Source organism: Tinamus guttatus, unplaced genomic scaffold (assembly GCF_059628265.1).
Source record: "Tinamus guttatus ecotype Peru unplaced genomic scaffold, ASM5962826v1 Tinamus_guttatus_pri_ptg000307l, whole genome shotgun sequence".
Lineage (NCBI taxonomy): Eukaryota > Metazoa > Chordata > Aves > Tinamiformes > Tinamidae > Tinamus > Tinamus guttatus.
Window position 1 is genome coordinate 164,517 of NW_028288841.1, and position 282,122 is coordinate 446,638.

The window sequence follows — 282,122 nt, forward strand, 5'->3', positions numbered from 1 at the left end:
GTAATATTCCCAGCTTGCAATTTAAACAATCCTTATACTGGGAATAATTTACGCTGAAGACTTGAATAATTTTGCAATTTATTCCTGGACAGAAGGGGAGCCAAGTTGAAGTAAATGCTTGCTGGTGTTGAGTCTAACTTCTCCAGGAACAGAGTGATTGATAATCTCTAGGGCTGTGCGTGTGTCCTCAGCCAGGCCACGCGAGGGGGTGAGCTGAGCACCCAGCTCTGGGTGTTGAGTTTGCACCTTTCATAAAGCACCTACCTGGAAACCGTGGGTTTCCTGCTCGTTGCCCGGTGGGAGCGGGGCTCTAATGAACCCCTCGGAGCAGCGCGAGGCCTTCGGGGCAGCGTCACGGGCAGCAGCAGGGGCTGCGTGAGGCCAGGCCCTCCCTGGTTGCAGGCAGGAATCTCCTCAAAGGCTGTGCCTGGATCCCTGCAGTGCCCGCGGATCCTTGGAGCAGGTCCAGCCCCATCCGACCTGGCCCGGGGAGCACCTTCCTCTGCAGCAGCTCCTGCTTTTGCTCATGGCAGCCCCCGGGAGAGGCTCAGCAAGAGGAGCAGGTCAAAGTCCCCTTTGTCAGGGCGACCTCAATGTCTCCAGCCTTCATAAACTTGCTTTGCACACTGTGGCTTCACTCTGCCAAGACCTGGCCTTGCGGGTGGAGAACAGAGCGCTTGAGTCTTGGGAACAGCTCTCTGTCACCACAGAAAAGCCTTTGAAAGAAGGAGACGGGCACCGAGATGTGGAAAATCGGAGCAGCCTTTCCCGAGGACGGCAGCCAGGCTCTCCAGGCGCTCTCCAACCTGACCCGGCCCAAGAGCCACCCCAAACCTGCTGGGCAGTGCGGGGATGGCCAGGGTGGCGCGGCCGCCCTGGCTGCGGTGCCACCACCGTCCCCTGCGCTTAGCTCAGCTTGTCCAACGTTCCATTGGCATCGCCCTGCTTGCCCAGGGCCCGCAGCTCCTCCAGCTCTGCCGGGGCTCCTCCTCATCTACCTTCCTACCAATTAGGCCCCACAAATGAGTTATTTATATGCAAACAATCCTGCCAGGTCCAGGACCAGGGCCGGGGCTGCCCGTAATTATCTCCTGAGAGCCAAAACAATTAGGAGGCTTCGCTCTTGCCTCCCTCCCTCCCCTTCCTCTTTATTGTGCTTGGCAAAAAAAGGTTAATTAAACTCAGAAAATATCCTTTTTCTCCCCCCTCCTAAGAATGAGACTGTTAATTTTCTCTTTTTATTTGTATTTAATTAATTCCTGCAAAGCTCCGACTATATATTTTTTGGTATAATTTCCTCCTTTGTCTCTCGCATTGTTAATCCTTGCATATTCAGCTTTTCCCCTCCCTTTTTCCCCGAGATTTGGAATTCTATTACCATTTCACAAGGCTGGCGTTTGAAGAGAAAATTGAATACCCGTCCAGCCTCGATAAGGAGGGGCGGCCGGTGCCGGCGGGGGTCTGGGAGGCAGGTTCTCCCCGCAGCCGCCGCGGGGGGATTTTTACTCGCTGCCTTCGCCTCAGGCCGTGGCCGGGAGCAGCTCCCGGAGGCCTCGCGGCGGCCTCGGCCCTGCAGCCACGCGGCGGGGCGGGCGGCACGAGATGGCGCTGTCGCCTCAGGTTCCCTCAGCTGCCGCCTCAGCTTGGCGCGGGAGAAGCCCGGGCCCTCGGCGCCTCGCTGGGGCCCGTCCCGGCTCGGCTCGGGCCCCATGTGGGATGCGGATCTGGGTTAGGTCTCTAGGCGAGGGCCGGTGCATTAACCTAATGGCCTCGGGGGCAGCGGTTGGCCGCGCGGCTCCCTGTGACGGCTTTCAAGATGCCATTAGAGCCACGACGCGTTGGGTCGCTGCTCAAACACTGGAGCAGCAGGAGCCTCCGTGTGCGCTGGGGTGCTGGCATGGGGCTCGCGCACCCCCTGCTCCCAGCTGGGCCCTGCACGTTTCCTCTGTGCCAGTTTTGCTCCCGCCGGAGCAGCCATGCACGGACAGCCCGGCAGAAGGAGCAGAGCGGGAGCAGGGAGGCTGCTCCTTTGGCTCCGTGGGGCATCCCAGTCCGGGGAGTCTGGGATGGGAAAGCCCCAGGGGCCGTTGCAGAGTTAAGGTGGTGGCTGAGGATGATGGTGGATGCTCCGCTTCCATTAATTCCCTCCCAAGTGGGTTGGGAAAAGCGCTCCGCCACTTGTGGCCGTGAGGTAGTGGCTCTGCCTGCAGAGCCTGCCCTGGGTGAAGGTGGGTTCTGGTGCTGGTCTGGTCTGTGCAGAGCTGATCCCCAGGGCCTCCTGTCAGGGCCACTGCTGGCCCTGGCGCATCCCTCCTGTCGCGGGGACATCCCGAGCCGGGTGCCAGGGCGTTCCCCGATGCTCCAGCACTCAGGGCTGTTCCTGTCCCGCGCCAGCTCTGCAGAGGGGCCGGGGAGCTCCTGCATAAACCAGGATCTCAGTAACTCAGTCTCTCCAGGCTGTGGCATCACCCCCAAAGCTGCAGCCTTGTGCCAGGGCGCACCGTCCTGCCACGGCCATGGGCGGCTGCCCTCATCCCACGGGCGAGACCCTGTCCCGGCAGCGCATGCGGAGGCCAGGGCTGAGCAAGGAGGGAAGGCAGCAGCAGGGGAGCCCCAGTGCAGCACCATCCCTCATGGCACTGCTCTCCCTGCGCTTCCCCGGCCTGCTCGGACAGCGGGGCCCGGCTGGTCGGCACCTGAGCGCTGCAGCAGCTGCCCTGCCCTGGTGGGAAAGCGGGGCCGGGTGGGCACCTCGCTCCGTGCCTGGGGTTTGCCCGTTTCTTGGTTGCTTTGGATCTGCCCGTCTGTCCCGCAGCCCCCCGGGTGCTGGGCACAAGGAGTCGCATCCGGAGCTGCGGCCTTGGGCTGAGGCCACGTGGGCACTGTGAGTGCTGGGGCTCTGCCCTCGGCGCCATCCGCGTTGCCCTGAATCCAACATCCGCCTGCGAGGACTTGGTATCTCCTGGGCCTTGTCCTGGCTCCAGGCGACTAGAAAAATAGAGCAAGGCTTAAAACAACCTCTCTGAGTCCCTTGGCAGCAGCCAGCGCTGTTGGGACGAGACGGCTTCGCTGGGTGTCCGCGCAGCATCGTCACCAGGTGAGGTGGCCCCAGGGTGCCGGTGGCTGCAGGGCCGGCTCATGGCTCTGTGTTGGCCTCGGCCAGCGGCTTTCCGGGCTCTCTGGGGGCAGCGTCTCCATCGCAGCCTGCCCGGGGCTCCGCAGTTCAGCCCCGGGAGCAGGAAGCTGCTGTATTTATATCGCGCTGCCTCTCCCGAGCGGTAATTGGTTTCCGAGGGCTTTGCCACACGTTCCTCCTTGCGCTTTCCAGTCTGCTCCCTGGGAAAGGGAGTGTTTTAACCTGCTCGGCCCCATCTGCGTTCAGCGGGGAGCTCTGCGACGAGGACCGCGGCACCCGCTGCACGAGGTGTCCCCGGCCCTGCTGCTCGCAGCGCTTCGCTGCCGCTCTCATCATTTTGCTGCCGTCGCCGTGCGGCGGGTGGAGGTTTAATCTCCGCGATTTTATTCTTATTGAACAAATGTTTAAAACGCAATAAAGAGAAAATGAAAAAGCAGACTGTGCGCGCGGGAGCGCAGCCCGCGGGAGCACCCAGGAGGCGGCAGGGCCGGGCCATGGAGCAGGGCAGGATGATCCACACAGTGCAGTGTCCCCTTGATCGTCACCGTTTTCACAGCCAGGACGGAGGACGGAGGTGCCCCCGGCTCCGTTACCGCTCATGGAGCAGGGGCTGAGTGTTGGATGCGGTTCCGGAATGCCGATTCCCAGGGGTGCCGGCTCCGGCCGCGCTCGGGATCCGGCTGCGGCCGAGCTGCCTCACGCGGTGCCGCGTTAGGGCCTGGCTCTGGGAAAACTTATTGACATTAAAAAAGGCCCCTCTGTACCTATTAATTGAAGTCATTAAATTTAATGGGATGGTTATTGCATGTTAAATAAATACTGGCTAATTATGAAAAACATATTTGCCAAGGTTTAACTATAGAAAAGATGCCTCAATTACATGGTTATTAAACCTCAAAAAATATACACTTTTAATAATGAAATGACATTTAAATAACATACATTAACTGTCTTATTAAATGTTGATTCTCTTCATATTTGAGGACTTTAATTTAGAGCATTTTCCCTGGCACTAACTGTACTATGCATCATTAACCGCCTTTCACTCATCATTTTGTAAACTTTTTTTTTTTTAATAAACAGGCTGAAGTGTCTGTATTTGCTCCCGCTTTTCCGGCTCCCAGCTCTCCCCCGGGCAGCAGGGATTTGCCAGGGGAGCGTGCATGGAGAAAGGGATCTTCTAGATCTGCTTTCCCCACTACCAAACCCCTTCCTAAAGGTGGGACCCCCCTCCTAAACCTGCCGTGCCCAGGCGGCTGATTTGAGCATTTCTGAGCGTCTCTGTTGAGGTGATCACTCCTCATCTCTCGTATTTTTCCAAATCAATTAAGTGTGATGGGGGCAGCGAGGAGACGGGAATCAGAGGAAGAGGAGAAGGTTGGAGCAGTGGAAGTTCCTGGCAGGAAGGAGGGAGGTTTCTGTCCGTGCTGCTGCCCCGCGGTGCCACCGTGATGATCACCCTGTTCCCGGGTGCCGGAATCTCTCCCAGGGCCGGTTCCCGCTCCGTGGGGTGCTGTCTCCGTGCGGGAAGAACCGCAACGAGAGGCCTTGCAGCCCCGGCTGCTGCTTTAATGCAGTTATCGACCGCGCTGTGCACGTCAGGCTGTGATTTAGAAATCACTCTCTGGGAATCAATTAAGGGTCTTGCTGGTAATATAAGCACCTCTTTTAGTTAAAACCACCTCCCTGCCCGCCGCTTCCCTCAGACGCACGCGGCTGCCGTCCCCGCTCCGCTGCTGCTGCGGGGATTTTATCTCCCTGCCGGCGGAATCTGGCTCTCCCCACGGCTGGGGAAGGAATTCCGAAGGAATTGGTAGCCACGTGTGCCGGGATGACGGCTCTTCCCTGGCCAGCTGGAGCCAGTGGCAATTGTCACCGCAGGATGGGGACAGGCTGGCCCGGTGGCTGAAGGCGCCTCCTGTCCCCCCTTTGGGGACGGGGCCACCCATGTCCAACTCTGGCTCTTGCGTGGGGCACAGGAGCTCCCAGGACGTGTTCCTTGTGCCTGGATGTTTCTGCCTCACTGAGGATCGTGGAGCTTCTCCAGGGAGCTCTGTGCTTTAGTAACGTCCCTTTATAGGGAAATTGTCTGGAGTAATGTTTTTTCTTTAAGGTATATTTATCATTTCTTTTATTGGAATAGAATTAGAACGGAATTAGAAACTAAAATAACTTTAATTGCGAACTTCATGATTCAGTATGTTGTAAATCCTTCAGCATAATATTGTGCCGTAAAAATGCTATTTTGTGATAATTATTATTATTATAATTAATGTTCCTTAATTGCTAACGTCGCAGGCGCGTGTTATCTCGCAGGGCGCTTGCGGTGTCTCCGGGGAGCTGCTCCCGGGGCTGGCGCGGTGGCTGTGCCGGGATGGGGCTGCCCCGGGAAGCGGCTGCCGTGTTATTTCCCCACGGGAGCCTCCTCGTGGTGCCCTGGGCAGGAGGCGGCTGAGTGCGGCGACAGTGATAAATATTGCAGGCAGTGACACGGGCTCCTCTTGGCTCGCTTGTGGTCGCACGGGCACTTGTGGCCTCGCACGTGCGCTCCCCCTCGTGCCGTGGGAGGGTGATTTTTGGCTGGGGAGGTGGATACGGGGAGGGCTCTGCCTCTCGTTGAGGTCGGAGCAGCCGCTGCGTCGCGGGGCCCCTGGAAGGTGGTGCCAGCTGCTGCCTGTGACGGGCCCCGTGGCCGGGATGTGGCGCGAGGACGGCGGGCGGTTGGGCTGGAAAGCACCCGCATGGCCCCCTCTCCCTGCAGAGCCGCTGCCCGCCCGGGCTGGCTTGGAGCCTCCCTAAAGAGGCAGCCGGGCCGCAGCCGCCCGCTCCTGGGACGGCACGTGGCCCATTCCAGGCAGGAGCCCTCGGTCTGCTCCGCTCGCCCTGCGCCATCTCCCCTCCTCGCCCTTTGCAGACAGCCCGGGGTGAACTCAGTTCCCTCCCGGTGCCTGCCCGGGCAGCTCTGCAAGGCAAACGGAGAGCGACGGCGGCGCTGTGGCCTGCACTGTCCCAAGGGCCGGGCTCCTCCGCAGGAAGGTGCTGCAGGGAACCAGGCTGCCTTCGGGCCCGGCTCCCTGCGAGGAGGCCGCGAACACAGCAGCCCACGAGCCAGGGAATGTGCAGGGAGGAAGGAGCCCACAGGAGGAGGCGCAGGAAGCGAGGGGAGCAGCCTGTGCCAGGGCTGCCTGGTGTTCCCGGCCTGGCGTGGACAGCAAAGCTCCTCGTCCAAAGCTCCTCATCCACGGCGTGGAGCGGCCGGGAGCGCCGTGCCCGGAGCGCTGCTCTGTGTGCTGCCCAAGCCCCCGCGCCTCCGTGCAGCCGCGTGCGCTGGCGGCCGGCGTGGGCAACGGTGGCATTTGTGCTTTTGAGCATCCTGGCGCTCAAACGTTGACATCGTTTAGCTGGGAGGATGCAGCGCCGCATGCAGCGGCAGGGAGCAGCCCCGGCTGCTGCCCCAGGTGCAAGAGAGGAGCCGGGAGCAGAGGGCTGGGGCCGCGCGGTGCCACGTGTGTGAATTTTTCATGTGACCCAAAGGCCTCGCTCAGACCGGTGTGAGGCCACCTCGGAGCAGCTGAGAGGGGGAGGCGTGACAAGAGCCACCAAGCCACCTGCGCCCCAGTGGCGAGCGTGTACGGGCTGAAGCGGAGCCCAGGATACATTTTTAATGATGCCGCCAGGGCTGGGTTTCTTTAAATAAGACCAGAGAATGGCTGTGTGCTTCGCAAGGCGGGTAGTGCGCCGCGGATGCATTATTTACAGCAGCTTCTTCCTTGTCTGTTTTAATTTTACATGGGCACTGGAGAAAGCAGAGGGACTCCTTGGTGTCTCATGCCACCCACCTGTCCCATGTGACCGAGACGCGTTTCCGAATGGCCAAGGGGTTTGGTGCTGATCCTCCCACTGACTTGAATCCTACGGGAAACAGCCAGTCCTGGAGAAGCGCCAGAAGATGCCCTGAATTAGAGGCAGCTACAGCAGCTGTGGACATGCAGTCCCATGATCCAAGGACGTACATTTCCTGGTGTAAAGCACCTCTGGAAAAGGGCAATAGGGTGAAGAAGGGCCTGGGTCCTGCTGGTGCATCTCCTGGTCTTGCTGGAGTCACTGTGTCTCTTCTCCCCATGGATGGGGAATGTGACCATCTCTGTGTCCACTGCGAGCACGTCTTGCCCGCAGACCACAGCACTGCTCTGCCTGACACTTGGTGAGGACCAGGAAGCCCTTGGGAAGAAGGAAATTGCACATCTCCTCCTGAAGGTGAATCTGCTCCGTAAACAGGCTCTGTAGCTGGATCCAGCAAGGGAAGAAGTAGGGCAGGTGGGAAGGAAAAGCTCTGCAGCATCAGGGGAATGGAGGGTGGGCATGAAGAGCGTGGTGTGTCCCTGAGCACCTCCGGAGCCAGGGAACGGAGGGATGGGGGCCTGATTCCAGCCTCCCGAGGGCCCCGGACGGAGCAGGGAGCCGTGACTTTACCGCACTCCTCAAACCTCCCTAGTTTCAGTCAGCGAATGGTGCAATTAACACGGGTCTCTCCTAAAACTTGGTCAAACTGTCCCACATTCTGCTATCTCTGCAAGACGTATTGTGACACTCTGCCCACCGAAGGTAAATTACCGCAGAAGCTGGGACATGTAGCCCTGATGTGCCAACATTAAACGTGCTTCTGAGGACGCTGTGCCCTTCTGGAAGCTGCAGGCAGGTCCGTGGGCTTCGGCGGGTGACGGAGGTCTGTGTGTGCAGAGTCTCTGCAGAGCTGGGAAGTGACTTCCTCTCCTACCTTCAAAGTTGCCCCGACTTGCAGTCAGGCCTGTCTGCTTTTGGTTCCCGCTGTGCAGGGAAGCCTGGGTTTGATTCATCAAGGGATGTCTGATTTACTTAGCAGCAAGCCCTCAGGCTGCTGGGCAGAAGCACAAAGTGGCTCCAGCGCTCAAGAGCCGCCGCAAAGGTGGGGTCGGAGTCCAGGAGCTGACGGACACGAGGCCGCTCTCCCTGGCGCTGCTGGGCCTGGGAGGGTTGAGATGGCAGCTTGACGGCTTGGAAAATAGGCTGAGATGAAGGAATATCAATACGGAGAGAGAGCTGCTCTTGCCGAACAGCCCCAGGGCAGCTAACGTGAAACGCGGGTTGTCTCCGAGGAGCTGACAGGTGTCTACATCAGCCTTCCTGCTAATTAAGCGCCGCTCTGAGTCACGGGCTACGGGATGGGTGAGCAGGGAGGAGGGCTCAGCCCATGCAGGTATGGCCGGAGGGCTCCCCGCTGCACCGGGAGGCAGCGTGGGGACAGCTCCTGCGTGTGCGGCTTGTCAGCCGGCGGATGAAGCGGCGCCGGCACGGCCAGGCCTCCCGGCAGCTGGGAATGGGTTTTTGAGGAGCAGAGCGAGCAGCTTTGAGGGGTGCACCCCATCTGCAGGGGGGTGCTGGTCCTTCCCCGGGCCCCATCGGTTGGCGCTAACTCCCAAACCTGCCGCTATGGACCTGGCGGATCCTCCTGGAATCCACAGAGCACTTTCCAGAAATGCAGCAGGAGCAGCCGTCCCACCTCCCTGCCCTGAGGAGGGAGCTCGTCTCGGCTGCCAGCCCATGCAGCCACCGGCATCGGGCGCTCTCCGGCCTCTCCTTCTCCTTATGGCCCTCCCTGCGGCGCCGCATCCCGCTTTGCTCCGCATCCCGCTTTGCTTCGCAACCCCCCGGCTCCCCAGCGCGGCGCGGGGAGCTCGTTGCTGTAATTAACAGCAGCGCTGCCCGCCCACCGAGGCCTCTAATAGCAAACTCCCCATTTCAAGGACCATGAGCACAGCAGGCGTTTAGGAAGGGCCGCTCCATCGGCGGGCACCTGCCGATCCAGAGGGCATCCGCAGCAGCAGGCGTGGGATAAACGTCACCCCGGCAGGCAGGAAAGCGCCTTCCCTATCCCGGGAGAGGGAGGAGCACGTGCCTGCCTGGTGACAGCCCCCTGCCACCCCGCGGTCCCCTCCGCGTGTGCCTCTTCGGTGCCTTTTGCCTGCTGGCCCTGCTCGCGTTTGCAGCTGCAAGCCCCTGAAAAATGGCTCTATTCATTACCCATTTTAATTTCCCTCCGGGTCCCCAGAGCTCTGCAGACACATTTTGTTATCCCGGCTGTCAAGGAGCTTAAAGAGCTGCTGACGCCTCCTGGAAAACTTTGACAAACCCTCTGTTTGGACACCGCGCTGCTCCCGGCCTGTCTGCCCAGGCTTTCCATTCCCTGCTCCATTATTAGTAGAGATGTCGATGAGGACAGGAGGAGGAAAAAACACCCATCCCCGACATTTGTGCAGGACTCGTCAATCGTGGAGCCTCTCCTCCTCCCGCAGATGCCTTGAGATGTGGTGGATGGAGCCAAGCTGCAGAGTATGGGTGTGAATGTCCCCAAAGCCCAAATATTTGTTCCAGGCTGTTCTCTGGGCAAGTCAGATTTTGCAAAGGAAAAGGCCTCAGGGATGAGGTCATTAAATTTATCCCTTCTGTGCTCACCGCTGTTTAGAGCAGAGAGGTTAAACCTGCGGCTGCACATTCTAGGGGATCCATGTTTGGATGGTCCATGGGACATACCCAGGGAGATGCCTTGTGTGTGAAGACCTGTATGCACCATTCGGGAATCTGCATTCCCAAGGGGAAATTTTTAGCAGTCAAATTAAAATATTTGAAAATCATGAATTTAGACGCCTATTTTTAGTCCCTCTGAACTCTGTTGGACTGGGTTAACCCAGTGAGCTGAGCGGAACAGCTTCCTCATCTATTCTGGCTCTCTTCCGCGATCTAATCCCCTCTCAATTATTTTCTTTTTACAAAGTCGTTGTCAGGCTGCTTTTAGAGAACAAACTGCCCCTCGGTGTCTTCGGTAACATAGGAAAGTGCACCCGACACACCGAGAACAGATTGTCTCTAAATGTAATTTTGGTCAAAGTTCTGTGTAAGAAGTGCAGAGTCAGCCACAAGCTTCCAGCATAATGAGAACGCGTCAGCCGAACTCGTAACCTCTGCGGTTTCGGTCCAGCTGAGAACGGACTCATCTTCTGCTTCCAACCCTCCCTCCCAGCACCCTGTGGAGCTTGGAAATTCCGAGTGCTTTGAGGTGCCGCTCGCGCCAGCCGCCTCCAGGGCATGTGGGAGCACGGCTGAGTCTGTTGGTCCTCGGGGGATTGCCGGTTAAACAGGGATGAGGATGCGCAAGGAAAGGGGAAGACAGAGCAATCAAGGCTGCATCAGAGGCAGGACAAAATGGCCGGGCTTTCCGGGTTAGTGAGGGCCCCTCTGTAGGGATGAGGGGCCCGGATCCTGAGAGAAGCCACTTGAGTGGGTCCCCTTGCTCTGAGCCTTCCTGCTCCCTGGACATGGGGTGGGATGAGGCGCTGCCGGGTGGGATGCGGCGCTGCAGAGCAGGAGAGCTTTGCAGGCTGCTGCGAGGCCGAGGCTCCCTCCCGCCTCATGTGAGCTCAGGAGAATTCCCTGCCATCCAAACCCCACCCTGACTCCTGCTGCGGGAGCTGCTTGGTTTTTTCTCACAGCCTTTTTTTATTCCTCTTTCCGTAGGGCAGACCCTCCTGGGAGGATTCAGGAGGGGGCTGCCAACTGGTTTGAGGGGAAACCAGGATGCCTGGGCGCTTTTCCTAGCGCCGCCACCTCAGCTTTGCTTGTCACCGTTTGACAATCCATCACTCCCTCCTTCAGCAAGAAGAAATGGTTCCGACTTCCTCCCCACGGGTGCCGAGCAGGGCAGGAACAGGGAGCCGGCTCATGTGGATCTCAGAGCCATGGCCCGTGCCTGCTGCACCAGGGGATCCTGTCCCACGCACAGAGCGCTTCCAAGGAGAGGGATAATTCACCGCGTCTCCCCGTGCGCCTGCAGCAGGAGATAGTAGCCAGGAGCCCAAGGTGCCCGTGGAGCGCTCCTGAGAGCAGGTTTCAGAACGGCAGTGGGAGATTGCTTGAATATCTTTTCTTTCTCTGTACGTTTAAGAGGTTTCACTGTCTTAGTAACTCCCCCGAGAGACCCAAGTGGCAGCCTCTTTGGATGTGAATACCTGACAAGTTTTTAATGTGAAAGGAATTCACTAAATTTAGTCTCCTGGAGGAAAAAAAAGAAATAATAAAAAAAAGAGAACTGTTCCTTTCTCTGTGGAGGAAGCGATCCAAACCCCAGCCGCTTCCCTGCAGTCAGAGTGAGCTGATTTGTTCCTTTCTCCTCTGTCTCGAAAGCTTTTAAGTCTGGGTCCCATGTGTGTGTCTGAGCACAAATAGGAGGTGGGAGAAAGGCAGGCAGCGATGGTATCTCAATGGGAACATGGCAATTCCCAGTTTCTGCCAGGCTCCACAAGGCTGATGATGACAAAGTTAGGGCAGGAGGATAAATGAGGGAAGACCAAACCCAAGGAAAAAGACCATATTTAGGTGAGTGGGGACCTGCTGTCTGAGCAACAGCGATGTTGTCGGTGCTTTAGCACGGGTTTGAGCAAGGCCACTCTCTGGCACAAGCAGTGCTGATGCCCTAACAGCTGAGGGCAGGGTGTAACGAGCACCTTTGCGATGATGCTCATCTGAGTCACCTGCTTTCCACTCCATCGCCTCCTCCTAGCCCTGCTGGAGCCTCCTAGGACCCCTCTCTTCTCCATTCTGACTGTTTGAGGATCACCAGGGGCTTCCAGTGACCTCTGCCTTTCCTTCCCTGCTCCCTCCCAAAAGCCAGCAGCAGGCTCCGTGCCGTCCCTGCTGAAGGAGGCTTCCCGGTCTCCATGGCTTCACGCATTAGTTATTCCCTTTAACCGGAGCAGTAAGCAGCGAACCGGCTCTTATCTATCGGTGCGTGTGGAGGCAAGCACGCGTGCTCAGGTGCTGTGGCAGAGGTCCACATGAGCGTGTCTGCGCGCGGCGAGCGCCCGTTAGGGCACTGCAGTCGCGGTGAGGTGGCTCCGGCGCCTTGATGGCAGTGGCTGAGCCACAAACCATCTGCAGTCATCGTTTCGGTGCCCGGTGCCCTGCAATCTGCCCCCTGTGCAAGGTCATGAGTGTGGCTGGCAACTCGTGGCCTTGGCCCATGCAGAAATCCCCCGCGCGGCCCCTCAGGCTTCAGCGACCCAGCCGGGCGCCTGGAGAGGCGCGAGCAGCCGCGAGCTGCACAGAGCAGCTCTGTTTATATCCCAAACACGGCCGATGAACTCAGTGAGGGTGTAGTCCTGTACATGTAATTTATTTTTATTTGTCTTTAAAAAGGTCACTTCCCATCTAAGAGATGACAGAGCAGCAGAGGACAGTATCGCAGCTCCGCAGGACTAGAAAGCCCTACTGGACCCTGTCCCTGCCGCCGGAGCCGATGCTGGTGCGAAGCGGCTGGGAGGGAGGCGGGCAGGTCTCCAGGAGGGCAGGAATGGGGGGAAGAGGAGGCACCGCTGCCGTGCAGGAAGGAAAGTGTTTTCCAGGCTCGGTAAGAGGGAAAAGGAAAGGAGAAAACATAAAGCGGGGAAAACCGAAACTGATAAAAGTGGCTGGCACAGAGTGTGTTTTAAAAAGACAAAAAAATCAACTCAGACCACCAATTAATCTTTTTTATGGATGTTATTATTTCTCCTTTTTGTAATTTTATTTTAACTGCAACAGTCGCGGTGCCAGTGGAAAGATGCTGAACTGACAGCTCTGGAAAGCAAAGTCCTGCTTCTACCTGCAGGATGGAGGTGGCAGGAGGGAGGCGGCCCCCTGCACCACTGCAGGACACGGGGGTTTCTACCGCCTCCCAGCTGCCCCATCCCCTGGTGACAGGGGGCCAGGACCCCGGTCTGGCTGTTTGTCCATCCTCACAGGAGGGTGGCTGGGCCGCTGTGAAGCCTGGGCATGAGGCCGTGGCCCAGGGCAGGGGCTGAAGCAGCCTGGTGACCCAAAACGGCTATGGAGCCCCATGAAGCAACAGGACCCAAAATGGCGGTGAGGCCTGAGGTAGCATCGGGGCGTCGCAACTCAAAATGGCGGGGGGACCTGAAGTAGCATCAGGGACCAAACGGCTGCAGGGCCAGCAGCGCTGGCCGCACCGGGTGGCTCCGTAGGGAGCTGCCAGGCGATGTTTCACCCCAAACCTGTTCTCTTGTCCCCACAGCCGCTTTCAGGGGTGTTTCCCCACCGTGTTTCACAGGACCGTGCTCCCTTGGCCCCCTCCACACCCGGGCATCACTGCTCAGGGCTGTGGCGTGGTGCCCCCAGCGCTGTGGGGGCTGAGGCGGGCGGCAGCGCCATGGCGGGGGGCACCTCGCGGCTGCCGCGATTTACCGAGCGGGACGGCACCACCCCAGCCGCGCCGTGACCGCTTTTAAACGGAACCTTCTCCCTCCGCTCATCGCCCTTTTAAGAGGAGGGAGAGGGCGGGCAGCTCCCTGCATTCCCGCCCTCTCCTCCCTGCATTCCCGCCCTCTCCCCGCTCCCTCTCCCCGCAGCCGCGGCGCCCCCTGGAGGCGCGCGCGGGCGCCGCCCTCAGCCCTCCCTCCCTCCCGCCCCGCCTGTGCGCGTGCGCGGGCGGCGGGGGCGCGCGCGCGGCGGGGCGGGGGCGCGCGCGGCGGGGCGGGGGCGGGCGCGGGCGCGCGCGCGGCGGGCGTTCCGTCGGGGCCCCGCGCCGCCGTCCCATTCATGCGGGGCAGCGGCGGCGGCGCGAGCGAGGCGGGCGCGGAGCTCCGGGCGGCGGCGAGGGGGGCAGGGCGGGGAGGAAGAAGAGGCGGAGGAGGAGGAGGAAGGCGACGAAGAGGACACGGAGGAGAGGAGGAGGAGGAGGGGGCCGGCGCGCGGCGCGGTGCGGAATGCAGCTATGGCTGGCACGGCTGCGGCGATCCAAGGCGTGAGTAACCGCGCGGCAAGTTCGCTCCGCGGGCGCGGCGCTTTTGTGCGCCGCGGGGCGGGGGGGGGTGGCGGGCTGCGAGCGCCTTGTCCCCTCGCCCTCCTTAAAGCAGGCGAAAATATGAAATATTTGGAGTAGGACAAAACCCGCGGCGGAGCGGGGCTTGCCCGGGCAGGGCGCCGCCGGGCTGGGCCGGGCCGGGCCGGGCCGAGCCCGCATTGCGCTCCGGGCGGGGAGGCGGGGAAGCCCCCGGGCTCGCCCCGCTCCGCACGGCGCCGTCGGGGGCTCCTGCGGCCGGGGCAGCGCCGGCGGTTCGGGCGGAGCGGCCGTGGGGCGCCGCGGGGTTTGCGCCCCCCGCGCCGCCGGGACGGGGCCCCGCTGCCCCCGCAGCCCCGCCGCGTTCCTGCCTCCCGCTCCGCCGGCTCCCGAGCCCGCAGCCCCGCAGCCCCGCGTCCCCGCCGCTTTGCGAGCCCGCAGCCTCACATCCCCGCCGCTTTGCAAGCTCGCGTCCTCATATCCTCACGTCTCTACAGCTCTGTGAGCTCGTAGCCTCGCGTCCCTGCCGCTTTGCGAGCTCATATCCTCACATCCTTGCCTCTTTGCGAGCTCATATCCTCGCGTCCCTGCCGCTTTGCGAGCTCGCCGCCTTGTAGCCTCGTGTCCCTGCAGCTTTGCGAGCTCGCAGCCTCACGTCCCTGCCTCTTCGCGAGCTTGCATTCTTGTGGCTTCGCATCCCTGCAGCCCTGCGAGCTCGCATCCTGTAGCCTCGCATCTCCGCTGTTGCAAGCTCCCGTTCTCGCCGCCTGGCATCCTCGCGCTCGGCGGTGCAGGACGCCCCGGTTCGGGCTCCTTCCGAATCCCGCGGAGCCCCCGCGCTCCGGCTTCGCCCGCCGCCGCCGGAGCAGCGATCGCGCGGGGATGCTGGTGGCCTGAGTCACGTTCGGCCGGGAAGCCTTCCCTTGGAGACTGTCACTCGCCTTGTAACCTGCCTGTGCCGCGATCGCCTTGCAGTTTGGTGGGGAGAAGCGGTGCTCGGCAGCGCGGTGCCGAGCACGGGAGGATGCGATACCTGTCCCCAGGGCTGCGTGCCGGAGTGCGTCCCGTTCCTAGAGCGTTAGCGTTAAAGGTACCGAGAAAAGCCGCCTTTCTGCACCTTTTATGTTTCCCTTTCATATATCCGCCCTGCCGATGCCTGCGAACACACACGGGCGGCTCCAGCGGGCGAGCGGAGGGGGATTTGCCAAATCTCTGTGGCATGCTGAAATAAATCCCGAAATCCCTTCTTTTCCCTTGTCCTCCTTGCGGAGAAATTCTTCCTCCTGCCCCTGGTGAAGTGCTCGTGTGTGGGGGAGCCCGGGAGGGGGCTGGTGTGTAAACAGGGCTTAACATGAAGGTCACTGGTTAAAGAGGAGATGGATGAGAAAGAAAAGACAGGCATTAACCTCACTTGTTAGCCCCCCCTTCCCCGTGCTTTGGGGAGGACAAAACAAAAGCAGAACCTGCTACTAACGTGGATGAATATTCATGATGCTCCTCCTATGCTCTGGGACACGGAGGGGAGAAAAGTTGGGGGCACGAGCTGCGTTGCTAAAGCTGCCTTTTCCTCGGGCTTGAGATAAAACCCTTCTGGCAGAGCGCGGTCCGTATGGGAGCGAATTATTAGCCTTTTTGCTTGATTTTTTTTTTCTTTTGTGAGAAGCTACAAGGAGGAGGAGAAAAAAAAAAAAGGAAAGGGGAGACAAGGCTATTGACTACATCAAAGGTTATCCATTTGAAAACACCATTTTCCTCTGAGCAGCGGCTAATTGCTTCCTGAACAATCTCAGGGTCTTTTGTATATAGGCAGTGGGTAAAATGAGCGACTCGCTGTATCTGTCTCAAGACACCGGGAGCAACCGCGGTGGAAGCCGAGGAGCTGGGGAAGTGCCGGGGGCTGAAGCCTCCGGGACGATGTGCGGATAACGTCTTAAGTGCTTACGGAGAGGGAAGGTTTTTGCTTCCCTGTTTGCCTAGTCCCAGGCTTCTGATATTAGTAAATTATAGCGCTGGCAGCAGCGAGACAATACGGGGCTGCGTGGGCGGTGGGGAAGTTTAAACGCAGAATAGGAGTGTGCGGCAGGGCGAAATGCAGCCGGGGAGGGACGGGGACCCCGCGCTTCCCGGCCCGATCCCTGTGTGCCTCGGGAAGCCTGTGCCGGCCCCGAGGGAGAAGCTGTCCGCTCGGATTAAGCGGGGTGGACGTGTGCGGGGATGGATGTCCTTCCCTGATGGAGTGGCAGGGAATCGGCAGCTGGGGGCCGCTTGGGACTGGCACCATTTGGCGCCTGGGCTTTCTGCGCTGCGCCTGGCACTCGGAGCATCAGTTTTCATGGCATTTATTTATTTTATTAGTGCTGCAATGGCAGTGCCGGAGAGAGATCGCGCGCAGCTGGAGCTCTTTGGGGGTGAGGATGGGGAAGGCCTGAAGTCCACCCTTTTGGCCTTTTTCCACAGATCCGAGAGATTTGCGCTCGGACACGGGAGTCGACCTTTGTGCGCGTTTGGGCCGCGCACGTAGCCACGGAAAACGGCCCCGCGCCGCTATCCGGGAAACAAAGCGCTTTTCCTGTCGGAGGCAGAGGGCCCTGGGAGCCGCGAGCCGAGTGCCGGCGGCTGCAGCGCGGATGGGCTGCGGGAACGGCACGGCAGCGCTCCCTGCTCCGTGCTCCGTGCCGAGCTGTTCCCGGAATGCAAGCGCCGGGCCGGGCAGTGATGTTGCTGCGTGTTGCACATCCATTTTGCGAGGTGAAACTGGCCCTGGCATCGGTGCTAGCGAAGGGAACTTGCCGGTGTTTATTCTCCGGGCTCTGAATCCTGACAGCGTTCCTCGCTGCCCAACTCGCTCCCGGCTGGAGCGATACCCCCCGGCGAGCGCTTGGCTCGGCCCCCAGCTGCGCGTTCCCGAGCCGAGGAGCCCGCGGCTGCAGCGCTTGTGCCGTGGGGCTCGCTGCAAAGCCGGGGGAGCGGAGCAGACCTTGGCCGTGTCCCCGGTGCCTTTATTCTGTGTCCACGCGGGGTGTTTGGTGCTGCAGGCAGTCGACCCTCCTTGAAAGCTGAGCTTTGCCCCGGCCTGGGGCCTGGGCTAGTAGGACATGCAAGTGCCGCGCTGGGATGCACTGGTGTTTGCTCTACATTGAGTCATTTCCGCGCTCTGCAGAAGTGTTCAAATGCTCCTGGCTGGTTTTTGCCTGGTTTTTGGCTGCTCAGCCACCTCGGGGTGTGCCGTGCGTGTGGAGGAAGGCCCCGGGGCTAAGGCTGGGCTGGGAAAGCCAAGGAATCCGCGTTCAGTTCACCATGGCCCCGGATTCCCGCTCCGTCCTGGCGTTGGGCAGGGGCCCTTTTTCCATGCAAGACGCTGTGTGACTCCATGGGAAGTCAGGAGCAGCAGGAGTGCCTGGTTGCTCCTTCTGTAGCTATAAGATGTTCTGGGTGATACTATAAAACAAAATGCCACTCAGATATGATCCCTAGGGGAAACGCTGGTGTGTTTTGACGCCGTCTCTGGCACTCGACCCCAGCCTGTTCTTGCCTCGGTTCTGGCGCGGCGCGGTGGCACGTGTGAACACGGCAGCGAGGGCGTCGTGGAGGAGGAACCTGGAGCCAACAACCATCCCGGCGGCTGCGGTGCCAGGCAGGGGCAGCCGTGGCTCGTCTGCCCTGCCCTTGGTGCACTGCGTGGCCAGAACGCCGCTCGGAGCGCCTCCAGGAACCCCGGCGCTTTGGGAGCTCTTGGGAGCATCCCGCTCCTACGGCTGCCTCCAGCCGTTTCCCAGGTGGAAGTCACCGTTTAACACCCGAATTAAACCCGCACGAGTCTGTTTTCCCTTTGGGCCAGGCTTGGCGCGCCTCCTCGCTGCCTGTGTGCCGAGATGTTGGAGTCTGTGGCACAAACTCTGTGGCCAGACTTGCCCTCAAACGCAAGCGCTTCTGCCCCTTTCTCCTCCGAAGCCTCCGTGGGGCTGCCACGCGTGCCCCGAGTGGGGCAGCTCCCTGCCGCGTCCTGCTCTCTCCTCCGCTGCTTGAGCTGAGCGTTGCGAGGGCTTGGGCTGGAGAAAGGGCCATGGACGAGAGCGCCGCGGGGACGGTCCCCTGCGCCCCCGCGTGCCGATGCTCCCCGGGCGCCGCGCTGCCCCGCGCATCCCGCCATCCGCCGGCCGACTTGGCACGCGGAGCGAGCAGCAGCCCTAATCCAATTTGGGCAGTTTAACCGCGCTTCGCTCTCCGTGCTGCCGGCCGGAGCTCGGGAACTTTAATCTGGCTAATGACCCGGCTTTGGGGCCCGCTGCCCGCCGACCATTTGCTTGATTGGGTTTTCCTTTCCTCGGGGTGCAGAGGGGCGCCGGGGCTGCGGCCAGGGGCTGCCCGTGGTGCCGAGGTCGCTTCCCACGTGGGGCTGTGCCCAGTGACACGCGTAGTGCTGGGAACCGCGGGGTGCACTTTGCTATTTTGCTTTCTGCTCAGGAGTTTTCTCCTTCCCCCTCTCCATTTTCCATGTCCTCCCCGCCTCCCACTTTCTCTTGTAGAGATAAACCTTTCTACCAAAGCTGTTTTTGCAGTATACTATTATTTCCAGAAATGCTCAGCCAAGAAAAATAAAAGTCTCTCTCTTCCTTTGGTTGCCTACTGTTTAATGTACAAAATACAGGGGTGGTAATTGCATTAAAATGTATATAATTATACTGGAGGGGAAAAAAAAAATCTTGTTAATTGCACGAGTGTTTTGAACTGATAAATGTTGAGTGATTCATGTTTTCTTAAGAGTTCAGCGAAGCGGAGCTGCAGTCCAGCGTACGAGGGGTTAGGAGAGAGGTTGTTTTCATACCATTGACAGGAAGTCAGCCCAGATCCTCGCCGTCTGAACCGACTCCAGCGTCTCTCTATCCCTTGTGCTTTTTTCCCTGGATTGTATCCGGGGCCTGATCCTCTGCGAAGTGGGGCCTCTGGCCCCCGTCCAGGCAAATCTTGAAGCGTTTGTGTAATTGTAGAAGCTCTGAGAGTCCCTCTGCCTTATGTGCTTAGTTAAGCAACCGCTTGTGTGTCAAAATACTCAGGCTCTTGCAGAACCGAATCCCCGGCCACGCTCGGTGCCTGCGTTTCGGGAGGGAGGGAGCTTCCCGTGCGGAGCAGCCCGCGGATCCCTGCGCTCAGATTATCTCGCGTTTCAGATGACTCCGTGAAATGCGAAAGCCACATTTCCTCCTGCGAACACCGACCCTGTTAGAGCTGCAGATAACATCTAAGGTAATTATAATGGCAATAAGTTGTTTGCTTTGTGCATTCAGCAGCGCTTTATACACAGGCCGTTGTTCGGTCTTCCTGTGCAGACTGTTAGCTTCAACAGGGGAAAAGGAAGCCCCAAAAATATTTTAGAAGGAATTTAAAAATAGTCATAGAGCTCGTCTGGTGCACGGGGGACACTTTGCAGAATAATTTTGCCTGTTAGTCAGAATCCGGCTTTGCTGCCCTGTGGGGGCTCTGCTGGGGTGGCCTTTGGACCTGCCTCCTTGCTTTGGCCTTGCTGCCCGTCCCGGGAAGCAGCAGAGCCCAGAGCTGGGCCGTGTTTTTGGCCTTTCTCAATGAGTGCATTGAGCTGCCCTGTCCCTGAGCTGGGGTAGGAGCGTGGGGGACTTTGGATTTTGCAGGGATTCATCCTGGACTAATTGGCTGCCCCTCTCTCGTTTGGAAAACCGGGATAGTAGTTCCTGGACATGCTGCGAGGCTAAACTGCCTGGAGAGCCTTGCCAGAGCTGGTGGCAAGAGCAGGAGGGAAGACCAGGGATGATTCCTGCTGCGGAGAGGAGAGCACAATTCCCTCGGTGAGATGAGAATTGGTAGCTGGGAGGCTTGGAGCCACCGAGACCTCCAAAAAAAGGTTAAAAATTCCTTCTCCCGTGCGGCAGTGTCACGCTGCCTCCGCCCCCGTCGCCTCCTCAGTCATTTTTGTTCCTCGAGGTGCTGCCACGCAGCGTCACCCGCAGCCGCCTGTCGCGGGGTCCTGCCCCTCGATGCTCCGCGGGGCTCTCCCCTCTTCGGCAGGACGGGGAGCTGCGCGATGAGCTCTTCAGGAGTCAAGAACCTGTTTTTCAGGCTGATGTCATTGGGAAGAAATGGGGGAGGAGAGCCGCAGCGAGGCAGGCGGGGGGATCAGCGGCGCTTCCGAAGCGGAGCCTGCGCATGTCGGCGAGCGCCCAGAGCCCCCGCAGCCCCGCGTGCATCGGCACCGGCTCCTATTTTATGGGATTGAGGGACTGGAGCCTCTGTCATATGAGGAAAGACTGAGCGAGCTGAGCCTGTTTAGCCTGGAGGAGATTGAGGGGGGGTACAAGTACCTGAGGGGTGAATGTAGGGAGGATGAGGCCAAACTCTTCTTGGTGGTGGCCAGTGACAGGACAAGGGCTAATGGGCACAAATTAAAATACTGGAAGCTCCATCTCCATGTGAGGAAGAACTTCTTCGCTGTGAGGGTACCAGAGCCCTGGCACAGGCTGCCCAAAGAGGCTGTGGAGGCTCCTTCTCTGGAGATCTTCAAACCTGCCTGGATGCCACCCTGTGCTCTGGGTGTCCCTGCTGGAGCAGGGGTTGGACTAGATGGTCTCCAGAGGTCCCTTCCAACCTCAGCCGTTCTGTGTGACGTTATTTGTACGGTGGCAGTGCCGTGGGCAGGCTGGCGCGCCGGGGGGACGCGCACGGGACTCTCCTGAGCGCGCAGGGGGCCGTGCAGGCGCTGCCACGGGGCCGGTACCGCGGTGCGGAGCCGAGCGCTCCCCGGCCGCCCGCAGGGTGACGTCACTTACCGAGGCCACCTTCCAGCCGCTGTCATTAGCAGAAAGTGAATTTCTGGCAGCAGAAGGTGCCCGCGGCTCCTCCTGCCCGCAGCGGGAGCGCGGGATGCGGGCGCAGCCTTCGCCTCCGCGCGCGCGGCCCGTCCTGCCGCTCTCCGCAGGCCGCTTCCCCTCTTTGTGCTCTCGCTGCTGGGTCGCTTTCAGGCGCGTCTCCCTCCCCAGACGCCCGAGCTCGCGGGCTCCCTTTCCGTGCCCGGGTCAGCTCCGCCCTGGGCAAACAAGCCGCGGAGCCACGCGGAGCCAGGACCTTTGAAAGGGAAGTGGATCCGAGGTCTGTCCCGGCTTCCCAGGGCCCTGCTCCCTTGGTTCGCCCTGCGATGGGAGTGTCGGTGAACAGGGCTGAGGCAGAGCTGCAAAGAGATCGCTTTAAAAGGAGGAGAAAGGCAGGGTCTGGGGAAAGCACAATCGGATTGAGTTTGGGGATTAGCCAGGGGCCGGCCTGAAGTCTGCGGCCGCCCCGGCTGTTCTTGTTGGGTTGAAGTCGTCTCCCAGCCGCCCTCCCGGGCAGCGGCAGCGCTCGCCACGTGACTGCCTGCGCGCTCGTGTCGGCGCGGGGCCGGCCGGGCGCTGGGAATTTCTGCAGCAGCGGCATTCGGGACGGATTAGAACAAGCCCGGAGCTGCATCCCTGCGCCGGGAGCGCAGCGAATCCAGCAAGCAGGAATCCTCCTGCCCGAGCCCGCTGTGGGGAAGCTCCTCGGAGCGCGCAGCGGGTGTCTGCCGCCGGCGCTGCAGAGCTGGGATCGCTGTGTAGGCTGGGAGGTGAGCGCACGTGTTGGAGAGAGGAAGGTCTTTCCCGGAGAGCCGAGCTGCCAGAGGGGTGTCGGAGCAGGCCGGGCTGCCCTGGGCTGGCAGCGCCGCAGAGCAGGGGTGACGGCGCAAGGAGCAGCGCGGTCCCCGTGAGCGGAGCCGCTGGGGCCGCAGCTGGGCTGGCCGTGCCCCGGGGGCTGCTCTGCTCCCGCAGCGTCTGCCTTGAGCTGCCTAATGCAGGGGTTGCTCAGGCGTGGGGGCGAAGCCTCCTGCAGCCAGGCTCGGCGCGGGGAGCTGAGCGGAGGAATAGTAACAAAAATCCCCCCGAGGGGCGACGGCGCGTGGGGTTGGAGCCACGAGGCAGGGGCGAAAGGCTTGGCATGACTGCGCTTCCTTGAGTGCTGGTTTTGCCTCCCGACCTTTCCCATGTGAGGCTCTCTAGGCAGCCGAGCCATTAATGAGCTCGGCTCGGAATAGCTGGGGCCCCCGGGAAGCTCCTCGGGGAGGTTTGTGGCCACAGGGAGCAGCTCCGCGGTGAGGGGTGGGACTGCAAGCAGTGGAAGGGACATGGGGCCCTGCAGCCAACCGCGCTGGAGGGGACACTGCATCCAACGTGTCCGTACGGCGTTCGGGAGCGCGCGGTCACCCGAGGGCTGGTGACAAGAGGACCTCTCTTGTTGGATGTCTCTGCTGGCTGTTGGGGATGCAGCTTGCGGGTTCCCTTCTGGCTCTGTGGGCCGGGCTGGCCGGGGGAGCTGCCAGCGGGTCTTCCAGGGCATCACGGTGCAGCGGGATCGAGGAGCGGGGCCTGGAGTGCAGAGCGGCCTTCGCTGCTCTGGGCCTGGCTCTGAAGCTGAGCATAAAGTGTTGAGTGATCCTGGCCTCCTCAGGGTGGCCAGGCCAGTGTGAGGCCCTGAGCAGTGGCAGGACCTTTGGGTCTGGAGGGCTTTTGCGCACCCTGCGCTGAATCCCTTGGCGGGGACCTGGAGGATGGTAGGGGCTTGGTACCCATGCCAGCCTGGAGGACACTTTGTGGTGATGCTTTCCATAAAATCCTGTACCGTGTCACAATTCTTGGCTTTGCTCAGCCTGGGGCTGTACTTCTCCTCCCCAAATTCTCCAGATCCTGAAGCCACCATTGTGCTGCTGCCTGCCTTAATGTAGGTCATTCTTAGCCCCTCTGTGCGCCGGCTCCTTCCCCTCGAGCCGAGCGCTTCCCCTGCTGTGTGTGGCTGCCTGATCCGTGTGCGGAGCCAAGGCTGCTGCCGGCCTTTGCACATCCAGCTTGCGGCAATACAAAGCTCTTGGCAGTCCTTATGGGGCCCGGGTATCCCCACTGGATATCCAGGTGCCATCTGAAGTTAACGGAGCGGGCAGCCGTCGATGTGAGCGTAGCTGGGAACGCGCGCGAGGTGCCGGTTTGTGCCCAGTTTGCGTGGCAGGGCTACGCGGTGCGGGCAGGACCTGCTCTTTGCTCTGCCTCGTGGAGCTGTGGTGTGGGGAAGGCTGTGTTTCCAGCTCAGAAATGCTCGTGGCCCTGCTGGGGAATGGTCTTCTGCAGGACAGTGCAGAGTCTCTGAATTCTGAGAGCCGGTGGTAGCCGCTAGGTCCGTTCTTGGTATAACGGGTCTCCTTGCGGAGGATTGGAGAGGGGAATCACATGCTTGAGAAATGCCGTTTTTCCCCCTTGCTGCCAACTCTGTTATGTCCCTTTGGGCCAAAGGCCCAAACCTCTTCAGGAGGTCCCTTGAGCAATAGGTGACTGCTGCTCTCGTTGTGTTTCTCGGACGGGACAGAAGAGGTTGAATTTCTTGTCCAAGGCCGAGTAGGAAACATTCGCAGAGCTGGTGCCCGTGGGATAGCAGGAGGCCCAGGAGGAAATGAGAGTGCTGGAGACCCTGGAGATATTCCTGATACATGTGATTGGAACCGAGATTGGAGTGGGGCTGCCTCAGAGCTTGCCATTGATTTCATCAAGGCTTGGTTCGAGCCAGGGATGAGATTTGTAATGATTTCACTCGCTTGCTAGCTGGGGAGTGATCCCTGAGAAATTGTTTTAAATTAATGTGTGTGGTGAAGGAAGGAGTTAAATTTAGCCCTGTTGCAGATGACTGCATATGTAGTACAGCTCCTAGCTCCGTAGCACCACCAGCCTTTTATTGTTGCAAGGCTTTTCCCAGGCAGGCAAACCTAAAAATATAGCAAATGTATTGTGAGACCGACTCTCCTGTGGCCTGTGGGCTTTTCTCCACATAATCACCCCCCTCTCTTTGCCTTTGCTAATTATTGGCAGCTCAGCAGCTCGGGTGTGTTTGAAGATGGAGCTGGTTCCTTCTCAGTCCGTTTCCTATCGCTAAAAGCAGCAAGTGACTCAGAGCGATTATAGATAAAGACCCATTAGATCCCATTTCTCCTGTCCTTCAGGGGGTCACTTATGCAGGTTTTCATTCCCATTGGTTCTGTCTTCCAGGCTCTCTTTCAAAGCGCTCCCGTTCAGCGAGACCGTAAAACCGTTGGGGCAGTTGATGGGCAGATCCCGGCTCCTCGAGAGTGGCTTTTCCCTGGATTGAAGGCTGCATTTCCCAGCACTGTTGGGGCTTGCCGAGGTGCGTGGCGCTGCCGATGCTGCAATGGGAGCCCATGTCCCATGGGGTCTCCGTGGGGACCAGGAGGGTGAGCGTGGAGGGCGCAGAGCACACGCAGGACGTGGGTGCGTTGGGTGCCAGGTGTACGTTGGTGCCGGTGCCATCACCAGCCCCCTTCAATCCCTGACTTGGGTTGTTTCGGTGGAGCCTCCTGCTTTGCAGCATCGCTGCTGGCTCTGGACTCCCTCCCTGAACAAGTGGAGAGCTGGTCCCTACTGCTCCGTCCGGTCCTTGCCTTTTAAGGTTAGTTTTTTCCATCCCAGTTCCCCCGCTTTGTGCTACCAAAAGCCATGACTATTTCCCTGAAGCTCCATCTCCCATCCCAAGCCGGGGTTTCTGGCCGCGCAGCAGGACCGGGAAGCCCAAGGCCTCGGGGGAAGAGTGGCGCAACCCATTTCCATCCCTTCATTAGGGAGCAAGTGGGATGCAGGCGTTTGCAGGGCAAGGCCGTGCCTCTGGGATGAAAGGCTCTTTTGAAGTCGCTATGCGTGAGCGTTGGCCACGAATTCCAGCCCCATCCAGTTCACGGCGAAGCTGCGACCGGCGTGTGAAGGAGCAGGGGCCTCCCGGCCGCTCTGGAGGTGGAAGGGGACTCGAACTGCCTTTCAGCATGGGATGAAAGGCACCGGGGTGGGTTTGGCGGTTGTGCACTTGCTTCGTCAGCTTTGCTTCTGACAGCAGGTTTCATGATTTATATATACATATGGTATAAGATATGTGCATATATTACACATATGCATATGCAAGTGTGTGTATATATATATGTGCAGTGTGTGTGTATGTACACACGTGTGAGAGCGAGAGCCTCGTGTGTCCATGCAGGATGCACACGCGCTCCGGCCGCGCTCCGGGCCGGCTCCGCGCAGGGCTGCTCCCCGCGCCGGGATGGGCTGCGCCGTTTGCTGCCCAGGCAGCAGGATGGGATGTATTTTTAGGTCTGTTTGCATTACTCTTCGAGTTGGCATCCGAGGCTGGGATGTATTATTTTAATGCAGCCCATCTCAGGCCTGGGCTCGGCTCCAGCGTGTCTGCTCGGAGGTTTCCATGAGTTTTGGTGGCCCCGTTTCCAGCACGGGGTCTCGCTTCCTGCAGGCAGCTCTTGCGGTCGGGAGCTGGGAAATCGGTCCCTGGATGAGGCAGGGAGATGTCGAGATGCCCTGTGGCAGGGCTGCCTTCCCCCTTTGGTGGCTGTGGGGACTGACCCCTGCTTTAATGTGCCCCAAGTGTCGGGAACCCAAATCGCATCATACCCAGCAACGCAAACAAACCCACCTCCCCTACTGTTTTTTATTTATTTTTTCTTAACACCGAGTGCTTTAAGCAGATCTTATTGGACAAAGACGCTGCTGGTGTCAGGGCCCTGGGACAAGATGTTGCTGCTAATACATATTTAGGACCAGAAGCCTCAGTGGAGCTAAGACTATCGTCTGCCTGCTCTTGCTCACCCCAGATCTGCCTTGCTTTGCTCGTGTTCCAGCCCCTGTGTAACAGTTCCCTAAATTGATTTGGGAATCTCCTGTTGTGCTTTCTAGCCCTGGTTTGTCGCAGCGGCCTGACCTCTGGCTCTTGTACCAGCTCCCAGAAATAAAAGCGATGAATAATTAGAAATGTGCTGAGAAAATGACTTCCCCGTCCTGCTGCCTCGTCCCGGCAGAGCCGCGCTCCAGTTCGGCGTTCCCGTGCTGTAACGCGCTCCTGCGTGTCCCTCCGCCGCCTTTCCCTGTCCCTTTTCCTCTCTCCTGTGCTGCTGGAGCGTAAGCCGAGCTGCGTTTAGATGGGAATCTCCTTGCGCGGAGCTCCCGTGTTGTTCCTCTCCCCACGCCGGCGCAGATAGCGCTGTGGTCGTGCTGGGGCTTGCACGTGGCCTGGCTCACACGTGCCTCGTAGCACTCCTGGCCGCCCGGCGCTCCGGGATCGTGGCCTTTGTGCAGCCCCGCTCCGAGCGGCGGCCTCGCCGGGAGCGGGGCCTCGCCGACCCGCCGGGCTTCACCCGCTGCTAGGGCAGAGCTGGGAGCGGAGCGGGCGCCCTGCAGCCCCCGGCGCGGTCCCGGGTGCCGTCGGCGGCCCCGTTGCACCAGGGCAGCCGGGTGGTTCTCAGCAGTGCACCCAGGGCCGGGCCCCATATGTGCTGTGGGAAGAGTCTTCCCGGCCCATGGAACTCGCTCCAGGTGGAAAAGGGCAGGTGTCTGCAGTCACCGGAGCATCCAGCAAGGCCGAGGATGGCTCCGTGCTCTGCACCAGCACGTGGGGAGAGACGGGCCTGTTTCCAGAGGCTGGGAAACCTTCCTCTGATATTAATCCCTGCAGAAACGGCACTGCCTGCTCCTGCAGGGCTCCCGACTTTACAATCTCATTGTCAGGCTTATGCCGACAGCTCGGCCCCATCCTGGGCCTGTGATTGCAGGGCTAATAAATTCACATTTGGGACGTTCCTAGCAGATAAGCAGCCCTTAGCAGTTGCTGGATAACGAAGTTTGCTCCGTGCGCGGAGGAGCCGTCCTGGCCGTGCTCCACCCCAGACGCCGTTGCACCTCCGCACTGTTTGCTCAGAGGCTTATTTCATGTTATAAAACATGGTAGGAATGCGGTATTCGGATGGTGAGGATGAATTCCAGGGCTGGTGGCTCCTTGCCTTAGCCGACTCCGCTCCCCGGGAGCTTCGCAAGCCCTGGCGCGGTGTCCGCGCTGCCGGTGCGGTGCCCGGCGTGCTCGGCTGCCCCAGCCCTGCCCTGGGCTGGTGCTGTGGGGGTTGAGGTGGAAGGGACCAGGCGCTGCTGAACCAAGCACTGGGGCACACGGGGACCTGCTCTTGGGGCTGGGAGAGGCTGGTGGTGCCTCCGGGAGGGTTTTCCACGCTGCCTCCCTGCTCCTTGAGCAGAGCCTCTCGAGGGCATCGTGGTGGCCTCGCGATCTGGCTGGCAGGTCAGATTTTCATAGCTCTGCTGGCAGCTGGCTGCCCTGCTCTGCCATCCCCGGTGCCCCCAGTGAAGGGCATCCCTGCCTTTCTCTCAAGCAGAGCCGAGCTGCTCCACGTGCCGCTGGCTGCTTTTTGGTGACAAAATCACCCAGTCTCTGGGTCCCGGCAGAGCTGAATGTTCACCAGGGGCCATGTATCCTACCTGGCCACTCCCTGATGGGAATCGGCCTCTTTGTGTTGGGCCGGGAGCAGATTATCCCTGCCTGGACTGAGTCAGAGATGGCGATAAGGAGAGGGAGGCTCTTCCCCGCTCGCTTCTGGAGTGTCTTATCTGCGGGCCTGGAGTGGGAAACAAAAGGCTGAGTTCATTTCCTGGCCTTGGATCTTTGGAGCGAAGGTCTCCACCCTGGGCGGATGGGCCGAGACAGCCGTGGTAGGAAGGACTCTTCGTCGCAAGGGAGGGTTGCACAGTCGTACTGCCCAGTTCAAACATCAGCTCGAGAAACGCTGTGTTGAAGGTGCTGGGGTGTGAAGGTGTCTGTGTGCCAGCGGGCCCGTTTCCTCCTCGATGCCCGCGGCGCGTGCGCCAGGAGATCTTTGAGGTCCTCCTCTGTGTAGTGGCTCAAGCTGTTTCCTGCACCCTGTCCAGACGTTGGAGACGCAAAGGATGGAGCAACATGGTGGTGTCTGCGGTGGGTGGAGGGCACAGCCCGCTTGGGCGCGATTCCCAGATCCCCTCTGCAGTTGTTTACACGCTGTTTGAGTAGTAAATCGGTGCCATTTATGTCTTCGTTCATGAGAAATCACTCAGCCCAACTGCAGTTAAGCGGGTGGTGAAGCGGGCCGTGTGCTGGGGGACGTGGTCACTGCCGCGGGACGTGGTCACTGCTGCGCTCGGGGGCCAGGCATGGAGAACCGAGGGGGTCTGTGGCCCAGCAAGAGGGCCGGGTGCCCTGGGGAAATGTCTCTGTGGGAGCGAGAGGCCGTTTGGCAGTGACTGTGCAGGTTCCCGTGTGCTTCAGAGCCGGGAGCATCCCGGGTTTTGCTCCGTTCCTGGTGGGGAGATGCAGCGGGGCAGGCGGCTCGAGCGCCTCGTTCGCAGCCGGTCCCCAGCTAAGGCTCCAGCGTTGCCCATGGCCTTAAGACAAGCCCGGCACGAGGGCCGGGGCCGGCTGGGGGTGCTGTGGTGTGTGCATGAGCAGGCAGGACCATCCTGAGCATCTCGCAGGTTCCCCTGCTCCCCGTGGCAGGGACGTGTGTTTCTCTCCTCCAGGGATGGGAGATTTTGGGGGGCGTTTTGTTAAGCACAGAGCGGAGCAGCCTCTGCTACGTGCCTGGGAACGGGCTTGCTAGCGTGGTGGGAGTTGCAGGAAAGCCTTCTAACCCCCTGTTCTTGTCTTTCTCTCTCCAGGGCTGACCAGATTGGGAGTGCCCATGATGTCCTGAATGCGGAGCCCGCAGAAGCAGAGGAGACTGTGTCCTGTTAGCTCCTCCTAATTCCCCCATCCCTTTAGTTTGGGTTTGTTTTTATTTATTTTGTGGCTGGGTCTGGGCACGGCCTTGGCCGGATGTGACACTGCTGCAATGTGGCTCCTTTGGCTCAAGCATCATTTGTCCGTCAACATTTGGACCCTGCTGCTCTTGGGGAGCACCTGGCTACCGCTGGCGGGAGGCAGCCCCAAGTCTCCCTTTAGGACTTTCCCAGTTACAGACTGGAGCTTGACGCACTTGGTGGTCCATAACATAACTGGGGAGGTCTATGTGGGGGCCGTCAATCGGATCTACAAGCTCTCCAATAACCTCACACTCCTGCGGACCCACGTGACGGGGCCCGTGGAGGACAACGAGAAGTGTTACCCTCCGCCCAGTGTTCAGTCCTGCCCGCATGGTCTGGTCACCACCAACAACGTGAACAAGCTGCTGCTGGTGGACTACTCCGGGAACCGGCTCATCGCCTGCGGCAGCGCCTCCCAGGGCATCTGCCAGTTCCTGCGGCTGGACGACCTCTTCAAGCTGGGTGAGCCCCACCACCGCAAGGAGCACTACCTCTCCAGTGTCAACGAGTCAGGCACCATGTCCGGGGTCATCATCGAGGTACTGAATGGGCAGAACAAGCTCTTCATTGGGACGCCCATCGATGGGAAGTCGGAGTACTTCCCCACGCTCTCTAGCCGCAAGCTGATGGCCAACGAGGAGAACGCAGAGATGTTTGGCTTTGTCTACCAGGATGAGTTTGTCTCGTCCCAGCTCAAGATCCCCTCGGACACGCTCTCCAAGTTTCCCACCTTTGATATCTACTACATCTACAGTTTCAGCAGCGAGCAGTTTGTTTATTACCTGACCTTGCAGCTGGATACCCAGCTCACCTCGCCCGACTCCACCGGGGAGCAGTTTTTCACCTCCAAGATCGTTCGCCTCTGTGTGGATGACCCTAAGTTCTACTCGTACGTGGAGTTCCCCATCGGCTGCGTGCAGGATGGCATCGAATACCGCCTGATCCAGGACGCTTACCTGACCAAGCCTGGCAAGACTTTGGCCAGGCACCTGGGCATCTCGGAGCAGGAGGATATCCTCTTCACCATCTTCTCCCAGGGCCAGAAAAACAGGGTTAAGCCTCCCAAGGAGTCTGTGCTCTGCCTCTTCACGTTGAAGAAGATCAAGGATAAGATCAAGGAGCGTATCCAGTCATGCTACAGAGGGGAAGGGAAACTCTCACTGCCCTGGCTCTTGAATAAGGAATTGGGCTGTATCAACTCGGTGAGTTCATGCTTGTCTCTACCCCAGCCAGCCTGTCTTCAGCCTCTGGCTGTGCTCTCTATGCGGACCCTTCAAAGTTACCTGGCCTGGCTTATATTTTCCCACTGGGAGGCCCCTCACTTCCTACGAGGACTGCCTCGTGGTGCTCAGCCTGCTCGGTAGCATTCCTTGTGGAGCTTGAGGCTTTGGTGTGGGAAGGCTGTCTGGCTTTGGGTTGAATCAGTGTCTGCAGGAGGTTGCGTGCTGGCACGGGTGCCTGTTGCTGGTTCCCCAGCCCTGTAGATTAAAGCAGAGTAGGTTACCTGTTTCGAAGGGCCGTGTGCTCCATTCGTAGAAGGACACAAGGTGTCCTCTGAGTCTGTGCTGGAGACTCCCTCGCTGACAGCGGGTGTGAATTTGGGAGTTTCTTGTCTCATGGGGCTTGGTGTTGTCTCCTTAGAGACACGCTGCGATGGCCGAGCAGAAGGTGTTGGGGATGGCAGATGTGGGAGCAGAGAACTCAGGGCTAGCGGCTGAGGGAGGGAGGTGAGCTGAACATTGGGATGAGGGGCTTGTCATGAGCTGAATGTTGGGATGAGGGGCTTGTCGCAAGCTGAACGTTGGGATGAGGGGCTTGTCGCAAGCTGAACGTTGGGATGAGGGGCCTGCAGCCACCCTGAGCTGGGCAGACCACGCTGGGAGCCCAGACATCCAGGGCTGCGTGGACTGGGGGAGCTTCCCTGCTGCATCCTCCCCACCTTGGCATGGCCTTTCCTGGAGCAGGGCATGGGGCCAAAGCTTCCCTGGGACTTGGCTTTTCTGTTGAGGACTTTTGCGTCACAGATCTGCATGGAAAGGGGCTTTGCTGTGAGATGTGGTTGATGTGTGCGTGTTGGCAACATCTGATGGAGGTCCCGACAACTCCTGTCCCTGGTATCACCCATGTCCTCCCAGCCTTGCTTTGTGGCACTTGACTGTCATGAAATACCCAGCCCTGCCTCAGGGCTCACACAGGTTGATCTCTGCAGCCCTGAGAAGCAGAAGAGGAGGCTGTTGTGCTCCTTCTCCTGTCCCTTCGGGGGTTTAGGTGCCTCGTGGTGGTCTCGGGTGGGTCAGCGGCTGCTGCTTGCTGTGACGGTGGGTCCTGCTTCTCCTGCCTCCCTCCTTCCCCAGCTCTGAAGGAGACAGCTAACAGCTGCCTGACAAAGTAAAGGGTTTGCTGTCAAGAGCACTGGGCTCACAAATCTGATTTTGGCTTTGAACTAATTCGATTTTGGTGGAAAATGATGAAATCGTTACACTGCTGCCTGTTGGGTCGCACAGCTGCTGGCTGGGGCGGAGGAGCTGCCTCCCCTCGCGCTCCTCATTGCTCTGCCGCTGCTCCCCGTGTTTGGGGAGGGGGGTCTGTCCCCGCTGCGGATGCCCAGACATGAGCTGGGTGCCGGGCTGCTTTTCCATCTAACATGGGGCAGACCCCAACCCCTGGTGAGCTGTATTCTCTGCTACAGCAAGAGCCTGCTGGTGGGTTCTGGCGGGTGCTCGGTGGCATCTTGGTGAATCTCGGGAAGGTTCTTCTGCAGGCAAACGTTGTGGGATGGGGGGGAGAAACAACGGCTGCTTTGGCACCTGTGCTGGATGCTGTCTCACGTGCACAGAGGAGTCTCCTCTCTGCTCTGTGCGCTGCAGGAGGTGAAATCCCGTGAGTTCGCACGTCCTCTGCTTGTGTTTCCATTCCAAATAGCGATTTCCTTGGCAGCCCAAGCTAAGAGGCATCTCGTAGAGCAGCCGAGCTGATCCTTTTTCCCTTGGGTTCATCTCTCCCTGGGTGCTTTGCTTGCACATGTCTCCCCTGCCGTGCCTAGAGCGGAGAGGAGAGGAAGAGGAAGGACTTTGCAGGTGGAGTTTCATCTGCTTGTGTACCCAAAGCCGAGGGAGCCGGGCAGGCTGGGAACGGAGCTGCAGAATCGTTTCTGACCCCTTAGCCTCTCCTGTCCTCTGGGCCTTTTCCCTGTCCTTCCTAGCTTGCTTCTCTGGTTCTCTTCTGCTGCTTCTACGCATGGTGATTTAGCTGTGGGCAAATTCCTGATCCTGGGAAATTTTGGATCCAGCTGAAATGCTTCTCCTTCTGGAGGAATCTCTCCTACCACCCAACACCTCTTGCCACGGGTCTTCAGTGCAAGAAATAATGTCCGTTTCTTGCCATGGTGGAAGGGTAGTCCTGGACACCAACTTGCTACCCAGGAGCTCTGCTCTCCTCACACTTGGGATCCTGGAATTGCATGTCTCTTTCCAGTTGCTTCCTTGCCAGAGGTGCTCTGGTAGCTCACGGTGTGCAACCAACGGCCCGGCCCTGTTGTGCTCTTCAGGCAAGTGTTAATAAGGGACAGGACCAACTCCTCTTTCCTGGCCAAAACCCAGCTCTGCAGTTCTCGGCCCCGACGCTGTATTTTTTCCGCCTCTCCTGTCTGGAGGAGTTATGTTTTGCCGTGCACCGCTGCGCAGTGGCCTTGTTCGCCCCAGAGGTGCTGCCTTTCCGCAGTGGCTGTGCTACCCCGTGCTCGCGGCGCGGGAGCTGCTCAGCACGCACGTCCCGAGGCCCTTGCAGCGCCCAACATCTGTCACGGTCGTGCTCCGTTCCGCCGAGCATCGCCCTCGCGACTAGAGTCTAATTTCCACCTATGAGTAACCCTGAGTGCCCTCTATTTCCTGCAGGCCCCGGAGCTCGCGCGCTCGCAGCTGCTGCGGTCAAGGCTGCGCGCTGAGTTAGAGGCCTGCAGAGTTGCTGTCGTAAGTCTGGTCGCTCCAGGGGCTCCTGGCTGGTGTCTAGGTCCTCTAGAAGTCCTGGCGGGCACAGACTGCGTGAGAGATTTAGGTAGAGCCCTCTACCTAAAGAGATTTAGGTAGACGAATGAAAGAGACCGTGTGAGAGAGCTAGGTAGAGTCCTCCCCTATCTGCCAGGATAGGGATAGGAGCAGTTCCCATGGCTCCAGGGACCTGCCTGGGTGCTGTGGCTGTTCCCATTGCAGGAAGCACCGTGACTGTCAGTGTCACCAGGCCCTGTCCGGGGTCCCTCTGCTCTTGTTCTGAGGGTGGTTTCATGCTAGTGAACGTCTACGAGGGTTCCCTGCTGGCCCAGTTAGCCAGATCCTGAGTAACTGAATATCAAGGTGCTCTTTGGATCCCGCAGAAGCGGAGCTTGTGGGGTTACCGTGTTGCAGGGCAGAGGGAGAGGTGGTGGCGAAGGCTGCGGGTCCGTCTCGCCGCGGCTCCGGTGACGGGGAGCTGGGGCTGCTCCGGATGGTGTCACCTGGAGGTGGTGGCTGCTGCTGTTGGGCTGTGCCGCCAGCTACACCGGGCTGGGGACGTGCTGCTTTCTGCCGGGTACCCGGCCTGCCTGGGGAGCCAGGTGGCATTTGCTGTCCCAGTGCTGTCCTGCGTGCCAGGCGCCGCAGGGAGAGGCAGGGCTGGAGCTTGAATCAAGCCCTCGGCCCCTTGCCGTGCTGAGAAAGCCACGCTGGGTCCCACGTAACCTCTTCCTGGCAGGAATATACATTCCCTGGTAGAATGCATCACCTCTGGGATGGGTCACGGCAGGCAGCTGTCACATCACACAGTGATGGATGCTGGCCAGAAAGGAAAGGGCATGTTGTTTTCTAAGGAGGCGGAATGTAAATTGCTAAAGTCAGTAGTTTGGGATTTATACCTGATCCGTATGGAAAATGTCCCGAGAGCTCTCCTGCTCCTGATCAAGATTTATGGTATAAAGTCTCCTTTGGAAAGTGTAAGCCTTGTTGCTTTAGCTCATCAGGGGTCAGGATTTCTTGTTGCTGAAGGCTTATGTTCCCAGGGCCTGGTCCCTGCGCGTTGGTTCGAAGGTGAGTTTTGGGAAGAGCAGATCTTCCCTGGCCATAGCCCGTGCTGACCGTGTGTAGGGGTTGCGTTCAGCGCACGTTCTGGCCTCTGCTCCAGAGGAAGGCTGCAAGGTGGCAAGGGATGAAACGTCCTGGAGGGTGAAGGAGGCCTTTGGCTTTGCTGCTAGGCCTCCTCTTCCCTCTTGCTCTCTCCGGAGCGGGGCACCGTGGCCCAGGCCGGCCGCAGCTGCCGTGGCACCGAGCAGAGCTTTGGGATGCTGATCTTCGATGGGATTTTCTGGAGCCCGTCGTGGAGCCCGGAGGAGAGGAGGCTGCCAGGCTTGGCAGAGCGCTCGGGAGATGTTAGCGGTTCCTCTGCGGCGCTGCTGAGCCCAGCAAGCCTGGCGGGGGGACCTCATTCCGGTCTCTTGTTTCACTCTCTCCCTTCTGGGAAGCAGCAATCCTGCAGCTGGAGAGAAGGGGAGCGAGCTCTGGAAGGAGGTGCTTTCTGAGCAGCCTCCTGGCATCTCAACCGGGGTGCCCAGGAGATTTCGCTGTCTGCTTTGGGCTGGGGAGAGGGTAGCAGTGTCTGTTCTGAAGGGCTGAGAGGGATCTGCTTGCTGCCTTGGCCAAAAACACCCCGAAATAGGGGCAGAGCCGGCTGGGAGAGCTGGTGGCGATGGTCTGTAACCCCCGCGTGCTGAGAGACCCTGTGCGGGTCCGTTCCGACCTGTGCACAGGTTGGGGCAGCACAGGGATCCTCTGGGACCACCACTCCATTCCCTGTACCCCAGCTGTACTTCCTGAACTGTCCCTGACGCCACGGGCAGGATTTGCTGGTCTTGGGATTTCACTGTAAAGGTGCTTGGTCGTGTGTAGCCCAGGGCTTTGTTTTGTCTGCGTTGTAGTGATCAGGGAACTGCTTGGCCTTGGCCAGACATGCTCAGGTCTCCTCATCGTGTCCTTGTTTTGGGGACGGAGAACAGGGGTCTGATTTGGTGGCACTAGGAAAGTGCAGTGGGTTGGTGGGTCAGAGCCGGAGTGACTTTTTCCAGATCAATTGGAAATTTTGCCACGGGGTGGGATTGGGGATTCCTGGAGTATTTGATTTGCCAGTGTCTGTCAGAGAGATGGAGCGAGCACGGATTCAACCCTGGAGCTTCCCCATCCCGGGGCAGAGCTTCCGAACGGCGGGAGCCGCCTTTCGGCACCCGCTCCGCTGCGAGGTGAAGGCTTCCCCGGAGAGACAGCGGGAAGGCAGGTGGTGAATGGCAGGCGTGAGATGAGGGGTATATATAATAGTATCAACTGGCAAATTACTGACCAATTAATAACGCTAAATGGCAGGAATCTCGCCTCTCCTGTCTGCTCCCTCATTGCTTCTGTAAGTGGGCTTGAAGGGAGGCAATGAGACAAGGCATGTCAGGGAGATGCACGGCTCCTGCTTCCCTCATTCCTGGAAGATATTCGAGTTTTCTGCCCCTCTTTCAGAGAGGTGGTTCATGGCATTGCTAACCCTGCTGTGTCCTTACCTGGCCTCACCCCCAGGGTGAGGTGACAACAAAAGTGACAACTCTCTGCCTGTTCCTCTGCCTTTTGCCACGGCCTCGTTTGTAAAGCGGTGACTGGGTCTGCGGCGGGTTTGGTACCGAGCCTCGCCGTGGTGCCTCCTGCACTTCCCCAACAAGGCAGCTCTCTGTTAATGAGCTAATTGTCGGCGTAATTATTTATCGAGGTGGTGTCGGCATCTCGGTGGCGCGCGGGTGCTCCTCGCGGCCCTGGAGTGCAGCTGTATTTGTCGTTTCCCAGAGAGTTTGTTGAGACAAAGCAGCGAGGAGTAAACACCACAAACATTTATCCTCGTGCATATTCAGCAGCTGATGAGGCTGGGGAAGCTGCAGATTGGAGCACTGGGAGAACAGGCACCGCGTTGGCTCTGATGGGCTCTTGGACGTCTTCAGTGGCCACGTCCTGGGGGTCAGGTTTGCCATGGGTCGCGTTGTTGCTGCTCCGGTCCTGGGCATCCCTCCGAGGAGGATGAGGCTGGGGCAGAGCAGGCCCCTGGCCACAGGGTTGTCCTCATGTGGGAGCGTGAGCCGGGGCCAGCCGGACTCCTCGGGCCTCACCGGGGCCATGGGGCAGTTTTCTCAGAGCTGGTGCATTTTCCTTCTAAAACCTTTCCAAAGAGAAAAGCTGAGGAATCTGTCAGTGTTTGGCTGCCCCGGAGCCCTGTGTTCTGAGGAGGCAGAAGGGAGTCATTACAATTAACTAAAGTGAACTCAATTCGTTGCTGGGAAGATGAGTTTTATTGGATCTGTCGTCCCGAAGTTTCCCAACGCAGAGGCTGCTCCTCCTTCCGCATAAACTGGCTTGTGAGATGCTCCTTGCCCTTCCTGCTTTTCCTGCAAGCCACTGCGGATGCTTCCAGCTGGGGATGTGCGTGCTGCCCCTTCTCCCTGCTCTTAGTGATGGTGCATCTTGCGCGTCTCACTTGACCCAAGGGCTCCCCGGTTCAGGCAAGGAGCTGGAAAAGGTCAGGCGAGGAGAGGACTTGCTCCTTGGCCATGTTCTACATTGGGCATCTCCTCTGCAAGGGAAGTCGGAATAACTGAGCGAGCAGAACAGCAGCTCTGTGCTGCAAAGAGGACGTCGTGCCGCTCGTTCCCGCTGGCCTTTGGGTCACCCCGACAGTGCGACGAGAGGGCAGAGGCAGTGGAAGCCCAGACCGTAGCTGCACTGAGTGGAGTCTAACTGAAACCTCTTGTGCTTGGACACAAGAAAAAGCTGCTTTTTTAAAAAAACAATTTCCCTGTCCATGTGTGACACTGAATTGCCTCCTGCCCTCCTTCCATGTGCGCTCTTGTGCTATTTTGGTGCAATCAGGTGGCTTTTTAGCATCTTTTTTACCTACTGCCTCCAGAATTTAGCACTTGGCCGGCAGCGTTGCACGGACTCTGCTAGTGGCCCTAGCAGGAGGGCGGCTCCTCCCCGAGCTGCCTCCTGGTGTGTGGGGTGGCCCCAGCTGTGCCAGCCTTTAGTTCCTGGCAATGGCTTCCCTCATCCCGGCCTGTGCCGGAGGGTAAGTCCTGGGTTGCTGCTTTCTGCACTTGGAGCTGTTTAGTGCACGTGTGTATGTGGAGCTCTGGAGTTTGCCGTTTTCCCATATGTTGCATGCACATGCTGTATGGATTTAAACCCCCGTGGGGACTGGCATACATTTGGAGGCAGTTGCTTGCCAAAAACCTCTCCCCTTTAAACGTGGGATTGCGTAAGGAATGTCTTGAAGCAGAAGATCCCGTGGGCCCAGCAGGCTGCCTCTCCTGGTGCCCCTGAAGCACCGGCCTCACGCTCAGAGGCTGCCGCAGGATTTGCCGGAGCCTGGGGCAGGATTTTGTGTGCTGAATTTTGCTGGTTCTGCCAGTGTCCAGCGGCCGCTCTGTGGTGCGGGGCCTCCGCGGAGGCCCAGCTCTCCCATCTGCATTAGCCTGGACCGTGGGCTGGCTCGGAGTTTGTGTCCAAAGGTGCCACTTCTGAGCAGGTCGGAGTGGCGCAGCGAGGACGTTGGGGCTGTCTGTGGATGGAGGTGCCTGGGGACAGAGCTGCTGAGCAAAGGCATGAGCTACCATGTGGTGTTTGACCCACGGGAGCTCTCGGCTGCCCTCGGCCCGTCCCTCCTGCTTCCCTTCCTGCTGCAACAGGAGCCTGTGGGCTCCCTCCCTTGCTCTTCCAACTTCGGAATGCAATTTGAACTGCAATGCGAGCTGCAATCCCAGCTGTGATCCCTGCCGCAGTCCCCACCTCGGGCACCCTCTCCCCAGCCAGGAGCGCTGCCTTGGAATCCCAGCTCCCAGCAGGGATGGAGCAGCCCTTCCTTGGCAGCGCTCGGGGAAATTGCCCTGCGCTCGTCCCTGCCAATTCCGGGCACTGCCGGAGCCGCGATGGCTTTTGGCTGCCGTTCCAGCGCTTTTGTAAAAAGCCTCTCCTGGATGCGCAAGGGCGGGCGAGTGTTTAACCAACACGGCCGCGAGCGGAGGAGGGCAGGGGGGCTGCAGCCCGGCGAGCCCGCCCGGGAGCCCCGGAGCCGGTGCCCTCCTCGGGATGCGGTGGGAAAGGGGCAAGGCAGCGTCGTAGCCGTGCGGGGACTTCCCCCAGACTTTACAATGGGAGGAGGAGGAACTGCGCGGGCAGGCCGTGTGTTTGCTGGAGGCCTTGCCCTGCGAAGGGAGCCTTGTTGAGGAGCCCTGCTCGGTTTGTCTTGGCACGGCCCCGCCGGGAAGTGCCTGGTCCTGGGGCAAGGCTGGGCACGGCCGCTCCTGCCTCCCTTTGAAGCCAGCGCCAGGCTGGGCAGCGAGGCAGGCGCGGGTGCCCGCGGGTATTTCCCAGACCGCAGGAACGCCGCTGTCGCACGTGGGCCGTGATGGCTGCGACCTGGGATGGGGCAGGGGTGCCGCGGGGCTCCCTGCCTCCTGGGCGGTGCATGGGGAACAGCCGCAGCTCCGCTTTTGGACGTGGAAGCGGTTGTTTTCCTGGTGCTTCACGGCTGAGGGAGGGGATTTGCGCCCAGTCCTGCAACTGTTACTTTGCGAAGAGCTGCGGCTGCGTGTGCGTCGCGGGGGGCTGAGGTCTGGGGAGCCGCTCACCGTGAAGGGCAAAACCCCCTGTAGGCCCTCGCGGGGGGACAGAGCCCCAGGAGCAGCTTCGTGTGTGGGGAGAGCTGCAGGGCTGGCTCTGCTCGCCAGGGTGCCCTGTCCTGCGGGTGGCACCACGCGCGAGGGTTGGCTTGGCGGCTCCTCTTCCCTGCTGCCGCAAGCTGACGTTTCCTCAGCGCTGTCCCCAGCCTCCCGAGAACAACCCTCCTCCCTTCCTCTGGCACCTCTGAGCGATCCCGAGGGGATGCGGAGCTGGGCCGGGCGTCCTGCACGGCTGTGTGACGCGGGGCCGGGCATGAGGGTGAGAGCTGGCAGGGCCGGACCGGGCTGGTGAGAAGCTGCACGCGCTGCGCCGGGCTGGCGGGGCCCGCAGGACGCCCCTCGTCCCCGGGCTGCGAAGGGGACAGCTGAGCCCCTGCTGGACCGAGACTGTCTCCAAAGGTGTCTTGTAGCCTAAGTGAGATGTCAAATCCTCACCCGGGGCCGTCCGCACAGCCGTGGTGTAATTAGACTGAGCAGTGATTTGAGCCGAGGCTTTTTGAGCCTCGCGGGCTTGGCGTGCTCTGTAAAACCCAGCCCCGCGCAGGGACCTGCGCTCGGCTCCCTGCAGCAGCCGCCGGGCGGGGGGCGGCTCCGAGCGCGGCTCCTGCCTCCGGCTGGTTCCTGCTTGGGCCGGGCTGTGCCCGCTGCCCCGGCGCTTCCCCGGGTGCCTCTGCGCCCCGCTGGGCACTCGTCTCCCTGCGGATGGAGGCCGCGAGCCGCAGGCTGCGGGGCGCTTAGCCGTGCCTTCCCCCAGCTCTGCTGGTGCTCGCACGGGCATGGAGGCCCGTTATCTCCATCCCTCTCTGTCCCCTTGCCTCCCCAGTGTTGCTCCTGCTTCAGAGCCCTTCAGATCATGTTTGCAAACCTTCTCCGCTTTCCTTAGTATCCCTATAACACCTTGCATGCAAGAGTGACCCCTCTGGAAGCAGCAGGGATGCAAGTCCTGGCTGGCGCGTGTGGCGCTGGGAGAGCTCTCACAACCTCTCCTGAGGAGCTGGGGATGCTTTTGGGACGTAGGGCCTGCATGCAGAGAGCAGCTCGTGGGATGGTGGTGGGAGAGAGCTGACAGCCGTGGGGAGATCAGGCTGCTTTTACCCTGCCTCCTCCCTGCTTTTTGTAGCTTTTCCTGCAGCCGTATCCAAAAGGAACGGGCCAAGCTTGGCGGATGAGGCGGCCTTTCTGCAGATCCTCCCTTACTGCCTCCAGCATCCCAATTTCTGCTTCTCCTTGTGCCAGGCTGCTGTTTGCGACGCCTCCGCGGTCCCCTGCTCCATCGCGAGTCCATGGGGAGCCCTCGCTTCATCATCGATCTCCGTCAGCATCCTGGTCGCCCCCTCGGTGCCTCCGTGCTTTATGTGCTGTGTCAGCGTATCGACAAAAAGCTCATCTCTCCTCTCTTCTCTTCCGGCAGCCGCTGCAGATCGACGACAATTTCTGCGGCCAGGATTTTAACCAGCCGCTGGGCGGGACGGTCACCATCGAGGGGACTCCGCTCTTTGTGGATAAGGAGGATGGCATGACCTCGGTGGCGGCCTACGATTACAGAGGACAAACCGTCGTCTTCGCAGGCACGCGGAGCGGGAAGATCAAAAAGGTAGGAGTCCTCTGGTGGTTCCGATGGGTGGGATGCTGCTGTGGAGGCAGAGGGACGTCATGTTGATGGCTCCCTCAGGGGCATGGATAGGACTGTGCCTCCTTCGTAGCGTGACGTGGTGTGTTGCGGGTAGCAAGTGGAGGCGCTGTGAGGGATCTCCCATTGCTCCTCTGTGCTAACCGGATCTACCAAACCCACCTTGTGAAAGGGTTGTATTATAATGTAGGGAAACTGAGACCAGGCTAGCGCTGGATCAGTGTCCATCCTGTTGTCTCTCAGGGTGTTGGGTTCGCACTTCCAAGTGTCCCGGCACAGGCCATGTCTGTCCAGGCCCCTTGACCTGGGAAGGACCAGCAAAGATGGGGGCTCATGACTTCCTGCGGCTGGTGTTGATGGAAACATCTAGCCCAGTGACAGTGCTGGCTTCTTTGAAATGGGCAATGCGGGAGTTTCTCTTCATTCTCCTTGGGCTCAGAGTTTCCTCATCTGTTGCCCTTGTGTCCTGAAGTTGGTTGAAATGGAGGAAGTAGGGTCTAAATTTAGATGTTTGGTGCCTGCTCGAGGAGAGTCGCATTCTTGGCTGAGGTCAGGATGAACTGTGCTCTGCTATCGCTGGGATTTTTCTAACTCAGTTAAGTTTTGTCCTTGGCCTTCCGTGTTCGTTTGAGCTGGCTGTGCAGTGCCCTGGCTTTGGAGAGAAGAATGCGTTTGTCGAGAGGCAGCCGAGTGGGGAAGGCCGCCTCTCCTCCGCCCATGCTGGTAGCATCGTTGCGTTCCCATCGCCGCGTCTGATTACGGCTGCTGAGGCGGCCCGTGGTTGAGGAGAGCCCAAGGGCAGACAACGCTGTGCCGCAGATAGGAGCCAAACTAGTGTGAGCGTTGGCTTGGCAGGAGAGATCCCTCGGGGCGCGGGGTGACGCAGCCCGGCTGCCCCCGGCCATCCCGCGGCGCGGGGGAGATCCCGCTTCCCCTACCCCACCGCGGCACAAAAGGCTGCTTTGTTGGTGGCAATTAGCAAATAGCTCCGTGTGTGTGTGTGTTTCTCTGCCTGTATCTCCACAGGGCATGGATTTCCTGTTATCATAACATCGTTCCTATAATTACAGCTGTACATGCCCTGTATAAACACAGCTTGCATTAACTGCATCCCCATCCAGGCAAGGGCGTATCAACGGTCCCGGCATCAGCCCTGCAAGAGGCAGCAGGAACGGGCCTTGCACAGAGAGTTGGGCCCATTGCTGCTTCTGCTGGAGGAAAAGGTGCCTTGTGGGGCTCTCCGGCACCTGATCCTGGGCAGAATGCCCTGAATTTTAAAATTCTTTTGCGTCTTCTTAAATTTCTTTTTCCTCGCGATTGTAGCTTTTTAAAACACCCGTGCTCTTGGGTGTTCCGTGGGTACGTTGGGAAAGCCCAACGCTGTCCTGGAGGCCTTCGCTCTCTGATCCATGGTTATTCCTTCAGCCCATTTGCTCTGTTCCAGACGCCAGCATCACCCCCTTCTTTTTTTGGGGGACCCCGAATCACGGGGGTGTCTGGCGGCGGTGGGAGCAGGGTGCTGGGGTGCGATGGGCGGCCCTGTTGCTCGTCCGGCTGTGCCTGTGTCCGCCCTGGGCTGCTGGCACCGGAGCGGCCCGTTCCCGGTGTTCCCGGCGGCGCGGAGGAGGCGGCGGAGGAAGCGCCGCTCTGCCGCGGTGCCGGTTTCTGCCTCGCTGGGGAGGAATGCGGCGCTGGCCCCCGGCCAGGCACCGGCCGAGGAGAGTTTTTAACTCATGACGTCGGTGTCAGGGGCCGGTGTGGGGAGCAGGGGGCAGCCAGGCCGCGGGAGGCCGGGTCGATGTCCCCATGAGGGTCCTGCTCCTTCCGTGGGGTCCTGCTCCCCTCCGGGAAGGGGAGGTTGTTTTGAGTGTCCTGGGTGAGGCCTGGAGCACTGGAGGGGAAGGGAGCAGCCCGCTGTGCTGTGGGGCCGGGAGCAGGGACCTGGTGCAACTCCTCGTTCAGTCTGAACCGAGCCGCTCCTCACCCTTATCTCCTCCTTTCCCCAAGACAGGAGCTTGTGAGACACCTTCGAGGGGGAAAAACGGTTCCCATCCAAGCAGAGGCACCGTTGCTTTAGTTTGTAGATGGAAAACTGCAGTAAGAGGGTCCAAATTTGTCAGCTCCGGGTCTTGATGAGGGTCCCGCCAGGCCGTCCCACGCTCTGCACCGGCGGCAGCGCCGCTCGCGCCTGGCCCCGGCCGGGGAAGGAAGGGAGCTGGCGGAGGCAGCTCGTCCTCCCTCCCTGATGGATGAGGGATCTGCAGGAACCAATGTTGCGTTTCTGGTGGCCTCTCCTGCTCTTGAGCTGCAAACTGGAGGTTTTAAATAGCCTGTAGCAACATAAGGAATGGGGATGGGGAGAAAGGAGCGTGTGGGAGGAGGGTTCACAAAGCCACGAGGACACTGTTACACCTCCAGTTCCTTATTTATCTAGAAATGATGGCAGTTCTTTCCTGTGTGGCAGTTTTTTTTTCTGTCCTTCCATTTTCACCTCAGTTTTGTTATTTTTTTTTCCTCCACTTTTTCCTCTGTTCTTTACAGCCTTGGAGCCATTTCCATGGGCTCTTGTAGGCTGAGTGCCTGTCCTGGGGCTGCACTCTTGTCCTGGGTACGAGGTATAAGGCCAGGTCAAGGCTGAGACCAGGACATTGAGCCTCCCTGTGACTTGAGTGACCTCCTCTCCTGCAGATCTCTTCCTAGCTTTCTTTTCCCTGATTTCTGCCCCTCACCAGTGTGTGTTGGTGCTGTAGAGGTGGCTGTGAACTGCTGTCGCTGGCAGAAGGGAGCTGCCAGCGCAGCTGTGGCCCCTGTTTGGAGGAAATAGGAGCTGGGGCAGTGGCTGCTTGTGCACGGCTGTGGTCAAGCGGCGCTGCTGGCTCTGGAGCGCTTGAACCGAGCATGGTGGCTTGGGAGGGCTTCATCAGGCCTTGCAGTGTGTTGGGAGCCGAAATCTGCTTCCACGTAGCTTCAGCGGGCTTGGGAAGCCTCAAGGGAGAGCAGAGCTCTCCGACGAGGCTGTGGAAACACTTCAGCAGCTCCGAGCGCAGGGCTGGTGACTCCTGTGTCTCGGTTCCACCGCTGTAACCTTGGCGGGGCTGTCTGCGGGCCTGGAGGACGGGCGAGCGCTGCCTCAGCAGTTACCTGATCTGCCCGGGGAGCCCTTGCAACAAGGGCTTGTTCTGGATCCCTCTGCCGTGGGAGGGAACGGTGCACCCAGCATGGGGACAGCCATGGGGACGGCCTTGGGGATGGCTGAGCTTCCTCTGGCAGCGGAGCACACAGAGCGTGTCCCCATGTGTCCCCATGTGTCCCCAGGATAGCGGGTGCTAGCGCGTTCCCCGCTGGACTCGGGATACCTGGTGCGTGCTCAGTAGGAAGGAGAGCTGGGACAAATTTATGGGAGGTGTGGGCAAAATGGATGCAAAACCAGGGTTTAGCCTGTGCGAGCCCACTTTGTCACCCCAGGCTGGCAGGGAAATGCCCCTCTTGGCCTTTTGTGGAGCTGGAGATATTTGAGAGATATCTAAAAAGGTGACAGCCCAGCCCAAGGGGAGTGCTTGGGGAGCTGGCCCTGGGGTCATCCTCAGGGAGGACGTGTAGGAGGGAGGTGTCCCCCGCAGTCGGGGACAGCGCAGCACCCCGGTGACGGCTCAGAGGACGTTCCTGCCTCTGGGTAGCGGTGGGTTCGGATGCGAGCACCGAGCAGGAGCCGCGCGGTGCCCTTCCTCCTCTCCGGAGGGCTCCCAAACTCCTCCCGTCATCCCGACGGGCACGCGGGCAGCCGGCCTCCTGCGGCAGGAGGGAAGGGGCTGGCAGGGCCGGCCGCGAGGCTTTGCAGCTGCCCGCCCATCGCTTGGCAGGGGCGGCAATCCGTCCGCTTGCAAACCACGAGCGCTTCCCGCCGTGCCCTTGGCAAGCGCCTGCGTTTGGCTTGGCACCACGGGTGCTCGCGCTCCCCTCTCGGGCCCTTCTGCCCTCCTGCCGGGCGCTGATGCCTTTGCATGCAGGGGGGAGCGAGGCCTGCTGCCCGCCCCGGCCTGGTCCTGCTGATCCCGCATTCCCAGCCCCAGGGCTTCTCTTCCAGGATCCGGATGCCACAATAACAGCACATGCTTCACGGTGGCGTCTCCTTGCAAGTCCAGGAGCAGTTGCAGGGGACAGATGGGTGCTGTGTTCTCCCTGTTCCCAGGAGCCCCGTAATGGATGCTGGTGTGACAAGAGGGCATGATTTCACCATCTGGGCTGGGGTAAGGTCAGGGCAGAGTCACCGCAATGTCTGGATTTTCCTTGGATGGCAGCTCCCCTGCCCAGCATTTGTCCAGGCTGCCGCATGCAGACAGAGCCTTCCTTTGTCCCCCGAAAACGCCGCGCGCGCCTGGCGGCCTCGCCGTGTCCCCCGGCCGCGCTGCCAACAGTTGGTGCTGTGAGGCTGGGGCGCGGGGCAGCACCTGCTGCTGTCACAGCTGGAGCCCTCGGCCTCCCCGCCGGCTCCCTGCGCCCCGGGGCCGCTCTTCCTGGCGCCCGGCATGGGGGAAGGTCGGACAAGTTGCCCTTGTTGCCATCCCGGCCTCCCGCAGAGGAGCCGGGCTCCTCTGCTGGAGGTGGCTTCAAGGACAGTTCTTTGAGGAGGGAATATGGTGAAACGTCAGCGATGGGAGAAGTCTTGTGCTGTGCCCGCTGAGGGTAGGACTGAGTTTGGAGGAGTCGAGGGAAAGGAGACTAATTTGGGAGAAAATGTCCTTGGCAGCCCCAGGCAGCTGGGGAAGCAGGGCAGCCCGTGCAAGGGACAAGGCGCAGAATTGGGAATAGGCGGCTGCGACGTGGCAGCACAAGGGAGTTGTGTGCTGGGACGGGCAGGAGGCCTTGGTGGGACGATCTAGGGCCACCGAGGTGCTGAGTGGCTTGTAGCACTGAAAACCGTGGCAGTCTCTGTGCTCGTTGTGAGGCACGCGGTTATCTTTGGATGCCCAGAAGTTATGCAGAGACGCCGGGCTCACAAGGCCCCTCGTGCTGGCTGCCCTCCACGAGCAGTCACGCGGTTGTGTTGTCTAGGGAATTTCTGCCACTGCTAGGGTGAGTAATGTGGGGATGACTTCTACCACACTGACAGCTTTGGACGTGAGCCACTTCCTATCAGTTCTGTAGCCCGTGCTCTCTGCTGGGGTGTCCTGGACCTGTGCTTGCACCCTGCGGTCTGAGGGTTGTCGGGAATGGGGAAGTGACACGAGGATATGAGCTGTGAGCACGTTGCTGTGGGGACTTCCAGAGCAAATCTGTGCAAGGGAAGCAAGGCTGGATTCCGTATGGCTGGCTCATACCTGGAAATCACCAGTCCTTGCTTGACATGTCATCTTTTTATTGGGCAGTCACAGTTTCCCCTGGGTTATCTTTCCCATTAAGGTCTGATGAACAAAAAGCTGCTTGTATAATTGCAAATCAGAGTGCTCAGTCATGTGCTTGAAAGGCACTTTCAAAACTGCACCTGTAGTTGCATCTTAATGTGCATGTGCCAAGGTCTTGGTTCATGTGTGCTGGGTTGTGTTGCAGGGAGAAGGGGAGGAAGGAAGGGCTGGGGAAGCGTGTGCTGAGCAGCATAACAACCCCCATTGGAGTAATTGCCCCCTTGCTGCAGTCTGGAGTCCAGGCCGGCCTCGTTAGCCTGCCATCTGCTCCTCGTTGTGCAAATTAGGCCCTGCCTTGGGGCCTCTGCTAAGCTCTGGTGTGGCCCTTGTGGGTTGACCCAATTTTGGGTGCCGCCTGGTTATTTTTGAGGGGCGAGAGGAGCTTCTTTCCTCACAGCAGCCGGCTGGTCCTCATCTCCCTGAGGTTCTTGGGCTGCTGCGGTCACCTGCGATACAGGTGAAGGAGAGGAGCCCGCGTTGTGGGGAGAATCCCGGACATTTTGCGTCTCCGGCAAGGTGACTGCCTCTGCTGAGGGGAGTTAAGCAAGAAGGTTGGTCAGGGCTTTGGGGTGGTAATTTGAGCCCTTCGTGGGGGCACCTCAAGTGACCTCTCTGGGGCCAGTGGTGCAGAGGTGCCTTGGGAAGGGTCTGTCTGCTGGCCTGTGCCTGCCCCTTTGCAGACAGTTACTTCACGTGATGCCCTGCATGGAAGGGGTGTTTTTAGCCTTGTCAGTGAAGGAAAGAGGATGATCTTTAGTGATGGGGAGAGAGGCTTGTGTGGAGAAGGGAGAGCGCAGGCTCGTGGACTGTGGGGCATTGTATGGTTCAGCTCTTGGTGTGTTGAGGAGGCAGGATACGAGCCTGCCTAGACCCTCGCCATCTGCTTGAGATGGCTCTGCGCCGCTTGCTTTAATAAAGACATGGAAATATAGGATGGCACCTCTGAGCCTTGCTCTTGCTCCCCTGGCCGTGGGCTGGCAGTTTGCCCCTCTCGGGATGCCCTGGGTGCTCTGCTGTGCTATTGCAAAAAGCAGGACCATCATATCCCTCTGCTAATAGGATCCTGCCTGAATACTAAATCTGGTCGCACAGGGGGTCAAATCCAGGCTCTGGAGGATCCCTGGGCCAGGCCCAGTGGTGGGCCCTTGTGCGCATCCTGGCTGAGATGGTGTCAGGTCAAAAGTCTCTCTCACCAGCTGAGCTCTGATTTTTTGGGGATGTTTTTCTGTCTAGATCTGGCTGTCCGGTCGCCGCTGTAATCCCTTTAGCTCTCCTGCTTCTCCTGAAACCAGATGGCCTTGGGTGCTAACGCATTAGGGAGCGTCTGCGTCGGGAATCTGTTCCCCCCTGGAGCTCCTGCTCTCTGCGGCTTGTTTATTCTCTCCCACGGAAGGCACAGCTGAGCTGGCCCTCTGTCTGATTTCTTTGGCTTCTCCGCTTTAATAGTAATAAAAATAAAACAAATAAACTCTTCATGCTAAGTGGGTCATCCCTGTCCCTATGCAAACACATCCCGGTGCTGCTCCGCCGTCCTGGGGAGGTTCAGAGCACTCCCTCGCCCGCAGAGCGGGGAGCTGGTGGGGACGGGAGCTGCGTGGGTGCCCCCGTGCTTTGGGCATCCAGGAGCGCAGCCTGTGGAAGTCCCCGCATGCCAGGGGGGTATCTGCACCTTAAACATTTGGCGGAGGGCACTCGGTGCGCTGGCAGCCCTTGTCTGAGCAGCGGGACTCCCAAATGGATGCTGTGAAGCTTGGGAAGAGGCTGGGGTGAGCAGAGCTCCAGGGCAAGGTGGAGGGGGTGGTTAGGGATCGGTTACGGAGGAGGAAGCTGCTGGTTAGGGGCTTTGCAGGGATTTCCATGTTGCCGGGTAGACTCCTGTGCCTCTCTTCCCTTGCCGCCTGAGGCAAAACTGGTGCTTTCCCCACTGTTTAGTTTGCTTCCAAGAAGTGATTTTTCCCTCAGTGTTTTAAAAGCAAAATATTTTCCCATCATGAATAGCTCCTCTTTCTTCTTGCCCCCCTCTTCCCCCCGCTGTGCAATGAGTCCGTAATTATCCCCTCTGGCTTTGTGGGGAGCACGGGGCATCTGCTAGTCATGTGCTGGGTGTCTTGGCTGGTGGCTCCCTTGCTGGCTGTGGGATTGACGTGAGGGCTCCCAGGCAGGGCACGGAGCTGGTGCCCTCCTGCACACCCGGGCCTCAGCGGGGCTGTGTGCCCACCCTGGGGGGTGTCTACAGGCCTTGAGTTGTCTTGTCTGAGCTCAAGGCTCATGTAGGTCCCTGTAAGATCACGTAGCTGCCCAGAGAAGTGAGGATCCCCCCCCCAAACTGTATCCTGGTGTGGGCATGTCTAAGGTTAATGCCCAGGAGTGAAGTGGTGACTTGTTGAAATTGGTGTCAAACTGATGGATCCCTTCCTTGCTCTTGGGACAGGCAAAGCCGAGGTGAGGACACATTGGCTGGTGTTGGTGTGGAGACACTGTTCCTGTCTTTGGGGACGCTTGCGAATTATAGAACCATTATGGTTGGAAAAGGCCTTTAAGATCATCGAGCCCAACCCGAGCGCGTTTGAAGCTTGTAGAGTGCAGAGGGCTGGTGTCCACCGTCCTGGCGGTCCCCAGGGCAGCGCGATGGGGTTAGCGGCCGGTGTGAACGCAGGCCTTGCCAAAAGCCGCTCTCTTGGGCCACCAATGTGCGTTTCACCCTCACAGGGTAGAGGGCAGCGTTTGGTTGGCATGACCTGGCGGGGGTTGCGGTCTGCATGGGCCTGCACATAAAGCCAGCAGGCTCCCTGCCCGCCGCGGGCACCGGCCCCGCTGGCCACGCGCTCCGTCCCCACCGCCCTCCGCTTAGCGCTGAGGCAGCTTAAGGGGCTCCCGCCTGAAAATGGGCTCATTGTGTCCCGGCGCGTGAAATCCGGCTTGCGGAGCGCGTGCGGAAGGGCTCAGCTCCCCTCGTGACCCTGCTTTCCGCTGCCTGCAGGCAGCCTGCCCCTCGCAAAGGAGGTTTTTGCTGTGGGGCTTTTGGGCCGGGGGGCTGCTAAGCCTGTAGGATTGAGCCCGTGGCCGTTTAGGGCCCCCTCAGCATCTCCTGGTTCTTTTCCAGCACACCCAGCTGCCCAAGAACCCTTTCCTGGCTGTATTGCTGCCTCTGCCCAGCTCCAGGGCAGGTTTGCAGGGTTTTTGCTGCGCTTTGCCACCCCGGATGAAGTCATGGGTCCTGCTGGGTGAATAGTGTGAGGGTTGAACGCCCAGGCTGTGCCTGAGGCTGCAGTGCCGGGCCGCGTAGCCTGCCTCCACCACAGGAACAGCCCTGCTGCGAGACGATGGCCTCGGGGTCCCCATTTTGGGTCTGTTTTGGATCTGTGTGCCCATCCTGGGGACACAGGTGTGTTTGGCCTGGGGGTGCCGCTTGTCCTGCCAGGGCTCCCGTGGCGGGAGCCTCCGCGTGGCCCTTGCTCCTCGTGTGTCGCAGGCAGCCCCCGTGGAGCCGGGCAAGGCAGCTGTCCCCTCGCACAAGGGCCTTTTGTTCCTCCTGCCTCGTCCCTCTGCCCTTTCCTGCTCTGTCCCCTCCCTGGGAGCCCCCCTCTCCGCTCCCCACGGTGCGAGCGGCTCCGTGGGGCTTCTGCAAAGTCCCTGCGGCCCCAGGAGCGGGATCGGGGCTGTGGAGCGTGCGTCTGCCTTCCTCCCCCATCAATAGCAATAATTTTATTGGCATGACAAGGTAGCCAACGGTTGCCAAAGCGAATCCATCAAATACCTCCCGGCGGCTCCCCGCCCCCTCGAGAGCTCTCGCTGGAGTCTTTAAGTGCCGCTGTTTTAATCAAGGTGGAGGCTCGTGGGGCTGCTCTGTAAAGTCGATGGGGCTGGAGGAGGGGGGCAGCCCGCGCGGGTCCAGGGCACGAGGGCCGCTCGCTCCCGCGGGGCCGGGTTCCTGCCGAGGAGGAAGAGGCCCCGCTCGCCGGAGCCCCACTTTGTTGAGCCGCCCGGCTCCGAACAGGATATTTCATTGTTGGAGGAAACAATTAGAAATTCATGGTGAACCGCTGGCCTCTGGGATCGCCGAGGGGCAGCATGGCCGGGGCTGGAGCAGCTGCTGGCTCCCGTCCTCAAGTGACTCCACAGGGGAGACCCCGCGGGGGCTCGGGCTCCTGCCTCGCTGCCGTGGGGCTAGTCCTGCTCCGGTGCCCTTGGTGCGGTTGGCTTTGCCAGGGATGCGCTGGCTGCTTGCGCATCCCCAACCTCCGCACCGCTGTGTCCCAGGTTTTCCACTTGCAGCCGAAGCGCTAAGAGGGAGCAGGCTTGGAACCTGGCTCCCTGTGCGGTGGGATGCAGCAGCCAGCCCCGCTCCGGCCTCCTCTGCGGGAAGTGTGGATGGAGCAGGTCCCTGCCACGTCACCTCCATCCGTCGAGGCCGGCGGTGTGTAAGGTAATGTCGCCACGGGGTTTTGCCCAGGCAGCCTCCACGGGCGCCAGGGGAAGGTGACTTATGTCGGGAGCAGGGACGAGCCCTTGAGAAGCTGCTGTGGGCGCCTCCGGCCAGAGCCGCGTCTCCGCTCAGGGACCAGGGAAGCGCTGAGGCAGCGCTAGGGAGCTGCCAAGCTGCCATGTAGGAACTGGGTTTCTGAAACCCTTCAGAAAGGGGCTCTGAGGACAAGCACCCCTGAGGTAACCCCGCGAGCACCAGTGCCCTGGGCAGCAGTGCAGCACGTTACCTTCGCTGCCTGCCCCTGCTCTGGTGGAAACACGACTGGGAAAGCAGAGGAGCCTGCGGCTGCGTGTCCTGTCACCGCCGTGGTCATTGCAGTGGTCATGGCAGGGCTATAAATCAGAGGTGGCATCAGGGGAAGACGGGAGGCAGGCAGAGCTGCTCTGCGTGCCCTGGGGTCCCACCGTCCCATCCCGGGCTGGCCCGGCTCGGGCGTTAGCAGTGGGAAGCCGAACCTCTCGCCTTGCCCTCCCAAACCTCCTGCTGGGACTCGCTGGGCTGAGCGTTGGGCTCCCTTTGGAAAAAGGGTGTGCGGTTTGGTGGTGTGGAGAGGATGTGCTGGTGGGAGCTGCAGCAAGTGGGAAGGGTGAAGGCGCAAGGAGGCTGAGGAAAGAAAATAGCAGGAAGATCCGAACAACTTAAAACCGGGATTTGAAAAATGCTTGGGGGATCTCCCAAAGTCTTTTTGGGAAGCGAAAAGGCAGAAAGGGCCTGGTGGACTGAACCGAGGGTGTTCTTCCCATCTCCTGGCTGGAACTGTACAGCTATGGGCAGAGGGCTTTCTGTCAGAGATGGAACTCACCGTCACTGGGACGGAGAAGTTTGAGGCTCCGAAACGCCCTTGAGCGCTCCTGTAGGAGCGAGCGCTGTGGTTTCCCCCCAGCCAGAGGGGTCAGCTCGGTGTGGGCTTGGCTGGCAAAGCGTGAAGCTGCTCAGCATTGATCTTACGTGTTGTCCTCCCCCAGTGCTGGCACCCCAACGTTGTGGCTGTGGTGTCCCCGATGTGGCTGAGGAGCGGGAGCTCATCCCTTGCCCAGACTGCTGAGGTGGCCCCAACTGGGATGGACAGAGCAGGACCAAAGCCACCCCATTGAGATGGAAATGAGGGGGGAAGCCTCAGTCCTGTCAAGTCCCTCCTGTTAGAGCCATTGTGTGTATTCACAGGCTTGAACACTGACTAATTTTGGCTTTTCAGGTGGGAGAATAGCCCCTGCCTCCCACTAAAGGGTCGGGAGAAAAGGGAGGACGCGGGGGGAGCCCCACGGCTCATCAGGAAGGCAGCGATTTCTGAGGCAGGGGTTACGGCTGGGCCCAGGGTGGAAGGGGTCAGTGCTGGTATCCAGCCTGGCCTTTGTGCAGCCCCATTAGCCCAGATTAATGGTGCCTGAGGAATGTGCCCTGATCCCATGGCCTGCTGGAGGGAGGAAATCTGCGCTCTGCTGGAGCGGGGAAGCCGCCGGCTCTCGGCCTCCCGGGGCAGTGCTGCTGTCGGCCCTGTCCGTTTGTGTTTGACGTGGGAACCTGGGGAGGTGGGCGATCTCGGGGCTTGGGGGTGGAAAAAACAGTGATTCTGCAGGGCTGTATGTGCGTGTGCTGCTCCATCCCGCTGGCTGCGGAATGAGCCGGGTGGGAAGGCTGGGAAGCTCGCGGGAGGGAGGCCGGCTGAGCGGGGCCGCGGGGAAGGAAGGAGCCCCGGCTGGGCACCGTGATGCTCACGATGCTCGTGATGGGCTATGGTGGGGAGAGCTCGTCTTCCTGCAGTTTGTGGCCATGCCAGGCCTTTGCCAGCAGGTCGGCCAGCACCGAGGGGTTTTCGATGGGAGCTGGGTCTCCAGCGCTGCCTCACTTGGAGAGCGATGCCGGGTAAGTCAGCTGTCCCTAATCCCCATGGCCCGACTGCCACGATCCTTGTGGCAGCTGGCCCCGGGGCCTCCGGCAAAATTCTTCATAAATCAAGAGTGAGACAGGAGGAACGCGGGATGCCGGTCTCAGCTGCCCCTGGGCCGTCTCGGCGGCTGCTGCAGCCCGTATCTGTCCCCGTGGTTTGGGTGTGCGCGGGCGCTGCTTGTCTCCACTGCACGGGCCGTGCTGCGCACGGGCACTTTGTCCCAGACAGCTTGGGATGAGCTGGTGCTCGGCCTCCTCTATCTCCTTGTCTTGTTTAGGTACAAGCTGTGCTTTCCTGAAACGCAGCAGGGAGGCAGCGCTAGCGCCAGGAGAGTCTCCCTGTGAGACCGCAGCAGTGTGGGATGGACGGTGAAACTGGGGGAGCTGGGGCATGCGGCTCAGTGCTTGGGGTGGCTCAATTGGCGCTGAGCCCCCGGGACTGCTCTTTGGCACCTCCGTTGTGCAGGTCAGAGCTCGGCCGCGGGCATGCGGCATGCAGCGATACCGTCCAGCAGGAGCGCATTGCTCAGCCTCCATCTCACCCGGGCCAGGTTTCCACTGCACAACACAAGGAAAATACACACGCGGATCAGGGCTGCGCTGGTAATCCCGGCGTGCCTCGCACGCGAGCGAATACCCCAGAGCTCCGCTCATCAAAGGGCAGCGGAGCCAGAGATGTGGCACCAGGGTTTAGACATGGATAAGGAAAGGAGTCTTCCAGCCTTAGGAGACACGGGTGCTAATCCGGGCTTAGGCCACAATAAGGATAATACTTAGCATTTTATGTGGTGGCGCTTCATGAGGAAATGAGTTTGATGGGTTCTTGCTGTAATCCCTCGAGTGGGTGCGTTTGCATGGCTGAGCGTAGGTTGGAGCAGGCTGGTCGGGAGAGACCTGGGATTGTGCTGGCAGGGGGGAACATCTCGGACAGGAGCAATTGGGATGTGAAAGTCCAGAGTGCACAGGGTGGGCCATGTACCATGTCCATCTTCTAGTTCCTTTTTACCCAGAATTGAAACATTTCAGATTCTTACTATTTTCCCTCAGTTTTCCATTCTCCCATATGTTTTCCCACATCTCAAAGCTCAAAATATTTCCAGTTTCTATGCACCAACTCACATCCTTTCTTTCCTGTCCTGCCCTTTTGTGGTCCTTGAGGTTTGCACATCATCTCTGGCTGACTGGAGGAGCTGAGTTTGTGCTGTGCGCTGGGTATAAAACCCTGCTGTGCAATGGGATTGAGGTGGGAATGGGAGGAGGGAGAGAGCCTTTGGTGGCAGAGGGGAGGAGAGCTGCAGTGAGACGTGCAGGGTGTGAAGGACAGTGCCATCGTTTGGGGTTTGCTGTGGACGTCGCGGCCCCCAGGCCCCTTCCCTGGGTGGCCCGTGTTGCAACGGAGCTGCTCTTGGCACCTCTCTGCTCTTTGTGTACTGGGGGACCAGCCGCTGCCACAAAACACCCCCCTGGCAGCTAGAGCAATTGTCTGCATGGAAAGCAATAGTGGGAGAGTTTTACTTAATGGATACTTAGTTCTTTTAATGCAATTTAGCAGCTGGATGTAAGGAAGAGAGCCAGCACCACGTGGCAGCCGCGTCTCTGCAGACGAGGTTGGGCAAGAGAGGAGACCGTGGGGACGATGCTGTGGTCTCACTCCATGGCTGGATAATCTGGTAGCGCTTTAATTTTGCCACACTTTGTGCTCTTGAGGGCAGTGTCTGTCAATAACTCTGTGCAGGGCCAGGCCTGATGAGATGGAGTTTGGGGCACCACGAAGCTGGTGGAGCAGAAATGTAATGGGGCAAGGTAGCACCAGGAGAACCGGAGCCGGGGGAAGCGTCATCCTCTGGAATAATCTGAGTAAAACGAAGGAAGCAGTGCCAGGCTGAAAGAGCCTGTGTGGTTTTTATTAGCTCCAACCACAATGATGATTTTGGATTGCTCTCCTAACGTTGATAAAATTACCAGACCTTGAACAAAACAAAGCAGAAAGTCTCCCTGACCTTGAAGCTGTTCGTTCACTCTTCTTCATCTCATTCCCCTCAGCTGAGGATATGGGTCACTTTTGGGTGCTATTTATAGTCCACTTCACTCCACGGCTTTCTTTACAAAGCAGAAGGTGGTCACCTTTGTTTCTGATACTGCAGAGAGGAGCTGCTCAGGGGAAAAAAGAATAAATGAGATTTTTTTTTTTGAGAGAGATCCCATTCACAGCAAAGCTTTGTAATCTGGAAAGATCAAAAAGCCCTGGACGGCCGAGCAGAATTCCTCGTGTGAGCCTAATCACAGGTTTGGGCTGCTGGGAGGGATTATTGCCCAGTGTTCCACCGTGTAGGTCCGGTGGGCGAGGAGGACAGGTTAACTGGTCTGCAATGGCCGCGCTGGTGCTTGCCCTGCAGCTCGGCTTGCTCGTTCTGCGCCTGGCATGAGCGGCCCCTGTGAGAGCATCGCGCGGGCGCTCGGTCCCCCTCGCTCTGCGAGGGAAGTGGTGGCCGCATCGCCCGCCTTGCTGGGGCCGGAGGTCCGGAGAAGCGGCCGCCGAAGCGGCGTCACCTTCCTCCCGGGGCATCGGCCTCCTCCAGCCGCGGCTCTAATTGACAGACTCGTTGAAACAACAAATGTTGCCGTAATTTAATTTTCAGACAAACAATAGTCCGGGGACAATGCTAAACTCATGAAACCGCCTTAATGCGATGAAATTTAATGAAGCAATTTGTGTGCAATGGCGGGCGCTGGCGACGCGCGGGCTCGTGGCTGTGCGAGGCTCCCCCGGCCTCCCTGCAGCGCTCTGTGTTCTCGCCTTTCCCCGACGGCTAAACGGGGTGGCTCTGCATGGGGGGCTCGGTCGGGGGCTCCGGGATGGACGCCCCATTCCATCTAACGTGTCTAAACTCCTTGGTTTCGCTGGGAGGCGAGGGGTTAATGGGACACTGCAGGGACCATCTGGGGTGGGCTGGGAGGGGGCTGCTCGGCAGGTTCTGCCTTTCCCATCACTGCTTCCCCTTGTGCTCTTGTGGAGCCGCAGGGCACGGCGCTTCCTCCCCTCCCCTGCCAGCAGATGTGCGGCGAGTCCGGAGGCCGGAGGGAATTGCCCTCCCTGGGGCCGGAGCGCAGGAGGGTTTTGCCATTAGTGGCGACCAGCAAAGGGCTTGAGGAGATTGCAGCTCCCCAGCTCCCTCATCCCTTCTGCTCTTGCTGGGGTGGTGTTTGGCACCGCTCAGCAAGGCAATTCCTGAAGAGGAGACCCCCAGCGAGACCGTCTCCGTCTGCCCCAGCCCTGCTTGGGCTGCCAGGCCGAGGCCCCGAGCCCTCCCGGTGCCCAGGGCTGCTGGGACTCCCATCCCAGGTGTCCGGCGCTGCCTCTTGCAGCAGCAGTTGCTTCTGGGGACGTGCTGGATTGTGCTGCTATCGATGAGGCTCTCGGCTGTCCCCATTTCCTTTGTACCGAGGAGTAACGTTCCCCGGGTCAAGGAGGAGAGCTGAGCGGGTGCCAGGACAGGCTGCAGGGGCTGCAGGCAGGTCAGGGTAGGACAGACCCGGCCTGGTGGGCTCGCTGCTCACGCACTGCCGTGCTGGCAGTGAGATCCAGCTCCCAGCACCGCGATGGGAACACGGTGCCGTGGTGGGGGACAGCGTGGCCGGCCGAGAGGAAGGGCCTTGGGCTCCTCCATGTTCTGCAGAGCTGGTGGTCGAGGAGCTGCGCGTGCTGCTGCAGGGGAGGAGATGGCCTTTAATGCTGCTCCTTCCTGGGGTGAGCGATGGGGCAAGTTCTGAGGCTGCAGGAGGAGGATGGGCCCACAAGGAGAGCACAGTCTTGTTGTTGAGAGAGTCACGGTTCATGAAGCAGCGGAGGAGAGGCTGTGAGGAGGGCAGAGCGCCTCGCCGCCTCTTCAGAGGCAGCAGTGTCCCTCAGGCACCTTGGGACCAGAAACATGTAGACTTCTGCCAAGTCCCAAGAGAGATTTTCCTGCTGTTTCTTTCCCCTTGGTGATTGACAGAGCCCCGCAGATCTTAATTACATTCCTGCATCCACAGAGCAAACCTTGTGCTGCCGGCAGCCGGAGGCCTAATGCTCGCAAAGCCGCCCGCTGCCGAGGCACGAGGCTTCCGAGGCCTTGTCTGCGCTCGCGCTTTTGGGGACAACTCGGTGCCCCCTGGGGCTGTGAGGACAGGGTGCAGCGGGGCTGAGCAGAGCCCAGCATGGAGCCGAGCTGTGAAGGGGCGATGCTAAACGTTGTGCGAGCGGTTTGTGCAGCTCGGGGAGAAGGGGACACGTGGACGCCGTCGTCTTCGGCTGGGGGAGCGCTGGCCCTTGTCTCATCTGCAGAAACCCGCTTCGTCTCTCTTGCTTCCTCCCCAAGACCCCTGCCAAAAAGCGGGCTCCGCCAAACTGATGTCACTGGTGGCACCCGTCCTGAGCACGGTTTAAACTTCAGTTCCCCAGAAAGACGCTGATGCAAAATCCTTCCGAGGGCGGTGTCGGCAGGGGCGCCGAGCCAAGCGCTCTGCAGCGGAGGGTTTGTGCCGCGGCTCTCGCGGTGGGTGGCGCGGGCGCCCACCTGCCTTCGCCCCGGTCCCCTGGCTCTTGGGGTCCATTGACGCCGAGCAGAAAGCAAGTGGCAGCTGCCGCATGAATCACGGCTGAAAAATTCCATGGGGGAGAAATGCAGTGCAGCCCTGGTGGTATTTATATAGGAATTTATATGTGTGCGTGTGCATATATATATGTGTATTTTTTTTTTCTTTAAAAGCTTCCAAAAATAGGTCCGTGCCTAAGTCAGGGTGACTGTGTCTGTAATCAGCCATGGAAAATGGCAGCCGTAGCAAGGGGAAAGCCCTGCCCGCCGAGGAGGCCGAGCTCTCTGCCTGCGGACGCTGCCTGCGGCTTGCGGAGCTGGATCTGCGGTGCCACAACCACCCGCTCCCAAGGGAGCTGCCGAAGGGAGCGGGGCGCCGATCGCTGCCGGCATCCCGGCTGCGCCCGCAGCGCCCGCGGCATCTCTGGAAGCGCCTCCTGCCTCCGCTCCCTGCCCCGCGCCAAGCGAGGCCGCGCGGGGGGCAGTTTCCACCCGGCTCGAGGGCTGGGAACTTCCCAAATTGAATTCTCTGCTTATTTCCCCAGGGCTTCTCTGTGTTACTCTCCCTCTCTTACCGGTATGTTTATGAGCCTCAAGGGGTATGTTTTTACGCTCAACATTTAAAATTAAAGATGTGTTTCTCTTTTTAGCAGGTGAGATAAACACTCCATGTCTTAGCTCAGGGTTTCCTGCCGGCCTCTCCTTCCTCCTCTTAAATCTGTATGTGAGAAACTCAAGGACTGTGAGCTCGTGGTTAGAGCAAATAACCTGGGAAATGAGATGCCTGGGCTTCCTTCCCAGCTGAGAAGAGCGTTTGGTTTGATGCTGAGAGCAGACGCTTGGAGAGCAGGATGCCTGGGCTCTTCGTCGTGTGATCTTTGGCGTCGTCATCCAGTGGCGGCTTATTTCAAAAGAGGTCAAAAATGACTGCCTTTTGCGTGGGGACAGAGGAGCAGGGAATCGAGAGGCTGTGGCAAATGCCAAGGAAAATCTGCTCGCCTCTGCTTGAAAAGTTTAGTTCCTGAGGGTGACTCAGGGTGCCCACGTGATCCAGCTGGGTGGCTCATCTGGAGCAGGAGGATTCATTAAACTGCAGTAACCCGAAGGGGTATGTGAGCAGCGAGGCTCAGCGTTGCCCGCTGGGGATTAGCAGGGCCATTTTCAGGGACAAAAATACGGCTGTGTGGCTCCTGCGTGGTTAACAGAGGCTTTTTCTGGGTTGACACCCACCAGCCCATGGTGCCTGGGGAGGCCTCCAGCCCTGCACTGTGACGAGCTGCTGGAGCAGCCTCCTGACCATGTTGCTCTTTAGCTTGGAACCCACGCGGGGAGGCCACCGCGGTCCCAGCATCTCACAGGGGATGTTTTAAACTACAGAGGGGGCTCGCGTTGCAAGGCTCAACATCTGCTGCATCCATGGACACTGTCCTTCCTCTCCCGCGTCCCCTCTCTTATCCAGACTTGTCCTTTTGAACCTCAGTCAGAGATGCCTTTTTGCCTGACATCTGCTTGCACAAGCTGTTGAAACAGGACCTGTACTACGTTCTTGGAAATGGAAGTCATTAAAAAGCATCCGAGCTGCTCCAGTACCATATCCGTCCAGGTGGCTTTTGGTGCCTCTCTCTAGCTCTCTCAGGAGAAATGGAGCAGCTCTACTTACCTCTACTCATTTTCCTTTTCCAGTTGTTGTCCCGTGTGCTGACACGCGTGAGCAATGTCTTACTGCATTGCTGCAAAAGGTTGGGTTATAAATTCAGTCCAAATCACTGGGAACATTGTTTTTCAGATTAGAGATGGTCCTGCTTTTTTATTATTTATTTGTTTATTTGACTCAACCCTACGTTTTCAGCTGGAGATAGGTGCCGTGTACCTTCAGAGCAGTAGTATTTTTGTGAGCTGAACTACTACAAATCTAGTGAGCTCTAGATTGAGTTCAGTGCCCCTGCCAGAGCTGCTGCTCTACGCAGTAATGCTGAGAACTGGTGATTCTCTTTGGACAGAGCTTTTGAGTCAAAAATGTTGTTTCTGACCCTCTAACCTCCTTAACCCCTGTTTGTGTCTGTGAATAGAGGAGAGAGAAATAGAATGACAGAGAGTATTTTTAATAGTTGGTGATTTTTGTGGGGATGTCTTTCATTAAGAATATGATACCTTTCTATAAAATAACAATCACAGGAAAAGTTAATGCTAATAAATGTCAAAACTGCTTCACGGGTGGTTTGGGTGAAAAGTATTTTTAAAGGTTCCCAGCAAAAATGGAATCTTTGGCCTATTTTGAAACTCGACAAAGAGAAACAACTTCAGAATTTCAGTGTTTGTGTGTGTGTGTTTGTGTGTGTCACGGTTAAAGGTTTTTCCCCTCGGTCTAAGCTAGTTAAACAAAAGCATGTGTTTTCCTGGCGCGGTTCCAGCGAGGCAGCTCTGCAGGCGCGATGGCAGGGGCTGCAGTGCTGAGGAGGTGACAGAAACGCCTAAGTCCAGGCAAGTCCTCGTTTTTGGCAGGGCTGAGCTTGATGCCACTGTCTTTGGGAGGGCGACTGTGGTCACTGCGCTTCTGCGTGCGCCCGACGCGTCTCCTCTGTGCAACCTACAGACGGTGATGCCCGCAGCTAAAAGGAGGAGCAAGCCGTAAATGCTTGCGGAGAGCTGCGATATCCTCAGGCAGAAGGTGATAGAGAATAGAATTAATATTTAGGAGTTATGTTATCACCTTGGCTGCCTCTGCCTTCTGCAGCTCTAGTGGCGTGGCCTGTTCGTAACCCTTGCTTGCAAAAGGGTCAGAAGCAAGCAGGGGAGGTTGGTATGAAAAACAAGAGATTTTTATGGGACGGGGGACTGCGTTATGTTTCCTGGGGAGGTTTTCTATCCCCTTGTGTGGCCTGAAGCTTTGCAGGGAAGCTGTGGATGTGGCGGAGCGCCGCGCACCCAAGGAGGCCGATTCCTTTGGTCCTCTGGCTTCCCAGCACAGCGGTGCCTTCACCCCTGCTGGAGAGCTTAGTGATGGTGTGTTTTTCATAAAGGCTCTTAATCACATACAGGATGTTTCTGTTTATTCAAGAAATGAAATCACACAAACAACCCACCCCCAGTTTGGCTTTTGTGGAGTATCAGCTGCTTGACCCCGGCCTAGGCCGAGCTGGAGAAATCCTCCCGCTCCTCCTCCTCGGCCGGCTCGGCGCGGGAGGCCCGCTCCACAGGAGCGTGTGTCTCGTGGTTTGGACATGCCCTGGAAAGGAGCCCGGCGCTGGGGATGGTTCCTCGGTCAGGAGGAGATTAGGGCCTGGAGCCGCGGTTGAATCATTGCTGGGGGTTGCGCTTGGCCGAGGCAGCGTCACGCCACGGCACCGCCACGGGGCTTGGAAACCTCCCCATGCTGTTGTGGCCTTGAGCGGTGGCCGGCAGGGCTCCGGGCCTGGTTTCTTTGAGGACTCGTCTCTGGGGAAAGGCGCGTGTGGCGGAGGTGCTGGCTCGGGCCCTCTCCTGGCAGGAGCGCGGCCGCGAGCTGAGCGGGGCCTGCACGAGGCCTGGAGGCGACATGGAGGCAGCGCTTCCCTCCCGGGCGCCGCGTTGGCGTGTTCCCATGTTCGGGGTCGCGTGCGGGGCTAACCCTGGGGCTCCCAGCGGCTGCCGACCTGGAGCCGGTTCCCCCTCTCCGCTCCGTTAGGTGGAACGGGAGCAGGAATGTGCCAGAAGAGCTCAAGATAAAAACCTGGCTCTGCTCGTGCCTGTTGCACGCGCAGGTCCCGGGGCCGTGGTTACCACGGGGCCTGTGACCCAGCAAGGAGGAAACCAGCATCAGAGATCGGAGCAGCAAAACCCACGGAGGCGATCGGAATAATTTAACGGGCCATTAACGAGAGCAGGGAAAACACTGGGGGAGTTGGAGAGGGGTCGGGACGCGGGGAAGCGGGGCTGGGTTTTGGCAGGGAGCGGAGCGCGCTGGCAATCTGCTTTCCTTGCCTTAGATGTGTTATGAAGTTTTTGAGGTTGCTTGAAAAGTGTCTGGGGATCGGTGGCAAGCCAAGCGGGCCCCGGGCCAACTCTTAGCTAGACATGTTGTTGTGCAAAATTGTAGTCAATTAATTTAAGACCTGCCAATTTCAACTGCAAAGCGCTAGGAGGTTCTGTCAAGTTTGCAGCGGGATAAAAAGGGGAAGGGGAGGATTAGTTTTCAGCGCTTGGAAGGGCAGATAGTGATCCTGCACCCGATCCTGTGAAATACCTTTTTCTTTCTCTGTTGTTTTTCGTTTTGGTGAATTTGCTGCCATAACATCAGGAGTTTTTTTTTTTTTTTTTAATGTCTGTAGAAGTGGTGATGTCCCATAAGGACCGGTCCTGCACGGCTGGTCTGGCCTTGTGCTGCAACCCCATCGAGACCCCCTAATTTCCCAGCTCTCCAGCCCGAAGGTCAGAAGAAGTTTTGGTGCTGAGATGCAGCACCTTGCTGCAACATTCTTGTCCCGATGAGTCGGGAACAAGTCCCAGCGATTAAATCCCAATATTGCCCGGCACAAGGAGCCCTTCTCTCTGTGCTCGCCAGGGCTCTGCCCGCCAGCGGGTCCCTGCGCCGGGGAGGCCCCAGCTTCAGCTACTGCCTGGTCTCACCCCTCCATAACTGCACCCTGGCCGTGCTCTCTTGTAGGACGTGGAAGGGAGCAGGGAGGCGCCAAGAAAGCCCGTGGGTGCCAGGTTGTAGTGAAGCTAGCAGAAACTCCAGCTGTTGTTTTAATGTGCTTGCAGAAGGCCTTACTGTAAACCTGTTCCCTATTTTTTCTTTCCTCTTTTTTCTTTTGCAAGCCTGTGTTTGTGTGCGCATCTGAGAGCTGGCTTTTCTTTATTGTTGTTTTTGTGTTTTACAGCTTAGCGAGACTTCTGAAAAGCTGCAGCTCTGTTTGTGAGTAACAGTCATGAGACCTGCGGCGCACGCGGGTTGAGCTGGCGCCCGCGGCGAGCGGCCGCGCTCGCTCCCGGCCCTGCTGCCCAAGAAAGGGAGTTTGTCCTGCTCCGGGCTTGTGCCCTTGGCTCTGCTCTGCACTTTGGCTTCTCCTGGTTTGTTTTTCCAGCCCTGCAAACGCTTCAGTTTAGGTTTCCATGGGCGGGGGGGTACTTGCGCCTGTCTGTCCGCGGTCTCGTCCCTGTTTTCCTTGCTGTGGCTGTTGCAGTGGTGCTCTGCACGCCGACGACCTCCTGTCTCTGCAGTGGCCGCTGTCTTAACGCTACCAAGTGAGGGGTGCCAAACTGCTCTTCAGTGACAGCGAAGGGAGTAGCTTTGCCCTTTGAAGCAGATGAGTATTTCAGTTCAGTGCTTTGCAGGGTGCTTCCCGCGCCAGGACTTTGCTCCAGCTTCCCCGCCGCAGGGATGCGAGACGGGGCTTCTCCCTGTCCCCGTGGCTCTGAGGACTTGCTGCCCATCTCCTGTGCTGCAAGGAGCAGTGAGCCTCAAGATAAGCACTGCTGGGGCCGAGCTCTGCAGTTCGTCACCACGCTCTGCGCCTTGCACAGTCGCCACCTTTTACGTACTTCCCCTGAATGTATTAAGGGTAATTTCCTCCTGCTTCATTGGGAGCTTGTTAATATTTCACTGGGACGCAGGAGCAGCCTGCAAAGCCCTCACTTCAAAGCAGGGCAGCTTTCAGCAGCTTTCCGTTTAGCTTTTGGCTTCACCAGCTTTTGCAGTAACTTTTTCTGGGGTTTAAAAATATGTTTAAAAAACATATGTTTTAGGGTGTAGGAATACCTGGATTCCTGGCATGCCCGCTTGGGTTTGGAATGGCCTGGCCAGGTCAAGCGTAGTCCTGCTCTGAAGCCTGTTGCTGTCCCTGCTGCACTCAAGGCTTGCAGCTGGTTTGGGATGGGGTTTTCCTTCGAAGTGACAAGAGCGGCACACTTTTTGGGAATGACTTTTGGAGGTTTGGGGGGAATTCGAGTTGCGTGATCATGGACTCCACAAATCAGAGCTTCTGAAAGGAGCGGGATTGGCCCTCCAGGAGCAATAACAGAAGAATTACTGCATTGCATGGGCGTCTTTATGTGTTTTTTAAACCTTGCCTCCTAATTATAAATAATGGCTGTGATATGAGATATGATTATGATGAATGGTGATTCTGTATTCTGCGTGCATTAGCGGCTTTAACCTTGCCGAGGTAATTATGTCTCATTTCAAATTCTGATACTATTTATTTGAGGTAGGGGACTGGGAATTTAATTTCTACCGCTTTGTCTTTTAGTATTATTACTATTTGAAAAAGATACCTTTGCAAAATTGTTTTTTAATAATTCCCTCCAGTCGCAGCGCAAGTTCATTAATATTTTAGGGGCCTGTGTGGAGTTATTTTAAAGATGTTTTTAGGGCAGAAGGGCCCTGGGGTTTGTAAAACAAAGGTTTGGATGTAGGACAGGGAGTCCATGGGAAGGATGGCGCGGCCCTGGCTTGCCCCTTGCTGAGGACAAGTGTCACCGTCCCGTTGCAACGTCCCTCGTGCCGCGTCGTCCCTCGTGCCGCGTCGCGGTGCAGAGCGGCTCTGCTCGGCCCCGGCGTGCGGAGATTTGGATGCAGGTCGTTGCTCTTGGCCTCCTCCTCGGGCGCCGCTGCTCCCGGGGTGCCCCGATGCGGGCAGCTCGCGCGGGGGCTCCAGGCAGGAGCAGGCAGGGCTGCGCCGTCATCCCGCCCGTCTTTGACGGCACATTTAATTAAAAATCAAATCAACCCAAAGATTGTGCACGTGACGCTTAATCAGTTTGAAGTCTCTGTGAGAATAAAGTAATTATGCTGCTCGTTTGGTTACAGTAATTAAAACTTTAATTAACGTCATTTCCCACCCTTTGGCATCCCTCTCCAGTGCCGGCGGTGGGGCACCCTCAGCCCCGCGAGGGTCCCAGCCGGGCTCTCATCCCGGGATGCAGCGCCGGGATCGGGTCCCTGCCAGGCTCTCGTCCCGGGATGCAGCGCCGGGGTCGGGTCCCTGCCGGGCTCTCGTCCCGGGATGCAGCGCCGGGATCGGGTCCCTGCCAGGCTCTCGTCCCGGGATGCAGCGCCGGGGTCGTGCTCGGCCCCTCTCCTTGTCCCTGCTCCGTCTGCTTCCAGCTCCCCCTCGCAGAGCAGCTCCGAGCGTCTCCGTTCCGTTCCCAGCCGGGGCATCCGTGGCTCTCGCTGAGCCAGACCTCGCGGGCGCCTTGCGCAGGGCCGAGCGCTGGGTCCTTCTCGCGGCCCTGCCTGCCCATCCGGCGGGACAGCGGCAAGAGAGAAGGGGGACAAGGGAGAAGCCGTGAGCGGAGGCTGCCGGGACACGGAGGCGCGAGCGCTCGGAGCGCGCGAGCAAGAGGCAGAGCCTCGTGAGGCCGGCGAGGGCCCGCGTGGAGATGGTGGCAGATGCTTCTCCAAGCTGCTCTGAGAGTTTGGTGGCGAGCGTGGCGCGTGCTCCGTGCTCCAGCCTGCCCCAGATCCGTCCGGAAGGAAGACGGGCTCCGAACTTCCCACCCGCCCTTGATTATTGCTCAATAGCAGGGGTTGTTGCCCAAATAAAGTGAGGATTTACGGGCTCACCCAGCCTGCCCACGCGCCGACGGGCCTGGGCTCGGAGCTCGCTGCTTTGGAGCCGCGTGTCCCGCGTTAGCCGATGCCGTCTGCGTTATCCCAGTTTATCCCGTTTCCCCATTAGGCTGAACACAGGAGGGCCGCCTGGAGAAGCGGGGTGGGGAGCTTTGCATTAGTGCCAAAGGAAATCTGTGCGAGTGCTGTGCGGAGAAATATCTGTGCTATGTAAAACCTGAGCTCTTAAATATCTCGAGCAATATCCTTAGGGAAAGCAATCTCTATATTTAAATCTTCTCAATCTCTCCTTCGAAATTGCTCCTGTCTGCAGACTGAAGAGGCTAATTTTCATCCTATTTTTGAATGGAGAGCCCACTGCAGAGAAGTGTTTTTCATCGCTTGCAAGTTCTGCGTGATGGGGAGCCGCAGCCCCGTGGCCCCACAGCTTTTCTTTGGCTTTATGGGGCTGCAGAGGGGAATAATCCAGCGAGGGATGCGGCTCTGCGGAGCTCGCGTTGGGTTAGAGATGCTGCTGGAGGGCCAAGGGTTTAGGGTGTGAGAACAAAGCCTGAAAATGCAAACAAAATGTCAGAGCAGGGAATTTAGCAAACAGTTTAAGAGCTCAAGGTGGAGAGTTGAGAGGGGTCTAAGTGTCTGTTGGCGGGGCTCATTCTGAAGCAAAATATTTGCACACCCTCGCCTTTGCTCTCAGCCTGAAGCCCGATTTAGCTGGATCTTATCATCATAGCGTGATGCAGAGAGATTTTTCTCTCTAATCTCGCAGGTGCTCATGTCTGAGGGCAGGGATTCTTTCGGGGAGGAAGGGCAGACACCGGAATTCTGATCTTGGCCAGTTGCCGAAATGTTGATTTAAAGGAGAAGAAAAAAATATAGCGCTAACTTTCCCACTCTCTCCTCATAATGGATTACTTTCCTGTGAAAGTGAGGCACACCTTATGCAATCTATAATCTGGTCTTTTAAGTCCTAAGAAATGTCCGGTCCTGCTGCATATGAATATTTAATGTTGTCAGCGTGCCATGTGTTATTTAGACCCTCGTCGTTTATTGCTTACTGGCTTCTCCTGTACAGCTGGATACGATTTGTCCGGTGGGATAAAACGCTGGGACAGCAGAGCTGGGGGACGGGCTCAAAGCCTGTGTTAAATGGGTGAAGCTGAATGTGCCTCGCAGTCAGGGCTGTCCTGCTCCGCGCGTGGATGTGAATGGGCAGGGATTTAGCTCCCGTTATATACATTTGCTGAAATGCATTGCTGCAGCAAATGGCTTTGGGATTGTTCGCTGTGGAAATAACGGCTGTTGCACTTAGCGGCGGGCGCGGATGAATGGGGAGCTGTGAGACGGGGCTGGGGCGGGTTGTGGAGTTCACGGGGTTGTGCTGCCTCCATGCAGGGCTCCAGAGAGAAGGCTGATGGATGAATAAACCTGCTTTGCAGCCCACAGCGCCCTATGCAGTGTTCCTGCGGCTCGGAAAGCCGCTCTGTCCGCTCCACGGCGAGGCGGCGATTGGCGGTGATCCATGGTTATCACCGGACACGCGGGATCTTTAGCGTGTAGTGAGTGTTCTCTAGGCACAGAGTTGCATTTATTCTCCATAAAACAAAAAGAAAAGCCCAGAGGAAGCGAAACCCGGTGCCGTCCCCGCCAGGGTTTGTCCCTCCGCAGGTTTGGGGGTGCTGCAGGGGCTTTGCTGGCCGCCAGCTCCTCCGCACCGAGTCGGGCGGCCCTTCCTCGTCCCCTGGCTGCTTTGTTGCCGCAGGGACTAGGAAGGAAACCGCTGTTTTCCTGGAGCTGAAGTGGGGGGAGGATCAGCTCCCTTCCCGCTCCGGGGGCCTCTCCTTCCCTGTGGGCGCTGAATCCCTAAGGTGAGAGCTGCGTTCCCAGGGGCTGCCCTCGGACCGCTGGGCATCCACTCCGGATCCGCGTGTGGGTCACGCGCAGTCTGGCTGCTGCGGGCTCTGATGTCACATTGTCATAGCTGCAGTAAGGCCACGGTCCCTTGGAAGAAATAAACGCTGAATTCCTACAGCAATTGATAAACAGAAGGGAAAAAAAAAAAACCCTTTGTTTTTGTGATGTGCTCTGTCCTTCATCACCGCTGTCACTCAGGACATCTTCCCGCGTAGAGAGGAACAAATGCAAGCAGCGAGCAAGTGCCAGTCTGCGTTGCCCTGTCCCTTATCTGCAGTTAGCCTCCTCCTGGCAAGGCCACGCGTCCCTGTGCGCGTGCGGCCGGCGTGGACACGTCCCTCCCGCCGGGAGCGCCCGGAGGGATTTCCATTGGATGGATGCGCCTTGGGACAGGCGTTTCTCCAAGCGGGCACGGCCAGGTACGAGTGGTGGCACTGCTGGAGCACGGGGTTTGTGCTGGTCTTTGCCTTCTCTGTGCGGGTTTGGCTGCTGTCCCCCGGGGATGTCCTTGTCCTCGCGCAGCCGCGTGTCACCCTTGCTGGAGAGACCTGTCACGCCGGAGCGGGGCTGTTGGGTCTTCATCCAGCAGCACCACTCAGTTTCCTTTAGCCATGAAGCGCCTTGGAGCCAAAGCCCTCGAATCGCAGCCAGGGCACCGCGGGCAGCCAGCGAAGGTGCCCGCGGCGGGTGCCACACGGTGCCTTGCGTCCAGGTGTGTCACCTTGCTGTCACTTGGCCAAGGGGTGATAGAAGCCAAACGCATGTGAGTTGGAGGGCCACGTGCCTGCTGCTCGCTGGGGCCGCAGCGTTGGCATCGGGTCCCCCTTCCTGGGCCACCCTTCTCTTTGCTCTGTGGCGCTCCCGGCAGCCCCGGGGGTGAAGGCTGAGCATCGATTTGCTTGTCAGGGCCCCCCTCCTCTGACCGAATCGGCCCTGAGCGATGCTGATTGGGAAATAATTGCAATAATAATAGAGATATTTTGCTCCCGAGTAACTAGACGATACAACCTGGGCACCGAGCCAGGAGGGTGTTTTGAAGGGCAAAGCTGAGAAATCAATGGCTCGAGACGCGGGCTGGACAGAGCGGGGACACCCTCGCGAGCGCCCCGCAAGGAGGCTCCTCCGTGTGGGCCCCGGCGTCCTGCAGAGACGGTCGTTAAAGCCCGGGCTGGGCCGCTCTGTGCTCTGTGCTTGGTCCCCAGCCCTCGCTCCCCTGGGGAAGCTGCTGGTGGGTCTGGCCAAGGGCAGGCTCAGGCCAAAGCCAGCTCGGCTTGTGGGCGCTTCCGTCCTCCGGGTGCTTGATATGGGGAAAAAGCAGGAGGAAAAGGGCACGGCAGCCCTGATCCTGCGCTCTGGGGTGTTGAAGCACCGGCTGAGGTGCAGGGGACGTGGCGGGGCTGCTCCTCGCCCGCTGTGCGGGTAAAGAACCCAGGTCCTGTAGTAACGTGGGCTTCAAAATGGGCCACAGGAACCAGCACCAGCGTTGCCGAGTTGTTAGAGTTTGTTGCTGTTACGGGCATTGATTTAGATTGAGTATCTCCTTGTTTTTTTTTTTTTTATTGGTTTATTATACCGATATAATTAAAGTTCCAATGTTCTCCAGCTCACGGCAATGTAGGGCCTGGGACGAAAACCTTGCTTATATTAATCTTTATTAAATGAGCAGCTTGCCCTGAATGAATGTGGACAGCTCATCTCGCCCCTGTCCCCTCGGGGAGGCAGGAGCGTCTGGACGAGGCTGCCGGGGTCTGCTCCGAGCCTCCCCGTGAGCAGCATCGAGGGGTGAAACACCCGCAAACGCCCGTGCTGGGCTGCGGAGCTGGTGGCTTCCTCGGGAACAGGTCATTTTGCAGACCCCATTCGCAGGCGTCTTCTGTTGTGGCTAAGTGATAGAAGGGGAGAACAAAGCAGGCGACGCGCTGGGCGCGCGGGGGACAGGCCGGCTGCACCACGGCCGCCTTCCTGCCGGGACGGCCCGGCTCCCGGCCCGCCCCGCATAGCTGGGATGCCCGGCCGGGATGCGGGGGTGGCGGCGAGCCCGGCTTTCCCGCCCGGAATCGCCCTGGGGGCGACGCGTCCGGGAGGGAGCTCTTCCCTTTGGAGACGTATCCCTAAAATCTCCCCCCTCCGCCGTGTTGCTGCCCGGGCTCCGTTGTCCCCTCGGGGGCAGCTGCCACCGCGCCGGTGGCCGCGCAGCTGCTCGTGGCCCCGCTCGACAGCCGGACGGCGGCGGTGGCCCTGGGCCTGGCCGTGCCACCCGCCACCCCCCTCGCTGCGTCTCTACCCGTGCGCTCCGGCTGCCCCGCGTTGGCACCAGGAAGAGGGGGCTGGGGACAGGGGGTGCCGCAGCCGGCGCAGGGGGACAGGAGGCGGCTGCAGCTGATGCAGGAGCAGCTGATGCAGGACCCGGGCTTTGAAGCTCTGGAAACCAGAGCTGGCCACGAGGGCGGCAGCTGCGGCTCTGCCGGGACCCCAGCCAGGCCCCGGAGCCCCTTCCCCGGGTGGGGACATGACCCAGGGGCTGCACGGTGGCTCCTTCCCTGCCATTCCTGCCCCTGCACGGTGTTGCCAGGCCCTTCCTTGCAGCCTCTTTGCTGAGGATCCCTCCGCGCAGCCTTCATCCCTATGGACATCTCCTGGGACCCGCTCGGAGCCGCAGCTCCGGGCTGTCCGTTACGGGTTTGCAAGGGCCCCGTGACTCGCCGAGCAAGTGTCTGTGCCGAGCGTGGCCCAACGGGAGCTCTGGGGAGGGAAGGGGGGCGGCTTTGAAATGCACTCCTCTAAATAAGCCCTTCTTTCGCCTTGCTCGTCAGCGCGCCGCGAGCCCGCGCAGCTGGAAAGGGTCCCCGTGAAAAGGCTGCCGAGTGTTCGCGGCAGATAAGTCCCTGCCTTTGAAGTGCGGCGCGCGGGCGCCGCCGCCCTCCGCGTCGCTGCTGCCAGCGCTGAGAGCTCCGCGCGGCGCGCGCAGATAAGAGCACAAAGCCTCCCCGTGCGCTCCTGCTGCCAGGAGGAGGGTCCGGCTCTGCCGGCACCGGGGATGAGGGCCGGGATCCCGGGGGCTGGAGGAGCCCTGCGGAGGGGAGGCTCCCGACGGAGCGGTGTCGTCCTGCGGCTGGGGAGGCTCTCGAGTCGCTCCTGGGTGGGAGCATTGGATGAGCCCAGAGCAGCCCTTGCGGCTCCTGCCCGGACCACGCTCGATCCGGGGACGCTTTGGGAGCGTTTGCAGCCGCTCGGCCTCCCCTCGGCTGCCCCAGGCATCTCAGGACAGCAGTGCCAGCCTGGAGGGGTCTTGCCGAGGGCGCGGATGCACCGCGATGCCAGGGGGAATGCTCTCGCTGTGGGAGGTCTTCTCTGCCCCCCGAGGCTTTCATTTCCCCTTGGATTTCAATTTCAAGTCTTTTGGAGTACTGTAGGCTGGGGAGCAAGTCGTGTGGGCTTGGAGGACCAGAAGTGTCTAGAAACAGGTGAGAAAGCTAAGGGCAGTGAAGTGAATTTTGCCTTTGAAACATCTCCGATGAGCCTTTCTGCTTCCCACGAGCGCATTTTCGGCTGTGGGTGCAGAGCAGCGACCTGATCCTCGTCCTCTCTCCTCCAGCCTCGGCTGGTCTGCTCCGTTTGTGATGGTGTCTCATCCCGTGTCGAGCTGTGAGCTCCTCCGGGGACAACCTGTTCTCCGCGTGCACAGAGGGGTGCCCAGATCCTAGCAGAAACTTTGGGTGCTCCAGCACCATCCCTTGTAAAGGCCGGGCGGGCCTTGCGGGCGGGCGCGTGGCTCCGGGCAGGAGGTGGCCGAGCTGCTCTGTGTCATGGACCTGCTGTGGCTTTGCAGCTCCAAGCAGTGGGAGGTGATTTTCGTTGTTCTCCAAAGCAGCAGTAGCTGCGCAGGGTGGAAAACTCTCCTTCCCGGCTAGGAAAGGAGCATCCGCAGGAATGGCAGCGACTGCTCCTGTCAGGCAGCTCTGTGACGCTCTGGTACTTTGTCCTGATGTTTTAGGAAACCTTTGCAAAACTCATAGGCTCTTTTTGGCCATGCTACACCTGAATGTTTTTGCAGTGGTGCTCAGGCGTGTGTCACCTGGTGCTGTTACAGCTGCCTGTCCTGGGGACATCCGCAGTGTGGGCAAGGGTCTCTCTTGCCAGGCGTCTCCTTCTTGGTTCCTCAGCCCTCAGCTGTGCCCGTGTTGCACCTGGGCACGGCCCTCACATTCCTGCAGGGAAGCCTTGACCTGGGGACATGCCTGGTGTCCCAGGCTGCCGTGTGGCTGAGAGCAGCTCGTGGCTCCGCTCCGCATCTCGCCCCGTCACCGTCCCCCTGGGCCGTGTGTCACCGGCCCCGTGTGGTCGCTCACGCTGTCACCTGGACGTGCATCCAAAGCGAGAGGCCGGGGAGCTGCGGATCCGTGTGGAAGGACTGGCTGCCGGGAGATCTTTCCTGCCCGGCCGCCTCGTCATTTACGTGCTGCTCTGTCCAGGAGAAGTATAAATGGGCTGTAACCGAAGAGCCAACGTAGGATGTGCAGGACTGCTGTAGCGTGACACCAGGGCGTATCAGTCCCCTAGGCCCTCTCCTCCCATATCCCGCTGCCTTTCCCTGCTTCTCCTGTCGTTGCCGTGAGCGTAATCCCCCCCGGAGCGCTCCGCTCCGCGTTTCCTCCCGTGTGTCGCGTGTGCACCGCGCAAGGAGAGATCTGCTCACCTAGAGCAACTCCAGCTGCAAATGCTATCAGAGTCCTGGGATATCCGTTTCCCTCTCCCCTCCAGCACTGCTTACAGTCCGCAGCTTTGCCAGGAGCGAAGTGGCTGCCTTAGCAGATCCACATTGTGGATTTGTCTCCCTGCAAGGAGCATCCTGCCTGCAGGAGCCACCTGCGCTCGCTGCCGTTCTTGGTTGTGCTCGGCCGGGTCCTGCTGCCCCTTCCTGTCTCAGCAGCACAAGACCCTGGTTCCTATGGGGCTGGTGTGAGGGGAAGAGCTGGGAGCTGATGCATGGAGCTGGAGAATACACCAGGACCTGGTGCTGGGATGCCGGCATGGCCCTGTTTTCAGCTTTGGCCCCTCCGTGTGCAGGGAACGTTGCAGACAAGGCACCGCTTGTGCGGGGTTAGGACGTGGTCCTGGGAGCATTTCTGTCGCCTGGTGGCATGACCCCTCTCTGGGCCTCCTTTCCCTGCCTGGAAAACCTGGGGGAAAATGGAGGAATTTGTCCCTGCCTGGCCATGCTGCGCTGCGTGCGGCTGTTTACTATGCGCTGATGTGTGTTTCTTGCAAAACAGCCTTCAACTTCGTCTTGAGAGGATTCCCTCAAGCCACTAGCTTGCAATTCCTTGCCTCTAGTCTCCTCTGTTCGCATGACGGGAGAGCAGCGCAATTTCTGTGGCAAGAAGGGGTGCTCGTCTGGTTTCTTCAGGCCACCGCTCCGCATTGGCAAGTGGGCTGGAAAAATCCCAGCCTTCCTTAGGCACCCGGCCTGCCAGGGCTGGTGCGGAGCAGGGAGAGCTGAGACAGCCGAGGAGGAGGCGCTGCCCGTGGCCTGGCCTGGAAGAAGGAAAGGGCTGCCGAGATAAGGAGGTGACCCAAATGGAACCGCACGGGTGTCAATAACCCCCCGGGAAGGGGTCAAATCCCCAGGAAAGGGGTGATGGAGGGGATGGCTCCCGTTGTTGCTGCTCCCTGCATCCCCTGGGGAGGGAGCGTGCGGGAGCTGCCGCCGCAGCCACCTCGACCCGCGAGGCAGGCGGAACGAGGGCAGGAATCCTGAGCGAGAAATTAGTGCGAGTAATTATTAGTATTGGGTAATTATATCAGCGTCAGGATGAGGAGAAAGGTTAATAGATTTTTTTTTCTTTCTTTCTTTTTTTTTTTTTTTTTGGTAAACGGCTTTTCCCCTGGGTGGGAAGGGAAGGGGGGGTGGGCAGGAAGAAACACGTTTCCGAGGGGGTTGCTCTGATTAAACCACATCCTCTCCCCCTTCCCCTCGATGCCGCCGTCCCTGGCAGGTGGGAGGCTGCTCTGTGGGGAGAGGGCGGAGGGAAGCGCATCCCTTCGGTGCCATGTTCTGCACGGGGTGGAGGGCTTGGAGGAATCCACCGTGTCACGGTCCCCAGCAGCCCTCCCGTTTGTGCCACCTGGGACAGCAGGTCCCCGTCGGGCTGATCCCCTGGGGAAGCGCCGGGTCGCAGGGATCGCACCGGGCGCCACAGCACCGCGGCGCGAGGAGCTCGACGGGGTCGTCTCGTGGGGCTTCGGAGGAGGGAACGGCTGGGGCAGGTTGGTCAAGCACGAGCAAACTCGTTGGCCTCCAAAGCGCTTTCCTTGTCCTGCCCGTTGAACAATCAAGAAGCAACTTAATTTTCAGGTCTTCCAGTTGTCAGATCTTCCAAATTGCATTTTCCTGCACCCCAGCTGCTATGTACTTGCTGTCTCTACAGTGTCTTTTTGGGGAGAAGAGGCACCAGATGCTGGAGAGGAGGGCTGCAGTGACTGCACATCTGGGGCAGCCCTTTGCCCCCCGAGCACACCCTGGTGCTCCGAGCTTGGCCCCAGCCCCCTCTGACCACACTGGTTATTTTTAGGTTCTTCCTGGAGCCTCAAATTAACTGGAAGGCTGTTGTTTTTTTAATACATCTCTTTCTCTTTCCCAGCACTGCGCAGTGCAATAATGTAATGGGGAAATTACCCCGCTAGTTAAAAATTACTGCCAAGCGCGACATCCACCCATAGATCTATTTTAAAACCAGGGTAAAGCTATATTGATCCTCCCGCGCCGCAGCTATGGCCCATAAAAGGGTTGGAAAGGTGCGTTTGTCACGTTGCCAGAGCGAGGGAGGGAGCCGGTACCGGCACCGCGGCGCTGGGAGGGCCGGTGCTGCAGCGGGGACAGGGCTGGGGCCAGCGCGTATGTGACACCAGTTACTGCAGGCTGCAGTAACGTCCCCTGTGCCCGGGGGCTCCAAGGAGTTGTTCCTGGTCCTGCATTCCGGTCCCGGTGGGGAGAGGGCGGCCCCTTTGCTCGCTGCTGCCAAGGGCTCGCCGCTCTCTGGCTGCTCAGGGGTCTCTTTCTTAATTAAATACATTTGTTTTGTAAAACGGCCTAAAAATAATCCGGGGCTGGTGCATGCAGGAGGCTGGCGGTGAATCAAAGGCGCCGCTCTAATTAAACGGGCCCCGGTTTGTTTGTGAGCCGCATACATTTCCATGCTAATCAGCTGCACACCGGGATCCTGCTTTCCCAGCCCCGTATCCTCCTGATTGGGAACTATGCAAATGCCGGCGTCGATTTGGTGCAGGAGGGGAACCGGGTGCTGCGGAGAGGGGTTGGGGAAGGCTGGAAGGAGCCGGGTGCTCCGTCCGTGGCCGCTGCCCTGGGCTCTTCCCTGGGGCTGCCCCAAGGCCAGGGGCTCTGCTCGTGACCGCCTTGGTGGGCAGCTCGGCCTGGGGCAAACGCTGCTGAGTTTGGCTGCTCCATGGGGTGTCACCAGCCCCGCGGCGCCTGCCGATGTGGTAGGAAGAGCTTAGCCGTAACTGCGCGCCGCGGGGGGATTAGAGCGCTTGCCACGCTCCTGCTCAGGAAACAAAGGCACTTTCTGAACCTCTGTTGACCCTCGGCTTCCTCGAAACCCTCTTGACTTGGCTCGTTAGGAGAGCAAACGTTTCCTTTGGTGGCCGGGGAGGCGCGAGCCCTGCTGCATGCCGGGGCTGCTCTGCGCGCGCGAGCCGCTGTCCCCATGGCCGCGCCGAGCCCGGATGCACCGCGAGCCGAGGGCTCCTCTGTGCTGCTCTGCTCCACAAAGGGGCTCCAGAGAGGAGCAGAGGAGGACGGGGGTGGCCGTGGGGAAAGCAGGGCACACAGAGCAGGGCACGGGTGGGAGCACTGCCCACGACCAAGGGCGAACGGGGGGATGGAGGGGACAAATGTGTGCAGGGCAGCGGGGAGCTGCTTTGGCTGCGTCCCTGCAGCTGGGAGTCCCTTCTAACCCCCTCTCCTCTCTGTGCAGATCCTCGTGGACTTGTCGGCTGACAGGAAGCACCAAGCGCTGCAGTACGAGAACGTCGTGGCCCATGAAGGCAGCTCCATCCTGCGAGACCTGGTGCTGAGCCCTGACCGCCAGCACATCTACGCCATGACGGAGAAGCAGGTAAGGAACGGGGCTGGCTGCCAGAGCGGGGCTGCCCCGCGCTGGGGACACGGCCGCGCTGTCCTCGCGCCTCAGGGACAGGGACAGGGGCCGGCCTGGCCTGCTGCGAGGAGATGAGCCTGTCAGTTCTCAGCCCCAGGCCTGCAGCTCGGCCTGACTCCACAGCACATGCATGCACTTTGCTGCAGCGTGTGCACCAGGCAGGGGTGCCCAGGGGTGGCTGCTGTCCTCAGAGCCACCCCCTGTTCTGCCACTCGCCCCTCACAACCACTGATTTCTGAGTTTGCTGCTCCCCCGATGCCCTCCCTGTCCGCACCCCGCGCTGCCTTCGCTCTGCTGGGCTGCTCTTTCCCTCCGGTCGCCGCTGTCCCTCTGGGGCCCCATGAGTCCCACTGCAAGGTCACAGTCCCGCCGTTCCCGAGTAGCCGTGAAGGGCAGGCGAGATGCTGACGCGGCTCCCCTGGTGCCGCTCCGCGCGGCTCTTCCAGCTGCGCCCGGCGAGACAGAAACCTCTGGCCGGGCCCTCTCGCCCAGCCTGGGGCGGCGCTTCCCCGGGCGCCGGCTGCGCGCGGCTTCGCTGCCGGTTGTTCCGCTTCCCTGGGCAAAAACCCTGCCCGGAGGCACCGTCTCGGAGAGGCGGCACCGCCGCTGCGCTCCTCGCTGCAGTCCCGTGCCCTGGGCATTAATTGTTAGCAGCAGTTGCCTGGAATCCTCATTCCCCCGGGACTGCGGGCTCACTGACCCTTTTTCCAGCTCGCTGTCGCGGGGAGCCGGGTTCCTGCTGCGAGGGCCGGCCGGAGCCACGTCCCGCTGGCCTCGTGCGGATCAGCGGGATCCCCTCGCTCCCAGCAGCTTGCTCCCTTCCGGGGCGGACGCTTTCCCGCCTGGGAGCGGCGGGACGTGGCGCTTCTCCAGGCCGGCTGGCGTCGGCACGCCTGGCATTTTAAGTGGGGCTCGTGACGAGCGGGCGGGAGAGCAGCCGGGGCCGCTTGGCACACGCGGGGCAAGGAATGAGGGCGCGGAGCCAAGCGGGAGCAGCGCGAGCGAGCGGAGAGGCTGCCCCAAATCCCGGCTCGGCTCCCGCCTCCACTGTCGCTAACGCGGCACCAGCCGGAGGTGCAGCCTGATCCGCATCAGGCCCGGGCATGCGGTTGCCGTCCCGGCCGCTCTGCCAGGGTTCACAGTAAGGAGTTTTAGTGGGTTTTATGAGTGGGTGCGTGATCCCGGAGCTGCCGCGAGCTGCCTGGTACGAGTTAATCCATCCGAGGGCCGTGAGCGCCGTCGGAGCGGGTGAAGCGGGTTCACGCTGTTCTGTGCTTTGTGGCCTTTTTGGGATCCGGTGCTCGGAGCCGTCAAGCTGGATGGGCTGTATGGTCAATCCCTGGTCTCAGTCAGGTCACGTCTCCCTCTTGCAGCCATCCTGGTTGCGTGTGAGGAAGAAACCAAAGCCCGACGTGGCAGGTGCCCGCGTGGCTCCAGGGAGCATTGCACCCAACGTTGTGTTTCTGTGCTCCCATGGCCTGTCCTGTTTTTTATTATAGCCCCTGTTCACCAGTCTGTCTGGTGGGGAGCTTTACTGCAGGTGGATTATTCTTGTCCAGGAAACTTTGGGAAGGTCTCTAGCTTGCTCCCAGTCATGGTCCCCTCAGATGCTCATCCCTGACACTCGCAGTACAATTTTCCTGCCTCGGCAGCGTGCGCCTGCCCGGCCTGCGTGGGCACTGCCACGGGGTGGCCGGGGCAGGACGGGTTCCAGAGCTGGCCATGTTTCAAGGCAGCTGTGCTTAGACCCATCTTCTCCAGGCTGTGCACAAATGTCCCTGCGTCTCACAACGCCTCCGGTTACCTCCCGGCATGAGGCGGGTGTGGGTAGGCCTGTGGTTGAGCTTGGAGCACAAGAGATCTCTTGGCCTTTGGCCCGGGAGTTTGGAAGGGGGAAGGATGCTGGAGCAGGGCCTCGGATTTGTCTAGACAACCCCGAGGGAAGAGCAGAACCGTTTCCCTCCTCCTCCCAGTTCCTGTTTCTGGAGGAAACCCGATGCTCTCCAGGTGAGGCCGAGGTGCGGCTGGGAATTGAGAGGCTCCAAGCTCGTTAGCAGGGCAATGCCCGGCAGCCCAGCTCGGAGCAGCCTTTCCTGGCGTCCTGCTCGCTGCCGTCTCTGGCTTCTTTCACCTTCTAAGCAGCTAAGAGCCCAGGTGCGCTGCAGCCGAACCCGCCGAGGGCCTCCTGGGCTGGAGGCTGTGAGCACAAGGGAGGCTCCCCAGGAGGAGGAGGCTGAGGTTGGGGACAAGGCGGTGGGAAGGAGCCGGGTGGAATCCGGGCAGCTGCTCTGCCTCTCTGCAGCTGCCCGGGCTCTTCGTCCTGGCCAGGCCGCCTGACCCTCCTCTCCGTGGGGGAGATGCTGAGCACAGAAATTTGTTCAGTGGATGCCAGAGAGAGGATTATGCCACATGGGGTTGTTTTTTTCCGCCAAGGGTTGCTTTGCCAGCGGGGACTCAGCAGGCGCCTGTGCAGGGTCTGCTGGGGAGGGTCTTCTCCGCCTCCCCCGCCGCCTCCCCTTGCCATTTGCTTGTCAGCCCGCAGCAAATGAGGGGCAAACAACTGGGGACACTACAGGAGTCCTCGTTAATATGCAAACGGAAGGGTGCTGATTGGCCAGCCTTATCTGAGCCCCGTAGCCATCGTGCTGAGCCCGTCCTGCCGAGCTGGCAGGAGGCAGGGTGGGCGCCCGGGGCTGCGAGCAAACGCCCTGCGATCATTGTAGCTGTCAGAAGGGAAGATCGGGAACGTTAACGAGTGAATCCTGCCCTCTCCGCGCCCGTGCTGTGGGAGCAGCGGGGAAACCGAGGCGCAGAGCGCGGGCCGTGCCTGCGTGGAGGAGCCGGGGGCTCCTGTCTGCGCGTTTATCCTCCCCGTACCCAGTTGTGCTCCTCAACCCCAGGCTCCGCAGACATCTGCTGTGGGAAGCAGCTGGGCTTTGGGCCCCGGGGCGGCGCAGAGCCGCGTTGGCAGAGCCGGGCGGGCGCCTTGGCGACCCCGATGCCGCGGGAGCTCCCGGCGCCGCAGCGGGCTGCGGAAATCCCGCTCCCCGTCCCCCTTCTGCTCCCCGCTCCTTCATAAACGCAGCTCTCCCCCGTGCTGTGGCTGGGTGTTATCAGAGCGCTGGTGGAAAGTAATTAAACCAACAGTTGTAACGGAGCTTGAAGGGCTAGAGGAACGAGGGGATTTTAATCAAGTCTGGAGGAGCAATTAATAAAGGAGTCGTAACCCTTTCAGAGCGGGGCCGGCGGCAGAGCGCGGAGAGGCGTCGGGAGCCGGCGCGGGGGCTGCAGCCTCTTTGCTGCGCTCCCCGAATCAGTGGAAACCCAGTGGCCGGCAGAGCTTGGCTGGGGGAAGATTCAGCCTGGGGCTCCGGCATTGCAGGGCCTTTCCCTGCAGAGGCCTGGGAGGCTCCTGGCGCCCAGAGCTCGCTCTGGAGAGCGCGGCCAAGGTGGAAGTGCAGGAAGGGCTCATTGACCCCAAGCGGGGCCTTGCCTTGCTCTTTGCATGTCCCTGTTCCCTCCTCGCGGGTGTGTTGGGACCTTCCTCATCCACATGGGAGGCCCATCCCCTTGGCACCCCCTACCCGGCCCCCTTGGGCTCCCGTTAGGCCTGTGGAGGCCGCGCCGAGGCGCCACGTCCCCCCTCTCACCGCGCGTTTCCCCGCAGGTGACGCGCGTGCCCGTGGAGAGCTGCGAGCAGTACGAGAGCTGCGAGCTGTGCCTGGGCTCGCGGGACCCGCACTGCGGCTGGTGCGTCCTGCACAACGTGTGAGTACCAGGGGCGCGCGCGGCCGGGGAACCGTGGGGGGCCGAAGCCACCGCGGCGCTTCGGAGGTGACGGCGGGGGCGGCCTGTCATCCCCCGCGGCGACGGCCTCCGTGCGCGGTGGAGCTGCTGGCGAAGGCCCCTACGCAGCAGGGCAAAAACTCAGCAGCGGTGGCGGGGTCCTGCTTTGGGGACAGGGCCCACCAGCTCTTGCTGTCCCTCCCTGGCCACCTTAGTGCGCCGAGGCGCTCGGTGAGTGCTCCGTGTGTCCCCTGGGAGCCAGGGAAGCGCCCGTAGCCGTTTCTGCTCCTTCCTGGAAGGGACGTTGCTCCTGCCTCAGCCCGGCCCACGAGGTGCCTGTGGTGTTTGCTTTCCCTCCACGTTTTGCTCACCATTTAACTGCAGCGTTTCCCACAGCAAAACACCCTTATTGCAGAGGCTGCCCTGAGGAGCAGCGGAGGGGCGGTCATTCCTGCTCTGGGGCGAGCAGTGCTCCGTGAGGACGGGCTGAGGAGACAGGGGCACCACGGGCTGCTCTCTGGGGAGGATGGGGGGAATTGTGTGTGTTTGAGAGGGACAGATGCTGCAGGGAAGGACGAGGAGGACGTCCACATGCTGAGCCAGGGGCTTGGGGCAGTCATGTGGGGGCTCACTATGGGTTAAGGCAGTAGCAAAGAGGCTGACGAGATGCCCAGGACTGGCCTCTGGACATGCTGCCGTGTGGGGATGGGAGGTGATGCCTGGTGGCAAGCGGGCACAGGCAGAGAGAGACAGAGCCGCGTCGCTGCCACATGGGGCTCTCGGCGTCACCACGGGGCTCTCGGCGTCACCACGGGGCTCTTGGGGTCACCACGGGGCTCTCCTCCGTTCGCAGGTGCTCGCGCAAGGACCGCTGCGAGCGGGCGGACGAGCCGCAGCGCTTCGCCTCCGACCTGCGCCAGTGCGTCCAGCTCACCGTGCAGCCCAAGAACATATCGGTCACCATGTCCGAGGTCCCGGTAAGCCGCGTCCGCCGCCCGCCCGCCTGGCCCGTGGAGGCAGGCGCCCGGGAAGGTGGCACTTAAAATAAATGAAGAAAGTGCAGCAAAAGAGAGGGGAAGAGCTCTAATGCAGAGGAAATGTAGTAAAGTTAAGGGGATTGGTGATGGCCAGCCTGTTGCTGGAGAGAGATAATAGATTAGTTGATTACTGTTGAGAAAAGATATAACTGAGCAATAAATATTTCTGCATAATACAAATAATGACCTAAGGATTGCCATACTTAGGCCAGAGATCCATCTAGCTCAATATTCTGTCTCTGACAGTAGCCCCTGGTAGGTATTTTGGGATGAGCCTTAGATGCATAACTTTTTGCTTTGTCTGTGCAAACAGGAAGGATGATGTACTTGCATGGAGTATTTTCCAGACCATTAGCAGTGTAAAGAGAATATGAAACTGCATATACTAGCAATAAACTTTTTAAAACTGCCAGGTCTACATATCCAGCACTCAGGAGTCCTAGAAGAGTTGGCCAATGAGCCTTTTGGCCTGCCTGTAGATGCAACTTTGTAATAAATGGAGAATATGGAGGAAAATTCAGTAAGCAGAAAAGGTGCTCATTTTTTGCTGATATGCAGAAAGGGCAGATGAGACAACCCAGTAGTTAGAGATTGCTCAGTCTGACATTAATTCTAGGAAAACTAATGGAAAAGAAAATGATACAGGATACAACTGATGGAGAATTAAGGATAGGAGTATAATTAGTGCCATTCAATGTGGTTTAATGTCCCAAAACTGCAGATTTTGTTCTTTGATGAAATTATGACTCAAGTTACAAGAGGGACTGCAGGGATGTGATGTCTTTAGACTTTTACAAGGCATTTGACTTGATACAACACAACATTCTGATTAAAAATTAGCATTATACAATATTGATAAAGCATGTGTTAAGTGGATTAAGACCTGGCTCGGTGACGGATCTCAAAAAGTAGTTGTCAGAGGGGAATTGTCACTGACTGGAACTATTTGGAAAGCGCCTCTGCGGGGATTGGAGTGCAGTGCAACCCCTGTTAACATTTGCAGTGGTAATGTGGAAATAAATGCGAGATTGCTGCTGCTGAGATGTGCAGAGGATGCTGAGATTGGCGGGGTGGCACACAGCTGTGAAGATGAGATTACCATGTGGAGCAATTGGCTTTGAATGGGACTAGTTTACCAGAGAGTGGGTCTTGATTTTGCCAAGCATGGAGTTAAGATATCTGGGAACAAGACAGGCCTTCGACGGATGCTGTGGGAAGCGGCGGCTCTGGAAAACCTCCCTCCGAGAGGGCTCTGAGTGCTCGCTGGGTGGACCTGCGAGCCGGGAGGCTTTTTGATCTCTCCCTGTGATTATCTGCATTACTGATAGCAGGGTTTGGTGCAGAGGTCTGGCGTGACTGACACGGGGACACCGCGCTCGGGCTGGGAGTCCACCTTTTAGAGGAGGAGGCTGCAAACCTCCTGTAAACACCATGTAAATGAGTTAAGGCTGGAGAAAATGCCTTCGAGTGCGAGCCTTCCAGAGCTCGATCTGCTTAGCTTATCAAAAAGAAGATTAAGAGGTGACTTGATTACAGAGTGTAAGTGCCTTTACAAGGAGCAAATATCGGGGACTAAAGGGCTTTTTAATCTCTCAAGGAAAGACATAACAAGAACTAATGGCTGTAAGCTGAGACAAATTCAAATTAGAAATAAGGCATGTGTTTGGTGAAGTGAGAACTGCTGACCTCTGGAATGAATTTGCAAAGGAAGAGGTGGATTCCTCTGCTCTCGATGTCCGCAGAAGTGGATGCCTTTCTCTAAAACATTCCCTCACCAAACACTCTGCTTGGTCCCTGTAGAGAGGTGAGACGTAATGGCTTGTGGTGCACGAGAGGGCAGGGGATGCAGGGCAGGGATTCACTGGTCTTTAACCCATGTAAATCTGTGAGTTCAGATGAGGATGGTGTTTGCTTTTAGCCTGCAGCATGTCCCGCTGCTGGCTGTGGGTGCCGGGCGTTAAGGAGTCTCCTCCATTTGCTGATTCCCTCTGTGCTGCTTTTTCCTCTCTCCCCAGCTGGTTCTCGAGGCCTGGAACGTCCCAGACCTCTCGGCCGGAGTGAACTGCTCCTTCGAGGACTTCACTGAGTCCGAGAGTCGCATCAAAGATGGGAAGATCTACTGCAACTCCCCCTCTGCCAAGGACGTCATCCCCATCACCAGGGGCCGCGGTGAGCTCGCCTTGCTCGTGTCCCCCAGTGAAACAAGGCCCAGGACGAGCTGTGCCCCTCTTGTTGCCCTGGTCGTTGCCCCAGGAGCCAGATGCAAAGAGGACTGGCAGAGGCATCTGGCAGGCTTCCCATGACTGCATCAAGCCCCAGCTTCAGAGCAGAAATGAAGACAAATTCTTTGGGACAGGAAAGAAAAGGAAATTGCTGCTCGCTGGGGATTGCTGCTTGTCTTCGATCTGCTCTCATCCTCTCCCAGGCTGTGGGCACAGTTTCTTGCTGATGATCTGTATGCTGGTCCTGTAAACCCTGGGGCATCTGGCCTTGTTCCCCACCTACAGACCTTTCCCAGGCAGATGTGCATTTTGCCTGGGGACTCTTGGACACTCTGCTGTCCCCTAAGCTGTTCAGCTCCCTTCAGTGCTACCCACACAGTCCAAGGCACCTGCCTCCCTGCCAGCACGTTGCAATAAGCAGAAGGGCACAGTGCTGTGCCTGGGCTTTGCTGACCTGCTCGGCGGCTGGGTGGGCATGGGTGGCACCCTTGCTTTTCTCTTTCTAGATCTGGGGGATTTTGCTAGTTAACAGGGGGAGTTTGTTCCCCAGCTGCCTCAAATCCCTCACAGGCCACGGGCTAAGTGTTGGGCTGAGCATCGGGCCCTTTCTGATGCCTTTTTCTTCTTTGCTGACTCCCAGGGGACAAGCGTGTGGTGAAACTCTATCTGAAATCAAAGGAGACGGGGAAGAAGTTTGCCTCGGTGGATTTTGTTTTCTACAACTGCAGCGTCCATCAGTCGTAAGTGCCCTGGGCTTCATGAGCATTCTCTGGGAAGAGGTTGCCTGGGCTGTGTGAGACGTGGAGAGAGTGAGAGATTTCAGCTTTGAAGCTGGTATCGGGAGAGGAAAGCACAGTCCAGAGTGCTGTTTGCATTGAGCAACCTCCTCTTTTTACCCCTGTAAACTGGACAGTGACCAGAGAGCCCACAGCTGCATTTGGGCATGCAGGAACATGTAGCATTGAGGCAGAGCCTCACTCGAAATGGACTTTGTTTGGAAAAGCTTTGGTAGAAACAGGGAATTTACTGCATTGCAGACTGTAGCAATCCATGTAACTGAAAATGCCAAGCATCTTATTCCTGGAAACAGTTAAGAGGAGTGACTTGGCTATGCAAAAGTAAGGAGAGCCTGTGTTTTCCTATGAAGGTAGTTGCTTCCCAATCTTGCTGGAGAGCAAGCTGGAAAATTACAGCAATGTTGAATGGAACATACTGCATGTTGCGGGACATTTACCCAAGAATTTCCTAAGTGGAAGTAATTATGAATTTGCTTTCTTGTCAGGCTGCCTTGAAATCTACTTTAAATATGGGCTTTCAGGCACATGGTAAAATAGAGGAAATGTGGATTATTGATGTGATGTGTCAGGCACAATGTAAAGCCCCTGGTAGCTGGCGCCAGGGCAGGGGCTGAGGACAGTGTGTGCGAGTAGCAGAGAGACGGTGCAGCGTGGAAACAGGGGAGGAGATGCCGGGGTGTGTTTGGGCAAAGAAGCTGGAGCTCAGGAATGCGAGCGATTCTGGTGCCCTGCCAGCAGCCTCCCACGGGTGGCGACGCTCCGGCTGATCAGTAATTTTAGATAAGCAAACGTGGAGTGATCTCTTCTGAGCTTCTTGTGACGAATCGGGGCTGGCTCGGGGGGTCCTGGGGCTCTGCTGCAGACGGCGGCTTCGGAGCGATCCCGGTGCGGGGGCACCTGAGCGAGAGCCCCAACATGCAAAAGGCTGCGGAGTGGAGAGGCCCCTGGTGAGCTGAGCAAGGAAAGGGCCCTGTTTGCACCAGGACAACATCCCTCCCAGCCCTGGCGTTTCTGCTCTTGCAGGGGGCAGATCTTTGTCCCAGGGAGCCCTGTGAGGGCAAGGAGAGAGGGGAAGAGTTGGTGAACTTGACTTTCTCACTCACCTTGACTCACGAGCTGAGCTCTGTCAAGCTTGGTTTCAATGACATTAGCTCAGCTTTGGCTCGGGAAGGCTGCACGTCATTATTTTGCAAATCAGAAATGCCAGCATGACTTTTGTTTTTCTAAATGAAAGAAATTAGACTTGTAAGTACGAATATGGTCAGGTGTGGTCCAATCGGGGCCCGGTCACTTGGGTCCATCTGGAGGAGCTGCTGAGGGAATTGGCATTTTATTTTGTACTTCACATGTGAGCACCCTCACCCCCCCAACAAACCTACAACAAAGAGCCCTGACTGATTTATTACCTCGTTGATGTTTAATTTTGGATGCATTATTTAAAAAGGCTAATTATGGATGCATTAATATTTATGGGCTCCGGTTGGAGCTGATAGAAAAGTCCATGTTCTAGGCTGCTGAACATTATTATTATTTTCTTTACGTCAAGGGTTTTAATGTTTGGAGGCAGTTTTAACTTTGTGTCCTGCAGCCAAGTCATAGCCAAAGAACATGACAGTATCTGGGGTGATGCAATACCTTTAAATACCATTTGCAGACAGGCATCTTTAATGGATCTCTTCAGAGTTAATAGCCTTTCAGATCCAGGTTTCATATTTTGCGGAAGAAAATCTATAAGTCAGCCTGATAAATTCTGTATTAGGAACAATCTGCTGTTCCACGAGGCTGATGTTTTTTCCTGTGGAGCTCTCAGATCACCATGCATTATGCCTTCTTTTTGTATTTGGGCACCTTTGCTTAGGTTAGGAGCCAGGGGCCTGTGTGTTAAATCATTTTTCAGCTGAAGACAAAATATTTAGGAGATTTTCAAATCATTATGGAAAGGTTAAGAGTTGTAAGCCAACCCTTCAAGTGATGTAAGCTGGAGTAACCCCAGGAAGCCACAACAGCTCTAGCATTTACATGGGGCCCAAGCGACCCCCTTATTTTCAGCAGATCTGCAAAGGCATCTGCAAAATGCACCACTGAAACCCCTTTTTTTTTGCAGATTATGGCTCTGGTCCTGTCATTGCCCAAGTCTCTTGTTTCTTAAAACCTTGCAAAACTGTTTTTCCTGTGCATTTTCAAGGGCTTCTGGCGACAGCGCAGCTCCGCGGCGTGGGCTGTAGGGAGGAAGATGTGTCTTATCCCTGTTTAAGAGAAAGAGGGGTATGAGAAAGTTGCACTGGGCAGACGGTGGCTGCAGAGCAGCCCTGGGGAGCTGCCCTGCGGCTCCGGCAGCTCCGGATGGCCCCGCGGAGCCAGGAAGCAGCACTGGGCCTGGATTCAAAGGGTGAGCGGAGAGGCAGAGCTCGCCGGGATTGGAAAACGAGCGGGGTTTGTTTGTGATGAGAACAAATCGCTTTCTGTCAACAGCAAGGAGGACGTGCCTTGCACCTGATTCCTGCGGCAGCCTGCGAGAAGGCAGGGATACAGACAGGGAGACAGGTGGGGAATTTGTGTCATAGCATCTTTTTTGGAAGCAACGCGTCTCGTTGCTCCAGTGAGCAGACAGGAATTTCAAGCGACTTTTGAGGCCTGCTAGTAAACACAAGATGGTTTGGGGATGGGTTAAAACTCTGATTTATGGCTGCCCCACTGAGTGAGTCTGTTTAGACCTTGTCAGTATTGGCCATGCTGCTCTCAGAAGGAGGAGCTGTAACAGCTTTTCAGAGTGACTCTCCTCCCTGCTCTGCCTCTTGGAGAGGAGTCCCTGTGATACTCAATATCAGAGCCCTTTTGCCTGTCGCAGATTAGCTAGTTTTGGCCAAACTGCTGGCTGCTGACAGGGCTGTCCCAGCTTGTTTTCAAGGTCAGGCCTGTGGTGTCTTGGGGACCGGCTGCTCTCTTCTTCGGGAAGGCTGCCGCAAGCTGAACCGGCTGGCTGCTCGCTAATCCGAGGGGCTGGGGGAGGCCGGAGCAATTCAGTAATGAATCGCCTGGTCCTTATGCTGAGGATGAGCACGGGTTGTTGAAGGGAAGGGATCAGGTGCTCCCAAATTCCGTGGAAACGCGGGCCGCTCGCCCCATCCTGGGTGCAGGCTCGGGTTCTGTGGAGGAGGACGCGCAGGAAACCCCACGGGGGATCCTAGCGCGGATTCCCTCGGAGGTTTCCTGCGGGCAGTGATCAAGCACACGCTCTTAGCGACCGCTCCGGGGCTTTGATATCCTAATGAATCAGCCCGTGTCCAGAAGCTGCGCGTGCAGATGTGGAGGTCGTCTTTGTACGCGTTAAACTCCCTCTTCAAAGCCTTCTCTGGGAAATAAGTATCCTTTAAAGATAAAGACATAATGCTGGGCTCCCCGAGCGCCGCGGTGGAGCCTGCGTTTGCTGGCGAGGTGGATGAGTGTGAAATCGGCCTCGCAAGCGAGCGCGGAATTCCAGAGAGACGGAGCGCCGGGAGAGCTTCGGAAAGGGGAATTCCTTGGGATTTGAACATCACAGCTCTGCGGGGGGTGGGGAGGGAATATCAGCTGCAGGAGCCAGAGGATCTGGGAGGGAACGTGCACGGAGATGTGGGAATAGATCAGAGTGTCCTTGTCCAGCTTGCTGTCTCCAGCAGGGACTGACACCAGCTGTTTCCAAGGACAACCAAGGCCTATTTGTTCCCGGTATTCCCATGCTTGCTGTCTGGGTTTCCTCTGGAAACTCTGCTGCTTAGCCGCCACCGTGGTCGGTCTTTGTGGTTTTGTCCCGAGGCAGAGAGATTCCTGAGAGGAGGCAGAGGGAAGGCAGGGAGGAGACCGTGCGGCTCTGCTTCACCCGAGTCCCCACGGGATGTTACGGGATGTTGAATTCCCCAGGGGTGCTGTGAAGGCATCCGAGTAGCCACCTTAGAGCTGGGAGGTGGTAACGGATCTGTGCATGTCCCTAGGCCAAGGTGAGTGGAAAAGCGTGTAGGAGAGCCCCAGAGATCGCTCGGGATAAGCAGGTTTGTGTCACGTTTGTTAGTGCTAGGAGGGCTGGTGCAGTGTGGTTTTGTCTCAGTCGGCACAGGGACCTTCAGGAGTGCCAGGTGAACTGCGTGTTCCTGCAGGGCTTGAAAATCCGGGCCTGATTGTGCACCCTGTGGTCAGAGCGCGATGCCGGGGTGGCCTGGACCACCCTGCGGTGGCTCTGGCATGGCCCAAATGAGAGAAGGCTCCTCGGTGACACTCGGCACAGCAGGGACAGGGGGGCTGTGGGCTGGCAGGAAGGGGAGCACAAAATCCTGGTGAGTGCCGGGGTTGGGGTCCCCCTCGCAGCCCGCCCAGGAGGAGCAGGGTGGCAAGAGCAAGTGGCTGTGGCTGCCCCATGTGTGTGGGGGGCGCTGGCTGCCCGTTCCTGCTGCCCTGCAGGATTTCTGCCTCCTTTTACTCCCCTTTCCTGGGGCAAATAGATGGGTATAAAGCCAAAATGCAGCCGTAAAGCCAAAATGCAGCCATTCAGCTCCTGGCCTCTTCCAGCTGCTGCTCCAGACACAGGTTATGACAGAGCAGAATATTCCCTGCGGATGCATGTCCCTCGGCAGCTCCGGGGCGCTCCGTGGGGCGTGTGCGCGGGTGCTGCTTCCCTTCCACCAGCACCATGTTTATGCATTCCCTTCCCCATGAACCGCCCTCGTTTCGCCCTCGGTGCCGTTGAACTTGCCCCCGTCCCTCCTCCCCGCGCGTTGCTCCGTGTCCCTCTCCCGAGAGGCAGCGCTCCGGGCGCAGAGCCCTGGCCTCTGCGTGTGCACGTGGCCCCCCGCGTCCCTCTGCGCCGCTGCTCCTGCAAACCCCGTTCTCCCCCGGCCTCGCTTGTTCTTCGAAGGCAGCTCGCGGAGGGCGCTCACCCCTCGTCCCCGCTCCGGCTCCCGCCCGCTCTGGGTTCCTCGCTCAGCCTTATCTCGCCCCTGCCGCTGCCTGTTTTGTTTTCCGCCTTCCCCTCTCTGCGCTTGGAGCGCTGAAGAGCTCTCGGCTCTTTCAAGCTGGAGATAAGAGAAGCGAGCGGGCTTGTTTTCCAGACGGCGCGCATGCCGATGTGATGGCGAGGCACGCGCGGCATGCCCGGGGCCGGGAGCGAGGGAAGGTGCTGAGGAAGGAGCCTGGCTCCGGAGCCCTGCGAGCTCCCGCGCTTGGTTCAGGCCTGCAGCTGGTGGCAGCACTGCTGGGGCTCTCAGAGGTGCCTTCTCCTCCCCTGCCTGAGGGGCCTTTGAGGAACTGGTCCTCTGAAGCCACCCCAGCAGGTCGGGCTCATCCTGTAGGGCCACTTCCAGCCTGGTGACACCAGTGATCTTGATGTGCGACCGAACGCCTCTCTGCTGTCCTGTCTCCCTCTCTGTGTGGCTGGGTTAGGGTTAGGTGTTCATCTAGCAGGACCTCAGCCGTGAGCAAGTTTGGGCTTGGCCTTGGACTGCAGGGCAGCAGCATCAGGAGGGCTGGGCATAGCCTGGTAGCAGTAGAAGCTGTGGGGAGGCTCTGGCCTTGTCCCTGTGCCCCTCCAGCCGGGTGGGGAGCTGCTGCCGTGGCCTGCAGGGCTCCTTGCTCTTCCTGGGTGAGGTTCCAGCAAGCCTGGGCTTGGCCCGGCATGGGCAACCCTGCACAGAGCCCTGCAATCCGCGTCTGAGACTCTCAGCACTGCTCCTGCACACGCGAGTGGTGGCTCTGAGCTTCCCTGTGCCCGTCCTGAATGTGCTGACTTTGTGTCCAGCGCCGTGGCACCTGGAAGGGCCTGTGGTGGAGAAGGCAGGAGAGATGTCTAGGGGGCAAGTTGTGGGACCATGCGTGCCCTTGGCCTTGTGCCTGCTTGGGCTCCTCGCATTCCCAGGGTGTTTCAGGGAGGGGGACTTCAACACATGAGGGAGAGACTCCCTCTAATCAGCGGGAGTGATGAAAGCCGCTTAGGCAAGAAGTGATGAGGGAGAGGAGCCTGACCGTGGGAAGGAGAGAGACGGCACAGATGGCGTCGTGCTGCCGCGCAGCCTGCTGCTGCGCTGGAACAGACACGGTGACAAATGGACACGCTGGGGATGCAGCCCCGAGCGCTCCGGAGAGCTGACCTTGAGCAGCCCTGCCCGGCTCGGGCGCTGCGGGGCGCTCGGCCCCTCTCTTTCCGCAGGGTCCCACTAGACCTGTTCTCAGGGACCTGTTCCACCCGGTGCCTCTGGCTGGGCAGATGCGTCTCCTGATGCAGTCACCCCAAACGAGGCCGTGTTGGGCCAACTGCTTGAAGCTGTAAAGCCAGGAAGAGCTCGGCAGCCACCAAGCTCCTCGCATGGGGGTTGGCCCAGAGGCCGCTCGGGCCCCGTTGTCCCTGTGCTGCTGGGGAGGGCACAGAGGCATCGCGGGGCTGTGCCCGGCCCGGTGCCGGACCGCGCTGCTCCCGCGCGTCACGGCCGCCGGCGGGAGCCAAGGGAGCCGTTCCCAGCCTTCTGGGCAGCGTTCCTGGGTTTTGACAGTCTTGCAGGGAGCTACGGCGGGAGCGACGTCAAACGGCCCGTGCTCGAGGGCCAAGGCACGTCGGAAATGGGGTTTAGCCACGTTATCGGCATCCGAGTCCTAATACGGAGCCTTTAGCCAGCTGGGTTGTGCTCACACACTTGAAATGCAGAAAAGGTGCCGTGGCGTGAGACTTGTGTGGCAGTGAGTGTACTTACAATGACGTCGGGCGAGCGTACAGCAGATGGACGGCTTGGGCAGAAATGAGAGTGTGAAAACTATCTCCAAGGACTGTGGCTTCAGAAATGACTCGGTTGCGTTAGGAGGAGCGTGAAGGGGAATTAGGACGTGGAAATCTGCACACTTAGCATGGTGGATACTTGAATGGTAACCGAAGAGGTGTTAGGAGCGTGTGTGTCCTTGGGGAAGTGAAGGGGAGGCCAGGAGAGCGGCGAGACGGTGCAGGAGCTGCTTGGCAAGGGCGATGCTGGAGCTGCAGCCGGCGGGAGCAGAGCAGATCAAATCCTGGCAATCTAACCCTTACCCGGGACCCGCTGTCTCCATTTCGGACAGCCCTGAAAGCCAGAAAGGTCTGGCTGTGACTTCCAAGCACTGCAGAGTGGAGGTGCACGGGAAGGTGAGAGGCCTGGGGAAGGGCAAGGCTGAAATCGGTTTATCCGACCACGTTGGAACGGCCCGACTGGTGGTGGAGGAGAGACTCGAGAGGCCTTTTTGAAAACCCGAAAGGCCTCGTGGCTAGAAAATCACCGCAGAGGTGCAGCCCTTGCTGAGGGCTGGTCTCGGGCGGGCGAGGGTTTCTGGCCATGCCGTGACGATGACGAGGCTCTTACACCGCAGCGGCGGCGCCGATCCGGGGGCTCGGGCATGTTCCTCTGGAATTGGTTTCCAGATTTGGTTGCCACGCTTCCACTGGGATTAAGCCTTGCTTTTCCTGCCCTCTTGCCTCAGCATCCTGGATTTGTGTGTCCCCCCGAAGCTGCTCGAGCCCTTGCCTTGAGGACAGAGGCTCGGAGCGATCCTGCTCCTTTGTTTGTGTCCCTGCTTCCCCCTGCCCTCGACACCTCCCTCCTTCAAAGCTACCAGAGATAGGAGGCTACGGCTTTGCTTTTAAGTTGAATCTCTGCAGCTGAAATAAAATCGCATATATTTGCATAAGGAGCATCTCAATTAACATATTTGTGGGTAAAGCTAAAAGGGCTGTTCATTTGGAAGTGAAAACGCGAGCGAAACATGGAAATGACTTCCAGCCCCCTTTGCAAGCAGCTTAATTAAATATTTCCTCAGTGTGTGCACATGGATCTGGGAAGCTGTTGCCGTGTACGTAAGGGTGTGCGGAGCTGCAGGGCTGCACCGTGTCCGCACCTTCCCTGCGCTGCCTGGTGAAATAAACCGCTTTTTGGGAAAACTGTCGTTTTTGCACCGTCAGACCCGGTTTCCCCTGGCGTTTCCCACCTTTGGTACACGGGACCCGGGAAACCGGGTCTGACGGTGCAAAAACGGGAGCGTGGTGATTTAGGAGCAGTTCTGGCTGAGCAGGGTTTCCTGCCTCCCACAGGGGAAGATCTGTCTTTAAATTTAATTGCTTTGGGCCTGGTCCTGTTCCTGGTGAGAGCAGGAAGGAGCCTTTTAGGCAGATGAGCAGTGCTGACGCTCTTCTCTTTGCTGTTGTTTTTATGCCAGGGTGGTTATTTCTCTTGCCGTGCAGCTCCTGCATCAGTAGCTCTTGCTGCCTCCTAATCAGGAGGGCAGGTTTGGTGACATGGGACACCCTGCTCATCCCGGAGCAGGGGACTTAGCACGGGGACAACTTCTCCTCCTCCTGTCCCTGCGCGAGTCCCTTTGGAGGGAAAGGCGTCATTCCCTCTGCTTGGGAAAGGCGTCCAGTCCATGGTGCTCATTCCCTACCTGAGCAGGTGGGCTCCTCGGCAGAGGGACAGCAAAGAGGAGGAGACCGGCCCGAGGAGTGGCGGGGAGGAACGTGTACACACATACACACAGGTACACGTGTGTGCACACGTGTACACAGGCGTGTGAAGCACAAAGAGCCTGGGGAGGAGGCTCGAGAGACACAGAAATGTTTTGGGCTCAGAGAAGGGAGTGGGAAGCAAACACACATGCATGCATGCACATGCACACACATACGCACACACATACACATGTACATGCACACACATGTGCACACATATACGCGCGTGCATGCACGCACACACGCATGTGCACACATACACACATGCACACGTGCACACACACATGCACACACATGCACATGTAGACACATACACATGCACATACATACATGCACACACTTAGACACGCACACATACACACACACTTGTGCACGCACACACACATGCACACACATGCACACATATACATACACACACACACATACATAGACACACACACACATGCACGCACACTTGTGCACACACACACACACATGCACACATATACATACACACACAAACACACACATACATAGACACACACACACATGCACACACACTTGCATGCACACACACACTCATGCACACACACACACACACACACACATGCACACACACACACACACAAGCACACGCACACGCACATGCACACACACACCCCCACGGAGGCGGCGCGGGGCCGGCACGAGGCCGCCGAGGGAGAGGGTCACACACGGCGCATTGTGAGCGCCTCAAAGGCGCTACAGTCCCGAAATGTTAATCTGCCCCAACCTTTAGCCAATTACAGTCTCCCTCTCAATGCGCATGCATTAATCTGGTGCTTTGTGCCCCTTTTCTCCGCAGTGGAGAGCCCTTGTTCTGCTGCCTCTTGCTAAAATTGCCTTTCATGAAGCCAAAATAAAGCTCCCAAAGTCTGGAGCTGAGCCCGTCGCGGGCGGCGGGGAGGGGGGCCCCGCTGCGTCCCACGCGCCGGGTCCCAAGGGAAGCAGGACATGGAAACACCCCTCGTGGGCTCCCTAATGGCCGTGGGCAACCCGGGGGGAAAGGCTGGTGGTCCGGGAGACGTGGGCAGAGCGGGAGGCTCCCGCACGGACAACAGCGCAGCCCGTGGTCCCGCCGCCCCGCGGGGCCGTCGCTGCCGCGCGGTGCCTCACGCCGCCCTCTCTGCTCTCTCCGCAGCTGCCTGTCCTGCGTGAACGGCTCCTTCCCCTGCCACTGGTGCAAGTACCGCCACATCTGCACCCACAACGTGGTCGACTGCTCCTTCCTGGAAGGCCGCGTCAACGTGTCCGAGGTAAAGCGGCCGCAGCCGGGGCCCCTCTGCGAGGCTGCCTGGGAAGCAGCGAGGAGCTGCGGGAGAGGCCGTGTTCCTCCAGAAGCCCCATTGCAGGGAGGCTGCTTGGGGCCTTGGGCTGGGATCAGAAAGCACTTTAGGCTACATGAAGTGAAAAGCAAAGGCGAAGACAGTCGTTTTTCTTTGCTTTTGAAAGGGGCAAGCTCGAACTGCTATTGCAGAACAGCTAGTTTTCAGAGAGGGAAAGGTTTAAAACTAAAACAAATTGAAACCTCTGCTAAAGCAGAGGGGATCCCCTTGTTGTGCTCTCCAGGTTGCTGCCTGCAGTTGGGGATGGCTCGGATCGCCCTCGGGGGGTGACTGCAATGCAGGGGGGCAGTGCTGCTCCCTGCACTGTTCTGTTTGGGCAAGTTTGGCAAAGGTCTGGCCAGCAGCCTGCTGATTTGGGTCATGAGAGGAGAATTTTGGGGAGATTTCCACTCCCTTCCGCATCCAACTCCCAGAAGGTGACTCAGGTTGGTGTCCAGCAATGCAAGCGCCTCCTGAGCTTGCTGGTTGGTGCAAACTCTTCCCTGGAGGGAAGTCGTCTGCTCGTTGGGGTGTTGAGGGGGTACAGACCTCAGAAGTGAACTTTGAGGAATCCTAATAACACTGCTGCCCAGGTAGAATCCCTGTGGATTTCAATGGAACCAGGATTTTGCTCTGCTAGAGGCCGTTTTGAAGAAAGAGGCAAAATGGAAGCACCTGCTGCAAAGCTTATTTGAGCCCAGCCAATTAGGCCCTTGCTGTAGCCTAATGATCTACCCTCAACCCTGTGTCTCCTGGGCTGCCAAGGCAGAAAGGAAGGTCCCTACTGACCCCTCTGCATCAGTTCATAAGCTGGAGTTGATGTTAGTCCTCCGAAGGACACGCTGGCTTGGAGAGGGGCGAGTTCCTCTGTCTGAGGACGGAATCCTCAGCTTCCCTCTTCACTTGCTCCCGCAATTAGCGGTATTTGGGAAACACGGAGGCTTCCTGAACACAAGGCTGATTGTTTGCTGCAGACCTGAGCTCAGCCGCGTTTCCAGTCATCTGTCAAAGGACCAAGTGGAAAGGATCCTGCTGCCTGATGTTTGCCACTGGGAGCAAAGCCATGTCGTGGCTTCACGGGAATGGTTCACATGCGTGTCCTGGAGAAAACGCTTGTCCAAATCGTCTCAGAAAGACTTATCCCAGCCAGTTTGTTGGTCTCCGAGCTCTGACAAAGCTCGTGTCACAACAGCCTCCCAAGCCAGGGCTGGGGCTGAGGATCAAAGGAGAATGGGGAGGACTTGTCGGCACTTTGCAACTCGTGTGTGGAGACAAGCAGCCAAGAAGTCCCTGGAGATGCCTGCTGTCGTGGCTGCCTCTGAGCAAAAGCCCCCGCGTGCTCGTCCTGGCACAGCAGGAGCAGGGGCTGCATCTCTGAGCAAATCCCCATCTCCGAATTGGTGTTTTCTGAGGTCTTCCTTCCTCCTAGGTGGGGGCCTGTGGGCGTCTGTTTGCCTGTGGATTGTCCTCCTGCCTGTGTCTCCAGGCGGCCTTGCTGGGCTTGGCACCTGCATGGGGTTAGATGGATCCCTCTGTGGCCGAGGTGCCCTCAGCCGTATTTTTCACTTCCCTCTTGCTGTGTCTTTTCCTCTCCCAACTCTGTAGCTGCTCTGGGCTCCTCATGAAGCAGGTCAAGCTCCCAGCAGAGAACAATTATTTTTCCTCTTCCTCCCTCCCGCCTCTTTCATCATTCCAGGAGCTAGAGCCCTCCAGGAGGGGACTGGAGAGCCGGGCCATTACTCAGCCAGGGCCCAGCCAGCGGCAGCACCATCGCTCTTGTGCCAGGGAAGGATGGATGGATGGAGGAGCATCCTCACGCGCGGTGAGACTGAGCCCTGCAGATTTTCCCTGCTTCCCATGGAAAGCTGCTCCTGCTGCCTGTTGAGGGGAGCAGGACGTGTCTACAGGGGAACGTTTGGACTTTGCACTGTCAGCGCAGCTGAAACTTGGCTGCTGCCCAGTTCTGTATCTCGGGAGCGAAGGATGTGGACGGTGCCCTGCACAGAGCTGGGGTCTCGCGGCAGTCCTTGCTCTGGGCATGGAGCTGAGCAAAGGCTTCTCCCAGCACAGGGCGTCGGGAGAGCCGGAAAAGCCCAACGCTGGCTGCCGTGCGTGGGGAGCAGGGGTTGGCATTTGCCATTTCTGCACGGCGACAAGCGGGCGTTGAGACTGCTCGCACAGCCCCTTCCCTCCGGCCGCGTGGGCTGGAGGAGCTGCAGCCGGATCAGCGCTCCGCGATGGCTTCCCTGTCCTCTTCCATCCCAAACGGAGCTACGTTCCGAGCTTGGCTCCTTCTCGCGCCTTCGCTGGGGTCTCAGCAAGCACGGGGGGTGGCTCTGTGTTCCGCAGCCCCCGCGCGTGCCCCAGGCAGCCCCCGCGCTCTGCCGGCCGGCGCAAACCCAGCAACGCTGCAGCACAAGAGGGAATTACGTAATGTGAGCGAGCGCATTGGGAAAAGCTGTTTTCTCCCAGCTTGTGCCCTGAGGAAATCTGGCGAGGAGTCAGCCTGGCGCGGGCGGTGTGGAGCCCTGTTCCGGGGGTCGCCCTCGCAGCCACCCCGACGTCGCTTCTGCAAACAGGGCGCCGGGCGCCGGCCGTCCCCGGGCTCCTGCGCGCGGCGGCACCGGCTGCTGGAGCTGCCGCTCCGTCCCCAGGGCCGCCCCGAGGCCGCTGCTCGTCCTCGCTGGCCTGGAGGCGCCCGCACCTTTCCCGGAGGCCTCGTGAACTCGTGTCGCTCCCGCTGTCCCCCCACAGACCTTCCGATCACCCTGCGGCTTGGAGCGGCGCCTGGCCCAAGGTTTGGGAACCGGCTCGTGTGGTTTTTGCTGTTCTGCGGCCCAGGCAGTTCCTGGCAGGAGGGACGCGATGCCCTCGGAGCCGCCGCTGCTGTGAGCTGTGTCTGCAGTGTCCCCAGGGACTGCGGAGGGCTCCTCGGTGCCAGAGCGTGGCACCGCTGGGCAGATGAATGGCAGACGTTCAGCCTGATCCTGTCTGTGGGAGGGTGTCTAACCCTGGCAGTTATTTTGAGTAGGACTTGGTCTGTCTGCTGTTTGCTTGGCTGGAGTGTGGTGGTCGCTGGTCGGAAAAGGCATGGAAGTCTCTTGATTTCCTTACCAATTCTTAACTCCGTATCTGCTGGTTCCCCCTGGCCACCTGCAATGCAGGCAGAGTCTTTCAGTTCTCTCTGAAGGTGGAAAAGTGGATGTTGTGCAGGAAAACACAAACAGCGACCCGAGCCCTCCGCCCTGGGCATGCCGGGGACACGAGCATGGAAACGCATGGAAGCGCATGGATAACCCAGCTCTGCAGCAGTGTCTTTCCTCCCCAGGTCTGCTCTGCGGGATGGAAGGAGCAGGACTGGCCGTGGCCGGGAGCCGCTGCTCTGTTCAGAGCCTGGGAACGCGGCAGCAGGAAGGATGTCCCTGCCCGCCACTGCTGGGGCTTCAAACCCCTGCGTTGAGAGCCTTGGGTTATTTTGGATGCCTGGAGATATTTGTCTTCTGCGGCTTTCTCTGGGGTGGAACGTGGGGCTGGGATGATGCAGGGAGCACAGTCACTGTCCGTGCTGCTCTTCCCACATCCCCGCTGCAGTTCCTAGGAGTGCTGGAGGATCTGTGCGCTAATTGAAGCCGAATTCCCCTTCACCAAAGCGCTGCTCCCCTGGGATGATCCCTGGCGTGTTTGCCCACAAAGGAGGGTGAAGTGCTGGCGCCTGGCAGGGTTGAGCAGAAAAACACGTCCAAGGATGTGGCCGTGGGGACGGAGGGGACACGTGAGGGGCTGGGACAGGGGAAGCAGCGGCCGGAGGGAGCGGAGGAGCGGGGCAGTCACCCACGTCCTGCCCTCAGGTGGCTCCTGACCCCAGCGAGCCCCGCGCCAGCCCCGTCCCTGCGCGATGCAGCTGGGAGCCGCGGGGAGAGAAACCCGCTGCAGTTACATCATGACCCTGAGCCTCTAATGCAAAGCAAATTTAGGCACCCTTGGAAACATCTTTATATCCAGTTAAAAATGCAGTTTTGTTAGGAGAAAGCCTGAGATTTCCCAGGTTTGGAAGGGTGGAGGCGATTCTTAATTTTGCGTTCATCCTGTCCCTTTATGGCTTCCCGCTCCCGAGAGCCAGGTCAGCGTTTCCTGAGGGACTGAGGAGATTCGTGGGCTGCGCGGAGCGTTTCCAAGAGGGTTTAGCTCCGAGCTGCGGGTGCCTGCGCGGGGTTTGTCTGCTTTGGCATTGATGTAGGGGGATGAACCGTCGAAATGCTCCTTCCCCTTTGCTGTGAGGGAGCGGGAGGCCGGGCCGGGCCGACGGCGGAGAGCGCGGGGACCCAGGGAGCCCCGCGAGCACCAGGTGCTTCCTGTTTTGGAGCCGGCTGGAATTTTTGCTGGATGAGACACTCCTGCCAGCAGATGCAGAGCGTGTGACGTAGCGGGAGGACTCGGCTCCAGCTCAAACAGCTACTCAGCAAAACGGGCCCGCAGGCGGGACGCAGCGCGAGGTGGCTCCCGATGGGTCCCCTCGCTGTCCCTTCGCTGTCCCCGCCTGCACGGTGCCACTGCTCCTTTCTGCTTTCCCTTTGTTTGGTACATTTTGGGGACAGATAGTTTTATTTCCTTTGAAAAAAGGAAAGAGCGCTTTTGGGGAATAGAGGCTGAGAAGAGGAGGAAATTCAAGACTTGGAAACAGTTGGGGTTTTATGTCAGTATTTGCTAGATGAAGCTTATCCTTTTTCCCTTTTTCCCCCCCTCCTCAGTTAAATGCTGCCCAGACAAAGCGAGGGTTTTGCAAGGGCAGGGAGGCATTTTGGCCAGCCTGGGATAAGGTCTAGCAGGGAGGAGCAGGGCCGGGTTTGTTTATTTGTTTGTTTTTTCCAGAGAAAACTGGAAGCTCCGGCTAATCGTTCGAGCGGGCCCGCGGGAGGTAAAGGAGGTGCCCGGGCCAGGCTGGGCAGAGCTGCCAGCGGCTCCTCCTGCGCCAGCTCCAACATTCCAGGGGGGAGAGCCCTTCCCGGCCTTCCCTGGCCCCGCGTGGCCGGTTCTGTCCTCAGCCCGGCCCCAAACCCCCCGTTCCCTCGTGCCCTTGTTTGCGGCCGGCGCTTCTCGGAACCGCAGCCGCCCCAGGCGCGAGGCCTCCGCCGGGCCCCGCGAGGCTGCCCTGGGATTGCATCAGGCTGCTGCCGCCCAGGTGGCATCCCTGGGGCTTCGGGGCTGTTTTTCTGCCCGAGCTTATTTATTTTTGCTCCCTGCTGCTCCCCGGAGTGTTTTGGTGCTGCCTGTGTGTGCTCTGCACGCGAGGCTGCCCCGAGAGCGGCGCGAACAGCAATGGTGGCGGCTCTGGCCTCCCCAGCCGCTTCCCGGGAGCGCGCGGGCCTGGACTCCGCAGCATTCCCGTGTCCCTGCCGCCCCACTCCCCTCGGTGGGAAGCGGATCCCGGAGCGGGAGCCTCCGCTCCCTCTTCCGCAGGGACTGAGCTGTTCCAGGCCAGCCGTGCTGGGAGAGCCGGGGCCAGCCCTGTGCTCGCCCCGCAGGACCTGGGGACGGGCAGGGCTGCCATCCCTGCAGGCGGTGCCCGATGCAATGAGGTTGGCACTGAGGGCTCTCGGGATGGGGCGTTCCGGAGAGCTGCCGAGTCAGGGCTTGGCAGAGCTCTCGGAGAAAGGCTTCTCTATCCGCTCTTGAACTAGGGGAGATGGAGGCCGTGGAGGAAACAGGTCTGAGGTGGTACCGACAGTGCTCATCCCAGTAGATATTAACTCTGAAACCTAATGACAGCAGTGCCCTCATTAAAGGTCCTCTCGTAACGGTCATTTCACACCAGCCTGCAGCTCACGTGCTGCTGTCACAGGTTCAAGGTGTGGATCCATAGATGTACACCCTGCACAGGTCCTGCACCCGGAGCTCCCTGGATTGACACCACAGGGCCCTGAAGGCTCATTCCTCTTCGGACCCTTCTTCTGTGCTCGGGCCATGGATCAGAGCAGCTGGGAAGCTCTGGCTTGGCTGCGCACGGGCTATACTCGAGTGTGCTCAGTGCTGTTTGCTGTGGTCTTTCCCCAGCTGCGGGGGGTTTTGGTGTCTCCCTGTTTCACCCTCGCCCGCTCTTCTCCCCGCAGGACTGCCCGCAGATCCTGCCCTCCACGCAGATCTACATCCCCGTGGGGGTGGTGAAGCCCATCACGCTGACGGCCAAGAACCTGCCGCAGCCGCAGTCCGGCCAGCGCAACTATGAGTGCATCTTCCACATCCCCGGCGGCACTACGCGCGTCACGGCCCTGCGCTTCAACAGCACCAGCATCCAGTGCCAGAACACGTCGGTGAGTGCGCGGCGCTCCTGCCCTGGCTCCCCTTTCCGTGCTTGGCCCGCACTTGGCTTCCAGGCTGCTCCTTCCCGCCGTGCCCGGGAACGCTGATCTCCCCGGTGCGCTGCACGGCCGCGTTTTGTTTCTCTCTGGCACGATCGGCGGGCAGGAACGGGACGGTCGGGTGCTTGCGGGGCCCTGGGAGTGCTCCTGGCCCTTATTGCCCCCGTGAACCTGCTCCCAGGGGACCTCTCCCGGCTTTGGGAGCCCTTCCAGAGACATTCGCTTTTGAAAGCCCAAGAGAGTTGCCTGGGCCGGGGCCAGCTGGCAGTTTCACCCTCCCCTCTGCCTCCTGCCTGCTCTCGGCTTTCCTGACTCCCGGCGATGGTGCTTCCCGGGCCAGCACCTTCCCAGGGGTCCCTCTCTGTGCCTCGTCCCCGCGCGTCTCCCAGCGCGGCCGGCGCTTTCCTCCATCCCTGCAGCGCCGCGGCTGCCCCAGGCTGAGCCGATGGCTCCATAGCTCCCCTGGAGCCACCTGCTCGGTGTCCTGGCCTTTCCCGAGCCCGTGAGCAAGCAGGTCTGAGGTATTAATAGCCGCCCCTCTAGGGAGACGTTGCTCAGCTCCCCGGCTGCCCCGCTGGGCTCCACACCGACCTTTCCTCATCTGCATGGAGACAGCCCTCCCTGCTCCCTCTGATTTAATCCTTTAAAAATTTGTTTTCCATCCCTCACACTGTGCAAGCTCATTTGCAGCCTCGCGCCAGCGCCAATCCCTGCTCCGCCGTCCCTCAGCGGCACGAGTGACATTTAGAAGCCGTTGAAGATTGGCCTTGGCTCCCTCCCTCCTGCTGCGTGCTCAGGCCCCCCGGGCTCCGGTGGGTTTGGGCGTGAAGAGCATCCCGAGTCCTCCCTCTGCCTCCTGCCCTCCGTGCTGGTGCCGTGGGGGTTGCTCTGCTCCCAGGGCTCGTTCCCTGCAGCGCTCATGAGGAGCAAAAACGCTTCCCGTCCAGCACGTCTGGCCTTCGGGCTGGAAATGCCGTAGGTGGAGCCGTTCTTGGCCAGGACGTGAACGCAGCCAGCAGTGCAGAGCACAAGCTGCAGCTCGGGGGTTGTGGCAGAAGGACGCTGCCCTGGGGAGGTACCTGCACGGCCCCGCTGGAGGAGCCGGCCTCGCCGTGAGCTCCAGGCCGTCGTCTTGATGCCGAGCCCGGAAGGAGCGCGTTGGGGTCTGTCTGCCAAGCTCGCTTGGCCGCCTGTTCCCAGTTTTAACCCCCGATTTGGCTGCTTTCGTGTCCAGCACCGCGGCTGGGCTCAGCCAGGGCAGCGCCGTTAGCGGCCTGCGGAACCGTGTCCATCCCACCAGGAGCGGCGGCAGGTCGGAGCGGGAGCGGCTGTGGGCTCCGGCGGGCACGGGAAAAGGCGCCTTTCCCTGCACTTGCCCATTTGCCGGCCTGACTCGCGTGTCCCAAGCTGCTCCGTGGAGGTCAGCGGGATCCGTCAGCGGAGCCCGGGGCTGCAGGAGAGGAGGCGCCCTGGAAACCTGGAGCTTGGAAAGGATCAGAGGCTTCAGCTGAGGGGAGGGCGGAGGCAGCTGGGCTGGAGATTCTGGATAATTTTGGCCTCGTTTTTCCCCAGTGAGGCAGTAGCAAAAAGCACCTTTGTTTTCCACCCCTGTGCCGTGGGTTCAAGCACTGGTGTCATGAGCTGCACGGCCTCAGTAGCTCTTGCCCCAAAGGACTGGTCGACTTGGGGGTCACTGGGCAGCATTGCTGCCGACTGTGTCCCCACGTGGGATTCGAGTGGTAGGAGCCTTGGCCAGCAGCACTGTCCCTTTGACCTGAAAAATGCCGGCCGCATCCCCACAGCAAAGCAGGATCCCTGGGAAGGCAGGCAGTGACACTGCAGGTTGTGTGGACTTGGGAATGGGAGACAGCAGCTCTGCAGCGCTGAGGCTGCAGCCAGAAATCTTTGTTTCCAGGCCCCGGGCAGCTTCACAGAAGGCAGAAAGGAAGTTTTGGCTTGAAAGAAACTGTCTTTGCTTTGCAGGTCTGCTCGCCTGCTTTAACGTTTGAGGGCAGTTCGCCAGGCTGCCTTCTAGGGTGGCTGGTGCAGATTCACGCTCGCGCGGAGCCTCTCTCCTCCCTGTCGTTTTCGCAGTCCATCTGCTCGCCGGTGGCACCTCGAGCTCCGCGGGACCGCGGGGAGCGGGCGCCTCCTCGACCCTTCGGGTCAGACTCGTTGGTCCCGTTAGGAATTTGGGCCTTGTCTGGTGTGCAGGACGCTCTGGTGAGTGGAGAAGCAGTGAAGTGATGATATCCTCTGAGCGGGGAGGTGAGGAATTGATGACCTCCCTTCAGGAAGGCTTTTAAGCGTTTTGCTTCCCTGAGTTCAATGGGATCTAAACAAGAGGTTAATTGCCCTGCTGAATTAGGGATGCTTCCCTGAATTAAGGGTGAATGGAAGGGATAACAAGTCAAGGCCACTTAAAACTGTGTCGTTTGTTTAGTTTTAGTGCTTGTCAAACTCCAGTGACTTTTTAGCACTTGGAAGAAGGAGCGTTAAATATTCAACAGTCCATTCATTAAGGTTTGAGTGTCCACTATAAACATCCTGTGAGACACCTGATAGATGTGACTGAAGGGAGCCCAGACTTGGTGTTCGCCATATATCCCAGGTCAAAAAATAAGCAGCAAAAGCTGTTTTCTGCTTCTTCACTTAAATTTCTTTCTTCTCCTCAGGATGAAAGCAAACAAACCCTTAATGACTTTCTGTGCATGTTGTAAGAAGCAAAAACAACAACAACAAAAAAGAAATTATACGATAGTAAATTTTAATTTTTGCTAACTGCTTTAAATCTTTTGAAGGCATAAAAGGTTACGTATCTCTAAATCTATGCAGGTAATACCATTGAATTTCACTTCCCAAGCAACCCCTAACTTTGCTGCTCTCTCCATCTACCATCCCTATAAAGGACTTGCAAAAAATAACCAGTTTCCCTGGTGGAAAGTACCATAATCTGAAATCTGCAGCACTCCTTATAATAGAGAAACAGGCTTTGAAATGATTGGCTTGGGCAAATTTAATCCCAGCACTGGCAAAATGGCTACAAGTGATTTCACTGTCAAGGATTTCACTTTTTCTCTTGAGGATGTTCCTCCTAAGGCTGCAATAGAGAACTGTTAGGAAGGATCCTGATGTTCTTTCCATGAGTTTGTTGTCTCAGCACTTTAAATTAAGCCTCATGCCTCAGTTATTTCCCTTTCTTTTGAACAACAGCCACACGTGGTGGTGTCAACGCTGTCCCTCGCAGGTCCATCCTCGCCAGGCCCCCGGCACGCGCTGCGGGGGCCCCTCCAGATGCCACCTGCTCCGTCCCCATCCTTGTCCCCGCGATGCCGACGTGGGCCTGGGACGCTTCCCAAGCCCCGTGTCACCCGACGGAGGACTGCGGAGGCAGCAGGGCTGGAGGGTGGCATCGCTGCAGGGTTTAGGATGACAGGCAGAGTTTAGGAGTGGGCCCTTTTTTGCATGAGTGGATTTGGTTTTGTCGCTCCTGTGCTCCTCTGCTGAAGCTGTCACCGCCTTGGGGAGCACCGGTCCTGGAGGAGATGGTGGAGCTGGATGTGGGGAAGCTGAAGGAGCTGCCCAAGGAGCCCTGCTGCCAACCTCTCCTCTCACCGGAGCCCCCCGCGGTACCTAGGCGCAGCGGAGGTTGGGATGCCCCGTTCCAGGTCTGGTACTGGCTTTTAGGAAGTAAATCCTGGCCGATTTTTGCTTTATTATTGGTTGATTGTAGTGCAGCACAAGCATCAGTGACCCAGTCCCAGGGTCTTGGGTTCTTTTTAATACCCAGGACGAATCCAGGTGAAGAAACTTGAATATGATGATAGAGGGAAAGAGAAGATCTACATAAAAAGAGCAAAAGGAGATGCAGAAGCAGAGCCCGGGCATTGCTGTCAAGATGTGCTGTTGTGTGTACGACAGGATTTTACCAGGCCTAGGGTATATTTATAGAGGAACATAAATCATAGGCACATGCCCTGTTCTGAGTGCCGCACACCTCCAGTGTGTGTATCTCTAATTAACCAGCCGCAGAGAGGGAAACAGCATCGGAGTCTACAACCCCAGAACCGCTCACCAACAAAGCCGTGCTCTCTGTCCTAGCAGTGCCTACATTTATCTTTCCTGCAGCAGTGTTTAAAGTGAAAAGGGAGTATCAGGAGAGTTTGATAGGATCCAATTAAATTCCAGCAGATAAAATAATGATGAATTGCAGTTGAGCCCTGGCGAGACGCGATGTACATTACTGCCGTCCCTGTAGTGCAGGGAAGGAGTTGAGGTCATCAACTACAGAAAAATAGGACACAGCTGCAGCCGAACTGTTCCTGCAGAAATGCAGTCCAGGGGGATGGTGCGTGTGAGAGGGAGGGGAAGACCTCAACGGGGGGGTTTGTGAGGAAAATTTGGGCATATGGGTTTGTTTGCCAGCTCGCAGGGGAGCATCCTCTCTGTGTCCGTTCTCCGATGCTGCATCCCTTCAAGGCTGCCTGCGCGGGTGATGCCCCCGGCACGACAGCGGCCCCGCGCCGCGGGATCTGTCCTCCTTGGGCAGATGGGGCTTTGGAGAGGGCTGGCACCTTTGGCTACTCAACGTGAGGCCAGGAGTGCCCACTGGATAGGTCTGAGCTGTGTCTCGGTGGGATCTGCCCCCAGTGTGTGCTCGCCCCGGGCCAGCGGGTGCCCCTGCACAGGGACACGCAGGGATGGGGCAGGTGGGAGAAGCGGAGCCGTGAGAGGCACATGAGGTTGTCGGCTGTGATTTAGGAAGGTCTCTGAGGGAGACAACTTCGGGGCAAGGAGTCTTGAGAAGGGTTTGGTGAGGAAGCCTCTCGGCTGAGTCGTTGCCCTGGAGAAAGGAGCCTCCGTGGGAATAGCCGTGTCCAGGCTGGTGGGATGAGTGCGTCCCCACACGCTCTTCCATGCCACACGGCGTGGGCAGGCTCTTCCAGAGCGGTCCCAAAGGCTCCTCCTGGGTAGATAAGGAGCCGAGGCGCCCGTGCCTCTGCTGTTCCCTCACTCCATGACGTGTGACGGGGAGATGTGTTGGCAGTGCCCGGCGGGGACCGAGCACATGTTCCCGTTGCCGTTCCTGTGCTCCCGAGGCCGCGCCGGTCACTGCTGGCTCCCCGAGCAAGCCTCTTATTCCTGTCCCATGGCCTCGGTGCCTCCTGCTTTGGCACAGCTGTTTGCAGAGCAGAACCCGTCGTGTTTCGCTCCAGCCCCGGCCTCCCCTCTTACAGCTCCTCCCAAGCCGCTGCCCGCCACAGCGATTGATTAACCGGGATGTTAATAACAGTTAAGTGTTTAATGGATGTTTAGCACTGCGTGAGCGAGGAGCAGGGAGGAGCCAGCGTGACGGGACCTGCTGGTGCCCTGGGCTCCTGCTTGGGTCTCTGGGGCTGGGGAGACCTGCAATAACCCTGGGTGCGATTCGCATCAGGCGGGTCAGGCTGTGGGGAGCCCGTGGCCGAAGGGTTTATCAGTCTGGGATGGGGGCCAGGAGACGGGAACTACATCCTAATGAGGGCACTACGTGGGTAGCTGCCCATCGCTTCCCTCATCGCAAAAAGCTTGGTAAAAGGCAAGTGCTAATCAGGGTGCTGAGAGGGAAGCAGAAGCTAAAGGCTGCCGTGTGTCGCCCACAAACAGTCTCTTGCGCCTGTTCCCTCCTGTACCAACCTGTTGCTGCCAGGGCCTGGCACACGAAGCGTTAACGCTCCCTGCCTCTGTTCTGTTCTTCTCCCCCAACCCTCCAACCCACCTCCCAGAAGAACTAATTTCCAAAAGCAGCCGGGGCAGAGAGATGCAAATAAGTGTTTTGGACAGCTGCAGGCTGGATGCCTTCCCAAGATGCCCAAGCCCCAAATGAGACATGTCAGAGTACAAATTGAAAATGCCAATTTCACTTACGCTGCCACGTGGCTCGTCACAGCTAAATCCTGCTCCGGTGCCGACGCATCCCGCCCCAGCATGTGCTGCCAAGGTCTCCGCTTGCTCCGGCGGGTCCGGCTACCCCTCGCTGTGGTCCGGCTGGGTGTATCCATAGCCTTCATCTGCTTGTAAGGGTGGCTGTGGGTGCAGTTCTGCTTGGGCCTTCACGGGACCGGGGCGAGGGCTGCTCGGCGGCGCTGCGGCTGCAGCCCGCGGGTCCTGCAGCCGGGCTGTTGCGGTGGGGAGAGCTCTTGGTGGAGCCGCGGGCTCCTCCACAAGGGCTGGGTGTCTCACCACGCTGTGAGCAGCCGCTTTCCTCCTCAGCGAGGACTGTGTTTTGGGGGTCGCCGTCCCCGCGTGTCGGTGACGCGGCCCCGGGGCCGAGAGCTGCAGCGGTGCCACCCGGCGCCAGGGCGCGGTTGCGCTGGGGAGGCCCTGCCTCCTCTCACACACTCGCTCGCTTTGGGTGCCCTGTCCGACCCTTTGTGGCTCGCAAGGCTGCCCAGGCGGAAGGCAGGAGGCGCCGCGGGAGTGATGGAACAAGGACACGAGCGTCTCTGGCTTCCATAGCTGTGGATGCGGGGCCGCTGCACGCGCTGTCCCTGCCTCAGCGTCCCCTTGTGCCCGCAGCACCAAGCTCCTCGCTGACCGGCACCGTGGCGACGGCCCTGCTGCTCCTGGGGCGCTGCGAGCCGCTCGCCGCCCTCAGCGCAAGCGGTTCGGCCCTCTGAGGCAGGGGTGGAGGGAGGCCTGGTCATGGCCGTGCCGGAGGCGCCGCGGCCGCCCGCGCTCGGAGCCGTGAGGCAGGGCCTGGGCCGCGCGAGCGGCCGGGCTCCCTAACAAACTCCAGCAACCCATGAATCATTCATTTAATCTCTCCTGACACGCCTGTCATTTTCTCCAGAGAGGAGCGGAGAATCTCTTGCCGAAGGAGGTCATTAGCTGTCAGGGACGGTTCCGACTGCCTTCCTGTCTCCGTATCGATTAAACCTCTCCGCCTGCATGCGGAGGCTGTGCGGGGAATATTGATGGGGCTGCCAGGGCTCGGGCTCGGGTTGCAAGGCAGGGAGCGAGGATTTGGGTGCGGAGGAGGCGCTGGAGCGGGAGCAGCCATTTGCTGCCCTGCCTCTTGGGCCTGGCGCGGCGTGGGCATTGGTGCATTGAAACGGGCGAGCAGACCAGACCAGACCAGGCCTTCCCTGGCCCTGTGGCGGGGCCACCGCTGCTCAGTGCAGAGAAAGGGTATTTTATGTCGGTGCTTTGGCCTGCGCGGAGGCCCTGTCAGCTGTGCTCTGTGCAGGAGGGAGAGGGATGTCCCGGCACTGCTGGGCTCCCTGGGCTGGCGCCAGGGCCCACGGCAGCAACACAGTCTGGGGTTGCCGTTGGGATGTTGCCTTTCCCGGGGCTCGAGAGGGCAAGGAGCAAAGGGCCTCCAGGAGGTGGGTCCGTCAGCACGGCAGCGGTGTTGGAGTCTGGCGGAGGAGCTTGGGTTTGGGGAATGTCCCAGGTCCCCTCAATTTGAGAGACCTGGATCTTCTCCATCCTCTCCTTGCTCACCCGCAGTGTAAGAGCGGCAGGACGTGGAGCGGCGGTGCAGGAGCTGCTGAGAGCTCCGTGGGGACTGACATCCCACCCTGCTCTCTCCAGCCTCGCTCCGGAGCACCCAGCCATGAGACCCTGGCTTCATGTAATTTGTGTCATTCTCTTGAAGCTGGCGGTGACTTTGCAGGGTCAACAGTGGATGTGACAAAGGGTTCAGTCCCTTCACGAGGCTGGGGAAGGTACATGTGGCTTCAGAGCAGTTATCTGCTCAGCCATTTCAGACCTCTGGTCTATTTGGAAACCCTTCGGGTGCTCCCTTATGATCTCAAACACCTCTCCGTGCCTCTTGTTGGGCTGTATTGCTTTGCCATTTAATTGACTCTGTTTCCTTCTCTGCCCTCCCACAGTATTTCTACGAAGGGAATGACATCAGCGACCTGCCAGTCAACTTGTCCGTGGTCTGGAACGGGAATTTCGTCATCGATAACCCCCAGAACATCCAGGGTAAGTGTGGAATGTGACGGTTGGTGGGAAAGCAGCCCCGTGTCCCCTGCCCCAGCCCTAGGTTGTATCTGTGTTCATTTTTGGATGATCCCGTAAATTGGAGACTTTGCTACAAGAAGCCCTGCATCCTACAAGATGCTCTGCATAATCTCCAGGGTGTTGGTGTCTCCTGGCCACCTCGGGGGGCTCCCTGAAAGCGGCGCGGTGCTGACGTGCCGCGCTGTGCCCGTCCTTGCAGCCCACCTGTACAAGTGCTCGGCGCTGCGGGAGAGCTGCGGGCTGTGCCTCAAGGCCGACCCGCGCTTCGAGTGCGGCTGGTGCGTCACGGAGAAGCGCTGCTCGCTGCGGCAGCACTGCCTGGCCTACGAGAGCAGCTGGATGCACGCCAGCGCCGGCAACAGCCGCTGCACCGAGCCCAAGATCACCAAGGTACGTGGGGACGGCGAGGACGGGTCCTGCGTCGAGGGACACTGGGCTGGGGCTGGTGATGGGGCTCTGAACTGGCACCTGGGAGCGGCTGAATCCTCTCCGTGTTTCTGGCTGAGCATCTGGGCCCTCAAGGCCTGTCTGTTCCTCATCAGCTCCTCAGTTTCTAGGGCTAAATCCCCTCTCTGTGTCCGTGGCTTGAGTTGACTTTCTGACCCGTCTCTGGGATTTCCACCACTCCTCATGCACGAGGATGGAGGATCCCAGGAATCCAGCTCGCTCCTCCTCTTGTCGCCATGCCTGCTGGGGCTGGTAGTTCATCATCTCCGCGTCTTTGACAGCTTTTATGACCTTCATTTAATAAGACTGTGTATATTAATGTTAACATGTCTGTTGGGCCTGGCTCCAAGTGCATTAGGAGGGATTGGTGGGTAATTCTGTTTGATATGTTCTATTTACCCATGGCTTCCAGGCCAGGCAGGCCTTGGCGCTGTTAATTACCGGAGTCTTAGCACAGTATCTAATCTATTTGGGTTTCAGTGTCTTATCTGATGAAAGCTGGAAAGGAGAGCCAGGCCTTTCCCCAAGGCCGCCGGCCTCCCGCAGGTTACAGGCACTGCAGTGAGACCGGTGGCAGCCGTGCAGGGAAGGGACGTGTCCCCACGGGCACGTTGGTGCCTGCCTGCACCACAACCGCCTCTTGGAGCCTCTTTACCAGCCCAGCGAGCTGGGGTGCGGACGTCGTTGTGGATGCGGAGGTGATGATGCTGGCTGGAGGTGGCCGTGGTTCTGCACTGTCCCCTGGTGTCACCCAGACCTTCCCTCGTTGCTCCATAGTGGGGAGAAGCAGCCCCCAGACTCGTGCCAGGTGGTGCTGGTGCTGGGCTGTGCCGCACGCAGCCGTGTCCCTTCCTCCTGGCTGGGATGGTCTTTCCTACCCTGTGCCCTTCCTTCTCCAGCCTGGCACCGGCCCTCGAGCTGGGAGTGAGCGCGGCGCCCGCGCACAAGCCATTTGCCTGTCGATTTGCAAGGACCCTGTGAAACCAATTAGAAAAGCAAAAAGCGGTGGTGTTTGTCAGGGCCGGAGCCGGCGGCTGGGAGGCGGAGGGGGAAAGGGGAGCTCCGGGACGGGCTCCGCGTTCCTCGCCAGCTCCCGCCGCCTCCTGCGCGGCTCGTTTAGCCGTGACCTGCCCGCGCCGCGCGGCAGCCCACGTCCCGCCTTTCCCGGGCTCGTTCCTCCCCGAACGCGTGGCCCGTGTCAGGTTGCCCGCCGAGGAGGAAGAGCCTCACAGGCCGGAGCAGCCTCTAACACTCGTTTGAAAGTACCAAACAAACAGCTGCTCCTTGTCGGCTGCCCCCGCGGAGCTCGATTTAGGGAGCAGAACAGCCCCGCTCGCTTGCTGCGCCTGCCTTAATGAGCCCCCATCCTGGCCTTGTGCCGGGCTGCGTTTAGGCAAACAGCAAAGCCTGAAGCGGAGCAAGGCCGGAAAAATGTGAGGAATGATGATTAACCCTGCAGCAGAGCTCGCTGCGCCTGGCCCGGCTTGCAGAGATGCGCTGCTGTCACCGCGATGCTCTCCTTTGGGCCTGGGCATGTGGGGACAACCCATCCCTGTAGGTCTCCCTGTGTCCTTCCTTGTGTCTGGAGGTGACATCTAGGAGCCAGGGAGGACACCTCAGAGCTCCTCCTGAGCAAGGAGGTGCCCAGCAGGCTCGGGCCCCAGGGTTGCAGCATCCCGGAGGCGCTGGCAGTAGAAGGAGCTTGTCCCTTGTGTGAGTCCCAGTGCTGGGCGTGCGGAGCTGGAGAGATGGGTTTCCTCTGCAGAGTTTGTGTTTACCAAAGAGCCTCTTTTTGGGCCCGTTGCGGGTGAGGACACGGCTCCCAGCATTAGAGGACAGCTCTCTGGGTGGGAACAGAGGAAGGTCTCACCAGCATCCGAGTGCTCCCTTCTCCTGTGTCAGGATGCACCTCCCGTCTGTGCGGCTGGGCTGATCCAGCCCCAGTTACTCTCTTCCTCATCCCTGTGCGGCAGCCGCCTTTTCCCTCAGCCTCCTCTCTGGCCTCGTGTTGCCGGTGACGCGACCCCCGTGTCCCGTGCCCAGCCTGGGCACCTGCAGGTCTGCCGTCAATTCCGGTTAGCGCCGCAGGTGCGTGCAGGACCCCGCGGCCGGCGAGACCCGCTGCAGAATTGCCTGTAATTCCCTTGCTAGAGGCAGCAGTGGGCCCGTGCCTCTCCCTCCATCCGTCATCCCGCTGCCTCTGTCAGGCCACACCTGGCCGCTTTAGTGGGAATCATCCTGCTCAATGAGGCGCAGCGCTGGGCAGGGGTTGCCCTCCCTTCCCAGCTGGCCTTGGCACGGGTTTAGCTGGCGGATAGACCCGGTTGGGGCCAGCGAGACCTGTTTGTCCCCGGCCTCCCTCTGCCTCCCACGCGATGGAGGGGAGGGAAGGACTCTGCACAGTTGCTGCTGTTTTTGCAGTGGGGGTGGTTTCTCCTTCGAGGACAGCTTGGACCTGGAGATGGCATCCCCAGGTACATGGGACCTGCCTGAAAGCTGGGCACATTCAGGCACCTGGTGCTCTGGCGTTGATTATAGTTGAAGACTGGGTAAAGAGCCAGTCTCTGTCCTCACTCTGTATCCTCATCCCCCGTCCTTGCATTTGGGGATCCTGGGGATCACAGAGGAGGTTCCTGGAGTGTGATCTGGTTCACAGCGTGGGCAGCAATGTGGCGCCCTGCTTGGCAGGGGGCAGATTCACGTCCTGTGGCCACGTGCTGTGTCCCTGGGAGGCGTTTCGTGGTGCTGCGACCAGCAGACCCAGTTGCTTTGGTCCTGTTACTGATGTGCTGTGCTGTCTCCTAGCTGTCACCTGAAACGGGCCCTAGGCAAGGAGGGACCCGCCTGACCATCACCGGAGAGAACCTGGGCCTGAAGTTTGAGGATGTGCGCTGGGGCGTTCATGTTGGCAAAGTGATGTGCATCCCCATCGAGAGCGAGTACATCAGCGCGGAGCAGTAAGTGCCCTGCGTGGGGACCGTGCTCTGAGTCACCTCGGGATCTAAGGGACAGGACATATGTGCTCCGTGGCCCCAGAAAACATGGAGCTGACCACACGGGACTGGGAGAGGAGCCAGGCGGTTCTGCTGGCTCTGGATGCTGGTGGGGACCAGCCCAAGGGTTTGGGGGAAGCTCTCCCCAGGGCTGGCAATAACCAACAGCCACTTCCTTGGTTTCTCATGTACCCTGCTGGGTCCTTACGTTGGTGTCACATCTGTCCTCTGCTAACGGGGGGGCCCTGTCCCCGCCATGGTCCAGGAACTCCCTCGGTGCAGGGGCACTGAGGGCTCCTTTCGTGCATCCTTTAGGATTGTGTGTGAGATCGGAGATGCCAGCCCGAGCAAGGTGCGCGACGCCCGGGTGGAAGTGTGCATCCAGGACTGCTCCCCCAGCTACAGGGCCGTGTCACCCAAGAGCTTCACCTTCGTGGTAAGGCTGCTGCGGGGCCCCAGGCGGAGCGGGAGGTGATGGTGGGTTCTAGGGGATGGTGTCTTGGTCTCTGAGCTGCTGCTGGTCAGGTGGTTTTCCTGGTGAGATGGAAAACTACCCTCGTCGTCATCATCCCAGGGGGAAAGTGTGGGTCCTTTGGGCAGGGCCTGGGTGGTTCTGGTTGAAGCCCTCAGAGCCTTTCCTTGCTCTGCCTCCTTGCAGTGCTCTTGGCACTATCAGCCCTTAGCCTCATGCCCCACTACCACCAAACAGCACCTTCTCCTTGCAGTGAGCAGCTTCCCAGCATCCCCTCACCTGCGTGGATGCTCCAAGACTGGGATTTTGGTCCTCAGCCAAAATCAGCCGTTTTGCTTCAAAGCCAGGGGTTGTTGTTTTCCTTTGACAGACGCCCACTTTCTTTCGAGTGATCCCTGCCCGGGGCCCTCTCTCTGGTGGCACCTGGATCGCCATCGAAGGAAGCCACCTCAACGCTGGCAGCAATGTCACCGTGAGCATCGGGGGACGGCCCTGCGCCTTTTCATGGTAAGGGGCGCTGGGGCACGGGTGGTGGAGGCAGCTGGGAGATGTGTGTCCCCACAGCTGGTGGCACCCTCAGGTGTCCTGGTGGCAGGGAGCCTCTGCTGGGGAGCTGTGGGCAGACTGGGAAAGCCATCCCCCATTGGCAACTGGAGGAATTTCTCCCTCCAAAACCTCTTTGTGTCAGAGGCTCCACGAAGAGCCCAAAGAACGTGGATTTTTCTCTAAAAGCACAAAGCCCTGAGGCATGAAGTGGATAATTTTTAGATTAGGGATGATAATGGAGCGGCTCTTTAAATATTTTCCTGCGGTAATTACTGGTTATCAGCCCTAATCGCTGCTGTTTGCAGCAGCCGCGCGATGGGAACGCTCAGGAGCTGCTCAGCCTTTCCTGGCTGCCTTTTGTTTCATTTCCTTATTTTTTTCCCCTTTCTCTCCTCCTCCCCAGCAGCCTCACAAGAGGAGAGGGAGTTGGGGTGAGGCAGGGAGAACAGCCCAGCCCCTGGATGGGCTTCCCGTTGCCTCCCTCGGGGTTCGATGGCTCTTGTGTTTCTGCCCCCAGGAGGAGCGCCCGGGAGATCCGCTGCAGGACACCCCCCGGGCAGAGCCCCGGGGGGTCCCCCATCCTCATCAACATCAACCGCGCGGAGCTGAGCAACCCGGAGGTGAAGTACAACTACACGGAGGACCCCACCATCCAGAAGATCGATCCCGAGTGGAGCATCAACAGGTGAATCGAGGGGAATTGCAACTGGCTTGCAGGGAAGTAGTGGGACACCAGGAGCACTCTTATCCGCATGCACCCCCTGTCCTATTCCGTACTCCTCCATGCTGCTGCAATAGACCCTGGGCCATTCTCCAGGGATGTGGCAAGAGGAGCGTGAGGAATAGCTTGGCACCAGGTCCCTGCTAACTCCTGGCCTGCAGTGCTCAGCCTGGCAGGGGGCGAGAGCAGAGAGTGCTTTGGATCTGCTTAATTTGAGCTTGACATTTGGTGTCAGTGAATAAAATTAAAATATTTCCCACCGGGGGATTTTTAAAATGTTTACATATTTTTCTAAAAGGTTTGAATTGGCTGGAGAGGAGGCGAAGGAATCCATTAAGTGCTAGTGCCAAGGGAAACCTTCCCCAGGGTGTTGATGAGGAGCGAGCTCCCCAGGGCCATGGCCCAGCTCTCCAGGACTGTGGGGCTTCTAACACCGAGCAGTGGAGACAGCCCTGCAAGGACTGGCCTGCCCTGCTGCCCACTCCCGACGTGCTGGGGAGAGCAGACCTGCCCCTAATGATGCTCTCCTGTCACAGACACTTTGGTTCCCTTAGCTGAAAGGCTTGGGAGCTGCTTGCAGACACCAGCTGTGCAGTCCACAGCCCAGGCAGCCACGGAGTGGGATGTTTGTGGTATTAGGCAGGATTTCTGTCTCCACGTGGCCCCTGAGTTAGCTGAGATGATTCACAGTTAGCAAATGCCAGATCCTGCCAGCTGTCCTGCCATCCGGGCGGTATAAGCAGGTCCTGGGGGCAGTGTGGTGCGTGCAGGATGCTGTGTGCACCCTTCCCAGAGCTCTGGGCACCCAGTGCCACAGCCACCTCTCCTAACCTGTCGCCTCTGCGTCTCTAGCGGTGGGACACTGCTGACTGTGACTGGCACCAACCTGGCTACCATCAAAGAGCCCAAGATCCGGGCCAAGTACTCAAGCTCCGAAAGGGAAAATGTAAGTGATGCTGGCTAATGGTGGGACTGAGAGCGGGGTGGGAGCACAAGGAGGAGAGATCCCATCCCTATGCAACACTATATAAAGTGCATCCTGCACCCATCAGGCATCATGTACTGATGGGATCATGTCCAGGGGCTGCCACTAGAAGAGAGGCACCGAGGCAGCGTTCCCCCTGCAGGGCCTCAGCCCATGTGCTGCCATGAGGGGTGCTTGGGTGTGGAGGAGGGATGGCAGCTTGGTAGAGGTTCGTGGGATTTCTGCAGGGCCGTGACATAAGGATCCTGTTTCCGGCAAGTTCCCACGTACCGTCCCTCATGCTCCCATTGCAAACAGGAGTCTCTCCCTACCCCATGCTTGGAACTTGGTGGAACGTGGCCCCTGCTGATGTTAGAGGCTTCGGGAAAGGTTATCTTGAGTCCAAGACCAGTGTCCAGAGACGTGGCAGAGCCCCTGCTCGCCGGAGTCCCTTGGTATGTCAGATCCTGACCTTGGCAGCCAGGAACCAGGTCTGATCTCCGTGTGTGCCTCCTGCAGAACTGCACTGTCTACAACGACACCACCATGGTGTGTTACGCACCCTCCATCGACAACCCCCTGCGGAGCCCTCCAGAGGTTGGCGACCGCCCGGACGAGATCGGCTTCATCATGGATAACGTCCAGGCCCTGCTCATTGTCAACACCACCAACTTTGTCTACTACCCGGATCCTGTGTTCGAGCTGCTCAGCCCCACGGGGATGCTGGAGCTGAAGCCCAGCTCTCCCCTCATCCTCAAGGTAAGGCACCCTGCTCCCTCAGCCCCAGCCCTCCCTGGCAGTGTGCACGCAGCGGTGGAGGGACAGGAACGTGTCCCTCACTGGAGAGGACTTTCTGTCTCTCCCAGGACAGTAGTGCACTGTGAGAGCATGAATTTGCTCCATGATGAATCTTTCAAACATGCCCTCTTGCATGAGAACTAGCAGACTCGTTCCTTGTTCCCCCAAAGGGCAGGAACCTGCTCCCACCAGCTGCTGGTAACTCCCGCTTGAACTACACCGTGCTCATCGGGGAGACTCCCTGCGCTCTGACAGTGTCCGAGACCCAGCTCCTGTGCGAGTCGCCCAACCTCACCGGGCAGCACAAAGTCACGGTAACGCCGACGGGCTGGGCTGCGGGTGGGGAGCTGGGAACATCCCTCACTGAGGGAGAGCAGGGTAACTGGGTGCCCTGTCTTCATCCTAACACCAGCCCTGCTGTGTCCCTTATCTGAAGGTCCCAGTGCCAGTGGGCCGTCCCAAATCAGGACTCGTTATTCCGTGCCTATGTAGGAGCAATCCCTAGGATCAGTCTTTCTCCCTAAGCATCCCTCTCCCTAATTATGTGTTTGATAGGACCAAATACTTCCTCCCTTCCCTGGCATGCTCAGCCTGGCATTACTGTGCCCTGGGTGGCCCTGGTTGTCCCTGCCAACAGCCTCCCTTCCCTGCTGGGTGCCAAGGCCGAGCTGGTGCCAAGGCCCCTGGGGCTGCCCACCCCTTCCCCGCAGCCCCGGCTCGTGCTGTAAGTAAAGCTCTTTGTCAGGTTGTAGCACAGCAGTGCTAGCGCTCCAGGTCTGCCTGGCTTCACGCAGTTGAAAGGGACCCAGAACAGTCCCCCCAGGCTCCCCATCCGTCAGGGAACTCGCTTTGCATCCCATCTGTTATTGTAATGTTGCTTGAGTGAGACATCAAGCTCTGCGTGCTGCGCGGCAGCGCTGCAGCCCGTGTTCCGCATCCATTACGGCGCGCCGGGCTGCTCCGGACGAGCTCCCGGGGCGGCAGCCCCTGGCGTTTGCCCCCGTACTTGCTGCCATCTCCCCTCATGGGCCTGATTGCCACCTTGCTAGGCTGGATCTGGTGGGCTGTGCTGTTCTCTGGGCTCCGCTGCAGCCTGGGGACGCTCTGGGGGACACCTTGCGCTTTTCCCATCGCTTCCCAGGGCTTGCAAACCTCCCCTGGTTCTCAGCGTGCTTGGGAAAGCTGCTCTGAACCCTGCGTTTTGGTAGGGAGATGCGTGCCCCCTGCCTGGGCGCTGAGCAAGGCCCCTTTTCCTTCCACGTGGCTCAGATTAAGGCCGGAGGTTTCGAGTTCTCACCGGGGACGCTGCAGATCTACTCGGACAGCCTGCTCACGCTGCCCGCCATCATCGGCATCGGCGGCGGCGGCGGGCTGCTCCTCCTCATCATCATCATAGTCCTCATCGCCTACAAACGCAAGTCCCGGGACGCCGACCGGACCCTGCGGCGCCTCCAGCTGCAGATGGACAACCTGGAGTCCCGGGTGGCCCTGGAGTGCAAAGAGGGTGAGTGAGCTTGGCCTCCTCTGTGGACGGGGCATCCCTGAGCTGGGCGGTCCAAGCTCCAGCTTTCAGGACTTTCTTGCTTCCAGGCCTTTTTCCTCACTCTTTAACTTATCTGCTAACGTGCAAATCTTGGAATCTCTTGTATCACCCTCAGCCCTCTTTGTGCTCCACCACTTTTTCCTGTTGCCATTCACAGAGGGAACAGGAATCTGTGTAATGAGAGGAACCTAACTCATTTGGGGAATTTGAGGATTTGGCAGTTAAGGAATTCTCTTTTTCTCCAAATGCAAGAAAAGGGAACAAGGTGGGTAGAGAGGGCTGTGTACAAGCAAGCAATTGGTCTCTCATTATGTGACAGAGGGATGCTGTGAAATTGGACAGAATTCCTTGTATGATCCTGCTGATAAAACTAATTGCCCATTATCCCCTGGAGCCGACTCCTGGAGGCCCTGACCCTGCCAACCACCACCACAACCAGCCCAGAGGCTGCGCAAGGAACAGGCACCTGAAACAAGATAATAAAAAAAGGAAAAGAAATAAAACCCTCCGCTTTCCCAAATCCCCATCCCCAAACACGCGCGTGGATGGCAGTAGTGACAGGGAGAGGGGAGGGAGCTGGTGGAGGGGATGGTGTCTCATCTTCCACAGCTGGCAGATAAAAGGATCTGCTTTTAATTAAAAGGCACAATCTCTTTCCTGCCTTTTCTCTTTTCTAGTCCCACTAGTTACAGATAAGATAGCACGCCTTTCAAGCTGACGGTTTGTTTTTTCTCATCAGGCTGACGAGCCTGCAGTCCTCTGCCTTGCTTTCAGCTCCCTTTAAAGTGCCGTTAATTTGATTTTTCTGAGGGTTTTCTACCCCCACCCCTTTTCCTGGTGCATCTCTAGGACTTCTCTCCGTCAGCTTTTCCCTGTAGGTGCAATTAAAGGTTCAGGACCTCCCTCCCATTCCTTTCCCCCCGGGAGCTGCAGCCGTCTCTGCTCTGATGGGGAGGTGCTGGGCTGGGTGTGTTCAGAGCTGCTCTCGAGTATTATTTAGGTCAAAATGAAACGAGGACATTCCTGTGGTTTAAGCTAACGTTTCTCCCAGAAGCTGATGCTGTGTTCAAGCCTTGCCATTCCCAGCTGCCTGCTGGACCTTTGGGATCCTGGATTGGAGTCCCGGGGAGCCGGCGGCAGGACCTGGTGCTGCTGCTCCCAGTTCTGGCACCTGATTTACTCTGGGAAGAGCATCACTCCTCTCTGCAGCTCAGTTTCTCCATTTGTAAATGGGGACAGTGACACTGACGGGGGGAATGCAAAGCCCATGCGTGCCTGGAAGTGGCCTCAAGGGCCACCAATCTCCGGTGCCAGGGCGAGCAGCAGAGGCCGGCTGGGAATGCTGCATGTGCAGGAGCTCAGCAGCAAAGGCCAGGCCTGGCTGGGGCTCAGACTAACCCTGTGACTTTATTCTGCTTTTTCCTCACCAGCCTTTGCTGAGCTGCAGACTGACATTAACGAACTGACCAACGACCTGGATGGCGCTGGGATCCCCTTCCTGGATTATCGCACCTATGCCATGCGGGTTCTCTTCCCGGGAATAGAAGACCACCCGGTGCTGAAGGAGATGGAGGTGTGGCAACGCGTGTGCCCGTCGTGTCTGACGCGGGGACGTGGCTCTGGGATCCTGCTCTGGAAAGGAGAGGTGGGGTGGGCTGGTGCAGCCTCCGTAGTAGCTTGTTCCCTCCTTGGACAAGGGAGTCTTGGGGGCTTCGGAGTCGGATGGAGACCCCAAGCCCAGAGCTCTGGGTTGGTGGGGGACACTGTGATTCAGCCTTTGTCACAATGCCAGAAGTGCAGCACTGTGTCCTTCCTTGGTCCACACAGCATCTTTCAGCTTTGTGGGAATTTGGGCATTCCCTATCCTATGTGCTCAGGAGTGTCACCTCCCTTCCTGCTGGGAAGAGTCTGAGCTTCATGGTCCCCCTCTTGGTCTGTAGCGAAAGCCCCTTGTCAGTGCTGAGGACTGCAGCACCTGAGGGAAATAGTTTGGCTGGGAGGGACAGAAATACCTTGTTTCCATAGCTGAGCAATTCCAGATACAGGGAGTGACCCCACGCTGAGGCACTGAGGGGGTAAATTGCAGGAATAGAGGTGAAGTGTTTTGGGGATGCTGATAAAAATAACAAAAAAGGGCGATTCCTGCAGGGTCTGTGCTTGCAGCATCTTTTGGTTAGCTGTTGCCTTGCAGGAGGCCTACAGGAAACCTGGAGGCTGGAGTACTGGGGATATGCAGCCAAAATTGTTGTGTGCAGGTGCTGGTGGAGCTGGCGTGGCCTCTGCAGCGCGTCCTGCCAGGCCTCCCCTTCCAGCACTGCTGCTCCTGGCTCGCTCTGCAGTGGAGAGGCACCTGGAAGGACGTTTCTCTGGGGGCTTTTGCAGAGATGTGTCTGTCTGGGTGCTGAGGAGGGCCCTGGCCCTGCTCACCCTGTCCTACCCTTGTGGTCTCCGCGTGGCTGGAGCTTTGGGTCTCCCAGGACAAGGCTGGCCGCCCCGTTCCCGCGCAGGGAGCGCTCCCGCCTGAGCAGGGCTCTGCTGTTGGGTGCCTGAGCCCCGTGGCACCCGCGCAGCCCACCCGAGGGGCTGGCGCTGGGGCTGCCAGCGCTTGCTTGGAGCCTCGGCTTGAGCAGAGGGGCTTAGGGACCTCTTGGTGCCCCCGGGCCACCTCCTCGGCCAGCAACGGGCTTGGGCGCTGGCCTGTCCTCCCGCAGCTGGGAGCGCCTTGCCGCGTGCCAGGCAATGTGAGTGCAGCCCCCCGGATGGCTACTGTGCTCTCAGACATTAATATCAATATTTATATTAATATCATTGCTGCTGTCATTTTCTACAGCACTTGCTTTATTCAATTGGGTTTGTTTGATGCCTGACCAGCCGCTCGTTTCCAGCAGACTTGTCCGACGCTGTCTGCTTCCCTGGCTCCATTTCCCCCGTGCAAAACCCACCCCTGCTCCCCAAAGCAGCTCCCCCTCCTCGGCTGGCCTCCCCACGTCTGTTTAATTTAGTGCATGCAATTGCACAGCAATTGGCTTCTTGTCTGCCAGGCTGCTCAGGCCCCCTTGATTGGAGGAGCGAGGAGGGGTGACCTTAGCTCCCCCTCGCTGCTGACCTGGTGCAGTAATTAATGTCGACGTGGGCTGCACAGTGTATTTAGGAGAAGTAATCGGCCCTGCTGCAAGAGGCATGCTTACAAATTACAGTGCAACGAGCTGCTACCAGTTGCAAACGCACGTGCTGATGCTGTGAGTGAGCACGGCCGCGGCGGGGGAGCCGCGCTCCAATCCCGGCCATGGAGGCTGTGGGAACCCTATTTCCATGGATTTCCCTTTGCATTCCAGGCTTGCCGCTGCTCAGTGCTGTTGCTTGGTTTGGTGGCCAGGGACTATTGCTCTGGGTGTGAAGTAGCCCTCCGTACTTACCCTACAAGATCATGTCCATGGGAAAGCCTGTTTCTAGCTTCAGCTCTGCTCTTTCTCTTATATTTTTTTAATTTTGCCCAGAGGGCAAGGAGAGGTGTGAGCCGCTGTCGCTGCCGGGGCAGAGCCCGCTCGTGGGGAGCGAAGCTGCTGCTGCTCCGTGCTGGGACACCCCGGCCAAGCTGCGCGTGGGTCACGCTGAGCTCTGCGTCCCCGGGGGTCTGCGCGGCCGCTCGGGAGCCGCCGGGGGTCCGTTCCCTGCCAGCTTCCCTACGGAGACACGCGGGGGCTGCTGCTGCAGGAGCCAGCCGCTCGCAGAGGCTCCTGCTTTCCTGTAGTTTGGGGCAGGCTGAGGAAGGGGGATTTGCTGCCGCCTCGTCCACACGGTGGGAGCTGCGGGGCTGCGGGCGGCCGGGCTCGCGCTCCGTCCCGGCGGCGGCTCCGGCACAGCGGGGCGGGAGCTCCCGCAGAGCTGCGGAAGGAGCTCCGCACAGGGAGGACGAGCAGGAAACCTTTCCTGACGCGGGATCTGGCTGGCGCTGCAACCCCTTCGCAAGGGAACAAGAGTGGAAACGATGTCAAATGATACCGAGCTGGAGCTCTGGGGAGGAAACTGCAGGGGAGCGGTTTTGCATTGGCCAAGTTAGTGCAGGGGGCAGCAGTTTGTGGATTTATGCCACTTCCAGCTCTCCAAATTCAGAACATCCCTCTAGAGAGGGGTATACAGGCTCAGCCTTGCCTGGGAAACTAAGAGTTAAAGTTGCAAAGGAGCAAAAAAAAAAAAAAAAAACCCAAAAGAGATTAAATAAAGCAACTACAGTTGTGTAAGCTTCGTATAATTGAATCGGGTTTGCTTTTATTTGTCTCTTTACTCAGAGTGTAACATTAGCTATTGCAAGTGACGGGAGGGAAACGCGCTTGCTCAGGCAGACGCTAATCCGCAGCCAAGTATTAGACCGTCATTACCAGCTCCCTTTCTCTCTAGGCTTGTGGGGGGGAGGTTCATTGCTTTGTGCGAATTTAAGCCTGATTAAATATTTAATTCAGTATTGTTCACTTATTTCTGCTAGTGATCAGCAAGTTAAGCGCGGGGCCGCAGCCAGGCGGGCAGGCAGCACGCGGGGGCCGAGCTCGCTCCTCCTGCTCGTGGTGGGTGTTTCGCCTCCTCTCGCCTCGCCTGGCCCGGCCCCGGTAAGAGCTGCTGTCTGGTGGACAGGACCCGTTTCCCAGCTTAGCGAGCTCTGGCCGCTCCGCTTGCTCTCCTGGGATCGGCCCGCCCGATCCCGGCGTCTCCGGAGGGCAGCGCGCCGGCGCTGTGCGCTCTGCCGGGCTCCGGGCGGGAACCGACCTGTTCCTCCATCCTCTGGGTGCCTCCGGGTGCTGGAGGGAGGAAGCCCTTCCCAAGGCTCCTTGCATGGCCATGGCCACCCCGGGGAGTGCCCGGGGTTGGGATGCAGGGCTCTGGAGCCCTCCAGGCCTCCCCTCACCAGCCTTTCCTGGCACATCTGGCTGTGTCTCAGTGCAGCAGTGGAGCCAGGTTGGGTATTGCTGCCAACAAAGGTGCTCCAGGAGTGTCTTCAGAACCAAAGAAACCACCAGGGCCCTTGTAGATGCCCGTGGTGCTGGGGCACCGCTGCTCGCGGGTGCCAGAGCCAGCAGTGTCGACGCATCCAGATCTCGTGTAGTGAGGAGCAAGAGAGACTCCTGGGGAAGGTAACCGAGAGCCCTCGTGTTCCTGATGGGTCGTTACCCTCTGGGCTCGAGTAGAGTGAATGGAGGGACCCCAAGGGCAGGGGACTGTCACCGGCCCATCTCCCTTTGGGGACACCTCAACCCTGAGAGGGTTGTCCCCCACGTATTTTGTCTCTCCATGAGGGTTCCAGTGCAGGTTCACTCTTCACTGTGCCCCTTCCGTCCATGCAGTGGGAATGGAGGAACGACAAGGACTGGGCTCTGAGAAAGGGCTTTTTGAAAAAATTTAGCTTAATTTTTCGGTCCTGTGGGAAACAGCAGCTGTTTGGAAGGGGAAGTCGCAACAGCGAGGAATTTCTCTGAACTAAAGAAAGATGATCCAAAGTTTTGATTGAAGTGAAATGATTTGATGTGTCAAAACCCTGTTCTTCATTTTGAGTTGATGTTTTGAAATGAAAAGTGTTGTTTTGTCTCCAAATATCGACACAAAATGAAATTTTTCACTTATTCTCCCAATCAGGAAGACAAGGGCAAGAAAATCATTAAAATTGACATTTTACCACAGCGAGTCTTTTATTCAGAGGAAACCATCTTTTCTGATGGGAAAATGTTGTGTGTTTAAAAAAAAAATAAAAAAAGAAGTTCATTTCTGACAAGAACTTTGGTCACTGCTGACCAGAGCTGGGCTAATGAAGGCAATGCAGGGATGAAAGGAGCCCAGTCCAGTCCCTGCCGGGCAGTTCAGAACCACGTACATCCTGAAATACGACCTTGGCTGCCTCAGAAGTAAGGGGAATGTTTCAGTCCATGCCTAGAGTGGTGGAGACCCGGGTTTCTGCTGTTGCTTGCTTCCCTATCTGAAGTTGGGTTCGTACCCCAGAGCCAGGCGGCTGTGCTGTCCGCAGGGGTTCGTGTTTTAGCGTTACTCGCTCCATGGGTGGTAAAAAGGGGCAGTATCTGAAGGGCACCTTGTGCAGGGTCTTGGATGAGGTTTGCCCTTCCTCTTGGTTGGAATGAAAAATTGCAATTTTGTGTGTGTCTCGGAGATGAAGCGTTGCCAGCGGGAGAAGTGCGTGTGTGTGTCTGTGCACACGTGTGGCTCTGTAAGCAAGTAAATGTGATGGTCCTGCTGCTTGGCACTCAGCACAGGTTATACAGATATTGCTTCTGGAAGAAATTGAGACTGTTCACCAAAGAGGGAATTTAATAGCACAGACAGAGTAAATATAGCTTCTTTTTTGCACTTTTGCATTCCCCCAAAGAAACAGAGCATTCAGAGACTGTGGTGCAGCAAATTTAAAGCTGCCTATAGAAAATGCCTCTGAAGACACCCTAAACTGTGGTGCTTGCTGTGGCAAGGTGAGGGGAGGTCGTGTGCCTTGCAGCCCTTGACAGCCTCCGGCACTGCTACATGAGCGGGGCAGGAGGGCCAAGACTGTTCATGGAGGATGCTGTGGGGATATCTGCTGTGGCTTCCCTGTGGTGCATTTGGTGACATCCCGGCAGTGTGGATCCAGATGGGTGTTCCTGGGTTCACCACATTGTTGCGGGAGGGGAGTGGGACCGGGTCTCACAAGGCATAGCCATCACCCCTGTGCTTATCCCCTGCATTTGCTTTTTCCATGCAGGTACAGGCAAACGTGGAGAAGTCCTTGACCCTCTTTGGGCAGCTCCTGAACAAGAAACACTTCCTGCTGACCTTCATCCGCACCCTGGAAGCGCAGCGGAGCTTCTCCATGCGGGACCGCGGCAACGTGGCCTCCCTCATCATGACGGCGCTGCAGGGGGAGATGGAGTACGCCACGGGGGTGCTGAAGCAGCTCCTGTCCGACCTCATCGAGAAGAACCTGGAGAGCAAGAACCACCCCAAGCTGCTCCTGCGGAGGTGAGCGCCCGTCGGGGAGGTGACAGCAGGGGACAGAGGCGGGCACCTCGTGGTGCAATCCGTCTCTCTTCTGGGGTCATTAGGGGGCTCTTGTGGTTCCTGCAGGCCAACTCTGCCAGCTGGCGCGTGCGTGGCGGCCTGCCCTGGCTTGGGGTCCTCCAGGGATGCGGTCAGGGATGCTGGTGTTGGCCGTGGCAGCACTTGCTGCACCAGACCCACGGTAACGTGTCCTCCTGCCTCTTTGCAAGCGATGCTCTGGGCTGCCGCCCAGTGAGGCAGGGCTGTGGGGACTGTGGCCACGCGGGTGCTCAGCTGCAGCCCTGGGGAGATTCTGGCTCCAGTTTGGCCTGTGCAGGTCCACGTGGGCCAGGGGGGCGGCAGCGACGGCGCCGTGGGCTGCAGCGGGGAGGCTGCAGCGAGGCAGCAACGTCATGCAGCGGCGCTGCCGCCGGCGCTCCGCTCTGCGGGTGCTCGCGGGGCTGCTCTCACTTTCCCCTCACCCATGAACAGCCACATGGCTCCCCGGACATCGGGGGTCCCTCTGTGAGCTGGCCTTGGGCAGGATGCTCCTTTCCCCGCTGCCTTCTCCTCCCAATGGGGGAGTCTCCTGCGAAAGGCCGGCGGCTCCTCGCACGCCGGGCGCCTCGCGGGGGCCGGGAGCGCGCGAGCGGGAGGCAGCGCGCCAAGCTCCGCCGCGCGCCGCCCCGGCCCATCAATATTTAACGATAGCTCTGAGCTCCCCTTCATCTTGGGCTGATGAATATTGAAAGCTACACCGAGCGCTGAGCAAAAACAATTAATAAGCTCTACCAGCCCCGCTCGCGGCCCTCCCGCTGCACCCCGCGCCGCCCGCCCTGCCCTGGCGCTGAGGCCTGCGGGGAGCTGCAGCGGCGCCCGCAACCCGTGGGCCGTGGGCTTTGCATGGAGCAGAGAGGCTTGAGGGAAGCTGGGCGTCTTCCAACCCCCCATCGGTGTTGGTGGCAGGGCCAGGCTGGACGGAGCGCGTTGGGGAGGCAGCGCAGAGGAGACGGGGCCAGTTCCAGGAGGAGCGGGACCCGGCGGTGGCGTCGCCGCTCCCCGAGCACATCCGGGTGTTCTTCTAACTATCCCGCTTTCATTTACTGAAGACAGCAGGCTTTGCTGAAATATTAAAACTACATTTTTGGCTCTTGGGTCTTGGAGCATCGCGGAGCTGCTGACATCAGAGGAAGACTCTGGAATGAAGCGAATCAATAAAATATAAATAAAAGGCAGTGCAGCGTGCAGCGAGGCACCTGCACGCACAGCGGCGTGTGTCTGAGCTGGGGGAGCAGCACCAGGACAGGCCCAGCGAGAGCCCAGCCACCCAAGCACTGTTGGAGCAGGGGAAGGGTGCACACAGGCAGGAGGTCCCCTCACCAGGACCTCACTTATGCCTCCACTTAATCACGTTTCAGGACGAGATTCTGCCCTTCCTGTGGCCGTGCCACCAAGCCAGTGGCATTCAGGACTGTTCTTCCTCCATCCTTTTGATTAGCCCTGCTGTTGGGCGCGAGAATGTACTTACTGCCCAGAGCAACGGGATTAACATTGATCTAACCGGGGAGAGCTGTTATTTATTTATTTCGTTATTGGATAATCCCCTCATTGCTGTGGCATCTGGCTCTGCTGCAGATGAAGACGAATATCCGCCGGAGCCGGGGCTGGGGCACGGGCCCCCGGACGAGCTGAGGAAGCCGCCTCGAGATGAACCTCGTTTGGGAGCAGGCAGGATGTCTGTGGAATAGCTTCAGTGCACCCTTTCGATGGGATTTCTCCCCATGTCCTTTTCCTTGCCTCTTTTTTCTTTCCCTTGATGGATTAAGCTTTCCCCAACAGGGTGCAGGAAGGCTTCTCCAGAGCCTCAGGTATTACCATCCCCTAATGGTTTAAGGAGGGCTCTGCTGTTCCAGGGAGGGCAAAAAGGGCTAAGCCCATTAGCACAAGGGAAAGGCTTGGAAAGGTCCATACGACCACAAGTCAGATTGAATAACTCTGGGAAAGTGGATTTCCTCCCGAAACCATCTGCTGCCAGGAGCCGTTCCGTCCTGCCTCCCTGCCCGGCATTGCCCTTATCTCACAGGGAGGCCTCTTGGTGGCTCTGAGATTTGGTTTCTTTCTGGTTTTTGTTTCTCGAATCGACTCTTTTCTCTCCATTCCCCCGGCATAACAGGAATGTGGTTGTGCTCTTGGGGTCATTAGCATTGCTTGTGCTTTTGTGAGCATCTGCATTGGAAAGTGGCTGATCTGATGATTAATGGATGGATAAGCTGAACAAGCATAACTGGAGAATTTCCGGGGGGGCTGGTGGCATTTTTATTTTTAAAGGAGTGAAAGTGACTTTAAAAATAATGGACTTGTTAAGGTGAATTTTAATCCTGTGACAGCAAGAACAGCCTGCGGTGCAGAGACAGGTACATGAAGTTGTCCTCGTAGGCCCACGTCGCGCTTGGCTCCTGGGTCATCTTCTGCTCCTGGCAGTCCTGCCCGTTCCCCTCCTTTGCTGCTGCAGACCCGCACCCCGTTCGGACCTGCTGCACGTCCCGCTGTTCCTGCGGCCCTGCTCTTCCTCTGTGGGATCCAGGGTCATTATTAGCGTCGTGGAAGCAGCAAGCTGGACGGTGCTGGCGCTGTGACCCTACGGAAGAGGCACGGACAGTTCCCCTGGACCTTCCCTGCCAAAGCGTTTTGGAGGACAGTGCAGCTTGGACTTGGAACCAGACCTTTGGCAAACAAGAGGCCAATATATACATTTTCTAGATGCAGTTCTGGCTGCTTCCTTCAATGGCATCTCCAGGAGCAGCTCAGAAGCTCCACTCCATTTTTAATCTTCTTTTGGAGCAGGGTGGATGCAGCATTATTCACTGCAAGCTCCTACATGACCATCCCCTCCTTAGGAGACACAAAAAACGAGGGATTTCCACCACACAGACAGGGAACAGACTCTAAGGATTAAACACCAAACCTGTTACTGGGTCTTTGAGCAGTGCTCTAAAGATGCCTGGAAAACATCTTGAGCTTCCAACCATTGATTATTATTCCTTCTCCTTTTAATCCCCTTTTTTCAGCTGTACTAGCACTGGGGATAGGTTTGGCCTAAAACACTGGGATCAAAATCATCTGATCTAAGTCTACTGTTCCATTTTAGCCAAGGCCATGTGGGCTGCAGACTCTTTTGAGTCAATCAAAAGACTCCCAGAGGTCCTTGATACCAAAATTTGGGCAATGGCTGCAGACAGCAGCTCTCCATGGACTGCTGCCCTCTTTAGCTTACAGGACTTTGCTTCTCTGCCTGAGAGCGACCACGTCCAGTCCAAGGACAGGAAGCAGAGTGACTCAGGGCTGAAAACGTCATCTCCCCAAACTTCACCACCACCACTGAGTGCCAGTAGCCAGCTGTTCTCTTCTTTGGTGTTTTGTTTTTTTTTTGAACAGGCCTTGCGCAGAGAGCTGGAACAGTTTGGGATGGGGAAGGTTTTCTTTATCCCTGCAGTGTTCACGCTGATTGTCTTTCCTGTTCCTCTCCTGGGTCCTGAGCTTAGAGGCTGTAGGCACCAAGGGCTACGTTGGATGTTGCTGGGAAGTCCCGTGTGACGCAGTAGTGGCTAGTGGCAATGCTGGCCCATTTCAGGACAGCTGCATCGTTGAGGGAGGCAGTCAGAGCAGCACCTCCCAGGTGGGAGATGGGTTTCTAGCTAGATCAGGCACTCGGCGACGTAGAAGGAGGTGCTCCTGTTGTGGGAACGTACTCTGGTTCACGCAATCTCAGCTCTTCCTTTGGGGTCATACTTTTCCTTTCTTAGGGAGCTTGCGGTAGCTCTGGTGACTCTCACTTAGCTTGGGTGTCTTATCCAGTCCTTCTGTTTTCAAGAGGACATGAGAAAAGAAACAAGCTTCATGTAAGTAGGAGCTACCGGGAAGGCAGAAAGCTGGGTGTCTGATGGGCATCCGCAGCGTCGTTCTCCACTTTTTTCAGTTCTCAAATGTGCGGTAGGCCAATTTGTTCCACATTCCTGGAGGCTGATGTGGCTCGGCTTTGCGCATGGGGCAGCCTTTTCACTGCCCATCTCTTTATGGGTTAGCAAGCACTATCTTTAGATCTGTCTCGTAGTAACTACTAGAGCTTTTGCTGTCTGCTTATGCCCATTTGCTTTCAGCTTCCTGCCTTTCCAGGTCTGACCTTTTAAAGCCTAAGAAAATTTAGCCCAGGTCCAAGGCTGAGATTGCTGTGGGAAACATCAGAGACCTTCAATATACTCTCCTGACAGCTTTGTTCTCTGCCTCCTCTACAGAACGGAGTCAGTGGCAGAGAAGATGTTGACGAATTGGTTTACGTTTCTCCTGTACAAGTTTTTGAAGGTGAGTTTGGAAGGGGTTGCTAACCCAGTGTGGGAGGGAAGCGGGGTTCCTTTCTCACTGTTTTGGGGCAATGCGTTACGCAGAACCTGCGGGAACGACGTTTTTCCTGAGTTTTGCTGCTCCCTTGTGGAGTACAGATGACTTTGAGGCCTCAGTTTCCTTCCTTTATTTCTGAAATGTCATTAGTGGTTTCAGCTCACCTGGGTATGTAGCTGAAATGGAGAAATGAAGTCTGTTCCTGCTTGCTTAACATGCAGTGTTTTGAAACTGAGGCTCTTTGGCAGGGTAGTATCTTCTCCCAAGTGAAGCCCATGTGCCCCCAGTTCTATCGCATGGGATCGAATGGGCTGCTTGGACAGTGTTTGTGGACGTGCTGCTGGCTTGTCAATCAGCTGAGACATTTCTTGGGATCTTGCCTGGCGTCAGCTCAGCAAAGCTGGGTGGCACGCAGCAGTTTTTGTGGGATTTCATCCCTCATTAAGATAAAGAGGGTTTGAACCATTTCCAGCCAAGAGATGAGAGCGAGCAGGAGTCTGTGCAGAACTCAAGTGATCGTCAACAAGAGGTGATTTATAATATCACTTACATGCACTTGGCTCTTTGCCTCTGTCGAGGGATAGCCTGTATCTATAAAAATCTAACTATAGCATACAGTGGAGATTGCTTTCCAGGGGTGGAGGAGAAGAAAGCTGTGCCATTCAAAGGGAGATTTCAAACTCGCTGCTTCCTCTTCATGCCACGGCTGGGGAATCCCTCTCCCCCTTGCTATGGCAGTGCCAGACATGAGTCAGGACCATGCAGCCCAGGGAACAAATGGGCTGAGCAAGGGATTGGATCCCACTTTGGGAGAGATGCTGGGAGCGGACAGAAGCCGTCAGCTTGGGAAGTGTCCTTGGATGTTCTCCCACCTGTGACCCGCTCCGACTGTAGCAGAAGGGTGGGTGACTGCGCGGTCTGGGGAACGGAGAGGAATAGCTCTTGTTGTGGCTGAATTCCCTGAGGACCTCCTGAAGTGGGAAGCAAGACTGTGCTTGGACAGAGCGAAACACAACGGGGTCCTTCCAAAGCTCAGAGGGACCTTTGGACCTTGCTGGTCTTGCGCGTGTGATCTGACCACCTTTGCTGTCTCTCGCTGGCCTGGGTGCTGTGGATAGATCACAAGGATTTAATCTCATTTTGAAACTGCTTTGGGCCGGTTAATTTACCACCTGCATTGGTTATTGTACAGCCTTGTCTTCCTTCAGAGTGCACCAAGCACCTTGCTCCTGTTGGGGCAGGTCTAAATAAGGAGTTACAGGAAGAGAGGGACATGGGGATGCAAACAGGGCACCTTCTCGCTGCAGAGGACTTGATTAAGCCAAGGAAAAATTGCTCCAGCCTCTGTGATTAGGAGCAAGAACCTGATTGAGGTGCATAGTTATGGGAGAGATATGCTGAGAGGGCCGAGGCAGGGAGATTCACAGTGCTGGGGATCGCGGTCCTGGAGAAGTGCTTGGAAGTTCATTGCTCCAGTCACTCGAGTTGGACTGGAGGAGGCTGAAGGCCACGATCATGAGTCTCCCTTGCCTTGACCTCCCCAGAGGAGACCCGTGGGGCCTTTTCCATCCGTCTCCTGGCCATGAGGATCACAGGTGGCAGCAAAAGCAGGAGAAACCCATGCGCGGGCCGGAGCAGGGATCGCAGCTGGCAGTTTGCCAGCAGGGAAACACATGCCTGGCACCGACGTGTGGTAATCGCGTGCGTAAACGGGGCAGGAGGCTGAACAGGGTCCGAGCGCGCCCAGAGCTGCCTCGCTGGGGGCTGCAGGGCCCGTTCCGGCCTTCCTGGCGCCCGACACGAAGGCAGGGCAGCTCCTTGCAGTCTGCAGGGCCTGGTGCTTTCACTGGGCCCTGTAGCAGCATTTATCAGGCTCTTAATGAGACACCCCGGGGAAAGGAAGAGGGATAAATCGAGACAAGCGCTGAAAGATGCCCGATATTAGGTGCCTGATGAGCTAAATCTAGTCGATAGGAGGGTGTGAGTGTGAGCTGGCTCGCAGCGCCGGCCTGCGGCCCGCGCCGGGCCTGTCCTGCCGCTCCGGCACCCAGAGGCTCCCCCAGGCCTCCCTGCTCCGTTACTGCCCCCGGAGCTGAACAAATTCTGCACGGGGCTGGCAAAGGGCATGGACACGGCCGGGTAAGGCTCCTGATCAGCCAGCGGGGTGGCCTGTCTCAAGGCCTCAGATGTTCTCCCTTGGATCTCACCCTATGGGAGATAATCTTGGTGCTATCGCTTGGGCTAGGTCAAAAAGCAGGTGCTAGTTTGCTAGTTTCTCTGATCATCTTTCGATTTGATGCTCTCTGGCTGTGTCCAGGATGTGCCCTAAACTGCGCTCATCTGATAGTGACCCAGTTTAGGTGGCCCGTGGCAGTGTCTCAGTCCAGGGGTGCTGGAGAAGTGACCACAAATGCTCACGTGTTCCCTCTGGGGAGGCCGTGGAGACTCGTAAGGGCACCGTAAGGCCAGATCTCAGCCCTGAGTCTAAAACGAGGTTGATCCTGCATGAGCCAGGCCAGTGTTGGAGCAGTGACGGAGGTAACAGCCAGATGCCTGGAGAGCAGCTGCGTTCCTGGTGGCGAGACAGGTCCACATCAACAGGCATCTCCTGTCAGCGTTTGGTGTCGGGCAGCGAGGGGATGTGTGACCCAGCCAGACCAGCGCTCGGGGTGTTTTTGAAGGGAGCTGGTCCTGCTAGCGGGTCCTCTCACAGAGGGCTGGATACCACAGTGCCATGCCAAGCCAGGCTGCCCAGGAGAGGGGAATCTGTGGGCTGAGAAGGGAGCAGAGAATCAAGTTGTGACCAGGAAGGCTGCTCCAGCCTCATGCTTCATCCAAGCTGTTTTTCCCTACTGGGGGTTTTACAAGGAGCTTTTATAAGCGATCAAGGGAAGTGACTCCGTCTTCATGTCACGGCAGCGGCAGCACCGCGCGGGTCGGCACCACACGGGGTAGTGCTCTGCGGTCAGTCTGGTGCTCCCACGTGGCAAGAGAGCTGCCAACAGCAGCGTAGCACCCACCTTGGGTCTCTTTCCCCCTCTCTCACATTTCCAAGCTGACTTAATGAAGCCAAGCTTGCAAATGGAACATAATTTCAAAGACAGGCGTGTTGTCGGAAGGTCTGGGGATGATGTATGCCTGTTCCTGCTCGTTAGCAGCTGTCTCTTTAATTACCGCAGATGCTAACGAGATGCTAACAGCATATGGTGACAGGGAGAGCAGCCGCACTTTGCACCAAAGTACAATTTATTTGTGAGGCGGCCGGGAGGGAGGAGCGAGGGCTGGTGGGGTAAAATCTGTTGGGATTTCTCCCAGTCCGCTCTGCTCCTGTCTTACCTTTTTTTTCCCTTAGGACTAACCCCTGTATCTGGGAGGGTTGTATCTGGGATGCTGCTCCGGAGAGGTTTGAACCCTGGGTGATACCGGGGTACCCCCTGCCTGTGGTCACAGCCTGGTTGGTGTCTCCAACCTTGGTTTGTCCTTGGCTGTTCCTAGGATGCTGCAGCTCAACATCCAGACTTCACTCCCGGGATGGCACCTGGTGTCTCTCTCCCTTATTCCCACCTGGGAGATTGATGCTGATGTGGCTGTGGTTGATGGGCTGGAGCTGCCTGTGCCTCTAGGATTTGGCAGTGGGAAGCACTTAGGTAGCAAGTGGCTTCCCTGCAGGGACTGCTTGTCACCCAGTCCGCTCCGTTGTCTGGAGGCTAAGGACGGGGTTGGCAGTGAGCTGGTCTCCTGCTTTTCCTTCCTGTTAGATCTGGCCGGCTGTGTCCAGCTTTTATGTGAAGAAATCACTTTTGAGCTTCTGCTCGCATAAGGCTGGGCCCTTGGCAGAAGCCAGAACCGTATCCCTGATTTCTGGGGGCCTCCAGGCTGTCTTACTGAACCATTAATTTTCCAGTCCTCAAGTGTTTTTCTTGGCTTTGCCAGGCCCGTAGCTCAGAGGGGATAGTTTGCATCCTGTGCACAGGAGGTCCCCAAACCCGACATGCCTGACACAGCTCTGCAAAGTCCTATCTCTCTGCTCATCTCAGAGCAGCTCTGCTGGTCACTGGCCCTGAGTTTAACCTTTTTGTTTTATTTTTTCTTGTGGAATGAATGGAATTCATCAATGAGTAGCTGGAAACTGCGAGGGTACTGAGTCTATGGGTTTATAAGCAAGGGAATAGTCTTTGCTTGGTTTGGAAGGAGTGGATGACTTGATCCAAGGGAGGAGGTGCATCTGTGTGCCCTGCGCTTCCTTTCAATCTTGGTCAAGGCTTGGGGATTGTTTATAAAGCCGCCTCGGTCCAGGCTCTTGTCACTGTGGTTCTTTAGAAAGGCAAGGCTGGTGCTGGCACCTTCTCACCCCTGTCTCTTGCTTGCCCACGTCCCACAGGAGTGCGCTGGGGAGCCGCTCTTCATGCTCTACTGCGCCATCAAGCAGCAGATGGAGAAGGGACCCATCGATGCCATCACGGGAGAGGCGCGCTACTCCCTCAGCGAAGACAAGCTCATCCGGCAGCAGATCGACTACAAAATGCTGGTTAGTGCAAGCGGGAACCTCGCCAGCGCTGGTTCTTGCTCAGACCCCTTGGTCCAGCTATTCAACAAGGTCTTTGAGGCACAAGGTCTGACTTGTCTGGGGCAGAAAAGGGGGCTGTTGCACAGCAAGATTTGCTCTTGCCTTGGAGCTGGGAAAGCTGAACGCAAACTGTGTTCCCCCAGCACCTCTTCTGGCAAACCCTGGGGCACTGAGAGACGTGGGGACAGAGATGCTTTGAGAACAGCCCAGATTTGGAGTAGCCAGCGGCTCCTGTTGGGTGAGGCTCAAGAGTTAGAGCCTTGAGGTGACTGTGGAGGAAGAACGAATACTCTTCATCCTCCTGTATCAACTGCCTCCTCTGTGCAGCTGCGTTAAACCAAGCCCTTTCCCCAGCTAAGCGTGTAGCTGTTTTTTCTTCCTCCATCTTCGCTTGAGTTGAGTTGGGAGCGAGGGTCATATTGTTAGGGAACTTGTTACCAAGTTTTCCTGTCCAAAGCTGAGATTATCTGACAGCCTTCCTGCATTTTCTGGCACTTTGCCCCTTTGAAGACGATCCTGTGGAGGGATTGAGGCTGCTGATTATCTCCACCTCTGCTGTTGAGGAGGTAGAGACAGGACCTCATCCCATGGCTCCTGTCGCTGCCCCTGCAGGGTAGAGCATCTGTCTGTGCATGGACTTTGTTCAGACTAAATGGGTTTGGGTGGTTTGAATATGCTTTGCTGGCTCCCCTTGGATGCCTGCATTGGCAGCATGCTGCCTTTCTGGGACTGCTTGGAGATTTGTGTGTTGAAGAGAGGAAAGGGGAGCCGGTACATGCCATGTGCCTGCACCTCAGCAGTGGATAGAAGGTGTCCTGGGATCTGCTGGTACCCTCTGCTCACACGAGTCTTTGTGCTCTCCTTTGCTGTGCAGACACTGAACTGTGTGAACCCGGAGAACGAAAATGCCCCCGAGATTCCTGTCAAGGTGCTGAACTGTGACACCATCACGCAGGTGAAGGAGAAGCTGCTGGATGCTGTGTACAAGGGGGTGCCCTATTCCCAGCGGCCCAAAGCCGGAGACATGGACCTGGGTAAGAGAGAGGAAAAGCCCTCCCTATGGGGAATGGCAAAAAGACCCTCAAGTACCAAAGAGCATTAAAGGCAAGGCAGCAAATGTGAGTCTCCTACAAGATGGACTTGGTTGGACTATTGCATTTATGCTTGCCCAGTCTGTTTTAGCTAGGATTGCAGTGCTGGTGGCATTGATTGTGCATGGAGATATCTCCAGCGTGAGGACTTCTGGGATGAGAAAATGAGCCCTGCAAGTAAAGAGGATGGGGAAAAGATTCACCTCAGCTCTGGCAGGTGTGAACTTGCTGAGGAGGCCAGAAGTACCTGAGGACTGTTAATAGTTCCATTCCTGAAAGTGGGACAGGAGGATGGGGAAGAGGGGAGCAAAGAAAGCTCATCTGCCAGGGTCAAATTGAAGCCATATTCCCTTGTGTGCCTAGAGGTGGCTTTTCTCCAACACCATGTTGATAGTCAGCAGTGCTGGGGTGCAAAAGGTGGCAGTAGGGCTCGTGTTTCTGGTGAGGCCTTGCTCCCCCTGCCTTAGCGTTGTGCTCCAAGCCCTTTGCTAACCATGGGCCTTCTCCCTCACGGGGACAGAGTGGCGGCAGGGCAGGATGGCCCGGATCATACTGCAGGACGAAGACGTCACCACAAAGATCGACAATGACTGGAAGAGGCTGAACACTCTAGCCCACTACCAGGTAAGGCTGTCCGTGGCACAGAGCAGTCACTGCTGGCTGAGACCCCCCCTGCGCCTCTCCTCTCCCTGCTCAGCTTGGCCAGAGCTTGGACCTGGCTTCCTGACCACGCTGCTGGTGCAGGTTACATGCTCGGGAGGTCTGCAGTCCCTTTTTCTGTGTGATCCCCACATTTGTCGTCCTTCTGTTCCTGAAGCACTATATGGGGTATCCTCAGGACTCACTGAAGCTGATGTTTTCACGTCCAGGTTTCTTATTCTAAGTCCTGTCCCAGAGCTGTTGCAGAGGTAGATACACAGGTTGTCTTTGTTGGAGAAGGAAGGCCCTGGGATGCAGTGCAACGTTGCTGCAGCCCTCCTGAGCCCCCAAACTGCTTGTTCCTCCCTGGGAGAGAGACTAGTCCTCTCCCAGCTCTGTGCCTCTCCTGGAGTCACAGTCTGCTTATGCCATCTCTGCCCTCCAGGTGACGGATGGCTCCTCAGTAGCCCTGGTGCCCAAGCAGAACTCAGCCTACAACATCTCCAACTCCTCCACCTTCACCAAGTCCCTCAGCAGATACGGTGAGTGGGCATGGGGGTTTAGACCGTGCTTTCTGGTGTGTTGGCCAGGAAGGCAGCACTAGGCTGAGTTTCCAAGCCAGGCAAGATGACTGCAATTGCAGCTCACTGGAGCAAGTTCCTCCAAACCCCTAAACTCCCCTGCATCAGGCAGTGTTTTACTTCTGGCATGTAAGAGGGAGCAGGTACCCTGAGAATCATCTCTCTCTGCAAAGTGTTGGACCCAATGGAGACGGTCACATGTCAAATGGCTGCTAGTAAAAGGATCCCCTCTCTTTTATTGCCCTGAAATCTAATTAAAATAGGCATAGAAGTGCTTTGCACTTAAATGAGCACATTTGAGGGCTCCAGAGAGCTTGCTCCCTGTGTGTTTCCAGTGCTGGCCTGGAATATAGTGGTTAGCTCAGACTATTGCAGGAGGCCAGACTGTGATCCTGACATCTCTGCGCTGGGAGCAGAGCAGATCTCTGCAGAATCCCTCTTCGCACAGTATCAGTCAGGATTGAGTTTTGCCTGGCTGGCTGTGAGGACGGTCCCGAGCCAAGCTCCGGATCCACGGCAATGCCCAGCACAGCCGCGTTTGGAGGCGGAATCCCACGGCTCGTGTTTCACAGCCAGGACATGCACTGAAGTGGGTGGAAGGGAAGGGGAATGGAGAGGCTGGAGGTGAAATGGAAGTGGTCAGTAAGGTGAGGGTTTTAGTTTGCTGCTGTGCTGGTGCTTGCAGAGAGCATGCTGCGGACGGCCAGCAGCCCCGACAGCCTGCGCTCACGCACCCCCATGATCACGCCGGACCTGGAGAGCGGCACCAAGCTCTGGCACCTGGTGAAGAACCACGACCACATGGACCAGCGGGAGGGCGACCGGGGCAGCAAGATGGTCTCCGAAATCTACCTGACCCGCCTGTTAGCCACAAAGGTATGGCAGAGACACAGCTGCATCCCGGCTTTGGAAATCCTGCTGGGAAGGGTTGGCAATTCAGGTTATCCAGGAGTGATAGCAATGTTTCTTTTATTAGACTTTTGCTTCAGCATAGGAGGAGCTGCTCTCTCGGTCTCAGCCTTCCTGAGCTGGAGTGATATCTTTATGTATCAAAATCCTCAATCATATTTCTTGAGTGGAGTTTCCTATTTGCTTTTTACACTTTTTGGCACTTTGACTTTTCTCTGTATTCTTGAGCAGCTGCTGGACTGCCAAGCAGAGTTGCTCGGGGCAGGTGCCTTGTGCTCTGTATTTGGGATTAAAGCTGCAAAATCAGTGATGTAGGAACGGTGATTACCTAGGGCATTTGGCATCACAGCGGGTTCCACTTCTCTCAGCACAGATAAAATCTTCTCTAATGCCGAGCGGGTGCTGTTTGTCTGAGATCACCCTGGAGAGGAGCGGAAGGCTGTGTTGAGCTGCAGAGGTTGGTGTCAGGCAGCCCCTCTGTGACTTGGCTCCATTTCTGATGGGACCTGAGGGTTTGTTCAGTTATGTTTATGCTCAGGCTTTGGGTACCCGATGGAACCCAAATAAGCACCTTGGTCCAGCATAAAACCACTTGGTTTTCATGTGTATGGGGGTTTTATTTGTATGCCTTTAGCATGCCAGATAATGCAGTGAAGGAGAAATCTCATCACCAAAGTGTCTATATCCCACTGTACACCACTGAGAACCAGTATGGTTGCACTGGCTGTCCTGTGCTCCTGTTCAGGTGATGGGAACAGCAGTGAGATTAGTTTAAAGACCAACCCCAGGGCTCTTCTCTCTGCTGGTACTGGGCACTGCTGAGTGGCCCCTCTCTCTTTCCCCTCCTCAGGGCACCCTGCAGAAGTTCGTGGACGACCTGTTCGAGACCATCTTCAGCACGGCGCACCGCGGGAGCGCGCTGCCCCTCGCCATCAAATACATGTTTGACTTCCTGGATGAACAAGCTGATAAGCATCAGATCAATGACTACGATGTCAGGCACACCTGGAAGAGTAACTGGTAATGGAGAGGGGCAGCAGGACGGGCAGCTACAGATATCACAGCTAACGATGCTTCGTGTGCTTCTCAAGAGAACATAAACGTACCTCTGATGGTTTCTGGCAGTGACACGGGTTAAGAGATGCCCATGCCTCTGTATTTTCGATGTGGGTTGCATGCCTTCCTGTGGGAAACACCCTAGGACTGTCACATCCCTTGGCCATTACAGCCACCATCCAAGGTGTCACACTCCCCCGACGGCCGGAGTCTGCTGCAGACTGCAGCGGTTCTTTCCTCACCTTGGGATAGCAAGGCTGGGCTTCCTGGTCCTTCAGGCTCCTTGGGAGATGCCAGCCTCTATTCTCATCTCCCTTGTCCTGAAGGTGTTTGCTGTGCTCGCCGCAGTCACTCAGCCGAGCGCGCTGTAACACAGTTAGTGCAAAGCCATGTGTGCATCCTCCGAAACTCAGCCTGTGGACCTGACCCATCAGCTCTGCTAATCGCTCTCTGAGAAGCAAGGAGGAGCTGTTTAGGAGACCTCAAAAAGTCCTGTGATGGGGCCAGGGCTCGAGTGCACGTTGGCACCACCCACCCTCAGCATTCTTGCTTTCTGCTGCCTCGCTGATTTCATCTCTCTGATCTTGCCGTTACTGGAGACGGGGCTGTACATTCCCGTGTCTGGCATTTGTTAAATGGCAGCCAAATTGCTTTTGTATAGTTCAGTAACTGTTGGCAATTAGCAGGGCAGGAAAAAAAAAACATTTTTAAATGGAGATGTGAGAGTGCAGAAGTGCTTGGAACTGATTTATACCTCTGCTTCCTATATTAAAAGAAGGAGTGAAAGGCAAGGGAGGAAAAAAAAAGCCCCATTCCGCAGGGGCTGGGCATGCAGGCTCCTGCATACTAATGCCTGTGCTTATCTCTGGGTGCTAATTCGATGTGTGGAGCTAATTTCTCGAGGCCATTCCCTTCACAAATGAAATATGTACATGCACCCAGTACCCTCATTAGGAAAGTCCTGAGGAACGAAGTGTGTTTTGTCTAAGATAAAAGCATTCACTGAGTGTTGCTGCTCAGGGATGACAGATCTGCAAGCACTTTAATGGGAGGAGGCCCAGAAACGCTCCTGGGAGAAGAGAGGGGCTTGACTATGGGGCATGGAGCAATGAAGAGTGGCATGAGTAGAAATTAGGGGGAAACATCCAGTGTGTGGCTGGCTGGGAGACCCAGTTCCTCTAAAACTGACAGATTCATCATCCAATATCCGACACTGCCTAAATTCTCCTCTTCTAGCAAGTGTGCTAATGAATCCCTTGCAGAGCCCCATTAATCCCCTCCTCCAGCATGGGAAATGTGTGAAATGCCACAGGGCATTTTAGCCAGAATTACTCATGTGAGAAAGCGAGGTTTGACTGAGAGGCTCAGCAAGGGTTGTTTAATATGAGTGGATCCTTGGAGAAGCCACAGGTCTTCCCTGCCCTCACTGGTCTTTGGAAGCACTGGCGGTGCTAAGGAATTTCTCACTGCAGCCTGTTGAGTGCTGCTCTCCATGGGGAGCAGTGGCCATGTCCGGGTGGACAAAGGATGTGGGATCACAACGGAACACAGGAGAACACAGATTGTATCCGTGGGGACCTGGGAAAAGGAACCTGCTAAATTCTGAGTGCCCAGGAGCAACTCTTGTGCAATTGGAGGGCTGTGTGTGCCAGCTGTAGTGCTTGGTTCCTGTACTGATGCCTGTTTCTTTCTTCCCTCAGTCTACCTCTACGTTTTTGGGTGAATGTGATTAAGAATCCCCAGTTTGTGTTCGACATTCACAAGAACAGTATTACTGATGCCTGCCTATCCGTGGTGGCTCAGACATTCATGGACTCCTGCTCAACTTCTGAGCACAAGCTAGGAAAAGACTCTCCCTCCAACAAACTACTGTATGCCAAGGACATCCCCAACTACAAGAGCTGGGTAGAAAGGTGAGTAGACTTGGCAGTAGCTCCTTGCTTTACCCACAGGATTTGTAGTGTACATAACTGGTCCTATGGTGACTTGGTTGTTGGGAAGACTCTCAGCTGTCTGAGATGGGACCATAATAACACTGGTGGAAGGTGATCCTCTTGTTTGGGAGATGTTGCCTTCTTGTAATTGACTTCTGGAAGCAGTTTGCAATGACTCTTTGACAAGGCCATTTATGCCTCGCTTAAGGGGTACTAAAAACAACTTCCATCCTTAGGTAGCCTGATGTTTTCTGTTGTAAAAACTTATTGTGGGCTGTGCTAGGGAAATGGTAACATCCTCCTTGATTGCTTTTGAAGAGAAGTAAGTAGTAAGCCTTGGACTAGAGAGGTGCCTTTTTTATACCATGGAAGCACTTGCAGGTTTTGCTGAGATGATTGAAAATTACCATTTCCCATCTCTCATCCATCTGTGCATCTCGGCTGGGATCCTGATGAGAGCACATGTTCTGAGACAGTGCCTGGGCTGCCGTCCGTGTGCAGAGGAGAAAAGAAAGAAGCAGGTCCCCCAAATTCTTCCGACACCCTTCATTCACCATTATCTGATGAGACTCATCCCTTTGTCCCGCTGAATTAATGCAGAGTTAGAGGTTCAGGATTTGAATGCTACTGATTGCAAATTGATACTCTCAGGCATGATGCTGTGTTTAGCTTTATCCTTTTGGGAAGGAAACCTAGGAAATGTCCTACAAAGCCCTTCAAACAGACCTGCTGTTAAAATGTTACCGAGTTGCAAAGTGGGACTCTGAACATTATATTTGAGGTTGCTGATACCCTTGTGCTGAGGAGTTGTGCTCTAGGTCACACACGCTCTTTTAGTAATGATCCTTAGCAAACCAAATTAAAGATGCCTTAACAATAAAAAGCCTCAAATTCTTTGGTTTGGACTTTGTAGCCTAAGTCATGTTCTTTGGATGTTTGCTTGTACACAGTTATTCTTTTTGGTTGCACTGTTGGCACGCCTGGTGCTTTGCAGGCAGGTACAAAGACAAGACTTGTCCCTGGAGGTATGATTTGGATTAAAGGAAAAATGTCCCTGAAATATGATGGGTAAGATGAGAGAGGAGCTGCATTGTAAAGTGAGAAGCTCTTCAGAGAGGGTTGGGAGGAGTTTTGGAGTGTGGTCCCTTAGGAGCATCACAGACTTCACTGCCTTTAAGCGTAAAGTGTATTTCTCTGACCTTGTCATCTCTATGACAAAAATACTCAGCTCGGTGTGTGCCCAGAGAGAAAAGTATAAAACTATTCCGCAGCGATGCATTGGTCTCGACTTGCTGTATCCCTGGGGACAAGAGGGACGATCTCACTGGGGACAGATGTCGCTGCCATCGCTTAGCACAGTGAGGAGGTGCTCGGGTGTGCTGCTGCCGAGGGTGCAGGAGGATTCGAGAGGTAACAGAGCAGGAGGGTAAAGCTGTGTTGGGCAGGGTGTGACTTCCCATTCTGGCTAAGCGACTGCATTTCCCACTTCTCCTCTGCTCAGGGGTTTTACTGAGTAATTGGTATTTCTGTCTTTAGCATATTTATAATTGCAAAGTTTGCAGAGGCAGGATTGGAGTGATGCGAGGGTGGCTGAGTGGGACTGGTAATTGCAATAAAAGGTCTGTCTGCCACCTTGGATCAGGCACCAGCTGAAGAAAGGGCATCCTGCCAGGCAGTCTGAGGCATAAATAACGTGTTAAAGGGCTTAGAAGGTGGGAAAAACTGGGGAATCCCAAAGGGATTGCTGCCAGGATCACTGCTGTGCAGGGACTGGTAGGTGTCTACTGGAACAGTTAGTGCTCACTGTCATCTTGGTTCATGCAAGCCATGCATATGTCTATTGAAAAATGATTGTTTCTTGTCATCCTTTGTGTCGTGACAAAACCTGGAACATACAAATCCTTCATTTGACCAAGAAATCTTGGTATGGCAACCAAGAAAGCTTCCTTTCTTAGTAGGAATATGGAATCATCCTGATGAGTCCATATCCACCGTAAGTCCACCCCACGAGAAACCTTTCCCTGCAGTGACCTGTGTAAAAGTTAAAGGTTGGCCAGCAGGATCTTAATGAGATTTCTTTGCTAATCAAAGCTGACTGGAATTAAGAAATCTTGCACTTTTTGTCCCTAGTATGCCTCTGGATAGATGGAAGTAGAGCTGACTTTATGAGAAATCTCCATGTGTGTTATCTTGAGCAGCTTAGTGCACTGCTTGATGCCTGGTTTAGTGAGAGATCCTCAGCCCAGATCACTGAAAGTATCTGGGATATCTCTCTCATCTTCATCTTGGCATAGCTGAGCTTTTTGTTAAAAAAAAAAACAAAAAAAAAAAGAAAAAACTCACAACTGCCTGAGTATTTTATCACTAGTTGAATTCAGCACCATGAGAGGTAGTGGATCTCATATTCCTGTCCTCAAATTGTCTTGTTGCCATCTGCTCACATTCAAGTGCTTCAACCATGTTCCGCCTCACCTGATTAGCCGATGATGCTAATGATGCTAATTGCTGTACCAGAAAGTTTACTGAGTTTTTGAGGAGTCTTGAGGAGTAAAGCAAACCTGGCAGAGACTTGTACTCCATGTTTCCAGCTGGTGTGAGTGGGGAAGCTGGTTTGCTATGAAGAGGGTTCCTTTTTCAACAGAGGGCTGTGGATCCGAGCCTGGTTCCTAAAGAACCTCGATCTGAGGTCCTTTCCTGCCCTGAGTTTGCAGATGTGAACACTGAAAATCTCAGTCATAAAATGTCTCGTGTCTTTGAGAAACAACTCTGTGAGGACCTGGTGAAAAAAATATTTAAAGCAAACACTGTAGGCACCATCTTCCTGGGCTTCTGGGCAGAGAACAGCTAGGTTGTGTCTTAAAAACCTCAGCTTAGTCTGTAGCTCTCCTGCTTTCCCTTTGGAAACAGAGGTGCACGGGGGCCCCAGAAACATCTAGCTGCAGTGGAGGGGTCTGTGTGCCCTGCACACGAGCGGGTTTGTCTCGGCTGTGGCCTTGCTTGTGCACTGTCCCTGTGTCCCACGCGGGGACAAGGACTGTCACCACCGTGCTGCTCCCCACACACTGGGATATTGAGGCTTCCTCCTGCTCCCCTCTAATTTTGACTGAACTATATGTTTTGTTTTTCCACTGTGGTTCTGGATCCAATATAAGCTGTGTTCGGATTTCCCTGTATTTGCTGATAATATGAGTGAGGTGGCCAAGGGATGGGAACAATAATCTTAAGGTGTCCTAGGAAATTTAAAATAGTATCTTGCTTGTAGCAACCGTCAGAGAAGAACAAGAAAAGCTAGAGAGCACCTGGCCAAAGTAATTTAGCCCAGCCATGCCCTAAGACATCTGAACTGATGGAGTCAAATTCTGTTGCCCGTGGTTTATAGTGTCACAGAAATTTCTGCAAACCTTGGTTTTCACTAAAAACTAAAGATATTAGTAGCTTTCCAGTGTGTTAACTCTTCTGAGTCCTTCAGGCTCCAATAATAGGCTCTGAGTGCCTGTTACTGAGGAAGATGTAGCTATCCAGAGCTGGGAAGCATGTTTAAATGCAGGCTTTGATGTGGAGTTGTCTCGTGTTCATACACTGAATATTTCACTGAATATGGAATGTCATCGCTGGCTTTAGTGACATACTAAACTCAGGAGAACAGTAACAAATCTCACATAGTGCTGCAGACGTGAATGGGAGGAGGTTTGGTGGCAACACGCAGGGGCACGAAGGAGGGAAACGCGGTTTGGAAGAGGCTGGGAAGTTCCTTTGGAGCATCGAGTCACCGTCCCTGGCAGTGTTGAAGAGACTTATTGATGAGGCACTTAGGGACATTGTTTAGCAGGATGGTTGGACTTGATGATCTTGAAGGTCTTTTCCAACCATAACTATTCCATGGTTTTATGACTGTGATCTGCAGCTGGTCATCTGGCCGTGCTCGGGGCCGCGCTTGGCCCTGGCCCTGCTGCTTGCCACCCCATCTGCAGCGTGTGGCTGATGACACCGACCCCTCTGGAAGGTGCTCGGACACCCACCGATGAGTGTCAGGGTTGTGACGAGCGGCGGCCGCACGTGACCACTCGGAGCCGCGGTGCTCCTCGCGCTGCCTCTCCGTAGGGTGCTCTCAGCGAGGGCTCATCCCGCCGGTCTCTCCCTCTTTCCGACACGCTGTTCTGTTTCTCCTCTCCCTTGCAGATATTATGCAGATATCGCTAAGATGCCAGCAATCAGTGACCAGGACATGAGCGCGTACCTGGCGGAGCAGTCGCGGTTGCACCTCAGCCAGTTCAACAGCATGAGCGCGCTGCACGAGATCTACTCCTACATCACCAAGTACAAGGATGAGGTAAGCTGTGGAGGTGGGGGTAGAGGGGTCACATCTGCTCTGCGAGCCTCATCCTTGGTTTCCACATTACTCATCTTTTTCCTACAAAAATACACCCTGGGAAATGAGGGTGGGGAACGGCTCCGTGCGTGTGTTTGGCCCGGCAGGCGAGGCGTGGGACGAGGGCCGGCCCTGGGGGTTTGAGAGCCCCTTGCACCCGTTGTGTGCACGCCTGGACCGCGCTGCCGTGCCCGTCCCGACCCAGCGGCGCTTGGGTTCGCGCTGACCCGGGACGAGCTCTGGAGACGGGTGGAGATGAAGGCAGCGGGGATGGGTGCTGAGCGAAGGGGGATCTGGTGAGCGGCTCCCACCGCGTTGCTGCCGCCTCCAAAGCCCGAGCTCTCCATCCTCTGGCCAGCGCAGTCAGCTCCTCTGCTGCCTGACCTGCAGCTCCCCCTGCCCAGGCCCTTCCTGAGCGTGAGAGGTGGTGGTTTGCTCCCATATTTTCTGCAGTAAGCAGTGAGGGAATCACCTACTCTCCTTTTCCTGCCTAAGCAGCTGGCACGTGAGCTCTGCGGGGCTCCACAGTCAGCAGCATTAGCTCAGGGTGCCCTCCTGCTCCGGAGGGAGGCACCACCCGGCCCCGCTCCCCGGGGCTGCTAGCGGCCGTGGTGGCCGCTTTCCTTGCAAACGTTATGAGGAATGGTTAAACCTCTCCTCTGTCGTGATTTATACAAATTAACTTCATAAAGCACCACTCCAGTCCACACCCTGCATCTTTTTATTAAAGCAATAAAATCTATAACTACACTAAAATACGGGTCTACACATATAACACGATGATGCAGGTTTTATTTCCTCGCTAAAGCTGACTGACGGCTGCGTTGGGACGGCCCTGCCAGAGCATCTCCTCCCCGCTCGCAGAGAGGGGACCTCTTGCGCGCTGCGGGCGAGGGCCGTGGCCGCGCGGGGGGACGCGGGTGGTGTCCTGGCTGCTTTGGACACAGCGGTGCCGTGGGGTGTCCTGGACATCCTCCTGGAGGTTGGAGTTTAGGAAGTCGGTTGGCCGGTCGTAGCAGTAAAGCGCCTGCCGTGCAAGGAGGGAGGCTGGAGCGTGTCTGCCGAAACCCCTCCGGAGCCGGAGGCTCTGCCGAAATCCCTCCGGAGCCAGTAGCTTTGCGGCCAGCCCCCCAGCTCGCCGGTGGGAATGGGGGACATTCCATGGAGCGTTACAGGATAGGTGGGCACTGCAAAGCTGTGTACCAATGGGTAGTACCTGCTCTGCTCATCCCTCAGCCCTAAGGAACTCGTTTCCTCCACATAGAAAGTCCCTGGAGCCCTAAACCAACTCTTGCCCCAGCGCGAGAGCGGGGAGGGGACAGTGGCGCTGACAAGCTGCTCTTTGGGGACACAGGTCGGGTCCTGCCCGCTCGCTGCAGCCTGGCATCTGTTGAGTGTCTTGCTGTTGCCCGCTCTCAGCGCAGCGCAAGAGTGTTCACAGCTCTCAGGAACTTCTTTTTATTATTTGTAATGGGATTAATAAATCGCAGCTGTTCCCTTTGTTTGTTTTCATTCATTAAGCACAATTATATGCAGCCCAATTGCACCCTCTTTGATGCAAAATGGGAGAGAATAATTTTTCCTGTTGTTCAGTGCAATAATATGCTGTCATTGGCTGTGAATGAAAATCATAATTAATTTTCATTTGGGTACTTGCGTCTTGGTAATCAGTGGTCCTGGCTCCTTGCAGCAGGTGACAAACCTGGGTCTGTCTTTATACTCGGCACAGATTTCCTTTTACTGTATTGTTTCCGTAAGGACGAGATAAGAGAGGACCAAATAAATGCAAGGGAAGGTTGTGAATCTTTCACCACCTGAACGTCCCGTAATATGTAGCTGTCTTATCAGGGAGCAGAGGAGGTGGATGGTGGGAATAGACTCCTATTCAAGTTCTCGCACCAATCTCATTTGATTCCAGCTCAGCCACCTTTAAGACATGCGGCGTTTTGGTTTCTGCTGAGTGTTATTATAGTTATTTTGTTCTCTGTGTACCGTGATGGCAGCCCCAGCTCCGCGGCTTCGTGGCAGGGGAGTGACTCTGCAGGCGGATCCTACGGGCAGAATCCGGGAGCTCTCCCAAGTCCGGGGTGGCTGCTGCAGCGGGAAGTGCCCGGCGCTCCGGCCTGCGGCGCTCGGACGTTTCCCTGCCGTAGGAGCCGGCACCCAGTGCCGAGACATTTGCCTTGGCCCTGGCTGCAGCAGGGCAGCGAGCCCTGCTCTCCGTCACTGTCCATCTGCGCAGCCCCTTCCAGGTATTTCCAATTCCCTGCTCCCGCTGCCCTGATGGACAAGCAGCGCTGGCCCGGGGGGTCCCGCGGAGCCTTTCCCTGCCCATCCATCCTGCCCGTGGCGGATGCTCCGCGCGGCTCTGCCAGCCCGCGGGCGCTGCTGCAGCAGCTCTTCATCAAAGCGAGCGGATTCCCCATTAAGAAGTTACCTGTAGGGCTCCTGATGGACTTTGCCTGCCTCCCAGTAAGTCTATTAATTATATAACAGTTTGTTTCCAATTATGCAGCCAATGAAATGGTTAATCAAGTCGCCTTTGACGGATGCCTTGATATTTAATTGCAAAAAAATTTGCTCTCTCGACTGGCTCACCCAAGGAGATGAGATTTCTGTCGGGTTTGTTTTTTTCTTTTTTTACATCAGCTTTCTGCTCTGCCGGCATGGTGTTAGTGAGACAAGACTCCTCACCGCTGGGAGGGCAACTACCCCTTAGTTTTCTGCTTCGTTACTCCCTTCTAGCCAGCCTGGCTCTTGTCCTCCGCCTTCCTGCTCAGCTCCTTCCCCTGCACCTCCGGGAATGGCAGTGTCAGGACCATCCGTCCTGCCCCGCGAGCTGTCATCGCAGCCGGAGCTCCTTTGGAGAGCGGTGATTTCAACGGAGGAAATTCATCCTCTGGCATTTCCGATGTCGCGAACGCTCCTCGCACAGGGCTGGGGTTTTGCTGCTGGCAGCAACTGAAGCCTTGTGGCTTCGTAACATCTTTCCGAGCTCTGGTCCCTCTGCAGAGCAGCCAGGTCCTCTCTGGGACTTTGTGGTTTGCTTTGGAATGTCCCTCTCTGGTGCAGTCACGGAGGTGGTGGGAAGATGCTGCTTTCTTATCAGGGAGATTTGCCTGTGTTTGAGCCTGGATGACGTTGGTTTCTCACTGGCTGCATCCAGCAGCACCCTGGTGTTGCTGCAGGAACGAACTCGACCTGCGTCTCGTGGGACCCGCATCCTGATGACCCCTCGTGCTGTTCTCATGTGTAAATGAGGGAATTCCATAGGAACTTAAGGAAAAATTTCTTAACAGTGAGGGTGACAGAGCACTGGAACAGGCTGCCCAGAGAGGTTGTAGAGTCTCCTTCTCTGGAGATCTTCAAAACCCGTTTGGACGCAGTCCTGTGCCACGTGCTCTAGGTGTCCCTGCGTGTGCAGGGGGGTTGGACTAGATGATCTCTAGAGGTCCCTTCCAACCCTAAGCATTCTATGATTCTATGATTCTATGAATTGGGAGCGGTTTGGGGTGCGGGAGGCCCTTTCTCACCCTCTCCTCCTCCTGTGTCCCACCAGATCCTAGCTGCTCTGGAGAAGGACGAGCAGGCCAGGAGGCAGCGGCTGCGGAGCAAGCTGGAGCAGGCGATCGACACAATGGCCTTAAGCAGCTGAAGGGGCCGCAGCGGCCGTGGCAGCTTCCCGAGCCGCGCAGCAGGGGCAGGAGACGCGGGGCCAGCGAGCGGCGGCGGCAGCAGCAGGACACTTTGGGGCAGGGGCCGGCCGGAGCCGCGGGAGCCGCCGCGCTCGCCGCCCTTCCCGAACGAGGAAACCTCACGCTTTAGCGGAACAACCCCGACGACGACAGCAGCAGCGGTGACAATTTGCAAAAACGGAAACAAAACACACACAAGAACAAAAACCGAACAGCAGCAACACGAAAAGCAAGCGGTTCCGAGCGGGACGCGGGGCGGAGGGGACGGAGCCGCCGGCCCCGCGCCGCTCTCCTCGCCCGGGCAGTGCCCTGCGGCCGCGGCCCTTCGGGGCCGGCGCTTGGGTGGTTGTTACTCTGGTGGAGGGAGGGGGGTGGGCTCCTGTTTTTACTGTACTTGACTTGCTCTCCCTTCCTTCCTCCCCCCTCCAGCTCTACCCCTTCTTTTCCCCCTCGTCTCTTTTTCTGTCTTTTCCTCCTTCTCTCTCTCTCTCTGGCCTTCTGCCACTAGTGTTAACTGCTATATTTGCACAATTTACACAGAACAAACAAAATTTTTAATTTAAAGAGGGGAAAAAAAAGTATAACTAAATGGGGAGGGGAGAAATATTCTAAATTTTGCAACAAACTAATGACAATGATTTTAAAAAATAAGCTAAAGGACTGATGCTGGGGAGATTTGGGGGTGGGGACAGTAAGGGTGGGCAGGAAAGGGAGAAATCCCTGAGCTTTGATATTTCTTAAATACGTCCTGTGCCATGTTTTATTTGAATGTTGTTTAGTGAAAAAAAAAATCAAAAAAAAAAAAAAGCAGTGGGAGTTTCGTTAGCTGAATAGATGCTTTTATTTAATTGCTGCTCGAGTGGTTCTGAGGGTCACGATCTGGGCTGAGTAGGATCAGAGAGGAAAGGAAGGTCCTGAGGTTTTTGTCCTAGGGGGTCACTGAGGGGTGCTCGGTGCTTTGTGGAGCTCGTCCTTGTTTTGTCGTTAAAGTTGCTGCGGAGCCTGGGCACATCCCAGCTTGGCACCGGGGTGTCCTGGACCTCCAAGGGCGCTGGAAACGCTCCCGTTTTCCATGCTGGGAGCCCAGGACCAGGTGGTCGGTGGCAGCGCCCGCGCTCAGAGGTGGCTGCCGGTGACTTGGGGTATGGAGCCAACCTGGGCTCTGCTGGCTTTGCCCATCACCCTGGCGTGTCGGTTTTACCCATCTCCTTCCCTTGGCTCCCGGTGTCCGTGCGAGCTGCCCGAGCCAGACACCTCCGCGGGGAGCAGGGACCCCTTGCTGCTAAAGCAGCCCTAATGAAGCCCCTGCGGAACGAGCTCCGCGCGGGGCCGGCTCCGCTGTTCAAAGCCTTGGGAGACATTAGTCAAATGCTGCTTCCTTTAACAAGGAGGAAGATCTGAGGCTCAGGGAGCTGTCAGCCCCGCGCTCTGCCTGTAACTAAGCCTTAACCCGCAGCAGCCTAATAGTCCAATTAGAAGCAGTTTTGACAGGAGCAACATCAACGGATTTGTTTCAGGTTAGGCCAGGCAGATCCCTGCAAGAGGGAAGGGAGGGACTGTGCTGAGATTTTTGACTGCATGGTTAAAAACTTTTCCTTTTTTTTTTTTTTTTCCTTGTCATCTTTTTGTGCTGACGTAAGGGGAAGGGCGCAGATCCCGGGGGAGGCGGGTTGGATGGCCGCGTTTCCGCGGCACATTCCGTACGGGATGCGCAGGGCCGCAGCTCTCGCCTCTCCGGCCGCCTGGTCCGGGAGCTGCGACGCGGAGCGCGGACAGAGGAAGCGGCCGGAGCGCCCGTCCGAGCCCGCAGGAGCAGGAGGAGGCTGCAGGGAGAGGCCGGGGGCACCCGTGCAGGTCCCGAGAGGTGACAACGCGGGGATGCAAACGGCTCCAGCATCCCCAAGAGCCCGAATTCGTGCAGGAATTCCCACCCAGGATCTCACCTTTCCTTTCTCTGTCTTTTCCATTCTTTCTCCCGCCGTGTCTCTTGCTGTCGCCCCGTCCCCCCGCCACCCCTTCGCCCCTCTGGGGACTGCTGCCTCCTGTCACTTCACCGGATCCCATGGCCACCCCCTTGGGAATGGCAGATCCTCACAGCTTTATTCTTCCCAGAAATAAAACGGTGCCGAACGCTGCCCAACTTGGAGCAGGTGACCAAAACCTTCCAAAAAACGAGCAAACCATTTCCTTTTGTGTACTGAGGGCTGCCTGGGCCAAGGCAAAGAGGGGGCCAAACTGCCAGAAATGGGTGACTGTGTCAATCAAATGGAAAGAAGCCCAGCTGATTTCTGTCCGTTCCCTTAAATTGCAAGTGAGGGGGGAGGGAAAGAGGGGAAAATAATGAAGTTTTTAATTAAAATAATAAAAGTGTGTATATATATATATGTGGTTACAATCTAATTCTCGTGCCCCAGTGGGGTGCTGTATAGTTAACTGAAGGAGAATCAAACCAATATAAAATATGAAATGGATTTACGCAGCCAGTAGAGGGAAAAAAAAAAAAAAGAAAAAAAAGGATACCAAATGGTCTGGAAGAAATTTCCAAGCATTTCTCACCATGCAGAACAATCTTTTGAAGCCTGCACATCTCTTATTATGTTGTAGTTTGGTTTGGTTTGGTTTTAATAAGGAGGGAAGGGAGAAGATGCTGATATAAAAGAAAAAAGAACACAACAGCAAAAGTATGTTTAAAAGAAGAGTAAGAATTGTTTCCCAAACCTACGAACCCCGAGCTGTTGCTGGATTTCTGAGAGCTGTGGGCTGTTGCATGACTGTGCTAGATTTTAGTCTGAGTTGATCTTTTTAAGAAACAAAAAAAAAAAACATAAAAAACTGCAAGTGTTGAATATTAGAAGTTTGTTTAGACCCGTTATCTATTTTTTTTATTTCAAAATTAATTAATTTGTCACTTTCTTGTCCAAAAGAACAAAGAGAAAAAAAAGAGAGAAAGACTTCAGTGGTTGACGTCTCCAACACGGTACTCGAGGGCCTCAGGGGACGGCTGCGTGTCAGCGCGCGCACACGGTGTCTCGGTGCCGCTTTCCTTGCGTGAGGGCTGCTCCGTCGCTTCGGTGCGAGGGAATCCTCCCGGGAGGCCCCTGGGCCATGGTGACTCGCTCGGCGGATCCTTTAGGAGTCACCAACCTCACGGCAGAGTTTCAGAGGACGCTGCAGTGCTGGTGTTGGCTGGAGATGCGGGTACGGGCATGGGACGCTTCCGTCCCGCTTTGCTTTCGGGGAGGTGTTGGCGGCATCGTGAGGTGTTGGGGAATTGTCCCCGGGGAAGCATCCGCCTTGGTGGTCCTTGCCACGAGGTCTCTCTCTGGAAGTAGCTTGGGCCTTATGCGCTGCGGGGAGCGTGGGCGGCTGTTGATGGAGCTGAGCGTGCAGCGTTTTGGACATGGTGGGGACACGGTGGGGCCCTCCCAGCTGGGAGCCTGAGAAGATGGAGGCTCCTTCTGAAAGACGGAGGCTTTCCCTGTAGGTTTCCTCCTCGGGAAACAAGGGTCGGGAGCCCCGTTGAATGCGCGGCAGGTTTTTTCCGCCTGTTCCTTCTCGGCAGTGGACACGGCGGGTGCTGTTCTGGCTGTGTGGGAGGAACAGGCGGATTTCTTGGCCATTGGGGCCGGGTTCGGTCTGATTTGGTTTTGTCAGCGGGGGGATCCACGGGGAAGGGTTGGCTGGGCCGACGGGAGTCCCTTTGCTGGCACCTGGTGCCTCTGTGTTGGGCAACGTTGGGCCCCTTGTTGCCGTGGGCTCCTTCCCCCCTGCCTGTGCGTGCCCAGGGCTACCCGTAGCGCGGCCCCCAGCTACCCTGGGGTTCCTGCTGGCCCCGCCGGGTCCCCCAGGAGCTTTGGGCCATTTGTGTCCCCACTGAGGCCTCCCCGGCGAGGGGCAGCGGGGCCCGTGGGGTCTCCTCGCCGGGCGGTTGCTCCGGGCCGTGGTGCACGGGGGGGTGCTGCAGCGTCTCGGCCTCCAGCGCTTCTTGGTGCTACCTTTGCCTTTCGCCTGACGCCCTCAGTCCTTAATGGCGCTCGGAGCCCGCAGGCCGCGGCGGGCAGCCCCTCCTGCCTAACTCGCCTCAGCCAGGCTGGGGGTGGCGGCCATTTTGTCCCACTGGGATGAGGACAGAGCGGGATGAGGAGTCCCCCAACTGCCCTGGCCTCCTCTCTCCGATGGCATCCGATGGCTCCGAGCCCGCTGCTGAAGCCCTGGGGACAGGGTCTGTCTGTGGAACAGCCGGCCAGCACCACGGACGCTCTCCCTAGGCCCTCTGCTTCCCTCTGCGCTCACGTTGCCTTTTCTCTTCAGTTTGAGGTTCCAAAAAAAAATAAAATGTTGTCCAGCCTGGAAGTGTCCCCCCTGCCTGGCCCCCTTCTGTCCTCTTCCCCGGGCTGGGAGCCCCGTGTCCCCCCACCAGGGCTGGGAGCAGCGGGGCGGCCGGAGCGTCTCCCACTCCGGACCTAAGCGCACAATTAGCTGTCCTTTAAGAAAGCAGGGGATTGCAGAGGAGACATCTGATCTCAAACCTGATGAAAGGCAGAGAATTTTCATAGTTTTAAAAAGTTAAGGTAAATGGAGAGGAAAATCAAAACAGATACAAATCCAGAATTGTGATTAACCTTATGTGATTGTTTCAGACTTGAAGCAACAGGCCAGCGTGCTGGCCGGCACCCTTTAATCGTGTAAATATCCTGCGATTTCCTATTTTAATGTTCTTCAGATTTAGTACTTGTAAATAAACACACGCATCAAGGAGAGATTAAACATTTTTGCTAAAGCCGGTGTCTCGCCTGGGTCTGTGGGTCGACGCGAGCGGGAGGAGCGGGCGGCCGCGGGGAGGCCGGGCAGGCCGCTCCGTCTGTCCATCCATCACCGGACTCATGAGTGTGAATAAGCTGATTTTTTTCCTTTTTTCCCCATTTTTTTTTCATATTATCTCGTGAGGAAACATGTGAAGCAAGTACTAAACTTCCACTATTTTAGCTGTAACACGCCTGAAATGAAGAACTGTCTTTTTTCTTCTTTGGGAAAGAATCGATTTATCTTCCTACCTTCCCCAAAGCATTTTTTGTTTAAAAAAGTAAATCACGTTTGAATTGAATTTTGCTTAGGTTTCTGGATAGATTTAACTCGGGACAACTGGGAAAAACAAAGAAAAAAACCACCCAACTTTCCGAATTTTGCCACTTTCTATGCATGCCAAAGGGCTCCATGGGGAAATCAGCCAGCACCGCTTGAGCACCCACATCTGAGCCTGCTGAAAATCAAGAATCAGGGAGGTGAGCAGCACGCTGTGTACATAAACCATGTTTAATACTAAACAATAATGATAATAATAACACAAAATAATGGTAAAACTAAATAACACCCAAACATTTTTAGGCTGCCACCTAGTATGGACAAACTGGTAAAGCGTGGCAAACTTGCAAGCAATTTATGATGTGGCTGGTGATACCCAGGCACCTCCTGGCACAGAAACACACTGTTTTTCTGGGTGCTGAGCCCATCACACACAGAAGTCCTTTGGGCCCTTTCCCATGAGGGGAGAGCCTTCCTCCACAGTGAGGTTTCCCTGGGACACATCCCGGACATGCCGGGGGAATATATATATTTTTATATATATCTTTATGTATCGTTCAGATACATTCAGCTTTATCTTAAAAGCGCGTGCTTGTCCCTAGTGCAGGCCCCTCAAACACTGTCCTCTGCCTTGCTGAGAAGGCTCTGGTGGTTCTTGTGGCCTCTCCTCTCCCCCTGGTTCTTGGAGTTGCTCCATGGGCAGCGTGGAGCCCGGCCGGGGCTTGCTGTGATCCCAATAAACGCTCTTGTTGCAGCTTAATGCTTTGCTATGAGCTTTTTGCAGGCAGGATTTTCCTTTTTATTTTTTTTTTTCGTTGCTCTTAGTATTTGCTCCATTATTTTACTAGGGGCCAGAAGCCTTAAAAACCTGCTGGTTGGCAAAATAAATAAATATCTAATATTTCATGATTGCCAGGATGTTCTTCAATAGAAATTGCACCAGTTTTTCCAAGGAGTAAGAGCTCTTGGCGCCAAGCCAGGGCCTCCAACGACAGCTATAAATGTCTTTGTTTGCCTCCTAAGTTCTAGTGCAGAGCTAAGCAGAAAAAGATTATCAGGGCCTGCAAAATGATTGTGTAATCCACAAATGCACTTTATTTGATTAAATGATAAAATGTGAACCTTCCAGCAATAACATACACCACTGCTGCCTGAGACTCGAGCCATCCGCTGCAGCAGCCCAATGAGCGACACGGGGCTGGCGAGTGAAGCTGCTGTGCTGTGGTCCCCCCGGACCAGCCCGTTGCTCAGCCATGGCCCATGTTTCTTGAGGCACGTCTAGGTGCTGAGCTCAAGGCAGGCACGCAGAGGGCAATTCCGACAGCCCGGAGGAGCGCAGCCTGTGGGACGGATGCAGCTGCCCCGTAATTTGGGATCCAGGTGAGTGGTTTTATCTGTGCGCGGTTGCTCGAGACCTTGAGCATCTGCAGCTCCCCAGGGCTGCAGATCTGGAGGGTCCTCTTAAGGAGAGGCTTGGGAGAACCTGAGCACAGAGCCCAGGGCTCTGTCTTTGAGGCTGTTATCCCTGAATCATCTTCATGGCCTTGCACCTCCCCTCTGGATTGCTGTGTTCCCTTGGGGATGCTCTCCAGCCTTTGGGGCTCTCCCTTGGTTCCTCCTTCATCTCTGTCACACGCACTGTGAAGCCCAGGTTACCCAGAGATGTCTGGCTCCTTTGGGAAGCGATGTTTATCCAATGCCACATGTTCCCTTAGGACAGGGCGGGCAGAGGACATGGGGATCATGGGCTGCAGCATGTGGACACGTGTGCATGTCCCTGGGAACGCATCCACAGGCAGCTACACACACGTGGGTTGACAGCAAGACACGGGCGAGCACAAGTGAGGCTTGGGGGCAGAAGGGAGGCCAGCAGCAGGGCCCGCCTTTCTGAAAGCGCCGCTTCCCAACGGCCCGAACGCTGCAGATCCTCCAGCCCGCAGTGAGCTCTGCTCCGTACGGCTTGACCTTGGGGGCTTAACACTTGCTTTACCTGCCACCCAAATCTCCCCGCGCTTGTTTTCTCCCGGAGCCGCCAGCGGATTTGCTGTGAGCCCGCGGAGCTGCGGGTCAAGAGGCTTAGCTGCTGAAGATGGCATTAGGCTCATCCTCTTCTTGCGGCTTAGACAAAAGATCAGACAGGAAAAGCTTGCTGGCTAACGAGCCCCAGAGCTCGGCCCGTGACTGCGGGGCCCTCCAGGGAGCTGGGTGCCATTCCAGCTGCTGACGAGCCTGTAATTCGCTAGCAACCAAATCCTGGATCGTGCACACACAGCCCCAGGCTGCTCATTCGCTTGCCCCTCATCACTGCATGGCCCCGAGGCAGCCCCAGTCCCTTCCTGACGAGGCTGCAGAGCTGCAGGCCCCTGGTTGGGCTAATTGGGCTGTCCCAGATGTGTCGCAGCCTCCCCAGCCCCTGAGAAGGGCTCCAGGGACCTGGTGCAGCCCCTTCCCACACCAGAGACGCTTTGGGCCTTATCCATGCTGATTTTTTGACCAGAGGCAGATTAATTTTAAGCATATATATATATATCTGTGTGTGTGTGGCTGTTGATATATCTATTACTGCAAGTATACATATAAAAACACAATATGAGTTAAAACTAACGTGGGATGTTACCATGCAATGCGAATGGAAGGCCATGTGCTGGGTTCAGTTGTCACACGAGAAAGGCCAGAGCAGCAGTGTGTGGCCATGCAAGGAGTATGATGCGACAGGGGGTTTCTTCCCACTCAGAGGTGATGATTAAGTTTCTTCTGAGCTGCTGGGGAAGAAAAGAAAAAAAAAAATCCATAAATCGTGAAGGCAGTAAGGGCTGAGCAGAGTAACACCCCCTTGCTCACCCTGCCCAGACTAATGAAAATCGCAGCCATGCTGGGAAGCAACTAGTTTATATTTGCTCTTTGCTTTAAATGTAGTGGCAAAATGCCCACAGTTTGGGGCCTGGATCAGAGGTGGGATCATTAGGAGATGGCAGGCGATGGCTGATGCGCGTTAATGTGTGATGAGCAGTCAGAGCTTTGCGCTCTTTTTTTGCTTTTATTTTTTCTTACTTTCTTTTAAACTGAGGCAAATTATTACTTCAGGAAAACGACTGCCTCGGCAGAATTAAAGCTGGGAGAAGGGGGCGAATTGATTTCCTTTGGATTTTATAGGCTCACATAGTCAGCTCTGGACGTGTGTGCTATCCGTGTACGCTGAAGCCTGGGACAACATCCTGGACACTGTTGCCCTCCGTCCATCTCGCTGCGGAAATGGGCACGGAGCAGCAGCGAGAGCGGCCCCGGTCGGGCAGGAGGGCGCCCTGGCCTCCTGCTCTGCTTGGCAGACACCGTCTCCTTGCAGAAATCCTCTCCTGCAGTGGGTGGTTGCTTCTGCTTCCTGCCGTGGTGTGGCTGGAATGCTGCCTGCAGCACTGGAAGGTGCCCGCGTTCCCGAGGCTCCTGGATGCTCTTTGGACAGGCCCGGAGTGAATTTGTGGCTCCATCCGCTTGTGGTTGCCTGAGCAGACAGCTGGATTCGGGATCGCAGTGGCCAGGGCTCGACACTGTGACGCAGCCTCTCCGTGATGACTGTCACAAGCCATTTTTCCTTGCGGTGAGCTGGAATGGGGAATACCGCTGCAGGCGCCTCCTGTCCCCTGGCCGCAGGGACTTGCTCAGTGGTTTGTGAGCTCGGGGGTGGCCAGGCAGGTCACCCTGTGCCAGGGGTCACCCACGGAGCTGCTGGGCCCTGGCCGAGCGTCACCCTTGAGCGGCTCGGGGAGGAGGGGACCCGTCTCTTTGCACAGGTCTAGGTGTCAAGAGCAGCATTGCTCTCCGTGTTGCGGGTTTGAGCTGGCCTTCCCCTCCCTCTGCTGGAAAGCAGCAGAAGTGGCCGAGTCCGTCCCCGGGACCCGCTCGGCACCGCCGCGGTGGCTTCGTGCCCACAGCTCCAGAGGACGTCCCCGATGCGCTCGGCTCCCACGGGGCCTGTGGGAGGTGGCTCCTGGTGAGCGGGGAGCCACGAGGTTGTTGCAACACCCACCACCCCGGCACAGCACGCGTTGTAAAATGAAACATTATTCACAGCCCCGCTCCCCTTCTTGGTCCCATTGGGGGAAACTGAGGCGAGAGGGCAGAGCTGCTTCACCCAAGGTCACGCAGCAGGTTGCAGAGAGGGGAAAAAAACAAACACTTGGCGGCCCGTGGCAAAATCACTAGCAAACACAGTTTGTTACAACCCCAGATGCCCGGGCCGCTTTGGCTGTCACACTATCCTGAGCCAGAGTTTTATTTCCTCCCCATCCAGCCCTTTTCTCTTTTTTATGAACGAAATTCTCCCTTCGCAGCTCCTATTCTCTCAGGGGTTCTTCCACTCCGTGGTAGCCCAATTTCCTTTTATAGCTTGTACAATGACTGTCCTAATTACAATTAAAACCGGGAATGCTCTAATCAAATCTTTTACTGTTCTAGACAAACTCAGAAAATGAGTAAAATTAGTGACACGCGGCAAAAAAAAAAAAAAAAAAAAAGAAAAAAAGAAAAAGGCTGTGAGCTGGTGCTAATGCAGAGATAGAGTTAAACAGGGCAGTGCAATTTTGGTGCTCATCTGCAGTAATTGGCAGCAGGAGGGAAGGCCGGGCGATGTGGAGCAGGGCTGGCCGCCTTCCCTGGAGGCTTCTCCATCCTCCTGACCCTGCTGCTATCTGGCCATGGTCGTTTGAATAATCCCCCCCAGCCCCCGAGTTTCCATAGCAACAAAGCCCTTTGATGGCAAAAAAAAAATCCAAGCACGGAGAGTTAATCAGCCCCTAACCCAAAATGGGGTTAAGGGAAGAGCAGGGACTTGTGAACACTGGGGTCACTGGGGCAGAAGAAAGGCAGCAGGCGGAGAGTAAATAACAAGCGAGGGAGAGGGGTCTAACGTCTGCTTCAGCTTCAGCGTAAGGACACTGGGATGCTTAGTGCGGTGGGAATCTCCAGGGCCAATAACTACGTGTATTTATTTCTTTTCCAAAGGTCTGGCTGGTTTTTACCACCCTGCTCCATCACAACTTGCAGTTCCACATACGTCAGTGGGAGACCCGAAGGTGCTGGGAGGAGGAAGGCCAGGCATGTTCCTCCAGGGCTGGACGTGGCCTCGGCAGCAGGCTGGGATGGGACGTGGCCCTGGGCTCCGTGGGACTTGCTGCAGCTCAGCGGGTGCTCACGGGCTGGCTCACAAGGTGCTGCTTTGGGCAAGTGTCTGACCATGCTTCTCCAAACCTTCTGAGTCAGACAGGTATCCATAATGGGTATTGAACCGGATTCCCATGTTTCTGTTTGGGAAAGACAGAGAAGCAGCACTTAAGGCTACATTTCTTCTTTGTCCCTTCTTCAACAAAACTCTACCCAAACATACTCTATCTGCAGGAAAGGAGGCTGTTTGCCTTGGGTGACAGACAGGGCTTGTGACAGTAGGGTAGCACAGAGTAAGTTTGTTCCTGGCCCACATAAGGGCTGCAGAGGTACCATGGAGGCAGAGCCAAGCTGTTATGTCCTTGTGTAGCCTGCTGCTCCGCGAGAATTACAGCTCCTGTTTGGGCTTTCACAGATGATGATTGCTCCTGATATCTCCTCCTGCATAGCTGGTCGATACAGGAGAAGGTTTGACTTCTGCAGTCAGCACTAGGATTAAAAAATAATGAACCTTCTGAGAGTCTGCAGCACTGGGTGGAAGAGAAGAGCTCCCAGAATCGCTGGGCTCATTGCCGTGTCTCACACAGCCGAGTACCCTCTCTGTCAGATGATTTAGTACCGTGAAGAACCTCCTTTCAAGCTTGCTCAATGCATCAAAACGTTCTCCCTGTCTCCAGCAAGCCTCTAACTGGTTCTTTGAAGCAATTACCATGTTTGAATGGCCCTATGCATGTTTCACCCTCATTTCCTTGCAAATGCATCTCCCATTCAATCTACCTATGTCAGACCAAGGTTTTGCTAGTCTGGAAACAGCAGGAGTTCTCAGAGGGGCAGCAGAGCCCCATGGTTGGAATGATGAAGGGCCAGTCCATTCTCCCTGTTAAAGACGGGCTTGTCCGCTGGTCCACGTCTCATCGGATAGTACTAGTGTGAGGGAGCAATGCTTGAGGAGATGTGGCCAAAACTGGTGGTGCAGAAGCTCTCGGGGGCCTTGCACATGCCTGGTCATATCTCCAAGGGCACCTTGGCTAGAGGTTGTTGTGCTGTGCCCTGATTGGGGTCTTTAATCCAAATGCTGCTGGAAATTTCCTCCTGCTGCCCAACAAAACATGTCAATGTTACACTGAAAGCGACATGGATTCGATGTGACACCAAATACTTTCTAAGGCTCTGGAAAATGCTGGGAACGTTGGTTATCTTTTATTGACTAAAAAAATGCTTTGGGGTTAAAAGATTATATATATATATTTTATATATATATATATTAAATTGCAAGTTTGAAAAACATCACAGACAGCTCTAGGAAGGACTGTACTAAATGGAATGGATCAGGTATGGAGAGGTGCCAGTCTTCAGGCTTCTGTTTGCTCCTAGATTCTAGAGGCACAAAGCAAAGTGTGTTTTGGAGGCATTTTCAAGATGCAGCGTGGTGTGACCAGCCGTTGCAAAGATAACCCTGTCTGTGTGTTCCCTGCTGCCGCTGACATCAGATTTAGCTGGGAGATGCATCCCAGCGGAGGTGCATCCCAACGGGGGTGCATCCCAGCGGAGGTGCATCCCAACGGAGGTGCATCCCAACGGAGGTGCATCCCAGCGGAGGTGCATCCCAACGGGGGTGCATCCCAGCGGAGGTGCATCCCAACGGAGGTGCATCCCAACGGGGGTGCATCCCAGCGGAGGTGCATCCCAACGGAGGTGCATCCCAGCGGAGGTGCATCCCAACGAAGGTGCATCCCAGCGGAGGTGCATCCCAGCGGAGGTGCATCCCAACGAAGGTGCATCCCAGCGGAGATGCATCCCAGCGGAGGTGCATCCCAGCGGAGGTGCATCCCAACGAAGGTGCATCCCAACGAAGGTGCATCCCAACGAAGGTGCATCCCAGCGGAGGTGCATCCCAACGGAGGTGCATCCCAACGGAGGTGCATCCCAACGGAGGTGCATCCCAACAAAGGTGCATCCCAACAGAGGTGCATCCCAGCGGAGATGCATCCCAGCGGAGGTGCATCCCAACGGAGGTGCATCCCAACGAAGGTGCATCCCAACGGAGGTGCATCCCAGCGGAGGTGCATCCCGATTCTCCCGCCACGAGCTGAGCTCTGTGTGGCAGCCGGAGCAGTGATTACCCTCTCAGCTCGCTCTTTCTGTTGGAGATGATGCCCTTCGTTTCCTGTTTTAGACTTCATCCCCCGGGGCTGCTAATACAGCATTTCCCAGAAGGGCTAAATTTAAAGTAAATGGAAGCATATTATATTTTTGGCTCCGGTAGGTAGAACTGCATAACACTTTGCATTCATTTTTGCTTGCTCTCTCTCCACACAGTGTGTGTATCATAGGCTGTCATTGTATTTAAATAATAAAGCAGAACCAGGATTATTTTGTACACTTTTTTCTCCCCTCTGATCTCCCCATTGAAAAATGCATGGAAAGCAACAGATGTTCCGACTTTGTAGCTTGAACCTTCTCGGCTGTTTGAAGATTTGATGTAAAGTTCTTTGAACATCAATTTCAGAGGAGACTCTCTTAGTAACTGTTGCCATGCAAAATTCATAATTAATGAAGATTTCAGGGTTATGGTGGGTTTATAAAATGTTATTTCATTATTATTATTATTTTGCACTTTTTTAATAAGCTGGAGAAGCGACATTACCCGGCTATAAGAAGCAGCGTTAGAGCCGAGCTCCAGCGCGGTGGCCTGGAATCGGGATGCCTTCTCCTGCTTGTTCCTCTCGGCTGTGTCCGAAGCTCCCTGAGTGCCCAAGGGACGTTCGGATGCTGCTTAAGACAGGGGCTGCTGAAAGGCCCCTTGTAATTATTTGCGGGGGTTAAAGCACTTCCCTACTGCCCACGCGTTCAAAGCCAGGAGCTGATCTGACTTGGAGGACTGGATTACCCTCTAGTGGCTGCAGCTCACATAAGAGGAGGGAAGTGTTTTCCCTCACATGTGCCCTTGCCAGCTCAAAGTGGGGTGGCCGCGAAGCCAGGAGGCTGCAGAGGGGGGACAGCAGCACCGTGCACGTCCCCGGGCCCCCCTTGCTGGATGCAGAGGACGCAGGGTGCCCAGGGCAATACCAAGATCCCGCTGCCGGCATTGATGCCGCGATTCCAAGTCACCTGTGGCTGTCTATAGCAGAGGGCAGCCTTGCTGCGGGCTGCCCAGCTCTCCTGCACGTGGCTCTGCAGACACTCGGCTGCTCCAGGTGTCCCTGGTGGTGGTGGGGCTCTCTGTCACAGCAAGAAAAGGAGCAGGACCCTCCTTGGCAATAGCACATGTGCCCCTGCCTGTGCTTTCCTGGATTTCAGAAGCCCAAATGAGATGTTTTCCCTAGATCTCCTCTACTCGACCTGCACCGGTTTGGCAAAATGACCATGCCCTGATGTTAAGGCTGGACCTCAGCCGTGACACGGTGGTGCAGTGCACGTTAGCTAGCGGCTAGGGAGGAGTGTGGTGCAGGTCTGACGGCACCGGTGACAGTGTGACCATCTTCAGCATCCTCGGGACGCAGGGAGCAGTGCGGAGAAGCAGCCTCAGCAGCGCCAGCAGTGACCAGCAACACTCGCTGCCACGAGCAAACCACCTCCGTGGCACAGCCGGTCAAGTCATGCATTTAATCGGTGTCTATTGGATGTCCTTTCCCGCAGCGATAGTTTGTGCTACTTATTGTGACATACAGGAGAAACAGCGATTTTGGTTTGTTTGTGTGTCTGATGCGGAGGGTTTCTCCCTGTTGGTATCTGACCGCTTCCCCCTTCCTGACGGCTGTTTTTCCGTACGGCTGGTGCGACGCGAGAGGAGCCGCTCGGGTGGTGGGCTCGGAGGCTGCGCTGCATCGCCCGGGAGGAGCGGGAGCAGAGAGGGGGCTCCGGGACCTGCCGCTCTCTTTCCTGCGGGTGCCCCAGGACGTTGCGGCTCTCCTCCTGCACAGGGGCTGCAGCCAGGCCCTGTCACGTCCCTGCAGTGTTTCCATGTGTCCGAGCTGCTGGGTGGCCGTGGGCACCATGGGCAGCTGCAGAGCTAGGCAGGCTCTGGCAGGCAACCCAGGTGTGCTGGGTTTTCTCTATAAAGAGCAACAACCCTCAAGGCAGGTGGTGGTTTCTCCTTTTGCTGGTGAGCAGAGGGTGGGTTTGCTGATTCTCTCAGGCCTCCAGCACATCTTGAAGGTTCATTTCACCAGGGCTGCTCAGCTTGATGCTGGATGCAGTGCTCTCTCCTGGTATTTCTGCTCTTTTTGTCCACCTTGGGGCTGATTGGCATCTTCTCCCATCTCTCTGCTCCTTCCTTTGGATTTGTCTCTGTTATGGTGCTGGGCTCCAACCTGAACAAGAAGGAGATGCTCATGGCTTGTACCAAGGAGCTGTGGGGGCTGAGGAGCTCCTCTCCTGCACGGGATGGAGTGTTTCCCCACAGCAGGTAGATCTGCTGGGGACACCAGTGCTGCAGGAGCCCCATTGTGCTGGTGGGGCTCTCCTCATGGAAAAATGACCCTGAGCCACTGGAAGAGGAACTGCCACTGCCCTGTCCCTACAGCGCGACCTCAGCTACGCACCAGGTAATGGCTGGGTTTACTTTTAAATCTATTTTTGGGTGCCTCTGAAGTCCAAGAAATGCATCTGAGAGCCCGAAGGAGCCTCATTCCTGAAGCTGGAGCTGCATGTGCACAGCTGCCTCCGCTTGGTGCCGGTGGGATGTCCTGCTCCTCCCTCGCTCCTCAGCCCTCCCTTTGGCCTCCACCTCCTGAGCGGACAAGGCTCTGCAGCCTCCGTCACCGCAGCCTCCGTTCCCCCGGCGCCGTGCACTGAGCCCTGCCCCTTCCCACCTCTGCGGCCCTCCTTGGCCCCCGCTGCCCTGCGACTGCAGCAGCCCTTGCTGAATCCCGTCTGCAATAACCCAGTGTGGCAGATGTGGCCTCGCAGCCCTGGCGGGGCTCTGTGCTCGGCAGAGAGGAACAGCTCCGGACTCTAATTCAAGCAGACAGATTGAGGTCAAACGCACCCTTTGTGCAACAAGCAGAGAAGGGAAGGGAAAGGGGAGGCTGAGCGTGTGCGCGAGGAGGGAAAGGAGGAGGGCGAGAGTGGCGGGGCGACCGAGGGGGTGAACGCTGGGTGCCTGAGGAGGGCTGGGACGGCACCGCCTGTGCCCTCTCCACCCCCTCTGCCAGGGATGTAGGGGATCCCCTCTGTAAGGAATGGTGAGGGATGTCGCACAGCGTGTTTGGTGTACAGAGAGGTGACAATACAGTCTGTGACTGCTGGCACTGCTGAAAGGCCGGTGGTGGGTGAGACGTAGCAGCACTGGGCACGTTCCTACCAGTATCCCGGGCGCTTGTGTCAGGTTTGGTTGGTCCTGCCCTCCTAGACTGAGGGACATGGGAAGGAAAGGTGTCTCTTGGACAAGGAGCAAGGAGGGTGAGTGCTAAACTGCTCCTGAGCTTGCTGGGTGTCTCGGGAGCCAGAGCAGGTCGGGATGGAGCTGCCTGGTCTCAGCTGAGTCCAGCTCTGAGCTGAGGAGTGCAGGCAGCAAACGGGGCAAGGGCAGTTTCATTGCTAAACTTCCCCACTGTGGCCAAACCTGGAACGTTCTCCCAGCACTGACTTCACTTACAGGCTCCGGACGGGCACTGCTCTGTTTTGGCCTCTTGGGTGATGGATGAGCAAGGCTTGGGAAGCAGGCACCGCTCCCGCAGCGGACGCGGGGCCAAACCCCGCGTGGAGGCGATAGGAGTTTTAGCCGGAGGTGGATTCGCGACGCAGCAGCGCAACACGCGCCCCTTGGCTTGGCAGACAACCTGGAGCAGCTCCCTTGAGGAGCAGCACGGACACGGGCAAGCCAGGAAAGCAGGGAGCTCCCCGCAGCAGCTGGGGCCGCTCTTCTTGCTTCATCTCCGCGTATCAGCTCCTCTCGGCCCCCAGGGTGTAAATCCTGCCTGGTAGCAGAGCCAGCGCCGCCGGGCTGCCCCCTCCCCACACCTGGGCTTGCCTCTTTACTAAGCCTTGCAGCCAAACTAGGGGAGAGCAAGCAGGAGAGGAGCAGCTGGAGGGGGATTAGATCAGCTCGTGGCTGCTCTTTCGTGGTGCTTTGGAATTTGCAAGCCCTGCCATGGATGCTGGGGCTGCCAGCGGAGCAGGGCTGGCCCCGCTCCTCAGTGCAGGGCTGGGCTGCAGGTTTCAGCATGGAGGGTTTCACCGGTGCTGGAGAGCAGATGGGAGAAATTACATGGAGCAGAGAAAGGGAATAAGGGGAAAAAAAAAACCCATCAACAAATGAAATCCCTGGGTGAGCAGTCTCTTCTCACAAAGCTTGTGCTTGTTGCAAAGAAAATGTAGTACATCAGCTCATCAAAGAGACACCTTGGCACCACGATACCTGGGTCTCCCAAACAAAGGCTCTTCCCCACAGCATGTGTGTTAGGAGACGACATATGTTGAGATGAACTCTTTGTTCCCTAGAAATCACTGAGCACTTGCTCATATTGCTTGGGAAGGAGGTGGCTCGATGTTCTTTAGCTCCAGATAGGGTGATGTTATTAGGAAAGTCTTGAGCGACTCTGCAAGCACCTGCTCTCAGCTGCTGCTTGTGGGATGTGCCTGGATGCTGCTGTATCCTGCTGCACCTGAGCCCCTTCCCGCTCGCTGGGGCAGGATCCAAGGCCTGGGCTGGCAGCTGAGGTCCCCGGAGCTCTGTGCACTGACGTGGCTGGAGGTGACGTCTACACGGGGTGACAGGGAGGAGCCAGGAGCAGCTCCGAGGGCTGGGCTGTCCTCATGCAAATCCTGTTAGTGGTGGAGAAGGAGAGGGAGAGAAGTGGGGAAAGAGAATCAGCTCCAGACAGAACATATATATATAATATATATATTCATTTTTTTTTTCCCCTTGCTTCCCAAGAGACTTTTGAGAGTCTCAGAGCAGCATTTCACACAGTTGCTCGGGTAGAACCGTCTGAATAAATAGTCGCATTTCAGCAGCGGAGATTTAAACCCCAGGTCTTGGCAATTTCTGGCTGCTGAAAATCCCTTGGTACTTCTCAGAGTAGTGGGTGTGTTAACCCCAGTACCTTGGCTAAATTCCCAGCTGGGAACTGTCTCATAAAATCCCTTCCATACTCTCTGCAAGCTCCGTCTTAAAAATCCACCCCCCCTTTATTTTTTCCCTTACTGCTCTGCTGATCAGAAACCATAATTCTGAGCTTAGGTGCGTTTCTGGCTCTTTTATATCTTTGTAGTTCCACTTCCCCATTGCATTTATTTTTGCTTGATAACTTCAGCCAGGTTGGAGAGAGCAATCACATCTCCTTCAGCAGAATAAACTGAGCTCTCCTGTCCCCCTCTCACACACGAGTTATTCTGCAGCCCTTCTTTGCATCTGTTCTTGATCTTGAGTGGAGGAGCAGACGTTTATCTTGCTGGTTGGGTGATGCCCTCTTCTGTGCATGCCCTGGGCTCAGATTTGCCTGCTCTCTAGCTGTATTCCCTTGCACTTGCCTATGATAAACGGGACTTTTCCCCTTTGCCATTTTCAGACAATGATTTGCCCATTTGCAGTACAAATTCTTGGCGTGACCCTGAAAGTGGCACTATTTGTTTCTAGCAGTCAAGCCACCCCTGAGCTGTGTTTCCATGTAACACCCACCCCGTCCTGCCTGCTTTTCTCCTGCTTCTCACAAACCAGCCTCTTTAGGACAAGTTCAGTAGTGAAAATGCTGATTTTTGGCAGGTCCCCAGCTGCTCTGCAGGGAGCAACCCTGAAAACCTCCCTGCAGCTGAACTGCCACCTTCTCACTCAGTCCCCACCAAATCCCATAGGTGCTTTAAGTCACCTCTGCTAAGCCTCATCCTCTTCACCATAGCAAATTGCTTCCCATCATGGCACTGCATCAAATGTTTTCACTGAAAAACAGACTTTCCATTGTCTAGATGATCAGTTATTGATAAAAAAGTGAAATATTCCCCATACAGGATAACCTGGCATAACCTGCCTTACTACCTCTTTAGTGACAGATTTTTTTCAAAGTCCTCTCATTTCATGGGCTAATTTCCTAGGACTTCTGGCTGGGAGCTACCTGGCTTGATTACTCGTTCACACACAAGATCCTGGAGCTTTGCCTCCCCCTCTGATGTGGTGAGCACTTTTGCCATATTAGTCACCCAGCTCTGTTCATATGTTTGTAATCATTTTCCCTCTTCTTGAGAAAAATTCATTTAGCATTAAGGCCTTTCAGGGCCTCACATAGATTATCTGTGCTCTCTCTCCCCCAATCCCACTTCACAGCACTGCTTGTTCTGTCTTTATTATCTTCATGTTGATTTGGCTGGAGAACCTTTCACTATTTGTTTTAATATCCTCCGCAAGGTCCAACTTAGTTTGACTTCTGGCATTTCTCACTTTATCCCTTCCTGGCTTCTAAAACGCTGCTTTTTTATTTGCTGCTCAGTCATCCCTCCTCCTTCTGTACCCTATACTTACTCCTCTCATCCCCATTACAATAATCATTCCAGCAAGTTAGGAACTGCTCCTTCAATACTCTTTCCTTGCTTGGGATGCAGGGAGTTTCCTCCAGGGAACTCTCCAGGGCCTTTGGTTCAAAGACACTTGAGCCTCCCCTTTATATCCAAGACCTCCGTTCGCCCTTTTGAAACCAAGCACCTTTAGCACTCTGCTGTTGTTTATCCATCTGTTTTGTTTAAATTAAAAACAGGAAAAAAGGCACAAATTTAAAATAAGTTGCTCTGCCCAAGGTTATTTTCCACTTCCAGCTCTTCCATAGTGTTCTTATCTCTCACCAGGATTTTGGTGATGCAGCTGCTGTTGCTGTTAACATCTTCAGCTGCTGCAGTTAGCTTGTGCAGGCTGTATTCTTGTAGCTTTTGGTTCTTGGGCTTTGTTTTGGAAGTTAGTCTCACAGAGTTATGATTTCCTGGAGTTTTCTCCTTTTTCTACCTGTGTTAACAGCAATCTCTGTGCCCATGCACGCCTGCTGCGCCGCGGAAGCCTTCCAGCACTGTCCTAATAGAACTGGCTGTTTTTCTTCTTGCAGGTGGTGCTGGCCCCAGCTGATCTTCTGTCCTCTCGCCCGACTTTCATCTGCTGTGTTGCTGGAGGTGTTGCTGACACTTTGCTCACCTTTCCTGAGAGAAACCCAGACTTCAGTATCTGTGCTCGGCCAGGTTTGTTGCTCTACCTGGTTTCTATCACCTCTCTAGCACCCACGGTCACACCGGGCACCTTTGCTCTCTCCTGCCTCTTCCAGCAGTGTGTGAATATTTCAGTGCACTCCATATTGCTATTTCCTTTTTCCTACCTGGAAAAATCCATCTGATATGGATGGCAATTGGTCAGATATATCATTTGACTCCTCTTTTCTGTCACTGTATGTCTCTCTGTTTTTTTTTCTCTACTTTTTTTTGCTTTCTGTTGTCTTCCCCACTGACGTTCCTGTATGTTCTGGCTTATTCCATGCACTCACCCTTGCAGCTGCACCTTGCCTGGCATGTCAGTCCCTTGGTACCATCTCCCTCATGTGCCTAAGGGAGTCTATGATGAAGGGAAATCTGTGACCTGTGACTGCTGAGCAAGTGCCGTAGCGAAGGGCCTGAAATGCCCAGAAATTCCTCCCTGCGTGGACTGCCCAGGCCAAATCTCTTCCCATATAGCTAAAACACAGCGTTTTTTTCTTTTCCTTGCCCTCGTTTTTGATGCAGCTCTTCTGGACACATGAGTGGGACGTGCCCGTTGCATTAACACCCTGGCTCAGCCTGTGCTGTGGTTCCCTGCTCACCAGGCACGTGGTGGCCTCCTGCCGCACGTGCGGCTCCTGCTCCCTCTGGCAGCTGTGCAGAAACAGGGTTTCTCTGAACCTTTTCCATAATTACCTTCTTTTTATTTTCTGTAGCATATTGTCAGTGTCTTCTGGTCTCCGAGCCTCTTGGGACGCTCAGGAGAAAACGCGAGCCGATTTCTTCTGGAAAAGGGAACGAGCAGCCTCCAACTTGCTGCCTGGGTGGATTATCTTGTCCTCTTGGTTTTAATAAGCTGCACAAGATTAAAGAGCGACTGTGGGTTGGATTTTTTTTTCTTTCCCTGAGTTTTAACTTGGCACATAACTGAGGAGAGAACAAAGGGTTCTGGGTCCTTTTCACCACTGCCTTTCACACTGGCATGGTAGTAAACCTATTAGTGAATTCAGCCTGTGGATGGGGACTGAGGGCTTTGTGGCTTTGAAGGACTTACATGTTGTTAAACATTTTGCAGGGTTTGAACTGTTTGTATGAGTCGGATTTGTTTTCTCCCCCACGCTCCCCTCTACTTCATCTCCAACGTCTCCCTTGCCACAAACCTGATTCAAAAAAAAATACATGTGCTTATTAATTTATGAGCTGTGGTCAATGCTGCGGGAAGAGAGACCTGGAGGAAGAGGGGGTCTGTGCATGCGCTGGGGCTGTAATGAGGTTGGGGGATGGAGGAGGCTCTGGATTCGGATTCCTCCTGCTTTTGCTGCGACTCGATCCTCGAGTGAATGAATGTAACAGATGACAGTGTCAGCTCTCTAGCAGCTTAATATTACCGTGGATGATTGATAGCATGGTGTACAGGGCCTTCAGACGGAGGGATGGACAGGTTTACACCACAATATCCTGTGTTTGACAGGGGCCCAAAGCAGTGCCTAGAGGATGATGCAGGAGGAAAGCAAGAGCAGTGATGCCCTGCATCCCTGAGCTGCTTGGCAGTACGAGCAGTGCTGCTGTTTCCCTCCATGGGCTGCAGGGAAGGGCATCCTCTTGTTTGTTTGTTTGTTTTTTTTAAATTTTATCACAAAAAAAAAAAATTCTCAGAATCTCTGACCTGGCTTATAAGAGGCCAGGAGTCAAAGACCACCCCTTTTCCAGCACTTTTGCACGGAGCAATATTCAAAGGCAGGGTTTTTCAGCAAGGTGGGTGGATGTGGCGTGTTGGCTTTTGTCCTGTGGAAGCTGCTGCTACCTGGTGGCCTAGAGTAGACTGAGGAAGCTGCACGGGGCCCTGACAATGCAGGGGCAGCCCTCGATGGGCATCCCAAAGGGACACGGGTGCAGAGAGACATCTGCAGCTGGGGCTGTGGTGGTAACTTCCTCCTCCTCCTGCTTTTCCAGATGCCCTTTATGGAGAGGGAGCCTGGTGCAATGTGGCTCTTGAGGAATCACTGAGCTGGAGCGAGGGGAATGTCCCGAGCTCGGGTGCACCCGACAGGGGAGCCTTGTGGTTCTCAGGAGCGTGATGCAAATCCAGCTGGGAAGGAGGAGGCAGGGAGTGCTGCTGTGCAGGGAGCGCTTGGCCCTCAGGCATGGGGTGGTATTTCCTGTTCTCGGGAATCACAGGGAGCTGGAGAGGTGGGAAGAGGCACCTCCTGAACCTGCAATCACTGCCCCAGGCCTTCAGGGACCCACCTATGGCACTGCAAAGCTGACCCCTTGCAGCACCAGGCCTCCTCTGCCTGCACTTCTCCCTCTCCTATTGCTATTCCCAGGTAATGGTGTGACTTTTGGCTGTGTTAGGGGATGACTTGGCAGCAGGGCGATGCATCCCCTCTGACCCCCGTTGGAGCTGCAATGCTGGAAGATGCAGGTGCTAAATCCTGCATTGCTAATTGCATTCACCTCAGCTAAAAAGCCAAAGATGCTAAAACTGATGTAATGTGGAAGTGGTTTGCTGATTTTAAGTGCCATTTGGTGGTATTTTTACTGTAGCCCCACTGCAAGTTTGCAAATGAGATGGATTTTCTCGCTAAGCTCTTCTCCAGCCCCCATCGCAGAAGCTGGTTTTGCTTCTCGCAAGCTCCGCGGTGCCCTGGTGCTCTGAATGTGCAGCCTGTGACTAAACAGGTGTCCGTGCTGGGTTGTTGCTGGTGGCTTGTCCAAGAGCTGAGCTTGCCAGCCTGTTATTGCAAAGCTGTTCAGGACCGTAGCAGCGCTGGACAAAAAGGATTGGTGGTTGAAGGGCTTCTCGGGGGAGCTTAGTCGCTTCTCGTCGAAAAAGCGCAATTAGTGCTGAGGCATCTGGGATGTATTATGACTCTTTTGACACATGGAGAGTCATATGGATTTTTCCAAAGAGATGTAAAAACAAAAAGGCAGGTCATCATTTGGCCTTTCTGATCTCAACATGCATCCCATTAACTCAAGGAAAAAATGTTGCAGGAAATTTGTGAGTTGGCTCAGCTGTGTGTGGGAAAAGATAGAAAGGAGGAAAAAAAAAAGTTACTTTAAATGTAACCTCCATATGCCCATTTAGGATTTAATAAGAGAGTTACCACATCGCTGGTAAGTGACAGCTGGTTATTAGAAGCATACGCTGAAGCTCTGGATGATCTAAAGGCAAAGCTAATACTTAGATATTCATACACCAGTACATCTGCTTTTAATAGTGATTTTTAATTTTGTTAACATGCATTAACTACCTTATTAAATCAAAATAAAATGGGGATCTTACTTTTAATGCAACCGCACAAAAAGACCTAACTCCAAATGTTGCCTCCCTGGCTATATCCAGCAGTGTATCTTGGATAAAAATGCCTCCAAGGGTAGCTTTAAGCAAGTGTGCTATTCTGGCATACACACAGCAATGTCTTGTTGTCACTTTTGAACCATTTTTGCCTTTTTTTTTTGGCTTCTACAGTTCCGTGCTTAGGGTCCTCCAGAGTTCCCGCTATGTGCAATGTAGACCATGGACAAACAATTCAGTCTGTGTTTGGAGCCATTTGCTCCAGAAAGAGGCAGAAAGTGCAATTTCCTCTGACTGCTCCAGTGCAGGCAGCACTTACTGCCTCTCTAGACGAGTGGGGGATCTGAATCAGGTCTTCAAGCGGGAACAGCCCGGGGTTGTGCAGGAGAGGAGGCTGGACTGAGAGGCACAGGCTCAGCCTGCTGTGTTTTCTGCTTTCCATAATGACGGACCGTGATGCTTTCAGCGTGGTGGGAGCATCCATAAGCCCGTGGTGCTGGATGAGCCCTGCCAGCGCGTTTCTGCTGCTCCCTGGGTTTGGAAGCAGATTTGCTTGGGTTGGTCTCAGCCTCTGTTTTTCTACGCCAGCCTCGGTGCTGGAGCCAGAGCGTTTGCACAGAGCGTCAGCGCAAAGAGGTGGCTGCTGGTGGCCGCCCTGTGGTCCCCTCCCTGCAATCTGTGCCGGGGGAGAAGGGCGGCAGGAGGACCCGCAGCTCCTCCACGCTATCGCCTTCCTTTTCCACCACATCTTCTGCTCCGCCGTGTTAATTCTCTCAGGGGCTGCATGGGGCAATGCGTCTGTGTGACCTGTGCTTGTCCTGGTCCCATACGGGCGTGCTCAGGGTTTGGCTTAAAACATGACCCAAATTCTTTAGCATCAGTTTTAGGGGGTTGTTTGGATGCTGCTTGTCCGTCTCCAGCCTGGAGCGGTTCAAGCCCACGTTGCAGGTTGCTTGTGCTCAGGGTGCTCTCTGGTAATCGTGTGTATTCAGTGCTGCCTGCTCTACTCCAACCAGTTTGCCTGTTATTTTACGTATTCAAATGCCTCCCCTTAAACAACAAAATTGTTACGGGAAGGAAGAATGGTATATGCCACCTGCAGCTCTTTTTGCTGCTCATCCTGAGACCATGTCATGTGAAGGATGCTTTGCTTGTGTCTTGCTCCATCTCCTTTGTAGAGAGCTGCCAATGTGACTGTGTGCCAGTGGACCCGGGCCTTGCTGAGGTGAGTGCACTCAAAAATGCTGCCCTTGTTGGTCTCTACTTCCTTCTAACCAGCTGAGCGGAGAAATTGCCTGTTACCTCAGGTCGATTTTTCATGCACTCCTAAATTGCTTTGTATTGACACGCTGTCAGAAATGGATTGTCACATTAACCCAGCCAGAGCTGGGCCAGGGTCTGCAAGTATGTGCTGTCGGGCTGATATCTTTACATGTCGAGGGCAGACTAGGTGGGACTTGTGGCATGTCTGGGTCCTTTCCCTCTCCTTGGATTCCCCTTGGGTTTGCAAAGACGTTTTGTGGCAGTTTTTGGAACCCAATCGTTTCTGGTGCAGATGAGCCAGTGAGGTGCAGGGCTCACCATGGTCTCCTTCCTGTGGCTGTTTCTCCTTCCTCTGTCTTCTCTAATGGTTAGAGCAGAAGAGTGACGTGCAGCACTGCTGGCTCCTCACCCTAACTCCCGTGTCTACTGCTCTGACCTCTGTTTCCCAGTGAAGCTAAAGGATTTAGTGAAGGAACCCAAGATTTATAGGATTGATGTCCCATTCTGGGACATCTTGCTTTCCCACCTAGTGTTTCCTCCATACTCTTCAGTTTATTGCTGCCTCTTTCACTTACCACTTGACAGATGCATGAAGGGATCAGCTGTAGCACTCAGCTGCTGCACTGAGCTTGAGGTGCAGCTGAGGAATAGCACCAAGGGTCCTGAAGATGGTCAATAAAACGGCCTGGGAGGAGTGTGTTCACCATTCCCTGGGAGCCAGGCTGTAGAGAGACTCAGATTTTTCTGGCCGATGACATGTAATTTCTGTAGCTTCTCATTCCTACCCCTCTCAACCTCTTCCATTTCTGTAATAAGATTCCTCCTCAAACATAAGCAAGAACCTCTTGAAGTCGAAGCATACACCACCCATGTCATTTCCCTTGTCTGTCATGCAGCTGAGGAAAAATCCAACCTGGCCCTATGGGAATAGACTGAACACAGCCTCTACCATCAGAGCTGCAGATAGCCCTCAAGCAAGTGGCATCTGCCCCTCACTGGTGAAGAATTTGGAATTGTTCGTGGGCTGTTCATAACATCCAGCAGAGCTGGGGAGAGGAAGGTGCCTCTTTATAGGCAGAAGGCTGATATAACGTGCTGAGGTTCACATGGGAATGGTGTGTCTGGGCAGTAGGTTTTTGTGCAAGTTCCCTCCATTCTGCCTTCCTGCATCTTCTTGATGATGTTGCTGATGAGAACAAATCTGTTGCCCTTGTCCCATGAGGCCTGTGTAATAACAGGCCCTTTTGACAGAGCTATGTTGTATCTCCAAAGAAGCTCCCCAGTTATTAGGACATTCTTGGTTTGAAGTGACAGGGGAATCTGATCTGTCTGTGCTCTTTGAGTGTTTCCATTTTATGGGGAATAATTAAATATTATTTAATCCCTAAACTGCAGAGAGGGAGGGAAAATAAGCAGTACTTAAAGCATAGTCGCTTGGCCACCCACCTGGGAGTGGGGAAGTTGTGGGTTACTGTTCAAGCTTCGGTGGATTCTTACATACATTAAGCTGTAATCAGCTCTCCTCTCTCTCTCTCTTTCTTCAGCCCAATGAATATTTACTTATTTTATGCATGGTGGAAGAGACTGAAATTCCTAATATGAGAATACTTGACCGATCTCAAACTTTTATTCAGTGCCTTGAGGTCTTTTCTCCATTTCCTTCATCTGTCAGACCTAGAAGGGAGCTTCTCGCTTACCAATCCAGTGTCCTATTCTCTGTCTAAATTTATTCACCTTTGTCTTCAAACGAGCTAGGTTTTGGTTGCCTCCCCAATCATTCCCAGTCCTCTCAGTTTTGCATTTCTTGACAGTAATGATTGTAGGTGTCGTCTTATGCATTAAAACATCTGGGCAGAGGCAGGAAGAACTGCCCTGAGTCTTTCCTGCAGCGACCCTTCCGTGTGCCCTCTGAACCCATCCGTCGCATGGGAAAGGTAGCAACTTTGCTGAGGCCATTTGGTCGTTCTTGGCTGAAGTTGCAGCCATCGGAGCCAACACAAGAAGTGGCATTTAGCCAGGCACACGCTTTATCTGTTAGTTTTGTCCCTGCAGCCCATTTTACATTAATTACCATGCTGCTGATATGTCAGTGAGTTCCAGTCTCTACTGCCCTAAACTGCTTGGAGAACAACAAAGAAAACAGATTGCATTGCAGAGCAGGAGTCCTTCCTTCCGGAGCGCTTGCTTTGCTATCCTCCCTGTCCAATTTTTGTATCTGAATGTCTTCGTCCTTCACTGTCCTGGCACGACTGCTTTATCACAGATGAAAACCACCTCTGCAGTATGGAGTATTCCTTGCCGTTTCCCCCTTGAGTTGCCTTTCTCCTCTATTTTTTTTTCTTCTGTTCAGCCTTTCCTTCTCACTCCAGTGCTCACCTTCCTTCCCCCAGCCTGCTTCAGACTTCTCCTAAGCCCTGACGTGTTGTGACTGGGGCTGACTGACAGCACTTGATGCCTGACACACGTCTCCGGGATGCAGCCCAGGATCTGTATTTGAGAGCAAAGCTGGATTGTAAAGTGCCATGTGGGAGTCTCTAAGAAGGGAGTCAAAACACCATCAAACCTCTTCTTCCACGCTGATAAGAGTGGAAATGCCTCTTGGGGCCTGGTGTTGCTAGGAAAGGCTGCTGTGACTCAGGGCCTGGCTAGGCCTCATCCTGTCCCATGAGCACTGGAACTTGTCCTCAGCCTCTTCGCACAGCTAGGCCAAAGATTGAAAGGAGTCATGGAGAATAAACCTCCCTTTCTTGCACTTGCAGTGCTAATTTCAAGCTCGAGCCAAGCCTGCGTGGCAGGGAGCTAGCGGAGGCGTCATCCTCTAGCACATGGTCTTGGATGGCTTCACAGTCACCATTAAAAGAGAAGTGCTTTACATGCGACTCTCAGAAATGTTGCGGATTGGCTTGAAGGCTACCTGACTTACACCACAGAGCCTGATTTTCAGGGACTGCCAGAGAAATGAAAGGTGGAATAAACCCAGGAAGCACAGGAGAAATGTCTTCATCTGAGAAAATTCCTAGCGCAGATGTTCTTAGGGAGTTTGATGGCAGATCTGTGCTGTTCGATTGCAGCACACCAAAGGACACACTAACTGTGGAGGTTGTGTTTCAGGTACTTTGGCAGAAGAAGGTGAAACATCAGGGACGAAATCAAAAAAAAAGAGGTTGACTCATGAGACCTCCTTCCATCCCTTCTTCATCACTTTCAAACTGGAACAGGTACAGATGTGCTAGCCAAGCTCTGGGAGGAAACACAGCTCTGAACTGCTTTGCTCAGCCACTGTGTTCATTTTGTTTTAGCCCTGCCTGGGTTTTCAGTTGTTATTGGCATGTGTGGGAGCATTTTCAGGAGAATGGGCTCTGATGAATCTGCACAGAGCTGTGGCTCTGCGGGGGTCAAGGGAAGGGTGGCCTGGCACAGAAGACCTGCGTGAAGCTGGAACAGCTGTTTTTTTCTCTCTCAACCCACCTGCAGCCCCCCGACTGTTCACCCAAGCTCAGTGATACTCTTAAGGGCCCTAGAGCCAGTCTGCTCTGCCTTTTCCCAGCCAATATGTGTGCTTTAGACAAGCTGGATGGTTTTTCAAGGTCTAAACTGCACCTGGAGGAGGTCTCTCATTATGAAGCAAGTGGCTGTGGGAGCCAGGGATGCTGTACACTGCATTTAATTATAAAGCGGTTCCCTGTTTTGGACCAAATATCTTTTCGTGGGTGGGATGCCTGCTTTTAGAGATCCCTTGAGCGCCTCCTGTTTCACTGTCCACTGGTTCTCAGCCTTGTAGAAGCCTAGAGCAGCACGAAGCAATTCTCCATCATGGGCACCTGCTAGTGTGAATGGGACTTACTATCTCTGAACTGTGTTGAAAGAGCAGCCTCAGCAGAGCCGCTGTGCTGTCTCCAGCCACCATCCCGCCTTGTGGCTGCCTCCCAGATATCAACACGGCAGGAAAATTTTGGTGCATGGTGAGCTCTGAGCTTTGGAAGAAGAGCTTAGCCTGCCCTGCAGTTGTGCTTGCAGTGTTGAAAAGATGCCCTTGACTCCTGGAGGGCTGGGGACATTGTGTGTCACTGTCCACTGTTTGACACCTTCCTGGTGTTCTGAGTATGGAGTCATCCCTGCTCTCTGAGCACCCTCTGTGTTTACGTTCCCTCCCTTAGACAAAGCCACCTAAAAATCCTCTTTTCTGGTTCCCCTTGAGACACCAGGTGCTGCTTGGAAATCTCTTAAGGAAGTAATCATCCCCTTTGGATTGCACCATCATTCACCTGCAGTCCCTCTGACAGTCCCAATTTGCTTGTGTGCTCAGCCACAGAGTGCCAAAAGCAAAACACTGTAGACTTCTTCATTATTTTTTCTAAGATTTTTTTTTCTCTTAGGAAAAGCAGCAGGGACACTGCTTGTCTCTGGATCTCCTCACCTGGCTGTCCTATTCCCAGCTTTCCTGGTGGCTTCTTCCACTGAGGTGGTCGGGAGGGTTAATGACTTGACGTAGCTGGGTCTGCTCTGAACAGCTTCTGTAGGTGGGGGAGAAGCGTGTGGTGACAGTCCTGAGAATGAGGGCTCATTCTGGTGTCCACCTCTCATTTTGTGCTAGTGTTCCTCTGCCCTGTCATTGGATCACAGAAAGATTCAGGTTGGAAGGGACATCAGGCCCTGATCAAAGCAGGGCAGCTTCAAATGAATCACTAACAGCCTTATTGAGTTGGGCTTTGCATGTCCTGTGGTGTTATTTTTCCTGATGTCTGTTAAAGCTCTTTCCACCTGAATCCTGATCATGTCATTGATCTTTCTGCTGTGCTTTTTTCCTCTCGTTTTCCCTTCTTCCATGTCATCACTGAGGTCACTTTCAGGCTTGCTCTGCAACTCTGTGTCATCTTTCTTCTTCCATTACTCTTCACTCCTTCTCTCCTCCCCTGCCAGGAGCTCCCTGGAGCCTTTGTATCTGTCAAGCTCTTGCTCTTTTAGCAAGCAGTGACCACACGTGGGTGTCCCCATGTTGTGAGCTGGTCTCCAAGTCACAAAATAGTGTTTGAACGGTCTCGATTTTGCAAGCATCATCATATCAGAGGGGCCATGGACACTGGATGAAACAGCCTGGAAACTGCTTCCCAAGAAAATTACACTCTGTTAGTGATTCCTACACATTCATCAGTATCAGCCTTGACAGCCTGATTCATTCATCATAGTCTCTGGGCTGCTTTATCCTAATTCCTGTTCATTTTTTTCTCCACTGCCTGCATTTTTTGACCCCATTAGACACACTTCAGGTGAGATATTCTCCCACTTTTCTGTTTCCTTCCATGCAACCTTGTTTTCCTGGTCTCTGTTCTTCTAAGACTCTATGACATGCAGTGGGTCACAGTTAAGACCCAGCTCTTCTCCAAGACTTTGCCTTTATTCCTAAAGGAGGCCTGGAGCAGACCTGGACCCCACAGCAAGCCGTTCATCTGGTCTGGACTTCGCATGTCTTGTTTTTCCCTTGGAAGTTCTATGCTCCTGAGGCAAAGCTAAGGAGTACGTCCACACAGCACTGTGACATGTCATGGGATTGCAGAGCTGCAAAAAGGTTTGTGGCTGATGTTGCATCTTGGTTAAATACCACATTGTGAGCTCGTCTTGGGCTGGCTATCAAGGGCTATCCTTTTGAGAGAGGAGGAGTGGGAATTAGCAGTCAGTGCACCTGTTACTACAAGAGACTCCAGCTGAAAAGAGATGGAAAATAAAGAAAGAAGAAGGAAAAAAAAATGCACTTCAATTTAGTGCAATTATCTCAATTTTCCCAGGATAAGGATCCTTGAGATATTTATCTGATTTACAAGGGTGTGCTGTGAGGCAGCAGGCACAAGGCCTTAAAGAGACATTCATCGATCCCCTGGGTGTGGTAGGGGGGAAGAAAGAAACCAGTGAGTGAGAAAAAGTCACTTAAAGGAGAAGCCCTGGGAGCCTGGAACAGAGCAAGGAGCCTTCCCGTTCCGATGTTCTCACTTGGGATGAACAATTGGTGGAAACCTGTGCCGGCCGTCAGAAATGCTGAAGGCCGAATCCTTCAGAGAAGCAGCTGGGCAGAGAGAGGAGGAAACTTGCAGGGCTGTGGCAGTGGTAGAAATACTGCTGCAGACTGGAATGCCTTCAAATTTCCAGAAGTTTACATTCCAGAGCACCTGTGGTAAGTACTTCCTGCAAAATTTCCTTTGCTTACTTTTCCTTTGGGAAAATAGTAGGGATTAGATCCATATCAGGCCTTGGGAACGTGTCAGAGAACAGTGTATGACTCTGATGTTGCGTCAGTTTGGCTCTGGTGCAACAAGGTTTTGGTAGGATTCATTTTGACTAACTGTAGATGTTCAAGGCTCAGGAAGTGCGTAATTGTCTAATTCCCTTTTAGAAAAGGAACAGAAATAGGCAGAGAGCATGATTCACCAGACGCCTTTGGATAGGATCAGCTTCTCTCCGCTACCGGGGCAGTCTGGAGCAGTAGCTCTCATCATTCATCATGTGCTGCTGTTGGATGTTTGGCTTTGCTCCTCTTGCCAGAGCCACTGCTCTGTCTCTCATTCCAGCCATCCTGTCTTCCTTCTCCATTGCCAAATCCTGTTGCCTCATCCTTCATTTACACTCTTCAAGTCCCACCGTTTTCTCATCATCTTTGTAGCTAATTGATTCTAGAGGCCCTCTGCATCGTGGACGGGGCTGCAACTTTGCTCTCACCCTCATCCCTGTTTTCACATTATCTGTATAAGGAAGCAGCTATGAAAATCTCTCTTCTCTCCTCGGAGTGTAGTTGCCCTGTTGCCACCCCTGCAGCTCTTCATAACTCCCTTTCCCCTACATCACGTTCACGCTTTTTGGCTTCCCTTTTCAGCCCTTTCACCTCTCTGTTGTTCCTTCATGTCTGCATTCCTTATTGCTCCTCCAACACTGCCTCGTCACATCATACCCTGCTCCCGTGATTTGACACGGAGAGAAAAAAAGAAGGGATTCAGAGAGAGGCAAGTGAAAAGGGGAAGTGGAAGAGGAGGAGGAGAGAAAGAGAAGATCAGAGAGAATAAGAGCAAATGCTCGTAGCTTAACTCAGCTCAGGAAGTCACCTAGGGGAGCCATTGACTCAAAGGTCACTGACCCTTGTGAGTAAATTCCTGTAATAAACTGGAGAATGTACAGGCAGGACCAAGTGATTTAGTTTAGAAATTGCTGTGGTTCAGCTCCCCTCAAATGCAATTCAGCTGGACTGAACTAGCTGGACTAGCAGGCACAAAGCCCTTGCCAGTCTTAATATGGATTACTTTTCCTTGTCCCTTAAGTTCATCTCTTTACAGCATGGTTATGTTCTCATAAATTTGTTGCAGCGTGTTTGCCGGCAGCCAGCCCATCGGAAGGGATTTGTGTCCACTGGAAAAGTCTCTTGGATAAAGTCTTCTTTGGTTAACATGCCTTTATAAGTCCCGTCAGTGGCTGCGCTGCTGTGAAATAATGGCTTCGTTAAGGACCAAGCAGCTTCATTGTCAAAGATCTGATTGAAGCAGCAACCCTCACCACTGCATGTGAACACCTGTGTGTCACTGCTTGCTCGGGTTCTCCTGCCCTCCTTTGTAATAGCTGACTTGGTGATAAATGAAGAGCAGCCTTAATACGAGGGGAGAGGTTTTCAAATTGATGTCAGTGAAGTTCCTCACGCCGTTAGAAAGCCAGGCCAGCTTACCTGCCTCTGGCACAGCAGAAAATTCTCCTCTGGGGCTGACCTGCTTATAGATTTACTCAGTTTTGTGGGTAGTTCTTGCTGGGGTTGTAAGCAAATTCATAAGTTGTCCTTGAGCTGAGAAGGTCCAGGTGCTTGGTATTGTACTGCATATTGAATTGTATTGGTAGGCTGTTATATTTTGCTTTAGTATATTGGTATTAGGAGTGTGAGTTGTTTGTTGGCTGTTAAAAGGCCTGTAAGGGTGTGTGTGTGTCATGTACTTATGCTTTTTATGGGTCTGTGTAGATTTTTACACTGGAAGCTTCTTTGGAGTTGGTATTTGTATAGTGGGATCCTGCTCTACGAATAGGAGCCGGAATATTGCAGGTAGTAACACAGTGAGATATATAGGTTTTACTCATATATGTCTGTCTATTGTCATGTTGGCCTGTCTGCCCACCATGTCCTCCAGCACAGATTGGAGAACTCACCCATATATCCATCTCCATACATCCTCAAATTCAAATAATACTGTCTCTGTTGCCTGTGCATCGCACTTTACTTCCTACCAGCATTACCAAAGCTCATGACTCAAAACATTTGACCTTTGAAAGAATCATATTTTCCAAAGGAAGGTAACTGGAGTACTGGTGGCTTCACACTTGCCTTAGAAACGATAGCACCGAGGGCGTCCTTGTGAATTGTCTTGTGTGGCAGCTGTTCAGTTGTGATTTCGAGTTATTCTGGATCCTGCCGAGGGTAGGATGGCTGATCTTAGTCTCTTGGGTGTCATTCTTGGCACAAGCTGTTAACATTCTGCTGTTTGGAAAGGGTCGAGTGTGACCACTGGGACGGCTGAAAGAAGTTGACTGAGCAGCGTTTAATACTCTCTTTACCCAAACTTGACCCATGGGGTACAGATTTGGGGAAATAATCCCCGCAGACCTAAGTAAGCGTTGTTCAGCTTCTATGCCACGGTTTCAGAGCAAGGCCGAGGAGAAAAGGCCCTTGGCATGAGAAGGAGCTGCTGGGGCAGCCCACACGTGTTTGACGGGGGCAGTTGATGTGAGGAGTGTTTATAGCCCCAGGTATCAGGAGCCAGTTGACTTTCCACACCATTTCTAGCTCCTTTCCCTCATCCGGCTGAATAGCCTTTTATTCATGAGTTACACAATGTGCTTTGAAAAAGAGAAAAAAAAAGGGGAGGCAAAAGAAAATGAGGGGAAAAAAAAATCAAAGAACACTGCATTTCTTGTTGTTTGATCTTTGAGGAATGTCGAAGAAATCTCTTAGGCCTCTGTGTCCCGCGGTAGTGCTCGTAAGGAGATTATGGGCCTAGTGTTTTCACAGGAAAACACCCGGCCGCGGGGCCTAGCGCGCTAATCCAGACAAAGGATAACAGCGGCCTAATTAATTCTCATGTCTCGCAATCTGATAACAGCGCTGTACACAGACGGGTCCGTAAGGACTTAATGAGTTTAATCGACTGCACTTGATGATTTTATTTGAAACCTTGTGCCACAAATTAAACTATTAAAAATGCACTTGAACTTGATTGGCAGCTGTAATCCCGGCAAAGTCTAGTTAATCCGTGGAGGCTGGGAGAGGGGCTCTTCCATGGCGCTCCGGAGCGAGCCGAGGTTTTGCAAAGGGCATTCGGCTGGCAGGGGGCAAGGATCCGAGCTGGAGAGGGATGAGGGCACGGGATGACATTTGGAAGGGATGCAGAGGGCTGGAAATGAGGAGCGTGGCAGGGACAGGATCCGATAGGTGGGAATATTTTGTCACCTTTCTTCTAGTAAAACAGCCCAGGCAAAAACGCCCTGCAAAAAGGGGCCTCTGCCCACAAACAGTCTGGTGCCTCTGCTCACAGACGTATTCCTGTTCGTATACAGTCTCAGTAAACTGCTGTCACTCACGTGCATCTGGTCATGCTCACCCCGTATTATTCCCATATGTAAATTCCCTTATACATATGCAGACATGTACAAGCATTTATTTTGCTCAAAATGGGGCATTAGCTGAGAAAGGAAATAGCATGGAAATCTGCTCTGAAAGTCTCTTGCCCCCCACCCTCTTCCATTTGGAGTAATTTGCAAAAGATTTTCAAAATTATAAACCAATTTGCAAATAAATGATCATGATTAATGGCATATTCTTTAAGAGGTGACAGATCTGTAATAGATCTGTAATCCCCCTCATTATGCAGGAACCATTAACAGCAGTAGGCGTTAAGAGACTACATTAAAACCAGAATAGGCTCCAGCTAGGTCTCTGGAGTGGAGCAGGTCAAGTTTTTGTTGCTATGGCTTCTTTACCTACGGCTCTGCTCACAGTTGGTAGAAGGTAGCGTATCTCTCTGCCCCTTGGGTTTCACAGCTCACACATCTCTTTCATCTCACGCTAAAACACATGCTCGTTGGCAGCAAAGTCTTCATCAGCTGATTAGTGAAGGCAGCAGAGCGGCCACCATCGCTGGAGAAGCTGGTGGCTCATCTCCGAGTTCCTCATTTCCAGCTCCTCTGATACTGGTGTTCTCCCTGGAAGCTGAGCCCCTGCTCTGAGGTGCAGCAGGGCTCCTGGGGATGGGATTTCTTTGGAAATTAGCTCTTTGGGCTGCATGAGGCCAAGGAGGAATTAGCGCAAGCAGTGGAAGGGACTGTGCAGGGGAGATAAGCTCAAGGTGCTTGATGGGCACCTACTCGGCATGGCACAAATCAAACTGCACCCAACGCAGAAAGCAGAGCCACGTAAACCAAGGTGCTCCCAAGAGTCACCAAGAGTAGTGCCAGTGTCTTTGATCTCTGAAACAGCACGGATTTGTTAGGTGGAAATAAGCAGATGATCCTACAGTCCAAAGCGCACACCTTACTGTGAAAGAATCTAAAAGCTCATTCCAGTGATTCCCTTCACTCGGAGAAAATCCCTTCCTGACCTTAAACCTTGTGAGTGGTTTAATGCATTGTACATGAACAGGACATGCCAAGCAGGTGACTGAGGAATTTTGTATACCCTGCTGAGTGCCAGCACATCCTGCCCCGAGCAGAGGGCAGCCTACGTGCTCGCTCCTTCACACGCTTTGAATAGCACCCTGTGATCTTTTTTCTATTCAAAAATAGCTTAACTCCTTTATTTGATTAGTTTGAGCTTTCTTTAGTTCATTTTCACGTTTGATGCCAGAGCTCCTGCAGCCGCGGGCAGAAGTGAGTATTTGAAATGGCTGAGTTGCAGCACGCTGTGATCTTGTGCTGCCCATTCGTATCTGGGCAGGTTTGGGTCTGCTCGAAGGCTGGGATGGGAACGTGAGCAGAGGAAATGGGTGCTGCCCATAAGGTTATTGATTAGTCAGTTGGTGATGCTCTTCCTCAGGAAGAAGTCTGCTGGGGTGTTTTCTTCAGCTGAATAAACACTGAGATCCGCCCGCTTCTGTTTCCAGAGCCTGGCCCTTCTGGAAAGTATAAAACCCATGATTTAAGCTGTTGCACATCCTGACTAATTCCGTGAGTCCTGGCCGTAGCTGTTTTTTGAATTTCTCACCTTAGAATGCACCATAATGTTGCTATTCACTGTTAAACAGATGCTGTATGTGTTCCCAGTAGTGGCTTCATTTAAATTTTTTACTGAAAAGAAAATAATTGGCATATCTTTGACAGAAGAATGCTTGAGGATCTTAATGGGGGAGAGCAGCTAGGGAATGGCAAAATATTTTAGTCTATTCAGTGTTCTTAGTGCTTTGATTAAACAGACTAATATTTCTGAGCCTGTCACTTAGCACGAACAGCAGGATACTTTGCTATCAGGTAATTCCCTGCCTACAGTGGCTATGTGGATGCTTGTATGTAAATCATGCAGTTGATAATACTCCAGTAATGACAGCAGATGTAACTGTTAATTAGGGAGCATCAGATGCTCCGAGAGGCCGTGGGACGGTGACATTGTCAAATCACCGGAGCTCCCTCCAGCCTGGCCGCTTTGGGACATGGGACGTTGCTGTGGGGACTGAATCCCAGCGTGGTGACCGAGTCCCTGGGCGAGGGACACGCGGAGCAGCGGCGCGGGGACACCGGCTGCGTCGGCGCAGGCAGAGCCGTGCGCTCCGCAAATATTTACCCCTTGTTTCCATCCTGACCCCTGCGCCTCTCCAAGATAAATAATTTAGCGTGGAGGCCTTGGAGGTTAATCTCGCATTTATTTAATGTTTCAGGACACTCGACTCCCTTGCAGCTAAAAGCCCCGTATGCCACTTGTTAGTTTGTTTAATCCAGCAGCCCTTTTCTTTATGCTTTTCCCTCTGAATAGCTTGAAGGAAGGAAGGAGGGATGGAAGACGGGGAAGGCAGAGTTATCTGTATGCAGCTTTGAGCTCTGGCTGCTAATCCCAGGCGGAGCAGCTCCCCGGGGATGCCGCGGCCCAGCCAGGCATGGCAGTCAGCAGTCAATCCGTGCGCCGGCTCCGGCGCGGGCTGAGGTGGGAAGGGGGGAAGCGGGGTCTGTCACTGCCGGCCTTCGCCCAGGGCTGACAGAAATGTCTAATCTGCCCCAAAATGAGAGAAACGGGAGAGGAGCAGGAGCGGGAAGAGGTGAGATGGAGGGAGGAAGAGTGGCTTCATCCTCGCTGCTGAGGTGGTTTTTCTCTCTCTTGTGTGAAAGCACCAGGTTGTCTTCTCTAGAAATCCCTGCAGCATCCTTGGAAAGCTAAAGCAAAGGGGAGGGTGGCTGTGAGAGGTGCTGGCTCTGATTTACCTGCCTTGAATGACAATCTTGGTTATTCGTTTCTAACAGACCAGGCAAGAAATTGCTGGAGATCCGCAGGTGGTTCCGCACCTTGGGCCTCACCGGAACATGGCGTGTGCTGCTCGGCACCTCCTCCTGCGGTCAGAACCGCCACGAGTGGATGGACAGACCCACAGGCTTCAGCAGAGGCAGGAAACAGCTCATCATCTGAGAATCTCACACTCGTGGGTTCACAGAGAGGAGGTAAAATTCCTTGGCAGCAACTTGCACAGAAACACTAGCGGCTGGAGGAGACATTTCAGCAGAATCATTCTTTTTGCTCCCTCTTGTTTCTTGAGACACATGAAAACAAATGCACTGTCTTTCCTGAGACTGTCGCTATAGCTGTGCCATATAGCTGTGCTCTCTAGATGTAGCCGAGAAGCTGGAGTAAGAGCCGGGCACATGGAGCTGTCTGGCTTTCACAATTTGGTCCACCGTTTTGATTCAGACTGTTTTGATTCAGACACTTGACCTTAGCTGTTTGCTCCCAGCTTGGGTGCAGTCAGTAACTTGGGATGGGACAGATTCATGGTTTCTGAACAGTAATCTTTATGCATCCAGGAGCAGACTGCCTTGCTCAATGGGAGTGAGGGAGCAAGTCTTCTCCAACCCTCACTGCACAGTCTAGCAGCAGTGCTGTGGACATGCCATGGCCTAAGCTGCCCTCCCAAGGTCTGGCAGCAGCAGTGCCTCTCCTTGTGCCTCGCCAGCCTTTGACAGGCTCTGTGGAAAGCTCCACGTTTATTTGGATACCCTGCTTGCCTCTTGCAATGATAGCTATGCTCATCTTCGATTGCTAACGTCTTTCCCACCCCTGCTCCTAAGAGCCTCCAAAGGACAAATTGCTCCAATCTCTCTAAAGCAAATAACCCTTGCATCTGGTAGCATTAGGGCTAGCTAGGGAAGAGCAGGAGTGTCAGAGGATGCTGGCAGTGCGATCACACCCTAGTACAGTCACATTTTCACCTGCTCATGTGGTCCAACACAGCTGTGACTTGCCGGTAATTACTTGCTTGTAGCTGGTGCGAGACTCCCAGTTTTAAAAGCCATCTGCTTGCCTCCAGGTCTCTGTTGTGTGATCTTTCATTTGGAGCTCACCTCTGCAGTTTATGGCAGTTTCCAGGATAACAGTCCAGCTGGAGTTCCTCTCAACTCCCATCCTGGGCTGGCTTTGTATCCTTTTAAATGACATTTTGCGTCCTTCAGAAAGTGCCAATAGGAGTCTTAACGGAGCCCGGCAGGATTTGACCCAAAGGGAAGAGCCGTTTGTGGTGGGCGTGAGGTGTGAGCCTCTAGGTATTCATTTGTGCAATCCAAATCCCTTCAGGTTAGAGATGTGATCAGAATGACCTTTCCCATGAGATTCAAGTGGTTCAATATTAGATGGGATATAGCACAAGATCAATGTGTCTTGTGGCTTTTAATGCCTTAGTCTGAACCAGGAGAGGCAGAAAAAAAAAAAGTCAAAATATGTTTGAGTCTTTTTTTTTTTTTTTCCCCTCCTAGAAAGGATAGTGAGACGTGTGTTGGGTTTGTGAATAGGCTTGGTTTTATCTGAGGCAGTAATTTCATTAAATTTTTCTGTCATTTTGGTTCCATTAGCACCTGAACATGGGACCTCTCTGGGAATAGATTCAGAGCACCTAATTTTGGCTCCTGCCTGAATTACCTTCTGGAGGAACCACTGTTGAGGAAGACAGGCCTCAAACTCAGGTGCTAATCCTGAGGCAGGACAACAACTTTCCTCAAGTTTCCTCTCTACCCATCTGGTCCTTTGAAAGGTCTTATCTGGGCATTCAGTCTCTTGAAGCAGAACCACTGGATAAAACACATATTCGTAACCTCTGCTGGCTTAATAAATCCTCTCATGTTGGAAGGTATTTGAAATGAACACTGTTCACTCCTTGGTCCGATTTCTCAGGACAGCTGGGGAATCCCCAACCTTGATCTGTGTTTGGATCCCCAGACCTTTGAAAACACATACGGATGTGTTGTTCAGACTCTTTCATGTCAGCCTTTATGCACCGCTTCCAAGATTTAACACTTTAAACCATGACAAACACGCGTCAACACCTTTATAATCTAAACAGCTCTCATTAAACTGGCACTCACTCTCATAACATCCTGCCACCTACACTGGTGTGCACGATGCTGCCAGCCTCTTGGCAAGCTCTTAGCTTTTGTACTAGGACAAGGTGATTGACACTGCTTTGTGTGTCTTGATAATGGCGAAATGCACCATTTAGAGAGATCAAATTCACATCAGTGTCTCCCCAACAAGGCTGCCCTGCCACCTGCCTTTTGCTTTCTTTTTTTTCCCCATATTTATAATATATATCAAGCCAGCCAGAGGCAGCAACTGAAGGAAGTGGCTAATTCCCCTTGCAAGCTTCTTGTGGAGGGAAGTGCCAGGCAGCCCAGCTCTGAACAGGAGACGGGAAGTGCTCATAGGATTAGGGACATATCTGGTGGGCCATATCCCAAAAGCCCATTAATGGTTGTTACAAAAGGAGGATTTTCTTTCTAGGTTAGAAATGCATCTTTGAGTCAGGAGGGGAAAAAATAAGAAGAACTAGAAGAGCTTAGGACTCAAAGGGAAAGTTCGAAGGTTTCTTTTATTCTTATTTTTTGGTTTTACTGGGAGCTCAGAAGAGAGGGATATGTGCACGTCTTGGTGTTTTTATACAGCTCTGCTCCCTGCCCTGACTCTGCATTTCCTTATTGATCCCAGTCGTCACATGATTTCTGTCCCATATAACTAAGGAAGAAATAACTGCTAGTGAAGTCTCGTAGGGTTGTTCTTGAGTTAGTGCTGGCCTTACCCCAGACAGGGGCTATAAACCGACCCAGATGCTAAGTGCTGCTCAGGGCTTGTGCATGGAGCCACTGCAGAGGCATCAAAGTGGCTCTGTGTACAGGGCTGGTGGTGGTCAGGGCTGCTGAGCTGATCACTAAAGCATGCCCATTTTTTCCTTCCCTTTTTCTTTTCTCTTACAACCTAAAAGCAGAATAACTTGACAGTAAAAGGAAAAAAGCCAGGTTCATGCTTAGCTTTACACAGTTTTTCTTCTTTGGCTTCTTGAAAGACTTTTTCTGTAGACCCAGCTTGATGTGACTGAGCCTGCTTTTACCACTGCTCCTGCTGCTATGTCTGGTCTCCAGGGCCATGTCTGTTCTCTCCGTGCGTGTTTCCCAGCCAGCACAATGTTATTGATGGTGAAGCACGCCGTAAATAACATATATATCTCATCGTGGTGGGTCAGTCCTGCTCCCTGGAGAGTGCCAGCGACCTTAGTGTTGTTTTGCACAGAATTACCAGTGTTCTTGTAGTGGCTCTAGAGGGACATTTTTGCAGCAGGGTCCATGCCGAGCGCCTGACCATGCTGTGCGTGTCCTGGTTGGGCTCCGTGATGCCCACGGAGGAAGCTCCTGCCGTGTGCCTCATCCCTGCTGCTGTTTTCCAAGAGCTTTGGGATCCTCGGAGATGCCGGCGTGCACCAATTATCCCCGGAGCTCGGGCGGAAGGGCAGAAAACAGAGGGCTTGTTTGTTTTTGTGGATCTGGGGCTATTTGCTCAGCTGCATCTGTATCACTGCTAATTATTAAGACACTTATTACCATACTTTGTTTATGTGTGTGGATGGTTGTTTACCTTTCGCTGAAGCCTCCAGCTTTAGTTTTTCTTGGAGGCATGTTTTTGCATCGCAGCTCTCCTCAGCAGGATGTTTGGGGATTCCTAGTGCTCCAGTCAAGGGATAGGGAAGTGGGATATCTTCAGCAGTTCAAGACTTAGCTATTTCAATTCTATTCCTTTCCTCCCAAAGCTGAGATTTTCAGGGTACCTAGGTGAGTCTGTATGCAAAAAATGAGACCTGCTGGGCCTATGGGACATCTGGTGTCCTCTTCATTTTTGATGTGTCTCCCACCTTATCTGTTTCAATCAGGAGGTCTTGTGTTGGAGAGGCTTCACTCATCTCTAAATCCTCCTCTAAGTGCTGGGTGGATTTTCTCAGGGACTTTTTCCCTGGTCATGGCTTGTGTTCTGCTTCCCCTGGACTGTTTTAGCAATGTCCTGGTGAGAAACATGTGGCATTGAAATAATCTCCATGGCAACAACCAAGAAGGATAATGATAGAGTGGTTAAAAGAGGGGTGTGAGAGTCAGGACTCCTGGTTTCTATTTCTGATTTTGCCTCTGAATCACAGTGTGACCTTGGGCACACGGCTCTCATGTCAATGGCCTGGTATTTATCACAACGTATATCACATTTATCACAACGTCCCCTCACAACGTATTTAGAGATTGAAGATTAAAGGAGTTTGCAAGCGGAAAGGGGAAGCAGCTCTCAAAACTCTCTCTGATGTCTGAAGGCTTGAGATGGAGCATGTTCAAAGGAGGATCTTGGGGCAGTGCTAAAGCTGGAGGTACCTGAGTGACAAAGGGAGCCAAGAGGTGACAAAGGTCTTGCCCCAGGAGCGGGGCTGAAGCCTGTGCAGGCAGCAAGCCACAAAGTGTCCAGGAAGAAGTGGAAAAGACTCTGCTAGGTGACCCAGTGAGCACAGGGTGGTCGGGGCACTGGTGGGATAGACAGACAAGCTACAACTCCCATTGCCATCCCTGCAATGGACAGAGCAGCTCTAGCTGACCAGAAAGGTCCTTGCAGGTGGGAAGGTGGGTGGTGTTCCCTGCAAGGACGGCTTAGCAGGCACCATTGCCTGTCGTTCTGCTTCCTCTGCCCCTCTTTCTTTTTCCTTTAGCCTTTAGTATCTTCTACCTCTATGGCAGAAGACATCTGCTCCTGCAAAATGCGGTGCATCCCTGTGCCTCCCTCCCAGGTTTGGAAGTCTCTCAGTGGCCTCGGGATTCTCCTGGGAAGCTGGGTGTTCAGCTCAGCGTGTGGCTACCACTCAGGATGTCCTGATATGGAGGGTGAAGGCATTCAGCTTGTGCCTCTAGGTGCCTCCTTCCCTCCTCCTCCTCTCTTTTTCCTGGTGTCTTCCAGCTTCTTTTCCCTGATTTGATTGGCTCTAACGGGCCCGACCTCGCCAGAGTGCTCGGAGGCTTTGCCGCTGCAAGGCAACATTATGCAGGAGGGATGGGATAATTCTTGCGTGTTTACATACATCTGCATTCCAAATCGGCTCCAATTTGTGCATTTGTCAAAACCAGCATGCTGCTATTTTTCAGAAATTTCACTAGCTCTTCCTTTTCCTTAACCTCTTCTGCACAGGGCAGAAAGAGCCTTCTGTCCCCAGGCAGGAGCAGAGCTCACACGCTCAAGCCTCCCGCCTTTCCCGGTGGCTGGAGGGATGCCCTTCCAAGAACTTCCATCTGGCTGCAGAAAGATGGTCTTGGGGCTCCCCCACAGCAGTTTCTCAGCTTCTGAAGCAAGGAAAGAGCATGAGCATATGGGACAAATTACAACTGCAGCAGAGCCCAAGAGTCCAAGCAGCGAGCAAGTTGACACTGGCTGGTCCATCCATTTCTACATCTTGGTAATTGGACAGCACAGCAACCAGGGGATTAAGTTGGCAGAAATCTGTTGAGGATCTGCAAAAAAATTTCTCTGATCTTTTCTGAGCATAGTGGCTGTAGTAACTGTTTTATTCCTTTTTTTTTTTTTTTTGAAAAAAAAATCAAAGTATTACAAATTTGTTGGGTTAAAAAGGCAGCAAAAATAGGCAGCCTGGATGGACTTATTGGGGATCTTGGAGCTGGTGCCTGTGGTGCACCCAGTTCCCTAGCAGGTACCTTGGAGAGCTTGGCCGGGGACTCTTGGTGCTCTCATAACTTTTGCAAGAACTGAGGTGTCCTTGTGGGATCTGATGGCACGAAAGCTGTTTCAGGAAGGCCGGGCACCTCAAAACCATGGCTGTCCTGATAGCAGGAGGGGAGTTTTATAATGGGGCATGTGAGTTTACTCTTAAATCCTGACTCCTTTGGCGTTTAGCTCTGCTGAGGTTGCACTGTGAGCTCTCAGGGGAGCTCTGTGTTGGGAGGATGTGGGGGTTTGTTAGGAACCAAGCTGGGAACGGGCCCAGCCCAGACATGGTGCAGGAGGTCTGCTCTCAGGAAAACAAATGGTCTTGTCTGGTGAAACCAAGCTGCTGTTGCAGGATGGCTCCTTCTCACCCTCGGTTCTAGGAACCCGAGGGAGGAAGATGCTCTGTGGAGCCAGCCCTGGCCCCGCAGAGGGGCAGGGGATGGGGCCGAGGTGGTTTTGCTCGGGATCTATGGGGATGCCAGCTGTGCAATAAATGTGCCTGTGCAATCTGCAAACATTAAGAGGAGGAAAACAGGAACACAGGCTGTGCAGGGGATACCAAAAGCCGTGTTCAGGTGACACTTTTGAAAGATCCCTTCCTGGGAAGAAAGTTGCAAAAGCAAATGAGTGCTGGCATTTACCAAAGACTTTCCTTACCATTAGCTGTCTTCCAGTTGCTCATGTCATTTCTTCTTCACTGTTGTGGCATGTGCTGGAGCCATCCTTTCGTATGTCTGACCAGTAATTAATTAAGAGGGGATCAAGACTGATAATGCCCTGTAATCCCTTCTCTCCCATCATTTAGTTCCGTAATCCTTTTAATGCTAGCAACTCTGATGGTGGAGAGTGGAGGGAAGGGAAGCCCCAGTTGTGGTGCCGTGCTAGAGATGTCAGAGCTCTGCCTGCTTCCCTCCAACGCGAGGCATCCCAAAATGCAGGGCAACAGATTGGAGTGGGATGGGAGAGTTTACACGCAGGAAAGAAAGGCAATGACCTCCGGATTCCTGTCACAGTGAGTCCTGGAAAAAGGCAACGACCATCCAAGGGGACCCGACGTCTGTGATGGTGTTGGCATCATGTAGGGTGTGGGGAAAGGAGCCCTGGGGAGCAGGGGGCTGTGTGGGGCCATGGCAGGCAGGAGGACTCTGCAGGTTGGGGAGCACAGAGGTGCTGGTGGCTTTGGGTATGCAGGAGGTGCAAGGTCAGAGACTGCGCTGAGAGGGAAGTGGTTTAAGAAATGAGAAAGCGTTTGAGGAGTTGTGATGCTCCAGGGGGGCTCTAATAGTCCTACATTTCCATGTGAATTAGCCAGCATAAGTACTGCTACCGCTGACCCTCCTCTCCTGTCAGGTCAGGAGGAAAATCGAGGGTGTTGCCAAAGCCCAGGACAAAACATTTGGGCATTCAGAAAGCCCATGGCTGCCCGCACCGCATCAGCGTCCAATTTATGCCAAGTCTTTCGCATTCCACAGCCCAACATCCCCGTCTCCCTCTGACTCGGGCTCTTCCCCGACAGCTGGAAGGGGAGATGTGAACCTGCCAATTACAGGGACTAAGTGGGTCTGAAGGGCCTTTTGTTTGATCAGAGCCATGGTTATTACCCCTGACAGTCACAGGCGAGGAAGTCTCCAATGTGTCTTTGACTGAGTTAAGGTGCCTTTGATGCAAACTTCTCTTCATCCCATTTAAACCGCAGATCATTTCCATTTGCAGAGAGGGGAAGCTAAATAATTCAGCGCCAGGCAGAGGCATCAGTGCAGTTGGGATGCCTTTACCTAGCAGGCATGTGGCCGTGTTTCCTTCAGAGGAGGGAGTTTTGGGAATCATAGCATCAATCTGGGCTGGCTTGAGGCTTGACCCGCTGCAGCACTTCCTGCAAAAGCAGCTAGAAAAATTCATGGGATGTTTTATAGACTGATCAAGGACCGCTTGCCATCACAATCCCCAAGTCCCCTCTCTCTGTGCATTTAATAACACAGATGTCTATAAAGTAAATGCCAGCTGATTATCAGAAAACATATTTCCTGAGCATGAGCAACTTTGTAATAATCAAATATCACAGATAAACACTGACTATATAGTTTTGTAACTTCAGAGACTGGGTTTATAATCTGCTGTGTGCCAAAATAATACATTCTCATAGAGTAAACTTTCTGCCTCTAGATGATCATCCAAATCCAGCTGATGCTGTGCCTGTGACCTGGTGCCTTTTACGCTGGCCCAGTCGAGGATGGAGGGGTAAATTCATTTTCTCGGTGCCGGACACAGTATTTAGGCTGTTGAGGTGTTTCTAATTCTTCCCCACTGGGACTGTGCAGAGTGTGAGACTTAGGCTCTGTTAGTGATAATGTCTGCAAGGGCTTTGGTGTCCCTGCTGCTTTCTCTGTCAGGTCATCGTTATCTCCTGACAGGGCAGGAGATCAGTGTAAGAAATGAGGGCTCTTTCTCCCTGCCCCTGAGATGTGGAACTCATGGCTTCTGCGGGCCCTGGCTTCACAGCCTGTCCCCTACAAAGCTCCACATGGTGATGATTTGGACAACAGGGAATTTGGAGATGAAGCTGCAGTTGCACGTGGGAGGACTCCTAACCTCTATTTCCCATGGTCTATGGTAGGATCAAGTCATCTCACCTCTTAGGGAGGTTCTCATCTAGCACTTTCCTTCAGTGATGGCTGCAGGTACCATGCTGAACAGCCTTAGTGGTGTTTTGGCAGAGTTTATCAAGCCATGAGGAGATAGATGGATATTCAGGTTCTTGCAGCCTTGAAAATCACACAAACTCAAGTGCTTTTACTGCAGCTGTATCAAGGGATTTTCATCTCTGTGTTGTGAGTCCCATTTTATTCTAACTCTCTGTTCATATTATAGCCTCAGTCCAATTTCTTAGCAGCTTAACTTCCCTGCACGTGGCTTTGAGACAAGACCACTGGCCAGCCCATAATCTTTTCAGGCTAATCCATATTCACCTGATAAAGTTCCACATTCCAAGTGAAATAAGAGCCAAGCCCTGCATACCTCCTACTTGTCACTCCTGTGGCATGGGGCCACCTCAGCTTGAGGCCCCTGGACAGGGACAGTGTCTTAACCTTGGTTCATATTGTTGGGACAGAATGGCCTTTCTGACAGTATTTAGCTAGGGATTGGTGTTTTCTGAAAGTTTTGCCCAAGTTACAGCCTAGCTGTCAGCCTGCAGTATGGACAGAAACACACGCTGTGTGTAGTGTCCAACAGCTGGGACCTTTACCTGCCTTTTGCTCTTCACCTTGCAGGAGTTCACAGTGCTTGGAGAGGAGCATGGGCATTTATTGACCAGAAAAACCTAATTGAGCAAACCTCTTGCAGGTTTGTGATTGTTGAATGGGCATCTTCTGTCCCACATGGAGCTATTTGCTTCAAAACAGCCATCTACGGTCCCTTTCACCGAGACCCCTCTGTGCAGGAGCTCAGCTCACCCAGTCTCTGTGCAAAACTGCTCCTCCGCTGTGGTCCTTTCTCTAGGTATCATTTAAAATAGAATAGAGAGTTAAGCATCTGTTTTAAAATAGCTTTGTTAAAAAAAGAAAAGCTTACTCCCCATGGCAATCAAAGAAAGAGAGAACAACCTCCCTCCAGCACCTGGTAGGTTACGGACCAAGGGGACCGTGTGTGGAATAAATGCGGTGCCTCGGCTTGACTCCTCTGACAGGGTCACGTTTTCCCTGCACCGTAATGAGGTCTTGTTAGGAAAGTGGGAGCAGTGAGTGATGCTCTTTTCTCTTGGATCTCTACATTTCAAGCTACTCATAGAAGGAGTGTGGTTGGTGATAGGAAAGAAGAAAAAAAAGACATGTTAGATATTTCTACCTTGGGCTTCGGTGTTCAGAGAACGTAGGAGGGAAAAAAGAAGAGGGCAGAGGTAGCAGGAAGCCAGACGATCTCTGAGAACAATACGTGTGTCTCCCCTTTCTTTTCCGTACCAATCTTCATCGGTGCCTCTGTTAGATGTTCCGTGATGAGGAACCCAGGATGATTATTGGCAAAAGCCTTGCTTTCCTGGCAGTAAGAATGCTATAAAGATTTGGGGGCTCTTCTGGCATCTAAGTGGATGGGGAGGGGGAAAGGCTCCAAACTTCCAATCAAGGCTTGCCAGCTCTTTTCCATTCGAGAGGAATAAGGCTTGTCTTGTTAAAGGCAAGATGCAAGCGAGAACGGGCAGCATGCCAAGAGCCATTTGAGAGGCAGGTGAGACTTTCTGAAGTAAGAAATACCCATTCCACTTTAAATTGAAGTGTGTTAAATAAGGATGCTGTTTAGCACTAATAAGGCAGGCAGTGAACTGGAGAGCACAGCTGGGGTTACGGCTCTCGGCTAGCACGGAAGCCCTGGATTCAGATTCGGCCACGGGTCTCGCTGTGTGCATGGAAATGAGCTCCGGGCAGGTGTTGCCCTAGTTCCTGAGGATGCACATCAGTAAGGGAAGGCATGATTTGCTTGACTTGACTTTTTCCGAGCAGTTTAGCCCTAGGATGGAAAACATGGGAGTTGTGAAGGTCAGGGCTGGGAGCTGTGTGGGGAGAGCTCGGGGAAACAGGGCTGGATTTGGGTCTGGCAGGACAAGGAAAGCTGTAGGACCACACTGGGAAGGGGAAAGCTGGCAGAGCACCTGCCTTTATTGTGGTTTTCTCTACCTGAAGGCCCTAACCCTCAACATGAGAACTGCTCTCCTTTGGTAATTTCCCTGCTTTTGCTAAGTGCCGGAACATAAAAGAATAGATGTAAATTAATGCAAAATCCAGGTTGGAGGTTGTCGCAAAGGGACAGGTATCACATAGTAATTAAAGAGCATGAAATTCTCCATGAGTTGCTTGCTAGTGTGCTCTAAATAAGCAATTACTCTTTCGTAAATATGCAGTAATTACTGTAACTGGTCACAACTTGGCTTAGAATTTAATAAGGCCTTGCTGGAGAGTCCATTAGATTGCTAGGAGATTGGTGGGATAATTTAGTGTTTTACAGTAGTTCCTGCCTGTCTGTTTATTGATTTTGTTTAAGAAGTCGGCTCAGTGGTGTCCAGTCAATAGGGCATCGGAAGGGGACACGCGGCACGAGTCCAGCTCCTCTGCCAGTGGGGCAGGAGCCTTGGCTGGTGCCTGCAGCAACATCAGGCAGCAAAGCCCTTGCAATGGGCTTTGTCTGGGACAGGACCCGTTCCCCGGGGTGTTCTCCAAATTCTTCAGGCGTAGAAGGGAGATGCCAGGGCAGATGTGACTCGTTGGGTCATGTATCTCTGCCTGAGCTGGAAGCAGAAGCCAGGGATCCCATGTCTCAAGTTATCTTGCTTGCTCTCTGCATCCTTGGCACATCATCAAGGGTAGCTTGCAGTGACCCTACGGCTGGCTTACTTGCTTTATCCTGATATAATAGATCCTTGAGATCTCTTCTTCGCTGAACCCTCCTACCTCCATTGTATGCAGCAGCCTTTCATATTAAGTGGGAGGAAACATCCCCTGGCTATTTAAGTACCTTTTCTTTATCTCATGATATAGTAGAGAAAGACTCTTTGGGAAAAAAAAACCAACTATTTCCATCCCTACTGGTGCACCGGAAAACATTGGCTGCAAAATATGTGTTTCCTTTGAACAGTACAGGGCCTAGGAAATTCCACAGGAGAATGGGATGTTGGCTGGGCATTGCTTTGCTCTGAGTCAGGTTCCTGGGGCGAGGGAAGGCGAGAGCTGCATGGGGCATCTCCTTGGGACATGCCTGTAGGGAAGGGCTAGGGAGGACCCTGGAGGAGGAGTCCTCATTGTCCATGCTGCTTTGTTGTGCTGCTTCCTGGCTTTGTCCTGGATGGTCTCCGGGATGTCCCTGGGCACTGTTCAGGGTAGCCCAGTCTAACAGCTGTGCCCAAAGGGCAGAGTTTCTGCAGTCTTCCAGCACTCGCCCGGTTGACTCTGCAGTCTCAGGAATCACCACTATTTTTTTCTGATTTGCTGTGCTTCAGGGCATACAACTCACACTCCGTGTTTCAAGCCGTAGAAGATACGCCGCTGGCAAGGCAAGGTGCTGTGCAGCTCTCACGTTGTCGCAGACATTCTGAATTGAAAAGGTATGCACAAAAAATAACCATCGTCTTGGGGCAGTGTTGAGGAGGACAGGTCCCAGGCAAGGCCGAATGCTGAATACTACTTAGAAAACATGTTGGCAGCCTGAGGTAGAAGAACATGAAGATGCTGGCTCATCCGCACAGGTTGGCCCTGCCTGATCCTCTGTTGTTTGGAAGCGTAGATTTACCCTCAGCCTCTGCACTGGCACAATTCATCTTGATATCAGATGCACAGGGAGACAGATTTGGCATTGGGCAACCAGCACCTGGCTTCTCCTTGACTCTGTGGCCAACTTCACTGCAACCGGAGGAGGCTCTTCTCATACAGAAATGTATTGGGCATATTTGGCTGGTGTGTCTTGGGCAGTGCTTTGAGGATGCAGGATAAAAAGCACCTCAGAAGGGCTGGTAGGCCTTCCTCCGCTCAACACTGAGCTCATTACTCAAGTAATCCTTGTTGCCTTAAAATATAAGGTAGGGAGAACTGCTACTGCAAGGCAGGAAATGCCTTTATTGCAGCTTGGACCTGTCCTGCAGGTTTGCAGCACCAGCTGGGATAAGGCTCTTATGTTTAAGTGATGTTTGCAGCATCTCTTCGTGCTTGCTTTAAGCCCTGATTTAAGACCATGATATGCTGTTGGATTTGAGATCTGTATTTCTAAGCATTACTTCTACAATTAGGTATTTTTTGCATTGCCTTCTCCTCCTCTGGGAACAGAAAAAAATATATATATATATATATTTTTTTTTTCTCAGATGTATCTGCCCTCCAAAATGGAAAATTGGGCTTGGGGGCTAAAACAATTTCAGTTCTGTTTTTTCCACTTCGTGTGTGTGTGTGTGTGTGTGTGTGTGTGTGTGTGAAGAACAAGCACTTTAGAAGGCTGCTGCTTTTAATTGCAAACCCATTTTCCATGAGGATTTATTTCTTTTTCCTCCTGAACAAGATTTCCTTCTGCCCTCAAAACCACAGCCTTTTGGATCACACAGGCAGGATGCCGCAGGATTATTTTTGCTCAAGGGAGGGAGGTCTGCTTCTCCAGGAATACTTCTATCTTCCCACCCCTTTTGCTGCACTCCTCTGATCTTTCAGACACATAATCTAAGTGGCCCTGCATCACTGGAGCCCAATTTAATGCCAAGCCATAAATTGAAGAATCAGAAGTACAAGCACAATGAAATCCTGTTCGCAGATTAGGGAGTCCTGGCTGAGCAGCCCTAGAAATGGAACTAGGGGACTGGACTAAATCAATTTGATTCACCCAAAGGGCAGAGCCACTACTCAAGTGTGTGACACAGAGAGGGGTAAGATCTCCCTTTACCAGGCACCCACGTAGGGACCTGAGCTGTCTGAAAGTACAGCCTGACCTTTTGCATCACAACTGTCCCAAACTCTTGCTTGACTCCCTGTCTGCTTATTTTATTCCCTTTTCTTTTCTTTCCCTTCCCTTTTCTCAGCCTAGGTGGTACTTTTAGGTTCCAGACTGTAGAAGAAGTAATGATGGAAAAAGGAATCCCTGTTTCTACACAAACCCTCAAGCAGAGTTGGTCCAAATGCATACCAGGTCCTTGGCGTGCAACCCTGAGATGTTAAAGCAACCTAAGTGCCTTTGGGAAAGGGGTAGATGGGAAAGGGAAGCATCTGGGTGGTTGCTCTCCTGGAGGAATATTGAACATACTGAGCCTTCAATGGAGCCTCATGGAGGAGGGAGAAAGGTATCTGCGTTGAAAGCTATAGAAGAAGAATGTATTGTGCCACCCTTTGCCTAGTGACTTTGTGGATTATTTCCCTCTTGCAGGAGAAACCGTTCGTGTGGAGCGTGGACATGTGTTCATCATCTCGTGCTCCGTGTAGCAGCTCCGGAGTGGAGGGGCACGAAGAGGAAGGCAACCAAGCCTTGTGCTCCTGTGCTGCGGCCCCAGCTCCAGCGTTCGCTCATGGGGAAAGACTCAACTTAGAGAAGGGGGAAAAGTAAGTGCTATGGAGGCCTGCAAAGTCACAGAACAAAAGTGCTTTGAAAATATAGGCAACAATGTGGCTTCTTTTCAGGCAGAACCGTTCATGCAAGAGGACAAAGAACACAAGAAGCTATGAGGAAATGCCTCCCACCCCAGCGTGGGATCGCCTGCAACCAAATGTGGAGGGATATTACTCCTTTTTTAAGCCAAGCAGAGTAATAAAAGGCACCCATACAAGATGCATAGAGTAAGTTTTGCATATTTAGCTCAAATATTCTAATATTTCTGTCATTGCTAGCCTCCAGTGTACTGAGGACTCTCTGTCAAGCTGGGAGGTGCAGACAGATCTCTAACCTAGTCAACAGCCTGAACCTCTTTCTTGAATCTGCAACCTTTCCTACATTCACACTGATGTTTTCTTAACTTGTTTTTGTAGGTATCCTAAGAAGAAAATAAGCCTGACATACTCCTTGCCCAAGGCACCTCTTAGAGATCATCTCTCCAGTACAGTGCAAAGTTCTTGTATGGATAGAAACAACCTCCAAATGCATTCCTTCTTCTGTTCCCTTTGAGACCAAACAGCTGTTATTGCAGGAAGAAAAATTCTTCATTAAATCAGGCAAGTTGAAAATGTGTTCCCTCCTGAAACCACTAATCCTTGCAAAAACCTTTTCCAAACAGTTCACTCAGAAAAAAAGGTATTTGGTAAAAACATCTTACAGGACTCGGGCTGTGCTGTTACATGCGAATTAGAGGAAGGTTCATCCGATGCCTCAGAGCTAAACACATGCTTAGGCTCAAGTCATCCACAGTCCCAGTGATAGAGTCTTCAAAGCTAAGCAGAAGAACCAGGTGGAGTACCCCACAGGTCTCCCATTTTTTTTCATATTACCTGTCAGCTACCTGGCCAGCATGATAGTTACCTCTTCATGCCTGGTGTAAACAGAGGGAATGGTATTTCCATACCCAGACAAGGGCTTCTCCACCAACCCTTCTTGACCTAATACATGAGTCCTGGTGGATCTTAATGCAGTAAATTATTTTCTTTTTTTAAGCAGCATTAGGTGCATGGAAGAAGCATGGGGTAAAGTTACAGGTACAGTTACAGCACAGTAAAGTGAAATTGCAGACATGTCCTCACATGTGCTTTGATAAGTAAAATCCTTGGCTGTGAGTGTGCAGCTGTGTGCCCTGGGGACAGCCACATACTGGAGATGTCTTTGGGCTCCAGTGATTGAGTTGTAGGAGCCTGGAGCTCTGCATGGGTTGCATGTGTTTCTACAGCTGTTTCCTAAGCCTGCATTGAACTCTAAGTAGTCCTGGTTATGCTGCTAGTGGTACACAAAGCTAGTTGGTTAGGTATGTCTAAAAACACCCCTTTGTGGTTGGCTTGTGAATGCACCATGGTCCATGGCTGGGTGAGCAAGCTGGCTCCGAGTGCCCCCGTGCAATGGCAGAGCTGGGGAACGTGTGGACTGATGCAGCACGTGTGTGTGAGTGTGTGCAGGGGACCAAAGCAACCCACGATGCCTGTGCCCATCCATGATGGGCTCCCAGGGAAAACAGCGCCCTGTGTGCTCCTGAACAGGCCCTACATCTGGATCTTTGATGGGGGAAGCACAGGGAGTAGCAAACAAGCTGTGTGTACATGCACATGTATACCCCACAGTTTGGAGAATGCTCTTCAAAGTCATCCTCTGTTTAATGTATCAAGCCACAATATCCTTGGAAATTGCCCCTCTGCCTGAAGACTTTGTTAAAAACAAATAATGGCCCTTGTTCAAAATATTAACCATAGCTGGTAGGAGATGGTTCACCATAAGGCAGTCAGCAAAGCAAACTATCACATTTCAGATGTGGCTCGATCAAATTCAAGGCAATATGAGATGTGGAACAAATTACAGTCCAGATCATATAAGCCACAAACCACAATAAAAGTATATGGACTACAATAGATATTCTGCTCTCACACTTAAACACGATCCCGAATGAGAGGGTTTCCCCTGCCTCCAGCCCTCCTCTCCCTAAAAAAGGATTTCTGGCTCCAGAAAATACAATCCAGTGGCATGAAGGATCTTGGGTACCACAAGCAACTTCGCATAACAGTGTCATGTCAAATTCCTGCCTGCTCCTTGTCTACTGCCTGATGTATTGTGCCCCAAAATGTTTTTGACTATCTGCCACCTCAGCAACACCTGATGGCTATGAAATTAGCAATTGCAGTGGCAGCTGTGAAAATGAAAAGTAAAAGGGGGTGGGAGCAGGAGGGAAAAAGCCAACTGATCAGGCATGGATGTGCTGGGAGGAAAGAGGAAGGCCGCCTGGGAATAGGTTTTGTCTTCTACTCTCTTGATGAGTGATGATGTCTCTCAGATGCTGTATAAATGAGCAAGGGTGTGGAGGGGCTTTCTGGTTATTAACGACTGTTAATCAGTTAATTAGTGATGCTGGTCAGCACTCTGTAAGGAGGAGGATTGCTCTCTCTTATGGAGTAGAGCTTTTCCTTCACTTCAGCCTTGCTGGTAGTTGTGGATGTGTGTGCAGGGAGGAAACCAGAGGTATTTTAGTACCAAAAGCCTGACGTTTTGGCAATGCAAGGATTCGGGTGGTACCTTCTTTCTTGTGGGTGCTGCATCAAGCCCTAAGGAGATGGGGAAACGGGGCTCCTCGGCATGTCTAGTGCAGATGTAACTAAAGCTCTCCCAGCCACGGAGCATATGGGACATGTTAGCAGAGTAATTAAGTTTTGTGGAGTGCGTTTTTGCTGGGAAGCTGGAGGGTGGGTTGGCGGGAGGCAGGGGGAGCAGCAGCACTGCCATATGCCTGCCCTCGGGAGGGACCGCGCCGCCGCTCGCCACCTTGGTCCTCGCTCCAAACTGCTCCTGGTGTGACAGGCTGAGAAAATAATTATGTTCATTTGCATTATTTATTGCATTTGTACAGATGAAAAAAAAATAACAAGGAAGCTGGTCAGAATGTGGAGATGGTTCTGGTGCAAAAGGATTTGTATGGGAGAGGAGACACTGAGGATGACTCCTGAGGGGAAGGAGGCAGAAGGGACAGAGAAGAACAGAAGGGAATGGAGAGAACAGAAATGTTCCGCTTTTGTAGGGATGGATAAAATAGATGTGGTGAACATATAAATCCCCAAATAGTGGGATTGCAGGAGGATGGGAACTGCTTATTAATTTGAGTCATTGAGTGTTGCTTTTGGCAAAAATGGGGAAGAAGTTCAGAAAAGCTGGAAGAGTTGGTTAATCCTTCAGTTTAAAAAAAAAAAAAAGTGGGGACAGTAATTCAGATGAAACAAAATGTACCCAGGATTGGATGAGTTATTTCTTGCTGCCCTCTACTTTAAATGTTGTTTTACTTTGCGTTCTCTCTCTGCATTTCCCTGCTCCCTAAACATGAAATTTGCCTCAAATGTCCACTTGTGAGTCATCCTTTTTTTGGCCTTTTTAAAATGAATAGGTTCACCTATTGAATCCTGTAGTCACCCAGCATTGTGTTTGTGCAACTCTGGCAAATGAGCCAGTTCTTAGAAACACCCAGTTTCGTGCAATGATGACTGCAGAGTTTGTTTATAAATGTACTAGTTTTAGCTTTTCTTGAGGATGCATCCATATTGACCCAATGATTCTCTCTTTTTTTTTTTTTTTTTTTTTTTTTTTTGCTAAAGATACGGGTGATAGATGTGGGTTGTGAAGGGCGGGAAGTGGCCACTGTCTAATGATCTCCCTGCTGTGGCTGCTGGCTCTGAAACCTTCACCTAGGACAGCGGTGAGGGAAGGGGCTGGTTTTCTTCTATCCGGGTGGCTGCGGCGCTCGCCGTTCGGAGTGAGCACGTGGCAACTTCGGAATAGCGCATGCAGCTGTGTTTGAAGAAGTGCTCCCTAATTAGCCTGCGGCTTGACGAGAGTGACAGCCCCATTGTGCTGGCCCCAGCTGTGTGGCTGTCACTATCCCGACATCCTTTGCCAGCCAAACTGGGTGCTAGGACGTGGCTTCTCTTGCAGCCGCGTCGCCCTCGTAGGATGCTGCCTGGGTTACGTATTACTGAGCTGTTCACTGGCCGTGGGGGCACGAATATGGCTGAAAAGGACTCAGGGGGTTGGATCTTAGTGCTGGGGTCATCACTAATAATTTTGCTTTGTTTGCAGGTGTAACTTTCTAGATCGAGAAGTGTGAACTTAAGTGAATGCGCCAGGGCTGGATAAGAAGAGTTAGAGCTCCCAGTCCTTGTCTGTGCGAAACAGAAACTTGTCCTCTCTTGAGCATTCATCCTTGAGTCTTGCCTCTTTTGCAAAGCCTGAGTACTGGCATCTATTAACGTTAGAGCTGGTACTATATCTCTAAAAATTCTGGTCTGCAAAACCACTCAGAAATGTATGTAAAGGGAGAAGGGGTTAGACTGAGGCTTTGCGTTTTGAAAATCCTCCTGTAGTGTAAATACATCAGAACTCCTGGGGCATGAGGAAAATATGCCTGCAAAAGCAGTGTTAATTTGGTGCATTGGAGAAAACTTTACCAGTTTGTCTATGTGGCCCAGGATCATCTCAGCCAGTTTGGTGGGTGAGGGGGACCCACAATATTCAGGGTATCTCCTCCCTCTACCCTCTTCTGAAAATGTGGATAAGCGAGATCAGTGCTGTAAGTGAGGCAGTGATGCTGAAAACTGGGCTCATAGTGACGGCCTGCAAGTTGGATTCTGCCCAGCTTCATAGCTCCTTAGCATCATGCTCAACACCTGAGCCACTTCTCTTCTGGAGAACCCCCACTTCAGGTGGAAGGGGATAGTTGTGACTGACAGAGTGAATCTCCATGCAAACACCCAAGTTCTCCCCATCAAAGTACCTTTTCACTGATGACAAGACATGCATGTCTAATATTCTTGAGACTATGGAAAGTTCACGGTGGAAAGTTCAGAAACTTATGGTGTGCTTTTCCCTTCAGTTCTAATTAGAAGTTATAGACTGGAGACTCCTCATAAGTCATTAAAGCACCTACATTTAACATGGATTCTTCCAAAATATGGTCTTCCCCAAAGGGTTGGCTCATCTTAAATGTTTCCCTTGATAGCTTCTTTTGCTTCTTCTGGCAGCTGCTCCTTTATGTAATTGCTCATCGAGGGGAAAATTTCCCTTGTACCTCCTCTCAGTTTCCTGGGATATGGTTTAAGGTTGTCAGTCTTTGCAAATAGGCAGTAGCATTAAAGCTTCAGAGGTCTGAGGTGGAAAGGAATCCAGACGTCAGGTGCTTCTTCAAACCTACTAGACTCCAGGGACTGACCAGGTCAGAGTGCATGGGTTTCCTTGGCTCTATGGGGTACAAAAGGGGCTGAAAAGCACAAGGAACTTTTTGCCTGGAGGCTCTGGCTGCTGACTGCAGCTCCAATGGGATCTGTGGGATTTGTGCCAGCTTATGGATGATGGGGATGACCTGTGTGCCATAAGCTCTGCCATGTGTAGGGAAATCCAAGCATGGCTGTTGGGGTGGGAGTTTAGAAGACACTGTGTCCAAGTGCAAAAAGTGGTTTTCAGAGGACTCGCACCTGAGGTAATGGCTTTTGGCTGCACTTCTTATATGAAGTCCCTGTATACGATGGTATTGGTTAGGACACCCCTTGTCCCCACTCTGGCTTGCTGCCTTGGCAGTGGTAAAGGGTAGTTCTTTGCAGGATCTAAGAGGCCCTGGAAGCCAAGGGGAAAATTCCCGTGCTTGAACTGCAAACCAGAAAGATGGTGACAGTCTGTTTAACTAATATGTGCATCTCTCTGCTGTGTGCTTGGGAGGACCGAGCTGCAAATGCTGCTGGGCTGTGGGCCCCTTCCCTGCAGCGCAGAACCGACATGCAGCTGCAGACACACGGTGGGAAGCTGGACAGCAAGGAGACACGGCACGAGCCAGCGTGGGGTGACGCGGCAGAGGTGAGCGCCTTTCCTCCCAAAGCCTCAGAGATGGTGTTGCTGGAGATGCCTCCATCTGCAGAGTGCCCCTTTTTCCCTTTGCACAGCTTGGATGGTAGAAACTTGGCTTGTAATTTGCTTTGCAACGTCCCAGCCTGGCAACTGCAGCAGTGAGAGAAAGAGAAATATGTAACTAGGTCAGTCTTCTCCACGTTACGGCTTCATCCTTTACCCAGGGAGGAGTTGTGGTCTTTGCCCACCTCTTGCTGTTTCCATTCAGTCACTTGATAGGGTTTCTAGCTACTTTGAGCCTGCAACCTTCAGATCGAGAGTTTTTCTTTCTTTCTTTTTTTCTTTTTAAACTTGGCTTCCACGTTCAACTCTGCCTCTTTTAACCTGTGTTCAGAGGCTCAAAGTGGAGCAAACCTTTTGCTGTATTTAATTGTAAAAGTTCCTTCCCTATAAAAGTCTTGGCAAATGGGGCTGGCTCAGTGGTTAGCGCTTTGCTCTCCTCCTTGCAGGGGCAAAGTTCAGTTACTTAGCGTCTGCCTGCTTGTTCCGTTGTCCAAGAAGGAGTTTTTAATCACAGTAGGACTGCATGGTCTGGCTTATTCACAGCAGGACTATAATGCCAATTGCTATTAGGTCTCTTGTTCAAATATGTCCTGGATCGTTAGCAGGGTTTTAACCATTTTGTGACTGGTGTAAAAGCAGTTTTTCAGTTCAGCCTGGTTACTAGTGGGTGCATGTGCCCGTTCGGAGAAACACAGTCCTTCCATAAGCCCCAACTGACTTCCCATTTCTCCATCTGTGTCTCCTCCAACCCCGTGGTTATGCTGGTCAACGAGCACCAGGGAATGCATGAGCTCAAGCCCCTGAAGGGGTGTTTGAGGCAGTAGGGATGCAGAGGGGCAATGGTGTTACCCTCTGCATCTGGAGGCAGACACAATCCTGGTGGAGATAAGGATGTTCCACCCAGGAGCTCCTCTCCATGAGGACCATTGCATTCCCTTGCACATCAGTCCCCACTCTGACGAGCCCTCCCAGCATTTTGGGTGCCCCTCATCAAGCACCCATCCTCATGGTGAGCCTCACCGATGCCTTACTGCCCTTGTCCTCTTCCCTTTCTTTTGCCTCCTGGAGCCAGAACTGGTGAGACGAGGTTACCCAACGAGGCTGCCTTAACTGGCTCTGCAAATGCTGCCTGTTCAGTGTCATTAATACTATCAATATGAAAGTAAATAGCAATGGTGCATATGGGCCGTTAGTAAGCAGCACACTAGTTATGGGGAGGTGTTGCCTTCCTCATTCCGGGCTGGATCCTGCCCTCTGGATCCTCACCATCCTCCTGCCAGCAGCGGGGCTGGGGAAGGGTGCTCCTAAAGTCCCTTCCCAGGTACCTGTGCAAGGAAACTTCCCTTTGGACCACGGCTGAAGGGCAGCCAAGGTTAGGGTAAGGCATCGGGGATCATTTGGAAGAGGGGCTTCACTCATCAAATATTAGTGCACATGTTAGAAACTTTTTCTTTTGTTTGTTCTTAATAGTTTTCTTACAATACAGCCCCAGACAGTATTTGCAAACCGTGGGGAGAAAAAGATTTAAAAAACCAACAACAACAGAAGAGCATTAGCGGGAAACAATCTCATCAGCTCCAACTCTCCAGCAGTGCTGGAGACAGGAAAATGATGTCTTTTTATTAGCCTTATTGTCTTTAATTAAAGCATTCAGCAGAAACCTCTGATAATGGACTGCAAGTGAGGTCGGCAGCATTTGTAATAACACAATACAGGGTTCAATTAAGTTGTACTTCTGTAGCTTTTCATCTCCAGTTTAAACAAGCTAGTGATAGATGCGGAATGATCACCTTCCTGAGCAGGGTGGAAAGGCGGGGGGTGTTCAGGAGCTTGGGAAGATAAATCGCTCGTGGCTCTGTACCTGATGCTGTAAAAATGCTCCGTTTCCCACGTTGTTTTCACATGCCCAGCTGGCTTGAGCGGTGCCCTGGATGGGCTGGCTGCAGTCTGGCTGCTGGACCACAGTCATTAAGGTGCTCTGTGCCACCTCTCTGTGTGGCTGTGGGTATCTGCAGGTTTCCTAAGGCTGAGCCTTTAAAAAAAAAACCCTCTTTTGATGGTTGCACTGCCTAGAGAGCTCCTAACAAACACAGGGATCAGAGATGGGCTGGAGGGATGATCAGAGCTCCAGGTATAACCATTTAAGCTGAAAGATTGTGGATGATTGACAAGCAGTTGGTATTTGCTGCTCCTTCTTTCCCTTGCTCTTTTTGAATTATTGGTCATGAAATGCCCTGCAGATGCACTCTTGCTGTGTCAGAGAGAGAGAGAAGCCAAGAAGAGACCCACATGGCTAACACTTAACTTTATCTTCACCATTAAGTAATGCTAAATTAGAATGAAATCACTCTGGTAATACAGGTGACAGCTATATGAAGACCAAATGAATTCCCTATGATCAGTGTCGTTAAAAAGAGCACACTGGCAGAATTCATGATGACGGGACACTTAGTGTGTGTATAACTCATGCGTGCACAGAGGAAGCTCCTGGTAAATCTGGCCACTGCTTTATGTGAGGCTTTAAAAAAAAAAAAAGAAAAAGTGGCTTTTAAAGCTTCTGTTCAGATTCTCATCTCTCTAGTGCGATGTAAATTTGCAATAACTTAATTGCACTTGTAACCTGCCTTGGGGGAGACGACAGGATAGGAATGTAAAGCAGGTACTTTACTGAGGCTTCTGGATGGGATACGGGCTCTGTCGGGGTGTCCAGGTCTCTGGTGGGTTTTGCCTGGGCTGCACAGCCCGGTGTTACCACCCCAAGATGCTTCTGCACAGCCCAGAGCAGGGGCTGCTGTGACGGCTCCCCCGTGCTGACTCGGTGTCACACAGGTCCCTGTGCAAGCCCAAGTGGTTAGAACCCACCCGGAGATGCCTACAGACAGTGCTTGCCAAGAAGTCAATATGGGACTTCTGTGAGATGTAGTGCTGCTATTGATTACCAAAACCGTGTATAAGAGAGGGGATTGAACTGCACTTGATCTCAGGCAAGGCTGCCCCTTCGCTGATGTCGGGCTGGGTGGCTTTTTGCTGTGGTTGTCAGATGTCACCTAAGCAGGTTCTGATGGAGGCTCTTCCCACATGGCTCTGGTGCTGGAGTTTCCCTTGCCAGGATGCTGGGGCTTGCAGGGCTTGTGTTAATGCTGAGATTGTGGTACAAGAAGGTGCTGTGGGGAGGGCACAGCCCAGGTCCTCTCCCCCCGGCTGCTCTCATGTTGTGGCAGTCCATGCTGGCATCTCCTCACAGAGAGATGATACCCTCTATGCGCAGGTAAAATTTGAGATAATTATCTTCTACGTCATTACAGCCCAGTTTTACCTGAATACAGTTCATTTTGTGTATTTTTACTGTGTCTTGTGTAGTGCGGCTATGCTCTGCTAAACCAGCTGTTCTGCTCCGCTCTAGAAGAATAGCTTCAATAAAGTGCATTTCCCACACAGGTCATATATTGTTTAATTCATCCTTTTGGGAGAACTTCCAGGCAGGAAATGCGGAGGCAGTGGAAGCTGTCCCAGCAGAGCGCAACAACTTTTAAAATTAAATCCAATTCTGCCTCCCACTACCTGCCATGATAACTTAAATAAAAAGGGAAAGCAAAGGACTGTGCCTCGCAGAGGACACTGTTTTGGCTGGCGTGTTGCTGCTGCTGCGGCGCGCTCCATCTGCCCCAGCTGTGTGCTCTTGCAGGAGATGGGTTCTGCATGGATAACTTGTGTGGTTCAATAGCCAGCCTCTTCTGCTTTGCTTGGCTAAAATAGCAGGGCTGGACCATCCATAAGCTGTCTGATGGATGCACGAATAGCTGGTAGAGGGATAAACTGATGTGCTGGGTTCCTGGCGTTCCTGTGTTAAAGGTTGGTGGGAAGAAAGGATGCGTTGAAGCTGCCTATGCACTGAGACGGTCTCTGGAAGATTGTACTGTTGGGGGAGGCACAAAAGGGTCCTCTGGCCATTCCCCTTGAGTCACACATGCCACTGAGCTCATCTGGGCTTGCAGGGGTAGTTCAGCATGGCCATGGCAGAAGTCGCTTCTGTGGAGACCCAGTTTGCTGTGAGCTCCACATGGCTTTGCTATTACTGTGCCCTGACTGCTGCTGAGACAATTTCTTGCCTATTAAAATGCAGTTATGGCCTGGAAAGTGATAGTGTAAGAATGGCTTATCAGTGCTCCATAGCTATTTGCTCTAATCATCCATACCAAAGGCCTGAGAATGTTCCCAGTGAAGCCAATAAGACTTTTACCATTGACTTCAAAGGCAACAGAGAGCAATTTAGCGGCTGCCACCAGACAAAGCAGGTTAGGATGCAGCTGGTACTTCCACAGCTAACTTGGCTCTGAAATCCTGACAATCTAAATGTATTTTTGCTACGTGGGTTGTTTAAAAATAGACAAGACAAAGTAATAGGGAAAACAGATTGCTGGGAATATTCTTTCCTTGATAGGAGAAATGGGCTAGCTGAACCTAGCGGGGCTTTTCCATATCTAATGTGTGTGAGTGCATTATATATATATATATATATATATATGTATATGTGTGTGTGTATATATATATATATGTATATTGTCAGCAAACTAAGCGCTTCCAGGCCAGAGGCAGCACAGAAAGCCACTAAAAGCAATTTAGAGGTGCTGATATAATAATTTTTCAATCCAAGAGGAACTTCCATTTTTACATATATTGTAGGGCTCTGAAAGATTTCCCTGAATCTGGTGATTCCGGTGTCTGAAGGGAGTCAGTCCCAGTGATGGGAATCATAAGCCCTAATAACAGAGGTGCCTGGAGGGGCTGTCCTCCCGGCCACGTCACGGGAGGAGGATATCGAGTGCACAGCAGTGCCGAGGATCAGAGAGGCACCTAGAACCGATAAATCACCAATAATGGGTGACTTTGCCTGCCCACATATAAGCAGAGCAGTGATGTTTAGTGAATCGGTGTCTTGGTCCTTTGAATTATCCTTGGAATACTTTTAAGGCTGGCAAAGTGAGGAATTTTCAGTTTGGTTTTCAGCAACATGGAGGATGTGGCTCAGGGCGAAGGGCTTCCTATGTAGAAGTGATCGTACTATAGCTGTGTTTGGTACTGTCATGAACTGCATTAAAGGGTAGTGATAATGTAGAGGCAGGGGCTTTCTGTGCTCCTTGGAGCACTGTGGCACTCACCTCGGCGCCTGGACACACTCTGATGCACTGAAGTGGACTCGATAGCAACGTGAGTATTTCATTAGCCAGCCTTTCCACGTGGGAAGAAAAGCTACTAGTACACTGACCTTAATGTGGAATTAAAGTTGTTTAAGCAGGTAACAGCTAGACAGCTGGGTGCATCCATGCGATGGAGACGTTTGTCTCTATTTGCAGACAAGCTGTGTATGTGTTTCTATTTTGCTCAACTTTTGCTGCTTGCTTATTTAGTTAATAAGAGACAGCAATCTGCCTCCTACAGCCATGTGAACAGCAGAGCAGAGAGAGCTCGAAGAAGGACTTTTGTTCAATGCTCACAATGCATATGGTTCTTGTCCTGTTTTATCTGCTGCCATGAAGCTGGGAAAGAGCTGTATGGAAGACCTTTGCCTCTAACCCAAGATTTGGGTTAGTGGGGCTTGTGCTATCTTCTCCATTTGTCTGTAGACAAGACTAATTTTTCCCAATCCCTGACCCTCTCTGATGTGGTATGGGATTATTCCTAAAAGCCTGGGCAGAGCATCACCAGCTCCTCTCTGCAAACGCATCCGTGTGTCTCCATCCGGATGCTCCGAGCAGGTGGATGGGGACTGCCATGGTGCCGTTGTGGTTGCCCCTCAAACCGAACGGGAGAGGAGTGAAGATGACCAGACCTCTTTGTGGGCACTAGTGCTTTAAAGAAAGAAAGGAGGCCAGACCTGAACACGGAAGGGTACGTTGTGGATGGATGCTGGAAGACTTCTCCCTCTTCTGTTTGTACAGGCGGTCTAATGTCATGTTCAGGAAAACACTTTGCCGCTGTCTTTGTCTTCTGCTGCTCTGCCCAGCACTTTCTGCATTTTTAAGTATTAGTCTTAATGCCTCTTGCTCTTTACTAGTGAGTTTTAGGTGTAAACTGTTGTCTCCTCACAACCTCTTAAATGCCAGTGTCCTGCAAGATGCAGTGTGGGTGTGCGGATTGCTGCCCCGGCCGGGCAGTTCCTAGTGTTCTCCCGAGTTATCCCCTCTTAGCAGGACAGATCCTTGTGTCTGGTTTCTGAGGACATCTGTGTTTCCATTCCCAGCCCCTCTGTATCTGGTCCATTTCTTCCCAGGGTGCTCTGAGCACCTTCCCATGGTGCAGGAGCCTTGGATGGTAAAAGAAAGAGCAGCAAAATGCAAACTCCTTGGGAGCATTGTAAAATGGAACAGGGAAGACAACAGTGAATGTTTCCCAAGAGGCCCTGATCCAGATCATGTTTGGGATAGCAGAAGTTTGCTGAAAAAAAGAGAATGTCTAATAATGTGCACCCACATGAGTGTGGTTTCTTGCATATAAACACAATAAAATGCCTGCTTTTGGATCTGAAGTTTAGCAGTCTGTTACGGATTCGTAGGTGCCTTTGGAGCATGAAAGAGCAAATGCCACCTAGTTTATGCTGCACTTAACTGCTAATTGGGAGCTTTTAGGACACGCAGTTTGAGGTGTTACCAATTAGCTCGATCGTGGACTGCGACCAAAGCTGTTATTTGCTTTGTCATAGCAATTGAAAGTGAAAGAAACAAATACTAGCGTCTTTTCACTCTTTCCCCTGTGCTTTAGCACAGCTGTGCAACAAAATAATAATAATGTCATTGACTACTTTCCAGAGCTCCACATCTACAGCATTTTTTTTTCTTTTTTAAAAAAATTCCAGTCATCTGGGATTTGCAGCCTGATTTCTGTAATAATTAGGCAACTATCTTAAATATCTCAAAAACCTCAGAACTACAGAAAAAGAAAGCAGATGAAGAAGTGAAATATCCTAGAATTTGCCTGTTTGTTATTTTTTTGTGATCGGGAGACCTGAAAGGAGACAGGAAAGATAAGTTTTTGATGCCCACAGCAATTCACAGGGCCTTAGTATCTGTTTCTCTGTCACTCCTTGGAAAATTGACTGTCAAAAAGTTTTGGTTGTACAAAAATAGCAGAAATCTGAAGAGCCCTTCCGGCACATTGGTTTGGGTTAGTTCCTGCTTTTATTATGAATGAGTCCTTTCAATGGTCACATCTAATTAGGAGAATCCTGGATTTTGTCCTTGATGATGATTTTAGCAAAGATGATTTCTTTCAAGATAGCATAGAAGTCCAGCTGGGAACCCATATGGGGGAAATATATATATTCTATAAACTTGTTATCTCTGGAAGACTTCTTGCGCGTACTGTGTGTGAGCTTACTTTATACACCTACTCTTCACATAACCTCATTTTAGACATTGCATGATAGATAGTCCCACTGATACCTGTCATTTAATTTGAAGTGCTATGCAAGGTATTTTGTGCCTTTTTTTTTTTTAAGGAGAAAATGTTTTCCTGGACTTTGGTAGGTGTTTAGTCACCAACTGTAGCCTCAGTAATCACTGATTTCTGCATGATACCATGGACGGAGGATCAAACTTGCCCTTCTCTGATTATCTGTTGGAAAGTACAAACTAGTTACTTAGAGATTATCTCTAATGGTCGCCTTTAAAGATCTGGCAATGGTAAAACCTAGAGATATTCCAAGAATCAGTGTTGTGTTGGACTTAGCTGCCACATTGACATGATTTAAGTGCCAGCAGATATGTGGTCAGTTATTTCAGTACAGCCAAAGGGGATAACTTATAAAGATGTTGCCAGTTTGGTTTGGATAGGTATTCACATGCTCCAAAATGATGGACTGAGGGAAGCAAAGAGGTCTCTTCTACTAGAGCTTTTGCTCTAAGCAGATAATATTAGGCAGAGTGGTGTGTGAGTTTGTCTAGGGGAGGACAACAAGAGGATGGCAAAATTGCCTTTTAATTTGAGCCAGTGGTTGTTCATGGGGAGAGACATATATGGGAGCTGTGTGAACGTGTTCCTAGATCTCAGGCCATGCTAATTCCAGGGATGTGCAGATGCACTTCGAGCTGAGATTGCCAACTCCTGCTGAGCGTGGGTGCTCCCAGTCCACAAGAGATGCTGTGACATTGCCAGGTAGGTGCAAGTTGATGCAGCTGTACCCCTTCATTTCCTACATCTGCTCACCTGTCAAGAGAAAATATATATATATATTTTAATGCTGCGGATTCTAAATTTCTCTGATGTAATTATTATTTGACACGGCACCCTTTCCAAGCACCTTACATAAAGAAAAAGAATTAAATATGAGGAATCTAAAAATAAAACTATTAAGAGGAGACAGAGGCTGTTTTGTGAGCAGCAGCAATGATGTGATGCCTCTGGGAGAGGATGTGGTGAGCCAGAGGAGATGTTCTGCTTTTAGGCAATCTTTTATTATATGTCAGTGAAGTTCTGTACTTTTCTGAAGTTCTTAGGTGCAGCTCTTTTAGAAATGAGTCTGTTCTTTCTCTTTGCTCCCACAAAACACTGACTTTCATAGCATTCCCCAAGCCAATCTTCTCTTGCTGATTGTACAGCCAAAATTTCCCTTTCCTAATTAACCCAGAATGGTTTCTGAAGAAGTTTTTAGCTGCAGAGAACATCAAATTTAGCTCTTAGCCTGGAGCCAAGCTCTGGGCTAAAGAACACATGTCATTTCAGGAATTCACGCGGATGTACCTTGACATCTGGGATGTGATCTGTTGCTTGCATACTACCCCACAGAGATAACAAGCTGTAGTGGGCACTGCTGGTGCCGCAGGTGAAACAAGAGGTTTTGCCATTCATTTTTGTCCAAGCTATGTGTATATCTACAAGAGACTTCTTTGGCACATGCAAAACTTTTGGATCTCTATTGATATTTGTCCATATGATAACTCAATTACCTGATTGTTTATTTTGAGTTGCTTCCCAGAGTCAGATACTGCAGTGTTATCTTAAGTTATGACCCATAAAGGATGGAGTTCTGTGGTGAGGCTTCCTTTGCTATTGCTATCTCTAGGCATGTGAGAAGGCAGACAAAAATACACAACATGTAGGTATTCCTATGTGATTTTGGAATACCTTTATTAGAACCTGAAGTCCAGAAAATGGGTCACCAGGATGTGCTGAAGTTTTGTTACGGAGACTGGGGCTGGAAGGGGCTCCAGTGGAGACCACCTGTGTTAGACAGAAATGTGACCGAGTGTGATTTGACTTCCTAAAAGTCTCTAGCACTGGCTGTTTCACCTCCAGAAACCACCCTTCGGTGCACAACTCTGTTTACTGTAAGAAGCTTTCCTGCAGGCAGATTCCATCTCCCTTGGCATCAGTTATCTGATAACCAGGAGTCTAACCTAAGCTAAACAGAAGGATTCTGTTCCTTCTGTTTATTTCCAAAAAGCCATGTATTCAGCCCCTCTGTAGATGTCCCAGATAGGATGAAGTCATCTCTGGATATTTGTTTCCTGCAATGATTGTAGAAAACTCTGGCTGGCTGAGTTAGACAAGGGTAGGTGAACTGAATGTCTGATTTATTTCTTCATGATTTGGGCACTTAGAATCTGAGGCATCAGTAGTAGGGAGCTGCAAACCTAGGCATGATGTTGAGCTTTTGTTTCTGCTTAAGTCCTGATTCATTTCTCTGTGTGTATGTGATGGTACTTGGAAGAGGGGCATGGAACAGTGACAGAGAGATGTGCTCATCATGGTATCTTTTACTAATCTAATATGTGCTAAAGATGGGTAAAGCCTTCATAATTTGCACGTGCATTCTCTTGAGAACATCTCTGGGAATAAGCAAACGTGGCCAAGAGGAGACTATAAAACACCAAAACATTACAATTTACTGCAGGCATCTCATTCCGAGCCATTTCAGTGCCAAAGCAGAAACAACGATGTAGCTCAGGTAGTTTGAATCCTTAAGTTTAATTGTTTGAGGAAATGTCTGCTGACCAGGAATTGTTTGTGGAAAATGCTGGGTGAATAATTTAGAATAACAGTAACTTGTGGAAAATTGTAAACAGCTGAGAGATCAATCCTGAGCAGGAGGATCTAGACAAATGCTTTCTTTTGGTATGACTTACGGCCTTAGCTCTGGTAGATGCATTGCTTTCAGTTTTCTGGAGCCTTTTTATTGTTGGTTTTGAAAGATCTTATTCAACAGAGACGATATATTTTCCCCCTGGGATAAATAACCTCCTGTAATTGTACAACTCCACTGGTTTTTAATCCGGTCTGTGTGCCCACAGTAAGAGGTCTTTGGTTTTCTGGCCAAGTACCAGGATTTTCAAGCTTCATGGAAAACCCTTCCTCTTGAGCCATAGAGCACCATAAGGTTTTTAGTTCTGCAGGGGATGACTTGAGCCAACAAGCAGTGGGACATCATGTCAGATTCTGCAGAGTGTAAACTTTCACATACAGGATTACAACATATATTTTCTAGCCATTCTGTAAAGAAAGTCCTCTGAATACAAAGTGCGGTTGGTCTGGTTCCCTGAACCGCCTTTAAAGAGTTAGGAAAAATAGGAAAGAAGGGAATGAAATTCTGTGTTTGCCAACTGCTTATTTATTCTGAAAGCAATGGAGGACCTCTTGAATAGCAATACTACGCTGTTCAGCTCTTCTTTGTATCGGTGAACTCTTGCTGCTATGAATATGTAGTAAAAGTTTAAAGTTATGGGTAGGATATCAATAGTGTACTTAAAAAACCGACCAAACCCCCAAATCTTCCTCATTACATGCTGTATGAACTCAACACAGGAGTCCTGTTGCTATAAGCAGAAATAATTTTTCACCCGAAAGCTTGCTGGGCAAGACGAACCCCATCTGTCATCTGTCACTTAATCTAAGATGACCCTGGTAGGACTTTTCTCTGCCAAACTTCCGAGTTGCTTTGTGCTCCTGATGATTGCAAGCTGCATGCCGAATTGCTTTCCTACTAGGGGATGGGTATCAGAGTAGAACCCTGTTCTGTTTCTTTCTGTCAACCAGTTCTTAAAATCATGTGGCAGAGAAGATTATTTTAACCCCCATACCAATAAAGCAGAGAGGTTCTGGCCTGAAATCTTTCAAACTGCCTTTCTTACCCTGCCTTGCTCATGATTATAAGGCTTTGGATTTTTTTTTTCCTTAACTACCAATCAGACCCTCTCCAGCTGCAATAATAACATGTGGGATGACGGTTGCCTCCAGTGGCTGTTTAAATTAAACACAGATCTACTGAATAGACACAGAGTGCCAGGAGATCTATTTCTGGGAGAGAGTAGGTGAGAGGATGAACTGCTTTCCAGTTAACATTTCCAAAGCTAAGGACGACAGTTTTCTGACTTCTGGATGTTATTAATGTCTTCTGCTTACAGAAATGTGTTCTGAGAGCCTGCAGTCATGTCACCTTCAAGCTGTCACTTCATAGGGATATTGCAAGTAAAGCATAGCTGGCCTGGTTTGGAATTTGCATGGGAGATATATGAATTATACAGATAATTCAGCTGGTGTAGAGACAAGCTGGACGTGGATTGGTCTTGCCTCTTGCCACACCAGCTAAACTGGTCACCTGGAGACTGTGGTTGGTGTTAATGTGTGTCCCTCCTCGTTGCCACCACCTCTTCCTGCTGAACTAAACTCTTGTGTAGTTAAGGTGCTCCTGGATGCACTTCTGCCTTAGCATGTTTTGAAAGTATTCAAAAGTGACCCGCTGCTGTCACTGGTTCTTGTATCCCATCCTGTGTCTCAATAGTCTTCCAGGTGTGCCAGTAAATTTGATCTGGGCAAGGGCAGCTGAGCTGTCTCTGCCCATTAAAGGTTACACACACAAATTGCTGCAAGGTTTGGCAAAAGCAGCACAGCAACAAGCCAAAATGTCATTCCTCTGCCCCTTGTCCAAGCAACCTGCAGCAAGGAGAATGCAGGTTGGAGTGTCAGAGGGGAGGAGGCTCCAGGAAGGCCAAGGAGGATGAGCAACTTTAAGAAGAAGGGCCAGTGAGGCAACCATGCTCGTGCTTGGGCTGGCCACCATTCCCTCAGCCTGTTTGCACAGCCTCCTCCTAGGTGGGAGGGATGGCACAGCTTGTAAACCAGGTGAGCAGCTGGGCTGTTGGTGGGCACTGGAGGCCGTTTCAACACGGAGCTTATAGGGACATGGAGAGGTTTGGAGAGGGGAAGAGGCTGGCAGACGATGGTCTGGGACCATAAGAGCAGATGCATCGTGCATTTCTTGCTGTCCTGGACCAGAATTGCCTCCTGTGCAGGTGATAGGAAGATCCCAGAACAGGCACAGCGCAGCAAGTATCAGCTGAAATTTTCTCTCATACCTCCCTCCCCGTCCTTCCTAGCATGCTTTAAACCTACTCTGGAGGAGAGACCCCACCAATTTATTCAGGTCTCAGGCTGCCTGCTCAGAATCCTGATCCAGGTGACACTTCCCAGCTTGGACCTGAAGGGTCGAGGTAGGATGTTGACTTCAAAGCTGGGTGCAGTGGGCACTACGGAGACCTGAGCACTGTGGGTCATGGTCGTCCTTGAGAGCTGCTCCCTTCTCTCCACACTGTGAGAAGCAGATGGGGCATAAAAGCTTTGCTCTGGAGATTAATTTTACTTCTTAGAGGATGACAAATACGTTATATTCACTGACATACACATGCATTCTCTTTGCCTGGTGGGTGACCCCTGTCTTAACACCAAGCGTGCAAGGTCCAGCTCTGTAAATGAAGAGGAGAGCTTTGCAAGCTCATTAATGCTTTGAAGTCTTTTGCTAAGAGCAGATTTCTCTGGAGCTGGCTACCGTGACACCTGTTGCTAGCACAATTTCATGGGATATTAATGTGGAGGCTGCATCTGGAGGCACCTGGGGATGCTCGGCAGCTTTTCTGCACGCAGGGAGCTGCTGTGCCTATAATGGGAAGGGCAAAGGGAAACAAGGGAAGTACCCGTTTCCCTCTTGGTGCATAAAGAGGTGAAGTTTCCTGCTGACAGGATTCATTGCTTGTGAATAGATGAGCCCAGTGCTCTGCTAAACTGAGAAACTGCAGCGTCTCCTGGTGTTAATGATATGTGGGGGTCTCTCTTCCTTGCTTTCCATAGCTCTGTGGTATCTGTGAAGGCAAGGACGTCCCCTCCTGCCTGAAGAATTCTGCTTCACCCTCTTTGGAGGCCCAGAAACACCTTTTTTTCTGGTCTGTTCTTCTCACCTCTGTACCACCAAGCTGCAGCCCCTCTAAGCAGCCCAGATGGTGCAGGGCGCAGCCGTGGGCAGTCCCCAGGCAGGAATGAGGAAATTGCTCTGAGCTTCAAGCAGGGACAGACCCAGGCCAGCTTGGCCAAGCACTCCTCCATCCTCCTCACTCCTAGAGAAGCATCCCTATCTTGGCCTGGGATGTATCCTTGCCTGTCTTGGATTTTTTGGGTTCAGAAAACTTTCCGTGAGCTGCTGAACCTGCTCAGGTCTCCCCCACCGTGTTTCTAGGTTTTCTCAGCCACTCTAACAGCTGAGGATGCTTTGGTAATAGACCCTTCTAGCAAAAAGGCCTAGCTGGGTTGTTCTAAGTCAGCAGCACGCGGGGATCCCTTGGCAAGGGCAAGACTGGAATATGTCCCCAAAAAGCAACAGCAGCCCTACGTGAAGGTGCTGGCCTGGGAAGAGTCAGGTGGTCTGAAAGCAGAGATAAAAACACTGGGTTCCTGTGGCTTAAGGGCTAAAGGCCTAGCATAGAAAGGTGTTTTGAGGTTGTGAGTTTGAATCCCATGTGATTCCAGACAGAGGTGTGCGGTTTTTTCTTTCCCTTTCTTCTTTTCTTCCAGAGGGGGGTAAAAATAATAATAAAAGAAGTTCCCTGCCCCACAACCTTTCCCCATGAACCGTCCCAGTGGATGCAGATCAAACACAGCCCGGAGGGGTGAGGAGCAGGACCTAAAGCAGCATTTGGCTCCTCTGGGTGAGACTCGAAGGGCCCTCAGGGCAGCTCCCTTCCCTGAGGGGCACCCAGCAGAGTCAGGTCGCGAAGCTGCAGCCGTTCCCCTGCAGCACCAGAGGCCCTGGAGGTACCAAGAGCTTTGTGGTCTTTGCACCAGGCTCTGGTGCGGTGGCTGCAGGGTCGGAGCTTGACGGCTGCCCCAGCCGGGTCCCCCGAGGGCTGGACAAGTTGTGGCACCCTCGGGGTGGTACCTGGCGCTCCCGGGAAGAGCAAGCAGCCCACCAGGATGGCCGAGTGGTAAAGGCGTTGGACTTAAGATCCAATGGGCACATGCCCGCGTGGGTTCGAACCCCACTTCTGGTAGGAGCCTTGTTTTTCCCTTGGCCCTCACGGACGCAGCAGCAGTGACCAGGGCTGCCCGAGGGCCCTGGTGGGACTGGGACACTCTGGCATCCTGGCTGGGTATGGAGCGAGAGAGGAGCAGGTCCCTCTGGTGTGCAGGCTCTGCTGCCTTAAAGCAGGGAGTGTTGAAATCATGGTGGGCTGAAGCCCACGTGATTCCAAATCTGAGACCTGTGTTTAGCAAGGCAAAAAAAAAAAAAAAAGGCAAGAAAAAGACTTGCTCATGGAGACTACACTAGTCCATGTTAGCTCTTCCTGCCAGCTCTGCCCCTGCTCTGTACCCCAGATGTACCCCAGATGGGGCCTCAGGAGCTAGGAATCACAGTACTGGGCTTTTTCCATGCCAAAACTAAAAAGGAGCTGACTTTGAGCGTGCACAGCGTGGTAAAGCGAGGCCCCCGATGTTGCAGGTTAAATTGGGGAAGTTCTTGAGAAACTGAAGACTGCTCTTCTCCTCTATGGAGAGGTGCTATGCTATAGTGTATCTTGAGTATGTGCATACAAATTCTTGCAAGATTTTAGTTCAAGTATTCACATGTGACCACCCACACAGAAGACCCATTGCGGTCACCAGATATTTCCCTCAGTGAAGGACTAGCCTGCAGGACCCATGGAGATGCAGTCAGGTTTTGTTTTGGCTGCTTTGCTCCAGCCTGAGGCCAATCGGAAATGTCCTACTGCTGGGACATGATTTGAAGTGATGGTGTTAATTTAGTTAATTAGGATTCCTGGGTGGCGTGCGCTCCTTGCAAATCAGCTTACCATTGTAGTATCACTGGAAAGAGTTATTTGCTGGTGCATGGGGTTATGTATGAATTTATGATTATGATGTAGAACCATTAATTTCATGTTTGTGGCAGATGATACAGCTCAATTAAAAGTTGCACGTTAAGATCTTTGGCTCTTTCTGATATATGGGAGTCAGACTGTGGCCTGCAGGAAGGATGACGGGGCCTGTAGCAATGGGCATGCAACAACTGGGGCAGGACCCAGAGGAGAGGACTCAGAGGAATTATTTCCTTCCTCTACGATTTGATTAATAGTGAGAGTGAAACTCCACGCGTATCCACTGAAGCTGGCTTGTTGCAACTAACCTCAGTCATTAAATGATGCAAAGAATGACAAATACATCACTGACAGCATCCCAGGGGGTCTGAGCAGCTCTGCAGGTCAAGTCTTTTACCTCTGATGGCTTGGAGTCAGACTCCTGTCTAGTTTGTGTGTCAAAGGCATTTGGTGGCCTCTGCTGAGTTCAAAGCCAAAATCACCTCATTTGAGCCTCTTTGTTGATCCATATTCTCACAAAGCTTGTGTTTTTCCCACCCCGGGGCTATAGATCCTGGTCTATTTCAGATCCTTTGGGGATGTTTATCCACTTTGCAGAACTGTTGGGTACACAGCGCATCATCTGAGGGCATCCGGCGCTGGATTAACAGCCTCTGCATCACAGGCTCCGCAGGCTCGGCAGCTCATATGGACACCCGGGATCAAGTGTTAATTTCCCTCAGGACAGAGCTCAAATGGCAGCGAGCCATGTGCAAACGCAGGGCTGGAGATTTGGGGACAGAAATAGCAATAAGGCCACCGGCCAGGGTAGGCTAGAGCTGTGCTATACTGGTAAGTAAACTGCTTTCCACCAGACCCCACTTCCCTTCTCACCTTTACTCTGCCCAGCCTCGTATCCCCCAAGCATTTGACAGAGCTAAAAAGAGCAGCTTGTCCAATAGCCATTTCAATGTATCATATTTATTAAGATCATTATTGCAGGTTAAATATCAATAGTTTATTAAAAATATATTTATTTTAGATTAACTTTACAGCATACACATCTGTTATTCTGCGGTTAAAAGTAAACCTTGGTAAAAGACTTTTTAATAATGAATTCGTATTGAAGTAGTGTACAATAAGTATCTGTAACCATCTTACTCTCAATTTCACAAGACAGTTTTATGTTCAATAAATACCTAGAGATTATTAAAAACATATTTATCAAAGATTAACAGTGATGAAATAGATACAAATCTAAGCTGCTAAAGCTCAATGAACACACTTATAATAATCAATTCTTATATTAAAGCACAATAACTGCCTTATTTAATTGAAATGAAATGGGTTTTTGGGGTTTTTGTCTTTTTTTTTTTTTTTTCTTCTGTGTGCACCTACCTGTAGATTTCAGATTAGATCATGGAATATTTGTGTTTAGAATAGATCAAGCACTTTTAGGTAAAAGCAACACAGTCCTAGAGTAACACAGGCCATTTGGGGAACCAGAACTTAATTGGGTGTAGGTTAAAGCAAGTCCATTGGCATCCAAGGAGCCAGTCTAGCTTGCCCCAGCTCTGGATCCTAGATAAATCCCTAAGTCAAACCTCCCCTGTAGCTCCCATCACCATCCCCATCCATACAGCTTCCAGGATTGTGAGTCTGGAGCAGCAATTCACAACTTCTTTACAATCACAGATGCACCCACACTGTTTTGGATACAAAAACCTACAGCCTGTCTTGATTCCCACTATTATCTAGCACTTGGAGGCAGAGTGATAAAATGAGCTGAGTATTTAGGAGGTAAACAACATGTTATTGTTTTACTATTGTCACGCTGCTGTTCTAATTACCTGTTGGCAGGCAGGAGCTCGTGCCTGGACCTGCTTGTCGTGCTTGGCAGTGCCATGGGCTGCTCCCCGGGGCACTGGTGGCCTTCAGACCACGGGCTGGACTTGTGGGGGACTCGGGCTCCTGAACCCACCTGACAGCAAGCCCGGGCTTTTAGAAACCTCATAAAGAAGCCTCGTAAGTCAAGCCCTTCTGGATCTTTTGCCAATCCCCATGTTTGGTGGTGGTTTTATCTCATGTTTGATCTTGGGCTTCTACATTCCTTGTGACTCAGAGCCAAATCTAGGTAAAGATACAAGGTAGATTTTGACAAAGTTGCCTGCTATGTGCCTTGTACATGGGCTGTGCCTTGTACATGGGCTGTGCCTTGTACATGGGCTGTGCCTTAGCATGGGGTGCTGTGTGGGTTGCTGTCCCCCAAAATCTGCAGTGCCTTGAGGTGTATCCACCTCAGAACACTGTCCGAGAGGGACTGGCACTCCCTGCACTAGTCTGTGCATATTTGAGTTTTTTTTTTTTTTTTAATTTCCCCATTTCCTGTTCCATCCATTCCTTCTCTTTATGACTTTGAAAACAAGGTGCAGACACTGCCCCGAGGAAACATCGACAGTGGTAAAACACAAGCTGCTGGAAACAAGCTAAGTGAACTACATCAGCCCAGAGAGAACAGGCTGTTTGTCATTAAACCAGAATGGGTTGTCCAGCTTGTGCCATGATTTTGGTGAAGAGTCCTCCAGAGGACTCGAAACGTCGAAACATGGCTTCATATAATCACACCGTGGTAGGCAGTTGGGTGTAGGATTTTAGATGCTATGGGGCAGCTCTGTAGGATGAAACATGTGCCTGGGGCTGCTGAGGAAAATCCCTTAAAGGCAGAACAGAGTCAGGATGTGACAGAGGGATCTGAGCATCCCTGTTGAGATGGAGGGGCTGCTTGGAGAGGTGATGGTTGGGAGGAACCGGGGAGTTTCTGGTTCTCCTACATCTCCTGTCCTGGGGCAACCCTGTCCACTGTCTGGCTTTGTGGGTATGAGGGACATGTCTGATTCAGGAGAAAGGCCATATTGCAACCAAGGAAGACTTTGCTGGCTTAACTGGGTGAGGACAACACTTCAACAGTTGCAGTGTTGGCTCTGTTGGATGCTGTGGGGATCTGTCACTGTATTTTGGCAAGGTCTGGTCTGTGTGATGCCTCCAGCAACTGTCTGTTGCCAGGAGCTCCTGACTTCGCTTTTTGTCCCATCTGGGGAAGCACAAGCAGAATAGCTTAGAGTTGTATCTGTTTATACCCTGAGCAAGTTTTGCTGCTGTACATGTTCCTCTGCACAGAGGATGCCCATGAGCATGGGGGAGTTTTCCAGCTTAGCAGAGGGCTGAAATTTCAGGGAGGACCAGAGAAAAAGACAAGTGGGCATGCACCAGTGCCTTTAATAGAAGGCAATGATTTTTCTGGGCTCCGGAGTAATACAGGAGATCTGGTTTTAATAAATTAACAACCTACGAGTAACAAGCTCAAGCAATTAAACTCTGGAATGAAGGCGAGCACCATGAAATGTGTTTTGGAGCCAGTGGCGGGGTGGCAAAGACAAGCCCTGGGCAGAGGTGAAGGCAAAAGTAAAACAAAAAAGCCCCCGAGGGAGTGGGAGAGCGCTAGTCCCCTCTTCTTTCTGTCATGCATGTTTGTGGACATCTTGTATTGTTCCCTGTCACCCCTCCTTCCTCTGCTAGCCCCTGGGGACCTGGTTTGGAGTCTTCCTCAGCACCATCCTGCCTCTCTGCTCTTTCCTGGTAAATGAGGAAATCACCACGGTGGGAAAGGGGGGCTGCCCAGGAGAAGTGAGGTGCCTGGGAGCTTAAGGATGGTTGGAGGATGAGGAGGGGACAAATAAATAAAAAATGATATTGTTAAGCCTCCCTGTCTAACATTAATAGTCTGTATGGAATCCTCTTTGCCATAGAATTCAATTTATTTCCATTTAAAGGCTGTTCGTCTCAATCAATGCAGCTAATAAATAGCTGCTGATGGCCATGACCCCCGGGCTGAGGGAAGAATTTATCTTCTGAGCCAATTAAAGGAATTGAACAATTCCTTTTAATAACACGGTGGGATTTTAATACCAAAAAGAGAGGAGAGAAAAAAAAAAAAAAAAGGAAAGAGAGAGAGAAAAAAATTCCTTCTCCTGAGCTTTGAAGAGAAGGGTTAGGCAGACTGTGGCAGGGTTGGGATTAGATGCTTTAATTTGCCTTATAAAGCAGGTAGGGGAAATACAGCATTGCCCCTGTAAGCAAAGCATTCCTTTGCTTTCCTGCTATTTGGGAAAAAGAAGCAAAAAGTGATGGCAATTTCGTTCCCTTATACCCAAAGCTGTGAAGTGTGCGGAGGGATCGCTGAGCCCCTGTGGTGTGATGGGACAGGGAGATGGGCCATGCCAGCGAGTCCCTCACACTGCTGGGATGTACAGGACGTCCCTCCAGGAGACGGGATTTATTCCTGTGCCTTATGGGCATGAAGGGAGAAGGACCCAAGGGGGGACCTCAGGCACCTCTTCGCTCACGTGAGCAGGCAGGGTCTGCTTCTCCATGGCTTGTTTTTGCTCATCTCTTAGTGACAAAACCCACTCTGACCCCAGGGGGTTGAGCACCTGGTGAATGTGGGAGAACATTAGTAAGTACCTTGTGGATTCATAGCTGTGTGTTGAAGATAAAGTCTCAATCGAGAATGTGTATAGACCTTGGAAGACAGGCAGGTGGCAAGGAAAGCTTAACAGGTACCTATTGAGCTTTTTACAAAGCTACATAACCCCAAATAGCAGTAGGTCTTCTCCACTCCATTGCTCTCCTGTCACCGAAATCTCATGACTCCTCTTGGCTTTGGACGAGAGCATCTGTCAAACCTGCAAGTCTCCTTCAAACAGTGCTGTGCTGTAGGGAAGCCTCTAATCTCCGTTTTACAGATGGCAAGCAGAGACACAGGGAGGTTAATTGTTTTGCCCAAAGTCAAAGCAGGAGGTCCAGAAGTGATGCCAGGTCTGCTGAATCCCTCTCTCCTGGCTTAATCATAAGGCCATCCATCTTCACCTTCTCTCCTCTCTGGATGCCCCAGAAGCTGTGAAAACTCATGGGCTCATGTTGGCAAGCTATAGGCTGAGATAGTGCTGGAAGCTGGGAATTTCCATTCTCTATCACCTCTCCCAAGAGGGTGTCAGTTTTGAGATTAGGAGGATTTTTTTTGTTTTTGTTTTATTTTTAACTCTTCTTCAATCTCTTTCAGGAGCAGCAAGATGAATGTGTTTGAGCATGCCATGAAGAACAAGATCATGCACTCTTTGCAGAGGCACTTCGGAAATGCTGAGGCAAAAGGACTTTTCATCACTACTTTGATTTAAAAAAAAAAAAAGATGTTGTTCACCGTTTCTGGGTTTTAATGGACCCCTCCTATCAAACAGATAAGCAGATTGAACCCACAGGTAGGAAACGACGACCTTTATTATCAAGTGATCGCCCAATAACACATCCTCACAGGGCTCTGGAGTTCCCTCATTCATAGCCTATCCGTGCAAGCAAGCCTGTGCGAGCAGGGCCATTGAGAAACGTGGCAAGGTGCAAACATTTCCATCACAACGTCTCCTGTTCCTGAGGTGTGAATGGAAGAAGCGGGGAGTCCTGGGTGAGCTGTTGATGAACGTGGAGCGTGTATTACATTCCCTCTGGGACATGGAAGGAAATCACAACTGTAAGTCCGCCTCTTTCAATTTGCAGGCTTTCTGCAACATTTCTGTTCTTCTTGCTGTCTCATTTTCATTTTTTATTAATTACCCAGTGACAATTTTCCCAATGGGCTCTATTTTCCATTAATTATTGAAAGGACTTTAGGGAACGTTGAGGCGTTGGAAAGCTCCTTTTGAGAACACGGGGCAGGACATTTTCTATTGCCTACATGTGTGTATCTGACATTTCTTCTTGTATAGGAGGCTAAATGACCTGCCTGGGATGCAGAAATCTTTTTTTTAATCTTTTTTTTTTTAAACAGCAGAGCATGTAGAGCATGGAAACTTCATTTAAGTACTGGATTTTGGCCCCAGAGACTAACATTCTGCTCACCCAGAATTGATCAGCATGCTCTAAGCATGATTTATTATCATGTACCATATATAGGACAATTCGCACACAGAAAATAGTACCAGTGTGGGACTGTGCTGCGCTTGCAGCACTGCTTCCTATTGCTGAAGATGAGGATATGGCAAGAGAAGAGTAATGCTGGCCTGAAATTTCAGGTCCAGATGGTGATTGTTCCCAAAACAGATGAATAATGAAGGTAGAAGAAGAGCATCTGCTCTTCCTCTCCTCTTAAATCCACTGCTTTGATTAGTCGTATCTTCTGCACTCCCATAGGTTTACTGAGATTTATGGGAATTTCTTGAAAGAACAATTAGTGAGCTTCGTGTTAACACTAGTTAGCATCCTTGGTTTAGCATTCCTGTTTGAGCTCTGTTGGTATTCAATGTCTAGTTGAAAGCACAGAGGCTGATATTTTGATGATCTTGATGTGTGGATCTCCTTTTGCAGATTATTGTCGGTTACTTGCAGATATTTCTCAGGCATGCTGGTATTGAAGAACTGTGCAATTAGGAGGACTTCCTCCCCCCATAGTTTAATCACTGGAATAAGATTAAAAAAAAAAAAAAAACACAGAATTTCCTCTAGAAAACCCTGACCAGTCTCCCTGGGACTTGCATATGCTGGCAAATGTATAGATTTGGTGGGTTTCCAGGTCTTAACTTAAGGATCTTTAGTGGTACTTGCCCTCACAAGCTAAGTCTTGTCCTCCAGACCCCACTTGACTTTGTGCACAGGACAGCAGTGCTCAAGCCTGTTAGAAGTGCATCCATAATTATTCTTCCAGAAAGGCTCTGTTCAGGTGTTGCACGGTGGTAGCACTTTATTGCACGTCAACTCCCATGCTGGTTTACAACATTGTTTCTATGGTTACACACCACCCTCTGTAACCCACAGAGTCCAAAAAGAGACAGGATTGCGTTTTACAGAGGCAGGAGCTGTCATGTACAGAGACCGGCTTAATATCTGATGAAGAGTAAAGCACTAACCCATGGTCAGGCCCTGGTTGTGAGACCTGTGCCCTCCGAGCTGCTTTTTGTCTTGGGAAGCGCCAGAGGTCGGGGTGGTAGAAGACAGGAGATCTTGTCAGGCCTTGGGCAGTTGTCTTGCTGCTTCCAACAGCTCCATCTCCCACCTTCACGTCAACAGCAAACTTGTGTTTGCCAACTACAGGAGTTGAGCGCAGGGAGAGTTGAGCGCAGGGAGAAACTATGACAATATAAGATTTCTTTTGCTAAGGAATACCCAGAAATGGTTAACATGGAACTATTTGGCTCATAGTGAAAGCCAAATGTTTTCTGGAAGAAGGTCACCACTACAAGACCTCATTGGATTTGGCCCCAGTTTGTACTTCCAGGATAATAGGTTGAATGCATTTATATTTGATATTTTGGGAGGGCTTGTTTTAAGGTGTCTGGAGGGATAGAAAGGAGTTTCTGGTAGATTTTTTTGAGGAAGGATCAAGGATTTGATTTGGAAAACATGACCAATACAGAGCGTAAAATCTTTTGAGAATAATTATTTATCAAAAAGCTATAGTGCTTAACTATCTGTCTAGTTGTACTAGACTTTAGCTACAGATCAGTTACTGTAATTTGATATTTGCTTGCTGTAAAGTCGGCCAACTATTTGTATGTACAAGAACAGTATCCAAAATAGTTGAGACAGCCTACGCAGGGAAAAGATTTGGAAGGCATCAAGGTGAAGCAGATTAAAACTTTATTTCCCTGGGGAGATTTTTTTTTCTAGAAATAATAAAAAACTAAGCTCTCTCCACCAAAAAATAATTCAACTGAAACTGTAAATGTTTCAGGGAATACCCGCCCCCCACAACTATAACAGAAATTAACAGTTTTGACAAATTATTTTCAGCCACTGCCATGTAGGGTACAGAAAAGGTCCTTGAGGTTGCCAGTAGATGATAAATTAGCGATCAGTTGGAAATAGTGTATTGCTGCAAATAAAATCATCTGCCTCTGCAGAGGCAAATTATGTTGTAGGAAGGAAACAGCCCTTCCCTAAATGGTTCTGATTTGTGCTCAAAACAAACCATGTGCTTGGTCCAGCCACAACGTGACCAGAGAATGAAACCTGGGAGGAAGCTAAAAGGAGAGCGAGCAGACCACCCCTTCTGCCTTCTGATCGGTAAATGATCAGACGTTTGGAAAAACTGATTTATGTGGGAAGCCTCAAACTGCTAAATGAGGCTGTGAGATGACAACGTGTCCTTCTGTGTGTGTGTGTGGAAGAAAAAAAGCTTAAAAATATCTGAAGGGTGCAAACACGAAGGAGAAAGTAGTGGTATCAGAGGGACAGTGTGCGGTGCAGAGTTCAGAGCTGGCAGGTTTCCTTGCCATTTGGAGCAGTGGGTCGGAGCAGTGGATCCAGGCAGAGAAGCATTATGGTGACTACATTTCAGTTAAGCCTCTTCTGTGACTTGATTTGTGATGCCCTGCTACCACCTGAGACTGGCATCAGAAGCTGCCTCTCCAAAATACTGTCCGGAAACAAAGCAAGAAAACAAAATATTTTCCCCTTCTCTTAATTGTGGTGACCTCCTGTGTCCTGGGATAAACTCAAGACCATTGAAATCAAAAGGACTTTTCCCACAGGGCTGTAACATCAGCTCTCACCTGCCAAGTGTCATTTGTCCTTGTAGTTGTTCTTTCTCAAGTAATAAGACACTATATGGATCATCATTATCAGACCCCAAGACTACAAAGAATTTGTTATATATTTTCTATAGCTCTCTCTAGATACATGGTTGGATTCTCAGCTGATGGGAAACAATGCTGATTCATGGCACCTGAAGAAACAGCCTCTTGGGTTTTGTCTTGTCTTCTCATCTCATTGAACTTTCCAAGGATCTAAATAAATGTAAGGGAAGTGTGACCTTGCTCAGCGAATTGTTTTGGGGACTAATGTGATGAGTGATTTATGGACAAAGAAGGTTTTTTTCTTTCTTTAATAAAAACGTGCTTTCATTCAGCAGCTTTGATGGAAAGCCTGCAAGGACCAATGATAAGTATGTAACCGGAACAGACTCATATTAGATATCACTGTTACAAATCTATTAGTGCCACACATTAGAGCATGTGCTGGACCTGATGAGCTACACTAGTGGGAACATGAGTCATTTTCTGAAATATATGTAGCTTGCAAATCTTTTAGACTGTTATCCAATTCCTTTTCTTTCGGTTTAATTAGGATATAAAACATGGCCTTAAGAGCACGCTAGAGTGGAAGGAATTCCATGTGAAAATAGGGAGCCAGCTGTGAGCGCTTCCGAGCTGCCCCGCTGCTGATCCGGCTTTTGCCCGCAATGTGGCTTTGCTGTCTCACCAGGGAGTGAAGGAGACAACATCTCTCTTAATGCTGCGGGAGGACAGAGATGTCCTTGCTCACGTGAGGCTGGGGACTAGGCTGAGCCTAGCCCAGTGTGGGACATCCAGCTGGGGCTCAGCCGGCCCTCAGGAATGCTCTTGAAATGCCAAGGGCTCTGCCAAAAGCTCCTTTGCAGGGTAACGCGATGACAGCAGAGAGCAGCAATGAGATGAGTCAAACCGTGGTTCTTTTCCAACCACATATGCAAAGCACCTCTAATGAGCACAGACGAGCCCCTGAGATCTCTGGTGCTGCTGATGAATTAATATAAAATCAAACCATACACTTTAAAGACAAGAGCATCCAGCCCTTCTCATAACTGATGCAGGACATGTTTCAGCCAGAGCAGATCTGCTATCATTGGAGCTTATTCTGTTCTTGAATTCATCTGTTCTGTGCGTTTGAGGACTGGCACAATTAGCATTTGGCTTTGGAGAATTCAGAACCTAATTCCTATGAGTTTTCATGTCTTCCTTTTTCCTGTTTTGATTCTTGTTTGTCCGTTTGTTAGTTTGTTTGGCAACACATTTCCCGTTTGAAATAAAAATAGCAGAAAGAGATGGGCACTTGCATATTATTTTCTGGACAGATTCCTTTGGATAATGATTTATTTATTTTTTAAAGAAGGACACCTGGTTTCCTTATAAGTGAGTTTTGGCAGACTGGGAAGGTTGAGGTGGGGAGGAGAAATGCATCTGTTTAGAGCAAATGCAACACTGTAGAAAAGCTTTATAATATGATTCAAAATTGGCCTGGTTGCCTGATGCTTTAAACATATGGTAAGTTCCTATATATATTATGCATGAAAACTATCTGCATGCACATGGCAGTCATTCTGCAGTGTTTTAGATACACTCTGCCAAATCCTGAACTTTTCTGTTCTTTTTCAAACACAGCTCCCAGGGAAGACAATGAGCATTTGTCTAAGGCTCACAGCTTTTGCTGTGATCTGCCCATCCTCCATCATTTTAATCTCAGCTGGATAAAGATTTCTGCATTGCGTCCTCAGGCACCAAATGCTGACCTTTCTGCTCCAGAGCGTGTTTAAAGTTGCAGCAAGAAGCATGCAGTGTTGTGGCAAAGAGAGAAGTCCCCAAGGGCAGGAAAATGCTTCATCTGCAGTGCTGCTTACAGGCACTGATGTGATGCTCCTTTACATACGTGTGTTAGCTCTGGCTCCTGCTGGTAAGTACACAGTAAGTGCTAATAAGTATATAATCATATATAGCCCCTTTCTAGGTTCAGAAAGACAGCCTTCTAGATCTACCTGGGTATAGCAGGCACTGGGATCTACTATGTTACAAGGTGAGATTCCAGTTGAATTTGTAGCAAGCCCTGGGTTTTCCATCCTGCTCTTAGACATGTTTTTCCTCTCTACTTAGCTTTTATCTGGCTGAACTATATTTATCAGTGAAGGGAAAGCTGCTGTTCTTGGGCGGGACCTTCATATCATCTTTACACTGCTGGGCCAGCAAGAAGTTGGATGATCAGGGCCAGAGAATCATATTGCAGCTATTGCATTTCTGGAGTACCACCAGCACTGTGCTCAGGTGTCTTAAGTGGGTAATTTGTAGAGGAAACATATGTGCGTGTGTGTATATATATATATGTATATATATATATAATATGTATTTTTCTAGGAACTTCTGAAGGGTTAAGAAGGAGAGAGAGAAACAGATATTAGTCTTATCAAGCAGCTTGGTGTCTTCACCATCTCATCTGGGTTCCCTTGCTACACTGAAGCATTTGCCCTTTATTGAAGAGGACCAAAGGAATCAGCTGCTGGCAGGTCTTTTTACCATGTATTGTTTCTTATTCTACTTTAAGTGGTGACCATGTCAAAATGCGTAGGAAGACTTTTCTGGATTAGGACAAGCAAAGGTGCTTCAAACCATTCAGCTCCCAAGACTGCCTGTAGTTAAAACAGACCTGGTAAGCTATTGTTTGCCTGTCAAGATAATCTCTGAAGGACCTAGGCATCCAAAAATGACATGGAAGGTTTTGTAAGAGCCCCTCTACCATTAACTCTGCAACAGAAAATTTCCAGCAGTATGTCATCCCTGACAGGTGTAATTATGCCTAATGCTGTGTCAACACTTCGTAGTTTTGAGGAACTTACTGCCAATCTGATCCATGTCCACCCACTTCTCCATTGGAGAGTGTCTGACAACAGTCAACACTTCTTCTAAGATGGCATTAGCAAGAAGCCTGCATGAATTCTAGACATCTGATTAAGGAGACTATCCTTCTTTTTTTTTTTTTTTTCTCCTTCTTTTTCATTTTTTTAAACACTGAACAAGGAAAGCTGTTTTTGCTGCCTTTGTATGTCCTCTCCTTCTTTGTCCAAAACATTACTGAAAATTCCTGGACTCTTCCAGCTATTTGGGGAATTTCTGTCCTCTTTTTTTCTGTCAGTACACTCTGTGGCCTCACAGGATTGCCACCGAAATCACACATAATTTACCCATCCCCAAAGGATGATTTAAATTCAGATTTAACATTGGGCAAAGAAAAAACTTCAGACAGATTTCCCTGCTGCCATGGAAAGCAGTCTCCAAATGTACTGCCATGCAGAGGTTATTAGAGGAGCAGAGGATCTAGGGTTTAACACTGATCCTGATAAGTGATGAATAAACAGTATTTTCCTTAGAAAAAGCACTTTTGCGTTGCCTTTAATCCATCCAGAATTTGACAATTGGGTGCTGACTGAGACACAGCTTGATTAGGGAGATGGAGGGACAGAGAGGAAGCTTAATGCAGCGAGCTCAGACCTCATGCACTTAATGCTGCCTATCTCAGAAGCTTTGAAGCGAAAGCCCTTGTGTCCTCAGTGCTTCTCTATGGCAACTTTTGGCATTAAAGTTCACATAAAAGAATTATGAGCTCCCACTATCAAGTATGGAGATGGGATCCGTTGTGTGGATTCCCATGCTGTGGAGATTTCACATTTGCCATGCTTCGTTCTGCAGATACACTGCGATGTGTCCTTTTCAAGCTGTTGCTGGCTACGCTGAAATCTTGACTGACACTTCTTATCTGATATGGGACGTTTTTCTGCGGGCTGCTCTTTAGAGTGATAAATGTCAGGAGTTTCGGAGTTTTCTTGTATCTAGGTGCTCCATCTGAGACTCCGGGCAGGTAATTATCCTGAGACTGTGGGATTTTGTCATGAAATCCTCTGCTGTGCTCATATATGGAACTAGCTAGCACAAAGGCCAAGGATTCGTAGGATCCAAGAGCTGAGAAGCATCCACTATGAGAAGGAGGGACAGATAAAATTTGAATGAAGATATTTCCCTAGCCCAAAATAAGAAAAAATCCCTCTTCTGCCATTCTGAAGTTGTCTCTGTTGATCAACTGGGAAGTCCATGAGCAGGGATTGACCCAGTAGCCTCCAGATTGAAGGTGTCAGTCAGCCAAGCAAAGCGACGAACCCTTGCAGCACAGTGTCACAGCTGGAGCAAAGCGATAAACCTCTTATGTGAAGGAAGTCATAAAGGGAACAGAGATCTATGGCTGTTAGCAGGTTCTAAACAGAAAGCTCTCTTCCCCTGTAAAGCCTTAACGCGTTTTGTCCTGGTGAAAGTTGCAGGAGGAAAGACCTGGAGAAGTGCAGGTTTCTTCTGGGCTTTTCTTCTTCGGTGTCTCACCCTTGCTCTTCCAGGTCCGCTCATTTCTTCACTTCCATCCTTCAGCATCTGGCTGCTGAAAATAGGATTCAGTGCAAAACCCATGAAATTTTGACCACAATGTTTCTCTTGTCTACTGAGTACTGCTCAGGTGGTAAAATTAGTCACTACTGCTGGTCCATGTGGTATCTTTCCTGGTGCTTTGAGGGCAGAAGGGTCTCTAAGTCCTCTTTAGCGGATGCCAGAGCCCTCCAGGTCTTCTGGGCAGATATTTTGACAGGCAGATTAGGTGCAGTCCAGTATCAAGGATTCATGACTCAGGTGAGAGACAGTCAACCCGTTTTTTGCTTTGTGCGCATGACCCTCATAGAGCATTAGCATTTTTCCAGCAGTATCCTGAGTGGCAGGACGATGTCGATGGTTGAATGAATGATCTCCTTCAGCCGGCTTCCTGGCTTGGCCTCCTGCTTTCCCTAGTGCTGATGAGCTCCAAGAAGAGACAATTTCCTAGGGGAGGGAGAAAGGGGCAAGGGGTTGCCTTGTTCCTTCTCTTGTTTGCCCGGCATGGGAATGTTCCCACCCATTCCCAAGCAGTGTGTCCGGTGCAGTGGGAACAACTACGGTCTCTGGCTGAGTTAATGTTAGCTTCTTTTTCTGCAGCCAGCCCTATGCCAACCTGGGCGAGCACACGGGCTCTCACTGCACCTCAGGAGGAGGTAAGAGAAGTGTCTTGAGCTGATCCCTTGGGACGTGGCCTCCCTTTGGAAAGCCTGGAGGCTGGAGCAGTGCTCCTGAAGGGGCTCAGTGCCCTTGCATTGGGTTCCGTGTGTCTCTAGCAGCAGCTCTGCCCCTCCTCAGGCGCAGGACGAAGGATGCTTGATCCGTGTTCAAACTCCTGAGTCAGTTCATTCAGGAGTTGGAGGGTAACAGTCGCTTCATCTGCTTTTTTCATCTTCGCCTTTGTTTGCTTCCCCCTCCTTCCCCCTTTACATACCCTTTGAGCTGTTCTTTAATTGAAGTAAACACAGCAGCTGCTATGGTATGTGTTGTTTTTCCCATTTTCCCCCGTGAGTCACACATTTCCTTCCTTAATGTCTCTATCTTCCGTCGGTCTGTACTAATGAAGCCCCACATCTCAGCTGCTGAACACTCAAGTTCATCTGCCTGGAATTTTCTAACACATTTACATTCATTTTCCACTTTCCCCTCTACCCCCTGCCGCCTTTCGCCCATTCCCATCCCATTTCCCTTTATCTTCTTACCCAGCCTTTGCCTCTTCCCCCTCCCTTCCCGCTGCCCTCCCCATGGCCCGTTTCACTTGGCCTCCTTTTCCCTGACACCAGGACTCATGGCAATCCACAGAACCATTCCAATTCCATGGTCAAGTTGTCCCCTCCTGATCCTGTAACACTTTGGGCTTCAGAGCAAACTGGCTTCATGTTCTGCCCATTTCTCCGTGCATTGGAGAGCTCAGCTCTACCTACCCATGTCCTGTGCACACTTAGGAGAACCAAGAGGTGTCAACTTGGAGGCTCTGCCTCCAACAAAGTCAAGTGTATTGGGGTGCACTGCTGCTTGGTGATCTCCTTTTTCTGGAACAAACCCATTTGTGAATATTCGCCACTGAGGCACATCACTGCTAGTCCGTTTTCTTCTTCATTATCCTGGTTTCTCTGTTGATGTGGGTGGACACATCCTCTTTCTGACACTAAGCTCCTGCTGATCTCTGTTGCTTTTATAGCCTTACTCCTGCTGAAGACAGGCAGTGCTGGTCTTTATCTTTAAAAGCTGGGGAACTGAGGCACAAAGAAGCAATGATATAGTTTGAAAGGTAAGTTCCAAGCCCATTACCTGGGATATGTCAGCAGCTTCTTCTCTAGAGGAGCCTGGGACAAATGAGAGCTGCAATTTCAGCTGCAGTGCTCGGCAGTGCCAGGGAAGTGACTCCCAGGACTCTATTTTTGATATCAGTCTTCATGGAAAAACCCATTATTATCACAAATGAATCTGATCCCTTCTTGGCGTCTACTCCTTTTTCTCTTACACCCTGTACCACCAACTCTGAGTTTTAAGAATAAGCAGAACTGAGTATCTGAGATTCAGCTGCAGGGATTGGAACCCAGGCCTTGATTTTTTGCAGGTTAATTCCATCCTTACCAGTGAAGATCTGATTCCCACCCCCAGAAAAGAGTAGGGTTAAGATCAATTTGGAACTGTAATAGAACAAATAAATGCAAAAATCCTTGCAAGGAGGAAAAATCACCTTGATAGAGATCAGATGCTGGCTTGCATGCCCCTGGAGAACCAACGGAAGCAGCCAGAGTTATGAGCAGTGCATGGCTGGAGGAATTTTGCTCTTGATTTAAATTTTGTTATGCTTCTTTCATTTGAAAATGAAGGTTCAAAGGAAAAAAATAAAACAAAACATGCCAATGCTTTCCTCTTTGGCTTCAGGGCCTCCCGTTGAGGGTTCCTCATCACCATAGAGATAATATTGCTTGTTAGGCCTAAGACTAGCAGTTGGAATTCAAGTGGACAAAAAGACCTAAACAAACCCATTATAAATCCCCAATTACTTTCAAACTGTCAGGCTTATTAAAAAATGTAAATACCCTCCTCATTCTGGCAGAGACTGTATAAAAATGCATAAGGATAAAAGTCAGCAGCTAAAAAGAGTTTGTTTCTAAAACAACTTTGCTGGCAAAATGGCAGAAGTCGTTCCCAGATTGCAGAGGGAGGAGATAGCACACTACTGTGACTTACCATCCTTTATTTTTTGTCTACAGGACCTGTTTTTTAACTGTTTCCGAGCCAGCTCAGCCCTTAGTGTTGGTCCTTTTTTTCTATCCAGGCTTTTACACCTCTTATCATAAGAGGCCAAATCCTGATTGATCTGAGGAGCCTCTGTTTCTGCAGGGAAGGTTTGACCCCAGCTGCTGGCCACTGCGCCCTGTCCTGCTCCTTCTCCTGTGGATGGATGCAGGGAAGATGGCCATGTCCAGACCTGCAGCTGGGTACTTCTCCTCTGTCTGACTTCACAGAAAAATCGCCTTCTCCAGAAATCCCTCATTTCAAATTCATCCTAAGCATCATCTGCTGTCTGGATCGAGCTGTTTAATGAGGGTTTGAAGGAAGCTGAAAAGATCAGCCAACAACTCTTCAGATGAACATCAAAGGTAGGACTCAGTTTTCTCCCCTCTCTGGACCTGTTTTCTCATTGGTCTTTCTCCTGCTAAAACCAGCAGTGGAAATCATCTTCCAGGGCCCAGAGCTGCCTGAAAATGGACTATGATTCCCAGCATCTTGGGGCATTTGCTGCCTGAGCCTCTGGTCTCTCTCATTCTCGTGTTGACACGTTGCCAGTGCTACCGTACCCGACTGATTTTAATACATCTTTTCGCGTCAATTCTCAGCTCTTTGAGAGACAGGTATGCTGTTCCAATGGAGAGAACTTTGGAGTGAATTTCTGTCAGCCGGCACCGCGAGTCAGCTTCCAAGTGCAGGCGGATGAGTGAGCCCTGCGCTTTTCAATATTTACTGCTCATCTCATTGGAACTGTTTTTCTATTTATATTTATCGTCTGCTTTCCTTCCCCTCCCTCTTCCTGAGATGGGGGAATTCTCTTGTTCTCAGATTTGTCTTGCTCCATCTGCACAGGCGTTTCTCTTGTGTCTCCTTAGTGCAGCACAATAGCATCTCCTTTCCTTTCTCAGCATCTCCCACTCCTGGATTCAGTCAACACTTGCTCCAGAGGCTGGGATTTCTCAGGCATTCAGTAGAGCTGGCAGTAGCCCTGCAAGGTGGTGAGGTTGTTTCTGAGGGGAAACAGAGTTCCTTTAATTTTCTTTAATATGAATCATATTGACGTCCTCTTTTCCCGCTGCTATCCCAGTCCTTAGGAAGGACTCTGTAGCAAAAAAATGTTTCACTCGGTCATCTCAGGCTGAAGTTTTGAAAAAGTCTGGGTGAGAGAGGCCACTTGTATACTGCATTTCATGTAGCTGCCATGGTTTGGAGCCTAAAAGCTTTTTTTTTTTTTTTTTTTTTTCTTTTACATTTCAAACCTCAGAGGTGCATACAGTAAGAGAAGAACAATTTAGCTGTTTAATCAAGGAAAATTGAAGTGATGACTGGGGAAAAAATACAGCTCTGATCAGTCATCAGCAGGGATTGGTCTAACCTGCTGCTACCCTAAACTCCCACTGGAAACTTAACAGGGACACAGGCTGCCAAACCTGGCACCTCTGCTTTTTCACTCTGGAATTGCTGACAGCAGAATTCCCCCTTCCAATCCATTTGTAGGTGCTTTGGCAATAGCTGTATTCTTGTTTAGATGCTTAGGAGAATTCAGTGTTTTAATTTATGAACATTTGAAGGCAGCCCCATAGCCCCGGCAGCAGATTTTCCTAGGGAAACTCCTCTTTGAAGCAAGAGCGTAGTAGAAGATGCAAAGGTGAAATTCGGTCTTGTCGTACAGCTCTGCTCAACACCACCTTGACCTCTGGCCATCAGTTGCTGGATGTGGAGTGGTTTACAATATCCTGGTGATTGCCTTCTTAACCCAGCAATCCTGCAGGGACCTGCCATGAGCTCTGGCCTGGCCGAGTAGCCGAGATGTTTTCTGCCTTGAGCTTTCAGATGATGAATTTCCAGAGTGAAAGGACAACAAGAGCTGACTCCATATTAATGCCAAACTTTAAATGTTTTGACTATAACACTGCAACACCATTACCTATTCCCTGCAGAGCACCACTCTCTCTCCTCTCCTTCTCCTCTCCACACTGTAGCCTTTTGTATGTCTCAGGCATTAATCCCTCGCTGCCGGGGTGTGTAAATTAAAGAATAATAGAGCTGCAGAGGCATAAGCTTGCAATGATGGGGAATGTGTTTGTCTGCTAAGAAGCAATTTCAGCGAAAATTAACTCAATTTCATCTGAAATAGTGAAGACCGGCATAAGCTGGCAGATCCCCGAGGACGCTAAAATTACTTCGTCAAAGCTCTGCTTGCTTAAATTAACCAAGCAAGCACTCCAGGTTATTGGTGAGATGCAGCTAGTAACTAGGTTTTAATAAACAAAAATAGCTTTTTGGATAAATAAGGGAAGTATGAGCTTTTTATATATTCTGCTGGTGTTTGCATCTGTGTGTCCTCAACAGTGAGACCTTCACATGGTCCAGGAGATGCCTTTGAGCCTGTGTCCTCTGATCACCGACCTCTTCAGAGCCTTAGCAAACACCTATGAATCAGAAGGTGAGTTTTGGAGATGGTGTCGGCTAAACTTTTTGCCAGGAGCTAACAGACTGAGTGGCTCAGTTTGTAAAACTGAAGTGCAGTGACAGCATCAGCTTTTAGAGTTATCTTTGTTTTCTCAAAGTCAAAAGATGACTATTATTGGTTTAAATTGCTTCACCTCAAAATACGATGTGGTGTCAGAACATGAATTACTCTATGCTGTCACCGATACAGCAGGTTCTCCAGCTGAGCACGTTGCTGCTAATGGGCCAGGCAGGATGTGAGCTTTCTCCTCTGGCTCAGGTCCAAGGGAAGTGAAAATTTCTTCAGCACAGGAAGACTGGCTCAAAGACCAGCTCAGAGGGCTTGTAAATCAGCTGAGAATGTGCTATTTTGTATGGTTTATTTATTTATTGCTATTAATAGTGGCATTTCCAAGGATTGTGTTTTACGAAAGCACTTTGCTGTTGGATGTTATGATCACTAGGAAGCGTCTCCAGGAAAATGCATGCAAGGTGAACTCATTTGCTTCTTAGTCCACTATTGTCAAAAAGTAAGGTTGATTTTATTTGGGTCCTGCTCCACTTAGGTATGGTGATATTCAGAAACATCATCCTTTTGGACAAAAGCATAAAGAACTTCAGAACCTATCCATTATAAATGAATACGGAAAGGACTTTCGGCACTGTGAAAATATATCATTTCCATTGCTTCTCTCTCCTTTGGTCCTCTCCCTTAATAAAAGGCCATCAGTGTCCAGAAAGTGCTCAAAATTTAAAAGCTTTGGACATATGTGATCTGTGCCCCCATTGGAAGGCTAGATTACTCCTTACCATCTTAACCAAAAGTTGATTTCTGGCACAGGAGGCTAATTTCATTGCTGGCTCCAAATCCCTGTTGAATGGGAACATGAATGGTTGATCCAAGGAAAAATAGCTGTAAAAGTGGCAGATTAGCCAAACCAAAGTATGAGGTGAAACCCAGCACACAAGATTTATCCCCTCCACACTGTACTCCCTGCCTGCTTATTCCCCCCACCTTTCTTCCTACCATAAATCTCAGTATCTGCAGAGGCGAAAGCAGCTGTGTAAAAGATTTGCTGAGCCATCCACTCATTAAAGTGTTTCACTGGCAAAGAAATACTTTCTCTTGCTGTTGCATATTTATAATTTGGAGATTGCTTGTTAGGACAGTCTGAGGTTATATTTTTTAGCTGTGTTGGTTTCAAATGTCAGGAGAAGACACTTGGTTAATAACCCACTGTTACTGCTATGAACTGTAATGCCCTAACTTGGGAGACAGCTGGCAACCCCTCTCCTCATAAACAAAAACACAGGGTAGAAAATACAGGACAGACTCCATGTAAAATCACCTCCCTTTGATAGGATTAATTGCAGAAATGCCACCGGCTTGTCATTAAATCCAGCAAATGCATTTGGAGCAAAGAATAAATTGCCCAGTGAGGCAGTGGCTCATCGGGACGAGCGTGCCCCACTGAGACCTTTCGTCACCGTGCTCCTCCATCGGGTTGTCAGTCACTCTTAACTTCTCTTCCCCATTAATGCAGCGGCTGTGGCCAGAAAAGTGCTGGCTTTAAAACAGCAGAAGCAAAAACAACCAGGAGAGAAAAAATTGAACAAAAAAAAAGCCCCGTGCACCAGCACTGTCACCAGCTGGGCTGGTTCCTCTCGCAGAGCTCCTATCTGCGCCCTGCACGCTGCTCCTGAGTTGTATCTGCTCCGTTCCCTGATAAGACCCAGTTCATCTATTGTCAGCCCTGCTGAGCCAATCTAGCCGCATTCGAGCGAGCTGGATTTTGTTCTGCATCACGTATCAATGACAGAACTTCCAGCGATGGCCTTGCTTTAAAAACCTTGCTGGTGAGGGTGCATGGAGCTTGAAGAGCGAGGCGGATCTCTGAGCACAAAGGGAATTCAAAATGGCTCGAAAAATTGGCTTTGAAAATAGAGAAAATCTGCTGTGGAGGCCATCAGGGGAGACTAGATAAACATGGGACACCAGGATAGCTGCGGGCTAGACTACTGTACAGTGCCGCACCTGGAGCAGGAGTGTTGGTGGATACAAAACACAGCAGTACATCTTGTATAAAACCAGCAAAAAGGATAATTTGTCATTAAGGCACAGCAGTGACACTGAGTGGTTGGAACCTTGTGCCACAGATCTTACCTCTGGACTCCCTTTCTTTCAGGGTTTGTCAGTCATACCTAGTGGAAAGGAGATTTGCAAAGGAGTATTGAGGTTGATAGGGAAGTCAACAGGGCTCTACACCAAGATCTTTTAAGCCCTTTGAAAAATCTCCCCCTGTGCTGCAGCAGTCTCTGGGGTGAGGAACTTAAGGGATCTTCCTCTCATGTTATGCATCAACAGTCTCAAACTAAGCTGGGCTGCATTGCAGCCGAGGCCTCAAAGAGCAACTATAATTTGAATAATAAATAAAATGCAGCTTTCAACTGCAGTTTCATTCCTGGGACTACATATGTTAAAAGCGAATTATTTGGTGCTCTTGGTTCAGGAGAGTCAACAGGCAGGGGAAAAGCCAATTGCACTGGTGCTTTGCAGAGTATGAAACTGCTCAAACTATAGATTTGTGTATTTCACCTTTATTGAACCTGCCATTTTCGGAGTCAGCCCTGATAGGAAATGCAGTGGTTTTCTTCCAAGAACACCTTATGCTTCTTCTCTGCCTGCCAAGATGTCACCTCCTTGCTCTTTGCTCCCTCAGACTTTTGCTTTTGCCCAGCTCTCTCAGCCTTTCTCTGCTCCAAAAACTAACCCCACGGTCTCACACTGGATGACTTACCTCTGCTGAAGAGAAACAGCAGTACAAGATAGATAAGAAAGTAATTGCACCCTGAGGAAGCATGAGGAGTGTCTGCATCATATACCCTTGCTTTACAAAACAGCAGCTACTTATTTAGAGCAAGTGGCCTTTGAAATCCAAGGCAGGGTGCATGGAAGAGCCATCATGGCAGTTGCCTTTGTGAGACTGTTGTAATGGCTACTTGGGGCAGTTTCTACCCTCACCTGAGTTTAGTTTTCTACCGTTAAAGGTGATGAAAATTCAGAATATGCCTCCTGCCAGATTTCTGTATTAAATTTGTTGTAGACAGATCTCAGGATAAGGGCAGAACTAATCTAGGTGTTTACCCAAAGATGTCTCCTGAGGCTCCCTAGAAGAAACACGCGCATTCCAGAGCTTCTGACATGCCTTAACATGAAAACCTGGAAGCAAGACATCGCTAGAACTGGCTCACTGGGCACCACCTCACAGTGATGTCTTTCCAAGGGCCCTCCTAGTGCAGAAGAGGATTAGACAAAGTCATGGAAGAAAATACATCAAGACTTATTGATTACAGAGATCCTTCACTTCAGGTGGGAAATACCAGGCCTGAGGTCTTTGGGAGCAGGTAGAGTACCCAGCAAAGCTGCATCAATATCCTCACCCTTGTCTTGTGCTTCTTCCTTGCCATAATCAGAAATGGGAGAGCAGATTGGATGGATGTCTAGCTCCTTCCCTTCTTTGAACCCCAAAGGTAAAAATGACTTGGTGCACATAGATGTCTTTCAGACAGAGGAAGCTTTCAATTGCTTCTAGCCAGGGCCAGAGCACTGTCACCATGAAGTCGAAAGCTCCACATCTCACTTTAACTAGTCACTCTGGTCATCCTGTTCTCATTATAGTTCCTTGCCTTGCTTTTTTTCTTTTAAAGCCTCTAGTGAACTGTAAGTATCCAGAACGAATGCATGCTGGGGGTGACAGAGAAACATCCTTCTGATGTCTCCTTTTGAGGGAAGGTTTGGAACATTTTAATAAACTGGATTAAGAACTTGGACACAAAAAATAACCTGTTTCCCAGTAACGGGTGCTTTAATCTTCTCCCTGGGCTGCTGACAAAGGCTTTCCTTAAAGAAACCTCCTGAACACAAAAGAGAAAATAAAAGAATGGGAGAATAGAGAGAGGTGCAAGATGCTTAAAGGCACCCATGAATTGAAGCTGCTTGGGTGTTAATTGTGTTCTCTTTTCCCAGAGCCTGTTTTCCTCTTTCGCTTCCGATTTTGGATCAATGCTAGAGACTGAAAAGCTAACCCAAGGAAGGAAGAAGTCTTTGATTAGACAATATGAGAGGCAAAAGAGCTATTGAACAAAAAGTACAGTCGATAAGATACTCAATACAACAATTAAAAGGTGAAACTTTTTCTTTCCTTTTCGAGGCAAAACACACCTCTGCTTTGCTGGAAGGAGGTGGGTGGGAGGAATTTTTCCCATTCCAGCACCCAGTTGTCTCCTGGACCTATTCTGTTCCAGAGAAGAATGTGGTCTGGCCCAATTTTGTATCACCAAATACGCCCTATAGAGCTATCTGGCATTTAAAGCAACACTCCTAGTGTTTTCAGCTACAGGCTTTCTATTACAATAAATTAATAAATGGCTGTAGGAAAAATATTTACTGTACAAGTGTTCCTCAAATATTTTCAATAACAACATCTTTCCATCACTGCTAGCAATGTAAATGGCTATACAGATGTTTATTTGACCAAGTGGGGACCTCCAGTGTCAATGAAAAATGATGTGAGAATAAAGTCCATGTGAGCTAAGTGGCTTGGTCCAACATGCCAGTATGGTAAGTTCATTTTTTTTTTTCTCATCTTAAGGGTCAGATTTACTAGTATAAAACTGTTTATCTTAAAAAATGTTCATCTTTTTCCCCCTTTTTGCTAGAGTATTTTCAAGGATGGGAATGTTTTGGGGAATCCCAGTTTGTTTAGCTGAAGTCTTACCCATGGACGTCCAGTTTCTCCAAGCAGCTCCACAGAAGTTCATGGACTTGCCAAGAAGTTTGTGTTAAGCCTCGCTGTAGGTCCTTGCAGACTCATGGCTTTGGATGAGTCCTTCATCATTCAAAGCACTGCCAGTCTCTGGGGCTACATTTTGAGCTGCTTTTGGTTCAAAAATGTGGTGTCTGCTTCAGCGTGGACCATGCCAATCCCAACCCAAGGAAGAGAGCAATGCCTTTATGGAGATTCTGCAAGGGCTCTACAGGGTGACATCCCAGACTGGCTCTGAACATGGGCAAGCAGAAGGTATGTGCGAGTCAACTCTTTTGTCCATCCTGTAGCCACAAATATCAAAGCGGGGGGGGCTTATTTACTCTTAATGTTTCAATTTGGGCTTATTTTGGTGCCTAAATCTTACATCAGCAAGGGAACAAAATGTTTCTGCATCTTTCTCAGTTTTAGCTGTATCTGAAGCCATTTATAACCAACCATCTTCCCACAGTTCATAGTGGTCAAATGAAAGCTGGGTTCAGAGCTGCACCTAGTTTTGCAAGCTGCAGTCTGTCATGTTTTCCTGCTCACCTAGGGAGGCTGACGGTATTCCCTGGAGTCCTTGTGAGGGTTTTGCTTCCCATGTTTCCCTCCAGGCATCCACTCCCTGCAGAAGAGCTGGGGCAGGAAGAGTTAACCTGCGTTTCCCTCAATCCCTGCCACACACAAAGGCAGAAAGGCTTGTCTACACTGCTGCTTCCCTTGTTCCACTGTGCAAAGGGAGAAACTGAAAAAAAAAAACCCCAAACCAAACAAACCAGAGATAAAAACCCTGCAGGTTTTATAGATCAGCTGTAACAGAAAAAAGGCAGGAACATAGCGCAGAGGGATGTGAGAGAATAGCCCTCAGTTGGCCAAGCACAGGGTTTTCTGTTCACAGCGTTCGGTGTATCCACAACACTCCAATAAACACCACTAAACCCTGGCACCAACTTCTTTCTTCCTTGTTAGTGGGGACTCTTACGTGCTTGTCTTGCTATTTCCTCTATACGTGCTGCATAGCTTGCTGTCTGCTTCCTGTAGGAATGTGCCCCAGTTATATCTTTTAAGGTGCCCTGTTATCCTGTAAGCCTGGGTTGTCTCAGGGTCCCTGGCTAGAGCTGATACTTGTCCCCATCCCAGTGAACCTGTGGGCCTGGATGGTGGTGGATCTGCTTGCTCCCAGGCCAGGCATCCTCCAAGGTGCAGCACCAGACCTGGGCTGAAGGAGGGGAGATCGCCCTATCTCCATCAGCTCAGTTTGTCCTCCAGAAAGCTCAGGTCTCCGTTTCCCTTCCACGTCTCAGATCACTGCACCCTGCTCTTGAGATGCACCTGATTTTCCTGTCACCCATTTATTACTGCCTTCCCTCCCACTTTAGAGGGCAACCAGCAGCCCACTATGAACCATTATGAACACCCTGCTTTTGTGCCCTATTTACATGCAGAGATTCACAAGCTGCTTCTGATATTTCCTTATGCTTTTTTTGCCCTTTCTACCCACTCCTGTTCATGTCCTGCCCTTCCCTGGCTTATTTTCTACACATCACCTTACCTCAGTTTGTCTTTTGGGGGGACTTATTTTTTTCTGATTTGCAAAAGGAAGAAAAAGTCCATGAGCTTTGTGATTTTTGTTTTCAAGCACACATTTTGTTTTGATAAACTGCACTGTTTTGTCTATAGAAAAGTATTAACTGCTTACATCTATTTTCTCAAAGACCGCACATGAATATTAAAAGGGATTTATTCCTACAATGGCTTCGGGCAGTTGAGTAATCCATTATATGCTGTCATATCACACTGTGGTAATGTGAAAAGCTGGGAGTCCCTCCAATAATATTTATTAACAAAACAAGCACATTTTCACTTTACAGATTTTTTTCCCCCCGCCTGTGATGAGTTCACATATAAAACTCTGCATTAGTTTAAGCCATTGCTTGATTTTAATTATTAGGGTGATCATAATGATTTAAACCAGAAGTGAGTTTCACACAAGAGGCAGAGACTTGGTTTATTGCACTTATTTTAGTATACAGTGGGATGCTCCATTTAAGGCCCACAGACCACCTAGGTAATTCATTTGGCCGGTACCTCCCTCCTCCTCTCCCTGGGGTCTCCTGTGGCCACAGCAGTACAGGAGCAGGTGTCAATGGGTTGCAGGCCACCTCTATTGCTGCACGGTCTGTAGTCCTGATAGGGACATGAGACAAAGGAGTCTAGGAGGATGGGAACAGCTTGCCTCTCTCTCCCCACCATCACAGATATGCAATGGATGTGTGGAAACAAGAAGCCCTCGTCAGTTCAAATGCTTCCTTTTGCCTTGGAATAGCTAGAGATGGCAATGAGTGGCTCTAATACTTGTATAGCCCTCCCAAGCCTTCCTTCTCCAGCCTATGTCAATCCCAAAAGCAGGATCTAAGACCTAGTTTCGGTGAGTGTGGTAGGACTTGGTTCTGCCTTTGCTCTCTTTGCTGCCATCACAAGTCTGTGTCCCCACCATGTTCTTCTCTCCTCACAATCCAGCTGCTTTGCAGTCATTCTAGTTGCCTTTCTCTGGATCTTTTCCACTGGATGGAGTGACCTTCACTCCCCCTATCCTATCTTTAGGATATTGGGTTGCTTTAGGAGTATTGGGTTGCTTTATGTCCTTGGTAATATGAACTTGATGGCTTGTGATGTCTAGTCTTCCTGAATCAGGGCCCAGCAGTCATTTGTGTTCCCAGCTACTCTGAGATGCAGCAGTGTTACTCCAGGATGGTCTTCCAGAAGCATGTTAAGACATTAGGATGGACTCAGTGACTTGCTTCCTTATTCCCATGTGGAGCTAGCCAGGAGTCCAGTTAAGACAGCAATTCAGTGACACAGACACTTGTTCCACTGGGACTCAAGCCAAGACTGGCTCCTTATTTCACAGAAGTTGTTGAATTGCTGCCAGAGGCTAACAAATGGTGGTCAACAGTGATGTGACCCTCCTTTGAACTCATGATCCCAAGGTGAAGAGCTCTATTTATCCAGAGCCCACTGCTGCCAATCAGCTTTCTTATATCACCTTCAATTAAATATAGGCATGCTCTCCTTGGATGCATGCAGACCCACACGAAAAAAAATAGTATTTACTTACTCTCTGGCTTGCTCATTGTGATTAAACACAAGATACAAGCAGACCATGACTTGCTGCTGACAAAAACATGCAGCCTGTCAATAGTCCACATCATCTTTTATGATAGGCTGCTGTTATGCTCTAGTAGGTGTGATGACCTTGGAACTAGTCTATAGCATAAAAGCTTTTCTCCAGAAAAATGTATATCTGAGATGCATTGGGTTGAGCCCAGTTTACTAGTGTGAAACAGCAGGGTAACCTAGAACAGCTCTGCTGAGGGAGCATCTGCAATGGGGTGAAGTGTTTGTTAGTCATTGTGGGTTGCCCAGGGTTTTACAGCACCTTTAAAGCTCTGCATCAGGGAGGGACCTTTACCACCGCAGTGAGAGAAGGGAGAGTAAAGAATGGGATGAAAGGGAGCTTAGGAGTATCATTACTGTCCTCTACCTCCATCAACTTATTCCTGCCTTTTCCTGTGGATCACTACCATGTTTGTGTCTTGCCTCTTCTAGGTCTAAAAATCTGTCTCTTCCTTCAGTTGTCCCTACCCTGTTTGGTGCCTCGAAAAGTCTGCTCTGAGGTTATGTTAGAGCAATTCAGCTTATGTTTGCACATGGCCACATGTGTGACCAACATCTGCAGGGCTGGTTGTGCATGTGTATGGATGCAGATGTTCCCTGGTGGAAGTGGGAGGACGGGAGTGTGCACTGAAACAGCAGGGTTCACCTCCGTGGCCCTTTGCAATTCATTCTTCAGCCAAAACTCCCTGGGTTGTACTTGTGACATAACGATCATCTCCACAGCAACCTATTATGATGATATAAATAAACCCTTACGACATTATTACATTGCACAGAGGAGAGATGGAGAGTGATGAACTACAGGGGGTTGGGAGGCAGAAATAGTTGTGCAGTCAACCACAGATAATTCTAATTCACCGTGAAGGGAGTAATGACCCTAAATTATATGCAAACAAACAGGATGTTGTTTAAGTTTCCTTATTTCTTAATAATAATAATTAAGAATATCTCCCAGACAGTCTCTGGATAGTTCTCTCAAAGAAGCATTTTATGGCCCAGATAGACAGTACAGTGCTCAAACCAAACCAGGGGCAAACTGTTCTTGCTGGCACGTGGTGGTCTCATACCAAGAGCTGCCCACAACTGGTGAGCAAGGCACCTTGTTTCCTGACTTTTGTAGAGATTTTGTTAGGATAACCTACAATACTAGAAATCCACAAACCCATAATGTTAGGAATCCACATCTTTGGATTAACTCTTTTGGTTCAGCAATGAAGTGTGACCAGATTACACAGACCGGATGGTTTGGAGAGGAGTTGTCTATGTTCCTCAAATACCTTTGAGTATTTGTGCACTGTGCTCTGGTCTGGGAGAGGAGCGCTGTGATAGCATTTAATTGTGGGCTTTTAAAGGGCGATGATCTTGAAACCTGCCCCCAAAGAAGCTTCAGAGGAGGGCAGAGAGGTGTTGACAACTTCCTTGTGTCCTCACTCTTCTAAGCGTTGTGAAGTGCTGTGTCCTCAAAGCTCTTGAGGACATGGTCTCTTGCCCGCTCGCCTGATCTTGGTACTGGAGTCATTTGCCCTTAGCCTACTGCATTAGTCTCCAGTTCCTCCTGGGGAAGCCTCTGCACCTTGGTTTGCAGCAGACTAGTCCATTCCCATGACTGACCAGGGTCAGCTGGTCCTGCTTCCTCTCCCTGCATCCTTGCCTGCTGCAGAGCTGCTGCTGGAATCTAAGTGGAATCAATAAACCACACCGCACAGCTTTATTAAACACATCTATTTTCTCTGGATGGCTGCAGAGGACTTAAGTTTCCTGTCCTACTTGTAAAACATGGCATGGACTTCTTCTTCTTCCTTCCACCCACTATGTTGCCTGCGTGGAGCTTCCTTTAAAGTCCCAGAGCAGAGCAAGATGTAGAGGCTTTTTGGTGTTATTTTGCCTTTTTTTCCTATGACAATGTGATGTAGTCCCAATGTGACCTGGCCATAGTGTTGGTTCATTTGCTTGTCCAGCACCAGCTGGCTTAATATCAGCAATGGCCCTTGTCCACATGTTCAAAGTCCAGAAGAGCATTGGGAAAGTAGAGATCAGTCTCCTGAATCCTTCTGTGGACACCAACGAGCTGTTCTCTGAACCACCCACACGGGACTAATTAAGCAGCAGCTATTTAGGTAGTGGCACTGCAGCAACTCTCAGCTGGAAAAGGCTGATTTGTGGCGGTCCCCTCTCCACACTGAGAGTGCACTGATCAGGAATATAAATGCCGTTAATCCCTTGCGTTAATACCAGCAGCTTTGATCATCCTTCCCTGTTATCACCCCCTTGCTGTTAATAAGAGTGATAACCGTGGGGGAGAAGAGAAGAGGGACTGGACTAATCACTTTGCAGTTGGCAATGCTGTAGGTAAACTGACAGGTCTGGAGTTTAGGGAGCTGAGGAACCCTGGAGAGATGGTGTTAAATAAACAGTTCTGTTCACACAGGTCGGAAAAGCAAGACACCCAAGGCAACTTGCCTGACTGTTTAGTGATGGTCCCGATTGGCTACGTGAAGGAACCCAAGATCAAATTTCTGGCAGCAATTTTCTCATCTTCCAAAGTCTGTTTCAGGCCCAGCTCCAGCAGCCAGCTCTTGGCTTCCAGGTTTGCTTGAGTTGGGAAGGGCAGGGAGAGTCTCATATCTCCCTGCACTGAAGCAATCGGTGGGATCCTACTTCTTGCTTCTCCTTCAGGTTCACACATGCCCTAATCACCACAACGACACTGTGTTTAACTGGTGGTCTTACCTGTGAAATTCAGCCCAAGCTTTGGAGAGCCTAGTCCTGGATGGGCAGGGGAGAGAACATCTACCCTTACAGAGGTCCCTCATTGATTGCTCAGGAACGGCAGGCAAAATAGATGGTGACTGATAGGATATGTTCATGCTGGTTCCTGGTAACATTTTAAGAAGGAATAGAGGTGGGGAGAATGCCAGAATTTGCTCACCAGGGTCTTAGCTTACCTTTAAAAAAAGAGATAATTGAATCTCATGCTTTCACATTCAAAAGATAAATGTGCTTTTGAAATGACCATTGGTATTCTCCATCTCTCCAGAGACACAAAAAAGCAGGTGCATCACTAGCACGTTAATTTGAGATGGGAACGTGGTGGAAGTAGAGCTTAAAGGGGGAATGCGTGGACTTTGTTTTCTGCGTCTAGACCACTCGGGCAGAAGTCCATCAGTGGAAATGCAACTGCCTTGGACTGAAGGCAAACCACACAGTAGCTTTCTCAAACTATGTCGTGCAATCTGAGGAAGTGATGTCCATGTCTGTCTATCAGTGTGAATTACCACAGCTGGATTAAGGCACCATCTGGAGTCTGCCCAGGATTCCCATTCCTGGCTACAGCTTGCTTTGCCTGATCCACCTAGAGACCTTTCCTATTCTATTATTTTCACTGTTTCTTTTCTTTCTTTTTTTTTTTTTTTTCTGGTGGCATCAAGCCTGGAGCTTTTACAGGAAAGGGCAAATGGGCTGGGACTCATTTTAATAGCAAAAGGGAACTTGCAAGAGCTTCACAAACTTCGGGATGGGGCCAGAAGGTCTTTTCTCTGCGGCAGCTGGTCGGAGATAGCAAGAGAGGGATTCGCCTGAACCTTTGATAATTAAACTCTCAGCTGCCGAAAAGCTAGCTGCCTGGCTGCCAGATAAATGCTGTTTCCCTTGAATTAGTGTGGAGCCAAAGTGACATCCAATGGCTGGTTAGGCTCATCAAACTGGCTGTTCTCTACAGCTATCCCGGGGGATAGAGCCCAGGTGGCCATTTGCCAATGGAAAAAAGCAAGTAGAAATTCCAGGCACGTATCATCCTGCTGAATTTATCACATCTGCAGTTCAGGTACTTTTAGACTTCCTGATGTCATAATACTCCTTTATACAAGAGCTTTCAGGGAAAGCTCCCAAATATGCATTAGACGGAGATGTAATAAGACAGGTCCTGTATATTAAACAGCTAGTGCCAGCTCAAATTCAGTCCTAAATTTACGGTTGAAACGAATGAACTATTACAAAGCCTGACACCATCAGACACATTCACGTGGTCTTTATTTTTTGGACGGGAGTGGGAAGAAAAATTGTGGGGGGTGAAATTTCTTTAAGGGGAAGTGCCACCTGCAGCGCCTGTAGACAGGGCTGTAAAGTGACAGTCTAAGAGCTAAAGCACTGATAAACGTGAGTTTAACACTGAGCCTCATCCCCCAAGCTGAGAGAAATGGAAAATGCAAACAAAGAGGTAAAAGAGTGGATAGCAAATTGCTTCTCAAAAACTCTTCCTGTTTCAGTCATCTCGTGTACTGCTGGATTCAGAGTCCCAGAAGTGCAGCAGTGATTTTTAAGCTGACAAGGTCCCCTATGCTCTAGCTGAACGTGTCAGGACAGTGAATTATTATTGCAAGGGCATTGACAGAAGGGATGCAGTTTGTTAGATGCCATGCAGAGTCCCTCCTTCCTAAGAAAGAGCAATCTTAAGACAGATAGACAAGGCTAAAGAGCCACCGAGCAACAGATGACACTGAGAAATAGATGTAGACACCAGCAGGGGATGGGTTGCTCCCCTGCCTAAGTCACCCCACAGGGATGGTGGCAGAGGTTTGTCATCCCTGTGAAGGAGTTATTGCAAACAAATCTCCCCCAGGACAAATGCAGGGTCACTGACACCCTGACTTTTAAAAGTGAAATGTCTGCTGGTGGAGACAGTGCTCTAAATTGGGACTAGCAACCTCTGCCCACCCAAAGGAAGAGCTATCTAGGTCTAAAAGGGTGAGTTTTCCTGGCTCACAGGAAAGTTGGTACTTGGTGATGCTGCCCAAGGAGCACGAGCAAGAGGAGCTGGCCTGGCAAGCCGGGGTGCGGTGGGACTGCCCCAGGCACAGCCACAGCACAGGTTTGTGACAGGGGAAAAGGCTGGAGGAGCAGAGCTGTGTGTGGCACGGCCCCCCACCAAGCTCTGCAAGCAAACGCGAGGGGTCCGCGCTTGATGGCAAATGATGGAGGAGGCTGTGTGGGCTGGCAGGAGATAGTTCCTTTCTGTTGTTATTGAACATCTACTCACCGGGACTGAATGATCACCTAGGATTTAAATATTAAATACCAATAAATCAGCTGGAAGTGTGCCTGCCAGTGCCTGATGAATACACACTGGTGAGGGCTACGCTCAGGGCTGTCTGCTTCTGCAGACTCCTGCCACTTACCTGGACACACATGGGCACACATGTAGCAGCTTTGGAGGCTGTATGTGCATGAACAGATCCAGGTGACTACTTGCATTTTCTCTCTCTCTTTTTTTTTTTTTTTTGGAAGGAAGAGATAAAAGTCTCCAGCTCCAACAACTCATCTGTAAGCATCTGTTTTAGTACAAACCACAAACACTTTGGTGCTGGGAACGTGTATTTTTCTGCACATCAAAACCTGTTCTTCCAAACCACATGTCATTGACCGATCAGCCCAATTAGCTGGACTATTTTTTTGTGAAGGTTGAGCTAGAGGTAAGAGTTTTGATTTGCTTTTGTTGCTTTTAAGTGCTGGCAAAGAATTTCTCTCCCAGCAGCAGTCTGCTTGGCCACTGATACAAAGCATTTCAGCTCATGGTGATACCCCAAGAGTTGATTACACCGTGACTGAGCTGCCTTGGCATTTAGATGTTTAGTAGAACCAGGTCTTTGCTAGTGGAAGGGACATCTTGTTTGCTGGCCCTGTGAGGACCTGGGAAGTCAAGCGATGTTGACGAATGTCAAGTGGCTCTGCTCCAGCCTCAGAAGCAGGGTCTCCTGACATATTCCCTATGGGGACTCATGGTTGAGCCCAGCTAAGCTATAGGCTTGAATTAGAAAGAAGTTTGTTCCTGGTGAAGGACTTTGAAAGAGATCTAAACTGATGTGCTGAGGATAAGGTAGTTTGGCACTGTTCTTAGAGCAGGAAGATTGACAGCAGCTAGCTTTAAAGGAAAACCAAGGACTTCCAACGGCCATTCTTTGATTCCTATATCTCACTTAATTCAGGCAGCCTGTGGGGATAAAAAAGGCAGTAAAAATCAAGCATTTTACCAGTGGCAGCACAACACCTGCCATGTGCCCTTGTACTCAAGCTCCACCCAGTCAGATAGTCCTGTCTCCAAGAGAAGTCAACACCAAACGTTTGAAGGACCCTCGTTAAAGAGCAGTGGTCCATGGTCCTCTGTGGTTAGAAGGCAATGATATTGAGCAATTAGCACATGAAGGGCAACATCAAACTCTGCCCTCCTGTAACTATCTCAGTTTTAACTCCACATCTAGGGCCTCCTCTGGGAGCAGAAATTGCTCCACGTTCCTTCATTTCGTGGCTGTATGATGCCCTGGTCTGTAGGAGCTTGTGTTTAGTACTCAGCTTTCTCCTCCTTCCTGGAGAGCTGAATGCAGGCATGGGAAATGTGACCTACTTTTTCCCTCTCTTTTCAGTTCTCTTTGAAGCAGAGGACAGCTTTATTCCTCTTGGATGGAAAGACACTGGTCTGATAGGTTTGGAAAAACTTCCAGCCAGGATAAAGCATGAAAAAATAACCAGAAAAGCCTGACCTTCTAGCCTGTTCCCTTGGTAACCATCACCTTGCTGTTATAGTATTCAAAGATAACTTCTAAACTTTTCAGATAAAATAACAAAGAACCATTCAGGCTGGGTCAGAAGGAGCTGGGAAATGGGGTTCTCTTGCTCCCTGGGCACTGGCACGGGTCTCCCAGGCAAGGGGCAGGCTACTGTTCCCTTCTTGGAGACTATGAGCTCCTTTGGGGAGTTATGAGAATGGTTGAGGCTCTTTCTCCATTCCCTCCCAATTCCCCTCTTGCAGAGATGGATTATAGGGTGAAATCTGGTGGGGTGGCTGCCTGAGGCCCTTTGTCACTGGAATATACATGTGCAGTGACCTACAGTTGTTGCCAGTTACCACTGCCTTGTGTCCTCCAAGCATATCAAATGCACATGCCTCTACTCTATCACCGCAGATATACAATACATGTAGAATGTACTCCTGTATTTATTCATAGGTACGTGCCCATTTATCAAAGAGGCAATCTCTGCTGGTGTCAGTATAATAAAGGGTCTCAGAGCCGTTCTGCCAGGAACCCGTGTTCCCAGGGTTCATGATGCTGTCGTGAGTGTGACAGCGAGTCATCATGGGACAATGCTGCTTCAGAGGGCAATAATTCTGGGGACACTAAAGGCTCTGTAAGTGCAGATTAAGGGACATGGGAAGTAATACTAGCATAGTGACTTCCACTTCTACTTTTATGAGAACATACAGTTATATATTAGGCAACCTCTCAGTTTTGTATAGCATGGAAGGGGAGGATGGAAGGGATGAGTGATATATCCCTGCCTTGCAACAGATATTGATAAGCAAGAGAAATCAAACCCATATTTGCTTGAGCTACTCCTGTGTGCTAAGCCATACTCATCATGGCGAGGTCAAGGTGTTCAGGATTTGGTCTGTAGGGGAACCAGCCAGATATGACTGAGCTCCAACCCAAAAGCCCAAGTCCGCTTATAGACCCAAGCCTGACACCAGGTTAGTAAGACTTGGCTGGCTCTGAGCATGCAGATGGAGTGAGCTAATGCCTGTATATATGGTTGATTCCCTGTCTGACAATTCCTGTATATGAATGGAATGGATGGGCTGAACTCTCTTTTTGTGTAATGCAGTGGTGACCACTTGGGCCCTATTTCTTGGACTCCTTTTGTTTGAGCTAAGGAAGGTGGCAAACCAGCGCTCTGGTTTGTGTGCCTTGTGCATTAAGACTCTTCACACACAGGCTTGGTGTGACCATGTGTGTTGACTGAGCCATAGCTTCTCCATGATGATGCCTGCATTTAGAGGAGCCGTCAGATCCTTGCTCAGGATCACCAGGAACTCTCCAGCTGTTGCAACGCTGTTGGATGATTTATGGTTTCATGCTGAAAACACACAAAATGCCTGTGTTTCCATGTCCATGTCTCCCATTTGTCCCTGGATTTCACCACTTGGGAGTCTGCTTAGATTCTTAGCTGTCTGACAGTGAGATATTGGCTGCAGTATGGGGTCGCTTCCTTGTATTTATGATGGGCTAGGAGATTCTGACAGTCTCGTTCTGATTCCTGCGTGTTTTGCCAAGCACTAGGTCTTTGTGAAAATGCTCACAGATCTTGGCACTTGATAAACATCAGCTGGAATGATAATTTGGTAAGGTTTGCAAAGTTTTTCTTTGGGACAGGAAAAACAATAATCCTTTTTTTTTTTTTTTTTTTTTTTTTTCTGTTCCTGTCTGTGCTATTACTTCCTTGCAGGAAGAAAGCTGTTTGTCTAAAGTGTTTGAGGGCCTTTGATGTTACAAAGGCTTGGGAGGCTACAAGGTGCTCAATTACTGAGGTACCTATCCTCAAAATGCCATTGCGAGTTTGGAGAGGTCTGGTGCTCCTCACAGATTTACACTTGGAGAAGTGTGACCCAGTGACTCACCAAAAGTCTCCCAAGGCATCTGGGGCAGAACGGAGATTTTAAGCACGTTTTTTCAAGTCATTGTTTCTTTCTGGCTGGGTGCCTGACAGACTCAGTCCTGCTGGCTTTTCCAGCACAACAGCTTTGTAACACAGGAGGTACTTTTGAAATGGTGCTGTTGAATGGCAAGCCCCAGAGCAGAAAGTGTGCTACCTGTTCCCCAGCACAGTGACACGTGCCCCGTGTCCCAGGAGGATGGCAGTGCCCCAGGGAGCCCCACGGTGCCAGCAGAACCTGCTCTCCGGGCAGCCTTTCAGGCAGCTGGCTGGCAGAAGAGGATTCAGCCAGATGAGTCTGAAAATTCATCTGCACAGCTGATATTGCTGGAAAGCAGAACTGGCATGGGAATAGCTCACAAAGCGGGAAAGCAGGAGAATCTTCAACAAAGCCTTTTATCTACCAAATAATTCAACCAGCCTGCAAACAGCAAGGAAGAGGTGGGTGCGCTGAAGCAGGGAGGGGAAAGGGGATGACTTCTGCCTCTATTTATATATCCGAGAAGCTGTCTTCATGGTAAATAATTGCAAATAATAATCATAATATCAAAAATGGAAAGGGCAAAGAAAGAGCAACTCCCTCCCGCCCCCCTCGCCGGTGCTGGTGTTTGAGATGTCATCTGTATGTGAGAGCTGAGCTGTTTCTTGTGCAAGGAGGATGGCAGTCAGTGCATCTTTATCACAATCTCTTTCATGCTCTGCTGAGCTCCCTACCCTGTGCAGCAGCAGCAGCGCAGAGGGAGATGCCAGCCCATCACCCAGTGAATGGGGACATTTGGGCTGCAGCCTCACCTGGTGCCAAAAGACCCCTTGCATTTTCCAAAGTTGGCTGCTGGCTTTTTCTGACCCCCTTGTGCCAAAGCATCCAATGGCCCCTTGCCTTTCGCCTGCTGACATGTCCTGTTTTCCTGTGTGGAAGATTTAGCAGGTTTGTTTTCTGTGGATTATAATGCACACTATCCTTTTTGTCTGCTTCCTGCAGCGCCAGCCGCCGAGCCTGCACTTGGAAGGGAAGATCGAAAGCACGGGTGGGTTTTCATGGAGGAGAAACGGTGTCATGCTCTGATGTGGTAGCGGCAGGAGGCCTCTGATGCGGCCAAAATGCCAGAAGCTTCTTGTGTGGATGCGTCTGACTCCCCACAGCCTGTTCCTCTGGGCCAGGGGATGCAGGGGACAGGCAGCATTGGGACAAAAACCAGGCACTGCTTGACATGGCTTCTAGGCAGGGCAGAAATATCCTCTCAAAGTCCATTAATTTCCCAGCACCCTCAAAGTATTTTGCTTTCCATTTTTGTCTGGATGGGGGAAATGTTCCAGAGCTCTGGAACAAATTATTCAGAGAGGTGGTGGAGTCTCCTTCCTTGGAGATATTCAAAAGCAGTCGGGGCAAAGTCCTTGGAAACGTGCTCTAAATGACCCTGCTTGAGCAGGGGTTGAACTAGAGCATCTCTAGAGGTTACTTCCCATCTCAACTCTTCTGTTATTCAGTGAGCAAGGAAGAGACACTGAGCCAATCCCTTTTTCATACTCAGAAGGGAGCTTTAAACCTGATGATCACTGGCTTAATTCACCCTTGCACTGTTGTGACATGCCCTGCGTGTCCCCTTGGCAGAGGGAGATCTGGAGAAAAAATGGTTTACAACAGGGATTTTGAGACTGGTGCTCTGAGGCTCTGCAACTGGGGGAAAGCCCCCTTCCAGCACAGCAGTTGACCTCACTGTGGATTCAGGAAAAAAAAAAAATCAAAAAACGGTTCAGTAATTAAGTGAATCCAGCCATGAGAAGCAGTTACATCCCCTGGGAGTGAGTTAGGACCAGAACTGATTCACCAAGGCACCAGAAACCAGACCTCAGGTCCCCAAGGGGTGTCCAGCAACAAGAAGCATATAGGGGCTGACAGTTAGGAACCAGTTATTCCATGGACTTGGAAGAATTTCACCCCATTTCATCAGTATTTAATTCTTGTTCCATTTTTTTTTTCAGAGAAATTGGAATCAGAAGAACAGCTGGCAAATGCCACCATCCCAGTTAATATATCATACGTCAGGCCTTGAGTGCACAAATATTCCCTATGACTCTGTGCAAAGTGAGCACTGGAGAGCTGGGCTGCAGGTGTGTTATGATGAGTCCTTCGGTAATCTGAAGATTACTGGTTTCTCTCTTTGCTTTTCCATATCAGTGACTAGTCAACAACTGAAGGCAAGATTAATTAGAAATTTTTGAAATACTTTCTTTAGCTACCGTCCCTCAGGTTTCTGCCCCTGCATCTTTCCTGCAGTCCCCACATCCCAGGCCTTGAGCGTGATTTGAGCTCCATGGAGAAGCTCTGCTGAGTGAAGTTCATTATGTCTGAAAGAGGATACCTGGAGGAAGGAAGGCAGAGCATCGAGAGAGCGATGCTGGAGGAGAATTAGTTGACAGGAGAAGTATGCAGAAGACAACGAGGAGCACTTGGGACTTTGGATGAAAAGTAGTTCATCCCTTCTCAGCCCATTAATAAGTTAATAACTTATCGGAGATTAACTTAACACCTTGAGGCACAGAAGACATTGCCTTGTTCTCACATTAGCTTGGCTCTATTGTAATTCCTTTATCTTACCTTTTTTCCCCCCTCAGCTATTGCATACTCACCTGGGGCCACACTAATATAACAGCATAAGATTCAATTACAAAAGACTACAATATGAGTGCAAAATTCTCTTCCTGACATGCCAAATCAGTGCTTGTGAGCATTAATTATTGAGTGGCTAGCAGTTTTTTTTCTAGATTGCAGTGGAAAAAAAAATCTGTAGCATTTCCTGTGCACAGAGAAGCAATGCTCCTGAGTAAGATAACCCCAAGCTCTGCTGCCTCCGGAGGCAAGGTACAGGCTAGAGGAATGGGGGATAGGAGCAGGAGAAAGAGGAAAAGATTGGGTTTTGAGGAGGGATGAGGGCTCAGGGTGCCAACATGGCACGGTCCGCTCCAGTGGAAGGAGCACTCTTGGGATTTCGTCTCTTTTCCTTTTCCTCAGACTCAGCCTGAGATTCTTTATCACAAGGAGAGCGAGAGCCTGTGTGGGGGGAGAGATAAAGGCCTGACCACAGGTCTCTGCTCAGCCGAGATGGGGAATATTCTTATCAGCCCATTTGATGTCTTCCTGAGAGTCTCGGTATTGTGTCCAGTACTCAAACGTCCTATCACCAGAGCCACGACTACCTGGAGCTTATCTCTTTGTTACAGGAGCTCCATCTCCGAAGTACCTAAGCACAGTTTACACGGTATCAACGAGAGAACAGAATAGCCCGTCCTTTCCCCGGCAGCTTCAGAGAAGCTGGAGTTCGAGGGGGGCTGTGGAAATGCAGCTCTTCTTCCTTATCTAGCACGGTGCTGGCAGACCGGGGCTTTGAGACGGAGCAATGTGAGGATCTTTCTTACACTGCTGCTCTTCATTTTGTAAAATCAAAAGATGATTCCAGGATCCAGACTGGGTTAACCTGCCATCTTCTATACACGGTAAGACACGGATGTCACATCTATCTGTCCTTCCTCTGTTTCATCTACAGATCGGGTAGGTACGCTACAGCCAATGCAATAGTTTTACTGCATGGATTGAACTTTTGTTCCCAAATTCCTCTGAGCTCATCTAGAGAAACAAGAGAGCTCAGGGTGTGGATTTGCCCAGGACATGCCAGCAAACAGGAAGGGTTGTCCACTTACTTCATCTGGAGATGCAGTAGGCTCAGAGGTACCCCTATGGATGTACTAGAATGACAAAAAACAGATGCAGTTCCCTCATAGCTTTGTCATTCTTCTCTTATTCTATATTTAAACATATATATTCTGTGGGGATGAAGACTTGGCTTCAGGACACATGCAGAACTGCTGCCCTGCATGGTTTTACTCTTGTGTTATGATGCACTGTGATAAAATACACACTGCGTGAGTGAGAGGGAGAGAAGAGGATGACATCAGAATTATAAGCAGTGTTAAAGGAGACAGACTTGCCTTTCACAGATGATATTCGTGTGGGTAATGCACGCTCCAGAGACTTTTATTGCCTCTCTCCTTTGCCAACATTGTGTGCGAAGCCTTAGACATATGGCTTCACTTTAACCATGGGCCAGGGACCCCTCTCAGGGTGACAATTTCCTGCAGTTACCCTCACACTCTGCGGAGGAGAAAGTCTGGCAGAAGCAGTAAGTACGAAGTGTGGATGGAATCTGATTAATCAGCAATTACATCGTGTTGCATAATCCAAGTGTCCCCACAAATGTCACACCCTGCGGTTTATTGAAAATAGCAAGTGAGGCAAGAAGAAGAGCTAATCTAGTAATATACTTCAGGGCTCAAAGCTGCAGGAGCCAAACGGAGACTTATTCTGGGTTTTAACTAAGGAGGACAGAACAGACATGTTTGATCTGATGATAGATGAAATCTTAGCGGCTAAAGATCAGGCTAAATCTGCTTTTTATGGGCAGAATAGATGGCACTCTATAATACTTTTATTTGGGCTAAAACATGAAATTGCATGGTATATGCTTTTGTTCAGATCTGCATGGATTTGATTTAAAATCATGCAATCAAATGAATGTCATGCAGGCGAAAGAAGGCACGACATGGCCATGCTCTTCCTTTGCACAGCAGCAGAGGCAGTGCAAAGACAGCTTCACCCCTGGCTCTGGACCCAAGATTGCTATATATCAACCCAAAGTGATGACTTTAGTATGAATGTGCGACTTCATCTTTCCTGCACATCTCTGCTGAGACAGACACGGTGCAGTGCACACTGATTTGATTTTAGTATTTTAATTTATTATATTTTAGTATTTTATTTTTTAGTTTTATTTTTTCTATGTGCCAGCTATAAGCTCCTGTTACACAGGACCTAGCAGGTCACTATGATGGTTATTTCCCTTTGCTCCTTGAATGAATTGCTCCTAGATGAATGGGATTCTGTCTGTTGAATAAAAAGAAAGGTGCTACCTCTCATTTCTTATTCCCTGAGGCATCGATTTGGGTATTCTGTAGAGTTATGTATCTGAGTGAGATTGCCTGGTCGTCCTTATCCATCCTCCAATATCAGACTCAGCTGCAGGGTTTGACCATTAATGCAGTAGATCAAATATGCCCCCAGAAACCAGTCACTAAAGTACAAACGCCCCTCACCTCCTGCTTACGCCTTCGTTTCTTCCTCCTTTCCAGTCTTGGTCTCTGTCCCCTAACTGATGTTACCAGGCTTTGTTTTTAATTAAGAAACATTGTCCAACCAATGGGAAGCAGGAAATGTTTTACAAATAGGAACAATTCTTGTTCATTATCCCTTAATTGAGGCAACAAAAAGGTGCTGGAAAACATCCATCAGATGCACATTCATGTACATCATCAGAGAGGATTGGGTTTAGGAGCTCACAAAAGGAACATCGAATGTTCCAATCAAGAGTTATACAGACAACAGTGAAACAAAGAATTGGAGACACAAATACATCAGAATTAGCCCAATTACAGATTATATGCTTCTGGAAAACACATTCCTTGGCTCTCTTCCAGGATTTTCTTATTTCACACTCCTTTCTCTTGTTCCTTGGTATGTCACGAAAGTTGATGTTACTTGTTTCTCTTCTGTTAGCCCTTGTGCTGCTCACAAGGGGAAAAGGTATCATTCCTGAGGGTGTGAGAGGTGTGTTGAGAAGACACAAGTAGCAACCTGGAAACTTTTCCTCCTCTTTGAACTAAAGATACTTTAAGGCTGATAGTCTTTCACCTTTTCCTCCCTTGTTCCTTCAGATTTCCTTCAGATTTCCAAGTTTACCTGCTCTGCTAGGCTACTGTTCTCAAGCAGAAGAGATAAATAACGTGAGAGAACCTGCTGAGGGAAAGATTTTGAGCCTGAAAGGCCAGGAAATCTCGTTACCAATTTAAGCTTGCATTTTAAAGCTTGCTTGGCCTGGTTCTGAGCTCATTTACGCTCTAATACTGTGCCCCCTGCAGAGCTAGCCTTTATTCCCATAGGTCTGTTAGACTCAAGTTCTTTGACCTGTCCTTTTTTAAAGGTGCCCTGAGTTTTAAGTGAGAGACAGAATATGCCAAGGACCCTCAAGGTACCCTCTGAAGTGTATGTTCACCTCAATGCTTCCTGAAAGACAAATCATCACTGGGAAAATGACATCCCACCTCATTGGACTGCAGTAGTAGACCAAACACAATACTGTTAAATACTGTTAAAATTGCTCCTGATTGGTACCCATAGCTGTATATCTAATTATTCTTGCTGTCTTGTCATGGATACTTATGTGGTTTCCAGGTCGTCTGTGCATTTCACACTATCTAATATTGTTCTCTTCCCAGGCTCCTGAGACACCTATCCACCTGCAATTCCTGTCTTCTTCAAACCGTTGAGAAGATGGAGGCAGGAGGAGAATCCCTCTCAAGCAGCATGTTTCTCTAGCTTTAGCTGTCTCCGTGTCCATTCAGGCTCTCATAGCTGATGGAAGGAGATAGTAACCTTCAGAGATCAAGTCTGCACATCCAAAGAACAGTGAGAACAATTGTTGCCCAGAAGTGAGATTAGTGTGGACTAAATACTTGGTTTCTAAGGGAGGTGAACCCTGGGAGAAGTGTCCAAAACAGGGTCATATTATAGGATCACCATGTGGCAGTGGGGAATGGACTCATGAATCTGTGTACCACAGTGGGGTGTCCTCCCACCAACCCCGTGATGGCATGGAAGATGACACTGGGGACCCCCTTCAACTCCTGGGGTTGGTGAGGGACCCTGGCAGGCTGCTTGCTCAGCAATCAAGCAGGCTGTACAATATCCAGCTGCTGTTTTCCTCCTTGAGCAGCTTCAAGGAGGACGGATGCAGGAATCAGGCCACAGAACAGCAGGATTACTGGATGGCCAGCACCCAGTAGGAATGACAACTCCCACCAGCAGGCTCAGAGAGTGAATGGCTCCTGCCCTGTCTTGGTTGGGAGCTCCCCTGAGCAGCTCTGTTCCTCTGTCTTTCCTTGAGTGAAAAATTCCCTCATAATTTTCCCTCTTCCTTCCTCTGGCAGTTGAGATTTCTGTATCTTTTCCCTTCCATTTCCCCCCCAAGCCCTCCCTGCCTTGTTTTAAAATCCCCACTGCCTACCATGGAAAGTGTTTGCTTTATAGCTGCCATTTGTTGATTTTCTTTAGGTGACTCAGGGCTGCAGGCATTCCTCATTACTTTTTTATTAGCCAATTTGAATACTCATTTAGCATCACTAAGTGTGTGATGGTTTTTAATTCTTCCTTCAGCAGCATCTCTGCAGAGACTGTCCTTGGTTCTCAGTAATAAAACAGGATCCCACACAAGGCAACCAAGGCGAGAGATGACGGCTTGCAAAACAACATCAATCAGTCCAGGCTTGTATCATGTAGACAACAAGGCTGAGGCCTCCCTTGGTTTTGTCCTTCTTCCCTGTACAGCTGGACTGTCAGAAACTTCGGCGATGAAATACGCAGCAGGATGACATGGTACGTTGTGCAGGACAAGCAGCTTTCCAAGAAAAAAAAATTACAAAATTAAGTAATATGAAGTGGCAAGACCGTAGACAACAGAAATTACTGAAGTGGTAGAATGAAGATGGTTAATGAGGAATAGATAAAATTATTCAGCTATAAGGCTAATAACAGCTAGAAAACAGCTAGAACAATTATAGTCATTATGCATTAAAAGAAAAAAAAAAAAGTGACCAACAGTGAAATGTTACACTTTGATATCCAGCTTCCATGTGCTATTTTTCGGGGGTGTTGAATACCCAGAACCAGACAATATAACCGATAAGGTTTACAAGTAGAGAAGCCAGACTATGGAAGGGGATGCAGGAAGGGAAGACAGTGTGGAGAGAGCTGGTCCAAGGATTTCTCAAATTTCAAGGCCAAATAAAAATGCCATGTCCCCGGCAATGGTGCAATTTAACTAATTCCAGAGCAGAGATGGATGCCCAGGCCCCTGGTCCCTTTCAGCCTGGTGCTGCCATCTGTGCAGCCAAAAGAGGGAGCAGGTAACTCCACCTGTCCAGGCCAGCCCTGTCCTGTGGGTAAACACGAGCCTTTGGTCTCTTGTCAGGCAGTTTGCTCAAGCACTAATCCACTTGCACACAAAAAAGTACATTCTGCTGCTTTTTCAAGTGCCGTGGATTCTGTAGTGTACAAATTTACAAACGAACTGCTTGAGTGTTGACTAATGCTGGAGCCTGCAGTCAAGGTAAGAGCCCATTTATTTATAGGCTCTTCAAGGACAAGAAGATGCTGTATTTGTACAATTTTCCAGCAGGCACACAGAACACAGCCTTACAAAGAGTTACTTCCCTCCGCCGTGTTGCAAAGAGGACGATATATGAGATCCTCAGGGAAAATGCACAGTTTAGCCAGTGTCTCCTGGCAGGAAGGTGTTACACCACCAGCTTTTGAAAATGGCAGAGCTGAAAAGGTACAAAGAAGATTTTTTTTTCCTCTGTACTATAAGTTTGGGTGCATATCCAAGAAAAAACTTAAGCCATGTAGCTGAGCTGTGCAAGGATCAGACGCTCCTAGCTGCTGTGTGCGCAGCACCCACTCCTTCAAATGAGACTCGATGTTTGCGATCGATGGGACTGTCTGATCCCAGGATGATAGGGAGCTCTCTTTTTCTATTTCCTGCTGATATTTACTTCAAAGGTGCATGACCACACAGATCACTGTAATAACAGGAGCCCAAAAGAAGAATTAATAAAGCACCGACTGTGTTTTACCCTGAGATCTCATAGTACTTGAGAAAGGAAAAGCACCATCGGTTTTCTTTCATGGGGGCAGAACGAGGTGAAATGATTTATTTACCGTGTTTATGCAATGCATCAGGGGTAGAGCAGGGAGCTGGAGCTTTTCAGCTGTGTTTTGAGGCTTCCTAAAATGTCCATTGGAAAAGTCCAAAACATTTCCCCATGGATCGGGGTGAAGAGCCCTGCTGCTGTGCCTATGGATTGATCTGCATTTGCAGTGCACGCTGTTGTCATCATTATGGTCACAGGAAAAGGACCTGTTCAGGTCTGGAGAACGGAGATTGCTGATCACTTGTGCTGAGCAGTGCCAAGCTCTGTACCTGAGCCTGGTGGGATTTGGTCCATCCAGCCACCACAAACCCTTGCTGTCCAGGCAGGAAATAGCACCGGAATGGTGAGAGCACTGAGAGCATTGCAGGGGACAGGGAGAGGAGTGAGGAGAAGGCCATGAAACCTGGCATCACTCGGTGATACACACTCACCAGCACAGCTACTTTGCAGATGCTTCCTACCCCAGATACAATTGGTGCCTCATCAGCCCAAGCAGGTGCCTTGGACCTTACATACTCATTCTGGATATTTAGCCCCTGCCAAAAAATTAACTAGAAAGATCGAAATACCACTCAGGCTGAGATGCATTAAAGAAGATGCAGAAAGCATTGCGTTCTCTCCCTGGGCTCTCTGAAGGAAAATCTTGCTGATGGAGGCAATCGAATCTGGAGGGGCAGGAGAGGTATCGAGCCCCAGGTTAGCAGCAGCTTTTAAGGCAGATGTGTCTGTGTCTGACATTAGTCAGTGCATCAGTGTAACCAAGCTTCTAGGCAGCTTAAATAGGAGCTGTGAGCTGATTGCAAATGCCTTGTATGCAGCCCAGAGCCCTTGCTCCACATCCACATATATTTCACTCACAGGGAGGAGATGGCAATGAATTTGCCATTCATTAAAAACAAATAATATCTCTCTATCCGTCTTGGGTAAGTGTGGTTGTGAAATTGCTCTTTCACTTTCATTTTATAGGTTTCCTTGTGATAAATTTAGCTTGTAAAGGGTGATTAAGACACTTCATTATGTTTTAATGTGTCTTTAGGCCTATGTCTAATAGTAACACTCATCCTAGATCTCTTTGGAAATAGCCTGCTGCTGCACGCCAGAAAAACCTCTGCTATGGCATGGGATGTGGCTCTTGTTGGACTCTGCTGGACCTGGGCAGCACATGGAGCCCTGCCTCATGATGGGCTGTGTGGGATGTCTCCACTCCTGGGGACAGCACAGGTCAGTGCCTCATCCAGGAGAGCTTATCACAGGGGGAAATGAGGTTGGGAGTTTCTTCACCTCAACCCACAAATTGTCCATCTCAGAGCGGAGAGGTGCAGATAAAAGTGAGGACTGAATGACCTCTGGCTCTAAGTTAGCACTAGAAAGGAGAAAGTGTTGAAGAGAACTCCCTCCTATAGGGCAGTGATGAATTCAGGCGTCACTGAGATCTGGTCTGCCTAAATTTCGCTTGCACAGGGATTCATTTGGTGCTCATGCACCCATGTCCAAGATAGCAATCCAGAAAGCCTGCATCCTGTGTGACTAACCCTGAAGATGGCCAATTCCCCTTTTGTGCTTTATTTAACCAAAACTTCTCTAGACACATAGGCATGTAAGTGCCCTGGTTTGGGTTGGCAGCCAATTATTTCATGCCTGAAGGGAAGGAGTTCGCACTATGCTGAGCTCTGTGTTTTCAACAGGGATGCTACGATAGCTCCCAGGCTTTTTTAGTTGTTTGTCAGGCACCAGACTCCTTCGCAGACTATATAAAGAGGCTAATTACCTCATTTAGGTGATTTCAGTTGCCCTGCTGCAGCCACGTGCACAGCAATACATAGTGTAAAACCTAGGATAGGTACTATTAAAAACTCACAGGGAGTAACACCTGGGTTTAGGTTTTCATCCATGTGGAAGAGAACTTGGCTGATCCCAGGAAAGGCTTCTGGTCCCTCTCCTGCAGCATCAGCATCCCATATAATCAGTGACAGTTGTGAGGAAGCAGCATGTTACCCTTGGAGGACTCACGTTGTAGTGAGGTGATCAGTGTTAGGAGAGTCCTCCAGAACTGTTTAAGGACTGCTGAATCATTTGAGATCATGTACTGAGATGCAGTCACTATTCAACCACCAAATTAATCACTGGTCAGGATTTACAGGCAAAAAGTATGTTTACTTAAAAGCAGAGACTTTGCAATAGTGTCACAAAGAAAGGTAAAATACATCCTTAAGGCAGCATGCATCAGTAGGATAATTCCTTACCTGCTCTTATGCATGTGGGAAGGCCCATAGTGTCCACAGTGTCAGCCCGAGAGCTCTAATACACCGTCCTCACCCTGGGTGTCTGTGACAGTGGCTGAGACTGTGGGGAATAGCTGCCCCATCACCTCCTCTGCCTTTGCTTGTCGCCTTTATCTGCTACCCGGTTTCTGGTTTTGTGACTGGGCACTGGGAAGTCACATGATAACTCAAGGGATTAAGTTATTCCTTTCTGTTCTCTCACTTAGCATTGCTAATACATGCCTAAATTATTCTGGCTTCTGGCTGTTCTTAGTTGATATAGCCTTCTGAAGAACTCTCGATAAAACTTTTTTACATAATATTATCAAAAAAAATTATATGTACCACCTTCTTTCTTTTATTTGTAACTCTTTGTGAGAATTACATGAAGCCTGAACATGCACAATAGCACAAGGCAATGAGAAATCTCTCCTTTCCCTTCACATACAGATTTAGTTTGGGGGAGGATCCTTAACACGGGCAGACAAGATCTTGACCGCTGTTTCTTTCTAGGCGAGAATTAAAGCCCAGGATTCTGAATCCATCATGACAGTCAGACTGGTGCGGGCTGGGAGGCTGGTGCCCTGCTCGAAGGCCAGCAATGGTCTGTTGGGCTAAGTCCTCCTGGCAGCTGTAGAGAGCCATGGCCGGCGTCTTCAGCTCCTGTGTTGAGCTGCTGCGCCGCGGTGTTAAACAGAGACATCCTGGAAATGCAGCAGGGGATGCATTGGAGGCAGGGAGGCATTCGATGAGATACGGAAAGCTCCCTGGTCCACGCTGGGATGACGAGTTGCTCTTTGGGTAACATGTCAGTCTTTGGGACACGCTTTATGCCTTCTGAGGAGAGCAGGGCAGTTGGCACAGTCCCAGAGAGTGCCCTTCTGGTCTCGTTAAAGCCTCTGAGCATCAAATGCTCTCACTCATTTATTGGAGGGTGATAAACAGCCTGGGAAATGCCTGCTCCAGTCAGCTCACATACTTGCTTTTTTATGAATGTGACATCCTTAAATGTGTATCTGCTAATGCCACAAGGGCCCCAGAGGAAATCCCAGCTGGGTCAGTTTGGTGCTAGATTCCCTGAAAAGCAGCTGGCTGCAGAAGATGCTCAGGGTGATTTTTATAGAATTATCCCTACAGAAAATGAATGATTTAAATATTCCTCCCCCCCATATCAGCCCAATCTAGGATGAATCTCTGCTCTTTTGACATGGGCGTGATGGATTCATGATAACCATGACACTGTCTTTGCCTGGTGTTCGTGACCTGCACAGCTGAGCCTATGGATCAGACCAGAGGCTACAGCAGTTGTGACACTGCCATTTATCTTGGGGACAGGCAGGACCAGGTCACTGCAGCGCAAAATGGGCAGCAATCAGCCAGCTTCAGGAGGGCAAGGAGCTCCCTGTGAGCGGTACCCAAGGACCCAAACTTGCCTGAAGTCCCTCTGATAAAAGAGTCTACCCTTGAACGCAGCAGAGAGCAGCCTGAGCTCCAGTGCTGGCCTCGATCCCGCATTTAAGGCCCTTTCCATATGTTTCTGGGAGACTTCTGCCTTAACTTTCCTCCTTCCCAGCCCATAGGAAATAGGGAAGTTGTTCTACTTCCCAGCACAAGCCGCTCGCGCTGGTGGGATGCTCTGGGACAAGCTCCACCGAGAGCAGCTTTGCGGTGCTGTGAACTCGCAGGAATTTGCAGCTGGTCTCTTGATATTCCCATCGGCTATTCCGGCAAGCAGCGACACTTCACCAAGATGCTGCCTTGGTGACATTATTAGCGCTCTGCAGCTGTTCTGGCATTAGCTTGCATCGGAGGCACTCGATGTGTGCGTGCGCTATAATGGAGCAACCCGCCGCAGGATTGCAGATACCACCTGGGTGGGCACACGCTCCCATGTGCACGGTGACCTTGAGCAGGGATCGTTTCGAAATTCCCATGCAGCTGCTGTTTTGCATTGCGAGCCATATGGCCAGCCCCGTAAACACTGGCTCTAATTGTAGCTCTCAACCTGCCAAAGTCCAAAACAGGGAGATTGTTGGGGACAGAGGCTGGGGGTGGGGGAAACGATCCGACGCCTGCCTGACAAAGACCCCGGAACAAGGAAAATGCAAGAAAAAAATCCCTATTTGTCCAGAGAGAATCACTTTGTCTCTGACCTCTGCCTGACTCAGCATTTTCTGTGTCAATATTTTACAATAATAAAAGTGAGAGAGCACCAGGTGTGTGGGAAATGAGGGCAAATTTATGTCTGAAAAGGCAGGGAGGTTCCTCTTAGCAAAGGATGGTTGAAAGTACGTTCCTAATCAAACAGCTAATAATGACCTTGTACCTATAATCAGCCTCTTCAGTGAACCAGGGTTATGTGTCGCAGGGATTTTGGGGTTCGAAGGGGGAATAAGTAATAGCTTCAAATAGGTCGCTCAATTCTATTAGCAGAGCATCAAGTAAAGGCTAGTCTTGCTGCTCACTGTCTGTGTTTCTTTTATCCTTAGGCAAAGCTGATGCAAACTAACAACCTGGATGAAATGGAGATGCTTTTCGTCTGTTCTGCACAGAGTTAAATGGTCAAGATTCAAAGCAAGAATTGCTATGCACAGGTTGTTTCGCCTGTCTTTCCCAAAGGGGAGAGGCATGTGAGCAGCCTCTCAAATCAAACGAAGGCATGAGGATGTCTCTCCTCCCTGTGATGGATTTGGTGCCGCATCTGGAGTTGTCTCTTTAGATGCACCAGGTAACTGTAAGTGTCAGTCTCTCCCCAGCGGACTTTGCTCTGTGCACACGTGGGTGTGAGAGGAACATTTGAGGAAGGAGTTAGTAATAAGCATGGTCAGTATTATGGATCTTGAGCAGGTTGTGAGGAGCAGTTGGGATGCCAGGTAGCAAGGTAAGAGGAGCTCAGATCACGAAGAGGAGAGGCCAAATGATGTGCACAGCCTGAACAAGGAGGAATCAGGGTGAGTGATGGAAAACACCCACCTCCAGCTCAGCCTCTTTGGGCGCACATGGCCAGATTGGGCCATTAGCCCTCAGGTTCACCAGGTAAAGCAGAGCTTGGGAGAGACCAGACTAAAGCTGGCACAGGATGGCCAGAAAGGCTGTGGGCATCCTGCCCTGGGTCTGGTTTTGCAAACCTGGTGACTCACCTCAACCTAATACACCCAGAGAGAAAGAACATCCCAGTTATCCATTTTCCCATGAAGCCTCCAAAACTTCTTAGCACAAAGAAAACTGCATTTCAGCTGTTTCAAAGAGAACGTTAATTAAAAATCAAGGCGAAAAACCTCCATTGGAAAAGAGAGGAAAAACAAAACAGGTAGACACCTCAGTCTCTAATTTATGTGGGTTTAAAACTAGTACCAAGATCGGCTTAATTACCTAGGAACAATGTATTTCTCTGGGATTGCTGATCAGCTCGTTAGCGATACACTTTTTTTACTTCCAGTTGAAATTGATAATACATCCCTCACTCAAAACATTGTCTCCAAATCACCATGGTTACTGCCAGGTTTTCCACAAGGACCCAGCATATTCATCTGTCAAGTATGCTAATGGGGAACGGACCCTGTCACACAAAGGAGCAGGCTATTCAAACATACACTTGGCAAATAATTGTACATGTCAAAAGAATGATGCTTGTTATTTGCCTAATATTATCCCCCAGAAGTGGGAAATAGTTCAGCTCTCAATGCAAAATGGCTTGCCCTTATCAAATAGGCAATTTGCTGATAATTTAGACTATTAGAGATCTTGGGGTGGGGAGACAAAAGCGGGGGGGGTGGAAAATGTAAGTGGCTTTTTATAATTGCACTGAAAGCAAAATGGGGCATTAAGTGCCCTGAAGGTGCAGTAACGAGGAGCATCACGGGATGCTCCGCTGGCTGATCCGCGGGGCTGCTCCTGGCCTCCCCTCTCACTTCTGCCAGGTAGCCCTGGTGGGTGGTTAATTATAATTTAGAAGAAACAGTTTTCTCAACTGCATTTTTATTGCTATTTATCTTCATGATGGGCCAATTTCCAATTTGTCTATTTCGGTAATTAAGCCAAAGAAAAATGCTGTTGTTGGATTCCTCTATGTTTCTGAGCTCCTGATGGTAGCAGCTGGTGACATCGAGCTTGTGCAGAGTTATGTGTGGCTGTGACCATGGAGCAGCCTTTTCTCCTCCTTTGGGGTCCTTGAAGGCTGTTCCCCTCAGAGCCGGTGTCCTGGAAAGGCAGAGCCAACCTGGGGTCCTTTGGACCTGCCAGAGGCAGGGACTTGTGACCGTCATCTGCAGATGTTCCTGCTGCTCTGCAACTCCTGCCTTGCCTCCATCTGCCCGTGTCCCTTGTCTCTGCCTCTGCTTGTCCCCCAGCTCTGTACAAATCCAGCATAGACCTAGCAGGGTTTTATTTACAGTTTGGCCGTGTACATAGGAAACTTTATCTACCTGCAACATTCTGGTTTGCTCTGCTGGGCAAATACCTAGCGTGGGGTGACTGAGGCCACAGAACTCGTGTTACCCTTTCATAATTGTGTGGTGTGCAAGTCAGAGCACCATTCTTTTCAAGGTAGAGAATGGACTATTGTCTCTAAGCCCTTTAAGCCTTTCAGTCTAAGATGTAGAAGTAAAAAATATTCAAACATCTCTGTTTCTTTGAATGGGATGCACAAAACCTCTCTTGGTATCATTTCAGGGCAACTGGATTCTGAAACACCATCATTTTCACCTGCGTAGCTTTGCAAGCAAGCAGGAGAGACCATGGAAGATCTTTCTCCTCTCCCAATGCCACCTTTATGCTTCTCTTCCTCGGTGGAAATTGCGTTTGTGCTGTTAGAAGGTGCTGGATCGGCAGGTATGAGCTTTGCGCCTGGTTGCGGTCACACTGCCTGCACAGTCCTTGGCTTTGCTTGGTGACAGGCTCTCCGTGCCACAAAGGGACAGATTCCCAGTGACTTAAGTGCACACAAACGACCAAATACCAGTGACTTTCCACTCGGCATCGGGCTGGGTTGGAGCCTGTGACCCAGAAACGAAAGGCACTTTGGCAGCTTCCCTTAGTGGTGCAATTCCCCTCTAGCCTTCCAGGGTCTGCAAAGAGCCGTGTTGCTTACAGGAGCCTGGGATAACGCAGCGCAATCATCTACTCAGTGTGTGACATTATTTGCTGGATGTGGCTGCATTACAATTTTCCTCGATTGTGAATCCTGAATTGCTGAGCCCTCTTGTGCTTTCTGTAACACTGAAATGCAGTTTATTTGCCTCTGGGGGGATGGGGAGATCTCCCTTTTCGCTGTGAAATCCGCTCCCGCTTGCGCTGCTGAGGACAGTCTGTAAAATGGACATGTGAGAGATGGGGTAGGCAAGGAAAATGCATGGTCAGAAAGTTGTTTTGCATGACTGGTAAATTTGGGGTGGAATGGGAATCCAGAAAGGTTACGGTTTGCTATTCCATGGTTTATGTTGTACAAAACACTGATTTTAAAATGGGCAGTGAGAGGATAAAGAAACAAAACAAAACAAAACACAACAGCAAGTGACCTAATCGGCTATTAGAGTATTTCCAAGCAGTGAAATCAATACAATTCCCAACTCATAACTTATTTGCCTCTGTACAAAATTAACATAGATAAATAAATTTAAAACCCAACCTAACCCAAACTGCTTCATGATAAAATGTGATCATAGCAATAATAAGATGCTTCAGTGCATGAATTTGGTTGTATTAATTCTCCCCTGGTGTAATTGACAGCACTCAGCCTTCAGCTTTCCGCTGAACAGCATACTGCTGCTGAATTATTATACCTGGCACTTCAGACTCTTCCACATCTCATTGCCTAATTGTGTTCTCTTCTAGCAGGTGAGTATTAAACTCAGACATTAAAGGATCTCTGCCAATTACCTGAAGCTCAACATTTGATCTGTCTGAAAATCTCACTGATCCATGGGGGACTGCTTCTCCACCCGCATCCCGAGTGCCGCTCTCTATCCTTACTTAGAGTGGTGTAAAGCAAGAATTTCTCTCTTCCTGATTTTAAGGGCATTAAGAGGGTGAATGGTAGAAGGAATTCAGGCCATAAATCCAGTTACGTCATCTATTCAAATTAGAGCTAGCACTAATCCAACAGAAGCTGCTAATTATGCAGGATTTACAGAAAAAAAAATGTATCATTCTCTTTGTGTTCTCTCTGCTGGTTTTACAGATGCTGTTTGACCGGTGTTTCTGTGCAATACCTTGTAAAAGCAGCAGCTTTTGTTGGATTACTTTGCCATTGCATCGCATCTCCTTCTTGCAATTTGCTAGCGAGTTTCAAAACTGTGGCCACTGCAAAGCCTCTATGGCTCAGCGGTGCTTTCGAGACCCTTGTTTGCAAACCAATCAGTTAAATTAAGAAGCTTGATTCTCAGTGCTGTGTGATGACATCTTCAATTTAGCTGGTGCCCCAGTGAGGAAGTAAACAAACAATAAAAGTGTCACAATTCCTTCTAGTTCCATTAGACAAATAAGAAGTTTATTCAATGTTTTGGCAAATGAAAATTTAAGCAAACTGTCAGGAGAGACATTTTCCCTATCAGATGCTTCATGAGAGGGGATTGTAACAAGAAAGAGCTATCACCCACCATGTCATTATAAACAAAGGCTCCTGTGAACTCCTTTTATTAGAGATTAGCAGCACCAATTTCAGCGTTGCAGGCTGAGCCAATGACAAACTAGAATATATTTTGCCGTGGGATAACTTACTACCTTCCAGGGCAGTGAGACTATTGCAAGCAGTGGACTCCCGAGAGTCGACAATTTTCACCTCTGGCCATTAATTCTCTACCATTTAGGAACAGCCTGGTGATCTGTCTAGACCTATTTGCTGCCAGAGACCAACACTTCATTATGCCTCCTGCTGTATGATTCCAGGTGAGACCAGTCATTCATGCTATCTGGAATCCTAGAATTCTGGCATTTCTCATGGATAACCCTTAAGGCTGTTGCAGAAAGTGTTGCCAAGCCAAGCATTAAGAGGCTCTGTTCCAGCAGGGTCAGGCTGGGATTTTAGTATGGTGGTTAGCAAGCCATGCAAATGCAGCCTTTAATGTCATGTGGTGTCCACAGGCTTGATGAAGGCTTAGGGACACATCAGGCTAATTGCAAAGTGCTGATCTTTCTGTCTTTGACTAGTAAACGCCAGATTCCTATCTTGTCCAGCAAACTCCATGCATGCTTATTTAGGAGTTGTATGCATATACCCCTATCACTGGAAGAGATATTTTGAAATGCCTCAGAGGTCAAAGAGAAAATGTTGCACAGGGTTGGTGGTGGTGCCTAGGATGGCAGAACACCCAGGGCACTGGAGCCAACACTTCCAGCTTCCCAGTCCTTACCTCCAGCACAGGAAAAGCAGGTCTTCCTGGGCAAAGGGGAGAATAATTTCTGAAATACTGGGCTAAAAAATCCTATGGTTCTCAGATGGCATTTCGGGATCTTTGTGAGTGATGTGTGTTCATCTTGCTTCATATTCATTCTCTTCCTCTTTCATGCACAAATTGATAGTGAGAAAGAGGAATGGAGAAACCAAATCCAACAGGATTTTGTGAATGGGATTCCTCTCATCTCATTTCACCTGTCTGCAAGTTTGGTCTGTGGTCTCTGTTGTGTCAATGTATTTCCAGACGCACCTTCAGATCTACCCTGCCTGTCTTCAGATAGGATGAACAACAATCCCTGTAAGAAATGAATAGCCAGCTGTATTCATGGTCAATCCTTACATCCTGTGATCCTTATAGTCCTGTTGTCAGCTTTCCAACCCTCATTCATGCTGTTAAGCCTCCTTGCCTTGGAGTCCATCAGACCTCCAGCTCTAGAGTTACTTCCTACATCCTCTCTCCACGTTGCCTAACCCCAGTTTCCCATTTACAAGGTCCAGTCCCAGTTTGTTGGCAGGAGAAAGAACAGACCTCTTCAGGCCTAGGAGGGCTGCTGCATTTTGCAGGAAACTGCTCTCCCAGAGACTCATCATGGGCAGGCAGAGAACATTGTTTGGAATAGGCCTTTATTTAACAGAAAGAAAAAAAAAAGTCACACTGGAATGAGCCCTGCCACTTGCATCAGTCTTTGTTTATATACTGAACTGATGAGCAATTAACTTAGAGAAAATACATTATATGCAGAGCACAAGCCACATAACGCTGCTTTCTATTAAGGTTGCCTAACACTTGCTATTATTAGACCCTGCTTTCTGTTACTTGCAACTTTTCCCAATTCTAAACATTTAGGATGAAATCTTCCCTCCTGGGTGTCGCCTCAGGCTGGATTGATTATATTTTGCATGAGAAGTTTATATATACCCTCAGGGAATCCCCAGCATGGTTGTGCAGCCTGTGCTAATGGCTCTGAATGACACATAGTGCGAAGGGGACATTGCAGAGCTGGTAGACAATGCTAAAATGCAAACAAGGCTGCGCAGCGAAGCCGAGATGGAGCTAAAGTGAAGTCAGAAGACTCTTAGAGAGAGTCTGGATGATTTCTTTCCACATGCTCTTTGTTCATAATAACTGGAAGAGCGATCCTTCCTTTTCTGGTCATGTCTGGTTGCATTTTCCTGGACGTAAATTACAATACAGCTTGTCTGACCCCAGTGTCATCATCCCCAGCAAATTGCAACTGGTTCTCACACTGTTATTATGGCCCTCACTGCTCCACAGAGTTGTTCTCCCTCTGCCTTCCTTTACCTGTGCTTCCCTGCGCTCCTGAAGCGACAGCTTTTGTTGTTGTGCAACTGGGAAAGCATCATGGGTTAAAGCAGCAAAAGGTATGTGCCTCATAGGGCAATAGATAGGACTCTGAATTCCAGTTTTAGGGGCATGGATAAAGTTGATCAATAGAAAAACGTGAGGATAATTTGCCTTATCAACAGTTCATCCTTAGTTGGAGCGGAATTGAGCCAAGAGGTTAAGGTCAACTCCCATCATAATTTGACTACTAGCCCAAGGTTTCGAGCAGAGGAACCCTGTGATCAGCACTAAGCTGCTTCATCTGCCTGTCTTAGCTATCCAGAATGCTTCAGAGAGAGAGGAACACCTGGCAGAAGAGTTGCACACATTTAAGATCAGATTACATGGAGGTCACAAACCCAGAAGCAAATCTCTGCAGAGAAGAAGTTGTTTTTGTGCACCTGGGCTACAAGAGTTACACTAAGGGGAAAAAGGATATTCACTTGGTGGGAAGAGTTGAGTGGGAAAGGCGAACATGTGCCTGATTCCCAGAGAGTCCTGACTTCTGGAAGCCCTTGGAAAATTCTGCAGGAAGGGACCTCCTAGAAGAGGTCGCCATTCACCTGGATTCATCTATTGGGCTATTGCTGCCAAGTTTCCAGTGCCTCCCAACACATGTTCCCAGAGGCTGTTGTCCCCTTCCTAAAAGAGGTACTGCACGCACCCCATGATCCTACTGCCCGAGCTCTCACTTGGAAAATTGCAGAAATGCAGTTAATCCAGGGCCTATTTTCCCCCTCCGCTCCTTGTAGAAACAGCTCTCCGAAGAGAAGGTAAGGACACTGAAATCTACATTGCTTTGGAAAAAATATTAAATCGGTGCAATGGAGGGGAAAAAAGGCTAAATTATGCCTGCAGAGGGTTGGTACAGCAGCATCTCTGTTCCCTACGTGTGGCACAGCCTGTTAATGCCTCCCATAGCCAGCACCTCCCTCCCCATACTAGATGAGAAACAAACCCATTATCTGAAGGACATTTGTCTAAAACTCCCCTTTTGTGCCTTGGCTATCTGGGGCCTGCAGCTGTCACTTCCCATTCTTTCTGTAATTGCTCCCACTACAGCTAATAATGCGTTTATCAAGCAGGATTTATTTATTTATTTATTTGTTTCCCTTTATTATTATTATTATTTAGGTATAAAATAGGTCTTTCTCTCTGCACCGCTCCAGCAGAAAACTGGGGTCTTCCAAAGGAGCAGTGGCTGCTCTGCACTCCTGCCTTAGCCACAAGGAGCTGGTTTATTAATACATTGCACCCCCGGGAGAAGCCTCTGGGATGCAGGATTTTTACATGACCATGTCACTCTTTCCCATGATAGTTCCTAAAGTGAAGCTCTCACAATGGGACAAAAAGCAATCCAAAAAGCAATTTACTTTGCTGACAATTTGCTCTCTCCCCAGAGATGCTGTTGAAGATACTTGTGCATTTGAAGGAGCGAGGAGTCAGCCCTCCCCAAATGGTTCCTGCCGTAAAGATGGATCAAAGGGCCGGGATGCAGCAGCCCAGGGCTCTGGCACTTGCAGCGTCAGTAAGTTACCGGTAAGGAGATCGTGGACACTTTGTGAAGGGTGGCCCAGAAGAGGTGGCTCTCATTATTCTCATCTAGTTCCTTCCCTGTCTGTGTGCTGGGCTCTCCTAAACACCTCTCTAATGAATCACAAAGACCATCTCAGAGGTAAGAGCAGTTGCCCTCCTTGAGTGCCTCCACGCAGGCATTGACCATTGCTCCAGGACCTCAGCCTCCAGCCTGGGCATGTGCCCTATGTGCAGATCCATTCCTTACGAGCATCATCCATGCTGCCTGCTTGTAGCACATTGGTGTCATGCAGCGTCTTGCTTGCCCTGGGGGGAAGAAAAAAGCAGAGCCATAAGCTAAGGGTGTTTTGATCCTGTATGGCTAAATGTCTGTGGAGTGGCACAGATTGAAAAACATGTCTTTACTGACATGCCAGGGGATTGCTAAAAGGGAAAGAAGATGGTCTCCTTGTGCACTGTGTTGTTTGGCTGTATCTTTCCTTTCCCCATGTGCGAACAACATTGCTGCATTTGTTGGGTTTGGTTTTAGTACATTTAGTTTCCTGGTTCCCCAGCAGCCACCTGGGCTCTGTTCTTCATGCTCTTTGCAGCTGTATGGGAGTGTTGGAGCTTTCAGAGCCAATAGCTCAAAGCTGCTGGGTTCCCACTGCCTTCACCTTTGGGTTCAGGCAGATCGGGCCTGACCAGGACCAGCGTGAGAGCCAGCAAGCAGTCTGGACTGGGAGAAAATAGGCTTCTTTGTGAGCATGACCTACAGATGCAGTCTGTGGGGCTTGGAGAAAGGAGGAGAGGAGGAAAGAACTGCATTCAACCCAGTCTCTATTTCCTAGTCATTCTCCATGAAGCCATTTCTTGGATACTTTTCAAAGAAAAATAGAAATTTGCTGTTTATATTCAGTTTCTTGAAGTCCTACTAGAAAAAGAAATTTAAATGTGAAGCTTAATTCCCTTTGATATTAAAGGTAGGTGAATTAATTCACAAGCATTTTCTGTTGAACAATTGCAGGCTTGGGTCAGATGAACGATTTTGTACCTTTGCATGTTTCGGTGAGTGGGTTCAGCTTTAAAATACCTGAAAAGGCTTCCCTGAAGCAGAACAATTTAATCTCATTGATTTAGAATCACACTCGGATGTTTTATAGATGTGCAACAAGCTTCTCAAAGCATAAAATTAAATGGTTAACTAACCATTTAAGTGATTGACAATCAGCCCCTGATTTGTCAAAAAAAAAAAGATGACATCTTTAGTTTTGATCAGGTGAGGCTGGGACTCCTGAGATGCAAAATTGACATGAGTGAAGTTTAAAGTGGACCAATAGTATTTCTGGTGTGCAGTGATGCTGTATGCGACATGTGTAACACTTCAAACTTAATTTGAGCAAGTCTGTATTCTGAGCATTTAAAAAAAGAGCTAAACCCAGGATGTCTCTGACTGAGAAATGCCACCATGTGGTCCAGCATGTTAATGGAAAACTTGGTGTAAGCAGATAAATGGAAAGAAATCTTTATTCCTCATTTTTCTTCCACAGTCCTCCTTTCTGGAGCCTCAGGAGGGAACCTGGTCCATTACAAGTATGTCGTGAGCCCAGTCATACTGGAGTGGAGTTAGTGAAGGTGCCATGGGTGAAACCTGCAGGTTTTGTGAATGCCAGCACCCGGGTATTCAGCAGAGCATGGTGAGGAGAGGACACATGTGCAGAACCCTGCGTGGGACACTCAGGTCACAGGACATGGCAGGGAGCTGACTCAGAGCAGTCTCCTGCACTGGCACTTTGCAATTAGCCCTTTTTTTTTTTTCTCCTCATCTTTATTCAGTTCTTTTATTTTTAGGAGCATAGGTTTCATCTCAAAGTGAAAAAAAAAAGGCAGAAAAAGCGGTGCTTAATCAGAGGCCTTTTGTCACAGGCCATTTAGATCCTAAAAGACAGACTTTGGGAAGGTAATCTTTAAAGTCAATACAGAGCAGAGATCCCTATAATTGCTCAGGACCTCTTTGAGCAGGTTGTGATGTGCCACTGCGCTGCCTTGCTCAATCAGGGTGGGTTTATTCTCCCCTCTCTCCTTTTCCTGCTTCATTTCCTGCAGCTGGAAAGAAGATCATCTTGCACTTGCCTTCGCATTCGCCCTAACTCGAGTTGCGTCTCCTTCACACGCTGTGTAAAGTGTGATCACAGCTAAGCAACGGCCATTAGCCCCTATAAAATTAGGATTAGCCAGGATGACTTCTTGCATTAGATCAATTTAAGTCATTGGCTGGTGGAAAGAAAGTGTGATTCTTTCCTCTATTAGCTGGAGCATGGCTTTTTTTTTTTTTTTTTTGAGATAGCATGAGGTGTGATTGTAGCTCTCCCCTTAAAAACACTGATTCAGCTTTCTACCTGCATCCCTGATTGTACCTGCTGCCTCTGTGATCCAGCTTTTCGTTTCCCCCTGGGTTGGGGTCGTCTAGCTGCTATTAATACTTAGCAACTTTCCTAGTTGGAAGTAGGTAAAAAACAAAAGAGAAGACAATTCTGTGGCAGAAAGATCTACAACTAATAGGAGCAGGACAAGGCAAGGATCCTGGGAAACTGTCCTGGCAGTTTTTGGCATTGTGTTTGAGATAGAAGATTGCTCATGGTGCGCCCCAGGGATGGCCAGCTGAACGTTGGGACGGGAACCCCGTTTATCTGAAAATCTTTTGCTCCCTGGATCTTGGGGCACCCTCCCTGCCCTAAGCCAAGTCCAGCTTTATCTCCCGTGGACTCGGGGTCCTCAAATTTGCAGATGTTCCTGTTCTTGTCCAAAGCCACTCAGGCCCATTCGCTGAAGGTGTTGCAGATACTTCAGCAACTCATGAAATATCATCACTACACATCCCAGACCTGATCCTATCCATGCTGCCAGCTTTCCTGGCACCAGCCTCAATTTAATACATTGAATAGGCTGATGGATGGGTGGTCAGCAGTGTTGCATTTAACTCCAAATGACACGACTGGTAGTCATTTGGAGGGGTGGCAATAACAGGCAATGCTGGGAAACAAGGTGGGATTTCCCATTTGTGGTAACTGCTTAATGCAAGTTTAATGAAATAGTAATTGCAGACTGAAAGGAGAGAAAATACCTGTAAAAGATTAAGAAGATATTCACTGAACTTTCCTAGCCAGGCCACAGCTTTTACATACCTATTATGAGGCTGTTAAACCTCACTAAATGTGTTTGCAATAACTACTCTCTATTTCATTATGGAGCAGTAACTCTCCTTATTGAGTCTAAATTAAATCCTTATTTGAGACACTTCATTTGAGGTGTTATTGGGAAATCCACCTTGGAAGAGGTAGGACCAACCTTTGCTTTATGGCTTGCGAGATTATATTATACACATATGTATAAATGTCTGATTTCAGGGAATTTAACCTAAATGGCTGCAGCCCACACTCACAGTCCCCAGAGTCAGACTCGAGGCACAGCTTGGAGCTGTTCATTACGCTGAGAACAGCAGAGCTCTTGTGCCTGACCCTATAGACCCTGTGCATGCTCTTTTGCTTGCCACCGTTGCTGTGTGGGGACCTGCATCCCTCTTAAACCTGCTGACGTGGAGTCCCAGTAGCTCCCTCCTCTTGCAACAGCAAAACCCTTGATTTTTCTCTCTGATTGATTTAAAAAAGCCTCCCATCCCTGAATCCTGGAGGTAGGAAGACTGTCTCTGCAGGCACACCAAATCCCTATGCTTAAGGTCAGCAGTATTAATGAGTTTATTTTGGAAACCTGGTATGAAACTGGCCCAAGTAGCTTGTTCCATCAGGGGTGAGCAGGAGGGGAGCCTAGACAGGTTGATTTGCAGACTGGAGTACGAGCAGGACCTTTCTGGTGGCCCGTGATGCTGTGAGCTCTTCACTTAGGAGGCAAAAGTCCCCTCTTGCACTTCATACCTGGTGGCAACCACAGCAAGTGGTTTTGCTCAGGGTAACGTCCACCCCCCTCTCGTAATCTGTGCCCCTGGAGAAGTCACTGGTGGCACCAAGTGGGAGCATTTAGTGGTAGAACTTGGGGACCTCTGTGGACGGTGACAGCCAAGGCAACTGAAGTGCCACCTCGAGGTTGCAAGGGTGAGTGGTGGAGGGGAGAGTACAGCTAAACACTGCTGAATCCTCTTGCACCAGCTCTTCCATAGCAAAAGGAGGGATCCCTTCAAGTGAGTGTTTTCAACACTCCTCTGAAAACTCAGCCTCCACCAGTGCATATTTAGAAATCATAATGAAAGGTTATGGGCTGGCTCACAACATAATGGGATATTTTTAGATTTTTCTACCCTTAGGCCTCTGGTCAAGGTTGGTAGTAACTGTTCAAACGACCCCTTGAAACAACCTTGTTTGGTTTGCATCACTGAACATCTCCACTGCAGAAACTGTCTGCTGCCCCGTTTTTCCTCCCGGACTCTTTGTGGCCAAAGGATCAAGGTTTTGAAGGAGATGTGGAAACTTATACCTCTTCTTTCCCAGAAGTAGCATTTGGAAAGCCACCAGTCTGGGACTTCTGCATGTTCTTAGCATAGGGAAGTCCCTCAGTTTGAGGACATACGCCTTTTGGCACAGAAGTTACACTTTTGAAAAAAATACATTCCCAGAAGGAAGGGGGCAAAATTTTTCTCCCTCTTCCTGCCTTTTTTTTTTTTCCAGGGGGAGAAACATGTCGATAAAGCAGAAAGAGCACCCTTATGAGAATGACACATCTAGATCCTTCAAACATTCAGAGGGAAATGTTTCCAGTTCCTGAAGACATTCAGATATTTAGCAGGATTCAAACTCAGCAACTTATTTCTAACATAAAGCAGAGAATTTTGCCTAAAAGCTATTGCTTTCTTCTTGGAGAGGAAAGAAATCTTGAATCTTGACAGTTCTGGGACTGGGCTAACATAGTTATACCAGTGATTTTTCCTGCCTTTTAAACTTAAGAGCCTGTGTTTATACAGTGCTTAGCCCAAAGGGGGCTCATTGTGTGCTGACCCTTTGGCACTTCTGTACTAAACACGATTAATAACTGGAGCCACAAGGGCTCAACATCTGTTCTAATTTCCCATGGACTATCCAGAAGGTGCCATTCTTACAAGTATCTTGGCAGTGAATTATGTACAGACAGCAAAAGGATCATAGTGCTTGCCAGTTTATTAGATTTGTAACTAGCTGTATTAGGGCTGCTGTGTGTGGGCCTGTGCATGTTGGAGCATTCACTTGTTTCTCTCCAGTCCCCTACTAGTTAGGGAAGATATACTCACGTGCATTTCCAGTATAAACATATCATTTTGACACTCAGGTGTCAAAAAAATCCATGAGTGGCAAAGGATTGTTACGAAGGAAGAAAGAACTTGTCTAGATCCCACAACAACGGATGCAAACTTTTATCTGAGAATAGGCTGAAAAATAAGACCTGAAATTATCTGTGGGTGAGAAAGTTTCATTCTCTTCCCATTTTCACAGCTTTGTAGAGCTTGCCAGTATGGGTTTTATTTGGAAACATGTGGACTTTCCCCTTATTTTATGGCATATGTGGCATTTTGGTACCCAAGGAACTCCAGATGGGCAGTTTGCTGGCTGGATATTGCAAAGGATTTTAAACACAATTCTCCTATCAAATCCATGGATAGAGGCACTTGCCTTCCAGTTAATGCCCACTACTCCAGTTCTTACAGATCTCAAAAATCTGATATTAAAATCTTTGCCTTTTCTCTCTGCTACATGAGTGCTGTGATGTCTCCAGTAGAGTCACCAGGACATCTGAACACACTGGCCTGGGGCCATGAAGCTCTACAGCACCACCCTCTAAAGGGGCATAAGGTGACTGTGTTGCTGTCACCAAAGGATCTCTCTGAGGCAGGGAACAAGTGACAGGAACCAAGACCTTTGTTCATGCAAATGATCCAAGCAAAAGAGGAAAACTTGCTATGACTGGAACAAAATTGGCTGAAAACTGATTATTTTGCAAAGTTTTCTGTGAGTTCTCATCAGCGCTGACTGCTGTGGAGAGAACCTCTGCGAGCCATCTAATAAATTGGATGGTTTAAATAATATATGGACTGTCTGGATTGGTGAGAAGAGCTGTGAGAAGCACTGACTTGTTCAGCCTGTGGCAGGCTGCTTTCCATTGCTTTAAAAAGTTTTCTTTACCAGGCATCAAAATCTCATGTCTGACTTTTGGCCTTTGCTTAGAAGACTTTTGGCTAGGCTTGAGCAGATCGGTGTGCATTTCATAGTTCTGTATTTTCATGCTCTCTTGCTTAGGTTTCCAAGTATGTTTTTTCTAAAGGTCATTTAAAGACTGTCATGGCAGGGTAAGGAAAAAAGTGTTTTCACCACCAAAATGGCCCGATCCATTTCATATTCCCAATCAAGCTCAGAAGTTTTCCAGACTGTTTATTGCTATTTGGACTGAAGCTGTGTATCAAGTCTAGAGGTTATTGGGCCATGGTTTTATGTATTCATACCCTTCCACATAGCACTTGTGGTCCAAGAGAGGACCCTGAGGAAGGGGAGCAAAAAGGCCATTATTTCACTATCTTGTCCACATTGCTCCATCTTGCCTGCAGTGCTTCCCTGGTTTTCTCAGGAGACCTGTTTTTTAGACTTCTCTCCATAGCTGAACCAGCCCCACTTTATTAGAGTGAGTAAGAACAACAGTGAAACCACAACATCAGGCACATGAGGGAAGAAGAGCTTCTCAGGTGAGGATTCAAGAGCAGCAAGCTGCCTTGTGCAATGGATAAAAGTCATCTCAGTCAACTTTGGTTTCAGTATCTACAAATGTGTTAGTCATGCTAGGATCCCTCTATAATCAATGGGGAGAAATAGGCTCTTAAGGATGTGATTCATTTGACCTACTTTAGGCATCTACTTTGGAATGAGATGAAATGCACCTCTGGCTCCATTGACTATATATTGATGAGATGTCGGTCAGCAATAAAAAAGGAGCTTTGGGTGACTACCTTAGATTTAGAAGGCTGGTTTTAATCAGATTATTCCACCTTGTAGGTCTACACATGCTCCAGTTCTCCTTCTTGTTGCCATGTAGACATTAAAGGGAATGCTTTTTTTTTTCTTTTTTACTTTGGGAGACTGCAAATAAATCAGATTTAAAAGCACTCAGAAAGAGCAGCAGCATAAGATAGGGATAGCATGTGAAGGAAGCTGGGTAGGGAAAGGTATTTGCTTCTTCTCTCTGCATTTGGAACAAATCTGCAGGAATCAAGGGCAATAAAGGTGATTTTGTGCCTAAAAATAAATATATATTGGTGTAGTGAGCTTTCCTGGAGTTTTATGGCAATTTGCCAGAGAAAGGAAAAAGGTCCTCCCCTCCCCACTGTGATATTCTTCCTTGAAAGGTTTGGACAATTACTGCATTTTACCTTTTCTACCACAGCGTGGATGCTTTCTTCTTTTTAACAGTTTGTCTATGAGCATTTTAGCTTCAGCTTAATAAGAGAGGATTGATGTTCGCACTTTATGGAGAGGTTGTGCAGGGCAATGTTTCCGCTTGTTGCAGTGAGAAGATTATTGAAAAAGATGCCTCAGACATGTGAGTGGGGGAATAATAATAAAAAGCAACCTGTCCTTTTCCTCCACTAAAAAAAGAAAGGTAGAAAGGGAAGCTAAGAAAACTTGGTGACATAAAATGATTGTCATCATGAAAATCAAAATCCTACCAAAACAGAACACGATGCTGTATGTTCAACCTTCCTACTGGGAATAATAATAAAAAAAAGAAATCTCACCTATTTGCCCTATGGCTCTGACAAGAGTGACTTGACTGCTTCAGTCAAGACCTACAAAAGAATGCCTTGTTCGAATTATTTATTTCAAGTGCCCATCTCCCTGAGTAGATCTGAGCTCATGGAAGATGCTCTTGCACCAGGTTAAGAAGGACTGTACAGGGACCAAGACATACTAGAGTAAATTTTAAAGCATGCAGTTACAAAACTGTTTTTCTCATTATTACAGTGCTGCTTTGAGACTGCACAACAAGAAGACCACTTTGAGAGCCTGACATCAAGTCAATGTTACCAAAAGGACCATGCTTAACACCTGATGGGAGAAGGGTTAGCGGGGACAGTATCTGATCTGCTTGCCATATACTGTAGATTCTCTTCCCACCTTTTGGAACATACATCAGTGCTTCTCTAGAAATAGCTACTCAATTCCCACCACTTAGAGTCAACCATTAATAATCAAGAGGCAAATGTGTCTGATTGTCTTTCATGTAAGCTCTTATCCAGTGGAAACCCCTCTCAACTGTCAATTTTCTCATTCATTACGTATCAGGGTTGGAAAATCCAAGGCAGGATACATGAGCTTTTCCTCCAGTGAACTAATATATTCAGAATTTGGGAGGAATTATGAGGCTAGAGGCTGAAAGAGCAATAACCTCCAGCCATGTAAGCTTTTCTTCAACTCCAGATAGCATCTGATGTCTCTTCACGGCAGCACAGGGAATCCTCGAGTTTGAGATCAGTGGTTTTGTCCCTGGAAAACGTGATGCTGCACCCACGGCTTGACTCTCTGCTTGATAATGTGGGGATATAGAAGGTAGCCAGGGTCCCAGTCAAGAACGTGAGTTTCTCCTAATTATCCCACAATCATGCAAAAGTCACTTCTGGCTGAAATCCATCTGTCCTTTTATTTTACCCTGTCTGTGAGTTAAACCGGATCCTCTCGGATATTGGTCTTGGTATGAAGGGCCTTGAAAGGCAGGGAAGCAAAGTGCAGTAAGTAGCACAATTTTATACCAAAAGATTCAGTTTTCAGCAGCAAGTTGAAGGACCTCCTTTTTAGTAGCTTGCTTCTTTGTGTTTATTTTTATATCTTTGATCTCTTCCACTTTGAAAAATACCAGCAATAAAATTCATCAGGGTTGACTGCATAGGGAAATGGATGGAGGGTTGCAGAGATGGATTGCTAGTACCAGAAAATTGCCTGTTAAGACGGGTAACTGCCAGATGAGACGGAAGGTTTGAACACAGATCTGTAAATCTCAGATGCAGAAGTTTATCTTTTTCACTTCAAGACATGCCTATGTAGATGATCCTAACCCAAAAGAGGTTCGGTTCCCAAAAGGACCTTTGTGACAGTGACTTCCATCACATGGCATCACCTGCCTTGATCTCTTAAACTATTTCCCAAGGCCATGGTCAGCTCCCCTTAAGGCATCTCTGCAGATTATCAAACGTACCTGCAGTTTCAGTATCAAGCCCAGCTCGGAACTCAGTAGCACTAAAACTGACATAAGTGACCATGAAAACCTTTTGCTCATTTTAAACCAGCCAGTAGACTGGTAAACCAGTAGACTTAAATTATTTAGATGTAACCTTAACTTCTAGCAAAGCAAAGTTAAACTGTGAAGGGCAGATTTCCATCTATTCCCATCACCAAAAAGGGAGAAAGGAGTAAGGAGACCCAGGAAAGACACTGCCGTGTTTGCCGAAGGACAAGTCTGTGCTGATGCAGACAAGAACCCCTGGCTTGTTTTTCCATTGTCAATCCCTAATGGCTCCATTATTTTCATTGAGTTATTGCTGATTGATACTTCTTGTCACTGACATGAGGATCTGCTCCCTTTGTACTTTCCGAGAAGCCAGGTAAAATAATTCCACCAAGCCTCCCTTTTTATGAAAATGGAGCAAAGCATGGCACACAGACATTCAATCTCCCATTGGAGATAAAGAGCCTTCATTTACTAGCTCGGAAAATCAATACCTGTGATTTGATATGAGCATTTATTTTCACTTAACTCCTTTCTATCACCGAGCCATTGGGAGAGGGCAAGAGAGCTTCATTTAGTGCAGCGGGGTTTGCAGCAAACGCTGCTGAGTGAATCGTATTCCGCTGTGGACACACATTCATCCATCTTGCTTATAGTCCTCTTATGTGTCTCTGTCTTTCCTGGTGGGATCAGAGT

General features: G+C 52.7%; 1 protein-coding gene and 1 non-coding gene across 2 annotated transcripts; both read left to right on the forward strand.

Moving 5' to 3' along the window:
• The first annotated feature begins 13,882 nt into the window (after positions 1-13,882).
• On the forward strand, positions 13,883-144,821 carry PLXNA1 (plexin A1). The gene is made up of 32 exons (XM_088528181.1): positions 13,883-13,967; positions 28,571-29,916; positions 39,850-40,032; positions 73,872-74,012; positions 77,722-77,822; positions 78,694-78,817; positions 80,893-81,046; positions 81,740-81,839; positions 91,538-91,652; positions 97,829-98,029; positions 105,955-106,051; positions 106,290-106,480; positions 109,343-109,494; positions 109,846-109,966; positions 110,373-110,509; positions 111,066-111,233; positions 112,122-112,215; positions 112,753-112,992; positions 113,202-113,345; positions 114,301-114,535; positions 116,005-116,147; positions 121,308-121,564; positions 125,875-125,941; positions 130,359-130,505; positions 131,419-131,578; positions 132,156-132,259; positions 132,720-132,816; positions 133,541-133,731; positions 134,615-134,784; positions 136,521-136,733; positions 140,934-141,084; positions 144,683-144,821. The coding sequence occupies exons 2-32, from the start codon at positions 28,744-28,746 to the stop codon at positions 144,776-144,778; spliced, it is 5,667 nt and encodes a 1,888-aa protein (XP_088384307.1). The 5' UTR covers positions 13,883-13,967; positions 28,571-28,743; the 3' UTR covers positions 144,779-144,821.
• Positions 144,822-215,257: 70,436 nt separating this feature from the next.
• On the forward strand, positions 215,258-215,340 carry TRNAL-UAA (transfer RNA leucine (anticodon UAA)). The gene has a single exon. It is a non-coding gene; the product is annotated as a tRNA-Leu (tRNA).
• The last annotated feature ends 66,782 nt before the right edge of the window (positions 215,341-282,122 follow it).

Coding starts and splice junctions, on each gene's coding strand:
- PLXNA1 (XM_088528181.1), top strand. CDS start 28,744: ATGTGGCTCCTTTGGCTCAAGCATCATTTGTCCGTCAACATTTGGACC. Junction 132,260..132,719: donor ACACTCTAGCCCACTACCAG/GTAAGGCTGTCC, acceptor TCTGCCCTCCAG/GTGACGGATGGCTCCTCAGT. Junction 132,817..133,540: donor CAAGTCCCTCAGCAGATACG/GTGAGTGGGCAT, acceptor TGGTGCTTGCAG/AGAGCATGCTGCGGACGGCC.